At 36.1% G+C, this 288,358-nt stretch overlaps 6 protein-coding genes and 1 long non-coding RNA gene across 21 annotated transcripts in view; 3 read left to right on the plus strand and 4 right to left on the minus strand.

Annotated features, from left to right (window-relative positions):
* Positions 1-618: 618 nt before the first annotated feature.
* ADAD1 (adenosine deaminase domain containing 1) lies at positions 619-16,668 on the minus strand. Its single transcript, XM_026697992.2, has 12 exons — positions 16,457-16,668; positions 16,055-16,272; positions 11,968-12,150; positions 10,464-10,631; positions 8,834-8,920; positions 7,760-7,885; positions 7,547-7,670; positions 7,230-7,400; positions 6,582-6,808; positions 4,353-4,590; positions 4,015-4,147; positions 619-1,984 (listed from the first exon to the last, which is right to left on the minus strand). The coding sequence occupies exons 2-12, from the start codon at positions 16,260-16,262 to the stop codon at positions 1,871-1,873; spliced, it is 1,779 nt and encodes a 592-aa protein (XP_026553777.1). The 5' UTR covers positions 16,263-16,272; positions 16,457-16,668; the 3' UTR covers positions 619-1,870.
* A 2,268-nt stretch (positions 16,669-18,936) lies between these two features.
* On the minus strand, positions 18,937-159,717 carry BLTP1 (bridge-like lipid transfer protein family member 1). Of its 13 annotated transcripts, none has more exons than XM_087936177.1 (88): positions 159,583-159,717; positions 152,532-152,603; positions 146,981-147,107; positions 146,003-146,119; positions 143,036-143,114; positions 141,470-141,534; positions 136,630-136,816; positions 130,862-130,943; positions 130,392-130,585; positions 129,391-129,470; positions 128,375-128,525; positions 122,889-123,045; positions 119,541-119,619; positions 119,319-119,410; positions 118,442-118,559; positions 118,172-118,327; positions 117,420-117,517; positions 116,153-116,331; positions 115,949-116,055; positions 113,938-114,143; positions 113,122-113,349; positions 111,726-111,863; positions 110,988-111,164; positions 108,892-109,020; positions 106,432-106,551; positions 105,514-105,794; positions 103,848-104,098; positions 102,438-102,693; positions 100,941-101,781; positions 98,545-98,615; positions 95,553-95,726; positions 93,483-93,603; positions 92,609-92,752; positions 91,224-91,351; positions 89,894-90,099; positions 86,671-86,868; positions 86,372-86,583; positions 85,949-86,100; positions 84,327-84,477; positions 83,757-83,909; positions 82,608-82,851; positions 79,806-79,945; positions 79,264-79,483; positions 77,654-77,809; positions 76,472-76,647; positions 73,621-73,796; positions 72,677-73,383; positions 70,993-71,238; positions 70,266-70,359; positions 68,395-68,445; positions 66,114-66,320; positions 65,696-65,934; positions 63,878-64,122; positions 62,614-62,719; positions 61,584-61,681; positions 61,182-61,367; positions 60,144-60,312; positions 59,073-59,284; positions 57,417-57,615; positions 56,996-57,055; positions 56,045-56,271; positions 55,159-55,359; positions 54,836-54,966; positions 53,425-53,548; positions 52,774-52,883; positions 52,090-52,174; positions 50,015-50,077; positions 45,253-45,497; positions 43,991-44,206; positions 42,251-42,431; positions 40,798-40,972; positions 38,863-39,024; positions 38,638-38,777; positions 37,169-37,349; positions 35,960-36,151; positions 35,369-35,548; positions 33,558-33,695; positions 32,937-33,197; positions 29,056-29,206; positions 27,905-28,062; positions 27,370-27,562; positions 26,995-27,209; positions 25,486-25,734; positions 24,930-25,133; positions 23,935-24,129; positions 23,117-23,251; positions 21,125-21,290; positions 18,937-19,471 (listed from the first exon to the last, which is right to left on the minus strand). In XM_087936177.1, exons 3-88 carry the CDS (start codon positions 147,075-147,077, stop codon positions 19,255-19,257), a joined length of 15,201 nt encoding a protein of 5,066 aa, XP_087792303.1. In that variant the 5' UTR covers positions 147,078-147,107; positions 152,532-152,603; positions 159,583-159,717; the 3' UTR covers positions 18,937-19,254. The 13 variants fall into 13 exon arrangements, with proteins under 13 accessions (XP_087792303.1, XP_087792308.1, XP_087792305.1 ...); XM_087936182.1 differs by having other exon boundaries at positions 45,253-45,356; positions 100,941-101,784; XM_087936179.1 differs by having other exon boundaries at positions 21,125-21,287; positions 100,941-101,784.
* Positions 159,718-202,863: 43,146 nt separating this feature from the next.
* On the plus strand, positions 202,864-249,977 carry TRPC3 (transient receptor potential cation channel subfamily C member 3). The gene is made up of 12 exons (XM_026697990.2): positions 202,864-203,225; positions 212,295-213,066; positions 223,499-223,684; positions 231,812-231,976; positions 233,472-233,688; positions 234,758-234,991; positions 236,266-236,530; positions 237,858-238,053; positions 239,006-239,215; positions 241,874-241,957; positions 244,946-245,021; positions 248,621-249,977. The coding sequence occupies exons 1-12, from the start codon at positions 202,951-202,953 to the stop codon at positions 248,761-248,763; spliced, it is 2,823 nt and encodes a 940-aa protein (XP_026553775.2). The 5' UTR covers positions 202,864-202,950; the 3' UTR covers positions 248,764-249,977.
* LOC148125443 (uncharacterized) lies at positions 219,595-225,206 on the minus strand. Its single transcript, XR_015744129.1, has 3 exons — positions 225,094-225,206; positions 223,508-223,661; positions 219,595-219,765 (listed from the first exon to the last, which is right to left on the minus strand). It is a non-coding gene; the product is annotated as an uncharacterized LOC148125443 (long non-coding RNA).
* Positions 249,978-253,380: 3,403 nt separating the features above from the next.
* Positions 253,381-275,771, plus strand: BBS7 (Bardet-Biedl syndrome 7). Its single transcript, XM_026697989.2, has 19 exons — positions 253,381-253,546; positions 256,497-256,562; positions 257,369-257,431; positions 257,638-257,813; positions 259,585-259,771; positions 260,857-260,929; positions 261,203-261,319; positions 261,824-261,954; positions 263,375-263,459; positions 264,479-264,578; positions 266,090-266,282; positions 268,713-268,787; positions 269,112-269,177; positions 270,519-270,658; positions 270,987-271,151; positions 271,461-271,570; positions 271,665-271,768; positions 272,969-273,092; positions 275,516-275,771. Exons 1-19 carry the CDS (start codon positions 253,511-253,513, stop codon positions 275,650-275,652), a joined length of 2,148 nt encoding a protein of 715 aa, XP_026553774.1. The 5' UTR covers positions 253,381-253,510; the 3' UTR covers positions 275,653-275,771.
* Positions 275,772-277,831: 2,060 nt separating this feature from the next.
* Positions 277,832-287,364, plus strand: CCNA2 (cyclin A2). Its single transcript, XM_026697998.2, has 8 exons — positions 277,832-278,120; positions 279,590-279,842; positions 281,277-281,383; positions 283,037-283,260; positions 283,683-283,887; positions 284,699-284,812; positions 285,413-285,546; positions 285,681-287,364. The coding sequence occupies exons 1-8, from the start codon at positions 277,974-277,976 to the stop codon at positions 285,730-285,732; spliced, it is 1,236 nt and encodes a 411-aa protein (XP_026553783.1). The 5' UTR covers positions 277,832-277,973; the 3' UTR covers positions 285,733-287,364.
* EXOSC9 (exosome component 9) overlaps positions 287,356-288,358 on the minus strand; it is a 17,781-nt gene continuing 16,778 nt past the window's right edge. For all 3 annotated transcript variants that reach the window (XM_026697997.2, XM_026697996.2, XM_087936189.1), the window contains exon 12: positions 287,356-287,560. In XM_026697997.2, the coding sequence (XP_026553782.1) occupies positions 287,488-287,560 (73 nt within the window). In that variant the 3' untranslated portion in view covers positions 287,356-287,487. The remainder of the gene's footprint in view (positions 287,561-288,358) is intronic.

The raw sequence follows: 288,358 nt of genomic DNA on the forward strand, positions 1-288,358 counted from the left end.
GCTACTCAGGGGTGGGATGCTACCGGTTCTGTCTGGCTCTGTAGAACCGGTAGCTCTGAAGAACAGCAAACATAGAACCTGTTCTGTGTCTGCTGCTGTTCGGCCCACCCGGGCTCTTAGCTGTCCCTTATTTCCTGCTTTTTCAACCTCAGCTGCTTTGCACGGCATAGCTGCAGTTGAAAAAGCAGGAAAAAAGTGCTTTTACAAACGCTGTGCACTTGCGCGCAGTGCTGCTCAGCCAGGTAGCCAGGTCCAGGTAGCTCAGCAGTTTGTTAATTGCATGCGCACACAGTGCACATCAGGCACGCATGCGTGCAAAGCACACATGTGCACGTGACACATAGCCACCAAACCAGTAATTACACCGGTCGGATCCCACCCCTGCTGCTACTTTACAGGTTCATACAAATAAACACTTGTTGTCCACTTAATTTTATTATTGCAAAGAATAATCCCCCCACAGATCTGTTGTAATACTACTAGAAAAAAATTGGTCCAGGGAATAGAAAATGACTCATTTTCTTATAAAAGGAAAATTTAGACAATTCTTGATTTATAGCAGAGACCAGTTTTACTGGAAAATATTAATTTAGCAAAGAAATAAGCACTGAATATTGCTAATTTTATTATATATTTATTATTCCAATACACACAATGAAATAAAATAAAAATGCTTATACACAAATTCTTGTGCTAAATTTAAACATAGGAAATCTAATCACTAAAAAAATGAAAAAAAAAAAAAAGATTGACTTTCAGTGGTTTCGTTGCTTTATAAACAAAAGGAAGTCATTTATGAGGGGTAAGATCTCTACAAGGCGCATGAATACTTTGCATTTATGTACAATTGCATGAACAATCATTTTCAGTAATCATCATGAAGATTCCTTCTTGAACTAAAGACGAATCCATAAAGTTAATTTTCCATTAAAGTGGTTTTAAGACTTACTCCTTCATATAGCTTAACTGTTCTATACAGCCATTGTAAAGCACTTTCACATTGCATGTGAAAGGCTCTCCCACCCTCAAAATAGTTTAACTTCTAAAGAATATTCTCTTTTGTTCGTAGGTTGGAGATTCAAATAAGTGTTTCAGTATATTAATAAACCATACTCTCCAGAATTAGTCAAATCATGCTTATTTTACTAGAAATAAATTATAGTATCACTATACAAAGCAGTATCAACATTCAATTTAAGTCTTAAGAATAACAAAAGAAGTCAAATTGCAAATTAAATATTTTGAGATACCCAATACATTTTCCAAGTTGTTTCCATTAGTGGGCCAAATATTATTTGAAAGTTCTGCAAGTTACAGAATCCCATAATATACAGCAAACAGATCACATACTTTGTTCAAAATGTATTTGTAGGCGTTTACTCTTACAATGCAAGCATAATTTGTGTAGTTTCCTGAAGATAAATTTAAGTTCCACAACTGAAAAGGGATTTAAACCCACAAGGTTTCAAAATGATTAACAAGGTAAACTGTGACTTTTTATGCCAGAATTGCACATAACTCTTCAGAAAGCAAGCCAATGATATATAACTGGTCCTGCTATTATATAACATGGTACAGATCAAAACTATAATCAATCGCACTATATTTTCCCCAAAAGTACTCCTCAAATTCAAGTCCTTGAGATAGCAGTTTGCAGCAAGTACATAGCACAAACTAATTCAATTTTTATTATTTTTATACTGACAAAAGAAAAAAAGACCTGCATGTATTAACTAAAATAGCATATTTATTTTGCTATCAGCTCACATTACTGGTCAGCATTGATCCACAGTCATTAACCAAATAAAAAATTCTTCTCAAAAGCAAAAGCTTATTTCTTTCTTAGGTCATAGAGCTGGTATATTAACCTTTACATGCTGAAATATTCAATGTGTGGGGACTTCACAATCCAAGACCCATAACCATGTTGCTCCAGGTAGGATTTCAGCAAGTATTTTGTCTCTTGGTAAGATTCTGCCATAATCTAAATTAAAAAAAAAATTACTGAGGAATTGATAAGAATTGGTAAGAAATTTTAACAATAACCGGTTTCGGAAATGCACTTTAATTTCTGATTTTTAACCGATGTAATGGATGGCTGAAACTTTTTCCTAGATCTTATACTGTGATTTTTTTGTTTTGACTTTTTTATTGTTACTTTTTTTTTAAGTAAAAGAAGAGCTGTATGTCACTGTCACAGGAATGAACGATCTCAACCAGGAGTCACTTACAGGTACTCCTCAACTTACAACCATTCATTTAGCGACTGAAAATTACAACATTGAAAAAAGTGATTACCAGTTTTCACACTTAGGACTGTTGCAACATCCCTGTGATCAAAATTCTGGCACTGGCTTGTACTGATAACAGTTACACTGTCTTGAGGTCATATGATCACTATTTGTAATCTTCCCAGCCGGCTTCTGACAGGCAAGACAATGGGGAAAGCCAGATTTGCTTAATGACTGCATGATTCACTTAACAATTGCCGCAATTCATTATAACTGTAGCAAAAAAGGTTGCAGAATGAGGCATAGCTCCTTTTAACTGCCTCACTTAGCAATGGAAATTTTGGGCTCAACTGTGGTCGTAAGTTGAAGACTACATGTACATGGAACAGAAACAGTAAGCAGGGTTGAGATTCGTTAAGACAGAGGATATAAAAAAATCCTCGGGTTGGCCCACTGATCCTATAGTTGCTAAGAACGAAGCTGAGCTTGAATGTTCCTTTTTTGCTTTCCACAATCTATTAATGTAGTAGTTTGGGGGAATTGGAAAAAGCCTATGCAGATCGTACAGGCAATACCAATTTTTCTATCATTGCTTGAATAGATGGCCCATATTTTAGTTGTTAAATACAAGTTATCACAAAGTTTGCCTTTAGATGGTAAAAGAGGTATTTTATTTTATTTTATGATAAATCCAATTACAGATGGTATTATAAAACAGCACACTTACACTGTGTGCACAATTATTAGGTAAGTTGTATTTTGGAAGATTAATTTTATTATTGAACAACTACAGTGCTCTTGGTCAATCCAAAATATTAATAAACCACAAACCTGGATATTTAAGAAAGTAAAAGTGAGGCTTTTGCTTTCTTGTCAGTTTTTTGAACTGTTGACAATCAACTTTTTGTGCAGCAGAAACCACAGCCTCCCAAATACTGTTCAGTGAGGTGTACTGTTTTATCGTAAATCTCCTGTTTAAGAAGGGCCCAGAATTCTCAATAGGGTTTAGGTCAGGTGAGGAAGAGGGCCATGTCATTATTCTTTCATCTTTAAGGCCTTTACTGGCTAGCCACAAGAATTCAAGAATGCTGCTGAAAGACTTTTTACAATGTTTGACTTTTTAGAGTCAGTTAAATCTCTTTTTTGGCCCATTGTGCCTGACAAAAAGAAGCTACCTAATAATTATGCACCTTGATATAGGGTGTTGATCTCCTTAGGCCACACCCTCCCATATTATACAAACACACAGCCTCTGATATGCTTATATCCACTGAGCATTCAAGTTTATATAACTTGGAGGTGGAAAAAAAAGCATAAAAATGATATGGTCAAAATACTCACTTGCCTAATAATTGTGCACACAGTGTAGTATGAGATGCTTCTTATACTGTATATCCTAAATTCCTCAAGGCCACTATAAAAGGATACTCAATTTTTCTTATTTTGTTACAAGTGTAAAAAAAGAAACAAGGGATATAAAGATGGGCAGAATTCCAAAAACAGTTAACTTAAATAAATGTGGCTTGTTTTTGATATGATTCCTAGGCAGTATCATGAAGTCATCCTGTGAAATTAAGACAAGAAACATGCAGATCCACTTTCCAAATCACATTCTAAATCAATGCAAACCTATTTCTGCAACAGATCTGAAATAATTACTTGCTAATACTTAAATCACACTATGATTATTACTTAGCTTTGAAGTCAATAGTTCAATAGCTAAAATTCTACATTAGAAATTATGACACTTTTATTAGAGCATATTTATATTAGCTAATGTTACCTTTGCTTCATGGTAAGTTGTTGCTTTAAGTAAATCTTCTCTCTTTGATTCTTTAACCAGTAACTTAAAGCGACTTAACATTGCAGCTTTGCAAAGACGACTTGCCATTGAAATACCGCTTTTGAAGGGTGAACTAATTTTGAAAAAGATAGCAATAATAAGGAGCATATTCCGAGAACAATTACCATTGGTTAAAACTGTAAGCTATCATTACATAATAAAATTGAAAATTGTTTTGAAAGAAACCTATCAAAATTATTTCATAAAATTAAAATTTCTTCAATTTTTCGAAAGAACAAGTTCATATTTTATTTAATGAACTTTATTGGAACACTGACCTTTCAATGATTTTTCCATTTAATCCATCTATCACCTCCAGCGATAAGTCTCCTTGGGACCAATTCACACTAAGAGACCTATGGTCCAGGTCAATTTCCACAGGGTATGCAGCAGTTACCAAATTAATATGAGGTCTATTCACAAGGTAGAACATGGGAAATTTTTTACTAAGTGCATCGTCTATGCGCTGTTTGATGGCTATTTCTAATCCTCTTGTACTACAGCAATTTGCGTCCCCTAAAAAAATTGAGAGGCATATCACAAATATTAAAAAGAGGATCAAGAAATTAACTTGAAAATTAATTCTATTGTCATCGTCACTGTAAATGGCAAGATGAACTTCTATAAAATTACAGTAGACATTTACTTTTATGTAGAACAGTAAAATTTAAAGACACTGAAAACAGATGCTGCTAATAAAATTTGTGTTTACTATTTCAATACTGATTAAAATGCATTTGCAACTACATAGCAGATTCAGTTTAAATACATAGATCTGCTAAATAATTCATTATAAAACAAACATCAGTTAGGTCAAAAACTGCCTATGAATACATACTGAAATTTATATCTTAAGTTCTAAATGAGAATTTCATAGAATTCCAGCACTGCAAGAATTTAGAAAGTCAAAGGTTCATATTTTTAACTGAAAATAAATGTAGCATTTAAATCTATATTTCTTCTCTTCACTCTTATAATATAGTCATGTGAAAAAGGTAAATACAATATCATATTAACAATGCATGACATTACACTGTCATTTTACCAAAAAACAACAACCCCCAAATGGAGAAATCATCTGTAAAAAACTAAGTACACCTTATGATACAATTGCTTGTAGAACCACTTTTAGCAGCAATAACTTGAAACCATTGTTTTCTGTATGACTTTCTCACATAGTTGGGGAGGAATTTTGGCCTACTCTTCTTTGCATTGCTTCAATTCATTGAGGTTTGTGGGCATTTGCTAATACACAAGTCTTTTAAGATCTCACCACAACATCTCAATTGGGTTGAGGACTGGACTTTGCCCGGGCCTTTGGAATACTTTAGTTCTTTTCTTTTTCAGCCATTCTGTTGTAGATTTGCTAGTGCACTTGAAATCATTGTCCTATAACATGACCCAATGCCAGAGAGCTTTAGCTGTCCAACAGATGGCCTCCTGTTTGACTTTAGAATGTTTTATTATATAGAAAAAAGTTCATGGTCAACTCAAAAACTGTAATTTGCCCAGTTCTTGTGGCTATAAAACAAGCCCAAATCATCACCCCCGCTACCAACATGCTTGATGGTTGATATGAGATGTTTGTGCTGATATGCAATGTTTTGTTTCACCAAATATGGCACTGTGCATTATGGTTTCATCTGTCCAAAGGGCAGTGTTTCGTAAGTTTTGTAATTTGTTTAGATGCAACTCTGTAAGCCTAACCATGCAATCATTTTCTTTTTTTTTAGGGAAAAGCAGCTTTCTCCTGGCGATCCTTCCAAGCAAACAATACTTGTTCAGTCTTTTTCTTATTGTACTGTCATGAAGATTAACATTTAACATGCTAACTGAAGGCTGTAGAGTCTTAAGATGTAACTCTTGGGTTTTTCTGCTATTTCTCTGAGCATTCCATGATCTGACTTTGGGGTGAATTTTCTGGGATGATTTGAAATTATCTTGAATGTTTGTCCACTTAGGGGTAATCTTCCTCACTGTAAAATGATGGGCTTTAAATTGTTTGGAAATGGCCTTATAACTCTTTCCAGATTGATGGACAACAACAACTGCTTCTCTAAAATAATTGCTGATGACTTTACTCTTTGGTATTGTATTAACCCACACTTCTATGCTGGAGACCAAATTTCTAAAATCTCAATTTTTAGAGAGGTAGTCACACTTGCTGATGTTCAATTAATCAAGGGCACTTGATTAGCAGCACCTCACTGCTACTTAGCCTCTTCATGCCTATGGAATGAGTAAGAGTGCACCTTGTTTTTCCACATATGTCTTGTCCATTTTGCCTTTCTTTTTCTAAAATAAACGATAACATGGTGTAATATGTCATGTGCTGTAGTTCATCTGAGGTTGTATTTACCTCTTTTTAAGAACTGCTAAGGACCAGATGATTTTTAGTTATGTCCTGATATGCAGAACTATAGACCTCAAAGAGGATGTACTTTCTTTTTCACATGACTGTATAACTTTATAATGCAGCACTACTGAATTAGAAATAATTTACTTACCAAGAACTATTGTGCTAACATAAATTGGCTGAATGAAGTGACTCAGTAGGGCTCCTTGAACACCTAACACTTCCCACCTTGTCAGTTTATCACTGGCAGACATGCTGCTTATTGTGGCAATTTCAGCAGGACAAAAAGCTGTCAGATAAACCTTGCCTTCAACAACCACATGAAGACACAGTTCTTCATCAGCTTCAAATGCAGATACTGAGTTTGGATTGAGGTGCCTACAACAAAGGATATAGATCAGCCCTTATATATCCCAAACATACAGATAAGAGAAATAAAAACAGTATTTTAAGAGGATACCAAATACTGAAATAAAAGCTAGTTTGAAAAGTATTTTATTGTTCTTCAAGAATATTTTATCACAGTATAATAAATTAAGGTGTTGGACAAGGAAAGACACAGATTCTAATCCACTCTCAGCTACTGGAATTCAATGGATAGCTTTTGGACAATCTACCTCATAGAGTAGCTTTGGGAGAGCAAAAAATAGGAAACAACACTATCTTATGCCACTTCGGACTTCTAAACACAATGGAATATATAAATTAAATAAACAAAAAGCCTCACCAATACATAATCAAAAACATGTTTTTGAGGAAAATTATGAATTCGGCTTTATATTTAGAAAACACTACTTACAACTTAGACTTTATCTGAGCAGATCCTTTTGGCAACTGATTCATGTAGAGAAATACTTTTATATTTGGTTTTAATGCAAGCAGGTTAGATGTTGGATCAGTACAAAATATGGATTTGTCCATTATAGCAGGATTTTTACTGTAGTAAATTAAAAGCTGCCTATAAAAATACCTTTAAAGAAATATTAACATGTCAGACATTAGACATCAAGTCTTTAAAAATCCATATTAAATGCAGCTGAAATTCTGTGAACTTCAACATCATAGAAGAATTACATAAATGTAACTGAGTTGGGGGGAACATCATTATATACTTACCTAAGTAGAGAGCGCCTTGCAGTAACAACTGCATGACTATCATGCAACACTCTTCCATCAGGATGACTGCATTGGCTATAATTAAATTCACCTGTTCCAACAGCCACCACTTCATATTGTGTAGCTATGGGGAAAAGAGTAATTTTTTTTTAATGCTCAGGGTAAAAAGACTACCAACACCTAAACATTATTATTTACAGGAAGCATGCCTACCTCTTTCAATTATGAAGGCAGCTACTGAACTGCTACAACTCTGGTACTCTGGATACTTAGCCACCAAATTATCGAATATTTTTCTGACAACTTGAGAAATTTTTCTATGTGTGAGATGCTTCTCCTCTAGTAAAATATTTTTTTTAAAAAGTAAATAAAGTAAGTTTTTTTAAGCTATACTGGTATAATCATTCAAGAAAAGAAAGAACATTAAAGTTTGCATTCTTCAGTGCATAAATTGGGTAACTTCTGAGTGGAAAATCATTTTCTTGAAATCTGTAGGACTCCCAACTATTTAGCTTAGACATTTGAACTACAGGTGGTCCTTGTTTAATGATTCCATATTCAGTGATTGAACGTACAATGATGCTATATAGTGATAATTATGACTGGTCTTTGTACTTCTATCAGTAGCAGCAGCAGCTCCATTGTTGCCCAGTGCCTGGCTCACAATTACAACAGGGCAAGATTTTTCAGTCACATGATCACTATTTTTGACCTTCTTCCATATATTATTGCTCCATCTAGCTCCTAATGCAGACTTTTCTGCCCATAATCACTAGAGCTGTGCGACTCTCAAATCCAGGTCAGGCCAAATCCATTTACCCTTGAATAAGAGGGTTGGAAAGGCCCCTCGAGGTCTAGATCAGGCATGTCCAACCCCTGGCTCAGATGTGTCCCTGGATAGCGCGAAATACTGCCCCAAAATATAAAAAGTAATGGAAGTTTTCAAAAAATACTTTGTCTATAATATATACATTGTTTGTAGCCCAAAACAATTCCTCTTCACTCAATGTGGCCTAAACAAACCAAAAGATTAGACAATCAGGCTCTAGATCAGGGCTGTCAAACCTGATCGCATCACAGGCCGTAACAGTGACGTATTGGGATGTTTTTTGCCTTTGCAGAGCTGGAATGGGTGTGTTTATCTGCAACACAGATAAGCAGGTATTTGACACTGATAATTCAATGCTGTTACAGATACTGCATTAATTCATCAACAAAATGGATAAACTATATGGATTAATTTAGGTGTTTAAAAAGGTGTTTAAGAATAAAACAGCACATTCCTACCATAATGAATCTTTGTCAAATAGGCAGATTCTGTTGTTATTTGAGGTTTGGCTGCATGTATAGTTTCAGCAAAATTTCTGACAGGACCTGCAAACACAGGAGCAGTTATAAAGAGAAAACCCTTCCACACTGAAGTCCCCGAGTCACCCTTAAAAAAACTATGCTGGTGTGAAATTTTATCTCTCATTACTGTTCTGTCCTGACTGCATTGACCCTATTCCCAGTTAATTCAGTCAAATTACTTCCTTCCAAGGTAATGGTTAACATGTGACATAGTGGGACTGTTCTTCAATGGCAGCAGAAATCACCACTTTAACATCATATACTTAAGAGCAATTTAAGATGTGGATGAGAGAATTATATATTGGCAAAAGAAAAAAAATGTTACCAAGGTAGGTTTATAAAATGGCTCCTGTAAATGAATGTAACATTATTTAAGGCAGCAGCTTCTACATAAGATTAAATCTAGGACTCTCTACAATTTGATTTCTACTTCTCTTCATCTAAACTCATATGGCAGGAAAATGGAGTGCTAGCCAGCAGATTGTTTTTAATTATTTTTATTGTATTGATGTTTTTGTTGCTTTCGTGGGGTTTATTTTGCTATATTGTTTTGTGTTTAACTTTGTATGCTACTCAGTCACATACTGTACATGTGTTGTGGTTAGCCGGCAGCAGGTGCAGACGGTAGAAGAGACCGAGGATTCAGAGAAGGGGCTGGGACCATCAGGGAATGGACTGCTGCCTTCAGAGATGGTGGGGGCTGGCAGCAATGACGAGGAAGTTTCAGAAGAACCTGTGTTCAGTGCATGTGATCGCAGGATCCTTCGTAGGAGGGAACAGCTGAAGCTGCATAGACGACTCGGGAGTAAGGAGACAATGTAATGACCCCTCCCTCTAGGGAATATAAGCTTGGTTGCAAACTGCTTTTGCCTTTGCAGAAGGCAAAAAAAGTTCAAAGGAGTTAGTGTGATGATTACAGGCTCTGATTTATTGGACTAATTGGCTGCAAGCCATCTGTTATCTACAAAGAGGGTTATTTGTAGATTAAAGCCGTGAAAGTTTGAGTTTATCCGTGTTTGCTTTCAGAAACTTTGGCTGGGTCAGAACAATATGAGATGGGTAACTACATAAATTTACCAAATAAATAATTGTTCTAAAGAAAATGCTATACTGCAATGTTAAATCTATTAAATCTTCTGATATTCATCTAACAAAATTCTTATTTTACATTTGATAATATGTCCCATTAAGGCAGAACCTACCTACCACCTCAAGGTTAGGAAAAAAATATTCTATCTGCTCTTTTCTCCAGAGTCCTAGTACTAAGTCTTAGATATGAAGAATACCACTAATCCAGGGGTCCCCCAATTCCAGGCGATGGACTGACACCAGAAACCAGGCCGAGCAAACAAGTGAAGCTCCATCTGCACACATGCAACATGCAGGCAGCATGTGAAACCCCCCCCCCACCAGGTTTTTGGAAAAACCTCACTCCATGAAACCAATCGCTGGCGCCCAAAAGGTTCAGGGCTGCTGCACCAAACAGTTGGGGAGATATTCCCTCCATCACTCAAACTCCAATTGAACAGAGAGAATATCCATTTATGTTTCAAGATAAAAGCTTTACCTGGGTTTTCCAAAGCTTTTGGTTCTGCCTCTTCCAACTGCAGAAGTTCATCAAGAGCAAGTTTTGCTGCATTTGATTTTGATTCCTTCTTATTTTGGCCCAACCCAGTCTTATACTGAATGCCATCAACTATGGCACAAAAAGCAAAGTAACTCCCCAAGATATTTCCTTCAAAATGCAAAAAGGAAAGCAAACATTTATTTCTAGTTTCATAAAAATTAACATGTTTTCACCCAGCTTTAACTATGCTTTACTAATATCAAACTCTAGTCTACCTAGATTTAGGAAAAATAAAAAATAAAGGTTATGACTCTCAAACATGTTAGCATCTCTGTAATTTTATGTCCTCGTCTAAAATGCAATCACGTTGCAATGATCTTGTCAATTTAACAGAATAATTGAACTACATGTTTAAACATTTCAAAATAGATTGTTGACAGTTGTTTCATACCACCAAATAAAACCCTCTTCCTGATAAATAGGTGAAATTAGCACCCATTTACCAGTTCCTAGCATCATGTTATATCAGATTTCTACATAAAAGAATTTTAGATTTTAGCTAGATGAAGGCAAGAGACATCTTAACAATCTTATTTAAGTCTGGCATGCAATACTATAGTAAAATATTGGGAACAGCAATTAAGAGATCTGATTTCACAACTAAACCTGTAGAACAATGTGAATACCTGGCAGATGGCATTTAAAATAGCCATTACATATTCCTCAAATATACCATACCAAGACTTCTGAGTTTTTTGATCAGGATCTTTCATTTGCTTTCAGAGTGATTTCCTATAGCTTAATTCAGAAAATACATTAGCTAAGTTCGGTTAATTCAGGAATGCCTCTTTAGTAGTTGGGATCAATTTTTATTTTCTTTTGTTGGAAATTTTAAAAATGCACCAAGTATTTTAAGCCTTCCAGAAGCTTAAGGCACCTCTAATCCTTTTCCTATTTTTCCCCTTTCACCATTTGTTAGGGCACTGGATTAGAAACTAAGTTGTGAGCTGACTGAGTGACTTTGGACCAATCTTTATCAACCCAACCCACCTCATCAGGTTGTTGTTCAGGGGGGAAAACAGAAAGCAGGAACACTATGTACAACACCTTGAATTGTACAACTACAGGCTGGATCTAATAAATATAAATTATATACTCTGGTTTGTCTTTGGATCTTATAGATTTTATGAACTTTTGGAAAAGAACCAATAAGGGCCAAAATTGGAGCCATAATTACATCATCAGTTAACCCCTCCTTAATGCTGGTATAAATGTGCCCCCCCCCCCATCTAAAAAGAATTACCCACCAGTGTGCCAAACAAACTTTAGTTTGCTAGTTTCTTACACCACACTGAGGAAAAACCACAAGGTAACAAACCATAGAGTCCTATATGCAGTTTATTTACAGCAAACCAGTTTCCTAGGCTTTTCTGATGTACACAATACATGCTTCAATATCCAGCTATTAGGACAATGCAGATACCTTATAAGTAAAAAAAAATACCTGTTGCCACGGTCTCCTTTAATTCAAGTTGTACACGTTGCATTTGTGCAAACTGATGTAAAGCTGAGACTGGATTGATCTCCCCTCGCTTGTATTTTGAAATAAATTCCTTTGGAATTTTCTTGGGAGGAAGTGAAGTAATTGAAATTATAGGCACAGTTTTAGCATATTGATAGTCTTGACCTATAAAGCACATTGGTAAAGAGCACAAAAAAACTAATATGAAACACAGTGTTTACTTGATCTGAAACACAGTAACATCTTTCATTGTTATTTATATTTCTTCTCTTCCAAAAATTCCTCTTTAGAGTCAATTTACAAATGAGACTTATTCCATTTTATACTTAATCTGCCCCTTTAAAGATCCTGTACAGGGAAGGATAGAACTTTTAACAGTTATTTTAAAAATTCCAGTGTAAGTTTATCAAGATAAATACTATGGGAGAAAATCAGTAACTATAAGAAAGTTTATATAATTATATCTATAACATAATGAAATGCTTGGGATATTCTGAACTACAAATCCATTAATTTGTATAACTGAAGCAACATCCAAAAAGAACAGTTCAAACAGTTTTGCAAAAGATTTGTCAAGCTGTATCAATAGCTAATATGAGATGGATAATTACATTCAAAGAATTCTGTTAATGAATATTATGTTTGCAATATGATGTAGAAGCAAATGCTATCAAGACTAATTGTCATACTAGCATATATATGTGTGGCCAAATTACTAGCTGTACAGATTGAAAATGTAGGTCTCACAACAGTACAATCTCTTGTAACTGATAACATGAAAGTTGCCTTGAAAATATTAAATATGATTGTATAGTATTGTCTATTTCATATTCTGGTAAGAGACCTAAATGGGAATAGTGTACAATAGTAACAAACTGTAGTTTATTGTGGAACTACTCAATTAATATCTTGCTAATTAAAGTTTGAAGATTCTAGGAAGCGAACCATGGAAAAGTAAATAGGCTTAATGCCAGGAAACTAGCACTACAGCTACCGTTCCTTTTCAGATCTTTTTTTAAATAATAATTAGCACTATACTACAACCAATGATTTTGTATCCCAAATTACACAGCCAAATTCAAAACCAAATTTTAAAGCAATTTTTATTTTATTCAAAACATTAAAATACAAATTTCAAAAAGAGAAATACAAAAACAAAACACTACACTAAAAATTCATAAACAAAACATATACATAAATCCCCCCCCCCTGCTGAATAACTCATATTTCAAAAATAACAACTATTCCCCACTTGGGAAGCAGGCACACAAATTTCTATAATACTGTATACCCAACCCACTTAGCCTGGCACCTATCTAATATATAAAAACATATTTAATAGATAAAACCAACTACTGAATTAAACTTCTAAATCCTTGGTTAACAATCTATTTATTGTATTTCATTCACAGAAAGTCCACAATGGCTTCTAATCTACCATAAATCACAACAATCATTATCTCTTATCCGTCCAAGATCAAATATCCTCAAAGGATTCTTAATAATAAGGCTTTTCATTAAGGTATTAAACAGGATCTTTTCTAACAGTTGGATTTTATTCCACAAAGACATAAGTCTCTGTTGTGTATAATCTCCACAGCATTTGTTGTACAAAAAAGTCTCCTATAAATTGTAAAATATGTCTTAACATTTGTCTTCCTATTGGATATAGTAAATCAATTCCAATCCATTGTAAAGAAACCGACTTCTTTATACTGATGTGTTTTGTATCCAATGACAAGTAACATTCAATCTGTTTATTTATGGAGATTCTCAGTCATCCAGGTCACTGTTGTGCCAAAGGTGCTATATTCTTGTTCAAAATGCAACTGGACTTTTGTAGGGTTTTTTCCTTTTGAAAATTTCCATTTCTCCAAGTAGCTTCTTCAGTTTTCAAAGAAAAAAAAACCTAAGAAAGTTCAGTTGCCTTTTGAAAAAATTAATCTTTGGGACATTGAATTTGTTTCTACCAATTTTAGTGTTCAACAAGAAATGTAGAGATACAGATGTTTATCTCTCAAATGCTCCTGATGTATATAATTTTATGAACACCTGAAATTTTGTCCAAATCACCACTACACAAAACTGAAGGAAAAATAATAAAACAGTCTTTTGAGAGATCCATTTTTTTTCATTCAGTTCATCTGGCAGAACATGTTTTGTATCCTAATCAGAGGATATCATTCATCAGGAGGAAATATCTCCATTCTCAATTAAATTCTGGCCCTATGTCTTGAACAATTGGAAACAACTTTAATGAGACACTGCTGAATAACATGCGAAGAAAAAATTGGGATCAGACTTAAAACTGCCCAGTGGTAGAGAATAAACTGTCTTTCATATGGTTGGAGGCATACTGCAACACCTGAGAGTTGCCATCAGACTCCTAAGCATTCTACCAAGAGTAGCATCTTATGAAGAAAATTTATGGTTTTCAGTCCAATGAAGATTTTTTAAAAAGCTAAAAAAATATCGAACATACGACCAAGTAAAAAAAGGTCTTTCCTCGAGAGAATTGATTTCAAAAAGAACAGTTAGGCCCATGCAATGTGAGAAGTTACTCCTATTTGTGAAATCACCCTTCAGTGAAAGAGTGACTTGGAACAGGTCCTATGGTTGCCTTAGACTCAAATGGACTGTACAGATTTGATCCAAAAGTGAAATTGGAATATTCAAATACTGACTTCAGTAAAAAGAAAACACTGGAGTTTTCCACTACTATACTGTAGTTGTATACTGCAACTATATCTTGCTTTATTCACTATAGCAGCATTTCTCAATTGCTTGAAGGTGTGTGTACTTCAACTCCCAGAATTCTCCAGCCAGTTATTTTTAACATTATTTTCAAATTTTTAGTATTTTGCTCCAAATACTGGTTTTTTTAAAGTTCTGTTCAAAGCTCAAAAATGTCAATTGAAATAATTTTGCTATGGTCATTATTAAATGTTGGAAAGGGAATTCTTTTTGCTAGTTATTACTCTTTGAATCAGATGCTTCTCTAAAACAAGACTGTCCAAATTTGCAAAAACGTTATTAGAGGAACAAAATAATCAAGAAATACTTTAAATTCAAACTGTACTTTGACGCGTGCTGTTTGGTTTGGCTAAAAGAACCTTCAGAATAAGAGGCTACTGGACTTGGAAGATCATGAATTAAGATTTGGATGGCATGGTTACCTAAGGTATGATAAAGTAAATGTTGATTTCAACAAACATTTTGTCAGACTTGCCATTTTGAGAGTTTGGAGTAAATATAAAACAAGGTTTTCCAAGAAGGAAAGTTTCCCCACAGGAAGTTTTTTTTTTTTCTTAGAAAATAAATGGTGACAAAGCTGAACTGGTGAATTTATGGTAAAATAATATCTTTCAACTTGGGTGACCCTACACTCAAATCTAAGGATAATGTCATGTCTGCCATTGTTTTACATATCTACAATTGAAAGATTTAATTAGCCAAAAAGAAATATGGGTTTAACTTTGTCAAAAATGAATTGGAAATCATGTGTGGTAGTGATAAACGTATTATTGCTAGTCTGTAAAGTGTTATTGAATTTAAATCTGGAAAATGAAGGAACTTTGAGTATAATGTAATGCTTAAACAATGGGAGAATATGTGGAATAAAGGTTTAAAATTTACATTAAACTATAACTTAAAAGAAATACTTTAAATTGTAACCAAGTTAATCTACTAAAGCAAAAGCAACCAGGCCTCATTACTCTTATGCACAACCCCCTGTATTACAATATTACCTTTTAAGGATGACTATCTACCATCCAAAGACTGGACCAGCCCCATATCCATAGTTTAATCATAGTCTTATGTAGCTCATATGCATTTACTACATTGTCTATAGCAGGGGTCTCCAACCTTGGCAACTCTAAGACTTGTGGACTTCAACTCCTAGAGTTCCTCAGCCAGAAAAGCTGGCTGAGGAACTCTGGGAGTTGAAGTCCACAAGTCTTAAAGTTGCCAAGGTTGGAGATCCCTGGCCCATGGAATGTTTTAAGCAGTACCAAGCTCCTAATTTCTTAGTGTTGATAGACAACATAATAGGGAAAGCCACCAATACCTGTAATAGGGGTCACTTTAGACGCCAAGTTTGATACACTGGATGTTTCTGGTATTAAATACACCGGTTTAGCATTCTCCGCTTGCCGAAACGAACTACTGTGAGACGAAGGCGGGGCAGGTGGTTGGGGTGGCTGGGCAGGCAAGTTCTTCTTCAACATTTGAGCAAAACTAGGTACCCTAGAAACCTGAGCCCAGTCATTTGCCATCTTTTCTCACCTAAAACCAAGTCGAGACAACAAAGAGCGTTATTTATCAGCAGGGCATTCCGGCGTCCATTAAGGCGGCCCTCCGTGCGCCGGTCAAAACTATTAGGAGAAGAATGGGCGACGGGGGTGCGGGGGGCAGCGGGGAAAACGTGCCGCCCTTAGGAAACGAAGGCAGCCACTAACCCTCAACCCACCCAACGAGCGCCAACGGAAACTCCGCCTTCGAGAGAAACTACACGAAGCTGGGAAGAAAGCGCGGGAGGGAACCTCCGCAGTTCTAGAACCCCACGCGGGAAAACGCCGCCTTCGCCCGCTCTTAAGGCTGCGAATCACGTGATTAACACTTCTCTTCCTCCGCCCGACGCTTTCACGTTCTTGGGCGGCGGCTCGCTGGTTGGGACGCCTCTTAGAAACGCGCGTTCCCGGCTGCTGCAACAGAGCGGAGCGGGTTCGGAGGGAGGGGGGAAGGGCGGTCGGAAGACGCGGCCTCCAGCTGATCGGTTGGAAAGGCAAGGGCGATTTTTATCTCTGGCCGCCTGTATTTAAGAGTAAGGGCTGCCGCCCGCTTTAAAAAGTGGGACGAGTAGGAAGGATTTCGGGGGAGGGGCCTTCTGAAGCGTTTTTATTCCGAAGTGGAATTAGTGGAAAAAGCTACACCTGGCTGGATCTAGCGCGGCTTGGCTCAGCTTGGCCACGTTACCGAGTCTGGCTTGCTGGCCTGAATGTAACTTTACAGTCCCCGCTACACATAATACTCAATATACATATTCATTTTTTTTATAAAGTGACAAAAGTAATGGACCAGGGAAAGTGCTGTGGACGTACTATACTTGGATTTCAGTAAGGCATTCAGCAAAATAGAGCACAGCCTACTTTTGATAAGCTACAAAAATGTGAGATAGGCAGCACTACTAGATGGATTTGTAACTGCTTGAAAAACTGCACTCAACGTGTAAGTCCTTAATGGTAGTATATCTACGTGGAACGAAGTAGGCAGTGGGGTACAAGGTACTCTTAGGCCCAATACTTTTCAATATCTTCATAAACGATTTTGATGAGGGAACTGAAGGGGAATTCAATACATTTTTAGATAAACACTGATCTAGCAATAGTAGCCAACACCCTAGATTATAGGCCCAGGTTCTAAATGCATATCAACAGATGTATGTATATATGTAAATATATATTTGTCAAAATACATTTGGATCCTAAGCCTATAATCTAGGGCAGAGGTCTCCAAACTTTAAGAACTTCAAGACTTGGGGACTTCAACTCCCAGAATTCCTCAGCCAGCTTTTCTGGCTGAGGAATTCTGGGAGTTGAAGTCCCCAAGTCTTAAAGTTGCTAAGGTTGGAGACCCTTGATCTAGGGTAGGGGTAGGGAAACTTATGGACTTCAACTCCCAGAATTCCTGAGTGAACAATAAAAAGTTCCCCATCCCTGGCCTACATGTCCAACATTTGTATATTAAACAGTCCCATTCAAGTCAAAAATTGATTTCCCCAACAACTGAAAAATCAGGCCAGGGTTGGGGAACCTTTTATGGCTCACTCAGGAATTCTGGGAGTTGAAGTCCGTAACTGATTAAAAACCAAGTTCCCCTACCCCTGATCTCGGGTGTTGATTATTCCTGCCATTAATAAATGTTACTAATTTATATGGAATTTAGGAGGATTATTGCAGTTCAGTGTAATCCTTTTCACTGAAATCTTAAAACCCCTGTGGTCAAGATATTCCAAAACATACGAAGGTGTATAGCTTTAGTTCCCACTGCCTTAAGCAAGCTCAAAACATTCTCAAAGATCCATCTCATCCTGGGAACCCTGTAGTGGCAAGAAAATTCCTGTAGATGGCAGTAGTAGCAGCAAACTGCACTACAGTTCCTAAATGGGCCTCTTCCCCTTATCTCACTCTCAGGCTGGTGAATCCCGAACTAATAATTATATAACCTTGTACTTATCAACCAGATGTTACAGAGTGGTCACGAGCAGGCATATGATTCCACCTTCTAAGATCATTAGATTTCTCAAGGATTGGTTAAAAGTTTCACCAATACTGCATCTTTTCTCCAAATGTAACCAATCCAAATGCTGTATCTATGTTGCCTTTGCCTTCTTGTGAAAAACCCTATAAAAGGAATAAATACTATGTAGGTAGTCAGACATCTTGGCACTCTGCACCGTGACTGGTTTTTGATCACCACAGAACCCTTTTTTTGAACTATTACCATCTGGCAGACAGTACAGAATAATAAAAACAAGGATAAATAGGCTGAAAAACAGCTTCTATCCCAGGGCAGTAACTTGAATTCTGCTGTACAGTGCAGTGTTGGTGTAGTGTCAGGGATTTTCAGGTCAATGTGTGAAGGATGTGTGTTTGTGTTTATTTTCATGGTCATGGTCATGATGTGCACTGAAGATGGTGTTTGATTTTGTTGTACGAGGTGCAATGACAATGAAAGTAAACTAAATTAAACTACTTACATTTATATGGATATTACTATTAAGTTAGTATTCTGGTGAGAATAAAGCAATGGGTACATAAAAGTTTTTAAAATCTCATCTAAAAGGAAATAATGTCATTAGTACGGGAGCATTTTATTTGACAGTATCCAGTACTTTCCCCATATATCTATTATTTATATAAGTTCCTTGTAAAAATGATCAACTAGGTAACATTTGATATTAATTTTTTATTTCAAGTATAACAAACTGATACAACTGATGCAGAATATTGCACACAATATAGCTGTAAATATCAAACAGTTATTTCATAGTTTTCTTCACAACATTGGCCATACAGTGATAGACAGAACACAAAATGATATCCTCTTTCAAAATAAGTTATTCACAATATTGATGAAATTTTAAATATAGCAGCAAAAAAAGCTGTTAGGGTTCTTTCAGTGTAAATCGTTTTAAAATTATACAGTGACAATACCATAAAACAAATGATTTTAAAAAGTCTGTTTGCTATCCTAATTCTAGGATTTTTAGTGATCTTCCTTGTCTTTTCCTTTCTTTTCTTTTTCATCCTGTAATGCAGTGCCAAGTTTTTTTATGAGAACTGACAAAACTTTATCCAGGGGATCCATGACTCCACGTTGAAGCCACTTGGGAATAGTGGTTCTTGCATGATGGAAACCAAGCTTCTGAAGAATATAATCCACACCAACAGGATCAATCTTTCTTCCAGTCCAAGAGATTAACCTATAAATTAAAACACTCTATCACTTTCAATAAGCAAGAATAAATTTTCTACAGTTCTACATATGTTAATAGCCATAGGTTCTACAGGATAAGGGTAAGTATATAGGTCTTGCATCTTCCTGAATCTTTCCAGGTCCTGCCTTTTCTTTCCTGTCCTAGGCCATCCCTAATTATGTCCTAGCCCAAGATGCCCCCACCCCACCCCAGGCCTGTTTGTCCCACTAGTCTTCCTGCCACTACCCAATAGTTGGTATTTTTCTCTGCTCTCTCCTCTTCTGTTCCTTCCCCTTTACGCAGAAGTTGGTTTTATACTGTGCACGAAACAAAACATCAAAAACTTGTTTCAGTTCTGGTACAGATCAACCATGGTTGGCAATGGTTGGCAACCCCTAATTTCTAGCTATTTATACAACCTTTTCTGGTTTTTATTTGTATATGTCAAGAAGCACTCTTCCTTGAATTGTTCTTTTTTAACTGTGTAGAGATTGCACCCTTTAATTCCATTTGCCAGTACTGTATCTAAGGACAAAAGTATGAATACAAATGAACTATAGGATTATTTAAAATTTTGCTGATTTGAAAAGTATGGTTGTACCAATTTAATAAATAACACTGCTGCTTTTTTCTTAAATATTGTTCCTTAGCTTGAGTTTTCTAAAGATACCAGCTTGCCTCTTATATAGTTCTAAGACATAAACTTTGTAGTAGTACTGAACTTTATAAAATTGGAAAGGAGGGGAGAGAAACATAAATCAAATGAACGAATAGTGTAAAGGTTTTTCTATTGTAATTCTCTTGTCATTTTAAGGCATAGGTGTCCAATCTTTTGGCTTGCCTGGGCCCGCACTGTGTTAAGATGAATTGTAAAATATAAAATATAATTAATGTATATAGATCATATAATGTTAAAAGTGTATGGTCCTGCAGTGTATGGTCCAGAGCCACATGCGGTCTGTTTTAAGGGGGAGGAGAACATTGATGGTTGCACTTAGCGGCTTTAGGTCTTTGGGTTTGAAAGTTTAAATGCTAGAAGACAAGTCATGTGTCTTACAATGTCACTATACCTTTTTACTTTTTCCATAAAAATGTGATACAGCATAAAAAATTATGATAGGTATAGAAAGGTAATTTTTGCTATTCTGGTTAAGAAAATGCATTTGGTTATTCCCACAGAATTATGGCACTCTAAGCAACCTTGAATCATTTCTCATCCCAATTTGTTTCACATGATAGATATTTGCAAAAATAAAACATTGCCTTTAACCTCTAAAGAGAGAATATAAATATACATTCAAAACTAAATAAACAAAAGTGGCAAAATGCCACCACAGTTAATGTTAATTACTAATATATAAAATATACATTATATAAATAATATTAAATAATAATACTAATAGTTAATGTTCAGTGATATATATTAAAAAATTGTATTAATATAGAAACAAATTTATTATTCATAGTATAAATTTTCTTTTCTATGCATTTTTGTAACTAGTTTCTAGCTGTGTGTAAAACTGTAGCCATTACAGTTGCCTACAGTTAGAATTAGAATTGTCATTTAGAAATTTCTAAATGACAATTCACTGTTTAGTAATAAGTAGTGGAATAATTGTCTGAAAATCAGATTGATTATTGAAAAGAAGTGCTAATTACCTCAATGTGGGCTCCAAATGCCAGGTATTACAGATAAATTCTCTCCAATCCACAGTTGTGTAAGTAACACTTTCTTCCAATTCTTTTTCAGTAGTTGTCTCATCAAGTACACTGATGGGGCTTTTTTGTCCTGGCCGACTAAACAAAGCACGAGGTGGAAAGACTGCTAGAAAAAGAACAGAAATGTTTTGTTTTAGGCTATAATCTTCATTTTGAAGATGAGTATAAAATATGTCAGATTATAACTATTCCAGAAATAAGAATTTAAGATTTGTAGTTTGTTTAATATAATAAAATTATACTGATTGTTCAGAAAAAACTGTTAACTTGCATACTATGATATAACTATTATAATTGTACATACTATTGATACTAAAAGTATGAATGATATGGTGATATTGACAATAACCACGATAAAATATGTGAAGTAAAACAAAGCCAAAAATTATCAGCTAATCAAGCCATTTGGTTTATATTGTCACTTTCTCATAACTTTCATAACTTAAGAAATTCATTGGTGCCATAAATTAATACTTACATACCATGTTAAAATCCAGAGTTATTAATGTAATGTTGTATTTGGAAAGATTTCAAAATAAAAAATGAATTTTCTTCAAGTGAATAGTTCTATTTCAAAAAAATTAATATGTGCATAGTTCTCAAGTTACAACCACTTGTTTAGCGACCATTCAAAGTTACGATGGCATTGAATAAGAGGGACTGATGATTGGTCTCAAAGGTGTAGCTGTTGTAGCATCTCCACAGTTGTGATTGTGAACCAGGTGCTCGGTCTTAGCTCATGATTATGATGCCACCGTGAACCAGTTATGTGATTGTGATTTTCAATGTATCCTCCCAGCTTTCTACAAGCAAAGTCAATGGGGAAGCCAGCAGGAAATTGGAAGCCACTTCTCCTGCTTTTTCAGCCACCTGCATTCTACATTGCCCTCCCATAGTATCTTGCAGCACCTGTCCATACTCCAGAATACCTGTCCGCAGCACCCGCAACCTCCTGGTATGCTTACCTTGGTCTCCCTCCCCCTCTTGCTTAATGACCTGCACAATCCTGGGGTTCTGACAACAACCAGGACTGCAGGATTGCTATCACTAAGAATACAGTCACAACTGGCTTAATGACCAGATAGTTTAGCAAAGAAATTGTGGCCGCAATTACTATTGTAACCTATGATTACCTATATAAAAATTGCATATCAAAAGCTATAAGAAAGTGAACTCTAAAATGCCACTACTAGATCTGTGTGAATAACACAGCTTTAACAATAGTAAAGATGCATTCTGTGAAGCTGTAAACTAACACAAGTACTTAAAGTTCCAGTCAGTTGCTTTAAAGCCCTCCATAAGCCTTCTATGCATGTATGCCCATATGAAGCCAGCTTCATCAGACAGACAGCAAAGCGCTGTACCACACTGAATGATTTCCATATTATTTCTGAAGCATACCTTTATCAGGTATTTGTGACACAATTTTTTTTTCCAGAAAACTTCAATTATTTTTGAACAGATATACTTTATATTGTATACTATATCCATGTAGGTCAAAACAACATGATTTTAGCCCATGATAAAATTCCATACTTGTAAAGGAAAACATTCAATTTTACACTATATAACAAGATAATGTAAAAAGTGCATTTTTAAAACTTAAGAACTGAGTAGCAAAGAGAGTTTGTGGATCTAAAACACAATTAATCCCTGCTACAATTAAATTAACAATACTGCTACAAATTCACAATAGCTTTCAATGGAACATCAATTGGAAGTGTATTTAGTTATAGCACTGATGTTTTGAATCTGACAAAACTTCATTAGTTATAATCCCTTCCAGAAGATTGATATTCAATATGCCAGACCCCCTCCCCAAAAAAAGAAATAAAATCAACTTACTACTAACAAACTTCTGATTAATTACTATACAAGTTGTAAGAGCACATAACATAAACCCACAGGATTAGTGTTAATTCATTTACATACCTTTTTCCTTTTCTTTAAGATAAGCAGAAACTAAGTCATGCAGGAACATTATTAATTCTGCATCCATAGTTACACATATGTGATCTGTGAATTCTGTTACTACACTGCATTCTACCTTTGGCTTGGCACTGGCATCTGTAACGAAATTCCATAAATAATTAAAAGAAACTGGTAATTACACAAATAAATATCCTGAATAAAACATTTTAATGAAAAAGTTTTAAAATGCAAGATAGGGAAAAGTGCTAATTGTATGTATTGTATTGATTTTTTTTCAGCATAAATTTGAAATAAAATTCCTCGGAATACTTTTGTGCTTAAGGCCTTATATTGTCTCTGCTGATGCACAATTCCTTTGTACATGCAACATGCATTCGTTTAAAAGAGTTCTAAAATGAAGCCCTCCTGAAGTGTGCACAATCAATATATTTGTTTTAAAGCACTTGCTATCAAATAATTTCTTCCAGATTTTTTGGGCATATCAACCATAATAAAAACCATTTTATAGTCACAGCTGGAAAATCAGCTATCAACTATGGTATCCATCAATTTGTTCTACTTTGTTTTCATATTTTATATTTAAACTATTACACAATAATGGCCGTGCTACATGCAACTGAATTTAGTGGAACATTCTCTAAAAATTTTACTTGATTCTATTTCAATTCTCATTTAATAGTGATATTAGGTATGGAGTCACAATTGTCATGTTTATCTGTTTTTTTTTTAATTTTTTAAATTATGTATGCTGTAATTCCATTTACACAAAATACAGATAAAAGTTCATCATATTCATTTTTAGAAAAAGAACAGGCTACCATGTATTAAAGGTTCCTGAGGTTGTTGAACATGAATGGATTTGAAATCCAGCTGCATCCTTGGTAATGCAAATATTGTTTCAGTCTCATGATTGTAACTAGAGCCACCTCTGAAACCACTTAGCAAGCTGGAACTTTTCACTGTTGTAGTATGCTCTGGGTTGTTTGCATCAACATTTCTGAGAAGGTTTAACTCTGGAAATAAAATAGCAAACATTTTTTTTTTTGAGATAACACATTTAAAAAATTATGAGGTAATTATTAATAATATTTCTGTATATGGAAATTAGACGTTACCAAAATTTGTATTTCTACACAGAATTAATTTTAAGACATGCAGATGTTGCACATCATTTTAGATATGACAACACTCTTAGATATTTGTGTGAATGGGTGTATTTGTGCATGGGGGGAAATGAATAAAATTTAGGTATGTAAGTCACACTGTGAATCTTTAAGAGAATGGAAACTGACAACCTTTATAATATATGGGGATAAAAAAGTGGGACACCCCCACCACCCCCATTTCATTGTGCTTGCCATTTTTTATATTCAACTTATAAAGATTTTATTGTAATTTCTTTAATTCTTATGAGTGGCACAGAGTCATTGAGAGTCAGGTAGCGTATAAGTTCACTACATTATTACTGTTATTATTATGATTCATTACATAGATAAACTGGATTTGGCATTTTTTGTTCACCCACTGAGTTCTTCCTAAGAATTAGGAAGATGGATAGGCAGATGCTATTTGTTGATGTTAATATTATTTTTATACATATCTTTAAAGTTGAGCGCATCCTATTAATATACAATTGTTTCAAGATTTAAACTAAGAATTAGGAATTTAAGTTAGTTTAAATTAGGATTTAAACTAAGAAAATTATGAATATTTGGGCATCTTTCCATCACATGCCACTCTTTCATACTATTAATTGGAACTGTTGTAAATTTATGCCAGTTTCCCAAATAAAGAGAAATGTATTTGTTCCTACCTTCATTTCGTGTAGCGGTAACATAATTGAACCATTCCTTTACACTTGCAACTCCATGTGGTGGATTTTCATGACGTCTCCTTGTTATTTTAGTAATTGTTGCCATGGGACTTTGTAGGGCACCACATGGTTTTGTTACCATAGTATTGTGACCCAAATGGAAGTCTAGTGTTTGCACAACATATGTAGAATGTTCACTGGATCCTAGGAAAGGTTAAACATAGCAATTTTTTAAAAAAATTATTGAGTATTTTCTGAAGTCATCACTTCAATAGTCTGCCATTGTATGCACAGTCTCCATATAGTGAAATAAATCTAAGACCGAAATGTCCCCTGTGAGAACAGTAGCCTTTACGATCATTTATATGACCTCAGTAAATCTCTTGATACCTTGGCAAACTCTCATTTTAATACCCATAGAGAATTTTATTAAATCTAATATGTAGGTTACAACAAAAATTAAAATGATATTCAGCCAGTGTTTAGTCTTTGTTATTTAAGTATTGGTTACAATATGGGAAAAGATCAAACAAAAGGCATAAGAATGCCTGAATACCTTCTTGCCATATTTTCTGTGCTTCGGTCCAAAATGCAATATTAGGTTCTTCAAGATGAAACAGAGCCCACGATTTTGAACGAAAATTAGGTCCATGGAAACATGCCAATGTCATGTGATTTCCATGCAAACTCATAGAGCCTCCAAACTTTCCATCTTCTGGTAAGGGAAACTGAAATAAGGATATGTGGCACCCTGACATCACTTTTAAAACTCCAGGCCAGTGGCGATGATGTGCTGCATCTAGAACTAGAAAACGGAGCACACAGACATACATAGACGAGGATAGTGACATTATGATTAACTTTAGCGATTCAAAAAAATTCTCCTAAAAATCATGAGTCTTAACTACAAATTTCATTAATAATTTTTCATTAATTTCATGAAATTTTTATTTTTTCTAGACATCAGTGCTTGTGCTTAGCAGAGGGATGAACAAACAATTGTTCTTATTTTCATCTGTATAGTAACCAGGTTTTAAAACTGTTATAGAATCACTGGTAGATCACTGACTTATGACCATTTATTTAACAACCTTTCAAAGTTACAATGGCATTGAAAAAAGTAACTTATAACTGATTCTTGCACTTATGACAGTTGTAGTATCCCCATGGTCACATGATCAAAATCCAACCATTTGGCAACAAGCATGTAATTACAATGATTGCAGTGTCCCAGGGTCACATAATCACCATTTATATGGTGGAGGGGCTTCTGACAAAGTCAATGTTGGAAGCCAGGTTTGCTTAATGTCCCGATTTGCTTATGTCCCCTCTATATCTGCCCAATGACTGGTCGGTACCCTGCCTTGTGGGGGGGCAAGCAGCCCCAGAACTGCACAACTCTGGAGTTACTTGCTGTGCCTAATGAGACTTAGCCATCCCAGCAAGCACCAACAAGCGTTTGTTCACCCCAGCAGCCTTCTCTCCCAGTTTCCTGCATCAACCACTATTTATGTCCAGCCGCTGCAGTTGAAACAGAAGTATCTCGCTGCCTTATTTAGAAGCCTAAGTTCTACGGTGAATGTTTTCTACAGGTGGCTCCCCAGCCTGACTCAGTATCACTAGCAAGCATTCATTCGCCCAGCTGCCTTTTCTCCTCAGTCCCATGTGGGTCTCCAATGCAGCCCAAATTTGAAGACTGAGTTGTCTTTAGAAAGCTTCAACTTTCCAAATACGTTCATATTTTTTTTTGAACACCTCACTCTCTCTGTCTATTCTAAATATAGATTAGATCATATTTTTATTATAGTTCTCCTTTCTAGCCCATGTCTAAACTTATTTAATAGATTCTGGAAAAACACTGCAATGCTGCTAAAGAAGAAGATGCTAAAAATACAATTGATGCATGGAAACTAAGGTCATAATGAAAAAAATGTCGTATTCTCCTGCCATCATAGTATTTATTAGCAGCAGTCAAATGTAGTCTAGGCTCAGAAATTAGGAAGGCCAATATGTAATATTTTTGATAAAAGCTTCATGACATGAAATAAATTGGTTTCATACATACATTGCTGTGAACTTTTTCCTATATTATTGGCAACAGTTTTGGAAGGAAAGTACGGAACAGGTCCCCATGTGGACAGAGCTCGCTTGCTTGTATCAAATTGCTGAGTAAAGAATTCTTGGAGCTTCATTCCTATTTTGATGAGATCTGGTGTAGTTGATCTGGAAATCATGACTTGAAAAATATCCCATTTCAGATCACCATGGACAAATATCTCACTGTAATATAAAATTAATAATGTTTTCCATGAATTTATAATGCTTTATTAAGCTTTGAAGAGAGGATAGCTTATACAAAAACATTTAGTGACAATTTGATTAAAATGGTTTGAGATAATAAAAGTATATTATATACATTAGATCAAGCAAAAATCTTTACCTCTTATCAGTTATGCTGGAATCCAAAGTATTATAGAGATTAACTTTCCACTCATCCTGCAGCTTAAGGTCTGCATTACTGAAAATGCCCATTAGAATACTAGACCCCATGTAATCCACACGAGCTTCAGTAGAGCCCATGGTAATCTGAATTTTGTGACTTGGCTGCTGATTAGGATGTTCTGAAATATGAACTGAAAAACATTTATATTATCAGTTTAGTAGCAAAGGGAAACAACAAGATATTCTACTTTGGCTCTCTAACACTAGCATCCAATTAATATCAAAAGGCCTCCAAACTCTCTTTTTGTATTAGTTCACATAGACACACAAATGTTGAAAATGTTCAGAAAAAGCTTTCAACAATTAGTGGTTACTCAATTTAAACAAGTTTAAGTCTGAACTGGTGTGATGAGAGGTAACGAGTAAATACTAATTTTTCAATTAAAGCAAATAAAAATTAGCTCATGTCTTCATTATATTCACTACATAAAAAGAACTAATCATCAAAAAATATTTGCTAATTTTCAACTTACCCACCATCTCCAAGGCATTAACATCTATGGTACCGCCAACCACTCCACCTCTTGAATCCAAATGTGATCTTCCCAGTCCTACTGACATACTAATTTCGCGATCCCTGTTACTGCCGACAGATAAACGACCCTGGCTTTTCAAACCACTAGTCGTCCACCTAAAACATGCATAAAATATGGAGGAAAACATTGTTTACCGTATTTGTCCATTCACGTGCAAAAATGCAAATTGTGAAATAATAATAAGAAATGTATATGGTGATAAAGACACAATTCTTTCAATCTTATTTAGCAAAACAAGATGGGAACAAATTTTTAATGATAAAAATATTAATAGGCCATCTCTTTATTATCAGTGAATATAGTACCACTCTATAAAGCCTTAGTAAGACCACACCCAGAGTACTGAATCCAGTTTTGTTCACCACATTATAAAAATGATGTTGAGACTCTAGAAAAAGTACAGAGAAGAGCAACCAGGATGATTAGGGAAATGAAGACTAAAACATATGAAGAACGGTTACAGGAACTGGGCTTGGCTAATCTAGTAAAGAGAAGGACCAGGGGAGACATGATAGAGGTCTTCCAATATTTGAAGGGTTGCCACAGGGAGGAAGGGGTCAAGCTATTTTCTAAAGCACCTGTAGGCCAGACAAGGAATAATGGATGGAAACTGAACAAGGAGAGATTTAACCTGGAAATAAGGAGAAACGTTCTGACAGTGAGAACAATCAACCAGTGGAACAGCTTGCCCTAGGAAATTGTGGGAGCGCTATCACTTGAGACTTTCAAGAAGAGAGTGGATTGCCATTTGTCAGATGGTGTAGCGTCTCCCGCTTGGGCGGGGTGGACAAGATGACCTACAAGGTCCCTTCCAACTCTGATTATCTGTTATAGTAAGATAAGAACAAAGATGGAGCATGTAGCTACTTCTGCAGCTAATCAATGTCTTTGACAGCTGATTTTCAAGGAAGTCTCTGTTCAAAGTCCTCCAATTCTACATAACTTAATGTGAAATGAAAGTTGAAGCTTCCTGAATCAAAAGATTCTTCAAATATACCTGCATGTGCATGCACACACTTTTATATGTTTAAAAAAATTGTTTGGAATACACAGAAAAATCAAATGGTTAATTAAAAAGGTTTCCTTACGTGGTGTTTCCCATCACATTGCTCATATTCATTTGTACATTTAATTGTTTCAAGTTCATAGCAAATACAACCAGTGTTTCCCATGGTGTCACTTGCTGACCTCCAGCTTTATTTGATTTATTAAATGGAGTTGATGTTTTTGACAGCAGATCTGGAATTAAACGCAAAGCAAATATTGTAAATGTAATATTGCAAAGTATTACTGAAAAAAAATCAAATATTAATACCACTTTGTGGATTTTTTGGGAAAATACCTCAGAATAACCAAGTCCAAACAAGAACTCACATATTGATTGACTCTTAACTTCACCTCCATCTGTTTGCACACAGTAGTGTTCTACACGGTCAATTTAATCTAAGGAGAAGATTTTTACTTTATGAACTTTTGAGAACTTTTTTTTCCAGTGAATGACAATTTTAACGTGATAGTTGTCACAACTGAATGAGTTTTTAAACATCAGAGATTGCTAAATCGAAATGTTATCTAAATGTTTTCAACAATGATGCTCAGAAAATATTTGGTATACAAATGTGAACTCTGCATATTGCTAAAATTTCTGAAGTTTACCTTGCAACTCTAATAATTAAAAAAGCAAAGTTCTTTTTACAGCTGAATAATTATACTTTTGTTTAGCTGACAGAGAACAGAATAGAAAAACATTTGAGCAATTGAACTGAGACTACTGAAATTTCCTTTTCCAAATCTTCCAAGGTAAGTTTGATAAAATATAGTAAATATTTTTACTATTTTTTTCTTTCCAGAAACTATTGAAATTTTTTTTTAAACAAGTTTTATTGATTTTACAAACAAACAAACAAGACAAAACATCATCAAACATTAAAAACATAAAACCTCTTTCCATTGTAGATCCTTACAAGGCAGGTAACATATTGCTTTATATCACACTTATAATTTATCCCATTTCCATATAAACACGTAAATTCCCTTTACCAAATTCCACATTGTTTCTCTTTAATCATTATTCAATCATATTTCCTTTCTGATTTATCTGCTATCCAGTCATCAACTTTATATTTCCCTCTGGCTTGTTTATAATTATTCTCATCTAGTCTTCTTCCGAGATTTTATTATTTAATTCTTAATTAAACACACACAAATAAAACAGACATAAAAAACATAAAGCTTTCTTCTAGAAAGTAACTTGGCCCCAGATTACCTCTTTTTGTATGGACTCAGTTGTATTCACGCTTTTCTTATATACCATTACCCATCTTATTTACCATTCTATATCTATTATATAACTCCTCTCCACTTTTGCCTCATCTTAATTCTGTTTTATATATTTAATCTTGCTTTTTTTTAAAAAAATATTTTTATATCTTTTGTCCATTTCTCCATTTACATCTGTCTCATTTCCAATTTAAGAAAGAATAGTTTCCCCTGGAATCACTAATCGGAGTATGATGCCTTTCTATCATTCCCCTAAGTTAAAATTTAAAATAACACCTAAATCCCAATCAGATTCTGCTTAGTACATTCTACTATTTCAAAAAACCAATACTACAATAATAAATCCATAACAATCAACACATTAATCCATTAAACTCTATATTCAAACTAATATTTTAAACATTCCCTTTAGTATTTTATTAAAACTTATTATCATTCATTATTAAACCTTTTAAAGTTATACCTTGATATTTAGCCTTTTATTAGATCTTAAAAAGTTCTGGTTATCTACTTATAATACAAATACCACTATTACAATACTCATGTGTACTTTGCAGAATCCCCCCCTTTTTTTAAAAAAAACAACCCATTTATTACCCATTATCCCTGAAAAAAATTTCCTTATCTCCATCTTGTCTTATATCTTTGTAACTTTTTCCCCCCTTTTCCCTTTCCTTCTTAGCCCGTCTAAACTTTTTACCCCCTCCTCTCAAAACCTCTGCCTTCTTAATTTCCCCTTTCTGCATTCCTCTTTCCTTTTGCTTTCTAGCATTCTGTTGTTTTTGCATCTTCTTTTTCTCTTTCATAAATATTTTTTTATTTCTTAAGTCCTTCCTTTTCGCTCCTCTCTTTCTCCTTTCTTTCTTAGTCACACCATTTAGTTCATTAAAAATGGCTTCTTCTTCCTCGGTTTCTTCCAGCTGTTGTTTAATTTGCTGACACATAGCAAGCGCCATATCTAGGAAACAAAGGGCTTCTCCCATAACATCTTTGCCTTCTTTCTTTGTTTTTAAATATTGTTTTTTAGTTCATCAAGAGATAGAGCCATTTTAAAGTTTCTTCTTCTCTTTCTGTATCCTCTTCTTAAACCAATCAGTTATTTCAAGGCTTAAAACAGTTCCCAAAAGTCCCAAAGTCCCACAGTCATCAAACAGTCCAGGCAGAGTAGAAGCTTCTTCTTTTACAGTTTCTCTTCTAGGGGTGAAGTCAAATTAGGGAAAGAAAATTCTCTTTATCTTCAAGGCATCTCCTCCAGCAAAGTCTTAGAGTAAAAATTTGTTTTCCCAAGCCTCTCCTTCCCACTTATAACAAAGGAGTTTAGGTTTTACCTTCTACCAAAAGGCTGGTTTCCCTTGTCCATTTGTTAATTCCATAGGGGAGGGAGAGTAACTTCCCTTTTCATCACTTTTCTTCGCAGCTGAAAACATCAATCGGGAACAATAGCTTCCAAGTCATTACTTTCCCAGGTGTTAAATATATCCTTAAGGTCCCAGTTCGACCAAGAAAAAACTTTCTTTTTAAAAAAAAAAAGAAAACTCCTTCTCCCTCCTGCGCATTCTTTATCCAATTGCCGGCTTCTTTATGGTGGCCATAAAAAGTCCACCGCTGGAACCGTCTTGAGAAAAGGGGGTTATTGCCGGCTGGGGGTTGCGATGCCCCTCATCCCCGTCCGGATCCCCCCTCTCTTCAGCTGCCCCAACAGGGCAGCCTTAGCCTCCAAATCCATCAGGATCGGAGGCACCAAGGCGGCTAGCACAGCAGGAATCGCAGAGAAGGCGAATCCCTGCTGTCAGCAAAGCCGACAACCGGAAGTGTCTGAGAAACTATTGAAATTTTAAGCTCTGTTCTATCCTGTGTTGCCTGATTAAGTTTTCAGTTCTTCAGCAGACTTCCTCTATTTCAATTCTCCATACTATTCCAAGGTGTAGTATTCCTCAATCCTTAGAGATGAAATAAGAATGGGTTCTCCAGGCAGACAAGCACACTTGAATAGAAGCATTTTCACATATTTGCATCTTCCTTGTGTTACGTAAGTGTATGTTTAAAATGCATAAGGTACGTAAACTGAATTGTTGCATCAAATTAGTTCCCTCACTTTGTAAGACAATACAGGACAATGTTCAATCAATCAGAATAGAGGAGGTCTTGCAGGGGACCCTAAACCATTTCAAACAAGTGACTGTCCTGTCTCTTAAAAACCTGGCTCCATTGGTTAAATGTCCTCACTGTTAGGAACCTGCTCCTTAATTCCAGGTTGCTTCTCTCCTTGATTAGTTTCCCTCCATTGTTTCTTGTCCTGCCCTTTGATGCTTTGGAAAATAAACTGACCCCCCTCCTTCGTGGCAGCCTCTCAAATTCTGAAATATTGCTATCATGTCCCCCTACGCCTTCTTTTCTCTGGACTAGCCAAACCCAAATCCTGCAAATGTTGGCATTTAACCATCTTCGTATTTTGAGTAGAGCAATACACCTCTCAGCGCAATACACAAGTTTATGGAAAAGAAATTAGTATTTCTGTTTTGTTTGGAAAAAATATATATATAAAGCAGAGCAATTTGGGGGTACTACTATAAACTGCATCCTTTTAGGTTCAATGTCAGTATTCTAGTTATCATAATAATGTAGAATCAATCGCCTATATTACACAGTGGTGTGTTATTTAAAGTAATGAAATTAAGATTCTTTTCACCTTTCTGAGGGACTGAAGAATCTGATACACTTCTGGATCTTGAAACAGCAGGAGATTTTAGGTTATGAGACGCTGATCCACAGGCCATAGTGCTATTGGTACTGTGCTCATTGAAAACATTTGGTGACTGAGCCATGTGGGAAAATGAAGCAGACTGGCTTGGTTGCTCCCAGGTCCTACAATATGCTTTTCTTGATGATTCAGGCGACATGTGCTGGTTCATCCCTTCAACAGAATCTGGGGTCCCAGGACCTGATGCTACTAGGAACGCATATAACAAAATAAATGATTTGTTTAACTTGTTATTAATTCAACACAAATCTACCAAGATTATTACAATATGCCATTCTCCAATGTCACCTATTTATTTATTTAGAGACTAGGGAATTCTTTGTTTAAAAATAATCTAAAATCAGCTAGTTTAAGAGAACCAAGGTAGAGACATTCAAATAGCTTTTAAGTACGAACGTTTTTTTAATCCATTTGCTACCCAGCTTCTTATTTCATCATAGCATTTTTAACACAATATGGAAAAATAACATGTTTTTAACATCAACCTATCAATCAGTAAGACTGATTATTATGAAAAAAAATGTCTTCCACGTTCTTTTGGCTATTTACCTGGCATGTTTATTGTTTGATCACCTAGAAAGAGGCGTCTTGCAATACTCCTTCTGTACCATGCTCTTGGAAATGCTAGAATCTCGCTCAGTCTCCTCATGTCATATTTAAAAGAAGCAGATCCTATATCACAAACAGCTGTAAAAATATTACAAAAATATGTTTATATTTGACAATTTTTTTATTCATTTTTGTATCATCCATCATTCATAAATCAAAACCAAGTGCTTAACAGATCATAATGAAAATAGTCAAAATTGAGATAATTAATTTAATTTAGATTGTATCCTTTAGTATCCTTTACCATCAATCAAGCTGACTGGGCCTACTATAGTTCAATTCTGCACAACATAGAAAGGGTTTCCCACCCAGAAGCAAAGTTATCAATGTTCATTTATTTATTTGATTTGTAACCTGCTGCAATCAATTTGATACTTGATGGCTATTGTAGATTGCAAGTCTAGAGTATGTTTCATTTTTCTGAAGAAACTTGTCTATATAATTTTTAATCTCTAATCTCTAAATATATTTTTATCTCTTCTTTTTTAGCACTGTAGCACCAAACTCTAGGCTCATTACAGTAATAGTCATCTCAGAAATGTTTGCATTACTCCAATGTATTCAATATTGAAATGCCTTGCTATAAGAAGAGATGTCTTCCTCTTCCTCAGCAATTACTGGCACAATTTTATCATCTCGTTTTTTTAAACAAAAAAGATCAAGAGAAATAGAAATAGATGTTGAAAAATGACAATATATCAAAAGCTTGATTTAGTATTATGGTGTCAATGCTTGAAAGGCTTTATACAAATGTAAGTTCACAGTAGTATTAGTTTTGTTTGCAAGTTAAAAAAGTGATACCTTTCCACATACTTGAGGGAAGGAAGGGCAATATCAATTAAGCAGCTGTGGTATTCATATTTGATCAAATATTTCCTAGACATATCTACCTATTATTTTGGTTATGCAGGTAATCTTCATTTACTGGTGGTATTGTGGCTGGGAACACCATTGCTAAGTGTCATGATCATAAGGCACAATGTGATGTGATCACGCTGACTTACAATAGCAGCTCCAGCAGTCCAATGGTTGTTAGGCAAATCCTGTGCCTGCTGGTTGCCTGCAATTTGGCAGTTTGAATCTCACCAGGCTCAAGATTGAGTCAGCCTTCCATCCTTCCAAGGATGGTAAAATGAGGACCCAGGTTGTTGGGGGAAACAGGATGACTCTGTAAACCGCTTAGAGAGGGCTGTAAAACACTGTGAAGCGGTATATAAATCTAAGTGCTGTTGCTATCCAACAGTCATGTGATCACCATTTGTGACCTCCTGCCAGCTTTCCGGATGACTTTGTTCATTGGAAGCCAGCAGCGAAGTCACAAATGGTGATCATGTGACCAAGGGATGCTTTGATAGCATAATTATGAGCCAGTTGCCAAGCACTGAAATTTTAAACTGCAGGAATTTGTGCTGGTCACAATCGTAAGGACTTGCTGTAAGTCCTCCTCATTCAGCGTTGTTGTACCTTCGATCTATCACTGAATGAGAGGACATTAATCAAGGACTATCTGCATATTAGCTGTAGAGAGCTATGACTAGGTCAAGAAAGATCTTCTGTTTAATGAAACATAGAGGAGAAAATATATCAAGTTTTATGATTAGCTTAAAAATGCAATTATGTAACATCCGTTCAAAAGACCTACAAGTCCTATAGTATCACAGGAGAAAAAAAATGGCAAGTTTGATACTGTTACATGTAATGCAGTACTATTTTCTATGCTGCACTGTTTATTCCATAGGATTGATAAATACCAGATATGTTTATTAATGTGGTCTCCATCTTGTTGGTAGATTTGCTTGCAGAGAGACTCTCAAAAAAGGTAGCACCTCCAGAACGCCTTATTCTTGATAGGCTAACTTTTACAAACTCAAGGTTGATGCTCAATGAATCCTTGCGACCAGTAACTGACGAGGGTTCTTCATCTATAGTCCCTGAAACCATGAAAAACGTTTTTTTTTTACTTAATCTAAATGGATGAAACCTATTCTCACATGTCTGCAGCTGTTGAACTTAACATGTGTAAACTTTTGGCTGGTATAAAATATGGTTAATAAATTATTGCTTGCTATATCATGTAATCATTTTAATACTGTTTCAAAACAAATGAACAAATAAATTGTACTGCATTTACTGTATAAATGCCTTACTACATAGATGTACTCTGCGATATGAATGCAAAACATATTTTTAATATACCTTCATACATATTTACATATTTGCTTTCTGTTAAACCAGAACAATGTCATTTTTAAAGGGATTTTGTATTTCCTTTTTAAACGCTTATCTAAAAAGTAAAAAAAAATCACCAATACCTTTCTATGAACCACAATGTTTTCTGTTACCTGTTCCAGAAGATAAGCCAGTCACGGTGGTTTTTTGCTTTCCTGCTCCATAAGGGTGAAATACATAAAGGGAGAAATCAGACATGCAGGCTGTGAAACTCAAACCTGAAGAACTGCTGCTAGAACCTGTCAAATCTGATTGGCTGCTACTATGCCGTGTTCTGCCAAAAGGGCTACCTAATCCAAGAGAACCTAAAGCAGAAAAAGAAATGTATTCTAGAAAAATCACAAAGATCATCCAAGGTACATTCTTTGGAAAGACAAACATATTTTGATGAGACTCCTACAATCAGGCATTATTGGAGATGACAACTCATAGCAGTATAAGCTTGAAACTTCTGGAAACATTCTTAGAAATTATTTTTGTTTTTATTTATTTTATTTATTCATTTCTATCCCATCTTTATCATTTTACAAATAACTCAAGGCAGTGAACATGTCCAACACATCTTCCTCCTTTGTTTTTTCCCAACAAAACCCTGTGAGGTAGTTTGGGCTGAGAGAGATTGAGTAAGCAGCCCAAAGTGTCCCAGCTGGCTTTCATGCCTAAGGCATGAACTCATGATCCTCCACTTTTGAGATTAGTGTCTTAACCACTAGACCAAACAAGTTTTATTGGACAAGCTTGCAGCATTATTCCATGAATGGCTTCATCAACATATCTGAAGGACTGCTTTCCCCTTATACTGGTCAAATTATAAGATCTGATAAAGAAGTCTCTTTCTACAGCCTTATATAGATAAATGCTAGATTATTTGAAATGTGAAATATTTTTTTCTGTATCAGTTGTCCTGCTAAATTAATCAGTGGGGAGTACAAGGTAGTCTAGTTACTATAATCACTGACCAAAATGTCATACTAGGCTCAAAAGAAGTTTGGTAAGTTGATAACGGAGTTCAGACATCACATCTAGCCATTATTTACAAAACAGCAATTATGTCTGAAAGTTCACAATTTGTATTAATCATTTAAGGAAACAAGTCAATTTCAAACTTTTAATTCTATTTTGATCTTAAATCATATTTAATACTAACCACTGGTTTTGTTAAGGCACAATCATGGTTGTAAGCATACATTTTAATTTATGTCTTTTGAGCGCACTAGAAGATCCACAATTTATTCTTGCAGGATTAAACTCTTATTTTATATTAGACCTGAGTGTATCCTTAAAAAGAACTGAAACCGTTTTTCAATAAAAATGGATTTTACCTGGCGAGATTGTTTTAACTGGCATCTTTGATCCACTTTGTAAAGAATTTTCTGTAGGACAAGTTGAACCTAAAGTTTCTAATTCTCCTCGATTAGAAGAAAATACAAGATCAAGGGAAGGCAGTTTCAACATGCATTCTACCCGTGACACAGGTAAGCAGCTGAACTTGATTTGTGAAGGCTGAAAAAAAGAAAAACAGCATTTATCATACATGGAGAATTGAAATGACAAGAAAAAAAACAAGCAACAGAACAATTTTAAAGATGGAATACTATTAATTTTTTAATGTGAGAGATAAATAATGTGTGACCATCTAAATGTTATTTAATTCAATTCTAAATATCCTTCATTCCTGAGTCTGGGCTGATAAGACTATAAATTGGAATTCAAGAACAGAAGGGCCAGAAAGTATCCTAATTTGTGTTCAGATGATGACCTAGGGTCAGAAATAAGGAAAGTAACATATTGTTACCTCTGCAGAATGTTTAAAACAAGACTTTTGTGTGTTTGGAAGGGGGGATCATAAATATTAAGAAATTTTAAGAAGGAGTATGACACTGAAGAAAATCATATATGAAACACAAGAAGAATATACTGTAGAGAAGAACTATATAATTAAATATATCTAATGGAATTTAGTACATTTTTGCTAATAAAAGCATCAGCCCTAGTTTAACTTTTCATGGCTCTGTGTAGTTTGGGTCAATAAACTGCAATCATCTTAGCAATTTTAATTTGCTCCATCTAATTAAACTGCTGAGTCTGGAATGCCACCTCTGACTGGCCCCGCCCCCATCTATTCTCTGCCTCCAAAGTCCTAGCTGATCAGCTGGGTCTTCTTTTGTTGCCCTGCAAAGGAGAATGGAGCTGGAAAGCAGGTTAGTAGGGGAGGGAGAGAATGGGAATTTTACAGTATCCTTCCCCTGGAATGGGTGGGAATGGAGATTTTACAGTATCCTTCCCCTGCTATGCCCACCAAGCCATGCCTGCCAAGCCAAGCCGTGCCCACCAAGCCACACCCACAGAACTGGTAGTAAAAAATTTTGAATCCCACCACTGTGCCAAACCATAGGCAGACCAATATGTCTCAGCTTAACCCAGTTTCATGAAATTGTGAAACCAAATGTGGCTTTAGATTCCATGGAAAAAGTTAGAATACAATATCTAAATTTATAGCATAGTTTTCATTATCAGACAGTGGAACATTTAAATCAAAGTATGCTCTATTACCAATACAAATAAATAAACAAGCGAACATACACAGCGAGTACTTTTCTTTACAAGGTATCAGTGATATTTCTCATATGAAAATGAAATAGAAACTATACAATAAATGAAGAAAGTCCCAATTTAAAATAGAATTAATGATTTTAGCACTTGAAAAACAAAATATTTCTCTCTGTGCAAATAAGTCCTACCAATTTACAACAGCCTTCAAGGTATTCCTTAAATTGACATCCATCCTCACCTGAACTCTTACATATACCACTACATCAACAGGGAAAGAAGAATATGCTGATGTTGATGAAGATACTAAGGAAGCTGTGGATTCTTCTAAAGGATCTTGCATATCAAATTGCCCAATATCTTCATCTTGTGAACTGATGGCTTCAAAAGAATAAGAAAGTGATTACATATAACTTCTGAAAAATAAAAATTAGGTTAAAAGAATTATGGTAGAAAAGTATGATACCTGTATAATTCCTTTCTATTGGAGTTATAGGTATCGTTTCAAGGGCCTTTTCTAGAAAGTCCAACAGGCAAGGGCTAATCACCATCTCCTCAGGCAAAGACTGAAGTGCAACCCAAGCATACAATTTTGCTGTTTTTATGCCAGCAGTTGCTTTACCTTTGGCTGAAAGGTTTGAAAAATAAAACGAAATACCAGATCACAAACATCAAATAGAACACAAATTAAAAAATAAGAAAAGCTAATGATAGGTCAAAGATGAGGTTACCTTAACCCAATTCCTGAGATATCCTTGCTTAAGTTAGTAATTTATCTCTGGCTAAACCAAGAAGATCCTCAACATTTTTATAGAGAATATGGCTTGAGATTGATTTAAATAACCAAGAATAAATTTAAATTTACAGTTTAATAAAACTTCTAATTTTATAATCAGAATGAGTAAAATAGATCACTTTTAAAATCTTAAAAATGAAATTTCCATTTTTTAATATATGTGTGTGTGTGTGTGTGTGTGTGTGTGTGTGTGTGTGTGTGAGATTGCAGCACCGTATGTACCTATACAGACTGGAATGAACAGGTGCATCCAGACAATATGGCAAACTAGGCTTAAGGAAAGAAGTCTGGAATTATAGCAGTTGCTATTTCTTATATATGGTATCACCCATGAGGAGGCATGTGCATGGAATTATGTCTCAGTTTTTAAGTTGATCTTGTTCGATTATGATCACTATCAGATTCTTTTAGTTAAAACTATAAGATTTCAGATACAAACTAAAACAACACATGGTTCCTTTGGTTGTTCTGGTAAAACCATCATCCCATAAAAAAGTTTGTCTTAAATGACATATCAAATCTGCTGAAAAGAATGCATGGGAGCAGATACAATCCAACATGTTCTTAACTAAAGCACATGCCTGACTTGCCACATTGTCTGAACATGTTCAGCATATGCTAAGTATCCTGTAAATAAGCATGTAACTCAAATGCTTTTCTCATACTAAGCAAAACAAATAACAACGCTTCATGGTCAATACTTTCCCCACCTCATTCTTCATTTAGTTTGAAGGACACAACAATCAATATACAAAGTTGAGCAACCCATGAAAAATGTAGTCTGCTGCAGTACTTGTATCCCAAGACCGTGTTACTAGTATTTGCGGAAATAGCTAATATTTGGCAGTGTGTTTTTGGAACAATTTTTAGGTTAAGAACATAAGAGTGGGAATGGATGTAATTTGTTACCTAAAGATTTCTCATTAATTTTCTCACCATTAAACTGTTTCAAAAGCTGAAAAGCTAGAAATTATTCAGAATTTAATAAATGTTAAGGGAAATGAAATAAATAAATAAAAAATAAAAAAATAAAACTACCAATATTTATCATTTTTCACAGTTTCAAGGGGCATGAATTAAGAGTGGCAATGGAAAAGATTTGCAAAGCACTCCAATTCCCATGTTTTAGCCTTCCAAAATGATTAAAGATGTATGAGTTACAGTAATCTTTGCAAATGTAGTCCATTTTTTAATTTTTTAATCAAAACTATTACCTAAAATAGCTGCTCTATTATCCAAATTTCAGGAAAATTCTACATTTAGGATAACTGATCTCTTGTCTTCCACATAATGGATTTCAAGCATATTTAGGAATTGTGAAAATTGTCCAAATTTTATTTCTAGTTTCCCCAAGCATTGACACTTTAATGCAACAAAAATAGACTAAAGAATATAAGACCCATTTACAATAGTTGATAAAGTAAAATTTAACAAAGAGAAAAACTAACAAGAAAGTACTAAACATAAAAAATATGTCAAAAATGTATCACAATATCAAACAGAATAATTTATTAAGTTACAAATACTGATCTAAGTATTGGCCTCTACACTATGGCAAACCATTACTAAAGTTAAAAAACAAACAGTGAAAAGAGAAATGTTTACCAGATGGAATAGGTGGGGGTTGAGGAGTTAGTAAAGTTTTAGCCTTGATACGGGTAGGAGGAATAACATCTTTCATACCATACAACTTTGATTCTTTGGAAAAGGTTCTTTGAAGAGATGAGCCTCGAGATGTATTTGGCGACTCAGTTTTTAACATCTTAGAATTGTAATGTAGCTGAAACAAGACAAAATAAGATTAAAACCATAGGTTTTAAACTACACCTGGGGGCGGGGCAAGGAGCAGTGTAAAGAATAGAAGAACATAAATTACAAATAACACTTTGACTGAAATGGAAAACACAGGGACTGGCAGAATTTTAATGGGCCAAATTAGATTTAAAAATGTTCTGGGAAAGTTAGGTTGTCTAGACACAGCCTACCAGTATATGATGTATTCCTTGTTATTCCTTGTAACTACAGTATTAAATAAGTTATAAACTGTTTAGAACTATCTGACTGGATTTAATTAATCTATTTTATTTGTAAATGTTGTTAAATGATGCCTGAAATTATTTTTGAAAAGAATCCCTAGTATCGTTGCCATTTTAAAACAATAATACTGCAGCAAAAATGTTTTCAATGTGAAATCTATATTAAGGACAAAGAAAGGAGATCTTGTCAAACAAAATATATTTAGATGCAATAACCCTCTCTGAAAATGAATGTTTATCTTCTCCATCAGCAACTTAATAACATGAATCACTTTTAAAATGTAGATCTTGTTGGCATATGTCACACTTGTCCCACTCCCATTTTTTTATCCTAGCCTTTAATTAATTGCCTTACAGTTTTCTATAACATATACAATGTTTGTCAGCTCTTTTTACTACTGGACCAGATGGCCAATTTTTCTTTCTCTTTCCTTCAAAACTCTGCTGCCACAAAATTCCTGATGCCTCACTATCTGAAATCCAGATAGGATTATGTATGCAAATACATTTGTTTTGGCAGTGTATCTGAAGAGTAAGAGGTAAATCATTGTGCCATACTGATTAGATGTGCCACGCATCCAAAGTGGATGTAGCGCATATGTACAAGAATAATACTATCTCCAATTTAGAGGCATATAAATACAGTAGAAAGAAGGATAAAAATTATCGCTGGCAATATGGTAGCAACTCTTGTGTGACTGACAGTGCCACTGACCTGTTAAATTGGCAATGTGGCACTATTTCCAGGGATAAAGATATTGTAGAATTTGATATTAAAATGCTTCTTTTAAATTATGAAAACAATGAAATTGATATGCTAGCCACATAATGAATCGTACATTCTGCATTGAACAGAGGCACTCTAAATTAGCCTTAATACTTATCCGGAATAACATCTGTATTTCCTAGCATATTAACATGTTTTTAAGCAATAACTACATTACATGACAGGTTTATGAAAGTAATGTGAAACTGCAATTCTATTTTAGCACACTATATGGAGGAAATGTTTATTTTTTTACCTTAACATCTACACCAGGAATGTAAAATACTGTTGTTTCCATATCACTAGACTTTGTTTGAAGAGATGCTGGGACTTTCTTCCCAGCCAATAAGTGGGTAGTTGATGCATAGTTAGTTTGAAATTTCCTTTTTTTAGAGGGAGAGTCTTGATCTAAACTACGGGAACTGCGATCATAGGTCCTAAGAAATATATATAAATACACATGGTCATTATTTACATTATGTTTACATTATGAGCATAAAGGCAATATTAAATCATTTAGAAAGCTCTGAATAGTCATTGTTAATCAAACTCACTTATAACACCTCAGAGAACTGAGAATAGAAAAATTCGGCATGACTTGACTGTGCTCTAGCTTACATTTGGCTTAAGGCTCTCAGGCACACAGCATACTAGGCAATAATCTTTATCAGCATGAAAGAAGGAAGCGTAATAGCTCAGATGGTTAGGACACTGAGGTCACTAGCTAATATTTTCAACCCAGAAGCACCTTAATGGTGCCCTCTGACACAAATGGGGAACTAGGAAGAAGCCACTAAAGCCTTAGATTGTACTCTATCAATAGTTCAATTTTTATGTACACTTTTTTAAAAAAGGCCAACACTTCTTTCTTCCACACGTCTCACCGCTTAATAGACTTTTTACTCTGCAGTTTTGCCTTGAAATTGGTTCAGCTGTTGGCTGTTGATAAAAATGACACCCTTGTCCTGAGAAACTTTTCAACTTTCATAAAAATAATTAAAGTCTGGCTTGTCTATGTGATTCAATGGGTTTAGCTCAGTGGTGGGATTCAGCCAGTTCGCATCACTTTGGGAGAACCGGTTGTTAACTTTCTGAGCAATTTGGTGAACTGGTTGTTGGAAGAAATCATTAGGGCAGAGAACTGGTTGTTAAATTATCTGAATCCTGCCACTGGTTTAGCTGTGTATTTTCTCTAGTTTTGTGCATTAATCAGAGTCTACTGAAGTTGGGCAGCCAGTAAATTAAAAAGATACGATGAGATAAGGGTTTGTTCCAGATTTCCATGAATAAACTTTCAAAACAGCAAAATATTTCTCCTCTTCCTCTACTTCCAAAACAATTATGAGAGGTTATGTGGTGGTGGGAGAAGAGAATTTCTTCCACGATAATAGTCTATTTTTTAACCAAACCTATTTTTAAAATGGAATAAATTCTTCTACTTCTGTAAGTGCATTATTGTACTTGTATATTTGTTATGTGTTTAATTGCATTTAACTATTTCTTCTGGCATCATATTCAGCCTTCCATTTATAACACAACAAAGCCAGAAATGCTGGATGTTTATTGAATTAACAGTAATAATGTATCATGCTGTAAAACTTTAGACAAGTTGCCTAAGTTTGATCTGTTAAATGAGATTTAAGCAGGCCAACATTTCCCAAAATATGTCCCATTGCTCAGTACTGGTTTTGTATATACACACAATCATATACAATGGAAAAGATAGTCATAAACCTTTTTATACCTGATTATGAATATTTTACATGCAATTTAAGTAAGATGGACTGTTTTGATTACACAATTTTATGTTAAAGTTCTTGGCACAAAAAAGAGGACATTATTCAAGTTGTCAAATTGTCTATATGGAATATTGCAACTGAATTGCTGATCAGTATCGTTAGAGATTTCATACAAGTTTCAACATATTAAAATGTTGCTGCTGCTCTAAATATAGTATAACTTGGTGAACCTGCTCAGCTTTTTTGCAGGATTTTACCTCCTTAAGCTTATGTCATCATGTTCTTGCTGGAGTGTTGTTGGATGAAGTACACACTTCCCACAGTCAATTTCAACTCTCACATCAAGTTCAAAGTCAATATTCCTCTCAGTAGTTGTCCCAGTTACACTTCTGTTGGCTGGAGATGTTGGCCAACGTTCAGTAAATAGTTGGTGAACAGCAGCAAACCCTGTAGCTTTCTTACGAGGAGCAGTCCTGCAAAATATTTAAAAATGTAGGATTGACAAACTTACCTTACTGCATGCAATTGTTAAAAATATCAAGGAAAATTTTAACACCGTAGTTGATTTCAATAGTCAAACTATCTGAGATAACTAGTATTTTATTTTCATTGAAAGTGGTATGGAGGTTCTGTGATTGGGCAGGTCCATTACAATGAGGAAAGAGTAGATATCTATCTCATTTTTTCACTAAAATACACTTAGCCTTTGAGAACAAAATCCACAAATATACAATAGCTTCAGTGGGTTTTTTTCTCTTCATAGATCATGAGAGGAAACCAAAACTATTCAAAATAGCTGCTTTAAAAGAATTTAAAAGATATAATTTATTCAGTGTTCTTACACTATTTAGTTTAAACCTACACTAAAAAAAAATGCAGCCAAAAAGCAGCTCTGATTAAATGTTACTACAGCAGCATATAATGTTTTAAGTAATGTTCCAGACGCTCATCCCATTCAAAGCAAATTCCCAACAAATACTCTATTTCTACAGCTAAAAACCAGAAGAGGAAGTGCAAATGAAAATGCTGAGTTCCTAAAATGTTGATGCTATATTGTTGTTCAATGATATATATAGAACAAAATTTTATATGAAATTTATGAATAATTTATTAATTACATTCAAATCAGATCTGTAATGCACTAGCTACCTGACATCATTCTTAAATAGAAAATAAGCTTTCTCAGGTTACTTCAAACTAGTGAGGTTTGAACTTGACATCCTAAACATCCAAAGATATGTCAAATAATGAGTTACAAGATAGTCCTTTCCAAGAGTCATGGTTATTTTCTGCCATAGACACTTGGATTTGGTATTTTTTGTTAGCTCTGCTAGCCAAATTATCATTAAATATCCTGCCATTTTAAAAATTAAATAGCTCATAACATCAACATAACATAAAGAGTTCAAACCAAATATTGTATAGAGAAAGCCAGAGGGTTTTATTTATATTCATCAATATGCACATATTGAGAGTGGTTATACTGAAATGAATATTCTGTTTTTATAAATATGCTTACAGTGCTTTCCGATAAACATATGGTCTCTCTCTGTCATGATCTTCCTCTTTTTCCGAATCTTCGCTTGATGAAGACAAACTGTCATCTCGTCTTCCTTCTTCAGGCTGGAAAGGAATGCTTGGTGAGAAGACAGCTGGAGTTTGGGGTGAATTGAATACTGAGCATGATCCTTCACTAGTGTATGAGTTATGGGATAGACCATCAACAGTTACTGACAAAAGATCCAATTCTGTCTCCTCTGGAAACTGATTACAAAGAGACAAAAAAGATATTTAAGTTATACTACCAACTATCTCAAGGAGCGGGGAGGAAAAATCAGATTCTTAAAGGCAAAGCAGTAAATGTTTCGTTTTGTACAGGCCAAAGAACTGAAGTCAGCTATGAAGTATGTTTTAAAAATAGATGAGTGAGTAGCCTTGAAGAAGTATATCAGAAAAAGGAAGCCAATGCATGTTATTTAGATATACCAGCAGCTTTGATTGCAATATAACCTACTACAATAATTGAAACAAACATTTTAAAGCATAAAAAAGCAAGAACCTTATAGGTCTCCAATTAACAAGAGAAAGTAGCAGAAATTATTAGAAAATGGAAGCTCATGCAAAATGCTGGCGCAGTATGCACCCTATTATCTCATTTTAAAGTAGTAAATATGATCAATTTAAAAAGCTAGATTTTTAAGACAGTAATGTTCTGAGAGGAATTTCTGGAATGTTGTTTTGATTCTAAATAAACTAAGATGTAAATCTTCAGGTTTCAAGTAAATCTAAGATATGAGTAGGTGTAGAAAACCCTTAAGGTTTGCAAAGGCATAACTTTTGAAAACTAGTTTTAGAAAAATAGCCCCAAAGAAGTGGTGGGGTAAAATGCTCCTTAAGTATGGAATGATAAGAAACTATGGGGAAAAAATTAAGGACAGAAAGGGGAATAAATGGAGTTAAATGTACTTGAAAAAAACATGGCTTGGCTTTTCCAATTGGTGCTCATTATTTGCAGCACTGCTGCCCTATGCGCTTCACATAAAACAAACCAATGATGATGAAGCACTAAGTTACTGATTGTACTTGGTTGTTATATTTTATCTGAAGATTTTTGATTTTATGACTCTAATAATCTTTATGCTCTACAGTATACATACTGTATACATTGGCATAACTATGAATATCTGGGAACAGTTATGATTAGCTAAGCACTGACTCATAAATTCAAAGTAAAAATGAAATCTACTATCATAAATGGCAAATTGTTTATTGTAATGAACTGATTAAATTAATGTTGGCCCAACTTTAACTGAAACCAGAAATTTATATCTTTATACTTCTCCAGATAGAAAACTTTGGAAGCTCTGTCACTTATCAGTGAAAGCTTGGGGATAGACAACTTACTTGGTTCTAAGGATCACAAATGATATGGGGTGACTATTCAGGAGCCTCTTATTTGTGTATATATTCATATACATTCATTTGAAAGCAGTACGGTAAGGCTTTCTTGTATTGTAAAGCCCATCTTAAAGCATAATTTATCACATGTTGTAGTCATTCCCAATTTTCAGAAAGCACTGTTTTATCACTGTATGTCTAGGGAAGTCTCTTACTGAATAAACTCAATTATTAGATAACTGTCACAATGAAAAACTTATTTGATCTATACAGAAATAGATCCTTTCAAGAAATCGGTAATGACAGCTTGGGTAATGGAAGAAATTTGCCTCCTCCTCTTGAAGTAAGGCATCAAGACAGGCAGCATATGGGAAAGGAGAAGGATTATGGGAATCAGAGTGGTACAGAGAGCTACTCCAAAGACTGTGTAAGGTTACAGAGTCCAATAGAAAACTACAGTATGCCCACCACTAGATGTCACCCTTTTCTACACAGAAATTGATTCCTAAAGTCCTCTTGTTATATTGAAACTTTATTTGGGAGCCTGCTCTTCATATATAAAATATTATTAATGTTAATATATCTGAGTCATGCTGCTAAAATCTGTCTGCCAAAAAAGTAATTTTTATTTATATTTTGTATGTCTGTGCCATGTGCATTTGTGCATGCACATGTGCATACACAGAGAGACGAAGATTTATGTCCACTGCAGCTGAAATGAATCCTGGAGTACCCCATCCGATAAATGACGTATTTGTCATTTATTAAACGTGTCATATTTGTCTATCTCGCTACACATCCACACACACACATACACACAAATACAGCCTTCTGTTGGCAGTCACAAACGATAATTGGGTGGGGCCAGCACAAAAAAGAAAATTTACTGAAGGTGATGTTTAAAGTGATCTATAATCTAAGGCTGGTAGCAACTATGGTTTCACATATACATTCACTCCTCTATACAGAGAAACATCTTACATACAAAAACATTATCCTATCCTCTTTCCATCAGAAAGAGCAACTATGAAGAAAAAGATGACTACAGGTAGGTTAATGGAAAGAGGTAACCTTGGTAGGAAAGGAAGGTGACAAAAATGAGGAATAATATTGGTTGTTTTTTTAAACTATCTAACTTAATATATATTTAAATAGGTTTCAGGCTAGGTTTTTAATTATTATTATTACTTTAATTATTTCAATTTTTAAATTCTCTGTAGTGTGATTGTGATGTGGTGTTTGGGGTACTGTGCTGGGGAAGCTTTCAAATTTCATTGTATTTTGAATGCAATGACAATAAAAGTATTTTATCTATTCTGTTAATGGTGGGGGAAGCGTTAATTGAATGGTATCCTCAGGAAAATGTTAAATTATTTAGGATTGCAGGCCTCTCCCAAGGATGATTAATTCATTTATATTTGAAAGATAATTGTCATAACTCGCATCATCAATGGTTTGCATTTTCACTCATTCATGCATCTTTCATTACTTCTCTCTAATGCACAGGAAAGTATTTGGGAGAAGACAAACATTCTCTCTCAAGAAATATGGTATTTTTAGATTTTTTATAAAATCCGTGATTCTTTTTCAAGTCATCACATATTCTGATTTCCCCTCTTCCTAGAGGAAGTATCAGCTTTGGAACTTTCAGATTCAGGATTCCCCAGTTGTGCCAGTTACTATCCAAATAAAAAAGAACCTTTGAGAAGATGTCTGTCTCAGAGTTATTGGGTGGAGTGGAGGGTTGCTGGAATGCTGACATGAAGAGTATTTGATAAAAAGAACTGGGGTCGATAGACTAATTTAGATGGACTTTGTTCCAGGTATACTAGGGTAGGAAATATAAGCCATGTGTAACTTAATTAACAGTGCCTTAATGTGGTGTCAGCTCGTTACATCTGGATTCAACCAAATTATTTTAAAATTAATTTCATAATTGGAAGGAATTAATTTCAGTAATATCCTTTTTGCTGTATTTATATTCCTGGACAATTCAATTTGAAAGGATAAAGTGAGTAATACCTATTATTGAACTATCAGTAGTTGTATCAACCAAATTGGCTTGCCAGTAATATATCAATTTTTAAAAAATTATTTTCCAATGTTTCCAATGAGCTTCTATTCTACAAGATATTTGTTTTTGGTGTAAAAATTTTTTCATTTAAACTGTTAAAAAATAATTTTGGGTTGAGAGTATTTATCAAGGTACCAATACTCTCACTTCAAAATAACAAATAATAATTAATTAATAATTAATTAATACTTCCAGTTGTGACCTACTGCAGTGGTCCCCAACCTTTTTTGTACCAGGGACCAGTTTCACTCAGAAACACTTTTTCAAGGACCGGCGGGGGGGAGGGGAGAGACGACACTTTTTCAAGGAGGGGGAGGAATCCGAGTCTGGTGGTTTGCTTGCAGACGCTTCATTACCTGACTAGATAACATCTGATGTTGTTACCTAGTCGGGTAATAAAACGTCTGCCAGCAAACCACCAATTTCAGGGAGGCTCAGGACAAGTCCCTGCAGGATGGCTGAGAAGCCCCGCCTCTCAGCCCTGCCTCCCTCAGCCTCATCCCTCAGGTGTCTCCCTCCCTCCCTCAGCCTTATCCCTCAGGTGTCTGCCTCGTTCCTCTCTCAGTCGCTCTCTCGCTCCTCCACCAGCCCAGGAAGAAACTGCTTCAAAGAAGTGGCAGGCTGGCTTTTCCTGTCGGCGCAGCTCCTCCGAAGCGCCCGTTCACCCCCACCCCGCCGCCAGCAGTTCAATCCAGTGCTCCGTTCTGCCTGCCTGCCTGCCTTCGTTTCTGGTTGTTTCGAGCAGCTTCGGCTGAGTAAAAGAGGCGAATAGTTATTATTCTCAGCCAAAGCTGCTCCGAAACAACCAGAAACGAAGGCAGGCAGGCAGGCAAAACAGAGCACTGGATTGAACCGCAGGCGGCGGGGTGGGGGTGAATGGGCGCTTCGGAGGAGCTGCGCCAACAGGAAAAGCCACCCTGCCGGCTTCTTTGAAGCAGTTTCTTCCTGGGCTGGTGGAGGAGCGAGAGAGCGACTGAGAGAGGAAAGAGGCGGGAGGAAACCGAAGCCGCTGAGCCGGAGAGCAGGACAGGCTTTGGTTGCTTCCTCCCTCCCCTTCTTTCATTTGTGTCCTTGATCCCTGATCCCAGCAGCATTCACCGAAGGCGAAGAAAGCCGCCATTTTTATTTTATTTTTATTTTCTTTGCGGCCCGGTACCAAATGATCCACGGACCGATACCGGTCCGCGGCCCGGTGGTTGGGGATCCCTGACCTACTGTATTATAATGTGCTCTGCTTAGCTGGCAGATATGATCAATGAAGCAGATTTTCCATGCAGTTGATTAATATACTTGTTGATTTTACAAATACCTGAAAATACCCTTCCCCTCGATAGCTGGATTGTTGTGCAATCCCCAAACCTGTTCCATTCGACTTAATTAAAAATGAAAAAGAGAAATTATTAAAACAACACAGTACATAATCCTGGGCTCTGCTGTTTCAATATTTTTATTAAAGACTTAGATTAAGGAACTGCATATTCCTTTCAATATCTTTCCTTTAATCCAGGAATACTAAATTTGCAGCAGCTAACATTTAAAAGGTGAATAGAAAGACACAAGTGCAGGATGGATGAGTCTGACTCAGAAGTGGTAAATGTGATAAGGATCCAAAGATTCTGGCAGATCACACTGACATCTAAAAAGGATTAATGAACTAGAGTGAAATTACAGCAAAGGGTACAACATAGTGAAGGGATGGAAAACCAAGTCCCATGAGGGTATGTTTAGTCTGCTAATCAGAAGGCTAACACAGGACAGGACAGCAGTCTTCATATAGCTAAAGGGTTGTCCTACAGAAGTAGGTTTGCTCTCCATTAACGTGAGGGGATAGACTACAGTTAATGAGCTTAAACTACAGAAAAGGAGATTCAATTAGATATTGAAATGAATTATATGACAGTAAACATGATCATTAGTGGAGTAGGCTGCTCCATTAAGTAATATGTTGACATTCATTATAGATTTTCAAATAAATAAATATATATTTGCCAAAAATGCTTTAACAGATTGTGAATTAAATTTAAGAGTAGTTGACCTAGAGCAAACATGTTATGGGCCCAAATTTGACCCGAGGGGCTGCCCTTGAGATTGCAAGAGACCAGCCTCCTCTACCCCAGCCCACCCAGGCGTCCTTCCTGGTGTGCGCACAGGAGGTTCCGCAGCCCACATAGTGTAGGTGGATCTAAGTGCTGTGACCACCAGGTTGGCCCTCCAACACCAGGCAGAGGCAGAGATCCAGCTTGCCAGACACATAGGGTGGCCGACTACCTGCCCACCTGCTCCGTCTCATCATTTGTGGTTGTGTAAGGCCACCGCAGCTGGGCCAAGCCAAATGGCCACATGGCCACCCTGGCAGGCCAAATTGCATGCCTCACCCTGTTGGTGCTGCCGCCGCCATGAGGCTCAACCCCTGCCATCCAACCTCATCCTCCAGCTCCGCCACACATGTAGGCCAAGCTTCTCGCTCGCCACCCCAACCACAATGGCCCCAGAGAACAGGAAGTGCAGTGAGACCCCATACCCAAAAGGTAACCGGGACTCCATAGCCCATGCAGTGCAGGTAGCTCCAAGGGCCGCAACCGCTAGCCCAGCCCAAGCAGCAGCCAGAGGAAAGCACGGGGGGAAGGCATGCAATCCGGCCTGTTGTATGCACCAACCAGCTGCCTGCTTCATATCAGGGTGGCAGCACCACACAAAGCCACAGTGGGACCGGGGCACTTTGCACTCCCCGAGCACTCGGCCCCTGCTGTCCAATCTCATCCTCCAGTGAGCATGCCGCCCACCTCCAACATCCCCAGCTAATAGGAAGAGCGGGGAGCCCCCATCCCCAAGAGGCAGCCAGGACTCCCCTCCTCACTCCGCCCAAGCTGAGCCCCAAGCTATCCCACATGCCATGCACCCACGCACCTCGAGGCCCCGCAGCCAAACTGCCCCTGAGCCCCCTTCCCAGCCCGGTTAAGGAGATTGAACACAGCAGCAGCAGCCTCAAGGAAGCAAGTGCAGCTGGGCCATGGAGCCAGCAAAGCTCCTTGGTAGATCAGGCCCCCAGCACCTGCCTTGGTCCCACACTTTCTGCCAGAAACAATTGCTCACCCCAGCCTTGCCCAGGCCACCACAGGCACCCCCCAATATGAGCGACATCCAGCTGGCCACACCCATCCAAACATCTGCAACCACCCGAGCCATGCCCTCCTAAGGTAACCACAATCCTGATGTGGACCTCAATGAAATAGAGTTTGACACCAGTAACCAAGGGGCATCTTCCAATTCTGTGTGTGTGTGTGCGTGCAAGTAAATATATGACACTGGCACAAATAAAAAGAAATAACCATAGCATACATGTTTACCCAAAGCATTCAGTGAATTTCTTAGAGATTGCCTTACCATATCTTGTAGATTGAAAATTACTCTGGACCCAGCAGATGGCCCTTCAACACAAATTTCTGGAACTTCTTCACTTTCCCCAAGCCTTGTACAATAAATTACAGTAACAAGAAATTATGATATTTGTAAATACTCATATTTTATTACTATTACTAAAGGAAGAAGGCAAAATATGATTCCCCCCATACTCCCCAAATGCCACATTTCTCCATTATAGCTGTTGTCATACTAATCGGAAAAACTAAATACATGTAAACCTGAACACACTTTAAGGAACTATTCAAATATTAAAAAGAAAGCATTTAGTTTAAAGGCTCTGGCTCTTTTCATATATTAGCATATATTTCAAATCACTGTTATCTCTAGAACAGGTAAAGTGATACTCAAGGAAAGTACTTCTAATGGGCCCTAACAGAAACCTCACTTTTTAACAAATTAAAAATAATATTAAACAGAAATAATTAACATGATGCAAAAACAAGTTTCAACATTATTTCTCAGAAAGCCTTTGGGATCACAAGGGCTCAATGTGATGATATAAAATATCCTGGGCATGTAGCTTACTTTCTCACAGTACATGACTGGCCACAGTTCTTCATAACAACTATTTTATAAGTTTTCTCATTGCATATAATCAAAAATCAAAATATTACTGATCTAAAAAAGATCCCTATCCCATCTTACCTTGTTCTATCCATTCTCTTCAGAGTTGGTCTTCCTGAAGCTGAAATACCTTTAGATCGACTGTAGCTGGGTTTATATCCTAAGCCCCATTTATCTTTCAGAGATGCTGCCTGAGATATACAAAGCATATTATGCTCACATTTTAATCTGACAGTATTCTTGCACAGTTCAGAAATTTGGCAAAAAAAATACTAAGAATCACACAAGACTAAATAGTTACAATCCAGAAACAAGTAGATTTAAATTTCTATAAATCTAACATAAAGCCCTGAGCAATTATGAAAATAATATATACTGTAAACAGGTTTAGAGACTTGGGAGCTGAAAACAAAATACTGTGCAAGCAGACAGCAGTAGATAGAATTAACTTTTTTCTTCTCGCCTTGAAATATTTTGCTATCTTTGAAAAGCTTTTAGAGAATGTTAGGAAAGATTGATGGAGAATTGATGGAGAAGATTACTTCAAGGAAGTGGATTTAAATTTAACCTTGTTTTTTAAAAAAAATCCCAGTACTGAATGACATCCCACCAATATCTAAAAAAAAAGTGTCTATAAATCTTGTTTTTGGCATAGGTCACTATATTCTATCTATTTTTAATAATATGAAGACAGAACTGATTTGACTGAAAAGGAGCTTAAAAATTGCTCACCCTCATACTTGATCTGCGTAGCTTTTTACGGACATCTCGGCGAATGTCATTGACAGCTACTGACTCCAACTGTTGGTATCGTTGAATTTCTTGATTTATTGTTCCTTCACTTGCACCGAGTTTTCTAAAGACAAGATTGATAAATAAAATATTGCAATCAATCATTCAAGGTAGCAATACTATTTGTTAAGAATGATACCTTATTTGCAGAGGTTTTCTGTTCATCTTGAAAGGTAGCCATTAAGAAAAACAATTATGCAAAGCACTTTGGATGTACAGTATATTGGCAAATATCTATTTGCCAAAGTAGATTAAGGGATTTCTAATGACCTGTAATTAGGGGTCCTTGGTGCTCTCTGAACTTGTTTGTTTTTTTGCAGACATTTCATTACCCTAAGTAGGTAACATCATGAATGCTAGTAAGGTGTGTTCACTCCTTACTAGCACTGATGATGTTATCTACTTAAGGTAATGAAGTGTCTGCAAGAAAACAAGCAAGCTCAGAGAGCACCAAGGACCCTTCATTTCAATCCTGAGTTACAAATATTCTTCTTTATTGGTTATCTGTAATTTTTAGTAGAGGGAATACATTGAAAAAGAATTCTGTCAGGCACCACTAATTAAAGCACAGATTCTTAAATTGAGCAACATCACATTCACTGAAAAAAACCAACAATAATATATCTAATGATTTCACTAGAATTGATGTTAGGCAACATCCAAATACATTACTTTCTAAAATACACAGAATCTGTATCTTATTGCCTTAACTTAAACTTATTTTATCAGTGAAACCTAGAAATTGACATCTCTTTCCCCAATCAAAACTTTGCTTTTTGAAAAGATAGAAATATGAAATAATTAACAAAAATGTCATTAATGTACACTACCACAGGTACTCCAATAGCAATTATATTACTATACACCAGATTGACACTCACTAACCACTAGTGGGAAACTCTCATTCAACTGTATGACCCTTGTACATCCCATGGAATTAGCTACTCACAAAAACGTTTGGGGCTTGCACAGGCAAATGTGAAACAAAGATTCTAGCAAATTTTCACAATGTATTCACACTTTTCTAGAGACACTACACTGTGGGATTATGTGGGCAAAGCAGGAGTAGGTTTTGACAGTAGTCCCACATTCACAGGTCAAGTTGGCATATTGTGAAGACTTACCCAGAGTTCATGCAGGCAAAATGGGAGTCCGTTTTCACACCATTCCTACTTTGCCTATTGAACTCAGATTAGCTTCACAAAAAGATTGTAACTCCTCAATTTAAAATTGTTTGCGGGGAGGGGGGTCAAATCATAGATTGAAAGCCTCTTAATTAAATATTTGTAAAATAAAAATAAACAATAATTTATTCTTATTGTAAAAAGTTGTTTGGAAACAAAATACTTACTTTAAGTCATCAATTACTTTAGCCTGTTCATTCAACTCCCTAATATCAACTAAGCGCTTCACATACTTTCTTCCTCTTTGCTCTCCAGGTGGATTATTAGATGATCCCTGCTTCCGATAGTCAGCATTCTCCTGTTTAAAAAAATAAGGAAAGCATTTACTTCATTGGCCACAAGCAGATTTAATGACTAAAATGAAGACAGAAGTTTAGCACCACCAATCAAAACAGCATGCAGAATCAGTTTAAGAAGTCAGGTTATTTTTGATTTGCCAATACCCATATATTCCTCATTTGTTTAAAGAGATACTACACATACTACATACATGTCCCCATGAGCAAGACCTGCCCACTTGTAACTGTGAACAGTTAGAATAAGACGTATAACTTGATGCTGATCCCACCAGATATTCTACAGGAACAGAGTAACGTTGACTTTTGGGGCTCAAACCCAAGAGGTGATTTACAATCCGCTGCCCCAAAGTGAGCTTGCATATGTCTCCACATAAAGAACCACCATCTGATCTCTAGATGATAATAAATAGCAAAATTAATATTTCAGGAAATGAAACTTCCATTTTTCTTATTGTCTTCCCCTTCCCTGCCTGTACTATTCTTTCAAACCTCTTCGTTAGACTTTATTCAATTATTGCTTAAATAAGCTACTATCTATTCCCTAACTACATATTGTCAGCATGACTTGCTTTCCATCTGTTGTGATCATAGCTACTATTTGTCATAATTCCAAATGGTCAATCAATTTGAATTTATACGATCCTGGATAAGCAAACTGAGCTAATTTCAACTAACTTTGAGTTCACAATGTGTATCTTTCAAATAATTACTGCAAAACTGGCTCTGGAAATCCAGGGTACTTCAGATTTGTTTTCCTTAAATATCAGTTCATATTTGGAAGCTAGTAATGATTTCCAAGGTTTGTGAATGTTATATACAAAGTTATTACACAAAAACTTAAAAATTCCATTTTGATAATTTGTTACCAGCAAAAAACCAAGTCCTTTGTTTTTTAGTTAACAAATACACCTTCCGCACTGCTAAATTTAACAAGCATTAACAGTATTCTGTGATAACATTTATATAGAAGAAAAGGGTATGGCAACCTAAAGTTTGCATAATTATGCAACATTGCTGAATTACATAATATTTTTTTATTGTTAATATAATAAATGAATGAAAAATTAGTTCACTGACCATGCTAACAGTGGGAGACATTGTATCAATTTCATCCTCATCAGATAGATCAGCTATGTTAACGGAGTTTAAATCAGCAATGTCATCTAAATCTTCTTCCCCTGTCAAAGTTGTGAGAGTATTTCCTAAAGCATTTAATCTTTTCCCAATGTTAGGATCCATGTGTACATCAATGCCACACATCTTCCACAGTACATTAAGAGTCCATGTTCCAGCACTGTTACTCTCTGTTTCAACAGAAATCGGGGAAATCTATTAGGATTATGCTTTTCAAAAGTTAAAGATTGGAGCATGCAAAACTAAGATACAGTGTTGCATAAATCCTTTTAAGACAATATTTATTTTATGCGCTAGACATGCTAAGGAATATACGAACAATTTTTAAACCAAATCACAGAGAATAGTTTGAAACATATAACTCTTTTCTTGTTGATACTACTTACAATTAAAAATCGAAAAAGAACTGAGACTGATAAAGCAGAAACTGGAGATCCCAGTCTACAGGGAAGCATTATATATTTGTTGTCTACTGGCTACTCAGAGACCAACTGAATATCTGTCAACTTGGAAAGTCATGAGTAAAAATTAAACTTTAAATTCTGGCGTATGGGTGTATATAAAGGCTCTGATTTCTTTGCATCATATTGGGCAAACAAATCATTCAAGCTTTGCTCCTGTCTGCAATAAAGCTTCAGATCTGAGTTTCCTACTGTCAAAATGATTAAATGCCAGGAGAACTAAAATTTACTACCAAACCCTGGTGTGAAATCTGGCAATAGCAATCAGTTTGCTGTTGTTGAACATAACTCTCTTAATTTAAGCAGTGAGATAGGATGATGCTAGGGAAAAAAAAGACTTCTTCGTAGTTATCAAAGTTGATTTGGAAAAGAGTATTAAGGCAAAGTTTGTAAAATTCTGCCAATACAGGAGCCTTTTTAGAGTAAATCATACCTGCAGCTGCTTGCCCAGTTGTCCTTGAACACACTTCATAGGTGCCATCTGGTACTACACCTAATGCATTAAGAGTATAGAATATAACATAATGGACATACCAATTTACCAAAGATTTGTTTTAAATTATATGTGTATAAGTATTTCAACAACATTTGAATTAAATGTACTGTCCTCAAACTTATAAGCCATTGATTTGGACAAATATAATGCTTGGCAAATTCTTACTGAAATTCCAAGTTTTGTAGTTGTTTACAAAGAGCTATTTTTCAACAATATTTGAATTAAATGTACTGTCCTCAAACTTATGATGCAATATACTGAGAAGTTCATGGGGAACTCTATTACTTCTCTAAACTTAATATAGAATAGAATATATTTTTAAGTTCTAAACAGTCAGGTTACTAAGAAAAATGCTTACAAGCATTCATCACGAGATCTCCTCGTATTTCTGGCTTCCAATCATCCCAGCTGGTTTCAAAGCCATCAGCAAAGCGGATACAAAAGTTTTTAAAATGACCTTTGCTGACCAGGGATTCTGAAGAGCAGGCAGTAATCAAAGTGCTTTCAATAGTCAAGACTAATGCAGAGCCAGTGTCCAGGTCAGTTGTGTGGGTTGTCTGTAATAAGATAAGGTAACCATAGCAGTAAAATTTGTTTATTTCAACATCAAAATGTATTTTTTACAGTCAAGAGTTCTCCTCCCAATCCTTATAGTTTCTTTTTTCATTATACATACCATATTCAGAGTTACTCTAAAATAAATGGTTTTCAATTAACAAATCATTTATTTTTGAAATAGTTTATTAAAACTTGCCCCTAGAACAAAAGTACTACTTCTTTATCAGCAAGTCAAAAATAAACATACTCTAAGAAGCATTTTTCAAGAATTGGGATTTAAATAGCTAAACAATAGCAGAAATATATATAATACAGTTTTAATTCTAAAATGAACTCGAAGATGTATGTGAAAATATTTACAGACCCCTCACAACCCAGACATAAATTGTTTCAACTCCTTCCCTCAAAACGATGCTACAGAGCACTGCACACTAGAACTAGACACAAGAACAGTTTTTTCCGGAAAGCCATCACTCTGCTAAACAAATAATTCCGTCTACACTGTTCAACTATTTACAAAGTCTGCACTACTATTACTGTTAATCTTCTCATCACTCCTTATCACCCATCCCCTCCCACTTGTAACTTTGTCGCTTGTATCCTTACGATTTATATTGACTCTTTCCTAGTATAATTTGATTGTTGATTGTACCCTATGACTATCATTAAGTGTTGTATGTTATGATTCTTGATTCTTAATGAATGTACCTTTTCTTTATGTATACTGAGAGTATTTACACCAAGACAAATTCCTTGTGTGTCCAATCACACTTGGCCAATAAAGTATTTTATTTTATTCTATTCTATTCTATTCTATTCTATTCTATTCTATTCTATTCTATTCTATGTAAACATTTCACTATTAAGATTTAGTTACATTATATTAAACAGAAGGAAAAAACTCATGAAACATTTATATCAAACTTGTCATAAGCAGTGCAATTTAAGAAGAAACAAAAAATTGGAAACTGTAACATAAATATACAAAGGAATATTACCTATGTAAAATTAATTTTTCTACACATACATGTGTACGTATGTAATGCATGTCACATAGAAAAGATTCAAGTTATATGCAAAGTTCAAAAGATTAATAAGAATTATTTTCAAAACTGAAGATTTTATTGCAGAATCTAAATATGCTTTTAAAAAACTGTTTAACCTTTAAACTAAGCATTTATTTTAAATAATAGTTCCATTAGCTTTCAAATAACAGTTTCATTATGGTGAGTAGCGAAGAAGTTAAAAAGATCTTTAACAGGACATTGATTTTATAGTACTATTTCAAACTGTTAGATACAAGACAATTTATTTGCTCTTGTTCTTAAAAATCAACAGTATTTCCAAAGTTCTTTGTGGCCGCAACCATAAAATATCAATAATTTTAAGAATTGTTAATCTGAAAAGAAGTAACAACTCAAATAGGTATTCTTATTCTTATTATCTTTAGTATTACCTGTGGTGTGTTTGTAATTGGCAGACAAATTCCTAAGTCATTAACTGTTAGTTGGAGGAAAAGTGTTCCAAAAGCTTGAGCAGATGTCTGCTGTATTCCTGGTAGCATATCGACAATTTCCTTTGTAGCCCTATGAACATCTTTATTCAAGGCCATTCTCTGTTCATTCCAGTTATCATAAGCAGCTTTGTAATTCAGCCAAAAGAGCACAGCTTTATAAAAAAAATAAATATATTTTCAATACTACAGAATATTAATTTTGTGTTTTTATAATTATTCTTTCTTTATAGAAATTTAATTAAAAATTACAATTTATAACAGTAAAAACTAATACAAATCTCAAAAATAAAAGAATAAAAATAATAAAGTTGTAAGAAAAAATAGAAAGAAAAATAGAATAGGAGAATATATATACACACATATACATGTGTGTGTATATGTATGTATGTATGTAGGCCTGAGACTTTTGTGTCTATGGAAATTGAGGAGTTCATTCCTAGAGCCTAGGAAAATGATTAGAAATCACTCAAAATACAATGAACGGGATAATTATATACAGTGAGCAGACTTTTTTTTCTCACAGTCCTTGCAGCAAATAATGAAACAGACCTCAAAGATTTGATTATTTATATTTATCAGAATTTATACAACAGGACTTTAAAAAAGTACTTAACTTTCACATGAAGCCTGTTTATATACTATGTTTTGGTGGCAAAATCTTAATCTTCCAGCGTTTTTTTGATCCAGAGTACTAGAAAGAGTGGGTGAAATCTTGATGATTCCCTGTAAACTGATCAAACTGCAACTACTCATAGTTTTGCTAATCCCCTTATTTCAACCATAAGAGTGCTTATCAGAATTCTGGGAAATGGGGATGGGTAGAGGAGGAACCAGAAGTGTGCTTTTGTTTCTGGCCAAAATAACAGACATGGAATTCATGACAAAATTTGAGAATGTGCAAAGTCATTTACCACAGACAGATTCAAGTCTATATTTATAAATTGGGAATGCCATGGATACCAGCTTTATTTTATCTTTATAAAATAAAAAGAGATTCAGTCCCATTAGTACCTCTGTCAAAGGCCACTGGCTGAGCAAAAACTATTGGCCTGTTCAGAGTAATAAGCACAGCTTCTCGATCTGACGAACCACTGATTTCTTCTCTAAGGGCATTTCTTAATCCAATTCTAGTTTTAAAGTAAGCAACTTGATGGAAGTCAGAGCCAGCTTCTTCATATACCTTTATATATTCAAAATATATGTTAGAATACAACACAGCAAAAATCAAACCTGATATTATTTACATTTATAATTTATAACTGAATGTATAGATCTAAATTAAGAATAATTTAGACTTGTAAGTCACTTTATTTAGACAAGTACAGTTACAAACCATACTATAGGCCCCAAAGAGAAAAATAACATGAAATTGTACAGGAGAGTGATATATCATAGCAAGCCAAACCCAATGGGCATGACACAGGCTATCCCAGAATTTAGGGGAAGAGTTATGCCTTTAAGATCAAATCCAAAATTTTCTAGGATCCAAGTGGCTCAAATCTTTAAAAAAAATATTATTCTAAAGAGCAGGAATGCTTTGACGTACACTTTATGACATACAGTTGAAGGAAACACAAAGTGCTTTAGCTTCATCATATCTTACAGAGAAACATAGAATAGTAAAAAGGAAGAGAGTAGGGCAGACCGTTATACACTTACATGGATTCTGAGTTTCCTCACAAACATAGCACATATATGAGAGAACCTGTATTTCTTTCATTAAAGAATTGGAGACCTGTTTAATATTATGTGGAAATCAGTTTCAAAACTTGAAGAAAAAACAGTCTTGTCTACTTCTCACTGATTATTTGGACTGAGCCTTAAATGCGTGTGTCCAACCTTGGCAAGTTTAAGACTTGTGAACTCTAATTCCCAGAATTCCCCAATCAGCCATGCTGTCTGGAAAATTCTAGGAATTAAAATTCCTAGAGTTGCCAAGGTTGGACACACTCTGCTTTAATATTTTGTTTTTTAATCTTTTGGAGGGGAAAGAGTATATTACAATTGGTTATGGAACTGTAATTACAGAAACTAATAATAAGCACTAACCTGATGCTTAATTATCTGTCCTAAAGCCAAATTTAAATCCACTTGGCATTTACCAAAAAGCTTCAAATAACTGGTGCCACCAGGCATGGCTTTGGCCTGTATTCTATTTGAAAGCTCCAGTTCTATCAGTCCTGTCTCAAAGCGTACAGCCCACATTGATGGTGTTGTAGCTGTTACCTGTATTCCCTAGTAAAGAAAAGGTAAAAGATAAAATGGAATCAGTTACTAAGTTACAAACCTGTTGGAACTACTTGAGATGTTAAAAGGAGTTTATAAAACAACACTCCTACCTGTACACACATATAATTCATTCTATAATTAATATGATTTTTTTTAAAAAAAATTGGACCAGTTGGAATACGCCTAAACAAATCTCCAGATTCAAATAGAATAAAAAAATACCTTAAATTGAAGACTCAAAGAATAAAGGAGAATTTTTGGTTTTTCTCCATCATTTGTTCCATCATGTTCATTCCAAAGAGGAATAGGTTGTTCCCCTCCTATAAATATAATTACACAATTGTACATATAATTTTGTATCTTGTTATTAAAATCAATATTTAAGAGCCAAACTACACATGATTATCTGCAATTATTTTAAAAAAACTGCAATGAATTGCATGGTGGTAGTGGGTGAATATTTATATTATGCCTAATGCATCTTTTATTTCTGATCATTACAGTAAAATTTGACATCCTATTCCAGCCCAGCTATAAACTCTGATTTCTCTTTAAAAATAAAATAAAAGGCCAGGTAAATCTGCTCCTAAAATAAATTGATTTTATGAAATGAAGAAATTCCATAATCTTCAAAACAACATATGGTTATAATGAAAAATCATCCCAAAGGTAATTATCTAGAACCCAAAATAAGGATATCTTATTGAATATTTGAATATTTTTATTTTGATAGTTGAAGATAGTTGACAGTATGCAATGCTAATGTTTGGCTGCTTACCCTAAAATATGCTCTGGTTTCTGAATACTATTTGTTTGACTTATAAAACAAATGTAATGGTTTATTTTATACTGTAGTCTTTGTAGTAATTATTTACAATTGTTAAGTTAGTCCACATAAAGCTTTGTAAAATGACACACATTTTAATAGAAATGAATGGATCTGTTACAGCAGCAATCCTTCATATGTTTATTTAGGAACTAACAACTATTCATTTCTAAGTGGAAAAACAAAAATGCACAGTTCAGCTGCAATATGTTAAACACCTTTCTGAGACTTAAATATTAATAAATCCAAGAAATCATAAATCTTAATTCTGGCCTTTATGGGATACAAAGGGTATACACTCAATACTTTTATCTGTAGAATTTATAAAATACTAAAACAATAGATTACTTGTGCTTAATATAGCCTAAAAAACATTCGTGCTAGCTCATCAAGTGACTTAATAAAAATTTCAAGCCATTAGACTACCTGAGACTTTCTGTATTACTTCATTGACTTCTTTCATAAATACTTTCTGCACAAAAACCAAATGGTTCAAAAGATCCGTTGAAAGGTTATGTTCAAAGGACCCAACCTAGGAGAAAGAAGATAATGTGTTAAATATTAATTCATGATATGTAATTTTGACTTTGTTAAATAATTCAAATTAAGAATTATGTTGGAGATTGAAAAAGGAAAATTTTCTTTGAGGTTGTGTTGACAATGTCTATTTTATTTTATTTGCAGGCATATAGGAGTGATTTGACACTGTCATCTCTCAGAATGTTATTTTTCAATGTCCCTATCTCATTTACGGACATAATATTTCCTCAAAATGTCCCACTAATCAGATTCAATCATATTCATTTTACCAGCTGGTACTATATGGTCAACCAGTTGGTACTATACTGAGACTAAAAAGGACTCAAAGGATATAATTTGGGATATATCAAATATTTGTCTATAACAACTAAGTATTTACAAAATACTAAGAGAGAACTATGAATCAACCATTTTGAGGATACACCATAAAAGACAAATTTTGTCAAATTAAAAATATGCATAAGAAGCCAATTAATTTGTTTTTTAGTTATATAACCACTTTTGGACTTCAAAATGGAAAGTTTTAATGGTTACCTTGACTTAGTTATAGAAACAGTCTGAATTAATTAGAAATGTAAAGCAAAAGGTACTGTACTCTCCTGCACTGAAAAGTTGGACATTACTGCTTTTTATTTTTTTCTTTACTTTAGCACCTTTTTTTCTTTGCCTTTTTCTTGACTTTTGTTTTTATTTGTATTTTATCTTATAATAAACTTAAATTAAAAAATGAGATAGCACAGAGACAGTCCTCGACTTAAAACAGTTTGTTTAGTGATTGTTCAAAGTTACAATAGCACTGAAGTGAGTTACGACTTTTTTTCACATTTACGACCATTGCATCATCCCCTATGGTCATGTGATCAAAATTCAAGCACTCTGCAATAGGTTCATATTTATGTCCCAGAGTTATGTGATCATCTTTTGCAACCTTCGAATGAGCAAAGTTAATGAGAAAGTCAGATTCACTTAATAACCATGTTACTAATTTAAACAGCTGCAATGGTGTGCTTAACAACTGTGGCAAGAAAGGTCATAAAATAAAGCAAAATTCACTTAAGAAATTCTTGCTCAGCAACAGAATGTTGGGTTCAATTGTGGGTATACGTCAATTGTGGGTATACTATCTGTAAAGACAAACTGTAATACAAACCTCAGCCACACAACGCAAATAGTTTCCCTGGAGATAATAGCCCTGTTTAGCTGGCAGTTCATCTATACTCCATATTTGATCTGAGTAAGTATCATGTTCCTCCATAATATATTTGCCTGACATTGTCACAGGGGGGAGGTTGAGACTAGCTGAAGGAGGTATGGTAGACATATCAGTGGCAGATACTTTAGAAGTGAACCGTAACTTGTGATTTGGGAGTTCAAATGTAAATCTTGTTTGTGCACCTGGGAAAGGAAAAATATGTAAGCTCAGTGTGATAATCTCTTATAAGTATAGTGATTATAGAAATAATTTCTCATCTGTTGGTTTACTTTCTAAGTACAATGAACTACTCGGGTGGGATTCTACTGGTTCTATAGAACCAGTTGTTATGATTCTGCGCAGTTTGGAGAACAAGCAAATCGTGCCCCTGGCTGGCCCTGCCCCTGCCCCTCTCTACCCAGTCAGTCCTTATTGCGCAGGTGTGACATCGCGTGCATGCCCAAGATCGCTGACTGCATTCTCCCCCGCCCAGTCACTCCTGAAGGTATTTCTTTTTTTTCCCCTCCCGATGATCAGCTGTTCCGATGATCAGCTATGCCAGGATCCCCTTCTCTTATTGCTTCACCCAAGAGGCTTCCCTGTAGCCCAGGAGGCAAAAAGGGGGATGCGGGTTAGGTAATCAGGAGTGGGGGAGTGCTGTGCTCCTCCCGCATTCCATTTTTTGCTTTCCTGGCCCCAGGTAAGCTTCCTGGGAGCAAAAACACTCCCCAAGGAGGCTTCCTGAGGCCCAGGAGGCAAAAAAACCGGGGGGTTGCTGCAAAAAAAAAAAAAAAAAGCCACACCACCCAGTCACAATGCCACGCCCACCTAGCCATGAAACTACTTCCCACCCCTGAAACTATTTCCTAATCCACATGGATTCATATTTTTATTATTTTTTCCATAAAACCAAGAAACCCCAGATACATTATAAATTAATGCATGAAGACTGTAATCTTTGTACATTCTTGGGTGAGGGGTACCCTAAAATTCAGAAAAGCTATTCTTGTCCAAAATACTGTGAATAACATCTTGTCTAGTGACAGTCATTTCAAATTTTGCAAGTTTCAAACAGACCACTAAGGAAACAAGCAAAGTTGCTTTAAATAAAGCCAATATTGGATTTACGAGCATATTTTTACAGATAACACACTGAAAAATAGATGATATATATTCAGAGTTAAAATATTTTAGTAAGTTTGTGCAACCTTTTAATTCAAATGAAAAAGGTGCAATACAAGACACGGGTATAAACATTATATCTGCCTACAAGCTCTTGCAGCAAACATACCTAGTTACCAAGGGGTAGCCCTTGATCCTGGAAAAACCCAAATACTACTTCAAGGGTGCCTGAAAGATGCTATGTTCTTTCCCCTGAAGCATCTTCTCCATTCAAATTAAAAATGCTGCACAATCCAAATTTGTAATATTTTAATAATATTTTCCATTTCCATTCCAATATCTGCATCTTAAAATTTGTAGTCAATCTAATAAGAGAAACAGGATTCAAAGAACTACCATACCGGACTAGTTTTAAACACATGAATTTGCTTATCAATTATTCTGTATTAGAATTTTGAACTGAGCCTCAGAGAAGTTTACAATCAGACATGAAACAGGGAGACAAAATTCCTTTGTTAAACACACACACACACAAAAATGGAAATGCCCCACTGAAGGAGCTGTACAAATCTCAGTGGCATGTATTAGAATTTTAATTTAATGGAATTATGACTCTTACTTTAACATGCTTCATATAATAATAAAATTCATTACCAGTCATTCCATGACTCCGCATTCGTCCCATTTTGTACTCGGCTTTCAATGAAGGCAAGAGTGCTGCTCCAATAGCAATTCCATCAATCATGGCACTGAATTTAAGAACTATTGGCTTCTTTTCCAAACCTTCTGGCAATTGTGGAAATTCATTTGTTTCCACCGGTGTCTGGTTTACACTTGTAGGTGTTTTTTCTGCAGGTAGTGGGGTTGCAATATCTTCTCTGGGAGGCTGTGAACTATTTATACAAAAGGCACATACAATTATCATATGTTCTAAACAGTGTAATACTGTTTGGACCTTAACTGTTGTTAAAGTTATATAGTGAGTTAGACTTCCACCTGATGATTACCAATTATAATACCTCTAGATGAGGGAATGTAAACTTACTAAACAAATAAACAAACAAATGCTTACACTGAAGATGGTTGTCTGATGAGATCTGATATTTGTTTTGAAAGCTGATGAGAACTGCGAACCATCATGCTGTGAAGAGTAGCTGGATGCTGAGGTATGTTGATGCTGATAGCACCTACTTTGAAGATGGCAGCATTGTTTGTTTTCACTCCTCTTTGGGCACTATAAAGAGCTTGCGATTTGGCAATACTACATTTCACCACAGTTCTAAAAAGAAAACACATGCTTAGCTTCTTCAAAAATATTTAAAATATGTTTAATGGCCTTAGTGGAGTTATTTTGTACTATCAAATAATATTAGCAGTCTATGGCCAATGTTCAGCTGAGCCTAATTAGTACAATTATTCTTAATTGATTTTGGGAAGATGTTTTATTGTGCTGAACACATCAAGCTGTGATCTTACATACAGGTCAGGCAGCTAAGGACTGAACCAGACCTGGGCAGCAGCCCTATTATTTTGGCCCTCCACAACAGTCCCAGGTTTCTATGTGGCCCCTGGGGAAAATTAATTGCCCACCCCTGGTCTGGCAGAATATGATAAAACAGACTGACTCTAGGTTGGCAAAGGAATGAGATAAGGGTGTATAATCGTTCTTTAGTTATTTAATCTATGTGCTGAATATAGACAAGACAATCTGAATTAGAAAATGAATAACCCATGCTATGTTGGTGACTGTTTCTGCAAGGTCTAGTAATAAAAGCCAAGCAATGTGAGAAAAATGGAATTAACAATAAATATAAAGAAGACCAAACTAATTAAAACAAAATATTAAAATTGATAATAAAGTTATCTAGAAGATACCTTCTGCCTTTTAGGATCAACCATCAATACTTAAGAGAACAATAATATGCCATAAATTAGCATTTGGAACAGCGACCATGAAGGCCTTGGAAAAGATATTACAATGTGTCTATATCTACAAATATCAGAATAGTGCAAGCAATAGTATTCCCTGTAATACTCTATGGAAGCAAAAGTTTGAAGAACCAGAAGACAAAGAGTATTCATGTGATCGTCCAAGAAAACAAACAAATGGACCATCAAACAAATCAATCCAGATTTCTCATAAGGCAAAAATAACCAGGCTCAAATTATCATACTTTGGACGCATTGTGTGAAAATTCAGTATTCTAGAAAAGGTCCTCATGCTGGGAACATGGAAGGAAAGAGAAGATAATGCCAGTAGTGATATGGATTAATTTAGTTAAAGTGGTGATGGGTGTACTGCTGGAAGAACTGAAAGACCAAGTTAGGGATACACTATCATGGAGCAAATTAATTTATGTTGTTATGAGTCAATGAGGACTTGATAGCATATAATTAACTAAGCAATTTAATAGTCAAAGCTGCTCAATAACATATGCAACTTATTCAGGTGTGGCAAAAATGTCCTGACCTTGTCACACAATTATTAGTTAGGATTAGACCTCAGTTTCCTCCCATCTCCTTCCAGTAGGAAAGAGATCAGATCATGCATTGATAATCTGCTTAGAACCTGTGCTATCAGAAACACAGCTATGTGCATGAAAATATTTTAAATAAACAGTAAATGCTTTCATTTATACAGAAAATCTCCTTTATATGAGACATTCCATGCACATTTTGGGGATGGGATTTATATCAAAAATTTATGTGATGTGTAATAATTTTTGTTGAAATACCTTAACAGAATTTAATATAACAATACTATAGTTTAACAATAGGAGGGTCTTTGTTAATCAATGCAAGGTCAGAACTATCATCCTTTATTATCCTCACAGAATAAAGTCAATATTCTCAATATTCTCATAATGCCAATGAGTGATTTTAGAAAAGTTACAAATTAAAAAAATTACTTTAAAATATGAACTTTTCTGCAAAGTGACAGTTTGGTGTAGTGATTAAAAGTAACAGGCTAGAAAGCAGGGGAAAACATGAGTTCTAGTCCTGCCTTAAGACAAAGCCAGTTGGGCTAGTCAGTCATTCTCAGTTTTAGGAAATAGGCTACGGCAAGCCAATTCTGAAATCTTGCCAAGAAAACTACAGACTTGGCCAGGCAGTTACCAAGATCAACACTAGCCAGAAGGCACCAAAAGTATCCCCAAGCCCCATTCTGTCAATAAATAAAAAGCATGCGCACATGGTTCAAAACTTATAATATTTGCTGATTCAACTTTCACATTGAATTTGTACTATAATAAAACTAGTTAAGTATATAAAAATGCATCTTAACTATACTACATACATCTTCAACTATACTACATTCTATCTGAAAGTCATTTAAAGACAACGTGACATACAGAAATTCCTGTTTGGCTGTGCTTGTTGGTGATGTAGGAAAATCCTCCAGCCTACATGTGAAGATTGGATGAAAGCAAAAACAAAACAAAGCAAATTAAGGAATAAAAAGTCATGCAGAAGAGTTAGTCAGATATTGTTAATTCAAAATATGTCCAAATACCTAAAAAATTATTATATAAGCAGTGACAACAGTGAATCTCAATACTGAAAATAATAATAAGCAAGCCATTCATTTCAGTATAAACACTATATTGATAATGTTTCTGGCTGCTCCCAAAGTGCATGGATGCAAAATTTCTATCAAATCAATAGCGGAATAAATTTAATCAGATAAGAACCTTTTACCTACTGTATCATACACTGAACTCTCAGGACAGATGAAAATTTATAAAAAGTCTTGTAACTAATTCTTATTCTATTATATCATTCTTATTACTGTAATAAGGCATTTATTAAAACATTAAGACATCTAGCTATCTTTTGAAGTAATATAGAATTGATGTTTTATTTAAGTTTGTTAAATGCAAATTTATTCAGAAAAGGATTTTATAGCATTAATAGACATTCAACATCTTTGACATAAAAATATTTAGCACCTAGGAAAAACTGATCCAAACATTAGTTGTTCCCATATTCTCTTAATCTTAAGTAATATATTTCAGAGACAGGAAAAAAAACCATTATCTACAGCCACGTGGAAAAAAAAGTAGGCCCATTCTCCATTTTGGCTTTCTGGAATATATCATGTGTTGTTGTTCATCTGAGGTTGTATTTACCTACTTTTAATAATTGCTAAGGACCAGATGATTTACTATGTCCTGATTTGTAAAAGCACAGAATTCAAAGAAGATATACTTTCTTTTTTCATATGACTGCAGATAGATTTGATGAAATATATGAAAGTGAACTATCCAACATACTCATAGTGTCCTGACATTGCTATTCTATTTAAAGTGTTTAAGTATAAAATTATAACCATACATTTTCAAGTGTGCAAGAAGCAGAAAATGAAAAAAATGGGGAAAAAATGAAAATATTTAAAGATTGAAATACACAAAAATGGAAACAACTGTTTTAACATCAAATAAATTGCATCAAAGTTAAATGATTAGTTACCAAGCAACACAGTATTTTAAAACTTTCTAAAAATATAACTACTTCAATTAAGAACATTGTGTTTTTTTTTAAAAGTTCTTCTAGGAAATCCTAAACATAATTTCGTGAATTTGTCAAATAATCCAGTTAAAGTATGTTTATTTTAAAAAAATAACTTTTTGCTTTTTAATTATTCTTGCCAAAAATTTCATAACTATAAGTAAATATAGTATTCCATAATGGCAGAATCATCAGGAAAAAATGGCAGCACGATCATCAAAAACAAAAAAATAGGACATAGAAAATAGTAATAGGTTGATTGTAATTGTTTTAATTAGGTTAAATACATCTAATTGCTAGAGACAGAAAAAAGACCAAAAGACAATATACTGGAGATATCAAATTAAAATGTGGCAGGATTAACATAGTTTAATGATTGAATCAAAATCTTGTGATATCAAAATGGTCTCTGAGTCTTTACCTACTTCTTAGTATGTACCATCTGTTCAGGAGTCTAGCCTGGAGTCTAGCTATCATATTAATGACTATTTGACTCATAGTAATGAGTACTATTAACTTCTCTAGTTAACTCTAAAAGTAAAATAAAAGACATTTTGTATCACTTTTGCCATTGCTTGTTTTGCCTACATACAGTAGTCCTTAACAAAATTAAATGCAGTTAAATTACTGGGAACATTGGACCTAATCTTTATATTGGACATAACTTCTGTCTTTATAAATATCAATTCAAACATCACTTTTTATTTGAACTCACTGGATATTTGGTGTGATCCCTTCCAGGAGAACAATATTAACACCACCTATATGAGCAGTAGCACTTGTCTCAGTCATCTTTTGGTGCAGTACATCTTTAATAGGAAAAAAAGGATATTTAAACTAAAGTGAAAAATTATTTATTATTTACATTCATACATAATTCCCATTGGAAATACAACAGGAAAAATATAAGATCCTTATAACAATAAACTTACAAAACATTTCTAATATGTTTGGAGAAAGTAGACTATATGGACATTTTTAATAACAAATTTTGAAGTTAGAACATTTTAATATAATTTGGGCCAGGCAACTAATGCAGTTTTTCAGTTTCTTATGGTTTTGCAAAACACTGTTGGAGTTACACCCTTCATTTTATCCATTTAACTTAAAGTGATCCATAAAATCACCCTCATTTTCTTCCCCAAATAAGTCTATTAGGTAAAGTAGCTAAGAACTGTATTAGTCAAGGTCATCCAGTAAGCTTCATATAGATAAATAAGACTATAAACTCAAATCTCTCCAGTTTTAATCTGAAATTCCAAGCAATATCGTAATTACTTTTACCTTAAAATACACTAAACAGAATTATCTTTTCATTATTTCAGTAAGAGAAACGTTTTTCCAAAAGTAGTCTGGCTCATATTGTTGTTTTATATATTATTTTTGTATCCCTTTTCTCAATTTTATTACTGAAACAAATTTATTCAATTAAAAACTTCTACCTTTCATTTTTTCTTTGAGTGTAAAGCTACCATGGATTCTCTTCAGTTCTGATTCCATTGTTAGCCCACCAATATCTGCTTCAAGATGTGTGCGATTTACCATGCCAATTCCAAAGATTATTAAGGTCACATGCTGAGGTTCAGTTATGACCAAACTACGTTTTCTCTGAGGTCTGCTCAAGCTGCTGCTATCCTGTTCATTTTCAAATGCAACTTTACATGCAGGTTCTGTAGGGCTCCGAATTCCTATAAGACATGGAAATAAAACCTCAGAAATATTTATATAATTTATTCAAAAATAATTATAAAAATATGCCCATCAAGTATGAATTTAACAAGGCAATATTTAGCACTGTTTCCTGCTGAATTCAGTATGTCTTTAACTTTTATATCTGTGCTGTTTCTTATCTTATAGATTTTATTTAGTCCTAAAAAACAGTAAAACATAATGAATATGTTAAACACATTAGATAGTAAGCATCTTCATATTAAGATTTTGGTTTTGTAAACTGATACTTGCTTCAAATAGATAAATGAATTTAATGAAAATTGGAGTCACTTTGTATCTTTCAAAATGTTCAAAATGTCAACATTTCCATTAAAATTTAGAATTACCATTAAGTGGTAATTGCCAATAAGTCCAATTTAACAATGAATGAGAACTGTTTCTGGTTAATCAGAATTAAAATTTAAATAATCTAATAATAGAACAATAAATAATCAGGACAATTAATCAGAAATTGAAATAGTTGTAATGTGGGATCTGTAACTAGCTATGTACAGAGCGAGCTATTTTGATGCAGTAGATACAGGCTACTGTAACTACAGATTAGAAGTTAGGTGATGTGAGTTTTAGTCCTGTTCTAGATACTGAAGCCAATAGGCTGAGCCAATCACTCTATTTAGTCAGAGGAGGAAGGCAATAGAAAGTTACTTCTGAAAATGTTGCCAAGTAAGTTGCATAGACTTGACCATATAATCACCAGGAGTCAAGATTGACTCAAGAGCCAACAAAACAACTGTTTACATATGTACCTCACATTTCTGAACTTGAAATAACACATATAAATAATGGAATTGAAAACTTGCTCATTGTCTTCATTATTTTTATTTGTGTGTAAATATTTTTTTGATCAAGTCAGCTACAAAATTATGGTATTAGTTAGCCAAGGACTAGATTTTGATATGAATATTGTTGTGATGCTTAAAAGCAGACGCTATCAAAAGCTACCATTCTTATACATAGGATTTTGAGCTTAATGATTTTTCTAAGTGATATAAATTCTAACTTTCTAAATATGGAAACAATGCACAATAAATCCAATTTTTAATCCTTGCATGAAATGTATGAAAATCATTAAGCTATTAAATCCAGAGTTTCTTTTATTAAAGGGGTTTTGAACCTGTGTCAAAAAAATATCTTGGTCTCATAGCCCAACTAACCTCAGAAGGTTGCTGTTGTTATTGGATAAATAGGAGAAATAAGGAATATTAGGTAAGTTTGAAACCTTGAGTTACTTTTAAAAATAATAAAGGTGGATATGTATGTATGTATGTGTAATGTATGTATGATGCAAGCTCTATCCTTTGGGACATTGCATGCAGGAACATAATGGGAAGAATTTAATTAATTTGCCCACTGCAAGAGAGGCAAATTATGGTAATTCATCAAAGATTTTCTCACCTGCTGGATAAAATGTTTCAGAAGATTTTTCTAAAATTCCAGTAGGATCTGAGATAAGAGAATAAAAGTTCAACAGTTTATACATATTTTGCCAGCATTCTGCAGAAGGTTCACTCTGTTCCGACACTGTAATTGAATCAGAGTCATCCATATGTATGGTGACATGGTCGACAACATCCCTGGAACCTTTCCTGGATACTTTAGAAGTCCTTCTTTCTGCCCTTCCCAGTGAATTTTTATTCCGAGTTTCTTTTTTATTGTTCTCACTATTTGCTCGTTTATTTTTTGCATTGTTCACTCTGTTGACACCATTAAGACTGCCTCGAGAACTGCGACTGAAATCAGAAGAACGGAAGTCTCTGTGTTTCCGAGTTTTAAAGGTCGGTGTTGGAGAAGCTGAGCCAGCTGTATATCTACTAAGTTTGATGTCTGTTTGTGTAGCTTTAATATCATCTATCATGGTGCTGAACTGGTGAATAAGTCGAACAAGTGCCATATCCACATGCTGGCTTATAGATTGACAAGAGATTGTAAAATTGCAATGAAACGTGCTATAGTGACGTTTGTTAAAGTCATGAAAAGAAAGAGCATTGGTAGAATGTTGAGGTGTATTCACAGATTTCTCCATTATAACAGCACTAATACTAAAAGTTTCCAACATTAATGCTGGTTTGAATTCAAGTGGAGGAAGATTTACTAATCCTTGCCTAGGAAACAAAAATACAAGAATTACTTTTAGATTAAGAACCATAAAAGCAACTGAAATTACATTATTTAGATAACATTTCAGAAAGTGATATCCCAACTCCATGATTATCTAACTTGCTCGCGTATGCCAATTCATAATTTTCTTAAGGACTACATTATTTTTGACTTCACAAAAAGGAAAATAAAATTAAAACATTTTTAATGTGAAATGTATTTTTGGACCTTGAGTGTCATACCTTTGTGCTCTTTTGCTTCTTCTCTCCTTTGCTGTATCTGAATCAACAATGTCTGCCCTAAGGCAATCCAGTGTTCCTGAGAACGAGAGATGTTCACCAAAGTACATCCTGTAGCACAATGGTACTACATCCTGAGGCTGAATTCCTGTGTGGCTCAGAAGAGGTTTGAAAACAACCTATCAAAAATAAAGCCTGGTGTTTTCTTAAATCGTAACTATTGAAATTGTCATTCATTAAATGTTACTACACTTTTGAAAATACTTCCACTGTTTTAAGCTACTGAAAGATTGCAAGTTGACATATTTACCATATTTCTTGGAGTACAAGACACACTCCTCCCCCCCCCCCCAAAGTGTGTGGAAATGTCTGTGCATCTTATACAGTGAATACAGGCCCATTTTTGGCCTCCAAAAGCCTCCACGGCCATTTTTGCCTTCCCCGCTGTCCAGAAACACTATGCAGTGCCATCCCTGGCGTCAGGGAGGCCAAAAATGGGACCCACAGAAGCCTCCGGTGGCAAAAAATGGGACCATTTTTGGACTGCAGAGTACTTCTAGACGGCGGGGAGGGCAAAAATGGGACACACAGAGGCTTTGACAGGCCAAAAACAGGTGAATTTTTGGCCTGCAGAATGCTTCTGATCACTGGGGAGGGCAAAAACGGGACATGCAGAGGCAAAAACTATTTTTTTCTTGTTTTCCTCCTCTAAACCAAGGTGCGGCTTATAGTGAGTGCTTCTTATAGTCTGAAAAATACGGTAATTTAGTGTCTATTTGTATCTTTCAATTTAATGTGCAATTAAACAAACAGAAGGAAAAACAATGCATTTATAATTCTCATAATTGAAGTTGGAGAGATGAAAACCCAGGATTGTGAAAACGATTATGTAGACAGGAAATGCATGTCTCCAATTCTTAAACTGGAAAAGAATTGTGTTGATTTGAAAAGTGGAAAAAGCTTCAAATTTAAACCCTAGGTCTAATACAGGGGTGGGCAATTAATTTCTGTCGGGGGCCACATGGAAAATCAGATCTGCGTTCGAGGGCCGAACCAATTTTACTAAAGGCCATTATAAAGGGCCCATTATAAAATGCAGCAAATTATATATAAGAATATTATTTATATACATATATATATAATATTCTTATATATAATTTGCTGCATTTTATAATGGGCCCTTTATAATATAGATATATATATTATATATATAAAGTATATATATATTATATAAAGAGAAAAAATAACACCGCGGCTGCTCCTGCTACTACTTTCCACGCTTTCCAAACGCGAGTCCCAGGAGACAACAAACAGCAAACCCGCGCTCAGGGGCATCCAAGCCCACCTAAAGCTAGGCCGCTGCTGGTGGAGCCTTGCCCTGCCTTGGTGCCCCGTTTCCCGGCTCGGCGGTCCTGCTCAGGCGGCACTTTAAAAGCCCTCCTCCTCGCGTACGCGCCCGACGAGCCGCTCACGACGGCGGCTCCCAGCACCCGAGCAACTTCCCAGCAACTTGTGGCTTGCTTTTTCCTCTCGGGTGCTCGCACCTAGCCCCGAGCCGCGCAGCAGAGGGGAAGCCTGGAGCGCTGCCGGGTCGCCTCCTCCAAGCAGCCCGCCCGCCCGCTCGCCGGGCTTCCCTTCTGCCGCAAGGCTCGGGGCCAGGCGTGAGTGCTCGCGAGGAAAAAGGAAGCCGCAAGTTGCTGGGAAGTTGCTCGGGGCTTCCAGGCTTAAACTTTGCACAGGCAAAGTTTGCAGGCGGAGCGTCTTCCCGCCGAGGAGCGGGAAGGGTTCTGCCCGGAGTGCGGGCAGGCTGCTTGGAGGAGGCGACGCGGCAGCACTCCAGGCTTCCCCTCCGCCGCACGGCTCGGGGCCAGGTGCGAGCACCTGCAAGTTGAAAGGAAGCCAAAAGTTGCTGGGAAGTTGCTCGGGTTTCCGGGGCTTCCAGGCTTAAACTTTGGACAGGCAAAATTTGCAGGCGGGAGCGTCTTCCCGCCGAGGAGCGGGAAGGGTTCTGCCCGGAGGGTGGGCGGGCTGCTTGGAGGAGGCGACCCGACGGCGCTCTGGATTTCCCCTCCGCTGCGCGGCTCGGGGCCAGGCACGAGCGCCTGCGAGGAAAAAGGACGCTGCAAGTTGCTGGGAGCTGCCGTCGTGGTGAGCAGCTCGTCGGGCACATACGCGAGGAGGAGGGCTTTTAAAGTGCCGCCTGAGCAGGACCGCCGAGCCGGGAAACGGGGCACCAAGGCAGGGCAAGGCTCCACCAGCAGCAGCCTAGCTTTAGGTGGCTCCAAGCAGCCCGCTCCAAGCAGCCCACCCGCCCGCCGGGCCGAACCCTTCCCGCTCCTCGGACGCCTTTGCAAAGTTTAAGCCTGAAAGCCCCGGAAAAAAAGGGGGGATCGGCGGGGACTCACCTTCGGAGGGGTCGCACTCGAAGGTGATTTCGAACTCCCAGCCGAGGCTTTGCAAAGTTCTTCTTTTCTTTCCTACCCCGAGAGCGCTCCGCACTGTTTTGCAGTTTTGGGGGCCATGCAGCGCAGGGTAATACGCCACGCCCACTGATTTTTTTTCAGGGGCGGGCTGGATTGGACAGACCAATGGGCCGGATGCGGCCCGCAGGCCGTAGTTTGCCCACTCCCGGTCTAATATATAAATTTAGAGCTTGAATATTTTATCTTGCAGTAGAAAATCTCCATACATACAACTTTTTTTTCTGCAACAAAACTTCCTAATTAGCTTGGTATAGCCCCAAAGTCATGCCTAAGGCAGGACTACAATTCATAGTCTCCTGATTTCTACTCTCATGCCTTAACCACTATACAAGAAACTGTCTTTTTATCTAATTTTAAAGACAAGCATATACCTGTGCATCAGCAAGTTGAACAGCAGGGAGTCCCTGGTTTGCCTCCTCAATACCAACAATATCATCTTGGCTAGTACTGTGTTGTGAATGTGTTCCATCCAATGTGTTTTGGTCACTAGACATTACTGTATTGAAGTCAGATGCTGATGGTATAGTTGGAAGATTTGGAGCCACACCTATAAAACATTCCCTATATTAATTTTCTAGTAGCAAACTTAGTTCTACTATGTTCAGGATTCATAAAGCTGAAAAATTATTCAGTTAAAAGAAAACTTCAATCCTGAGGAAAATTGGTGCATTAGCGCACCAATCGTGCCTACCATCCCTGTCCTATTGTTTTTTATTTTTCTTGTAAGTATCTATCTCATGTATTCAAAACTATATTTATTCTTATACCTGTATCTTGTAAGCGATTGACAAATCAAATAAATACTAAATACTAAAAATACACTCTGCATGACATCAATTTCAGCTGTAACCATCTGTGTATGTCTGTGTATGTATGTATACACACACAAACACACATCACTATTGACACAGAATATGAAGAACAATCATGAATCCCAGCAGGTGAAAAACAGCCAAAAAGTTTTTACCTCTTCAGAGCCTAAAATGTTTGCACAATTATCTTACATTTTTTTCATTACTTGATAAAGCACATTAAACAAATACTGTATTCACCTCAAATGAATATTTTTTCCCAAGTACAGTCTCAGTTTTATTGAGAACATAGTAATTGTAAAAGAGGAAGTTTCTTCATTCTAAAATTTATTGAGAAGAGATTATTGCCTTGAATTCAGGACCATATCCCTTTGGGATAACTATTAGTAGGCAAACTTTTGACTTTGAGAAAGATCACATATAGACTTTTTCTTTAGGTCAAAAGGCATAATATATAATTATATTCCAAACTGACTTCAATGGGAAGTTACTAAGAAAAATCTTCTTTGATGAATTTTTGAAAATGTTTACATGATGCTAGTAGAAACAAGATAATGGGCAAGTTTATCATGAAAGTTCATTTTACATTACTATTTTAAATACCTTAAGTTCAGTAGTATATTTTTTTAATGTTTTCATTTCAAATAAGCACAGAGTGGATTATTTGCAAAGATAGCTTTTACTTTATTTTACTTAGGCATTCGGTTCTTGTATTAAAGCAAATTCTGAATTTCAAAATACCTGTTGGAAGACTGTTGTGACCAGTTTTGGTGACAGGAGATTCTTGAGCCGTATTTCCTCTATTACCAACTGCATTTGACATCCAGTTATAAAAACTCACAGAAGGTTCTGATAATAATGGATGTTCTGATAGAATTTCAGATTGCATGGTGTTTGCTAGATAGGGATAAAAACGACTATTAATTACTGTAAGTCCTTAAAAACAAATGTTGATAATATATTTTCCAAACTAATTTTAAAGTAATTTTAAGAGATTATGCAAAAAATAATTGTACTTTACATACGTTTCTTTCACTGTTGATGAAGTGTCAATTCCTTGTTAATAAAAAGAAAGCTAGAAGAACTTTCTTTGCCCTATTACAATTAGAGGTCACAATCAGAGGACTGAAATTAGATTCTATGTATCTCTACAGAAAGTAGATCTCTACCGGAATCCAAGGGAGTTGGGACACTAATACATTTTAGTAATAATAATAGAAGAGAAAAAACTGCAGAAGATAACAAAATACAAACGCTGCAAATAGAAATACACAGTGGCAAAAGAGAACAAAGGTAATAGTAATAGGCAACTTTAGTACGATCCCTAAATCATTTGCACACCATTGGCATTGTCAAATTCACCATCAGTCAATTGTAAAAGGCAGCTTTACTTGGAACAGCTTACATCCTGCAATGGTATCTGTAACACCATCAAAAGTCAACATCTGCCTATTCCAGGTCCTTGGGAAGGATTTGATAAGCAGGCAAAAATATCAAATCTAATCTCAACATCTGACTGACTGTGTGACGAACCATAAAAACCCAAAGTAGAAATGATTTTTAAAAATCCAGACAGATTCTAGACAAATACCAGAATGCACAATGAAAAAAATGCCATATGGCCATATTTTTATAAATTACAGAGATAATAGCTCACTAATAAAAGCTCTATAGAACTGAAACCTGTATAATAAATTTTATTGGAATTACATATACACAGAATAGCATACAACGTAATTCTATATTCTACAAAATTGTCTACAAATTATTTTTCTACTTATTTAGTAGGTCAAATCCTTTCTTAAAATTTCCCATCAGTTTAGTGAAATGGAAGCTCAGTTAATTATTCTGACTCAAACACACTTTCTCAGCCTATTTCATAGGACTGTTGCTGTTGTGGGGATAAACTGGGAGAAGGGAAAACTATATACTCTATATACTCTACCTTAAACTCTTGAAAAAGAGGGAGGATATAGCTTAAATAAATAGAGACAGACAGCAAACAAACATCTAAGAAACAGACCAAGAGACATTTTATACTTCATTTTTATGTCCACAGATACTGACATAGGAATAAATTACACTTTATTAAAAAAATATTCCAAAAGTAATATGGATCTCTTTTGGTAACAGTATTTGTTCCAGCTGATTTATTGCCACTTTAATCAAATTTAGTTGTAGAAAAGTGGCTATGCATTTTATATCTGAACCTGTGCCTTGGTGAAAAGAAAATTGCTATAGTATCTTGAGAATTCTAAGGAAGTAATGCTGAAAACAATGAATAGTGTAAAATTAAACCATCATTCATTTCTTTCATCAATAAAATATAATAGCAATGAAATGATTTCTACCTGTTCTTGTTAAAGAGCTACTTTTGGGAGCAATGGTATTTTTTTGAGGAGTCCCCTCCAAAAGATTATGCAGGCTAGGAAAACTTCCAGTCAAATAGCTAAGTAAACTCTCTTTTCTTGGACTTTCTTTAACAAGTTGCCCAGAACGACCAACATGCATTGGTGAGTCTGTAGCTGTATCTCCACTGGTATAGCTCAGAGAATGATATGGATGGATACCCTGAAAAGCAAATACACACAGAATGTTAATAAGATAACAAGAAACCAACTCCAATACTACCATTTCTAATTCCCACTAAATTCAATCTGTTCTCTGCCCAAATTTCTTCACAATATAAGAAATAGCTGGCAGTCACAAAAACTTAATCTGAATGAAACACTAACTGGAAACGAAGTGTTAAATGCATAGTTACTTGTTCATATTTTAATTACAAGGAGTGGTAAGATCTAGATACAAAATTATACACCTAGGTATTTTTTCTTCAATAAAAAAGTTCGTATGATATAAAACTTCATAGTGATGTGGAATAAAACAGATTTACCTTTATTTTAAGGCCAGAATCACTATGAGTATGAGTCTTTGATAATTTCCTCATAATCTCAGCGCCAGTTACAGGCCCAGCAGCAGGTGGGGGGCGTGTACCACTTCCTTCCAGAAGCATCGTATGTTCACTGACAGTAGCTAAAACATTTGACAAATGGAGAAATTATCAAGAGGACAAATCTAGCCAAGACAATTAGTTACTGACATAAGTATTGCTTAGCTGCCAAAAAATTCTTATTAATATTGAGTATCCAAAATTCAAGAACAATACTGAAATTTGAATCAGCTCATTTAGTGTCAATAAATATATTGGACTCTTTTTACAAATACTTCGATTAAACAACTTCCATGCCAATTTACATTAATCCTACAGATAGTCCCCGACTTATGATCACAACAGAGCCCAACATTTCCTTCACTAAGCAAGGCAGCTATTAAGTGAATTTTGTCCCATTTTACAACCTTTTTTGCCACAGTTGTTAAGCAAATCAATGCAGTTTAGTGAATTGTACAGTCATTAAGTGAATCCACCTTCCCCCACTGAAGCTAAACTAATATTTCTAAGTCAAGGATTACCTGTACTGAAAAATTTTAGAAGAGTTTTATTGAAGTGCATACATTTTATTGCACAGGTCCTCAACCCCCAGGCCGCAGCCCACTACCGAGCCTTGATCCATTCGGAACCGGGCCACGGAAGTGGCAAGCGAATGCATGCACATCCTCACTTACGCAAGCAGCAGAGAGAGTAGGTTTGCACCATTTGCATGAGCGGTGTGCGTGTCTGCCGCTTGTACAAATGGAGCTGCTTGTGTGCACTTGCCCACCACACACATAGACCTATCCCTACTCTCCCTCCCTCCACTGGTCCGCAAAGCTGGAAAGGTTGGGGAATTCTGTTAGACTGTATATATATATATATTTTCAAAACTTTGAAGACTTTTTGATATCTGTTTATTAGATATTTTCCAGAATAAATAATCAAAATGTAATTCAACATAATTAAACAGTTACTTAAATGTATTTGTTCCTCTTTTTAATTAAACTGCTTTAATAGTTATGGTGTTATCTCTTTATGGAGAAGCAGCCCAGATCTGGCTGTTCCATAGCTGTAGGCCATGGCTGGTAATCCAGTTGCCCAGCTCCTCCTAATGCACCATCTATGGGCCAACCTGGAGGATGTTGCAATGGTATCTCATAGCCTTGATACCACACATTAAGTTACTAAATCCCACATGGAGAACATGCTTCTGACATGAACTCCTGCGTTGTCCTAACTTAATGTCATCCAAGGAGAAATTAACATCCCCAGGGACAATAAGCTTTGATGGTTTTTTGTACCAGCCTGGCAACAGAATCTGGGAATTGTGGCAGGGATATTGCTACATAACAGGGAGACCAGCATTTGCTAACCACCAAGGTATATATCCTACAGATGATTATATACAGTTATTTATAGTGGAAATTTATACATTTGGTCTGTAAAACAGGCAGAGTAACATATTACCAGGTATAATTATTGCTATTTGTACAAAATAAGCCAGATAAGTATAGATAATCCTTGACTTATGACCAGAATGGGGGAAATTTCTCTCCTAGTCATTGCAATAGTAATTAGTCTCGGACCTAGATTTTACAATAATTTCTACAGTGATCGTTAAACAAATCACTGCAATCATTAAGTGAATCCAGCTTCCCAAAGGGGAATATTTTTTTCTGGAAATCAGCAAAAAAAAATGTAAATCACAAACACATGACCACAGGACATTAAAACTAACTGTAAATGTGAGTTGGTTTTCCAGTGTCTGAATTACGATCACATGACTGTGCAGTTGGTGTGATAGTCATCAGTGCGAATACAGGTCATAGTCGTTCTTTTTGACACCCTTGTCATTTCAATGACTTACGACCATTCCAACAAATGGTCATAAGTCAAGGACTACCTATATGAAGACTTAAACTAACCCTCGTCCACCAGCTTTCTGGGTTATAAAAAGATGAATGAAAATATGGACCTGCAAAATTCTATTCTTAGCTTTTTTTAATAGACTATAATTCTAGGCTTCCTGTAGAATCTGTTTCCTAGCCTAATCTACCTTGAAAGGCAGTCACCAATAGTATCTGAACAAAGTAAAATCCAGTTGTTTTAAACAGAAACACAAAAAGAAAAACAAATTTATAAATGTAAATATTCTTTCCTCACAAGAAAACATAAATGGTTATTGGAGATCTTGGTTTTTGAATATATAAATTACAATTCCTCTTAAAATGCCCACTCAGAACAAATCCTTGCTTAAGTGATAGGTCAGGATTACAACACCATATCTGTTAGCTATGCATTAATTTGAGGAAATGAATTTATCAGCTACCAGCTGCTATGTACAGATAAGAAGGAAAAGAAAGAAACAGCAATATTTAAATAATGTAATTCAATAATTTCAGCAAAACAGTAAGTAGTAAAATTTATAACATTTTTGCAGCCTCCCTCCCACTTTTTAATTATTGTTTATGGTACTATAAGTAGCTATATTTTACCCCCGTGAATTAGCTTAAAATATCACAATATTTTACAAATGCATAATTAAAGAAGCAAGAGCACTTGGAAGAAAAATCTATTTTATGCAGTGACAGGACAAGCTTAAATAATTTTTAAAACATTTCTCTCCAAGTATGTGTTAAAGAGGAAAGAATGCATATGTGGATGGAATACAAAATAAACTGATCTTAAGAATACACAGAGGGACGGAGGGTCAGAGGGAAGTGGGAAAGAGAAAGAGAAAGTATGTGAAAATGAATACAATACCTGCGTCAAACTCAAATTCTGCTCCATCAGCGCTTGTGTCACTTTGAAGTCCTCCCACATTGTCCAAACCTAAGCCATTCTCTTGTTCCTGGTGTACAGTTGTTGACTGGAGTTTTATTGGCTGAGTTGGTCTGTGTAAACTTACCCCTTTGAAGGCTGGGGTCACCACAATGAACTTCATCCACTGCCGTGCTAATGCAATTAGACCTTTTTTTAATGTCACCAGAGCTGGAAGGCCGTCACTCTAGAATACAAACACATACCCAGAACATTCTAAAATCCAGGCTCCAAAAGGGATGCCCTCTTACATATCATCACATGCAAATCTGCTTGCAAATAAATTCTTCAGAGTTTTCTTATTTATTCCTACAATTCAGATTTCAGGTTCAAATAATTTAACAAAGGATAGGACCTTTATCTTTTTTCTTTTTAGTTGTTGTTGCCTATTTTGCTCTATTTTTATTTTATTTCTTTTTTTGTTGTTGTTAACCTGTATAAACAATAAGTATAGCACACTTTTAGCATCAAGTAATCACCGTAAAATAGAAACTTTTATTGTGCAACAAATATTTTTATATACTTTGCAGCTCTTAAATTCTTGGATATAATAGCTAATCTTATGCTTATTAATATCAACATTTTAAATCACAATAAAGTGATAAAACTGAGACCATTAAAAGTAAAAAATAAAACAGAGTGTTTATGTAGCATTGACTATATTAGAATGTACTCAACACTGCATAAATATTGCTATATCAAAATAATAAGTATAACAATAAAACAAATTTAAAAAGTTATGTTGACCAAAAACACAATAAAATATTCATGTTTGCGCTTATAATAATATAATAAAATAAAATATGTTTACATACATAGGGGTTTTCTGAACGTGTTAACAATGCTTCTTTGTTAAGTTTCTATTCTGTTTTTGTTTCTTTGACTTGTTTTTCTCTGGATGCTGCCAGAGTTTCTTATTAGCAATTAGCAGTTATTATTAAATAGCCAGGTATGTCACAAGAGATTTATACACATTTTAATAGAAATTGAAATTAGTAAAGAATATTGTATAAATATAGATCACAGTATGAAAGAACTCTCCTTTTTTAGTATTTTTTTTTTAATCAGACATATTCTTAAGCAGTAACTTACCATGGTTGCTTCCTCAATAATGGAAAAAGTTGCTTGATGAAGATAATGGTGAAGTATATTGCATAGCAGACAGGAAGGATTTTCTTGTAGATAACGAGATAATCTTGTGAGCTTGTTGTACTTGCTTCTCAAAGGAAAGTGTACACTTTTATTCTGAATACGTAAAAGCAATTAGCTATATTAGTTCTATCACTCAATATTTGTTCACAATCCAGTATTGTGGCTAATATTTATACACACATGCTAACAGTCTATTTTTACCAAAAAACTAAGTACAAAATTATTTAGAACTTTATTAGTTTTCATGATCATCCTTTAATAATATTATATTGCTATTGTGTGTGCGTTTCAAAACTAAAGGTTAAGAAATGGGGTTTAAAGGGAACATTCTGTGCCTTATAGAGATAACTGAATGCATTTTACAGAAGTATGATATTCTTTTCCTTGCTAAATCATTTTTTTAATCTGGCTGCTGGTCACCTTCTCTTTACTTTTCCCAGTATCGTACACTTCTCAAGTGTTAAGTCTTTACATTATATATCCAAACTCTTTCTCTTAATAGATACTTACTTCTAAGGCTTCTGTCATTATACATCCCATAACAGCACAAACACGCAAGGTTCCCTCTGTTTCTAATTTGTTTAAAGAAGACTTTACTTGATCAATAGGAACAAGCCAAGCCCCAATGGCTGGAGTTGCAGTACTCAGAAGATTCAGTTGCCTACAACATTAGAAAAAAGATGAATTATAAAACAGTTGGATATGCAAGAGAAATTGAGCATCAGTTACATAATTTTATACATGTTCTTTAATATCCATAATAATCTATATCTATACAAGGAATTAATTTAAGTATCTTGGGGTCCTTCATGCTCTCTGACCTTGGTTGGTTTCTTACATTATAAAACTAGGTGAAATTATCAGTACATAATTTGAGTACTTTTATAGAAATATCAATCACCATAACAATTTCCGATTTTCATTTGTACATACAGGATAACAAATGTTAAGACTAGGTAATTACAGTATGTATAAAAAACAATATTTATATTATGACTATTGCAATCAAAGACAAAACTAATATTAAATGAGTTTAGGTAAAAATATTTAAAACAGTAAAAGAGTAAAAGTATCACAAATTGCATGGTTATACACAAAGTTAATTGCAATTACAGAGACATATTAGTAATGAGATCCTAGTTCAAAATAGCACACTCCACACTTTGGAATAAAAAGTTATCAGTCTGAATCATTCAAGTATTTAAAAGAACTGATACCTGAACTTTACCCTAATCATAACAAACACAAAAAAGATTGAACTATTCAAGTGTATAAAGAATTTTAAAAATTTTAAACTGTATCTATTAACATAAATATTTCAATTTGTAATTTTAGCCTAGTATTAGCTGGATACCCATGCTTCGCTATGAAATTATGTGATCAGGCTTAGCTTTTGGCAAGGGGGACGGAAATCTGCCTACCAGTATCCATCGGTATTCATCTGGCTAGTGTCCTGTCAGTGTGTGAGAGAGTTCAGGGCTGTTTGGAAACTAAAACAGTATTTGCTATGTTAACAAGGAGACAGCAAGGAGCCTGGGCGTGGCTTAGCTCAACTGTTCTATACTAAAGTTGGTTGCTGCTGTGAAATTAAAACTGAAGCTCCTCTCCTCTGCTTGTTTTGCATTTGGAACAGATTTGTTTTCAGGTGGGGAGTGGGACTAGAATTATTTAGCATCAGAGCATGTTAATAATAATATATGAAATACTAATGCTCTGATGGTCATTTTGAAAAATCCTTTCTTAATGAGCACCTAGAAGCCAAGAGGAACATACGTCCAAATTTCAAGTTTGTATGCTTTACAGTTCTGGAGATTTTGTGATGATGTATGAGCGGTATTTCGTATTTATATATAAATATAGATTGTTCTCATTCAGCAACAAAATTATAATTCTAAAAATGTACCTGTCTAGTTACATAAAATATATTTTACGTAGAAATGCCTAGCACACATTCTCAAAAAATGTTGGTATCTACTCTAGATTAAAAATACACAATCAACTCAATAAATTAAATTTATATGAATTTATATGTGAGGTCCATGCAGATTATAGATGCTTTATATATCAGACAATAAAATATACTACAATCCATTGACCAAAGTTCAAATAATGTGAAATGGAATCCAACACACCTTGAAAATATATGGGCAGCTGAACGAACATTTGTTGGAGCTGCAAAACTGAACCAGATTTCTTTGATTGTCAGTTTCATGCTGCAAGAATCAGGTGGGGGTGGCCTTAAAGGATTGTCCTTTTTTAGTTCATCAGATTCAACCCCTTCATCCTAAACAAGAGTAATAAAAATGAAAAAGAGAAAGACTAGTCCATAGTGGATGGTCAAAGGTTTCTTAAATTTCTTTTTAAATTTTTTAAAAAATTTCTTTTTAAAAAAAGGCATGACTTTTTTTTATTAAAACATGAGTGCAAATTACTTATTTTCCCAGAAAAATAAATCAGATTGAAAAACAGTTTAATTTAGCAAATTGGAAAATATTATATTGTCATAATAGTAACAGCTAGCAATGGGTCCAAAGACTATTTTAAAACTGTCTTACATGCTCATCAGAAACTGAATTTGAACGAGTATCAGAACCAGCACTAATGCAATCACAGTGGAGAATTTCTTCAGACACATCAGTATTGTAACCACTGCCAGTTGGAGAATCTGAAGAATTATTGGATGCAAGAAATCCACCTCTGTCAGTAGCTATCGATTTACTTATATTGCCAAATGCATTATACAATACAGCGCCACTTTGCCTACCACCTGTGGATATACAAACATAGAAAATATCAGTTTCTTTATAATGTTTACAGTGTTATCATATATTAAACATGTTGAAAGATTATTTACCTTTTATTGTCAGATTTTCAATTCCACATTCAAACATTATCCAGCCCCATTTTTCTTGGCTAGGCCCAATTCGTGTTACATCTTGAACTACCTGATGATCAGTTTCATCTACAAAAGAAAAATCATCCAACTCTTCCAAAGTGAAAAGAACTTTTGATTTTTCAAATGGAATGGCTGTTATGGCACAGATTCCCATATCTGCAATGTAAAAAAAAATGAGAGAATTTTATTGGAAAGAGTTTTTATTTCAATTAAAAACTACAGTGCACTGGACTTTCTGGAATAGTGGTCGCCAAGTGGTGAGAGACAGCCCACTGGTGGTCCATGAGAAAATTTTGGTGGTCCACAGAGAAATATCCCCCCCAAAGTACCACCCAGAACAATCCAGGCTGTGCAGGAACACAAAGCTGTGCTGTCCACATGGCCCGCCGCTTCAGCCGGCCTGTGCTGCCAGCCCTCTCTTGCTGCAACAGCACCATTACCTCGTCCTGGCTGGCGAAGGCTGCGTTGCTTTTTGCACGTTGCACCACCCGAAAATTTGCACATTATAGGTGCCAGTCCCTATGGCAGAGATTTCCAACCCCACCAAGGGCTTGTCCCATATTCCAGAGCTGCAGTAGTCACAAGACTGGCCCTTTGGTCATCCTGAAGCAGCTCATCCATGGCAGGCCGGTGCACAGTCCTGTGACTACTGCAGTTCTGGAATATGGGACCGACTTTTCCACCAACATCACAAGCCCTCGTCAGTCAAAATTCATACTAGTGGTCCGCGTTTTTGAAATTATGCGTTTGGTGGTCCCTGAGGTCCAAAAGGCGACCTCTGTTCTAGAAGCAATCTTTTTTCTACAGCAGAATACATGATCTGGCATCAGTATTTCTCTGGAGCTAGAGCAGGAAAGATTCTAACATTTCTTCTTATAAGTTGAAATAGTTTCTTTCCAAGTTCTGGAAAGACAAGCCAAAAACATTCTCAAAGAAATAAGACTTGGATTTTTTTCTCTCTTCCTGACGATCAGCTGATTTTGCTGCCAAAAACTGGTTCCCTAGCAGTGTTGCTCACTGGATTTCAATGGGAAACTTAGGAATGATCCAAGATGGCTTTGGATGGTTGTGGACCCACCTGGGCAGGAGTGTCTTGAAGATTCCAGTTTCTCTTGAAGTGGTCGGAAAGTCACCGGTCCATTTTCCTCTCAGCAGTTCATTTTCTTAAGTATGCCTGGGTTTCAACTTTTGAATTTTCTGTTTTACTCTGCTTTTTATCTTTAACATTGACTGGTTGGTTGAATTCTGATTTATTTCAACACCCTGCTGGACTCTAGCTTTTTTTTTCCTATTTCCTTTTGATTTATATTATTTTCATGAATAAGTTTCGCTTTCCCCAAAAGGAAACACAGCATATTCTCGGGAAAATGCTTTCATTTGATTTACATTAATAATGGACTCTCATCACAGTTTTTTTGCATTTTTAATTAGCAAAATATTTTAAGTTCTTTTTGCCATTTCTCTTTTAATCTTGGATCAAATATCCAGAAAATATCTTTGCCTCAGCCTAAGCTTTCTCTTCTTTTTCCTCTCAGCTGATGGAGGATTTTTCCCCCTCCTCTCAGATGATTGTCATCTTTTACTACCGGTTTGGCGAAACCAGTCCAAACTTGTAGCACACCACCACTGCTACAGACTCATTGGAAAGAGATATTAGTTATAGTGTGATGACCTGGGGCGTGGCACAAAGGCAACACAGTTAAATAAGCAAGAAATGACCTTTTAATAACTCCAACTTTGCCCCCAATGTCCAGGTTACCTTCGGCTGGAGAAAAAAACTCACCCAAGAACAGTCCTTAAGTGGAGGAAATTCAGTCCAAAACAAAGTACATATAAACTGGAAATAAAAATCCACACAAACCACGCTGCAGTAATTAACTTGACAGGGCAGGAAAAGGAATTGCAGACTTGAAAGCCCAGCAAAACACACAGTTGGGAAGACATCAGGAACCCAGATAAGCCTCAACGATACCAGATAATTCACAATTTGCTCCCAACAACTTTGCTGTGAGCAGCTTCCTCTTTAAACACTGTTTTCCCCAGCTGCAGCTAATGAAGGGAATCAGGGCCCTTTCCTCCCCCGTAAGCCATGCAACTCATGTTGCTCCTTTCTCCATTCCTCCCTGCATGTCCCAGGATGAAGAGAGGGTGGGCATGGGTCTTCCTCCGAATTCCCTCTCCCTCACCCCTGATCTGCCCAGCCAGCCTTTGCCCTTCCCCAGTTTCTTCCACAGCCAATGGAGCCACACTCCCACTCCCTGTTAGCTGCTTGGCCTCCTCCTCCGAATCAGATTCCAACAAGGGCATGACATATATAGACATAGAACTAACTGAACTGATTGCATACACTACTTTGAAGTTCAGGCCTGAACTCTTACAATAGCAGATACCTGAGTAAATGGAGAAGTGGCAAATTAGTTTTCCCCAGGAGAACTGGAGAAGATTGGCAAATGGATTTATCACAATTAATCGGAAACCACCTTCATCTGAACTTGGTTAGAAAGAAAGACCGATTGTAAAATTTGAATTTATTATATTTAATTAGACAACAATTGTTATTACTTGTTAATATTAACTGTTAATATTGTTAATATTAATTAATTGCTATTAAGAAACAAAATATGGATATTTAATTAAAGATGAATTACTCTTAACTCTTGGGATGAGACTTCTGAGTAACTGGGATTGATAAAATGTCTTGATAAATTTTCTAAAAGTTCAAAAATTGATTAATTTAACAGTTTTGTTATTTGGTTTTGAAACTAATTTTGCCTTCTTTATTATTATTGTTTTTCCTGTTAATTATTTTGTCATTAATATAGTATAAAGATGACATGTCAATAAACTGCAGATAGATTTTGTAGTTTAAAATTGTTGGGGGTCTGTTTCACAAGAAAAACAATATTTTAGTAATTTATTAATCAGCATTAAACTAGGAGGAATAATATATGTATATATGTTGGATTTTTCTTCTTCTTTAATGAACCTTTTTTAAATGTCTTGTTCTGTGTTTTTTTGTTTGTTTTTAATTTTGGAGTTTTGTATTTTAACTTTTTTCAACTAAAATAAAAATAGGGGGGATTCTTACACATATAAGATATATTCTTAATAAGATATATTCTAGTTTTAATAAATTTTTCGTAGTAAAGCACTGCCAAATTAGCATTACAAAAAGGCTTACCTGAAGTATCTAAGCCTCTGAGTTGCCCATGAATACGATGAATATTAAGTTTAGCTGCAATTTCTTTTCCTTTTTCTGCTCCAGCATTTGATCGTAGAGAGCCAGAGGATTGGGGTTGCATTTTATTGGAATGGATATACTTCTCAAAAGTTACAGAACCTCTCCTAGTTTCTGTACTGTTTGTATTATTCTCTTCAACCACACCTCTTTTAATTAAAAAGAAAGAAAAGAAATATTTGAGACATCTCAGAAAATGCAGTTTCTTGTATCAGTAATTTAAATACCTCTTTTGTTTGCTAACAATTTTTTTTTATTAATATAGATAACAGATAATTGGAAGGGACCTTGTACGTTATCTAGTCCAACCCCCACCCAAGCGGGAGACCCTACATCATTTCTGACAAATGACAAAGAGTCCAAAGAGTCCAATCTCTTCTTGAAAGTTTCAAGTGATGATGCTCCCACAGCTTCCGAGTGAAAGCTGTTCCATTGGTTGATTATTCACACTGTCAGAAAGTTTCTCCTTATTTCCAGGTTAAATCTCTCCTCCTTCAGTTTCCATCCATTATTCCTTGTCTGGCCTACAGGCGCTTTAGAAAATAGCTTGACCCCCTCCTCTCTGTGGCAGCCCCTCAAATATTGGAAGACTGCTATCATGTCTCCCCTGGTCCTTCTCTTCACTAGCCTAGCCATGCCCAGTTCCTGTAACCGTTCTTCATATGTTTTAGTCTCCAGTCCCCTAATCATCCTGGTTGCTCTTCTCTATACATTTTCTAGAGTCTGAACATCTTTTTTACAGTGTGGTGACCAAAACTGGATGTAGTATTCTAGGTGAGGTCTTACTAAGGCTTTATAGAGTGGTATTAGTTCCTCACTTGATCTTGATTGTATCCCTGTTAATGCAATTTAGGATTGCATTAGCTTTTTTGGCTGCTGCTACACACTGCTGGCTCATATTTAGCTGGTTGTCCACTAAGACTCCAAGATCCCTCTCAAGGTTACTGCTATTGAACCTGGTTTCACCCAGTCTATATGTGTGCTTTTGGTTTTTCTTGCCTAAGTGTAGGACTTTACTTTTCTCTACATTGAATTTCATTTTGTTAGATGAATACATATGTATAACTGAAGGAATTTGTTACTCATTTACATTATAAATCTGTCCCATATCATTTAACAATTTTTTAAAAAAAACTGTATTATACAGACCAAATCTGAACTATATGGACCCCATAGAGATGAAGAAGAGTCCAGAAGCAATGTTTTTGTCACAATGTTGAATCTACTATTAAAAATGTAACTAAGGTATGACTTATTAAAAATGTTGTCTTACCTGTTCATACGGACTTGTGTGGCAATCCTATCAAAGCACAAAGCCACTAAAGAAACATGAGTTACATTTTTGGCTATGGCTGTTCCTGATGATTCTTCAATTGATGCTTGAAGTAAGCATAAATTTACCTAGAAAAGTTATTCCATAGATTTAAGAAGAAACATACAAATCAGGTGTTTTTTCACTCAACAAATGTTTTTCAAAATTTCATGAAAGCATGAGCACCACTTTATCTAAAGAGATGTTATCAACATTCATGTTGCACATTTTGTCATTGAATTAGGATAAGCACAACTGACATATTTATGGGAGATTGATAAATTATTGAAAGTACAACTAGTATTTGGGAAAAAACATCCACAACATTCTTTGGGTTCAATTATGGTCAGCCATGAAATTCTTTTCTACATTGTTGCATGGAACCAGTATGGACCTATTCTTTACTAGAATACTATTTACTATTCCTTACTAGAAATAAAATGTTCCTGACTCATCCATATTTTCTTTATTTAGTCATAAACATCTTGAATCTTTGTAAGTACTACTTTGGACCAGTAGTACCTTGACGTATTAATCACTTTCCTGGATAAGTACTGACACTCCAGGGAAGAAAGTTACCTGTATTTGCAATTGGCTAAATGTGCCTTAGTTGTTGTTCCAACTAATACATTATGTAGTACAGGTAGTCCTCAAGTTACAACAGTTCATTTAGTGACCGCTGAAAGTTACAATGGCACTAAAAAGTGACTTATGACAGTTTTTCAGTTACAACCATTGCAGCATTCCCATGATCATGTGATCAAAATTCAGATGCTTGGCAACTGGTTCATATTTATGCTATGTCCCAAGGTCATGTGATCACCTTTTGTAACCTTCTGACAAGCAAAGTCATTGGGGAAGCCAGATTCAATTAACAAATGTGTTACTAACGTATCGCTTAACAATTGAGACAAGAAAGGTTGTAAAATGGGGCAAAATTCACTTAACAGATATCTCACTTAACAGATTTTGGAATCAATTGTGCTCATAAGATGAGGACTACCTATATTTCATCTTGAAGTTTTGTAGACAATGAAGGAATCCATACCAAGGTTGATTACCATTTTCCCATTGGCCAATTTTGACATTGACACAGGTAGTACAATTACAATGACCATGATTCATAGCTTCAAATAATTTCATGCCTATACTTCTCTTCAACATATTAGTGTTCTTCTCTTAGGATCCAGATTAGGTAGTTGTCTTTTTTAAATAGAGAAGATGTCAAAAACATGGGTCCTTCACCTAGCCCAAATCTGTACAAAATAATGTCTCCCAACTTTCAAGACAATTCTTGCTAAGGTTTAGTGCATTTTCCAAGACTACTCGGTCAAAATGTTAATTACCTTAGGTACTGTAACATTGGCTTGTAGACCTTTAATAGTCACATTGTCTTGTTTGAGAAAAACATTGGCTTGTGTCTTTACTTGAGTTGTTCCAGTAGCTGGGGTTTCAATTTTTGTTCCTCTTACATCTTGTTTAGAAGATAGCTTTAAAACAGAAGAACAGCAGTACATGTTGCAGTTAAGATTTAAATGAGATATGTTCAACTCTTTTGGATCAAGTGTGATACTTGGCCTAGGACTGACATGTCTGGTTCCAAAAAATAGGCAAGAGAACAATAAAATCTAAAAGGACTTTAATTTAATTTAAAGTTACAGTTTTACTGTTTCAGAATGGTATCATGTCTTTTCTTCTACACATTCATTTGATAGCAATAGAAATAAGCGCTCTATATATGCTCTAAATTCAAGAAGTCCTAATTCTTTTAGACAATAGAATATTTTAAATGTAATTCCATAAATCTTCCATTTTGTTTTATATTCTCTCCTCCACCCATCCTTTTCTCTCTGGAACCCACATACTTTTGCCTCTTTCTCCATTTTGGCAGTTAAGTTTTTCTGTTTTTGCTAATAGGAGAATTATTTTTCTTTACTTGTGTAAAGCAATTTTTCTTTGCTTATGTATTATAGCATATGCTTATTTATAAAAAATAAATGGAGTAAATATAATGTATTCCTCTTCCACCCCATCTCTTGAAACAAAGCTTTTCTTTCTGTCTCATCTTTGAGGACTAAATATACAGTATGATTATTCTGTTGTTGTTTAGTTAGCCAAATAAGAAAAAAAAGCCAAAGCACATTTTGGGAAGGCAAAAGGCTGTATGAAAATAATAAACCTTTGCAATAATAAGAAATTTAATTAGACAATTATACATACATTTTCTGAAAATGATGTTTTTCTATTCTGGACAGCTTCTCTGAGAACCTTACAATGCAAACCATCCACAATGGCTGCTGCATGACGTGTGCTGGCACAGTGCACCATTGCTTCGATATACCTATAGGAAAAATTAGTCCAAAATAAATGTTGAAAGCAGGTTTCAGGTAAGATTTTATCTACTTGTCCCTTTATAAAAGGCTTGAGAAAAATATAGCCAAATTAACATATCTAAAACTTTGAAGTTATTTATAATAAATGCATCCATAAAATTTATTTTTTTACAATGATTACATTTACACATGTATTAAGAGCCATGATGGCGCAGTGCACAGAATGCAGTACTGCAGGCTACTTCTGCTGACTTCCGGCTGCCAGCAGTTCAGCAATTTGATCCTGATCAGTTCAAAGTTGACTCAGCCTTCCGTCATTCCGAGGTCGGTAAAATGAGGACCCAGATTATTGGGGGCAATATGCTGACTCTTTAAACTGCTTAGAGAAGGTTATGAAAACACTATGAAGCGGAATATAAGTGCTATTGCTATTAAGTTTTCCTCCTAAGCAAAAAATGCTGTTTTAAATTTCAATGTCCAATGTTTTAATACTTTTAAACTTCTAATAGTCTATATTGTTATTAATAATCTGTAAGCCATCCAGATTCACTTGATAGCTAGATGGGCAGCAAATAAATTTAATGAATAAATAAGCAGGTAGCAGAAATTTCAGGATTTGTCAATGTAAGGGAAGCCCCAATAGTTTTATTTATTATTAAAGTTGTCCACTACCTAATCTCCCAATGGCTTTGGTAGCTTGCATGAAAAACATTTTAAAAACATTAAAAAGTTAATTTGTGAAAATGAAATTATATCAATCCATGAACTGGTATAACCCAAAATGCCAATTCCTTTGTTTTATCAAATTATACTCTGTATTCTTTTGTTCCTCTTACCTTAACCAACCATAGGAAAATAAAAAAAGATTGTGTGTTAGGGCCACATTAAATCAGTTTGGGATTTATTAGTGTGTACCACATTAATAAGGGAAGGATGCGATGGCTCAGTGGTTAAAAATGCTGAGCTTCTCAACTATAAAGCTGACAGCCTGGGTTTGAGACACAAGTGCCACTTGACAGGATGAGCTCCCATTAACTGCCCTAGCTCCGACGCACATAGCAGTTCAAAAGCATCCAAATTCAAGTACATAAATAGTGGGAAACGTTTCATGCGCCTTGGCTCATAGTCATGCTGCCTACATGACCATGGAAATGTCTTTGGACAATGCTGGCTCTCTTGGCTAAGAAACGGAGATGAGTACCCAATAGAGTCAAAAATGACTAGACAGCAGAAACCTCTTCAACAATTTTGCTACTATACAACTGATGTTTTCTAAACAGAATTGGTTTTTAGATTCTGAATGGCCACCTGGCCAGATAAAAGCTTTCTGTCTGTCTATACTTGATTAAGGAGCTCAAGTATATTTATGCTAGTCGCTTTCTCTTGCCTCAATTTCTCTTACATTGCTGGTGCCTTCCAGGAAGAAAATGATAGGGATTTTGGAGAGAAGAGGCAGGGGAAAAATGGGGAAAATATGAAGAAATGTTTTTCCACATAGTGGCTTGTTTTTTCCCCCTAGTATCTACCTAGAATAAGCTCTTTGCTAAAAGTTCAAGTACAGCCTTAATAATGGTCTTGTTTGGCCTATAAGTAATATTTTTTTAAGACAGGAGATCAAGAAATATCAAATGTTATCACATTTTGTTTTATCCATGTGATGGTGAAGTAGGTTGGGCTAAAAAGGGCTGGGTGACATCAACGTCACCTAGTAAGTTTCCATGGCTTACATGGACCTGTGTCTCTTGACTATCATACTGGCTTATATGGCCACATATATCCGGTAATGCAAGGAGAAGAGAGATAAGAAGACATAACACATGAGGCTGCAGGAAAAAATAATAATGAAAAGACTCTTTATTCACATCTGCTTCAGACAACATATGTTTGTACTTTCCCAGGCCAATAAGAAATATGACAACCATATTATGTGCATATAGCTCTTGAAACTAAGAAATACCTGTCTAAAACTTCTGCTACAAGAGGACTAAGAACTATATCCACAGTTCCTTTTACTTCAACAATAGCCGTTGTTCTGGTTTGACAAACTGGATGATCAAGAGTCCATTCCTCTGTTACAGTTTCATCATCTGTATTATCAAGGATTTTCTTTTCCAAAGGAGTATATGGAGTGCTAAATAAATAAATGGGAAACAAAATATTAAACTTTTTTGCTGATTACTTGCCACAATAGAATTTATTGGAAAAGATTATTTACCTAACCATCTTTTCAGGATACTATGATCTACTTATGATAAGTGCAGTAAATGAACAAAGTATATCCTAATTTGAAAAGTAATAAGCTTTCACACAAAAACAAAGTAATAACACGAATAAGTATCCAGAAGACAATAGAACCAAGCATTGAATCGATGCTTTCTCATGTCACTAGTTTGAACTAATTTTAATTTTTTTTCTATCTGTAGTTTAATTTTTTTTTACACATAAAATGCATCCTACCAGTTCATAGAATCAGAGACATAAATGCATTTCTAATATTATATTTACAAGACATATCCTCCAATAAGCAATTTTGGTATAAGAAGATGGTAGATGTTATATTTCTATAATTATTATGAGAACCAGCTTCAAGTACTAGAATGTCTTAAATGATAAACATTTCTGGCATCAAATTAATGCTACTCTTTTTGAAAATATATGTTGGTTCATCATTGTAAACAAACTGTATATAATGAAGACCTCTTATTCAACTATAAATAAAAATATTTCCAAACGATATATGGATTAAATTTTAAATGATTAAACAGCAATTCATCAGGTTTTTTGCATGCCAAAGACATTTTTAAAGCAAGGAGTTTTTCTTAAGCATAGTACAGAAACTATTTGATAGGCACAAGAAATGTAAGACAATGTTCATAAATACTTTTCATCATGTTTCTGCTATCCTTAGCAAGCTATAGCATACTACACATTTCATCATATCAATTAAGTTCTACATAAGCTTCATAATTTCTTAGACGTTTGATGAATTAATATAACTTTCCATTAAAAACCTCAAAAGCTTACTTTTCAAACTTTCAAAAAAGCTAGTCTAATAAATATTACTGAATCTGAAAAATGTTCAGAATAGTCAGAAAACAAAATCAGCTTATAAGAATCAGCAGCCTAGAAACTATTTCTATAGGGTGAAAACTCAGTGCAAATACAGGTGAAACTCCAAAAATTAGAATATCGTGCAAAAGTTCATTTATTTCAGTAATGCAACTTAAAAGGTGAAACTAATACATGAGATAGACTCATTACATGCAAAGCAAGATAGTTCAAGCCATTATGTGACATAATCAAGATGATTATGGCTTACAGCTCATGAAAACCCTAAATCCAGAAAATCTCAGAAAATTAGAATATTGTGAAAAAGTTCAATATTCTAGGCTCAAAGTGTCCCACACTAATCAGTTAATTAAGCCATAATACCTGCAAAGGGTTCCTGAGTCTTTAAATGGTCTCTCAGTCTGGTTCAGTAGGAATCACAATCATGGGAAAGACTGCTGACCTGATAGTTGTTCAGAAAACCATCACTGACACACTTCATAAGGAGGGAAACCCTCAAAAGGTAATTGCAAAAGAAGTTGGATGTTCCCAAAGTGCTGTATCAAAGCACATTAATAGAAAGTTATGTGGAAGGGAAAAGTGTGGAAGAAAAAGGTGCACAGGCAGCAGAGATGACCGCAGCCTGGAGAGGATTGTCAGAAAAAGGCCATTCAAAAGTCTTGGGGACTTTCACAAGGAGTGGACTGAGGATGGAGTCAGTGCATCAAGAGCCACCACACACAGACGGATCCTGGACATGGGCTTCAAATGCCGTATCCCTCTTGTCAAGCCGCTCCTGAACAACAAATGTCAGAAGCGCCTTACCTGGGCTAAAGAAAAACAGAACTGGTCTGTTCCTCAGTGGTCCAAAGTCCTCTTTTCTGATGAGAGTAACTTTTGCATCTCATTTGGAAACCAAGGACCCAGAGTCTGAAGGAAGAATGGAGAGGCACACACTGCTAGATGCTTGAAGTCCAGTGTGAAGTTTCCACAGTCTGTGTTGATTTGGGGAGCCATGTCATCTGCTGGTGTTGGTCCACTGTGCTTCATTAAGTCCAGGGTCAATCTACCAGGAGATTTTGAAGCATTTCCTGCTTCCTTCCACAGACGAGCTTTATGGGGATGCTGACTTCATTTTCCAGCAGGACTTGGCACCTCCCCACACTGCCAAAAGCACCAAAACCTGGTTCAATGACCGTGGGATTACTGTGCTTGATTGGCCAGCAAACTCACCTGACCTGAGCCCCATAGAGAATCTATGGGGCATTGCCAAGAGAAAGATGAGAGACATGAGACCAAACAATGCAGAAGAGCTGAAGGCCGCTATTGAAGCATCCATAGCACCTCAGCAGTGCCACAGGCCACGCCACATTGAGGCAGTAATTGCTGCAAAAGGGGCCCAAACCAAGTACTGAGTACATATGCGTGCTTATACTTTTCAGAGGTCCGATATTGTTCTATGTACAATCCTTGTTTTATTGATTGCATGTAATATTCTAATTTCTTGAGATTGTGGATTTGGGGTTTTCATGAGCTGTAAGCCATAATCATCACAATTATGACAAATCATGGCTTGAACTATCTTGCTTTGCATGTAATGAGTCTATCTCATATATTAGTTTCACCTTTTAAGTTGCATTACTGAAATAAATGAACTTTTGCACGATATTCTAATTTTTTGAGTTTCACCTGTAAATGAGCAGCATTTCATTATTTTTTAACAGGAACAATTGTATAAGATACAAATATTCAGAAAATATTCCGCACCACTAAAGGGGACTGTTATTTTTATATTCCCAAATTGTGGAACAAAACTTTATCGACACCACCACCTTTGTAATATGTAAAAAGGATAATTTAACTTTCAACATATTACAAATGCATCATAACTTGTTACTCACTTAGAAGTTGATCCTGTAAGCTGCATGCCTCGATCCAGTAGAGCATTAGCTTTAAGACCTTGTTTAACAATCTGAAAAAAAAAATGCTATTACTCTTTGAGAGGTTTCATAAATCTCTTGTCCTGGAATATTTTATATTCCTTTCTATCTTTAAATTTTTATATGATCAAGCATGGCAATTTAAGCATTGATATGTCATTAATATAATTTAAAGTACCAAATGAATGTATATAAACAATTCAGTTGAGTTGCCTGTGGCAAGTTCGAATTTAAAAGATTTCAAAATGAATTCCTAATTCAAACAGATTTTACTATGATAAATTCCAAATGAGTAAGTTCACTCACTTAGAAACAGAAGTTATTTTCTATATTTTTAACATTTCAAAAATTCACCATTAAGGATTCAGTGAAATTATAAATTATTTTGAATGCATTCTTTGCAATTTATTTGTATGGGAAATTCTAGAAGAAACAATTTATCTAGATCCTTTTTAATTCCATTCAGACCTAATTGTGAAATAGAAATGGCACTAATCACTTTGCTTAATAACTTTTCTCAAGATATAAATGGGAAGGAAATGCACTCTTTTGATCCTGTTAGACCTTGTTAGTGCATTGTATCATATTCTTCTCAGGCAGCCAGCAGTCCACAAAAGTAACCTGCAGTACTTCATTCTAACCACTGTGCCAAGGCTCAGTGTGGAAATCTTAGGTTAATCTGGAAACAATATGCATTTATATGGGGTGAAAGAACCTTGAGATTAAATCCTATCAAGAGAGAATTAATACTTATCAATAAATCTTTGAAGAACAGAGAGGCACTGTTCCAAGTACTTACTCTGGACAGGATTATACTCCACACAAGGAGGTGATTTGAGGGTTCCCATGGACTTTTTGTTCCTATTCAGTAAGTAGGCTGGGGAGGGGGGGGGGCTTTTGCCCAGCTCTAGCTGGTATGCCAAATCAACTCTACTTGGATCATTATACTCTGATATGCTTTAATCACTATCCAATTGAACAGCAGTAACATGGAATGCATTTGGAAATCTGATAAGCTGCAACTAATATAAAATTATTAACAGTGGCATAAGAAATAATATCAATGTTAAAGCAACTGTATCAGTTGAGACTAAGCTTCCATGCTCAATTCAAAGTACAGGTCATGATACAGAAGAAAGAAAGATCAGTCCAAGCCTTGCCAGAATTGACTCTATCTATCTATCTATCTGATCTACTCATGTAGAGAAGGCATGTTAAGAATTCCTTTCCCACAAACAGTGCATGTAAAATAGAAACGATGACTACAGAAAAATTGTGAACAATTCACTCCTACTGGTACATGCCAACCTTCCTCATTTATCATCCGGAAGGAAGCCCCCACTGGCACTTGCATAACATCTGCCCAACAATTTTAACATTGATTCCCAATGGAAAGCCACATGGGTCGCTGAACACCCAGACATAAGAAGGTATATAAATGACCGGACAAAAGAGCTACCAAACCAGCAGTGGGCAATCCTGAACCGGATTTGCAGCTCCCATGGCATCTGCCAAGTCTCTGTGTATAAAGTATAAATGGGGCATGGTATCCTCCCTTCAGTGTGACTGTGGGATCCCACATCAAACTGTAGACATCACATCACATGGTTAGATGGCCTAGACATTGGTATTTGAACATAGATCCTCCTAACATTTATATTTTATTGTGTTTTAATAATCTAGATGAAATTTTATATGTATGTATGTATGTATATTTTCTTAAGTTTTCACAGGTACTTACATGTATGGTATTCAGCTGTGACAGATGAACACAATACAGAAGCCTGATGATGGCAGATGAGATTCTGCCGAAACGTTGCTACAACTTTAAAAGCACAACTATAATGACGTGGGAAAATACCCGAACAAAGCTGAATGCCATACATACATACATACATACATACATACATACATACATAATCTTACACGTGTAAAATCTTACACGGGAAAAGACCCAAACATGCCAAGACCTGCATACCTGTACCTGTGAAAATCTACGAAAACATATATGCCATATGATAGACAGACAGACAGACAGGATGACAGGCTTCTGTAGGATAGCCCCTACTGTTTGAAATGCCTCTCCCTAAAAGTATGAAGCATCCACCCTGTTAATGTGGGTGTTAAAGCAGAGCATTGGACTAGAAGACCCCCATGGTCCCTTCCAACTCTACTATTCTATTGTTTCAAAAACAAATAAACATTTGTGTTACTATAGTAAGCTAATGCCACCAGGTAATCTGAATTAGGACAACTACCATAAGTTATTGAAGTTTTTTTTACTATTGATTTTTTTCCATTTTATTTTTCCACATACATGTAGATAGGTAGATCAACAAATACATTGTGGTTTTTACCTTAAAACTTGGAACAGAAAGCTGCTCAAAATATGAGGAACTTTCTTCACTAGTTGGAGTGTCGAGATCTAATGGCCTATGTAAAGATGATTTGGAGGTCCTTTTGTTTGTTGGATGTTTTACTGACCAATTAATCACTTGGTACTGAGTGAGGTAACTTTGGTAGCAGTTCATTAAAGGCTGCTGGGAAGTGATTTGTTCATTTTCAGGAGCCTTCTCAGTTTCTATGATATATATATGTTCAACAAGATCATCCTCTCCTCCCAAAGCAGACACAAATGAAGCTTGCGAGGGATGCATCTTTATTGGTACAGATTTTGTATCTTGAGTAGTTTCTCCATGACAGGTAGTAGTAAGTGGTCCTTCTACACTGTGATACATTGATCCCCTCCCATAATCAATTTGTTTGGCTTGTTTTCTCTTCTTTTTCCTCCCAGGATAGGTTCCTGGGCCTTCATCACTGCTGATGGGTTCAAAGTCCTCAGCAGCCGAGAAGTAGGCTTCACTATCAGCCATTGACATGCTGGAGTCCATAGAACGATACTGATGAAACGAATTTGAGTCTGCAGAAGGTGTATAAGGAAAAGAACCAAAACTTCTTCTTTGCTTTGGAGAATCTAAGACATTTTCATCACTACGGGAAACATCACCGCTGAACTGTACACCGACTGGAACAGGCTGCTTATCACCATAGAAAGCTGTAGTAAGACTTTTGGTGCTTCCAAGTCGACCAGAACATACTGATTCTTGCCGTTTCAAAGGAGATCTAAGAGGAGATTGTCCAACAGGCTTTTCTTGTAGATTAGGAGATACTGGGCTATTTGCTGATCCTTCTGCTATACTACTAGAAAAAAATATATACAGTGATGCAAACTGCACAGAATTCAATATCAATAACATTTATTCGGGGTTGACATAGAAACTGTGATTGTAGATTTCTTTGAAACACAACGAAAGAAAAAGGTTTTCAGAGTTATTTTAGTCCTAACTGTTGGATATTGGATAACAACTGATGTTGTACATTGAGAAACTTGAAAATAAACATGCACGATAGAAATATTAATATATGTGACTTTCCAAATGTTGGCAAAAGCCCACCTTAGCCACCGTGGTCAGTGATTAGAAATTCAGTTAAATTTAACATCTGAAAAATCACTGGCTCCCCATACTTTCTCTAGAACAGGGATCTCCAATCATGGCAATCTTAAGCATAGCGGATTTCAACTCCCAGAATTCCCCAGCCAGCTTTGCTACTGGGGAACTCTGGGAGTTGAAGCCTGTCAGGCTTAAAGTTGCCAAAGTTGGAGACCTCTGCTCTAAAAGGAAGGAAGGAACATGGTCCCCTGCTTTGTTTTTCCAATCCTCCCAAATCCCAAGCAGCATGCTTTAACAATACAGGTTTTACTCAAATAAAGCAAACAACAAATATTTGAAAAAAGCACATAAACGTGACAATTCCATAGTGGAATAAGATGCTATTGAGAAGTAAATGCTCACCTTTCATGGGCATCTTCTTTTTTTGAACTTGTCAAGAGCGCCTTTTGTCCTAAGTGGTCTTCCATGGCAGAAGGACTTTCCCTGTCACCTGCAAGCAAGGGAAGCGCAGCACTGGAACTACTATTCTCCTCTGAAGATGATGAAGAACTATGAGATCGCAGAGGTACTTGTAAATTTAATTGCTGGGATTTTCTTCCAGATTCTGCACCTACAGGTCGGCATTCCCATTCTTTTGCCTTTACACCATTTTCCTTACCTAAAAACAATTATATATTTTGTGCTAAATTTATGAATATTATAGATACCAATATTTTGTTCTTGTTTTTTTTTTTAAATAAATGAATAAATAGCATATTTTTTAAGAAACACTAAAACATGTGCCAGCCATTAGCAAACCAGCCTGGTTTTTAAAGTGGAATATTTTGTATCATAAAACATACAATGAACAGTTGCAGGAACTGGGCTTAGCTAGTCTAGTCTAGACTGGGTGAAACCAGGTTCAATAGCAGTAACCTTGAGAGGGATCTTGGAGTCTTAGTGGACAACCAGCTAAATATGAGCCAGCAGTGTGTAGCAGCAGCCAAAAAAGCTAATGCAATCCTAAATTGCATTAACAGGGATACAATCAAGATCAAGTGAGGAACTAATACCTCTATAAAGCCTTAGTAAGACCTCACCTAGAATACTACATCCAGTTTTGGTCACCACACTGTAAAAAAGATGTTCAGACTCTAGAAAATGTATAGAGAAGAGCAACCAGGATGATTAGGGGACTGGAGACTAAAATATATGAAGAACGGTTACAGGAACTGGGCATGGCTAGTCTAGTGAAGAGAAGGACCAGGGGAGACATGATAACGGTCTTCCAATATCTGAGGGGCTGCCACAGAGAGGAAGGGGTCAAGCTATTTTCTAAAGCTCCTGTAGGCCAGAGAAGGTATAATGGATGGAAACTGAACAAGAAGAGATTTAACCTGGAAATAAGGAGAAACTTTCTGACAGTGAGAACAATCAATCAATGGAACACCTTGCCCTCGGAAGTTGTGGGAGCGCTGTCACTTGAGACTTTCAAGAAGAGATTGGACTGCCATCTGTCAGAAATGGTATAGGGTCTCCCACTTGGGTGGGGGGATGGACTAGATGATCTACAAGGTCCCTTCCAACTCTGATTATCTGTTATCTGTTAATCATGAATTTTCCTATAACTCTAACTGAGCATTAACATGTTTTAAACAGTATGTGTTTGTGTGAGTAAAAGTTTGTATTCAAGATCACTTTTTGTGCAATACTTCTGTTAAATGCATGATTTCTTTTACTTGAATATTTATATTCAAAATAGTTTGATGTTTAATTAACAGTAAACTTTTACATGTTTACAGATAGACAGACAGACAGATGCAAATCTTTTACCATCTGGAATTTTTGGAAGTTCTTTAGTAATAATCCATTCTCCAGGTTGCAGTAAAGATTGCCCATAAAACATATCTGATTCTGCACTTGCATTTGAAAAAGCAGAGCTACTTGACGGTGTCAATTCTTCAAACTTGAAGAAGTCTAATCCTGACCCGGGGCCACCAAAAAAACGACAGCCACCAAGACAACCACACTTGTTCTTGCTTCTTTTATTCTTTATATTATCATCTGGCCATAAAAACCATAACCTGGTAGAAAAAGAAGAAATACATGAAGTGAAAGTACTGCTAAGAGATTTCTAGGGTAACCATTATTAATGACACCGGGGTGTCAAACTTGCGGCCACGGGCCAGGTGCATCACACGCTGGCCATGCCCACCCTTCGTTTTAGCAAAGGGGGGGGAAATCATGTGATGTCACATGATGACGTGACACCGCATGTTTGACACCCCTGGACTACATTATCTATAACATGCATCCACTCAGATTCCTCACCAATACATAAACCTATATGAAGCAGGAGTTGAGTTGATTTAGAAATAAGGTGGTCCTCACTTAACAATCACAATTGGGCCTGGAATTTTAATCCAGTCATTGCAGTTTTAAGCAGGTCACCATTTGACTTGCCTCAATTTTACAACCATTTTTAAAACAGTCTTAATGTGAGTCATTGTGATTAAGTGAATTATGTGGTCACTAATCAATGAGTGTTTTTTGCCATTTCCTGCTGGAAAAATGGCAAAAAATGTGGCAAGTCACAATGACATGACCATGGAATGTTGCGACCAGTTGTAAATGCAAGCTGGTTGCAAAGCACCCGAACTGTGATCATATGACCACACGTGTGTCTGTGGTAGTCCCAGCTTCAAAGTTCTAAGTAATTTTTTGTGTTTTGTAAATTCAAGTGGTCATCAAGCAATTGGTCAGAAAATTCTTTATACCTCATTTTAAAAATTAATTTTTATTACAAATAACTGGATCAAGCTGACAAATCTTTTCTATCCCATTCTGACCATAACTCTGCATCCTTCAGAAAATACATGGAACTTGGCTCAGATACTGAAAAAGAAGTTAGCTATTTCAAAAATCAAACACAGTTCATTGTGGAAGCACCAGATTAGTCATAAGCTTCCACAATTGTGTAGGACGTAGGGAAATTTCCTATTCTCTTTGCTGCACATTTTTTTGCAATGGTGAAACAAAGGCGAGAAGCGTTTATTACAACAGTGATTTCTATTCATTCAACAATAGAAACAACCCAAATTCTTTAAAACAAATTTACTGAGTTCTTGGGAAATAAATGTTGGAGATACAACATTCTAAATAGATTTTATTTCCCAGAAATAGATTTAGAAGATCTGACCCTACTATAAAATAAATATATAAAATTCTGCCACTGTTAAGTTTTCAACGTCAAAAAATGTCAGATCCTTATAATGAAACTATATTAAAACATTTCTAATAACAACTATTTTTAAAAGAAATTCATACACAGATATCTACAGATACACACATGCATAATAACAAAAATTCTGAAATCAACTGTCTGCATCGAACATTTATAAAACTTACATTTTTGAAGAATCTATCATGAATGTTCATGTTTTCCATTTTTTCATTGACAGATCTTTTCACTAAACTATTTTTTACTTGTTTTTCTTACCTCTTTGTTCTGCTATCATGAATTTCCAGAAAATGTCTCTGTGCTTCATGCTTTGAATGGCGATCTGCTGCTAAAGCAACATCGGCAGTGATAAGGCCAAAATTGATTGATCCTGCTTCTAACCAATATGCCCTCCGTAGTATTGCAGGTTGAAGACTAGTTCGGCAATTATTTGCTTGTTCAATATACTGTTGTATTTGAAAGTCTTGAATGGCAGCACTTATACCTTCACCAACTGTCTGGTTGTGGAGATTGCAACTAGCGATGCGCACAGCACCCATCTAAATATCAAATTCAAGTAAAAGATCAGGAGAAATCCTAGAAGAGTACCAAGTCAAATTACTATAGGATATTTACTCCCCAGTAATAAAAACATGATGTTTCTAAATTTCTTATTTACTAGTACAAGTTGTAATAAAATTGTTAATATAAGATAGTAATTCAAACTGTAAATAGGGTTGACACCTATGAAATCACACTAAACTAATAAATCAAATTATATGTGTGTAATCCACAATTTGTTTTCAAATTATACATAAATGTTAATAATTGTTTATTAAAAAACAATTTTATATCCTATGCCAAAGATCTCTAAAATTAGTTCTATAATAATGTCGACACACAAGAATAACATTCAATATAAAGAATAGATATGCTATAGAAATCCCCTTAAAATTATGCTGAAAATAAATTGTTCTGTTTTAAAACACTGACTTTTTAATATATTTTTATATTCAGGCAAAGAATATCGGAAAGTGTGATTGTGTGATTGCAAAGGGCAAAATTACAAGCAAGATCTGACATAAGCACTATTCATTCAGCCCATCGTAACTTTGAATAGTGGCTGAATGAACGAATGTAATCTGAGGATTACCTGTATATAAAAATGAAGGTGTGAAGTAAGACAAGTGCTACTACCTTTATATTTGTAGCACAACCATGCTCAACAACGTGTACATCTGCACCGTCTACTGCCAGGCGGATCATAGCATATTTTAATTCATCAGATGTTAGACAAGGGCCAGAAATGGAACCCATCTAAAGATTTGGGGGGGAAAGATAGTAGTAAATGTTATCTTTGGCGTGTATTCATCTTACTTCAAATAAAGACAAAGTGATATATTAAGGCAATTGAAGCTAAAAGCAGTATTGTTCTTCTAAGCCAAATAATTACACCAGTAGTATATGAGTATTTCGATATTGTTTAAAGTAAAATAAAAACTTTACTGGCCTGATCACATATTAAGCCTATAGAAGGCACCAACTCAAAATGTCCTTTAGCTGCACTGCATGAAGGTTCTGCAAATATGCGCCAGTCTGACAAAAGTATTTTTTTTTAAATCAGGAACATAAAAATACTACTTCTTCTTTAAAACAAATGCTACTAATCAGTATGCTTCCCTTTAAATGTAAGCACTGTATCTCCTTTCCCACCACTGCAGCCATGTAACAAACCCTTAGAAACCATCTTTATATTTAAAAACAGGTCACAATTCTCTGAGCTCCATTTGTTAAGTGATTTTTTTCTTCTATCCTCCAACCTCAGCTAATCTTTCAAAACAATCAACTGTGCAAAGAAGAATTAGGAACACTGGGAAGGACCCAAAAAGATAGATTTGTTACAGAAAAAGGAACTGGAGAACACTTTTAAAAGAGTATAAATCCATAAAGTTTTGATAAAAGATACAACAGAAATCAGACGACAGATAACAGATAACCAGAGTTGGAAGGGACCTTGTAGGCCATCTAGTCCAACCCCCTGCCCAAGCAGAAGACCCAACACCATCTGACAAATTGCAATCCAATCTCTTCTTGAAAGTCTCAAGTGATGATGCTCCCACAGCTTCCGAGGGCAAGCTGTTCCATTGGTTGATTGTTCTCACTGTCAGAAAGTTTTTCCTTATTTCCAGGTTAAATCTCTCCTTCTTCAGTTTCCATCCATTATTCCTTGTCTGGCCTACAGGAGCTTTAGAAAATAGCCTGACCCCTTCCTCCCTGTGGCTCAAAAATTGGAAGACAGCTATCATGTCTCCCCTGGTCCTTCTCTTTACTAGACTAGCCAAGCCCAGTTCTTGCATGTTATAGCCTCCAGTCCCCTAATCATCCTGGTTGCTCTTCTCTGTACTTTTTCTAGAGTCACAAATCTGTTTGCTGACATAGTTTTTTTTTAAAAGAGCAAATTAAAGTAAATGTTTCAATGAAAGAGATATAGGAGCATATTAAATATTTCCTTAAAATGAAAAAGGAGAGATAAAGACAGGAAATACGTTGCTGTTTACTCTCAGCATTTTAAGCTTTAAATTCAATAGTGATAACACTTTTAAAAATATATAATTTTAATTGTACATAATTAATATTTAAAGTGTAATTAAAATTTCAATTATGATATATTATTAAACCAGAAGACAGATAAATAAAATAATAAAATGATAAAGTAAAATAAAATATAAAATAAAATAGGTGGTTCCAGAACAGGTCATTTCTGGTCCCAGAGACCATTTCAGAAGAAAAATTTTCTTCCACAAATCCGGGGGGAGGGTGTGTGCAGATGGTTTCGGATACAACCCAAATCCCAGGTATGTGGAGATGAATTTTGGTTTGCTCACCCATTGCTTGCATGGTCTGGTTCCTAACAGCCCACAAACCAGTTCATGGCCTGCAGGTTTTTAGACCAACATGACAGTTTTTAAATTTAATTGGTATTTGTTTCACTTCAAGAGTTTTTTATCCACATAATTGCAAATATGCCCTATTAAGCACTCACAAACATAGATTTGAGAGACTTAAATTTCATAAAAGATCAGAAAACAAGCCATGATTTTTTGTGCCCAATTTTGGAAGTCCACAGTTTAGTTACATGGATTAGGGGCAAACCCTTAAATAGGGAAAAGAAAATATAAAATGCTAGAAATATTATAGCAAATATAGAAGTTATTGTTTCTGCAATGCTTTTGAAGGATTAATGAAATGACAATTTCATTAATCTTTCAAAAGCATTGCAACAATAAAATTATTTACATATTTATTTATTCAACATATTTTTATGCTGCTACAAGCAAAGTAATTCTCAATGGCTCACATAGTAACAAGATATAAAAATACAAACACAAAAGTACAATGGTACTATAATACAACTATAGTACAATGTTCTAAACTGTCAGATAAAAACTTGTCTACACTAATAACAGAAGTCAAGGTTAAAATATCTGGTCCCTTATCATAAATTTAAATATTATGAATCTTTTATAATTACAGCATATGCTTCTACAACAAATGGAACTGTAAAAGCAGAATGCCTTGCTAATTGTATATTTATAAGGTATATCCTCATTAAACCACTGTTCCGAAAGCCAGATTATATAGTTTGCAAGCTGTTACCTTCGCTTCACAAATACGACGATCAATTCCATGTTGACATATAATGACAGATTTTGGTCTTTCCAGTTGAAACTCACGACATGCCACATGAAACACAAATGTTTGTCCCCATTCAAACAGACATGCAATCTGCAAATAAATAAGGACTATTGACTACACAGAAATCAAATATACTCAGAGGAATATGGATCTTTGAAAAGATCACAGTTCTTGGTTTTTGCAACTAATTCCACTAAACTAAATCCTATATTTTATAACAAGTACAGTGAGCTATATATTTCGACAGCAAAAGGAGTACTTTGGAAATTAGAAACAGAGGAACCTCCATTAAATTGCAAAAATATAAAGGAAACTTGATGATTAAGACATTACATGAAGCTAACATTTCACAAGATGAAAATCTACTTATTGTATGTGCAATCAATACTTTAATTCTATTGTTTTTAGAACTCTGAAAAGAGAGTGGATGCATTTTCAATCTTTACATTACGCAAATGAAAAAGAATAGAAAATATGGATAGTGGAGAATTAATATTTCTAAAGTGGAGAATACATGTTCCTCTTCCCCCTCTCCCTTAGCTTTTAGGAAATGCCTTAAAATTTGTCTCTATCAGTTTGGCATACCCTGAAACTGTTGCCTGGAGGTGTCTAATGGAGTAACAGAGAAGCCAGTACTACCTTTCTGCTCCAAACTAGTATTTTAGTTTGCTTTAATCTTTTGTAATTTTAATATGTTCTATATTTATAATTGTTTTTATATCCATGTGTTTTATTATGTTGTAAGCTGCTCAGTCGCCTCAAACCACAATGAGCAGCATATAAGTTTAATAAATAAGTAATAACAAATGGCAAATAGTGTAAATTTAAAAAAGGAAATGGAAGAAAAATAGGTATGAAATTAAAGAAAAGGAAAAGATGACGGTGATTTGATCCTGTAGAGCTGATGGAAGAGAAACAATTGTGTAATTAAAAATGAAAAAGCTAAAAATGTATGCCGCAAAGTATGAATTAGTATCATCTATACTAGACTGTGGAGGCTCCTTATAAAAGATAACTTCTTAAAAGAATGGATCAAACATGAACATGAGAAAGGATGTGAAATCATTTTGAAACCAAATAAAAAGCATTATATGGAATGCTAATGAGAAATATGAAAAGGTTGCCTCATGGAAGGATGAAGTGAGAGAGACTATGGTTGAGAATAAAAAACACATAGAGGAGAATGAATGCTCCAAAAATGTGGATGGGAAAATGAAATTTTCTTTTTCTTTATACTTTACATACAAAGAAAAACATAGAACATAGTAACAAAAAAGGCATAATTAATTAAAGAAATCAGATAATGCAGGGATTTTGGTAGAAATAAAAATATTATTATGGAAATGAGTTAAAAGGTAAAGCAAGGTAAGTACAGAAAACTAAATGGAATTAAAACTAAAAAGTAGCTGTTTTTATTTCTAAAATTGTAGTTTTCTCCTTTGTTTAGGTTGCTAAAAAGTTCCTCATGTTTTCAGGTGCCACTCTGAGGCATTTTCTTCCTCTGAATGCAAACATTACATGGGCCTTGCAATAATAATTAACTAGAATGTTAGAATTTACCAAATATGTTTTATATCTTTAAATGTATCCAGAATATGCAAATTTCTCCTGGAATAAGAGTTGAAACTGGAGTTAAATAATCAAGGTTAGTAATACTTTAAACATATACTGTATTTTACTAATTAATTCAGATTTAAATAGATTCACTTTCAGAAAAATAGTTGCATCTATTTTCCAATTTAGACCAAACAAGTCCTGTGAAAACCAAGACCCTAACCTTGGTGTTATTTGAACCAGTTAATTCTGAATTCTGAAAATATAGATAAGTATTATGAGATTTTAATAGATATTCACAAAAGCATGGTTCTAACTTCTTTTAATCTAAAAATTCCTAGCTGGATTATTGAACTCCTTCAATTTACACAAATATCTAGCATTTGTAAAGAAAACCCATTTTTTTTATTTTAATTAATTTTTCTCTCTGTGTGCTTTAATACATAAAACATATATGTTAAAATAGCAATGTACACATTTTAATCTGAAACTTAGTTACAAACCTGTGGAATTGTAACCTTGGCTGTCAGGCTCCCAGTCTGAATATCAATTAACCAGGCATATTCCAAAGTGTCACTATCCACAGGCAAACCTTCTGCTGAAAACATAGCATGGGCACGTAGCTGCAGACCTGAAAGGCTTACATGACCCTCTCGAAGTACTTCATCCACAGTAGGTCTCTGTTAAGAAAGAAAGCTGATAGGGATTAGTGCTATACAGCTAGTAAACCCTAACGCTTTTGTCAGCTTTATATTATTGTCATTATGTCATTCAATATGCAAAGCAATATTCAAGCGGTTTATAATTACTGTTTTGTTCATCCATGAATCAAGTTGGCAAATCATAAAGTCCTACAAGTCAAATGAAACTATGGCTATATACATTAAAAAGTAAACTCAGGGAACCACCTTTGAGTGTATATGTATAAGATGAACAATAAATGTAATAACTAAAACAGATAAGTAAATTCAGTTCAATGGTGTCATTCCACAGAAAAATCATATTGCTCATGCTAGCACAACATGCAAACTAATCTGTTCTTGACGGTTGAAAGATTTTCTAGAACAACGATGATTTGACTACAAAGGAACATTGGGAGAAAAATCATGGAAATTGGAATTACTGTAATTGGCTCACAGTCTTAAATGGAGCACTTTTCAAGCATGATAAAAATGGTAATTACTTATGTTCACTTTTCCTGGTTATTTAACTAGCTTGGAAAGTATTTTAAGTAATATTACCTGATAACTATCATTCAAGAATATATTCAGTGGTGATAATACAAGTTGCAACATAGTTTCCTTATATCCCTTTTTCATCTCAAAACATAATCTTTCCAGAAAACCAGTAGGACATTCTGGGCCATCACTGCTGCAATGCTAAATACAGAATATTAACATTAGCAATAACCATTTAATTAAATGTCAATAATTCTTAAATTGTTAAATTATGAAATACAAAATTAAAAAGGCAAAAGTCACACTGGAAGATAACAGTTTTTTTCAAAAAGTAACATCACTTAAAGTGGATAATTCTTATTTTATATTGTACTGCTAAGTTGCTCATGAAAATTTTTCTTGAACTGTTCTTACCTAGGAAAACAACAGTTCTGAGACTGAAGAAGAAGTAAGAAAGCATCCTTCCTATATATTACCTTCAAGAATTAAAGGCCTAGTTAATCCCATTCTAACTAGTATTACCGTGCAACTACTTTTACGCAACTTCAGTTATAATAAGAATAAAACTTCATATCATAAGATCAGAACGCAGCTTTTGCCTGGAATTCATTTTACTTCTGCCTCAAGTATGCATGGAAACCAAGAAATTAGTCTTGTCCTGAACCAGGACAAACACTGATTTCATTTTAATTTAATTTTAAATTAAGTCAAATATCAATGTAAATTAAATTAACCTTAAATTAATCATAATTAGTAATTTACCATTTCATTCCACCACAATAAAAATTATAATGTAACAAAATTATTGGAAAGACTATGTACCCAAGACACTTCTGTATCAGAGGGAGGATATTATTAGAAAGGAACCAACAATGATAAGGAATTGTTTATTTGTACATTTAATAATGACAGATGAGATCCTTGCACAATGTATGTAAGAGGCATTGAAGGAAGCTGCCCAAAGGTACATTATGTAGACAGCAAGAATGACAGCTATATATGACGTTCCATAAATAAATTCTATTTAAAAAGCAACACACACCACACCAAATTGAGAACTTCCTAATTTTTATCGATACACTTTTCATGTTCAAGTTGTTACATTTCAAAGCAAGCTATATCTTCTATACAAGGCACCCTGTGATGGTATGTGAAAGGAGGCTTCCAAACATCCACATTTTGATAATGTGATCATGGGGGCACTATAATGACTGTAACTTTGAGGACCTGGTGCAACTACCAGGTTAAGAAAGGTCATTAAGCGAGGGCTATTTGTAATGATTTTTAAGGACCATCATTCAACCACTGCCTATCCACTGCAGAATGAAAACATATCTACCCTTCCACATGTTTTTAAGGATGAAATCTAGCATGTTCATAGGCCAACCATAGGAAATCTGTATTTCTAGTTATGAACACATTTTTTTAAAATCAGGGATAAGGTACTGATAATACTTACTACTGGCAGGCGCCCATGAACTTTGTACACATTAACAAGCACTGTAATATCCCATGGGCGTAAAGTTAGAGGATTAACTTGTTTTAGTGATGTATCACACTCTTTTTTGCCAGCATCCACTCCAACTGCTGTCCACCCAGAACTTGAAGATGTTGACATAGATAGTACAGGGCTTGAAATGACTTCTTCAAAATCAGTGTACATATCATCTTCACCAAAATAATTTTCCTAGTGGGATGAATTAACAATATTTATTGAAATAATATAATATAAATAGGTTATAAGGAAAAATATAACAATATAAAATATAACAATATAACAATATAAAATATAACTATAATAATATAAAATTAATAGGTGTATTGGATATGTTCACCATCTTGAGTTATTAAAAATAATAAAGATGGGATACAAATAAATGAATAATCCTTTACACCTTAGTACAGCTTTCCTATAGCAAGATTTAGAAATATTAATTTTCATTTCTTAATTATAGCCTGTATGATTACCACAAACACTGATAATGTTTTAGAAATTAAGAAGGTTTCTAAATATTTTAAATATTTGGAAAGCTGGGGGCGATGAGTAGAACAAATCAAATATTTCAGCTGTTGGTAAACTAGGAGCTCTCCTTAAAATTGTCCACCCTATGGACAGCAGCTTTAGAAACATTTGATTCTGTTCTCGTGCTAGTTAGAAATGTACAATTACGATTTAACACATTTGAAGGATACCACAAAATGGAAGGCTGGTTGGAGATTTTTTAATAGGACTACAAGGCCCATGTATATTTTACGATTCAGGGACAGATAATACCTTTATGGACAGGAATGCTCTTAAAAGTGGTCCATATAAAGTTATCTGGGAATCTGGGGAAACTTCTAGTTCTACACGAAGTTTGTCAGGTGGAAGTTCAGAGGGGTCAATAGGAAGACGGGAAGAAGCTGAAGGAGATGTTCCTCTATCTGCCATTTTCTGTGATGGTCGCTGGGCAGATAATATGGTTTCTTCCATTTCTGACACTTTATAAATGAAAAAATAAAACAATTAAATGAATATTGGTAATATTTCACCAGTGTACTAGTGAAAATAAATTCTGTTTTTTTTTTAAAAAACAAACAAACTTAACAAATCTGAAGAAAATAAAAGCTATGTAATTTGTTTTATTGTTGGTGTTTTATATTATTTTAAATTATATTTCTCAACTAACCTTAAGATCTAAATGCAAGATTTTCTTTTAAATAATAAATAATTCAAACTGACATGTCCAATAAAAAAGCATAATAGTATTTAAGGCTCTAGATTCCCTAAAGAGTAATAAATTAAGGAAAACTACGATAAGGGTATGTTTTATATGCTTTTTCTTTTCACAATTTTACGCAGGCACAAAATAACTTTATCATGTGGTATATTTAGAAATGAGAAAGAATGAAAAGTTGATCTTATATGTTTGATATTAAAGTCACAAATGTAATGATTTTGAATTTGCTCCTCATATTTTTTTTTTGGTATGATTATCTGCTTTGTTTGATACAATTCTCCAATACTTCTCATGCAATGGCACATAGATGTACTTTACAATGAAACATATTTAAAACTATTTTTATCATATATTTATATTTCTACTTTGCCAACCTGGGTAGGGTAGATATGTTTGGATTGGAAGGGAAACGGTGGCCTTCCAGACATGCATATTGTAGGGGGGAATATCTGATTCAATATAAGTATTAGAAGGCAGGGGAGGTGATGAAGAACAGGGCTGCAGCCATTGCATGCAGGCCCTGAATGGAGTAACAAGATAGCTTTCATTGTTCTCTCTGCCTGAGAACTTAGTTCTGTTTGGCCATGGAGGAGATTAGACACCTGCTTTGGAAAGATGCCCCTTAGATCCTGCATATTTTCTCCTGACCAGCCCTGATTTTAAAGTATCCCAATGCCCCATATGACATTCCAAGTTACATACGGCTGGAGTCTCCACTTTGGTGCACTTATAAAGAGAAGGCATTGGCAGGCAGGTTGACCTACTAGTTTAAGTCATGCTACCTGGAATCCCAGCCAGCTTTTCCCATTTGGCAGGACAGGAGCTATTAATTTGTCTTGGCTAAAAAATGATGCCTTCATGGTGGCAACTGCAAATAAAACTTTGACTACAAAGAGGAGGCTGTGAAGGGCCACAACTTGGCGAGTGGCTACAGAGCCACCTCTTGTCCCACCTAATGTTGGCAGACTGAAGGAGGTGCTCCACTGAATGGCCATCATTCATTCCCCTAACAGCTCAGATGGGCTTCCCAGGGGGTGGATCCTTGGGTGGAAGGATCTATCTTATTTTTGGAACATCACCCCCTTAGAGATCTCTCCATTCTGTGACATAGGAGGAGGTAGGAAAAAAACCCAAGAAATTTCTATAGGCAAATTGTCCCGTGCCTGGATGGTTTTTTTCCCCCAGGGTACAGATTGGATTTATAACAACTGAAGAACATTGCACACATCCTAAATGTGGGCATTGGTCATAAAGTTATTTTTTCAGCATCCTTGTCATTTGAAACGGTTACCGAATGAGGAAATTGGTAAGCAAGGATTATCTGCATTGATCCATAATGAACTAGGTGGTCTATAGTTTTGAATTTAAGCCATTGACTCTGATTTACCTTTATACCAATGAAGATAGAAAGGACAAGTTTTTGTCATAGAGAAAGCTACACAAACTGAAAAGTGTGGCTCTCAATCCAAGTTTCACTGCGTTTGGATTTATTCTACCTTGGTTATTTTTCTTTCAAAATAGCTTATTCTGCATTTTAAAACATTGAATAAAAAGAAACAAACTTACATGATTGAATCAAATGTTCCTTAACCTTCTGGGGATAAATTGGATGCCATACATAATCAATTGTAAGCATAATACTTGGTACTGTCCAGCATTCAACCCAGCCAGCCCTATTCAAAAAGAATGGTCTATGTAGTAATTATTTTATTAATTTACACATTGATTTCTTGTATATTTTGACATTCTAGTAAGAGAAACCAAACTTACTCTTCTTGAGTCATGTTCCTCCATCTGGACTTGTTTAGTTTCTGACCACTCTGACTATCAGCAGGAGCACAAGACTCAGGATTTAATTTATTAAAATGACAATCTTTCACTAACATAAACATGGAGTATTTACTAGGATGGCAATCAGGAAGAAGTAAGTGAACATCAAGACCATCTCCCTGAAAATACAGTATAATGCATATTATAATCTATTATATTTAAAACATACAGAAGCAGACAAAAGTATTGGTGTATCTTATTTCTTTTGCCCAAGGAATCCCAATCTGTCATGAAATAAATTGAAACTGGCAAAAGTAAATGGCACCCACCATTCTTTATTCCATAGAGCAGACTCTTTCCTTTTAATGTATAACTTCATCTATTCTTGTGAATAATAAAACAAATGGAAGGTAACTAATACCTCTTAGAAGTTAAAAGACATTACTGGATTTTAGTTATCTTTCAAGTAGACAATTTATTTTAATTAATATCATTAATTTCTATAATTTCATAATCAGTCGTGACAAATTTGGCATTTTGTTGACATCTAGGAAAATGACAATACATTATAAATTTATATAAGAAAGATAGTTACTCATAACAAAAGAAAAATATTTTCAATTTTTAAATAGAAGGAAGGAGCCATTACAATGCCTTGGGAAAGAATTATCAAGTATTTTCCACAATTGCATAACATACAATAAAATTAAGTAGCCTATTGAAATAATTGAAGTATTTAAAAAACAAATATTTTTAAAATGAATCTACCTTTTCAAAAAAGGACTATACTAGTACTCTATCTGTATAATACAGAATAAACCTAGGGTTCCAAATGTCAACCTCTTATATTTGATTTGAATTTCAAGATTGCAAATGTTACTGGATCTATATATTTAACGGTAAGATTAATGGCACAAATACTGAATTAATATAAATTTTTTTATCATAGTTTATAAAACCACTTTTAAAGACAATGTAAGATGAATGACTGGTGTCAGTTTTTGATGTGAGCTGCCTTATATATCCAGTAACAAAGAAAAATTGAAAAAAGAGAAAATTGATAGCATGTATTCAAAAGTGGGACATGAGCAATTAAACAATGACATCTGAGCCAGAATTTTCTTTGCTCCTGCTAGACATAATTGTTCATGTTCTTAAGGTCCTGCTTGAATATATACTGTCAAATTTCTTTTTTCCAATTTATTTGTTTTTTGTTTTATTATGGAAACAAATGCAATTTATTTTGAAGATAAAGGTACCCACTTACCCTTAAAGAGAATCTAGTACTGCATGTAACTGGAACAAAGTCAAGAAAAGGCAAAGAGAAAACTATGTTTAATGTTTCTCCGCAGGCAGCCACATAAACTAAAAGAGAACAGGAGAAAAACATCAAGTATAAATTTATCATACAAATATTTATTTTTATCAAAATGACATTATAAAGGCAATTTGCTATTCTATAAGCACCATTAAAAGTGTTTCAGTATGCTTCTTAATACACTTAAGTATATTTAACTAAAGTACTTACTAAAATGAGAGCACTAAAATTTCAAAAAAAATATCATGTGTTAGAATACTCATCTGAAAAATTAAGAAAAAATGCGGAAGTCTTGCTGTATTAGTACTGGAATTGAGAAGCAATGGAATGACAAGTAGCTTGGGAGCTTTAGTTTTAAAAAGGAGATTTTTTTTCTATTATTATTTATTTATTTAGTGTAGGGCATCTACAGAGGTCAGACAATCACATATTTTATTTATTTAGCATACAGTATGGCATACAATGTCCCAAAGGTGTTGGTACCAGAAAGTCCAGTTGCCCTTTGCACCATGGGGAGCGAACTACTTCTAAATCTATTAGCTAGTTCCAGATTTAAATGGACCTGGGATAATCTTCAGGTGGTATTTATTTAAATATAGTTCGATCTTTTGGATAATTATAATAATTTAAGCATGTTAAGCAGCTCAAATACCTTTAAGAAGAAATTTAGTATGCATACTTTACAACATAAGAGTTCTCACCATTTTCCTGTTGCTTTGTAGAACAATCGATCCAATTGTGCTGATTTGCAGACCAAATCATTTCAAACTGATGAAACATTACTTTAAAATTCCATGTATAGGGAACAAATGAGTAGATATCAGGAGAACTGTCACTACACCAATCTTCAATCAAGTCTAAAAGGTAAGAGAATATGTTACTTCAGTGTGTGATAGCATATTAATCTTAATATTCTATCATGCTGACAATGGTATAATTGAAAAGAACAAATTATACATGACCCAGAATACCTGTAAAGAAGTTTTTTTGAGCATATATGAAATGATAAGTAGCTTTATATACTTCAACTTCAGTCTGCCAGAGTTGTGGCATGTTCCATGTGCAGGGATAAAAGGCGTTAATGTGAAACTAAAAAATAAAAATAAAAAATAGATACTGTTAACAATGTATAATTCATAGCCAAAAACTGTAACAGCAAAGATAAAACAGAGACCCATATAACTCCTGTTTATTAACCTACAAATCCTTCTGTTAATTACTCGTATACAAAACCATCTAGCTGAAATTGTCAAATACGTTGATAACAAAGAGATTTCCTTTTGTAAGTAACCCATTGAACAATGATTTTATTTTGTAAGGATTGAAACTATTCTGAAGTGACCACATCAAGCTTTTTACTTCCATCCATGAAAGATATGTGACTATTCAGGAAATATTAAATGACTGTAACAGGCAACATGGCATATTTAGTCTCCAAAGATGTAGCTCAATAAAGGCCCCATTGAAATATTTATATGTGAATACTAAACAAAAATCCACAAGCAGAAGAGCCCTCCTGATAGCATTTCCAGTCTACCCTGATGAGATTGCAGGTAAATCTGCAACAGGCTCCTCCTCAGGTATGAGTTACTGAGAGAGAAAAAAACATTTAATTTAGGAACAGTAATTTATATGAGAGTTCCACGTAATCAAGTAACACTATTTATATGCAAGTGCCAAATTTGTGAAATTTCTAATCTTGACTGTGTTTTTTTCTTGTGAATATTATTCAAGAAAATATATCGTTATATATATTGAGGAGATAGCTAAAATCACTTGGACTGGCTGTTGAAATCATTTGAAAACAAATACAACAGAAATTATTCTGAGAGTATACGTATTACTTACAGCTAACATTTCTGCTTCTAAGAGAGTCCGAAACTGCATACTACTGGTAGCATCTATATGTAAAAGTTGTCCTTTAATAGTGGGAGAGTAACCTAGTAAACAGAACAAATATTTGTTTTGGATTATGTTTCTCTTCAAAATGCTAATCAATATGTAAGGGTCACTAATTCAATATAATTTACCACAAAGAATACAAAAAAAATTTTTTTTGCTTCTACTTACCATTTTCAGTGACAGTCATGGGAATATTAACTTCCAAGTAAGAACCTGCTCCAACATTTACATGCACTGCATTAGTTTCCTGCAAACAAATTTCAGAATTAGTTTAATTACTTTTATTAACATGATGTCTTGTTTCAAGCTACTGTATCACCCTCATATGTAAAGATTAAAGACAGCAAATATAGTACAAATTATTAAAAGTAAAAAAAAAAATTGAAACAGAACGGAGAAATATAGTGTGTCCTTTGAATACATAACACAGCTGAACATATCAAAGCTGTAAAATAGAATGAAGAGACAAAAATCTGGAAAAAAAACAACAGTAAACCATTCCATAGTCTTCCATCAAAACTCTCTGTGTGTGTGTGTGTGTGTGTGTGTGTGTGTGTGTGTGTGTGTGTGTGTGTGTATGGCTGTATATATACTGTATATGTATGTATGTATGTATATATTTATAGGTATGTATATACATATACATGTATATTGTATATATACATGTATAGATATGTCTACCCTATTTCCCTGAAAATAAGATCTGGTCTTATAATTTGGGGGGCTCCAAAATAAGCATTAGGGCTTATTTGGGGGGATACACAATTTCAGGGTGATCAGCTTGGCTGGGCGCCCCACCCCGGCATGCACAAAAAAGGCGAGAACACAGGGGCTGGCATTGTCCGGCAGCAGCTGCAGCCCACCAGCCCCTTAGTTGATGCATTCTGGGGCTGCACAGCTCATGCAGTGCAAGTGAGTTGATTACCTGTCCAAGCAGCAGATGGCGGCAGAGGGTGGGGGAAAGCACGCAATCTGGACACACCGCACAAGCTGCAGACAAGCCATAAGATGGTGGGACAGAGTGGGCAGCTGGCCACGGGAGGCTCATCTTCGTGACTCATGGCTTGCCTGCAGCCTGCATTGAGTGTTGGGATTGTCCGCCTTTTTGGGGGGTAAGGCTTATATTAGGAGTATGCTTTTAAAAAACAGGCTAGGGGTTATTTTCGGGAAAACACGGTGTGGGCGTGGGTGTATGTATGTATGTATGTATGTATGCATGTATATGTATATGTATATATGTATGCATGTATATGTGTGTGTGTGTGTGTGTGTGTGTATGTGTATGTGTGTTTGTGTATGTGTGTGTGTACAGTTGTGCTCATAAGTTTACATACCCAGGCAGAATTTATGATTTCTTGGCCATTTTTCAGAGAATATGAATGATAACACAAAAACTTTTCTTTCACTCATGGTTAGTGTATGGCTGGTGCCATTTATTGTCAATCAAGTGAGTTTACTCTTTTTAAATCATAATGACAATTACCCAAATGACCCTGATCAAAAGTTTACATACCCTGGTGATTTTGGCCTGATAACATGCACACAGGTTGGCACAAAGGGGTTTGAATGGCTATTAAAGGTAACCATCCTCACCTATGATCTGTTTGCTTATAATTAGTGTGTGTGTATAAAAGGTCAATGAGTTCTTGGACTCCTGACAGACCCTTGCATCTTTCATCCAGTGCTGCACTGATGTTTCTGGCTTCTGAGTCATGGGGAAAGCAAAAGAACTGTCAAAGGATTTACGGGAAAAGTTAGTTGAACTGTATAAAACAGGAAAGGGATATAAAAAGATATCCAAGGAATTGAGAATGTCAATCAGCAGTGTTCACACACTAATCAAGAAGTGGAAAATGAGGGGTTCTGTTGAAACCAAATTACAGTCAAGTAGACTAACTAAAATTTCAGCCACAACTGCCAGGAAAATTGTTCTGGATGTAAAGAAAAACCCACAAATAACTTTAAATGAAATAGAGGACTCTCTGAAAATATGTGGTGTGGTTGTTTCAAGATGCACAATAAGGAGGCACTGGAAGGAAGATCGGCTGCATGGTCAAGTCACCAGAAGAAAGCCATTACTACGCAAATACCACAAAGTGTCCCTCTTACAATACGCCAAACAGCACAGAGACAAGCCTCAAACCTTCTGACACAAAGGCATTTGGAGTGATGAGACCAAAATTGAGCTTTTTGGCCACAACCATAAACACTATATTTGGAGAAGAGTCAACAAGGCCTATGAAGAAAAGTACACCATTCCTACTGTCAAACACAGAGATGGATTGCTGATGTTTTGGGGATGTGTGAGCTACAAAGGCACAGGAAATTTGGTCAGAATTTATGGCAAGATGAATGCAGTATGTTATCAAAAGATACTGGAGGAAAATTTGCATTCATCTGCCCGGAAGCTGCACATGGGACATACTTGGACATTCCAACATGACAATGATCCTAAACACAACGCTAAATCGACCCGTCATTGGCTACAGCAGAATAAAGTGACGGTTCTGGAGTGGCTATCTCAGTCTCCTGACCTCAATATCATTGAGCCACTCTGGGGAGATCTCAAACGTGCAGTTCATGCAAGACAGCCCAAGAATTTACAGGAACTGGAGGCTTTTTGCCAGGAAGAATGGGCAGCTTTACCATCCGAGAAGATAAAAAGCCTTATCCACACATACCACAAAAGACTTCCAGCTGTCATTGATGTTAAAGGGGGCAATCCACCATATTAAGAACTGGGGTATGTAAACTTTTGATCAGGGTCATTTGGGTAGTTTCTGTTGTCATTATGATTTAAAAAGAGTAAACACAGTTGATTGATAATAGCTTCAGGCAACCACTAACAATGGATGAAAGAAAAGTTTTTGTGCTATCATTCATATTCTCTGAAAAATGGCCAAGAAATCATAAATTCTGCCAGGGTATCTAAACTTGTGTGTGTGTGTGTGTGTGTGTGTGTGTGTGTGTGTGTGTGTGTGTATAAAATCCCAGTCACTATGATCAAACTCAGCTTGAAGGCTTTACGTTCTCCTTAACAAGAAAATTTTTTAAATGAACTGACTCAAGTGAGTCTTCCTATAGTATGACAGATTTCCTCCATTTCAAGAAAAACATTGTTTTCTTAGAATATGGATTAACATTTTGGGGAAACTAGAAAATAGTCATGTCTCTTTATATTTGTGTGTTGGTATATTTGTTTACTTTGATAAGAAGCATTATCTTGGGTGCAGAAAAAAATATCTTGATCAAGAAAAATATACACACATTTATACCATGTACACAAAATTAAAAATACAGATTTGTTGGAAAAAATTCAAAAAACATAATATTCAAATATGAAGGTATGCTTAACTATACTTTTTCCAATAAGGCTTTCTGTATTGTACTATTTTCAATATTTCCAAAAGTAAATTATAAAAATATTATTTATAAAAAACTTAACAGAAAATAATACATGTGTTGCAACAACTAGGGTTAATTTCCCAAGCTTCTAGCTAAGTTATATTTATTTACCCTATTTTTTGTAAAGAGCAAGTCAATAGTAGCATCTGCAATAATATTCATACGTAGCTCAAAAGCGAGGATCTGTCTTAGCTTCCCAGGAACTGGAAGTTCTGTAACTTTCATTACTTGATAATCGGGTGGGAAAAAAAATTTCCACAAACAATCCCTAAAAGAAAAATCCAAAGAATAACAGATAAACTAAAACAAATGTCAATCATTTATGAATATTTTCTGTAGTAAATTTATACAAGAACAACACTGATGGTTCAGATTCTCTACATGCATATAAATTTACCTCAGGATCAAGCTACATTTAAAAAATTTCCCATGAATGAATGAGCCAGGTTTCATGCATCCTCATCAACCACTTAATCTCTATACACTACTAAATTCCTCTTACCGTGTAATCTTAATTGGATGAAATGGTATATTGTAAGGCAATAGTTTCTGAACAAGGTACTTCAAATGGTGCTAACTACAGAATTTCAAAATTTTTCAAAATCCAGGATCCATGCTCCCATGGAATTAAAATTCAGCAATTTTTATAAAACATTTTATGACATTACAAAATGTCATAAAGCATTTCTTGTTGTCAGCTCCTCATGTATGACTATGCTATAGAGTTCAACATGGACTACTTTCAAGGCAGATACAGCTGTGTGAAAAAGTCCTGCACGCTTTCAGTTTTAAGCTGTATTTACATGTTTAATCAACTTTCATTCATAGAAACCATGCAAAATTAGTACTTTGATGAAAATTTCTGTAGTCGGATTGAGATGCATAATTTTTATTAATATAACCAAAGTCTCTCTAAGTTTTTGAGTGGGTTTATCTGCTAAAACAAACACAACTTGCATTTTTGAGAATGTTATGATCCAAGTAGCCAATCAGCAGCAAGCTTTGGCTGACCAATCAAAATGCACAGAGGCTGTGGGAGGGCGGAGCTGGCGTCATGACGATACGGCATGCGATCTCGGTGGTCTGAGATCGCTGCCGATATCTTTGCTCCTGGACAGTCCAATCGGATCTAAACCGTCCCAAAGAGACGGTGAAAGTGAAGAGCGCATCCTGTCGATCCCAGGGCTACCGCAAAGTCCCTGGTAGATCTAGGAAAAGCTCTTTTTGCCAGCGGCAAAGATACAGCCATTAAAGCTGCTGAAGTTGGGACAGCTCCGAAACGAAAGAGAGAGTGTGCCGGTTTGGTGAGAACTTTTCCTTTATTCTAAGATTTGAAAGGACACCCTAAGGAAAAGAAAGAATCTGTAAAAGTTTTGACAGAAGTGATTAAGCGGCGATTTTAAACAGGAAAGTCAAAGTAATATCTTTATTTTTTTTTTCTCATTGCTGGATTTTCTACACATGATCTTATATTTTGAAACTGAACTGCTTTTTTTCTCTTCTTTCATCCATTCTTTTTCTCCTTTTTGATTTTGTAATATTTTAGGCTAGAGGCTCCCTTTTAGTTATTTTTTTAAATATCTTTTTCTTTTTTAAATTAATTCTTATTATATTTTGCTTGGAAAAGGAGGGGGAAAGTTAAAGCAAACGAAACTTTGTAACACTGCCAACTAGAGGCTTGGAAATATTCTATTTCACTTTTGACCAGACAAAGCTGAGAAAGAACTGAGACTTTTTTTCAGGGACATTGCTATTTGATAAGATAGAAGGAAGAGCATGGGAAAGTATTATTGCAGGTACTCTTCCGGGTTTCTATCAACAGCTGGAATCTGGTATGAAAGCTTATAGGAAAAGAAAAGGTGATAAGTCTCTGGAGAAGAGAGTTATAACAAGAGCCTTGGATAATTAAACAAAGTGCAGTGTGCTTTTTATTTTTTCTAAGCTGTGCTACCCCTCCTCATCAGTTTACTTTTTGTAATAGCTATTTGGATTTTTGGCTCTTTGGAACTTGTCTTTTTTTTTCTTGCCTTTGGAAGTTAAATTTCTACACTTGCTTTTTATTTTAAAGGAAAAGCTTTAGTATTAATGATTCCCTTCCTTTTCTTTTTAAGGGAGTAGCTTTTTCTCTCTCTCCCTTCCTGGTATTTTTGTCTTTCCATCTACCTTCCATATTGGGGTTGTTGTTGTTTTTTTGGTTTATCTTTCTAGCCTTTTTTTTTTCTTATGCATCCTTTTATATTTGAGACCTCTTAACTGGATTAAGGTGTTGAAGAACCTGAAGAATTTTTCCTTTCTCTTTTTAGCTTTTTATTCTTCACTTTTCCCCTTTTTTAGGATTTTACAACTTTTTCTTTTTTGTGTGTGTTTTTGGTCTTTTCCTTCATTTTTAAATTTTTATTGTTATCTAACCAATCGATTGGATTAAGGTATACAAGAACCTGAAGATTTTTTTTCTTTTTTTATTATTATTACTATTTGGCTTCTTTTTTCCTACTATTTTTATTTGGAACTGCAATTGGTTACTTCACAATTGGATTAAGGTCTAGAAGAACCTGAAGATTTTGAATTGCTCGAAATGAGTAGGAAATTAACAGCTCCTGGTTCCTCAACTTCTACTTCTTCCTCTCGACCGTCTGGAGGACAACGTTTAATACAGACAATGTTAAGGCAAGAAAAACAACAAGAAAAAGTGACCCTTCAGATGATTATGCAAAGAATTCAAAATATTCAAACAAGATCAGAGAATACTGAAAAGAGAATAGAGAACATCGAACAAAGAACAGGGAAAACCAATGAAAAAGGGGAGAACATCCAACAAATGATGATGAAGTATGATGAGAGACTCCAAAACACTGAAGAAGATAAACAAAGAGACAAGAAGAATGGAGACATCGATAACAGATTAACTGTGGTTGAACAAGATAAAAGTGGTATGCTGAGATGGGAGATGGACAGATCAGAATTTTATCTTAGATTCCAAAACATAGAGGAAGAAAAAGGACAAAATCTAGCTGAGATAATGATAGAAATATTGGCTGAAGCTTTGGAAATAACTGAAGAGAAGATGATGGCTGGAATAGATGAGGTCTATCGAGTCTTCACAAGATATGCAATGAGAAATAGCTTACCAAGAGAAGTTCACATCAGATTTACAAAGAAAGCCATTAAAACGCAAATAGTGCAAGTGGCAAGAAAGAAAACATTGAAATACAAAGATAAGGAGATTGTGGTCTTGAAACAAGTACCCAGAAGAGTGAGAGAAATGAGAAGAGAATACTGATTCTTGACCAAATTGTTACTTAAAAAAGAGGTGAATTATAGATGGCTGATTTCAGAAGGTTTAATGTTCACATGGCAAGAACAGAGATATAGAATTGACTCAATTAAGAAAGCTGAATTAAAAAATTGTATGGATATTTATTAGAAATTAAACTAGAAGAACAACAAGTTAAAGAAACTATGATTGCTTGGGGGAAGAATTTTGGATATGGGATTGATCTAGAGAAATGGCAAAAATTGTGGTCTCAAAATTATAAAATGACAATGTCAACAGCATATAAAGAAAATTTGTATAAGATGTTTTACAGGTGGCATTTTCCCCCAACAAGAATAGCAAGAATGTTCAAGAATAAATCCGAAAAATGTTGGAAATGTCATCAGACACCTGGCTCATATTACCATATGTGGTGGGCTTGTGCAGATGCTAAAAAATACTGGACTAAAATCTACACGTGTTTGGAAAAAATGACAAAAAAACATATAGATTTGAAACCAGAGATATTTTTATTGGGAATTTTACCTGAAATATATAGTAAAGACTTGAAATACCTGATTGTAAATGTATTAACAGCGGCTTCAGATTGTATTTGCTAAAAACTGGAAAAATGAGAAAACACCATCACAGGAGGAAATCATTAAGAAAATATTGGAATGTACTGAAATGAGTAGATTGACATATGAAATTAGAGAACAAGATGATAAACAATTTTATAAAATTTGGGATCTTTTCTATCAATGGTTAGACAATAAAATATAGTAATGAAATTTGTAGACTTTTAGAAAATAATAAATATATAAAGATGTATTCTTTTCTTATTATATCTACAAAATGATTCTAGGATAGATTTGGGATGATAATATGAACTGTCATAAAACAAATTAAGTAAAATATGATTATTTCATAAAACATGAATGAATAAAAGTATAGTCAAATGATTGGTTAATAATGATATTAATAATAATGAATCTTGACCTATGGGCCAAGATTGGTCATGAAATAAGCAAGAAGCATCTGAAGACCAAGCAGCAGCTGATTGAATCCATTACTGCAGCCTGGCATCATATTGTCACCAAAGATCACGTGCAAAGGCTTATAGAGTCTATGCCGAAGCGATGCCACCTGGTGATAAGCAATAAGGGCTGGCAAATTTCATTTTAGTAACCATGATTGGTTACCTAAACGGTCGTTTCCAGGCCACAAACAATAAAAATGTTAACAAAACACTACCATCGGCCTTAGTAATTGCAACATGTATGCTACTGGGTATGTATCAATTAGTCTGTTTTCATAGTCATTGTAAGCATGCAAGAAAATTCACAATCCCCATCCAAACAGCACCAAATTGCAAAAAGCTTATGCTTTTCACTTAAAAACCACCAGTATTTATTTAAATATAATAATATCTGCATAGCAGTTAGCATAAAATATTATAAAATCAATGGCCTATCCAAAAAATGTCATAAACCGTAAACCGTGCAGGACCTTTTCACACAGCTGCATATCTCTGAGTACCTTCCTGAATTTTAAAGAACTTTTCCAATGCATCAGAAGCTCTGCCATTGTTGAAGGCATTAAGTAAGTAATCCTGTAAGCAAATATCTGTGAAATGAACAGGGAGGGGAGGGGAGAGAGATCATCTAGTCCTTCGTAAAGATCACCTTACGTTGCTAAATGAGATCCTGCAATCAAAATCTTCGAAGAGGCATATTTGCCTATTAAATATATAAGACATGTATTTGCCTTATCTCTGGATTAACATCTATTTTTTCAACAGTTTCCATGGAATCCTGGGTTTCTTCAGGAGATTGTGTTTAAAAAAAAAACATTTTTAACTATGAAATTTATGAACACAAACATAGTAGTGGGAATTTTTATTCATTGCAATTCATCTGTTAGCCTGCTACTTTGCTGTTGTTGTAAACGTAACAAGTGGATCATGTATGTCAGAAGTGAATTGTATTGTGAAGTTTTCCTATTTCTTGTTATTTTTGTAAAGGGGTTGCCTAAAAATTGAACATTATTTCAAGAATTCATCCAAAATAAACAGGTTGAAAAAAGCTAATACAGACCTAATTAATAAATGGATTTCATTTTCAAAATTGTCAGGTGTTCTGTCACTGGAATGGTAAGTTTTAGCTTTAGAAAGCCATTATATGATTTTAGAAGTTTTCTAAGAACATCGGGAACAAATATTTTTTGAAGAAATAATTGTTTTTCTGTTCTACATATACAAGAATGACCAGAACATCTCTACATGAACTTTATTCCACATTCCTCACTTTCTCTAGCATAGTCATTTAAAAAATGATAACAGTACCTTTTCCGGTCAGCCCATGGTCCATAATTAAAGTCTGTTCCTTTGCCACAAACAATATCTAATCCCCAGCATGGTGGTAAGTCTTGCAATTTGCTATCTTCATTACTTGTCTCTCCCTCGTTGCTTTCATCAGTTTCTTCTGGTACAAGACCTATATTTTGGGAAACAGTTCCTTCCATAATATATATTCAAATAACTCATAACTTGAAGGCTTCACTAATGGATCATAGAACCAAGTACATAAAGGATCAACAGATATTTTACAAATCTACTAAAATTAAAAACCAGATATATACAGATACTATCAAAAATTCTAACAAAATGTATTGAAATATTTTGTACTGACCCAGAATTGTAAGAAACTTAAGAATTTCCCAGACATCATGAGAATCAACATTTACCTAAATCCAGTACTTTGCTACATTGGTTAATATTTTCCAATTGTAAAAAAGGAAAAAACACAGAAGAAAAAAACTAGATCTGTTACACCGTCTTGAAATATGGACATGCAATCAAATTTTAGATGTATTTTTGCTACTATTTCTATCAAACAATTCCTGCTGTTTTACATTAGCAAATGCCATACGTAATCTGATAATGGCATAATTATAAAAAATTCCAGAAGGGTTGATTTTGAGGGGGAAAAACAGCTGATAGTTTGGCTGGTGAGCTAATTTACTTAAGATCAGCTAGTAAAGTTTGAAATGTGCAGTTCACTGCACAGTAGCAACTCAAATAATTCAACGATTTAAAATTAATTGTTCAATAATTATAGGCCATTAGTAATAGCCTATAGATATTTAGGATACAGTCAAACTGGGTACCAATCCATGATGAGGAATTAAGCCATTTTTTTAAGTTAAAAAGCAAGACTAAATTGAATCAAAATGGGCAGAAGTACTCTCTGTAAAAGGGAAAGGTTAACTATTCTAGGAATGTTTCCAGTTCAAAACATGGAAAAAACCCTAAGATCTTGAAAATTGTTATTACATTTAAATGAGAAGATTCACACATACCTGGTTCATCCATATAGTAATAGATGTCAACATCATTTGACTGCATCACAACAAAACCTTCTCCCATTAATCTTGGAGGCCTGTTATAAAAAAGAAACAAAAAATGGAAAGGAAAAATGTAAATATTGCACTTATCAGTGGGATTCTAGTCTATGGAAATTTACAATCCATATGTCAGTCTTTAAGAAGACTGCCACAAGACTTATAATGAAAAATTATGACTATTAAAAGTTAAGTTATAGCCTTTGTGTTTCTGGTTAATTTACTTAAGAACTTTTAAAAGGTTTTCAGGCAAGATAAAAAATCTGCATTTTTCTCATGCTCAGACTGATGCAAAATGTTGTTGCCTGATTCATCAATAGTAACATATTGATAAACATATTAACATTTTCTAGTATTAACTAAATTAATGCTGAATTAAAATGTTTATTTTATTTGCTTCAAAGATTTTATTCAAATCATTTGAAAGCATATATTTTTGAACTTTAACATGATAAACTTCCTAAAATTATTGAATTTTGGTAGAGAAAGTTGTTGTAGCCAAACTAAATTTTTAATTGAAAAACTTTCACAGTAGAAATTAAATATATTGGTTTAATTTTTTCTTTCAAAGTTTTATCCTGTCCTATATTTCAGTCATTTATTAATAGTTTCCTGTTAAAATAAAACATAGATGCATTCTGAGAGTATATAGCACTATTCTTTTAAACAATATGCCCTGGCCATGATAATAAATATTTGGTTGTAATTAATATTTATCCTCTGCAAGGGGATAATCAGAAATTAACCATCAAAAAACCAAAATAATGCTAGGAGTTCCAAAAATTATGCCTATTATACAGGCAAGCACTCAATAAGGCAAGTTTCATTTCCCTCCATCATGTTATAGAGACATCCATGACACTTCCTTAGAATTGTAAATTAAGATTCCTTCATTCCCAAATGGTTGGATACCCCACTACTATATTATATGTTCTGTAGTTTTAACTTATAATACATACTCATCATTTTGAAGACCAACATATCTTGGACTTGGAACAAGCATAACTCTCACATTTTCCAGTTTTCCTTTTAGAATGTGCATAAACTGATCCAGATGGCTTGAAGGTGGCTTTGTGGTATAAGTTAAGGAAGCATCATCAAAGTTAATACATATAGTCTGAGGCAGATAATGATTTCCAAAGGCTAAGCGGCCCTAATTTAAAAGAAAGACAACCACATGTTAACTTTTAATTCTTTGTAACAAGACATTCTTTTTAAACAATTTTACTTATCATTTTAAACAAACCATATATATCACCTGTAGAAATATATATGTAATCATTTTCACATGCACGCACTTATTTGAATCATGTCAACTAAATAATGCTTCCAAGACCAAAATGAAATATTATAATGACTATTGAAGAAAGTGATCTTCAAAAACCATCGAAAATCTAAAATGCAGATAACCAGGATCTTTTTTACTTACTGTGCTAACATTGACTTTAATTACGGGAATAAGAGATCTCCATGAAGATGAGGGGTCATAAGAATCACTTTTTGCTTTGACACTGAAGGAAGAAAACAAATTAAGTTTACATACTGAACAATAAAAATTAGAAGCTCCAAAGTAACATGCAAAGCAAATCATATTAAGAAAATGGAAAAGAACTTCATGACCAGAGGACTGCAGAAAAGCACAATACTTGCCACACATATATTTAAAAAGCTAAACGTATATAACACAGTGCTATAATATAATTTATGACAATTACCTTAAAACTTTCCCACCATGCATCCTTGCTTTTCTACCTTATGTTAATAATCACATACGTGTGGGATGGGATGGGATGGGATGGGTTGGGTTGGGATGGGATGGGATAGGATAGGATAGGATGGGACAACTTTATTTGGCCAAATGTGACTAGAGACACAAGGAATTTGTCTATGGTGCAGAAGCTTTCACTGTACATGCAAAGCAACAGAATTATAATACTAATAACACCAATGGATGTAATAAGGAAGATAACCAGAAGGATAATAATATACTACAGCCAGACTACATGGGTACAGATACATAAGACATTATACAGAACTGTGAGAATTAGGTGTTCAGCAGAGGGTGGGTGGTACAAGAGGGAAAAAAAACTGTCCCTGTGTCTAGTTGTATTGGCATGCATCCCAAGGGGAGGAATTGAAACAGTTTATGTCCAGGATGTGAGGGGTCTGTAGATATTTTCACAGTCCTCCTTCTGACCTGCACAATATACAGGTAATCCCCAAGTTACAAGCATTCCCTTAGCGAATGTTTGAAGTTACATGGTAAGTGCCCCCTAGTGTTTACAAACAAGTCCCGAAACTACAAATGTTGTAGCACCATGGCAGTTGTTCACTTATGAACAATTTCAGAGGATCTGCAACATCCGTCCTGCCTATTCTCCTCTGCTCCGCACTTTGCTGGCCAAAATGGAGCTTTGGAGGGGCAGGCCTGCCCCCCTGACGCTCCATTTTAGCCTGTGCAGGCCTACCCAGCACTTTGCCTACCAAAACAGAGGTTCAGAGGGACGGACCCACCCCTCCAATACTCTGTTTTGGCCTGTGCAGGCCTCACCCTGTACTTTGCTAGCCAAAACAGAGGCAAAGGAGGGAAGTCTGCTGTAGCCAATGATGTTCTTCAGGCTTCTCCACACAGTTGCTGGTTCATTAGCTGAGAACTGATTTCTCAGCTTTTCGGAGTAGTTTCTCCTTGGTACCCTGATCTCTCTTGTTAATACATTCCCAGTCTGATTGTACAAAAGCCTATCTCCTTTCCTGTAGGCATCCTCTGAATACAGAGCATGTTAATGAATGAACTGAAAATAACAAATGAATCAAAAATACTAGGTTTATCTTCAGTAAATATTTAAAAAAAATTGTGAAGTCATTATTAGAAAATTTAATACTTCAACCTCAAAAGTGTCATGTGGGAAGAAAACTTGTATTAGCGGCACCTATTATTAGACCAATTGTGTTTTTAAATACCACAATAACTTTTTCCCACAGACTTTCCACTTAAGAAAACAATGATTCTAAAAATAGAGATGTCTTATATAAAGCTGAAAAACTAGATAATTTTCTACGAGAGTTGTAAGGCTAGGGGTGGGGAACTATGGCCCATGCTGAATCAGGAATTCTGGGAGTTGAAGTCCACAAGTCATAAAGGGGACATAATTCCCTACATTTGTCTTAGGCCAGTAATCTCCTGGACATGCTCTCGGCTTCCACTACTGTAATTAGGCTAAAATATGAGGTAAAACAAAACAATTGCAGGCAGTTCCAGTAATCTTTTAAGAATATTTTCAACTGTATTATTGCAAAACCTAATGCCCTATTCTGAAATGCTACATTGCTACAATGTTTAATTAATTTTAGCTTCAATCCAGATAAGTAAGAAGAGAAAGCAGAAAGATTATTTATATTCCTCCTGGGAACATTTTCCAAATAATTTTCCAAGAATCAGATAATTACCCTAAGTAGTTCTACAGTACAGGAGCTGGACAGAAAGGGCATTGGTACTTACCTGACACACCTGTTCTCGAGCTGCGAAGAGCATCCAGTAGTGGAAGGTGCTTCAGTCTCTGCTTATCTTGGCTGGGCTTAATTTGCAGAACGCTCCTCCTCCTCCACGGGACTCCTCCCTAGCGTTCCCCAGTTTTGGCGAAGATGAGAGAAACAAACACCCTCACCCTTAATACTGTAAAAATTCGTTGGCCGAAACAGGATCCCACCAGACGGAAGAGGGTGGGGCTGGATGCTCTTCACAGCTCAAGGAGAACGGACGTGTCAGGTAAGTACCAACGCCCTTTCTCCCACGAGCTGCTCAGAGCATCCAGTAGTGGGACATACCAAAGCTTGGCCTGTCCTATAGGAGGGACTCAATCTGTCTTGGGAACCCCTCCTGGTCCCTGTGGACCCGTTGCAGAACTCTTCTGCCAAAGGAGGCCTCGGCTGATGCAAACACATCTATTTTATAATGCCTAATGAAAGGCGATGGAGAGGCCCAGGTTGCAGCACGACAGTTGTTAGTGATTAGTGCCTGCGTGGCCCATGCTGCCGATGTTGTGGCGCTCCTTGTTCAATGAGCTGTTATGCCCCTGGGCACCTGAAGTGCTTGAGTCTGATATGCTTTCGCTATTGCGGCCCGTAGCCAACAGCCTATTGTAGAGGATGAGACCATGCATCCCTGATTGTTGGGCTGAAAAGACACAAATAAAGCCTCTGTTTTTCTAAAAGAGGCTGTGCAGTGAATATATATTCGTAACGCTCGCCTCACGTCCAGCTGATGCCATTGTTGTTCCAGCACTTGGGATGGCCTGGGACAAAAATTAGCAAGTATCAGTTCTTGTGCCCTGTGAAAGGCTGAATTAACTTTGGGTATGAACATAGGATCGGGACAAAGGACGACCCTGTCGGAATGGAAGACGCAAAGATCTTGTCTGATCGACAAGGCTGCCAGTTCCGAAATACAACGAGGGATCACTACAAGAAAAACTACTTTATATGTCAGAAATTGGAGACTTGATGATTGCAAAGGCTCGAAAGGGCACTTAGTGAGTGCAAGAAGGACCTTGTTAATGTCCCAAGTGGGATAACGGTGAACCGTTGGCAGGCGTAAGTTCGTGGCTCCTCGAAGGAAACATTGTATGCATGGATGATGGGAAAGAAATAGGAGACCTTCATAAGTGACGACTGATGCCAAGGCTGCCACTTGTCTTTTCAACGTATTAGGTGATAATCCCGTCAAGCCCCTCTTGTAAGAACTCTAGGATCTGAGCCACAGATGGAGAAATGGGGTCAATTTGAGACTTGGTACACCATTTGCAGAAACTGGACCACATGGCATTGTAGATGCAAGTTGTTGAGGGGCGTCTGGCAGCTTGGATGGTGGCGATAACTCTGTTGGAAAACTTTTCGCTCTTCAGATGACTCCGCTCAACCTCCAGACGGTCAGGTGCAACCATTGAGGGTCCGGATGTTGAAGGGGTCCTTGGGTTAACAAGGAATCTGGCAGAATTCTCCGTGATGATGATAGACTGCGGAGGTCTGCAAACCACGACCGTCTGGGCCAGTAGGGAGCTACCAGAAGCAGTTCCGCCCTCTCATCGAGCAGCTTCTGGATGACCTTGGGGATCAGTGGAAGTGGCGGGAATGCGTACAGAAGCCCCAGGGGCCAACGGCAACGGAGCACATTGAAATTCTCCGCTCCTTGCGAGGGGTATCTGGAAAGAAATCTCGGGAGCTGAGCGTTGAGGGGGGAAGCGAACAGCGAAAGGGCGTTGGTACTTACCTGACACGCCCGTTCTCCTTGAGCTATGAAGAGCATCCAGCCCCACCCTCTTCCGTCTGGTGGGATCCTGTTTCGGCCAACGAATTTTTACAGTATTAAGGGCGAGAGTGTTTGTTTCTCTCATCTTCGCCAAAACTGGGGAATGCTAGGGAGGAGTCCCGTGGAGGAGGAGGAGCATTCCGCAAATTAAGCCCAGCTTAGATAAGCAGAGACTGAAGCACCTCCCACTACTGGATGTTCCGAGCAACTCGTGGGAGAAACTAGGTATCATCAATCTCAACACATTCAAAAGCTATCTTCAGTCTACAGGAGAGGTTTTTTAACAGCCTTAGCAAGATTGATTCAGTCATCCCCCAGCCCTCATTTCAGCATTTTCTAGATTTTAAGAAGGGAGGAGGTTTTTTTGAAATATATTTACCAATATTAAACTAAGGGAGACAATTTATGAATATGTGTTTTGTTTTTTCTTTTTATGCACTTTTATTTTGGTATAGTCTTGTTTTGCTTTCTTTTGCTTTTGTATATTTTTTTCTTTTTTGGGAGTTTGTATTTTAATGTTTTGAATAAAATAAAAAATTGACTAAAAATAGTTTCCAACAAGCAGGTGGTATTTGATGGAGGGAAGAAACATAACCAGGGCAATCCACCAATCTGTTTTGATGGTCCTATACCTGTGATGGTGAACATATGGCACGCATGTCAGAGGTGGTACTTAGAGCCCTCTCTCTGGGCATGCAAGCCATTGTGCCAGCTCAGCTCTACCACGCAGGTCTCTGCCACGCATGCGCAGGGATACAGGGTCGCACACACATGCGTGGAAAGTGGGGCACTTGTGTGTGGGTCATGCGTGCATGGGGGGGCAGGAGAGTTGCATGTGAGGCGCATGTGCAAGGCATGTGCACATTGCATTTTGGGGATATGCACATGCATGTGTGCTTTGGGCACTTGGTGCCAAAAAGTTTAACCATAACTGTCCTATATGGTATACATTAGGATAGTCTCTTTTGCCAGCTCCATACCTGTGTCAGGATAGGCACTAGTAGTAGGAGCAGCACATTTTATACTGATATAGTTTTTGCCAACGTGGAGACTAATAGATGTACTTTAACTTGGCTAAGTGAAAAAACTGATAAAATAAGTATACTCCCAATCATCATCATCATCCTTGCCACTGCCTATCCACTGCAGGATGAAGGCCTTTTTTGCATGATTCCAACCAATATGGTCTTGAACTTTCCTTTGCCAGTTGGGCCCCAAATACTTGCTGATATCACTCCATCTTGGTTTAGGGCTCTTTTATGGATGTTTTTTATCAAGCAGAATCCATTCTATAATTGCCTTATTCCACCTGCCATCAGTTCTTCTTGCTATGTGACCAGCCCATTTCCATTTCATTACAAATTAAAATGTATTGCTGTGCATAAAGATAAGAATTTCCATTTCCAATTCAATACAAAAGCTACAAATGGAACAAAAATCCATGGAAAGATACATGCTTGGCATCACAAGACAAGATAGAAAGACCTGCACATGGATCAGAGAAGAAACAAAAATATATGATGCCATCAAAAGAGTAAAAGAACTGAAATGGAAATACTCCCAACAACTAGACACGTTTCATTTAAAAGAGTGCATCTATTTACTATTTAGTTGTAGATAATGTATTAATGTATAAATGCCTCAACTGTAAAGCATATTACTGAACAGGCCAATTCTTTCTAAAAACCCGATGCACTAATCAGTAGGTACAAGCTAAATAATTACATGTTTAAACTAAGCATAAACCACTTTCTGTAGAGAAAGTGTTAGAACCAAAGAAATGAATCATTTTTAAAGCTTTGTTGTATTTGTTTTTTAAATAAAATTTAATTGGTAAAGCAGTAAAGTTAGCACCATGTTCAAAGACTTATGTGAATGAACACAATCCTTACCTGTCAAGATTTGTATGTGTTTGCTCTTGCCCATTTTCTCGTGCTTTTTCATCCTTTGTTTTTGGAGGAATTATGGTTGGCTCTAAACCAAATAATTCCTGAAGTTGTGCATAAAGATAAGAGCGGTTGTAGACATGAAATTCAAAATCATTTACCATGATATATAATCTTGTTTCTGCTTTAGGATCTATGAAGTTAAAAAAAGATGTATATTTCATTTAGCAAACTGATTTTAAGACTCAACCTCACAAACAAATGTAGAGACGTATAATTACATGTATATTATACACAAAATCATTAATTACATGCCTCATGCACAAGGATGACCCTCTAAAATAATTAACCAACCAATATGCATAATGTATCTAATTAAGTTTGCAAACAATCACATGCATCATTTGTATTATCAGTCAATATTCAACAAGAAGACTTATAACAATTGTTTCATTAGAATACTGGTTAGTAGCTTCTGTCTAGTGGCCAGCCAGTAAGATGGACATAAAACACTATTAATTAAACACAAAATAGGTTTTAGCTATGGCTTGAATTCTTCTCAGATAGATAAAATGATTGGAAAGAATTACAAACACTCACAGTAGCAAAACAAAAAACGCTCTCTGTTACTGTGAAGTTTAAATGACTTGCTTTGAATATGTTTCCTAAGACCCACTTTGGATTTTTTCTACAGAAAAACAAGATCTCTATGTGCCTTGTTTTTGTGTCTTTTTTATCCATTAACATGCCAACATCCTAAATGGCTAGGAGGGAGGAGAAAAACGATTAGATGATAAAAGAGATACAGGCCAACAAATAAAAGCAAATAAAGGCAGCCAACAGATGTCATTTTCATATATATTTTCACCTACAACCTCTTATTTGCAAAGCTATTACTCTGTCTGGAATGGGGCAATTAACGACAGGCACATGGCTGAGCCCACTTCACTGCGGGCTGGCCACCCAAGGCAGGCAATCAACCTTGGCCCAATTCATAGCATAGGACAAGTCGCTGCGTGTCCCAGCAGACAATCCATGCACCAGACAGACGGTGGGCTCTGTCTTCCCACTGGATGCAGTCCTGCCAGCTCAGCTTCAAAAAGGTAGAGGGGCAAATGTGTTGTTTTTTTCCTGGCAAGAAGCAAAATAATATGACTCGCTGCCGTTTGTGTGCAAGGATCAGATCAGATTTGATTAGGGTAGTGACTGCAATCCCAAAATTATTTGGACTCTGAACATATCATTGCCCTGGAGCACTGCCCTGTGATCACTGGGGGAGAGGGGGGAGAGAAGAGAAGTTGGAAGAGTAGGAGACGCCTGATATTTCCGGTGGATTTCACTATCAGGCATATCCTTTCTCTCCCCCTCCCTCCAGTGATCACATCAGGAAAGTGATGCGTTCAGAGTCCTAATAATTTGGGGGTTGCAATCACTACCCCTAATCAAGTCCAATTCATTAATTCCGACAAGGAGAGAGAGGGAGAATTGAGAATAATTTATTTATGGTCTGGACACCTGAAAAGAAGTAAAGGCAGAAGGCAGAAAAAGAGAAGACGTCTGATATTGAAATACACCAGAAACATTGTCCTAATATGATCAAAGAAAACATATTGACTAGGAGAATAGTTGTATGACGGATCAGGATTACTGGTTTATGCTTCTATTACAAGAAAACATCTTTCTTTTTAAAAGCTAATGAATTCCTGTTTTGGGATTGCAACTTTTGTTGCAAACATCTTTCTGGACATTTTCATATGCATAATGTCATTTCATCTAATTCTACCTGTGTGGGTCGGAGTGAAAGTTGGGATTCCCTCCCACCCTCTCTCCCTCTTTCTTTTCTCTGTCTTTCTCTGAGAGAATCACTTTCTTTAATGTTTTCATTTTATTTTCACTGACTATAAATTATAGAGAATACCCTCAGCTCAGTCAGAGAAGCTTTAAGGGATGGTTGACAGTTCCTTTTCCGAGAGGGTTCCTTCACATTTATCATGCCTCTTCCTTAGGGGCTTTGTTATGCAAATGTGGCTGAAACTGATAATTCCAAAGTACTCCAATTCAGGTTCCTTTTCTTCTTTGTAATCTGCTAGGAAAGTTGTCTTTAATTTCAGCACTACTTATCACTCAGGTATTATGTAAAGTTTTCTGATATATTCTCCAGAATGCAGGAAGCCTCATCCTGAAACTGCAAACAAATTCCTGATTTCTGGATGTGCTTGGAAGGACTCCATTATTAGACAATCTCTCCCTTTCACCATGCGTCTCTGCCTGCCCACCCACTGCCTTGGCACAAATCTGCAGCATTCAGCCAAGGGGCTCCTTGCAAAAGCTTGGAACTTCTGGAAGGCAACAGATTGCAGAGACCCACTGAATTGCTCCTCTGGTTTGCCTTCTCCCATCGCATCCATCACGCTCATCCCAGTCCCTACATGCAAAGTACAGCGGGTCATATTATTCTGTTTCTTGCCAGGGGAAACAACACATTTGCCGCTCCCCCAATCTTTCCAGTTTCCACTTCAGGAAGCTGAGGCAGCAGGATTACGCCCAATGGGAAGGCAGAGGCCCACCCTTATGTATACGATTGGCTTCTGGGACGCACGGCTACTTGTCCTGCACTGTGAATTGTCCAGGGACAAATGTCCCTCAGCAAATCACCTGGAACAAGGGTGTGGGAGAGGAGTGCTGGCAGAGAGCCAGCTGAGGATGAACACCTGTGGTGAGTTGGCCTGCAGCAGGGGAGGGGTGTGTGCAGTGACGTGGGTACAGCCATGTGTGCGTGGCTAATTATTCTAGACTCTACTCTGTCCTCTATACTGTATCCCTATCCATTTTATTGCCATTTTCATGTTTATTCCATGTTTAAATAACATGCAAAGTCATGATTAGAGTTAAAGCATTAAATAAGATTGGAATGGTTCCGCTGTTCCACTTAAGACATTATAGAGTACAGTAGTCCTTGACTTACAGTAGTTCATTTAGTGACCATTCAAAGTTACAACAGCACTGGAAAAAATAACTTATGACAGTTTTTTACACATGACCATTACACCATCCCCATTATGATCGTTGCAGTTTCCGGGAGTCATGAGATCAGCTTTTGCGACCTTCTGGCAAGCAAAGTCAATGGGGAAGTCAAATTCACTTAACAACCTTATTACTAACTTAAGGACTGCAATGATTCGCCTAATAACTATGTAAAATAAAATGGGTTAAAATTAGCTTAACAATTGTTTCATTTGACAAGACAAATTTTGGGCTCAGTTGTGGTTGTAAATCAAGGACCCCTTGTACTACAGGTCTCACTTGTTGTGCTTATTAAAACACCTATGTGATTAACGTGGACACAATCTCATTATATACTCAAATCTTATGAGATTTTGACATCTTATCTTACAAGATTTTTACTATTTATTAAAACCAATCTAATTAATTTTATTTAATGTGAAATCCCACTAATTCATGTTGCTGTAATCCATATTTTATATGTTGTTCTTCAAAAGTTTTCAGGAATATTATCAGTTTAAATGAAAAGGTCAGGAAGCACTGTTACACAGCACAATGTTTAAATGGTAAAAATTAATTGTTATAAACTTAGAAAATTAAAAAAACTGTAAGTGATTATAAATAATAAAGTAGAATATCAGTGATTCACATATTTTTAGCTTCATAGAGTATGACCCAATTAAACATAATTTTGTTATAATTAACTCATTATTTTTCTTTAAAGACAACCTTATTACTTATCTTCTCAAGAGACGTGAACTCCTTTGATATTTCAATAAACTGGGTCTCTTAAACATTATATAACTAGCAGTTTTCTATGTACTCTATAATTATCCAGAAAGTAGTAGAAAATTTACTTTTTCCCTAAAATCACATAAGAGTACTACTGCACACAAATCATTTTGAACACTTTTAATTGGATACTTTTAGAAAACTATTTATTCACTTTCTAACTATACACAATGAAGAATGTAACATTTTCAGAATCTTCAGAATGTAACATTTTAAACTTGAGAGATACAGCAAGATAAATTAATAATTTCACCCTTTCTAAAAAAGCACAGTGAAGCAACTAGCTTTCTAAGGAATTTATAGCTTATAACAAATTAAACCACCCAAATAATTAAGAATTATGACAGTAAAAATTTATCCTTGCTATTGGCCTGATGTCTAATGGACTAAAACATAAGGAATCGAAGTAATCTCATTTTTTTCAAAAAAATCAGTTTGAGAGCAATTAGTTTCTTTCTCGATTATCACCTCTGCAGTTTTTTCCAATCTGATTTCAAATGTTTGGAAATATTAATTTTCCTGATGGAAATTCCAACTATCATAGCTCCATATTTAGGATACTTTAGCTTCAAACATCTAGGGAGTTGATTTTAGCGCAATAATCCGGCATTTCATTGGTAATATAGACCTATACTAACTGAAATTTTGCCCTTATAATAGGCATTTTATTTTTTAATCTCTCCTGCCTATTTAACATCCATGCTGCCCTTTGGAAATCACTGCAAGCTAAGACAATGTAAGTGAACACTGAAAAAGCATAGATTACAAATGATACTTCACTAATTTATCAGCTAATGGGAAATAATGCAACCACAAATTCAGTGAAGCATTAAATGAGAAAATGTCAATCACCTTTCTCAATAGGCTTAAATACCTACACTACGCAGTTTCAAAATATTTGACTTTAAAATATATTTATACAACCTTTTTCCCATTTCATTGCATCCATGACTTCCTTTTGCAACTACAAATAATAATAATAATTTAGCCTGTGGAATCATTTTATTTACTACAATATCTAGCAATATCTCTCTAAATGGCAGAAACTTACCATGTTGCTTCTGCTTTGGATTGTACATCTTCCACCAACGAAATATAATAAATCCATCTTGGATCCTAAAAAGTATTTACACAAATAAAGTATTTAAAACCGCTGTTAAATTGCATACTATTCTACATGCAATTAATAAGAAATTGTTTTAAATAACACAAAGGTGAATATATCATCCTGTTTTCGGAATCTGAAAAGATACCAAAGAGCTGAAATACCAAAACACATGCATTCATAGCTTCTTTGCAATTTGTTCAAGGAACTGAGCTTTTTAACCCAAATCTTTGCCCACAGAAAGATTTATCTTTATAACTTTCACTAAGGTAAGGAAGAAGGGAATTTTCTATGCTGATTCTGCACCTATCATGAATTCCTGGATTTATAGACTACCTATAAATCAGACAATTGAGCCCAACATTTCTGTTGCTAAGCAAAACATTTGTTAAATGAATTTTGCCCCATTTTACAACCTTTCTTGCCCTTTCTGGTTGTTAAGTTAGTATCATGGTTGTTAAGTGAATCTGGCTTCTCCATTGACTTTGTTTATAAGAAGGTTGCAAAAGATGATCACATCAATCTAACAGCCTATCAGATTTTACTTTCATAAAGTAATGTGAAATTACTGTTATTTCAAAGTCTCTTTACCTTTAACAACTCCAAATAGATTCTCTCAACTCTGATAGATCATGGATATACTGGAAGTCTGGCCATTCATGCTTACATTTCTATCACTTTAAAATCAGGATTTTAACTCATTTAGACTATTTTGCGGGCCTCATTTTCTGATCTTTTTAATGTAAAAGCTAAAATATTCTCCTTGTTGTATGCCAGTTGCACCTTCTCCTGGATCAGGAGGAGGCTCACAAGTTACTCGTGTCATAATTACCTTCAGATTGTACTACTATAATGTGCTCTACACATGGTTGCTTTGCTATAATTCCAGACGTTCCTCAAAACCTGACTGTGATGCTAGGCTGGCGGTGGGGTGGTTTCAAGGAAATGGAAATAGTCTTAGATGGCTCCATCCTGGTTAATTTTTAGATTTTTATAGTGTTTTTGTGTGTTTTTAAATAATTATTTATTTTTATAATGTTTGTATGTTATATATTGTTGTTTTATTAACTACTGTATGGAATCACTTTTTGTGAAATGGGTGGCCATATAAATGTCATTAAAAAAATAAATATGATGGAAAATATGGACCAAAAGATATGCATAGGTTAGACATCCCTGCTACAGCTCTTGCACTTCACCGCCATTCATAACTATGTAACAGATCTGCTAGATTATTGTGATCCAACTGTAGTAGAATAATATTTCATTACATAAGGAAAATCTTATTTCCTTGAATTTACAGAGATAGTCCCTTTTAGAAATGTTTGCATAATCACAAAATAAGTACCTAACTTTTTTTTCTTTGAATTATTCTTATATCAGTGATGAAAATGCAAATGAAGATATTATATTCTAAGCAATATTAGGGCTTATCTTTATATGCAATGCTATAATGGAAATAAAACTTTATAAAGCCATGGCTGTGAAATAAACAGTATAAAAGTTAAGTACCTAATGGAGAAATCTTCTGTAATATAATAGATTTCACGAACCATGATTTTTCCAGACAGTACAGAGAATGAGAAGGATCCTGCAATAAAAAGGTTTCTGTTAAATCACAGAATACCAAGGAGTCTTTTAAGTTCTTGAGATAGGTTCCCTACTTTCCAGAATAATCCAATTAAAGCTTCCCAGAAAATGAATATCTAACTTCTGCACAAATGAAAGGGAACCTATCACCGTGATTAAGAGTAAGAGCAGGTCAACAGTTTATAAAGATTTAAAGGATTCCCCTATCCAGTTGGGACAGGCTCAAGCAGGCAGCATACTCATCTTCAATTCTCAGCCAAGCGAGCCTGCATTGTCTAAGAGACTCTTTCATCATCATGTGGCCAGCATGAAAATATGGAAACGTAGTAATCTTCCCACCAAAGTAGTACCTATTTATCTACTCACATTGACATGCTTTTGAATTGCTAGATTGGCAGCAGCTGGGAACTGGAGCTCACCCCGTAATCCAGCAATTCCAATCTTAAACCCAGGCTGTTGGCTTTTCAGCTGACAAGCTGGGTGTCTTAACTTCTGAGCTACCATATTTTTCAGAGTATAAGATACACTTTTTCCACCCTCAAAAGTGGGTGGAAATGTCTGTGCATCGTATACAGCGAATGTTACTGAAGCCCTGTCCACCCACCGATCCCCACCCTTCGCCCTCTGCCTCCTAGCAGTTTGCCTTCTTGCAGCAAGCAACAAACAGCCTGGTCAGCTTCAGCTTTGCGCCCCATTTTCGGCCTCCGCATCCCATTTTTTGCTTCCGCGCACCCTGTTTTTGGCTTCTGCGCACCCCATTTTCTGCCCGTTCTGATCTCCGCTGCCCAGAACAGGCAAAAAATGAGGCATGTAGAGGCTGAAAACGAGGAGTGCGGAGGCTGAAAATGAGATGCAGAAGCCGAAAACGGGGTGTGCAGAGACGGCAAGAGGTGATGGCAATTCCTGCAGCCTGAAACAGCTGATTGCCTGAAGGCCGATCCAACCGACAATCAGCTACTTGTGCTAATCTGGCTGTGCTGAAGCTGACCAGGCTGTTTCCTGTTTGCTGTAAGGAGTCAAATTGCTGGGAGGCAGAGACAGATTTTTTTTCTTGCTTTCCTCCCCAAAGTCTAGGTGTGTCTTATACTTCAGAGCATAGCGTTTTATACTCCAAAAAATACGGTACTCTTACTCTTAATCATATACTACTATCAATCTTAAATAAATATTCGTGCTTTCCTCAGTTCTCTCCACCTTAGTTTTTCTCTTCTTGGATAATTTTGAATCTCTGATATACAAACACTGAACTTACTGCATAAAGAATTATGTGGGTGCTGCTTTCTCTTGTGTCACCCTACTGTTTGTCCTGAGCAATGAAGAATGTTCTTTATTGGAACACTGATACTGAGCAGACTATAGAAGATCTAATAGGAAGGGTGTAATGGAAACATACCATCTCAGGGAACAGAAAACAACAATTAAAAGTACGGATCAATCAGTTCTAATATAGATAATAGGTGGATATTAAAAGCCCAAGAAACTCAAACTCCAAGCTCAAGCATAAACTTTAACCTCTCTTTCAACCACGCTTCTAAAAGGAAAAGGAATGGGGGATTCCATTTTGCATTTGTTCTATTTTCTTTTTTAAGGAAGGAAGAGGCCTCCTTCTCTTCTGGCTCACAGGCAGATAACAGAGCCAAAATTAGAATAACAGATATAGTAGAACTGGCAGAAACTATGTAAGAATTAAAATATCTATTTTGTTTTACAGAAAATGATGTTGTAGTGCTTTTGTATTCCCCTTTTGGTCCTATTTGAGAATAACAACATTTAAAAACCATTCAAACCTTTAAAATAATTATTTGGTAGAAGGAAACTTCTCAAGAAAGGTATTTCCCCCACCCCCCACCCTCATTTGTTCACGGGTTAGTGAACATTTAGTGTTCAAATTACTGATCTCTAGAGCAGTCTACATCTTAAATTTGCATCCTACAACTGCCATGATGTTTTACCATGCATGGACATGCAACTGATTCGGTTGATCCCTCTGATTCCATCAAGCAGAGGCTCCTAAGTTTTTTCCTCCCTACTGTATTATGCAAAACTGGTGAGGTCATGTTCAGTATACTGCAGTCTACTAAAGTAAAGTGTTTTCAGTGTGAGTGGCTAATATAGTTAAGAAATCCAAGTCTTTTGTTATGTATATTAATGTTAAGGAATGGTTAGCAAAGAAAGAAAAAAGTTTGACTTCAGGGGATTTATCAATTTAACCAATAATGCATATACACAGAGACCCAAGACAATAAAATTAAAGAATGGCTAAAAAAATGACAACTTGAATAATTTTTCATAAAACAAAATGTAAATTTCTAATTTGCAATAAGCTTATACTAGTTTTTTGACTGCTCTAAATTTCCTAAATTTCCAGGAATTGAGCCTCATTCACCAGGCTCTGAATCAAACAGGAAAACCCTGCACTGTTCCTCCCATTAAAATACAGATAAAATATAATAAAATCTTACAGGAGAGGAGGGAAAACAACCCAGTACTGGTCAGAACATCAGTGTAAAAAGCCTTGCTAAGAGTCCATGCATGACATGAGTACACCCATAGTCCCTGTTTAGTCAAAAGATGCCTTGGATGAATCTAATATTTTGGTTCATATTTGAATTATATTCCCAAATTGTCAATATATAGCACACAGGAGACATTTCACATGTGCAACAGCAGTCCAGATTTTAACCACACTATTGCAATGTAATCTCAGCACGGGATTAATCTTTTCATCACACTAATGTTAATAAAATAATTGAATATACTTAATTTTTTTTCTTGCTAAAATCAATGGAATATAAAATATGTAACACTTACTATACTTTTTATCAATATAATATTACGAATGTGATTCAGAATATACTGCCATTTCATATTTCAATCAAGATGACTTACCAATATGGATATAGCCATTTTTATGTAATCTGTTAAGGATCAATGTTAAAATAAAACCAATGTTTCGGGAATTGTAATAAGTTAGGTAAATAATCCAGGCACAGGACAAAATTGTAGCTGCAAAACAAATATTCATATATTTAGAGCAATGGAAATTATTTTTTAAAAAACCACAGAAGTGATACATTCATAACACAGAAATTCTTTGGAAGTGAGAGCTATATGGACTGCCATAGACTCAATGGGAAGCAATATTAACAAATTAATAGTAACCAGCCATATGGTAACCAGCCATATGGTAGCCATTTTGCAAAGCTGCTCATGGTCTATTCCTAAAATTCCAAATATGCTCACTGGCACACAGTGGCTATGGAAACACATCATTACCTCCCCTCCTTGCCCCAATCTCATGTGTAAAATAGCTTTATAAAACAGTTTTACATAAAGCTGCATTATATTATTCTGGAAGGGCAATGTCAATTGGTAATTATACTTTTTAAATAGCTTGACTGCCTTAACAGAAGCTTTAATATAGCCAGATTACTGCAGATACTACATTTTAAATTCTGTATTTTTTTGCGTAGGTAATGACCATATATGATCCAATAAATGGCATATTATATTCATATATATAATTATTTAAGCTATTACAAGACAATAAAATGTATATAAAGAGAAAATATGAAGCAAAATGTTTTAATATTTAAATTGCAAGCTGATATAAAAATGAACTTAAATAAACTTAAAGATGGAAAATTAAGAAGCTGCATGAAACTGTATTTAACATTCCACTAACTCCAGTTTTGAGATTAGTAATTAAGTTCTGTTTAAAATCACCCAGGATAAAATCAATGTTTTCTAAAACAAATAAGCAACTTATAGCTGCTGCCAAGCACTTTATGTCAGATGAGATAAGATAGATATGAGATAGAATGTTGGAAAACACAAGAAATATTTAACAAACCAAATATTACATACCAACAAGGAGCCAGACCACATTTGAGTTATGTTCAGTGAGGAAATTTTCCAATTGAGTGATACTGGGAACAATGCTAACATTAGTATTTCTGTCCATTCTTAGAATATTACAGCAGGGTCTAGATGACTGCAAAAAGAAAGAACAAATGGGAATATTGTTTTGAAAAGTGCTGTTGAAGTGATTTGAGATATATGTAAGAGAGATCAACCACTTTGAAATTAATATATCAAAATGAATGTTAGGGTCTTTAAGCAGCATCTATAGGATGGCAGAAATGCAGTTTCATTCAGTAGGATTCATAGGGAGAGCTTTTATGACAGTGTAGTACATACACTACACAGGAGGAAATGGAATGGTAGCTTATTACAGTAAAAGAAAGAGTTAATAACAAGGTATAAGTGATTTCCTTGCTAAACTTAAAATACGTGTTACTTTGATTATGTGATCACCTTTCATATTTAAATATATTTTCATTTTTAAAATAATACTATTAAGAGTCTCTGATCAAGATTGGGGTCAAAACATTTTTGACATACCCAAACAAAAATCACTTCCTAAAACCATCTGTTCTTCAATTAAAAGCTACAATCAAATTTTAAGTATACATTTCTTCAGTCTGCTGCAGCAGACACCAAGAATAGTAAATGAAATATTAATACAATTTTTATGCCACATGCTTTTGGGAACAGGAAACAATACTAATGTTCCAAACAAAGTAAAGTAGGACGGTGAAGTTTCTCCTGCAAAAGAACGCTTTAATATAGGGGTCCCCAACCCGCAGGCCACAGAGCAGTAGGTGGCCTGTTAGGAACTGGGCCACACAGCTGGAGGTAAACAGCAGGCAAACTGAACCATCACCACCCCATTTGTAGAAAAATTGTATTCTATGAAACCAGCCCGATGCCAAAAAGATTAGGGACTGCTGCCCTAATAAGCTAGTGTATTAATCAATGCCACTCTACTGATAATAATTTAGTAGGGCCATCCTATAGTGTAGTGCACAGGAAGAACTATGCAATATGGAAGGGCGGGTGATAATTGCAATGTTTGTAACTGCAGCAAAGATTGAAAATTGCTTCTTTAAATATGTTTTCTTGCATTTTTTATTTTCACTTTTTCCTTTCATGTGTAATCTCTTCCTTTTTCTATTTCTCCTTCTATGATTCTGTAATTTTTTAAATCTTTCTAAAATATTTTAGAAGAATTTAGTAACTTTAAACATTTTCTACAATTTTACATGTTCTAATAAGAAATACTGATATTAGGATGGTGGTAGTGAGTAGACACTAAGAGGAACCTGAATTATTGAATTAATAAATTGAAAAGTAGAGCGAGGTTAAAATGCACCACTACTTTATTCTTCATTGGATAGTGACAATTCCGGATAGATGGAGATCTAACATTCAAAAAGGTGTTGTAGAACAAAGACTGAATGAGACGCAATCTTCCGTCTACTGGGTTTTCCCAAAGCCTTGCTTTCAGAAGTTTGGACAGCAGCAAAAGGGGGACAATTTGATGTTGCAGGATCTGGCTGATGATCTCTGCAAGGCTCTTTCCACGAGCTGGGGACAGGAAAACCTGGCACGACGTGGTATCAATGACTGCTCCCAAGTGTTGCAATTTGGTTGTAGGAGAGAGCTGGCTCTTTTTGGTGTTGATGGAAAATCCGTGGCTCTGGAGACATGACAGGGTAATTTGCAGATCCCGATGGGCCACAAGGATGGAAGAGGAAAGAATCAAAATGTCATCCAAGTAGCAATGGATCCTCACTGGAACAGAACGCAGAGATGCCACCAATGCTGCCAGAACCTTTGTGAAGACCCTTGGAGCCGATGAGAGGCCGAAGGGAAGTGCTCGGTACTAGTAATGGGTATTCTGATAACAGAAATGGAGAAACTGGCGATGATGAGGCCAAATTGAGATGTGGAGGTAAGCCTCAGTGAGATCAATGGAAGAGATGAGGTCGCCCTCCCGAACGCTCTCTAAAATAGAATGCAGAGTCTTCATTTTCAATCACCTGTATTTTACAAATTGGTTGAGAAATTTTAGATCGAGGATGGCTCGCCACCCCCAAGGCTTTGGGAACGATGAAAAGGTGAGAATAAAGCCCATGTCCCCGTTAAGACGGGGGAACAGGTCGAATAGCCCTGATTTCAAGAAGGTGCTGAATAGCCTGATTCATGAGGGCTTGCTTGGAAATGTCCCGAGACACAGGACAGATCAAAAAAATTTGTGGGGGTGGGGTTAGGAAGTCCAACTGTAACCCTGACCTAATAATGCTGAGCACCCAGGCGTCCGTCGTTGACTCCTCCCATTTGGAGGCAAAGAAGGCTAGGCAACCTCCGATGGGTGGGGAGAATGAGGGATTACTTAGATTGAAGGAACGACCCCCTCCCCCTGGAAAGGGCCGTTTACCAGCAGAAGGTTGTTGCCTGCCAGATGTTTCTGCCCAATGGTCTTGGCGTTGTATGGCCTGTGAGAGCGGAGGAAGTGAGATGAGGTCTCCACTTGGAAGGCAGGAGGACTATAAGGAGCAGGGCGATAGTCGGCTTTCTTCCCAGAGAAAGAGAGAATTTTACGTTTATCTCTGGTTTTGATAAGGTTCCAAAGCATCGCCAAAAAGCTTATCGCCTGCAAAAGGAACTGAAGCCACTTCTACTTTCGGCGTGACTCCGCCTGCCAATTTCGGAGCCATAAAAGTCTTCTTGCTGCTGCAGAAGATGCCATGGCCTTGGATGCAAATTTGGCAGAATTGGGAGTGGCATCCGCAGTGAATTCCGCCGCTGCAGTAATCTTATTAAGGTCTTGGTAAGACCAAAGGTCAGAAGCAGGCAATCTATTCTGGAGTTGGTGCAGCCACCGTATGGATGCCCTGGTGAAGAAGGATGCTGCTGTTGAAGCCCGAACAGCCCAAGCAGCAGCCTGGTGATTGCACTTGAGGGTCTGTTCGGAACGTTTATCATCTGGTTTCAGGATAACTACTGGCTCCATGGGAATGCCAGATGAGAACAAGGCCAGAACCAGAATGCCAACAGAAGGCACTGCCCGGGCATTGTCCAGAGCTGCGCTGACGTTGTAGAAACACTTATCTCGAGAAGATGGGCGAGGACCTGCCGAAGGAGAAGCGCACTGTTCCTTGACCATGTCCAGGAACAAAATGGGAGAAGGCAAAACCTCTGCATGCACTACAAACTTGGAGAAGAGCGAATCCCCTTGGCTAGAGGGATTTCCTTGTGGCTCAGGAGCCACTTCCTCTGGCAACAGCTTGGCAGTGACCAGGGCCTTGCTGAGAAATGGCCTGAAGAGAGTAGGTTTGAAGACCAGTGCAGAGGATGTCTGCTCTGGGCAAGAATCCTCTTCCTCTGTAAGATTTTAGTCAAAAATCTCACCCTCTTCACACTCTGAACGAGAGGAGTAACTGTGTTCAGATGGTGAAGCCCTTCCTTCCTCATCAACCTCCTCCCATTCTGGTAGAGAAGAATGGACCCTGAGGTCTTGGGGCCTGTGTAAATGAGAGTGATGAGGCAAGGAACCTATAGATTGAGAAGGGAGAAGGGCTTGATCCCTTTCCAGAGGTCGAAGAATTTGCTTGAAGCCTTCAGCCAATCCCTGTCTAATGGTTGATGAGACTACATCTTGGATATCCCTTGGTCTATGCTCAAAGGTAGAGGCAGAAGGCTGAAGACCCGCTGCTGTGGGAGTGAAGGTGGCTTCAGGCCTAGATTGAGGAGAGGTTCGAGGCCTGGAGGGAGGGGGAGGAGCATAGGGCATAGAAGCCTGTTGGAAATAAGGCCCAGATCTGCTCAAATCCTGAGGATCTGACTGTACAGCAAGAGCCTCAGGAGACCAGGATGGAGGATGGAAAAGCTCATAGGTAACTTCTCCTTCCCTGGGAGGGCTCGGTTGGGGCCCACGAGTATCACCTGAAACATGCGGTAGTTGCACTCCCTTCTGTTGAATAGTTCTGTTGAACTGCCTCCCTAGAGCTTGCATGTCTTCGCTTCTCTGCCTCAATTCAGCCTGATTTGCCTTCTTAGGGGCTAGAGCCTTAGCTTTGATTTTAGCAGCCACATCTCTCTGGACTGATTGGGTGCGTTGCCTACGTCTTTTTCTCCTATTGGGTTTAAGAGACTGTTCCACGGGGGGGGGGTGTAGCTCTGCCAGAGCCTTATCTTGCTCCGTTTGTAAAATAAAGGCTCTTGCGTTGGAAAGAAGCTGTTTAGAAATTTTTCTATTGAGCCCCTTAGGGTATAAATAGCCCTCCGGCTTACAAAATGGCCACTCACCTCGTGGTGGAAGGCTTGAATCCAAGATGGCCGCTGACTACAGGAAAACAGGCTCCAAGATTGAAGAATCGCTCCTTAGGCTATACAGAGCCCCGAGCGAAGTCAGCAAGGGAAAAACACAGCAACCAGCTACACAATCAGCTGGCTTGAGCTCTTATCAGTTTGCTGATCGTGTTTACGATCCCTCCAAACTGTAGGGGTGGGGGAGGTCTGCAGATGCTGCCCAGCTTGCCTGCACAGAGCTCTGTAAAGCTGCCCCCAACTTGCAGGACAGAGAGAGAGAGCCCTGCTCTCTGGAAGAGCAGCTGCCCAGATCCCTGGGAGCTGCTTGAAGAGAGGAAAAAAGTACTGAAGATTGCCGTGATTGCTATCTAACAGAACGCTTTCAGAGACACAGCTACTGACTGAAAGGAGCTGAGTCAAAAGCTGGGGTCTCTCCCGGCGGCTGGCTTTTATATCTTAGTACAGACTCAGCTATGACATCATAGAAAGGAGTCAACCCATCCTGGACTCCCGACGCAGCATGGAGGAGAACGCTACATAGATTCTAATATAATAGTATACTTTTTATGTTCTTAAAAAATCTATTCATTCCCCCCCACCCCCTGGTGCCATCACTATGCTGAATACTTCATTCCCACAGCAGTCTTTTTTCTCATCTTCTCATCTTTCCTACAATCTTCTCCTACTTTTTTATGATTTATCAACTGTTTTTGTAACTTATGATTAATGACTGCAACTATGCTTTTTGATCTATAATTATTTGCTGTATTTATTATACTGTGAGCTTATGCACCAGAAAACAAAGTCCTTGTGTAACACTTGGCCAATAAAGAATTCTGTTCTATTATTCTCTTATCTAAGCATTCTTCCACTATGTCACAGATCAAGGATAAACTTATTTTATTCCATTACAGTCACAATGGAAAGAATTAGATATATGATACAAAGAGAGAATCATAAAATTAAGAATCTGAAACTGCAAAGAATCTGAGTTCTTTCATTAATTGTCCACATTGACAATCACTGGAATGTATAATTCATTTTATAGTTTTACACCTGCTCTAAATTGCTTTATATCTTTACATGATAACAGTATTTTTACAGCAGCCTAATAATATTAAAATGATACTTATAAAGATACTTTCAGCCTTTATATTTATTAAAACTTTGGGTTAATGTTTTTAAAGTCTATATTCATTAATGCTATGTTTTCAAGAGGAAATTATTTTAAAAGTCTTTAGGCTACATGACATTTACATACCTCATTTACTTCCTTTTTCTATCAGGAACATACAGTATCAAGACAGCTCAACAAGGGGAAAAATCTGCTTAACTATGCAAGGGAAAGCAGAGAAAATAAAGTTAGTTATGTTGGAAAAGTTATTACTTTAAAAGCCAATATTTATGACCAAAGGCTCAAATACACCACATTTTAAAACATTATGGAAAATGTATTTTTATTTATTAAATTCTGCCTGACTCCAAAATGACTCTCAACAGCTTACAAATTTTCTGGGGGTTGTGCTCATTATCTTATTCTAAATGTGATTTTTTTAAAAATATAATATTGGTAAAGAATTCCATCTTTTTCCAACAGTGCAAATCAAAATAAAACAATGAATGTCATTTATAAATGTATTTGTATGTAGTTCAAATATTATCTAATGTGGAAATATTCTCTGTGCAGAACTTTATTTACCTGAACTTTCATTATCCAAAGTTATTAAATCAAGACCAAAGCATCAGCTATCTCTCTGCTTGTCTTTGATTCCAGAAAAGTTATGAATATACGATACTTTGAATCTTCAATGAGTTGCACTAAGATTTTTTTAATTGTTAAGATTCTGTAAGCTAACCAAAATTATGATAGATCAGGACAGCATATATGTTTCATAAATCAATAAATAGACGATGCAGCTGAATTAATAGGGAGACTCATTTGTACAAACTTTTATATATTCAGTTTTCTTGCTTTTTTTCAAGTCATTTGCAATGTTGGCTACAATAAGTGCACTATGGCAACCATATTATATTGAAATGTTTCATGCCTGAAGTGGAGACATCAGAGACAGATAAAACACAACTACCAGACAATTGTAGCCCCCACCTCATTGTGGAGGAATAGGAGGTGAGGAGCAGGAGGTGAGGGCTGTGGACCCTAGAAAGGCTGCTGGTCCTGATGGTATCTCTGGCCGAGTGCTTAAAGACTGTGCTGATCAGTTGGCTGGAGTCTTTACCAGGATCTTCAATCGGTCTTTATCCCAGTCCACTATTCCAACTTGTTTGAAGACTTCCACCATTGTTCCGCTGCCAAAGAAGTTCCCTATCAATAACCCCAACGATTACAGACCAGTGGCACTCACTCCTATCATCATGAAGTGCTTTGAGAAATTGGTCTGCCAGAACATCATTTCTGGTCTTCCGCATACGTTTTGATAAACACTAGTTTGCATTCAGAAAAAATAGATCTACAGAGGATGCTATAGCCATCACTCTTCACACTGCTCTGACTCATCTAGAACAGCGGGAAGGCTATGTGAAGATGCTTTTTGTGGATTTTAGTTCTGCATTTAACACAATTCTTCCACATAAGACTAGTGTGATGACCCGTAGCCTCTCAAAATAACCCAAAACATACATTAAAGTCCGGTTATGCCTTCAACTTAACTATTTTATTAGGCACAGTTTAAAGTCACAAAAGTAAATAATGAGACAAAAAGAAAACCAAAACAAACCGCATTGACGAGAATTCCGAAGCAAGCCAAGATAATTAATCATACATTCCAGGAAAATAACCGAGGAGAGTCCAAGGGAAGAACGCCAGCAAAGATAAACCTCTTTCAAAGCAAACACTAAACTTTGACTCCAGCAATTCTGACAATGCAGTTACAAACTTATATATATAGCTCCCAGCTGCAAGCCACAAGGAGGATCATAGTAATCTCCTCCTGAGTAGACCTCGCTTTTCCCTTATCCTCTCCTCCCTGCGTAACCTAGGATGGATATGGGGATGGGCCTGGATCCTCCTCTGATTGCTCAGCCAGCCTCTGCCCTTCCCCAACCTCCTCCACCACCTCTGGAGCCACACTCCCACTCCTTGTGGGCTGTTCCTCCTCTTCCTCAGAGTCAGTCTCCACCAGGGGCATGACAATTAATGTCTAAACTTCTGGACTTTGAGCTTTCTAATTCAATCTGCCTTTGGATTATGGATTTCCTGTCTGGCTGCTCACAGAGTCAGATTAGGTAATCATACCTCTTCAGCCCTTATTCTTAACACTGGTACACCACAGGGTTGTGTGTTGAGTCCCTTACTCTATACTCTTTATGTGCATGACTGCATTCCCACTCACGTTAGTAATACTATTGCTAAATTTGCAGATGATACAAAGGTGCTAGGACTTATTTTTGGGGGGGATGAGTCTGCCTCCTGAGATGAGGTGGACCAGTTGTTTTCGTGGTGTGGAGACAACTTGGTCCTCAACACCAATAAGACCAATGAGCTTATAGTGGATTATAGAAAGAACAGATCTGACATCCAGCCCTTGCTTAACAATGGAGACCGAGTGGAGCAAGTGGCCAGTTTTAAGTTTCTGGGTGTTACCCTAGAAGAGGACCTAACCTGGGGTGCCCACATTGCAGCCCTGGTCAAAAGGGCCCAGCAGAGATTATACTACCTGAGGCTTCTCAGAAAACAACAACTGAATGAGAAACTGCTGGTGACCTTCTACTGCTGCGCCAGAGAGGGCATTTTAACATACTGTACCTCTGTATGGTTTGGCAATTGCACAATGGCTGATAAGAAAGCACTCCAGAGGGTTAATGTCATTGCCCAGATGATCATTGGTTGCCCTCTCCCCTCTTTGGAAGAGCTTTATAGCTCCTGATGCCTTAAGAAAGTTCAAAACATTCTCAAAGATCCATCTCATCCTGGGAACCCTTTTTTTGAACTATTACCATCTGGCAGATGGTACAGAATAATAAAAACAAGGACAAATAGGCTGAAAAACAGCTTTTATCGCAGGACAGTAGCTCTTTTGAATTCTGCTGTATAGTGCAGTGTTGGTGTGGTGTCGGGGGTTTCCGGTTCAATGTGTGAAGGATGTGTGTTTGTGTTTATTTTCATGGTCATGGTCATGATGTGCACTGAAGATGGTGTTTGATTTCGTTATACGAGGTGCAATGACAACAAAGTAAACTAAACTAAACTGATGATCTATCAGATATGTAATGTACATGAGAAGAACTTTGGATCTAACAGTATTGTGAATAGTTCTATCAAGCTCTCAATAGACTGAATGACTCCTGAACTTCACTGAAATTCCATACCTGATCTATTTTTCCTCGGAGGACCGAAAAAAATGGTAGCAACTAGGCAAAAAAAAAAGCTTTAAATCATTTACTTTTTCAACACTGTAAAGAGGGATACATAACTTGATTTTAATGAGCTACAGCATAATTCTTAAAGCACAGTAAACTTAGTATTTAATTTAATCATCGCTCACTCTATCAAAGTGTCCTTGTGAGAGATGCTGAGAATTAAATCAGTAGTAGAATCTGACAGCTGGTTCACAGAATAAGGTGACCAACAGCTGTTTCCAAAGCACTTATATATAAATTTATACGTACATTTCTCTTTGGAATGTCAAAATGAAATAGTTGTGAGGTTAAGGTAACCTTTGCTCAATAACTCTTACTAATCCAAATCTCATTCCTTATTGACCATTAGTTTTCCACAGCTAAACCTCACTACAATATTGTCAGTCTCTTTTTCATAAGTGACATGACAATATTTTTGGAACTGCATGGATTTATTTTCATTCTGTGATATGTAACTCTGTAACTTTGTAATAATATTAATCTTTTCATTACGTCAATATTCAGCTGAAATAATGATGAATAAGACCAATAAATTCATATTTTTATATTTATATGAAATTTTTTTTGGGGGGGACAATTTCACCATAGTCAGGAAATGAGCTCCTATTCCACACAAATCCCCTTTCTTTTGTACAGCAATATTTCAGTCTTTCTTCAGTTGTCATAAATGCTCCCCTCTGCACAGGCTACTATCACAATCTGTGCCAAAACATATACAAGTTGTTATTTATGAAATTATAACTCACTTTCACAAACTTCAGACACCTAATATAGAATAACATCTTTACAATAAATTGAAATCAACAATATTAACTAAAACTGAATTAAAATTTAAATCACAAATCAATCTTAAAAATGAAAATTGGTCCAGCATGTAAAGATATTAAACCTTAAATGCTCTACAGAAAAACCAGATTTCTAACATTTGCTAAAACGTTAAAAATGCAGGATTAATTTAAATGTTCAGAGTTACAAGAATTTTTTATAAATCAGAATTTATAACCATAAATAAAAAAGAAAAGAATTCAAGCCTCATACTTATTTCCTTGGATATTCCACTCTTTCATTAAGCTATACCAGGATTATAAAATACCATTTACCCCAATCTTACTCTGACTCTCAGCAGCAAAGTGGATTAAATTATATCCACAACAACCCATACCAGGTCCTGCTATTTCCAAAACTATAAAATCTAATATTAAACTAGATTGGGAGGACACTGTTTACTTCTAAAATTTACCATGCATAAATTGTATACATACCATGTGATCACCCTTTGCAAACCTTCTGACAAGCAAAGTCAATGAGGAAGCTAGATTCACTTAACAACTGTGTTACTAACTTAACAACTGCACTTAAGAACTGTAGCAAGAAAGGTTGTATAATGGGAAAAACTGTTTTAACAAATATCTCACTTAGCAACAGAAATTTTGGGCTCAATTGTGGTTGTAAGTCGAGGACTACCTGTATTTCACAATAAAATCCTTGAATAATCAAATGTCTTTACTATATTAAAAGAAATCTTAAATCAACATTAAAAATATTGACATAAAATAACCCTTGTTTTTCATCAGCAACTGAAACAACTACTTCAGATTCATGGAAGCCTCATTTTTTCTCAAGTAAAAAAGCCAGTTCTTTTTGAAGTGTTATTATTATAATTATGATTCAATACAACCTTTCTCAAATATGCACTCTATCTCAAAAGAGAAAGAACCAATTCTGTCCAAAACAATCCCACTGAATTAAATAGTATACTCCACCAAATCTGGACAGTAAATCAGCTCTAAAATACACAATCTTAAACACATCTGCCATAAAAAATGTCCAAGAAACACTGTTACAACCATTATATTACACATTTTAGAACACAACACCTAATTACTTCCTGCTAATATATGGGAAGTTACAAGATCACAAATATTATCTGTAGACCATGATATAACTGAAAGACATACATGATCCCAGATATTACTATCCTATGTTCTATTATAGTTCAATATACTTTCATTTTAAACCAGAAAAACCTGTTTTTGTTTTTAACTATTATATGTAGCAAAATCCTCCATTATTTGTCAGAATTCATTTTTTCCACATAGTAGATATTGATTTGCTACAAAATTTTAAAGTATGATACATGACCATAATAAGTTTGGTTTAATCTATGAAGAAAATAAATTAAAATATTACTGTATTCTGTTACTTAAGAACAAAATACCAAGGCTGAAATATATTACCATGTAGTTATGTTTCATTTTAAACATGACATTTGAATCTTTTTTTCTTTATGTCAATTAGGTTTAAAATGATGGTTAAGAATATTATCTTCTGCTTTGATGGTTCTTTTTCTTATGCTCTCAATAGTTGTTTTATCTGATGCTTTGACATTTGTAAAATTTTCCAGTGCAGGCCACCTTAAAAACCTATCTGGACAGAAACATATACACGTGGCAATGTATAAGAAAATATTTTAAAAGACAATTCAATATAATTGTCCAATGAGAAACAGAATTATTACCGGAGTCTGGGAGAAACTTTAATTGGGTGAAATATTAACTTATGTATATAGATATTATTTATATGGGTGCAGTGTTGACTCTGCCTGGCAAGTCTCTGCAGTTTCTTTGGCAAGATTTCAAAAGATTTCATTCCCACCTTTGCAGGACTGCGAGTGTGACTGGCCCAAGATCATTCAATTGGCTTTGTATCTAAGGTGAGATTAGAATTCATGCCCACCATCTAGCCTGACGCCTTAACCAACACAACACCAAGCTGGACCTCTTGCATAGCTATGAGGAATCCAAAAATGCCGAGATGTTGAACTTTCATTTCTTCATTAACTTGTGTTTCACTGAAAGCAAGATATACATCCCATTCCATACACATGGTGTACAGCTAAATTCGCACTTCAGATTATTTTTCTAAAAAAAAAAATCATGTGAAATACTCCACTCCATCAGGTATTTTAACTTGCTGCTTTGACGGTGCTTAGAGAGACCTGAGTATTTATTTATGGGCTCCAATTTCCATCAAAATGGGAAATGTCATCCAAAGCTGGCCAAAGGGCACCGAGTTCAATAACGCTATTTTAAAGCAGGGGTCTCCAACCTCGGCCACTTTAAGCATTTCTGGGAGTTGAAGTCTTCCAGGCTTAAAAGTGGCCAAGGCTGGAGAGGCGTGATTTCAGACTGACGGCTTGGTTGAGAGAAACCACGCGCTGTAAAACCGAACCAGGCAACCGGAACATGCTCAACGGAGCAGAGACCGGCCGCCAATGACTTCGAAATAAGCACATCGCGGAAGGCTTCCCTCCTAGGAAATAAGCCCCATCCGCGCCCTTCCCCCCCCCGCCCGCCCCCACTTGTCGTCTCTCCATCACACCAAGGGTGGCCCCGTCTTCACGCCTTTTCAACGCAGCAGCCTCCCTTCCTTCCAAAGGATCGTCCAGGAGCCCCTTGCACACCGAACTAACAGAGGAGGGGGAGGATTTGAGCTACCCGAGCGATGGGTTCGGCGCAAGGGCGCGCCGTACAAGCAAAGCGCCCTGCCTGACCGCAGGGTGGGAGTGCCCGGCGCTATTCACGATCTCCAAAGGGTTAAAAAGCAACGCGAACCAGCCGCATCGCGCGAGCCCAGGCCACCGTTGGGGGCTCTTCCCTCCTCCCCCCCCCCTCGGCCTTAATGAGGGCTGAGGATGGCGAGAGTCGCGGCCGGACTCCCGGCAGCAACGCCCCCTCCTCCGCTCGGACGGAACGGAGCCCGGGCATCTTCCTCTTCGCTTCCCAGCGGCAGCCTCTCGTCAAGAGAAAGGCCGGGGCCGAAGCCTTCGAAAACCTGGGAGGCGGCTTTGCCGCTCCACCTGCCGCTGCGCACCAAAGGACGGCTCCGGAGCAGCCCACGCAAAACGGCCCAGCGCCAAAACTCGCCCCGCTTACCCCATGGCCTCTACTGTTTACATCCAACCCCTCTGCTGCGGTCCTTTACTACGAATCCGGAACCCGGCGCCTCCTCCCCAACCGACGCGGGCTGCAAGTAACGGCTTAACTCCACCCGAGCCTGCCTCCCAAGTCATCCTGCCAATCCCAGGGACGCTCTCGGGTACACCGAGCAATGGAAACGGTCCACAGTCGGAAGCAGAAGGCGGGCCAAGAAACCGACCTCTCAGCCAATCGCCTCAGATGCGAACCTTGAAGCGACGCCTCCGTGGAAGGTTGATGGGACGAACATAGAAAAATAAGACAGAGTTTCTCAAGGCTCCGAACTTCCGAGTGAAGTCAGACTTCGGAATTGAATTGAATTGAATCGAATCGAATCGAATCGAATCGAATCGAATTGGAAGGGACCTTGGAGGTCTTCTAGTCCAACCCCCTCCTTAGGCAGGAAACCCTACAGACAGGTGGTTATCCAACGTCTCTTTAAAAACTTCCAGTGTTGGAGCATTTACAACTTCTGGAGGCAAGTTGTTCCACTGATCAATTGTTCTATCTGTCAGGAAATTTCTTCTCCTTAGTTCTCGGTTGCTTCTCTCCTTGATTTCCTTCTTTGCCTGGCGAATAAGTTATGGAACACTCAGGGCGTATAGATGAACTTTGGATCTGGGCTGAAAGGAGGCCTAACGAGAGAAATGAAGGAGTCCTGGTTTACTGAAGTGTACGGAGGAGAGGAGACTTGATGGAAATTCAATCCCAGTCCGCAATCAATATATGTCCGCTGTAACAACTCAAGTGTAGATAATGCTCTCTGCAACATTCGGCAATGCAGTCATTAATCTCTCTTTCCCGAACTGAAAAAGTAGAAATGAAAGGAAAGTGGGAGGAAGAGATCAGGTGTTGTATAAAGATGCATTTACAATCGCGTGCTCAAAGGAGATAACTATAACTACTTTGGAAATTTATCATATTCAGTATATGATATTCAATACAACTCTCTCACCTCGCGATTGTATGATATGGTTACTCACCTTCATTCCAATTGATCTTCTAGTTTCACATAGGGCTGCCCATCTGAGCTGCAAAAATTTGGAGGACTGCTAGATGGTCCACAAGAACCTTGCTGCCATCTGTATTTTGCACCCAAACGCTGTTAGCTCTTAAGTTGCTGAGCCATAAATTCCATCTGTGTTCAAACCTGTGCACAAAGAGATGTAAATATAAGTGTGGATAAGCTATCCCACATAGGTATACCTATAAATATTTAATTTTTTTGCTAATATTAAATCAACGAGTCTGTATTGCAGTGATGAATAATGGCCTGCAACTTTGAAATATGCACACAAACATAAATATGAACTACTCCCTTTGACTATTTTAATTCACTTACTTAAATTAAATTGCTATTACAGTCATATATAAACTTGAGTGTGGGGCACAGTGAGTAAAAATATGAAAGGCACATCAGAGTTTTAAAATGAAAAGCTAGAAGATACAAAAGTACATTAACACCATATATATAAATCTAAAGTAATCTAAAGGAAGCGTAGGAGCATTAGGAAGGTGTAAGAGTACAAAGGTTAGTTTGTGGAAAATTACAGTGTACCCTAGAATGGCTAACTAGATGCTAATTAAGTCTAGGTTATAGTACAGGTCATCCAAGGAATTTTAAGAGCTGCTGCCTAGAACAAGGCAACATTATATGTTGTAGCAGGATTGGTATCTGAAAGCAATAGGGAAGTGCTCCCTCATATTTATGCAGTAATGGTAAGATAAAGCTAGTACATCTGTAATAAAGGCACTGGAACAGCATATGCTCTTTGTTTCTGTTTGTACAGAGTCACAAGCTTATTTTCTCTCTGGGTAAGCAATCTTCCTTGTACTAAACTTCAAGGACAGCTGAGGAGAGGGCATAATATGAGATAAAAGGCCCTCCAGTGTTTGGGAACTTGAAGTTTAAGTATGCCATAGGGAAAGCAAAGTATCTGTTGGATTTTCTGGCAATAAGAGATTGGGATCCTGCCTATATCCACTTAGCATTCTGGGTCTGCTTACATAAGAGCTTTGCCCTCACTGTACCCCATGTTGAATAAAAGTCCTGGAGAGAAACCCAAGGATTTTATTTTATTTGCCACTGCCTGTTTTCATATGGGTTGAAACTTATTACTCATAATTAATGGGACAAAGTGAAGCGGGGGAAGCCAAGAGCTGAGATGGTCACCTATACTGTAGCCTTCACATACATTTACTCATCTCATAAACATGTAGACGCACAGGTACACAGAGGGACATGACTCTGATATTTGGTTATCTTAGGGAACAACAGTAAAGATTTAAATATCCCTTCCTTGCACTCTGACATTTGGTAGGAGGAGGAGGTGTGCAATGTATAAAGGATAAATTGTAAATAGGGATGTCTCTCCTGCGGCTTCTCCCCATTTAAAATTCTTCCCAATCAGGTCTTCAAATTGCTCTGTAAGAGACTACTAAGAGTATGCTGGTCTTGTGGAAAATTATGTGCCAATGATTCCCCTTGCTGGGTATCTTCCAGTAGCAACATCTGGGATACAGGGATTTGGCAAAGAGAGTGATGGCAGCACCAGTTGAGACATTGATTTAGAATAGTTCCACCCAGTAGGGATGCATATTGCAATTTAGGTTGGCTCACACCTGGTTAAAATGTGAACTTGAATAAGCCCAATATGATGTGGAGCACATTAAATGGCTGAGCAGGTAGTCTTTGACTTACAACAGTTCATTTAGTGATGATTCGAAGTTACAACTGCACTGAAAAAAGTGACTTAGGATTGTTTTTCACCAAGATCGGGTGATCAAAATTCAGGCACTTGGCAACTGTCTCATATTTATGACAGTTGCAGTGTCTGTGATCCCTTTTTTGCCACTTTCTGATAAGCAAAGTCAATGGGGAAGCCAGATTCACTCAACAACTGTATTACAAACTTTAACAACTACACTGCAATGTTTCACTTAACAACTTTGGCAAAAAAAGGTCATAAAATGGGGCACAACTCATTTAAAATTCAGCAAAAGAAATTTTGGGCTCAATTGTGGTCATAAATCAAGGACTACCTGTACACCTCTTGAACAGCTGTGCTCTCCTGGTGAGTATATTGTGTGCCTTTAATTGTTTAATTGTGTTTAATATTTGTGGTGTTTGTTATGGCAGCTTCATTTTTTTTGGTACTGTTCATGTTTTAATTTTAACCTATGGAAAGTCGCCCCCCAGAAGAATGAAATATTTTGGGAAATATTTAAAAAGGCAGAATATATTTCTCTAAAGGAGAAATGGAGAAACATGTTTTTAGAAGCAAGAAGCAGCCCCCAAGTCTTTCTTAATAGTCCACAGCAGATGCCAGTACTTAAGAAAGAAAGAGCTTATTGAAAGAGGAAGAAAAGTATCTAGATATCTCTATCATAAGCAAAGCAAATATTGCAGGCAGAAATCTATTCAAGAAACTCCCTGCAGCAAAGTCTGAACAAAGGCAGAATGGTAGGATTAGAAGCAGCCCCTAACCCAAGATTCAACACAGGACCATTAGCCACAATAGGAATTCCCCAACCCCTTTCAGAACACAAGCCCCTTCATTGCACCATCTCAGAGCAGTCCAAACTTCAAAGTCACAGAAACCTTGGAACTGATAAACAATAAACCGGAGATTGACCAGACTAGTTCAAACAAGCACCTAGGATTTGCATTTACTCTTTTGCCTATAGAGCCATGTATGACCCCTATATGACCCATAGGAATCTGACAACAGCTAATAGAATACATGTTCTTGCATAGGAACAGGAAGCTGAAATATAAAGCCCAAAGGCGGTATTTAAAAAACCCAATCTCAACTCCATTTTTTCAGCTGCACCAGAATCATAAATGCTGGTGGTTCTGTTCACCATAAAACCATCTTTCCAATCAGCCTCCATGTTTCCAGTGTCTTTTTCCCAGCTTGGAACTGAACCAGATGGATATTTCTTTCAACAAAGCTAACCAGAGTCATGAATGTGAGATGGGCAGCTACCGGTATGTAAGTTGATGAAATAAAATAAACAAGCCCACTTTTGTTCTACTGTTCTGGAACACTATTAGTGCAATGTCTTTATTTTATCCACTGATTTCCTAATACTTTTCAGTGCTTTCCCTAACAGTTCTTCTTGTCTTTTCATAGCAATCTAGGATCATGGATTTCCTCTAAAGTTAGAGAGAGGCCGGCCAAAATACATTTGACAGCCCTGTGTAATGTATTTATAGAAATGATCTTTGGCTTTGGCTAAGTAAACACATCTTCCGGATATAACTCTGTCAGTTTAAAATGGTCATAAGTAGGCAATAGGGAAATTACTAAGAAGCATTGTTCTGGCAGAACTGAATTGAAGGGAAGCACATTATGGCCTCTACCACTGGTCAGAAACAAAGGACCTCTGAAAAATTGCATCTGCAACCTTCCAGGAAAAAATAATGGCAAGGGAAATGGCCCATTCATTACTTTGGGAGGAAGCTGCTGGAATCTTGCTTCTCCCATCATCCTTCTTGAAAGAAAACTTGACAACAACTGCTAATTCTTTTGCGATTACAAAACAATTACCTTACACTAACCATTAGATTAAGGAACCAGTAGATTTAAGAACCATTTGCATACAAATGGAAAAAGTAGCTAGGTTTATGATTAATTGTGCATTGCAATTCATGGCTTATTCAGCTGCCTGTGTTTCTTTTTACTGAAAATTATCAGATAAATCTTTAACATTAATGCATATTCACTCATTGGCATCCATTTGTTAGAAATGTTTATATCGTTTTTTATTATTAACAAAACAATGATATATATGTATTAGAAGTATATACACTGCTCAAAAAAATAAAGGGAACACAAAAATAAGACATCCTAGATCTGAATGAATGAAATATTCTTATTAAATCCTTCGTTCATTACATAGTTGAATGTGCTGACAACAAAATCACACGAAAATTATCAATGGAAATCAAATTTAGCAACCCATGGAGGTCTGGATTTGGAGTTACACTCAAAATTAAAGTGGAAAAAAACACTACAGGCTGATCCAACTTTGATGTAATGTCCTTAAAACAAGTCAAACTGAGGCTCAGTAGTGTGTGTGTGGCCTCCACATGCCTGTATGACCTCCCTACAACGCCTGGGCATGCTCCTGATGAGGTAGCGGATGGTCTCCTGAGGGATCTCCTCCCACACCTGAACTAAAGCATCTCCCAACTCCTGGACAGTCTGTGGTGCAATGTGGCATTGGTGGATGGAGCAAGACATGATGTCCCAGATGTGCTCAATTGGATTCAGGTCTGGAGAATGGGCGGGCTAGTCCATAGCATCAATGTCTTCGTCTTGCAGGAACTGCTGATACACGCCAGCCACATGAGGTCTAGCATTGTCTTGCAATAGGAGGAACCCAGGGCCAACCACATCAGCATATGGTCTCACAAGGGGTCTAAGGATCTCATGGCAGTCAGGCTACCTCCGGCGAGCACATGGAGGGCTGTGCGGACCACTAAAGAAATGTCACCCCACACCATTACTGACCTACTGCCAAACCGGTCATGCAGGATGTTGCAGGCAGCAGAACGTTCTCCCTGGTGTCTCCAGACCCTGTCACATCTGTCACATGTGCTCAGTGTGAATCTGTGAAGAGCACAGGGCGCCAGTGGCGAATTTGCCAATCTTGGTGTTCTCTGGCAAATGCCAAACGTCCTGCACAGTGTTGGCTGTAAGCACAACCCCCACCTGTGGATGTCGGGCCCTCATACCATCCTCATGGAGTCTGTTTCTGACTGTTTGAGCAGCCACATGCACATTTGTGGCCCTCTGGAGGTCATTTTGCAGGGCACTGGCAGTGCTCCTCCTGTCCCTCCTTGCACAAAGGCGGAGGTAGTGGTCCTGATGCTGGGTTGTTACCCTCCTACAGCCTCCTCCACATCTCCTGATGTACTGGCCTGTCTCCTGGTAGCGCCTCCATGCTCTGGACACTACGCTGACAGACACAGCAAACCTTCTTGCCACAGCTCACACTGATGTGCCATCCTGGATGAGCTGCACTACCTGAGCCACTTGTGTGGGTTGTAGACTGTCTCATGCTACCACTCGAGTGAAAGCACCACCAACATTCAAAAGTGACCAAACCATCAGCCAGAAAGCATAGGAACTGAGAAGTGGTCTGTGGTCACCACCTACAGAACCACTCCTTTATTGGGGATGTCTTGCTAACTGCCTATGCTTTCCACCTGTTGTCTATTCCATTTGCACAACAGCATGTGAAATTGATTGTCAATCAGTGTTGCTACCTAAGTAGACAGTTTGATTTCACAGAAGTGTGATTGACTTGGAGTTACATTGTCTTCTTTAAGTGTTCCCTTTATTTTTTTGATCAGTGTGTTTATAATTAATTACATATTTTTTTTTGCATAATATTTGCAACAGCTAAATACATATAGAATTGTAACTTTACTGTTAAAATGATTTATCATACTTTTTTCCCTGTCATATTTCTTTCACTTCTTCCATTTATTATTTTAATGAAATTATTTATCTATATATCCATCCAATTGGGATTCTAATCATTCATATGATTTGATATCAATTTTGCACACATACAAACAGCTGGAGAAATGGCTGATTGGGCTCCCTGATTCTCCCAAAGGTCTCTAGATCCTTCAGTCACACCCTTCCCTGCCTCTCTAAGCTTATTCAACATGTTGCCATCATTCACTTTAGTCAAAACTTCCTGCCTTACCTGCGTGCCTGCTTCTTTCTTTCTTTCCTTCCTTCCTTCCTTCCTTCCTTCCTTCCTTCCTTCCTTCCTTCCTTCTTTCTTTCTTTCTTTCTTTCTTTCTTTCTTTCTTTCTTTCTTTCTTTTCTTCCTTCCTTCTTCCCTCCCTCCCTCTCTCTTTCCTTCTCCCTCCATCCCTTCTTTCCTCCTTTCTTTTTTTGGAGTAAAGGTAATTAGCAAACTCTTCATCAGAGTGAGAGTGCTAATGAAAGTATTTTATAGTATTATGTATGTCTACATTAAGGAACTGCTTCGAGGCTAGAAGACAATAGGAGAAAGAAAAACAAAATGGAGAATAGAAAAATTAATTGAAGATATTTCTCTCAGCCACCTGCTCTCCAATTAGACATGCTCGAACTGAACAAGAGTAGAAGAAAATAAAACTCAGGATAAGAAAGTAAAACAAAGAACATTTCCCCAAATTGCAGATGATCAAAAATCTTAAACAACATGAAGCTGGACTGCTCATTACATTGCTATATAGTTCTAAGATCTCTGCTTTCCAGATCCCTGGGAATTGGTTATGAACCAGTTCGATGGAAGAAAAACAAAGGCAAAATGTAATGTTTATGTCTTCTTATTAAGGTTCACCCGAAAGGGGGAACTTTCCTGCTTCTAATCTTCAAGGCTCTGATAGTCCCATCTATTTTCTATTTTCTGTTTAGATTTGATTGGCGATTCATATTCATATTTTCCTTTACTCTTCCATATCTGAACATTTTGGCATGATTTTTTCACTATCCATTACAGGTTCAAATAAATATATAAAAGAAGGTATGCATGTATTTCAAATGTGATAGTTTCAGTGTGTGTTTTATTATTTCAGTGTCTTCACTAACAGATTTTCTGGATTTGATTGAACTTGACAGTAGGAGATTTAGAAAGTCATCCTTTCAATAGTCAGTCCATAATTGAATCTGCAAATCATAACTTTTTCATGACGAACCAGGTAAGCTTCAAGTATGGAAATACTACAAAAAGTGCTATGTTTTACCATTCTTAATTCAGTTCTGCCATTGCCTGGCAGACAAATAATTATTAATAAATTATTTTGAGCAAAACCAAAGCTAGCCCTGTAATAAACGAAATATCTAAAACGTTGAGTGGGCTTTTGACAACTCCCCCCCCTCCCACCTTCCCATTTTTTCTTTTTGATATCTGTGTATTAATGAAGGAAATGTGATAACTGCTGGTCCAAGGAATCCCAGAATATTTTAACTATCTGCTCTTTCTGCCAAAATAATTGAAGAGAATCCAGAAACTAAAAGCTCGTGGCAATAAAGCCTGGTGTTAAAGTGCATTTTCCCTTTTTTCTATAGTTACAATTCTATTTCATTGGAATGTTCAGATTTGCAAAAAAAAAAAAAAATAGACTGCAAAGAGCAAGGTTTGGTCAATGAAAAATGTGATACATAAAAAGCATAAGCTGAATGATAAACACTTCCATTCACTACAATGTCCATAATGTAGTCCTATCATAGGACATTTTTCCAGGAGTGACTTACAGCATCTTCTAATGTCATTGAATTGTAGATGGTTGGTGTAACAATTATGAGAGCAGGTTTTACATGACCTTAATAGTTGTTGAGCATCACTAGAAATTGCTATAAGTCACCAGTGGGAAAATGGCTATAGTCTAGAAATCCAGTCAATTTCCTGCAAATAATTCTTTGATATATCTTGAGCAGTGTATTTTAAATCATAGGAGGCTAATTAATCATAGATAAAATCTAGAAATTAACTTCCAAGCTTGATATATGTAGTGTAATAAAAGTTCTCTGATAAAATAACTAAAAAAAGGAAATCTATTTCTATATATAACTTTTTACTCTCTTGAGAGGAAGGCTGGAGGGGGAAAGAGATCAATACAAAATAATAGGCTTTGGGATGATGTTCTTCAGTGTACATTGTACCCTAAAGACTCAGTGTGGATATCCAGGGAATTGCCATCACTTGGTCATAACAATATCTTAAATAAGAGCAATGTGTAACTGCAGACAAAACAAAGGCAAGCCCTGCTCCCACTCTAAAGCTAGCAATTCTGGTTTAAAATAACTAATCATAGTAGATATATGCAAAAAGGTACAGTAAACTATCTCCACCTAATGGACATTTTAGTTTTGCAGCACTGATCTAATAGCTGTATTAGCACAAATCTCCAATAGGAAGAATGCTTGTAAAAATGTTTTACAGTTTAAAGTAAGGATCCTTTATGTAATCTATTCCCTCTATAAAACCTATCCAGAACAGACTCTTTTATTTAATAAGCTACTTGTTCAGTGACAGAAACATTTACCTTGGCATTGGAATTTTAATACTGGAACTACAAAAAATTAATAGGGTTCTTTGACATTGTTACCTGAATTTCATTATTGTTTCTGACAGCAGAGTATATTTATATGAAGTTCCATAATATGATTTTTACCATATTATGGCATTTGTTGGTTTTTAAAACACATCCGTTTGTGTTTTAAAAACCATATATAATTATTGTGATTTATTAAGTAAAACAAGTTCTACAATTTATTAAGTTAAACAAACTCTGACAGCACAAAATATTATCAATATCAAAATATCAAAATCAATCTGTCTGTTCTATAGGTAGATGTTCCTCAAAGGAAACATGTGAATACAGTTTGAAGCTGTATATTTATTCAATATTTACAAATACTGTTTTTTATAATCTATATTAGAACTGGCATCTATTATTTGTTATTGCCTGTGTTCATGTACTGTATCACAATAAGTTGGATATGTTTATCTATTGTTTGTTGAATTAGCCATAACTGGCTGGATTCATATGTCAATGCGTAGTATATGACACAAAACTAAAGACAACATAAGTTGCACAAAATGCACAAAATCATCTTAAAATCATTATACTACTGAATGTTATTACTATCAAGTGATATCTTTTTGACTATCCAAAACTAACTATGTCCATTACGCTGGTTTATATTTGTCAGGTATTTTGTGTAAGCACCTTGAAAATCAATTATTCTTCAGCAATAGAAAGTTTCATGACTGTTATTTATTCAGGAGAACCTATGAAAGTTTTGTTTTATCATTTTACACATTTAATTCAGTTCACTTTGTCACTTTCTGACTTAATAAATCATTTACTTTTTACAAATGGAATTTCTAATCAAAGGGCCTACAATTTGTAATAAAGAACTAATAGCTGCTCTGTGAGGCATATATTTTTACCCACTTAACATAGAAAACCATTGAGTTTGCATGAGTACAGAATTTGTTATTTATTAAATTTAAATGTTGCGAAATCCTTCAAGATTCCTGATACCTTACATGACGAAAATGACTTTTCAAACTGAGAAATAGGACGGTACCGATGAAGGAGATATTTGTAGCTCATGTTTGAAATGAGGGATCCTTAGCACTCTCTGAGCTTGCTTGTTTTCTTGCAGACATTTCATTACCCTAACTAGGTAACATCATCAGTGCTAGTAAGGAGTGCTGTTTGCAGTCAGTTTATATTCTGATGTTTTTCCTCTCTGTGTGGGTGTGGGTGGTCTTAGGGATTCTTTGGTTGACTGTATACTAATGGCTCTTTGAAGTTTCTTGATTGGGGTATTGCTCATTTGATTCTGTTGAATTTATGTTTTACTGACAAAGAAATAAAGGGACACTAATATAGATCTATTTCAAGCTATTTAGTTCTCATCAGTTAGCCATACCCTTCTGAGATTGAAACCCAGGGTACTTGTATATAAGGTAGATGTATTAATTCTAAGTCACGGGCTCTCCTCACTTTGTAAGCTATACCAGGGGAAAGATTAAGTGGGTAGTTTTTTTAATTTATCAGGGCAACCTGGTCTACCCAATTATGACCCAATTAGACCAAGTGTCCCTGATAAATCAATAAAATAAATAAATACAACACTTAATCTTTCCCCTGGATTTACTACAAAGTATTTCTAAATTCATAACATTGTACATTCCTCTTTTATTCAGACCCATAGTGGCACAGTGATTAGAATGCAGTAGTGCAGGCTAATTCTGCTGACTGCCGGCTGCCAGCAGTTTGGCAGCTCGATTCCCACTTGCTCAAGTTTAACTCAGCCTTACATCCTTCCTAGGTTGGTAAAATGAGGACCCAGATTGTTGGGGGCAATAAGCTGACTCTGTAAATCATTTAGAGAGGGCTGTAAAGCACTATGAAGCAGTATATGTCTAAGTACTATTGCTATAATACAGTTGACCACCTCCCCACTATATTAGTAGACATTTAGAAAGATCAAGGAATGGAAATGGAATACTAAAACAAGTGCACCTAGTTTGTAAGATTCTGTATCTTAAAGCTCCCTTTCTCTTTCAAAATGTTTATAAGTTCTATGACAGTCTAGCTTTCCTGGTGTAAAATTAAAATCAACATGGTAATGCCAAACAATAACAAAAATATAAAAAACATAATAAACCATAATTGTTAATATACTAACAAATCCTTTCCAAAGGCTTTTTGGAAAATATTACTTTTTACCAGTTTATAAAAGATTATTGCTGGAGGGATAAGTATCACTTCTAGTAAGAGGTTGCATACAGTATTAGTGTTAAGTCAGTTATCCGCAATGTTTTTCTTTCAAGAACCACTCAGGGAGTGTTGTGTGCCACCCTATCAAATCCATGTGATGAATTTAGGCCATCTGAACCAAGTTCTATATTATAATTCATCCACCATAATTTCACCAAGGTGGATCTCAATCTTCACTCAACAAACTAAATCATAAGGATCACAGATGAAAGAACAATATTTTATCAACATCTTTTATGAACTATTAGTATAAGACTTTTATACTTGGGAAAAATAATATGACATTTTTCTTAAGATGTTATATTAAGCTTAGAGTTACAATTGAAAGAATCCCATCGCCAGAGAATCACTCTGTATGACTCAGGGTCAGTTACTTTCTCTCAGCTTAATAAACCTCATAGCACTGTTGCTACAGAGATAATGAAAGGCAATCTGCATATAAACCACAATGATTCCTGGTGAAAAAGCAGGCCCAAAATCTTACCAACTAATACTAATTTTGTTTACTTTAGTTACAATTCAGATTCTAACATGACTCCAAGATAAAATAGGGGAGAAAAAGGATACAGAAAGAAGGCAATGACAAAACATTTCCATATTTTTGCAAAAATAAAAAAGTATGAATATATTGTAAATTATAGTAATTGAGCCCCAAATTAATGAAAACCTTCATTAAATATATATAAATTTTTTAAACCTAACTTTGAATCTATTAAAAAGATTGATAATTCATTTTTAAATAAGTATAAATCCAGATGAACAGTTAAATCAATATGTGGACTAAGGTTGGAATCAGCTAGTCAATGTTCTATTTATAAAATGGAATACAAAATTGTCCCCCAACGGATGCCAGTCAGGAAATACTAATGATGGTAATGTTAATCATCATCATTACTATCATCATCATTATCATTAAAGAAAAAAGCCAGCAAAGGAATTTGGGTGGGAGGTTGCTGCTTATAATCATAATATGCCTGTTTCAAAACTGGGATTATAGATAAAAGTTCATACAGAGATGCAGCACTTTAAGTCAGTATTTTCGTCTGGGTGTATTTCATATTCAGGTGGCATATTTTGATTCATTTGAATATTTTTACATTCTTCTGGAGCTATATTATGTATCTTGTGAAACTTAATATTAGATTCCAGTAATAGATTAGCAGCACCAGAAGAAGAGGAGTCAAAGTTAGGAGTCAAAAACAGGAGTCAAATTTAACATACAATGTAATGTATGTAATGTATTTTCTGCCACTATGTGGGCAGAAAACTAGCAGAATGCAACCATGAACACCAATTAGCACTCAGAAGACATGATGAAAACTCTTTAATTTCACAACAAATGGACAGACTTAACATAGTTTCAATCGGGAAATTGTGAGCATCCTAAACAAAACCCAGTCAAAAAACACTAGAGAGTTCCTGGAAGCCTGTACTCAGATATATCATCAACAAGCACATTTAAATAAACACCATCTATATAGACACCACATAAATATGACTCACAGAACAACTCAAAGCATGTATTTCAGTAGAGAGAAATTCTCTGAAGATGGGCTCCACCATGAGTCCGAAAGCTTGGAAGTGTAAATCTCTGGTCCTGGTGACCGATCCAAATTCAATCTCACATCATTATCCTGGGACACGTATATTTGCCTTCATTCGTAACATCTATATACCATCCAAAAGAGCCATTCAAAAAGCCAAAAAGGAAACAAAATGACCAAAATACTTCCTCACCAGAAATCAATGTATGAGTAGAAAGTAACATTAAGATTAATGATAGACAAACAATTAAGGAACTACCAACTCAGACCAACAAGCTAACAATAAATGACTGCCTAATCAGGAACCACCACAACTGCTCTCCAACACTGAAAAATGAGATCAAATTGCGTTTTCCTCTATTGGTAGTTTGGTAAGGAAATATCTGCAAGAAAACAACCAAGGTCAAAGAGCACCAAGGATGCCACATTTGTTTACTTGCACAGTATAGTAGACCTTGCTATACTAAATCATGGTTTACTGAATTAACTCAACTGGGTTTTCATGAATCATGACCTAATCACTAATCAATATTAACCAAGCATGTTATATGAACCCCAATCTTTTTATTTTTATGCAAAAAAGAAAGTTCTGGTAAATTTTCTTAGAATTCTCTTCCCATTTCCACAATTGGAGCATTGGATAGTAATTCACACTGGTGTCTGTAGTGGGCAGATCAGTAAAAAGCAAAAGTGACTTCATACACATAAAAAGAGACGGGGCTTGGGTAGACACCAGATATATTTCATGTAACAATTTTTTACAATTTGCAGAAGAAGCTGGGTAATATTTAATTAATGTTATGTCCTCGATCTAGAAGTCCTTAAGCAAATCTCAAATATCAAATTTTGTCAAATGTTTTATCCTATCAAACGATTTCCCCTACCTATTATGTTATTCCCTGCTTTGTGATGTATTTTGAATCTCAAGAATAACTTGTAAAACTGAATTCCATAATATGTAAGTACTATGTAGAAGTTCTGACACTGTTTCCTCTAAAAGTGATTTCTGAATTGTACTTTTTAATGTCACAGAAGGGATAAATTATTAAATATTGGAAAAAATAACCATATTAACTGTTAATTTGAATGAAATATACATTACAATTTAATTTTGTCCAAGCTCCACATATTTTTAGTCTGCACCCACAATGGACACATTACTCAGTTGGTAGGTGTGATTATTTATTTATTTTATTTATTGATTTGATTTGTCAATCACTTACAAGATAATAGGTATACATATATACATAGTTATGAATACATGAAATGGATACATATAAGAAAAATAAAAGAAACAATAGGACAGGGACGGTAGGCACATTGGTGCGCTTATGCACACCCACTACAGACCTCTTAGGAAAGAGGTGAAGTCAATAGTAGACAGTCTAAGTTTAAAGTTTTGGGGGTTTGGGGAAGAAACCACAGTCAGATCAAGCTGAAATATCTTTTGTGCTCTAGGCAGGACCATCTTTCAGGAGTCAACCATTTCAAAGTGGCATGTGGAACGTGCTGATTAATGTTCTGCATCTTTTTAATGGACATCGCATGCATCATACCACATAAAAAAGAGGGGATTTGATCATCAGCCATTTTGACACTGCTGAGTTCCACTGAAGATGCCCTGGTCCTAGGCTTCTGGTCATATCTCTGATTCTAGCTACCTAGCTCATACTTGCAAAACTCCTCCTGGTCTTAAAAGATGCTTTTCTTCCAAAATTGGACAGATGCCTCCTGATAATGAATTTATATAAATCTATTGAAATATATATATATATATATATATATATATATATATATATATATATATATATATATATATATTTCAATAGATATATGTTTTCTGAGGTTCTCATGGGTATTTGTATGTGGATCTTTGGTTGTTCGGGTTTTCTCCCGCGTAAGATTCGAAGTATATAGGCACGTAGGATGGGATAAGTTAGAGCAGGATAACAATAAAGAGATGGTTATTGAATCCTACAGAAATCCCATCAAGTATCCCTGTAACTTTAAAAATAAAGTGAAGATAGAAGTACAGGAAGAGATAGTGCCCATAGAAGAAGAAATAGAAGAAATAGCTCAGCAAGATGAGGAAAAGGACCAAGTTGTAACTCAAGAAAGTCCTCATACAAGCCCTGTAATTCCCAGAAGGACTACACGTATTTCTAGACCGCCTGATAGATACCAGACTAATACAGTGTGCCAGGAAAATAGAATCCCAAGTACTGTGGATGAGATTAAAAGATATCCTTCTAAAGAGAAAGAAAATTGGTATGCAGCTATCAATAAAGAATTGAAGTCTCTGAAGGATATGAAGGTGTATGAAAACGTGAGATTACCTAGTAATGAAAAACCCATTGGCTGCAAATGGATTTTTAAGATAAAAACTGACAAGGATGGAAACACAATCCATAAGGCAAGGCTAGTAGCCCAAGGCTTTAGACAAAGTGCAAAAGACTATGATGAAGTATTTGCATCTAGTCTTAAAGCAGCAACTTTAAGGGCAGCCTTAGTGTGGGCAGCAAGCAAGAAGTATATAGTTAACCATTTAGATGTGGAAACTGCTTACTTGCATGCTCCACTAAGACATACTGTGTATATGAAAAAGCCTAGTGGATTGAAAGGTGATAATAATAATGATTGTTGGTTGTTAAAAAAGAGCCTCTATGGTCTTAAACAATCGGGCTATGAATGGAACCAGTATATTGTGAAGGAACTGACCAATATAGGGTTTAAAGCTGGTTTAGCCGACCCATGTCTATTTAAGAGAGAAAAAAAATGGGAAAATATCATTATTATTGTTGTTTACTGATGATATTGCTCTGATGACTAAAACTAATGATGAAGCAAATGAAATAATAACATCATTAGCCAAGAAGATAAAAATCAAGCAATTAGGGGAGATAAAGAGATATCTAGGATTGAATATACTGAGAACACAGAAAGGTTTTAAGATATCTCAGGAAGATAAGATATCTAAATTGCTAATAGATTATAAGATGGAACTTTGTAAGCCTGCAAAGACTCCAATGAGTCAGGATATTTGCAAAATGGATACACAAAGTCCCAAATGTGATAAGGAACTGTATCAATCTTTGATTGGTAGCTTATCATATATTAGTAATTGGTCAAGGCCAGATATTGCTTTTAGTATTAATCAGCTGGCACGACACAATAATGATCCGCTTCAATGTCACTGGATAGCATTGAAAAGAATCCTAAGATATCTTAAAGGAACATTATACCATGCACTGTATTTAGAACCAAAAGGTGATCTCATATTGAGTGCTTATGCAGATGCTAGTTTTGCAGCTGAAAGAGATACTAGAAAGTCGACTTCAGGAACAGCCATAATGCTGGGTAAGACATTAATAGGCTGGAAGTCTATAAGGCAACAGCATATAAGTTTGTCTACTATGGAGGCAGAATTCTCCTGTTTATCACTTTTATGTACTGAGTTGATTATGTATAAACAAATGTTGAAAGATATGGGTATAACTGTAAATTACCCTATAGTTGTACATGAAGATAATCAGGCAGCAATTCAAATGGCCACAAGTATTGCAGTAAAAACTAGGAGCAAACATACAGATTTGAGGTATCTTAATGTAAGACAATCTGTACATAGTAAATTGATACAGCTGGAGTACTGCATGTCGGAGGACAATGTAGCTGATAATTTTACTAAAGCCCAAGGTGTTAATAAGCACCTAGAGAGTTGTGAAAAATATGGGTTCAGATTGTAAAGGCATTATATATTCATATCACCCAAAAGGGGAGTATGTTGGGTATATGAATACACCAACTGGTTTGGGTGAATGAATATATAAAACCTAGTTTTAAGTGTTTGCAACTTTAAGCTCCAAAATGCAATGTCATTGCATAATTATGGGTGCGGTTGCAGGCTGCAATAATAGGCAGTGAGAGAGACGTAACACTTCCTGGTTTCTGATCCTGGTTTCGAGCTCCTGGTCTGGTTCCTGTTCCTGGTTCCTGGTGTTACTGGTCTCTGGTCTGTCTGCCTACTTTTTCCTCCTGTACGAGATGTCTACTGTGCAAGATACTTCTCTCTACTGAACACAAGGACTGTTTGCTTGGTGAGCTGTGTATTCAGCATTGTCTTTGAGAGAAAGGTATCAGAAGAAGATTTACAAGCAGATAAAGACATTGTATTTACTGTTTAAAAGACTAGGTAACTGGATGGATATACTGGATACTGACATATGGACTGAATGACTATTCTTAATGTCTGTGTGAATTAAATACCTATTTAAAAACCACAAACAGTGTTTTTGTCTCAAGTGTGTGTATACTCTTGGGCCCAGCCTCACTCTCATTTGGCTGCCTGGCTTGACTGCTGCTGTGCACTCAGCTCGGGGGTTTATCCCCAAACACTAACAAAGTCCCACCCCCACTGGCAGTTAAAAGGAGGAAGCAGCTGCAATCTCCATTACTCTGAGAAGCACAGAGCCGGAGACAAAAGCCTGAAGATGATGAATGAGACTTCATCGAAACGTTGCCTATATACTTCGAATCTTACGCGGGAGAAAACCCGAACAACCAAAGATCCACATATATATATATATATATATCCATTTCTTTTTGAAGTGCAAAACTTGGCAACCTCTAATGCAATTTCTTGGAATGTAAACAAGATTATAAATAAACATACAACTGGAACAAATTCTATAAAGCTGAATTGTAAGTTGCTTTCTTTATTTGGCAACAACTACTTTTATACAGTTTAGTACAAGTGTATGTGTGATCCTGTTCTGAAGCCAGATGTTTCCCATGAACTTTGTCAAAAACAAGTCTTTTGTATTACCATAAAGCAAAGAGATCATGTAAAAGGCATGGATTCGTCAATCTGGGACAAAAGGAGAAAGCTTGTAATAATAAACTAAGCTCATTTATGAATTATATGGTCATGCCAAAGTCTGAACTGTTAAGTAACTTAACTTCTATATGAAGTACTCCTGGTTAAATCTAGTTGTGCAAAGAAAAAGAAATATTCAAACAGGACAAAAACAATTCAAAACTCCTTTGACAGATTCCTTTTTCAAGAGTTGCCCAATCTATATACTACCAAAACTCTTCTGTCTGCTTGTCTCTTTGTAAACTTTAATTGGGCAAACAGTCCATGATAAGGCAACAGTTTTGAATCCAGGTTCTTCAAGTGAGCTAACTTAAAGAATGCATTAAAAATCCAGGATCCATTAGACTTATTTCAAACCTAGCGAGAGTGAAATTTTCAAAAGATTTTCAGATCAGTTGTACTGACACCACCATGCATTCAAGGTCAGCCATACTCACATGATCATGAATTCCAATACTCCCTGCCACTTCCTTCCACAGCCAATAGGGAGTCAGAGCTTGCTCCCGCTGCTTTGGCCTAATGCCATTCTGTTTTCCCATTTAGGTAAGAAAATATATTTGAAGCAATGGCCCAACAAGACATGGGAAATAGATCTCAAATACTCTGCCCCCATTCAAGATTAATCTCCTGATCATTTATACTGTAGTCCATGAGTGTCAGACTCATGGTGTCATAGTGGTGTCACATAACATAACGGAACTTCTTTCCTATTTGCTAACCAGGCGTAGGCATGGCCAGCATGTGATGCATCTGGCCCATGAGCCAGAAATTAGACAGTTCTGCTGTAGTTGGTCCAGTTGAGAGATTCCTGGTATTTCTACCTAGGATGTCTGTGTTCAACCCAGCTCTAGGAAAACAGGAGGAAATGTGCTTTAGATTTTACTGCCCAAAGCCTACATACTCAGAACTTAAGAGACCCTCAGTCAAGGCCAAACTGCCTCAGTCAGCTTTTTGTGTAAAGTGAGGAGCAGAGAAGCGACCTGAATGTTCTGATGCACTAACAAAGAACATTCTTTGTAGAATCACTATAGTATGACGTTTCCATTAAATCAGTTTTTAATACAACCACCCAGTTGAAATGTTGCACAGCTCTGAAATAGCAAGACCTAAATGGTTCCTGTAATAATTCCAGAGTCCCAATGTACCTTAGATTTTATTATAATGCAGGTATCAGAATCACTGGATAATATTTTTCCAAAATGAACGTTTGTGCTCTACTATCAAACTTCTCTTATAATTTATAAATATTAGAGAACATTATATGATTTTTAAAATAAAACTGCTAAAATGTATTTTCCAATTTCCTGATCATTTCTATTCCCTATGAAAAGATGTTTTAATTCTTCATTCTCAGTTTAATACTTTTCCTTCCTTTCTGTATCATTAAATGTAATTAATTGTTTGGTCATAGGCTATGCTGAAGGTAGATTTTGTTGTTGTTATATGACTCTTCATCTCTTTATACTACTACTGGGAAAGCAAACAACACAATCTGAAAAAGTTAAATGGAGGAAATTCTTAATAATGTTTTCCTTTGGTGCTAAGCTGAAACTTGGTTAATCAGGTAAGTTGCAGACAGATGGAAAAAAGATAATGCTAATTAGTGGTGGGTTTCAATTTTTTTTACTACTGGTTCTGTGGGCGTGGCTTGGTGGGCGTGGCAGGGAAGGATACTGTAAAATCTCCAGTCAGAGGTGGTATTTGCCGGGTCTCTGAACTACTCAAAATTTCTGCTACTGCTTCTCCAGAACTGGTGAGAACCTGCTGAATTCCCCCTCTGTTATGAATCACAACATTGCACAATGTCATAGATGAATGATCCCAAACCTTTCCAGCTCTGTGCACCAGTGGCAGCGGCACCAGGGGGAAGAAGGGATGGTTCCGGACAAACGTCAGGCGAAGATGTGAGTATGTGCCCTAAATTTTCTCTGCTCACCCGCTGCTTACGTGGCCCAGTTCATGATCCATCATAAATCATGCTTTTGATCATCTTACAACTAACAAAAGTACATAACTCCACTCCACCCATATTTTAGATTTTAATCAGAATGTAGTTTCTCTGTCTGTCTCCTTTATTATTTTTATAACTAACTTAAGGTGGCAAGCATACCTAATACTCCTTTCCCCTCCTATTTTTTTCCTTGAATATTCCTTTGGAATATTCTTATTGCCTCTGCTCACTATGTTTATTTCATTTCATTTTTTTTGTTTATTTTTATCCCACCTTTATTATTTTTACAAATAACTCAAGGCCGTGAATATGTCCAACACACTTTCCTCCTTCCTCACAACAACCCTCTAAGGTGGATTGAGCTGCTGGGTTTCATAGCTAAATTGAACTCACAGTTTCCTGTTTTCTAGCCTGGTGCTTTAACCACTAGTCCAAATGGGCTACTAGACCAACTATGGGTACAGACCATTATTAAGGATTCATTAAGCTTTTGGGGGTTCTACAGTTTTGTTCTGCAAAGTTTTGTTCTGCAGTGTATTTATTCAAATGTTCGTATTTCTCCAGTTTGTATTGATATATGCCTCTTTTGCACACACAATGTTCTTTTGGCTACAAATGGATGCTGTGACACGATGGCTGATATGAAAAAGAACAGTGTTCCAAAGTTAGAAAGTTTCCATATGAATGCTTTAAACATTCTCCCCTGAGAGTTTAAAGGATATTATTTAGATGTAATGGATTTGTGGTTGGTTTGCTTTCTTTAAAAAATGCATAACATTTCATTTTATCCTATGGTATCATTTTTTATCCAAAGTTTATCATTTTATATATTAACTCCACTAGTGTCTGCAAAAATATAGAATACTGGCAATTGATATCAATTATTAAACTTTGTTCTAGAGCAATTTCTCATGTCTTTATTTTTTACATTCCTAAATCTCCCAAAATCAACAACATAAACTCATCCCCAGTGTTTATATATAAATTACATTCTTTGATCACTGGACATTCCCATAGAAATTTACTAGGATTTGTAAATAACTCTGGCCTGACCTTATGGGTGTGTGGGTACTGGTGGTGAGAAATTGTTCTTCTGACAGACATTTAATTTGAATAACAGCCAATGGCTTCTGGGATTTCTACAGCAAGTAATAAGCTTGCTCAGCCTAAAAATTTGCTGTGACCATTTATCCTATTTGGTTTAGGAAAAGAAACAGAAATATTTTATTTTTCTGTTCTCTTAAAATACAAGTTCTTTTCTATAATTGCTTCCTCAAGTATAGTTTGCTTGTTTATTTCTGATATTTCTATACTGTTATACTCTAAAAGGCACTGTGCAGCATTCAGCAGAAACAAATATTAAAAATAATAGAAAAAGGAGAAAAATATAAAACACAATAATGTAATCCAACAGAAGCAGACTAAATTTACATCCTTCAAATGCTATCCACTAGAATCAGGGATATATACCTCTTAGAAGAAGCTCATCAGGCACTGGAGATCACGTTTTTCTACAGAGAGGTGCCATCTTTGAGAAACTCCTATTACAAAACTCTTACAGATGGAATACCTCATGGCACGATTCGTAGGATCGTGTATTTCAAGAATGTATTTCAAGTGTACATTCATTTAAATCAGTTGCTGCATTTTGCATTTCCATTTTGCATTTCCAGATTTAAACAGATTCGTTACCTGTGTTACCTACTAGAATCATAGAGCTGGACTTAATCTAACAAATTTATCTACTCTGAGAACCATTCTGTCAAAATACAGATTATCGATCCTGAAAGGTTTATTTTTTGTATAGCTTTGTTCCATTTTACAGACATAAAAAGGTGGTAAAGACTTGATTAAGGCCTACCTTTTATTATAATGAATTTTATTCAGTCTTAATCCATAGCTATAACTTTTAAAGGTTTCAAGCAAAATATTTGCTATTAGGTTCATTTCTTATGCTAATAAGTTTCCATAGCATGCAACCCAAACCTTCACATTGATGGGTTTTTTTTCATTTATTTAAACTGCTATAGGGAATAACATAGTGCTTGTATTAGAAGTTATGATCCCCCAGAATTCACCATTTTATTTTTTGCCCTAATATTTCTTCCAAAGAGGAGGGGGAGAAGAGCGGGAAACAAAGCACAGATAATATCAGTGAGGCTATGGCTAAGTGCTAAATTAACATTATATCCATTTAACCAAATGGATTTCAATGAGTCAATTTATTCTTCAGTCTTCAATGTTTGGCACAATAATCTAGATGTTATTAGAACTGATTTATACTTTGTTCATCACCTCAGAATTTATGAACAAGAAATAATATTGTTGCTTGAGCATTCATGGAATATGTTTGACTCAAGGGAGTCAAAGGATCTAAAAATCACAAAGCAAGTTGTGGTCTTAAATACAAAGAGTGGAAAGATGATCTAGCTCTTTATATGGAACCCCATATAAAGTACAAGCAAGAATTAACTGGACAGTAAGGTATTTACCAGGAAATGCAGACAAAAATCTCTAAACAATTGTATACTATACCTACTGTAAATCAACTACATTAATACTATTTGATGGAGAATGTCAGGTTCAATCTGGACCATTTCCAAGCAAGAAATGCAGCCTAAAGTACTGAAGGACTTTGATCAAGTCTTAACAAAAAAGCCAATGGCCTTGACTCACACATTGCTTTATGTTATTAAACACTGTTAAGCTATATGGAAGCTTTGTTGCCATCTTTGTTGAGCTCTATTTATGGCTTATTCCAAAAGTCCACCTTGAATTACAGTGGGTGAAATCCAGTGCTCTGAGAGCATTAGGTTACAGAAATCTATTGGGTAGCCAGGTGCCCCATGATGCTGAAGTCCTTTTATGTTACTGAATATGTTGTGTGGTGAGACCTGATTCTAAGCAAAGCTTTTAAATGGTGCTTTGTTTTAGGCAACCTTGGCATTTATCTTGTTGTGGTTTCTTGGCACAATTTCATATTAATGACCCTTTTTTTCTTCCAATTATTTAGCAAGAGAATCAGAGCTGCCACATTACAAGCCTCCTTCTAAAATTTCCTCTGGAGTTGCCTCATATAAACTACATCATAATAATTAGCTTTAAAGGTTTTTCAGAAGTGCATGACTAAGAAAACAGTATGCCATTTTACTGCACTTGAATGGACCTTAGCTTTTAGGAACCAGTTTTTACTTCCTCTCCTTTTGTGCATTTAGCAAACCATGTCTACTTAGCAAGCTATTTTCATCAGCCCTTCTTTGTAACAATAATAAAAATGTGCCTGTTTGTGGGTGTCTTTTTCTCCCTGGAAGTGCTGTAATTATATGAGAGCTAGAAAAGAGAACGGGAAACCAAGGTGAGCACTCCCGTCATTAAAAACATGACAGAGATAGCACTCTTATTTGACTAGAGTCCCCTGGAGGCACTGTCATTTGCAATTAATACTTTCAATCTCCATGCACCGGAACCAATGTCACAACACTTTTTCTCTTGCAAAAAGGCTTGATATAAAAGAAATACATTTAGTAGCATGGGAGGCTGAAAATAGATTTGGTAAAAGACTTATGTAGTGGTTTTTGTGAGGCGAAAAAGAAAAGAAAAAGAAATCCCCAGCCTGACTCTATGAAGTTCAGCCTCTCAGAAGAACATTGATAGGACTTCTCTTCCTGAACAATTTTAACTCTTGCACTTTGCTCTGTGAAATCTGATTAGAATTGAGTCATAGGAGATTACTTTTGATATACATTTTCATGTTTCCTTCTATCTTGCAAGACTGCACGTTACTGTTTTACATGCCAAAACACAGCCAGTTCTGTTTGCATGTGTGTTTCATAAAATTAGTTTAGTTTTAGCTTGGCATAATTTCTTCCCAGAAGGATCTCCATTGCAAAAATAATGAAGAAGGGTGAGGCCTAATAGGTCCATTTAACAGAACAAATCATATCTTGTTTACTTTCTTTTTTGAATTGCTTTCTTTTGCTGGATTGCATTTGCATCTGTTTTCCAGACTCAAAATGTTTGCCACAGATGAAGAGTATGTAGTATAGACATCTCAATGTTCTCTCCTTGCATATACTATTCCCTGGCATAAAATCCCATAGAGGATTTTGTTTTAAACTGAGCACATGTTTCTGAGCAGTATATATATCCCTTCTTCCTGTTTTTTCTAACAGTGGCATTGTGAAATATTTGTTGTTCTAATGGATTATGGATTATTTATATGAACTTTCTAGTCTACAACATTGGCTGCACACATTTTATAAACAAAATAATATATATACTACTAAAAAATTCATTGTTATGTTATTGTTATGACTTTAGCTAGATGAAATGGTGTATCAGAGGACAATTTTTGAACTAAGATGCATCAAATGGCAAAATTTATGGAATGTGTCAGAAACCAGAAACCATGACTTCCAAGAAATGAAATTTGTGGAAGTTATGACTGCTTCAGTGCTACTAGTTGCCGCTGCTATGCTGCTGCTACAGTCACATGATAAATTTTCAAGGTTCCATGAGAATTTCCCAGCCAGTCTCACATTCCCTCGCTCCCTTCCCTATCTAGCAACAGTCACTTACCTGCCTACTGAAAGAGGAAAGGGAGGAATGGAGAGAAGAATAGAGATGAATGAACCCCTATGCACCCTTCCCAACCCATGCCACACATCCACATACTTTCCTGATCTGTGCCTTCTCCAACTGGTGCTGCTGCCCCACCTTCCCCAACTGGTGCTGTTTCCCTGGCCCAGATAGCACCCACACATCTAGCACCTGATCTGTGCCACCCCAATGTGCATCTTCAATCTAACCCATGTGATCAACCTGCACACATCCTTTCCATCCTATGTCCCTTCCCCACACTAACCCTGATCTGCACAGAAATCCCATGCACCCTTCCCATCACATCAGAGAACCAGATAGAAAAACATAAGAATCAGTTATTAGTTTAGGCCATAACCTGTGTCCTTACAAAAACATTTCAAGAAATAAATCGTTTAATTTGTGCAAATTGTCTATTGAGTGTGCTGACAGTGATATTTTTTTTGAAAACCTTGGATTAGAGTCAGATGATGTATCCAGCAGTGTTTTTCTATCTCCGGTGCCTTTTGCCAGAGACATTATCTTTAAATTGAAATCATTTTCATGTTGGTTTTGTTTATCTGCTTCTTACAGCTGAAACTCGAAAAATTAGAATATTGTGCAAAAGTTCATTTATTTCAATAATGCAACTTAAAAGGTGATACTGATATATGAGATAGACTCATTACATGCAAAGCAAGATAGTTCAAGCTGTGATTTGTCATAATTGAGATGATTATGGCTTACAGCTCATGAAAACCCCAAATCCACAATCTCAGAAAATTAGAATATTGTGAAAAGGTTCAATATTCTAGGCTCAAAGTATCCCACTCTAATCAGCTAATTAAGCCATAACACCTGTAAAGGGTTCCTGAGCCTTTAAATGGTCTCTCAGTCTGGTTCAGTAGGAATCACAATCATGGGAAAGACTGCTGACCTGACAGTTGTGAAGAAAACCATCATTGACACACTCCATAAGGTGGGAAAGCCTCAAAAGGTAATTGCAAAAGAAGTTGGATGTTCGCAAAGTGCTGTATCAAAGCACATTAATAGAAAGTTATGTGGAAGGGAAAAGTGTGGAAGAAAAAGGTGCACAAGCAGCAGGGATGACCACAGCCTGGAAAGGATTGTCAGAAAAGGCCATTCAAAAGTGTTGGGGACTTTCACAAGGAGTGGACTGAGGCTGGAATCAGTGCATCAAGAGCCACCACACACAGACAGATCCTGGACATGGACTTCAAATGTCTTATTCCTCTTGTCAAGCCTCTCCTGAACAACAAACGTCAGAAGCCTGTTACCTGGGCTAAAGAAAAACAGAACTAGTCTGTTGCTCAGTGGTCCAAAGTCCTCTTTTCTGATGAGAGCAACTTCTGCATCTCATTTGGAAACCAAGGACCCAGAGTCTGGAGGAAAAATGGAGAGGCACACACTGCAAGATACTTGAAGTCCAGTGTGAAGTTTCCACAGTCTCTGTTGATTTGGGGAGCTATGTCATCTGCTGTGCTTCATTAAATCCAGGGTCAACCCAGCCGTCTACCAGGAGATTTTGGAGCATTTCATGCTTCCTTCCACAGATGAGCTTTATGGGGATGCTGACTTCATTTTCCAGCAGGACTTGGCACCTCCCATACTGCCAAAAGCACCAAAACCTGGTTCAATGACCATGGGATTACTGTGCTTGATTGGCCTGCAAACTCTCCTGACCTGAATCCCATAGAGAATCTATGGGGCATTGCCAAGAGAAAGATGAGAGACATGAGACTGAATACAGTGCAGAAGAGCTGAAGGCTGCTATCCTGGTCTTCCATAACACCTCAGCAGTGCCACAGGCTGATAGCTTCCATGCCACACCTCATTGAGGCAGTAATTGCTGCAAAAGGGGCCCGAACCAAGTACTGAGTAAATATGCATGCTTCTACTTTTCAGAGGTCCGATATTGTTCTATGTACAATCCTTGTTTTATTGATTGCATGTAATATTCTAATTTTCTGAGATTGTGGATTTGGGGTTTTCATGAGCTATAAGCCATCATCATCACAATTATGACAAATCACGGCTTGAACTATCTTGCTTTGCATGTAATGAGTCTATCTCATATATTAGTTTCACTTTTTAAGTTGCATTACCGAAATAAATGAACTTTTGCATGATGTTCTAATTTTTCGAGTCTCACCAGTATGTATGGCCAAATTGCAGAAGGGCCTTGTCTAATGAAAAAACATGCAGCATTAATAGCTATCTTTTGCCTTCTTTGAGTACTTTTTATTTGTTTGCTTATATTTCAGTTCACTTGATTTATATTTATATATTCTCTCTTGCTCAGACATTATGAGCAAGAAAGAAAAATGCTACAGTTCTTCAACTGTTCCTGAAGTTAGTGCCCATCATACTATGTTTCCTGTTTCTCTCCGATCACCATATGTACAAGAAGAAACCATGGCATTTAGCTCATGAGAGAACATGTCACACTGGAAAGCCTAAATCTATAACAAGTCTCTCAAACTACAATTAACTGAAGATGCATATTCTCGAAGCTGGCCTAGTCATTGCAACAAATCCCATTTTCTCACATGGATGACTCTGGTTCAGAATCATGCTGCCAAATTCTCTTTATCAGAATTTTACTCCTGCCCTGCTTAAGATTTACCATTAAGGGACACTGCTGTTTCCCTTAATGCTGTGGTATCTTTACTTGACTATTGTGGTATCTTTACTTGACTATTCCCTAGGCAGTATCTCTTTGCCTGTCTCCCAAGGTCTTCCCCACATATCATTACAATACCATAGTCATTTATATGTACCTGCTATCTTTATGTATTTATATCCAATAATTGTATGATAGGAAACATTTAAAATGTAAGATTTCACTTTTGAAATGAAGCCTATCTTTGTATTCAATGCTTGATTTGTAGCTGCCTGTGTTTCACTCAATATACCTGAACAAGTGATATACAATGCATTATTTATCTTAATTATGGCCAGCTCTTGCTTGATTTATTAATTTGCTTTATGGCAGCCAGCATTCTGCTAACAGACTATAGATAGAAATATATATTATTCACCCTAAACCTTGTGCATTAAAATCAACTGCATAATAATATTCATTTGTAATTACCTTTGTTAATTTATCATCGGCGTTGTAGCTCTGCTATTCTGAATCTCTCATTAATTCAATGTCTGACTTTCCAATTATGCTGTGATTAAGTTTTCTGTAAGTTTATTTGGGCTTAGCTGTTTGCAGTGAGGAAAATCATTACTAATTATGTATTGTGCTCGTTCCACATTTGCCCATCATGACTTTGAATTACATTTGTCACTTTAAACCTGGTGTTTAGAAGGATTTATATCATAAGTAAAATTAATATTCCAGATGGAAGGTTGTGTAGTTATTTCAGTTAATGAATTTCAAATTGACATTAAAAGGTAGGAAGCTGCATACATGTTTTACCAGGGATTTTTGCGGGGAGGGGGGAGCAGAAATGCTACTGTTCCTTCCTATACTCATTTGGGCTGCCTGAGATCTATCATTTGCCTGGTAAATTATTTCAGCAGAAAATACTGGCAATGAATAGGAGTGCAACTGTCTTAATTTAGAAGGGGAGAAGAGACTTCATGAAAAACAGTTTGTTTTCTATAGAATCTCATTTTTTGATCCAGTTTCATCCAGCTATCACGTGTCTTGATTCAGAGAATAGATTCCGACAGAGATATAAATCTCAGCAGAAAGTATATAGATGCATGTGAAAAATTGCTGCATAGCAATTGAGCAATTGAATCTTCTAGGCTCCATTATTTACTCCAACTTCAATTTGTCCTATTCAGGAAATTCTTTGTAGCAGTCTCTCTGAACAATAAACAAATCAATTCATGTGAAAACATACCAACTGATATTTTCTAAATTTTCTTTGTGTATAATATTTATCAGTTCAGTAACACAGAATGGGCTGGTAACACAGCCTGGTCATTTGCAATTTTGTTTCATGGCATGGAATGTTTAGTCAAATATGAGAAAGTTTATGGCAGGCCCTTACTTTGATAAAAAGGACACTTTCAAAATCCAGATAACCACTATGTAAATTAACTTCACAGAAATCTGTGCAAAGTCTAACTGCAATGTTGGGAAAGAGATGAAGGCGATGCTGTTTCATTGTTTACTGAACATGCTGATTTTTCAAATTGCCCATTCCTCTAAATGATTGCAGTAATAATAATAATAATGATTATGTTCTGTCAAATTAGTATTGACTTATAATTTTTCTCCAGGACAGTCTGACCCAACATGATCCTTCATATCTTCCTGTGATACACTCATTGCCGCTATAACTGAGTCCATCCAGGTTGTTGCTAGTTGTCTCTTTTCATTTTTATTCCACTTTTGCCAAATATAGTTTTCTCCAGAAAGTTAAGTATGTGCTTCATGTATCCAAATTATGTTAATAATGGTGTCTCAAATAAGAACCCTGTTAATTTGGTCTAAGTTCCATTTGCTTGATTTATTGGCTACCGAGATATTCTTAGGAGTCTTCTTCAACACCATAGTTCGTACGCGTTAATATTTTTTCTATTCCACTTCTTCAGAGTTCAACTTTACCTCTTAGAACATCCATTGCCTACACAATTCTAATCTTTGTAACTATACACACATAACATGATCTTTTCCAAAGCATTCTACCAAGTGCTTATCTGTGGCATGTTTCTGGACTGATGGTTTTGTTACCATTGATAGTAAAAGGTAGAAACTTCATTGTCAATTAGGCTGGTTACTATTTTTGCTACCATCAGATTGTTTTTTTTATATTTAATCTTAGTGTCATTTTTCTATGAGCTCATCAATTGTTATTACTAGAGTTTCCAGGTCATTTGCATTTTCAGCTATTAGAGTATGTAATCAGTATAGCCCAAATTATTAATATTTCTTCAAATTTCAAAGTCCCATTTTTACATTCTCTTTCTTCCACCCCGGTCCCTTGATCCTGACCCTCTCACCCTCCTCTTCAGCCTGCTCCTCACTCTCTCATCATCACCCCCACCCTAAATCTAACCCAAACTCTCATCACTCATCCCTCTGAAAGGGATTTACAAAAGGAGGGAAACTTCCCAAGAGTCCAGGAGCTCCACTGAAGGGCAGCTTATCTCTAGGAAGGCATCTTCCCTCTGATAACTGACCTAACCAACCCTCTAGCCTGTGACGATAAAGGCCTCCCTTCTCCTCCTATCAGAGGGCACCTGCTCCCCACCTTTGTGATCTACACCTGTGCCACTCAAAGGTCTCTAGGAAACTATCAAACTGATCACTAAAGCTAAAAAAATTGCCATTTTTTTGCAAGGAAGCCATAGCACTTTGGATATGGATCATCTCTTGCTTTAGATCAAGGATGTCAAACTCAAGGCCCCATGGGTCACACCCACTCGGCTGTGACCACCCTGGCCATGCCCCTCCCTCTTTCTGGCCCCCAGAGGACAACCACAATGCTGATCCAGCCCTCAATGAAATTGAGTTTAACAGCCCTGATCTATAATGTCTCTTGTTTCTTGACCTTTTCTAAAATCAGTTTGAATTTTTTAAAGATTTCCCTATCCATGTAAGGCTCAACTTTGGATGATTGGAGTTGGATGATTGGATGATTGTTGGATGATTCTAAGCATGATTTTGTTAGCATAGAAATTAAATGTTAAGTGTTCTTTCTTTGGTATGGTCCACAGGTGTGTACACTGACTCTTCCAATCCGTTTGTCACTATATTGTTCTCCACATTGCTGGCATAGTTTGGTTACAACCTTTAGAAATTATTCTATTACCTACCATATTTCTGCAGGTATTCTATCAATTATTGTACCCTTTCAACTTTTTCACATTCATCTTTAACAACTTATTTAATTACATTCCACAGTTCTTCTGGCTCCTTATCAATAAAGTTCAGGACCTTAAAATGATGTTTAAGGTCAATGTTCTGCTTGAGGCTACATGCTCAATAACATACTATGGGAACAAGATAATATTATGGAAACTAGTTGGTTTTCTTCTTTCATTTTAACTTGATCTGGAATTTGTTCAGGAGCAGTTCATGATCCGATCCACAATGAATTTTCTACTGTTATATCTATACCTTTTCATCTTCTGGTTTTGATGTAATCAGTTTGATTTCTGGGAAGTATTAGAATCTAAACTTGGATAATATTCATATTAAAAGTCATAATTCAATCTAACTGACATTATTTGATCACTGACTACTTTGAACTTTTTCAGGTTCAGGCTTATATAACAATTTCATGCTATTACTTTGTCTTTGGGGTTTCGAATTTTCTTTTTCTTTATATCTCAAAGATGCTTTTTCAAAAGATAACTGGACTGTTTTTTCCTTGAGGAAGAAGAACAAAATATTTTGTTTCTTATCCAAGAAACTTCATCGGTTGTGATGGTGGGGGGAGAGTGGAATGGAAAGATAGATACTGACAGTTTAGACTGTCTCAACTGTCATTACCTATCATTCCATCCTCCCAGCCAGGGATGGATTTCAAAAATTTTAGCAACTCTGCCTGGTTGCTGAGTGGGCGTGGCCATGGTGGGCATGGCCTATTCAGGCTCCTGCACCACGGCCAGGAGGGGGAGAATTTTTGCCTGCCCTGGGCTCTGGAGGCTTTGCTTGAACTTCAGGAGGGCAAAAGTGTCCTCCCCAAGCTCCGGGGGCCTTCTGGAAGCCAGAAACAGGCCCATTTCTGGCCTTCCTAAACTTCCAGGAGGCCTGTTTTTCACTCTCCCCGAGTCTCTGCACGCGCCCTGCATTTACCTACATCCAAAACAGGCCATGTAGGGACTCCTGCGAGGGGACGGGTGGGATGGGTGGGGCCAGCTAGGAGTGGGATTTGGGGGTTTTCCGAACTGCACAGAACCTTAGCTAGGGGCTCTCCTGAACCCTTGCAAACTCCCAGCAGACCAACTCTGCTCCCAGCCATCACAACCGATGAAGTTCTTGGATGAGAAACAAAACATTTTGTTCTTCGTCCTCAAAGAAATAACAGTCCTGTTCCCTTTTAAAAAGCACCATTGAGACAACTATGATCTAGATGTCTGAGAATCTCTGACTTTTTCTTCATAGCAACATCAGCAACTACAGATTCCTTTAATTTAATTAACATTATTAATACAGTGAAAGATTCTCAGCAGCATGTTGACTTTTCATAATCCTGCACTATATAGTCAATTATTTTACCATGTTGTTATCATGATAAAACACAGGAGTAGTTAAACATTGCCTTCTCCATGCAGCATAAACAATTTCCTGTTATCGCTAAAGTGCCCATCTGCTTCTAGCATCTTCTTATTTTGTTGCTACCCAATATAGGTGTCTACTTGCTTTAACTGGGATGACATTTCCTTCTTGGCGATTATATATAGTGTAGATATTTGTTTGTGTACCGGTTGTGACTTTTCCTGGATCATGATTCCCTGCACTCTGTTACTCAAGCCCTGGTCATCTCTCATCTGGACTACTGCCATGTGCAGGACTGGGACTGCAACAGGACTACTTTTGAAATCCATTTGAAAGCTTCAACTAGTGCAAAGTGCAGCTCTTTTACTATCCAGAGTAGTCTTTGGGGTTCCTAGGATGACCCATATTACATTTCTGCTCTGCAAACTTCACTGGCTATTGGTCTGTTCCCAAGTGCAATGTGTTGATTATGACCTTTAAAGCCCTTAATTGTATAGGTCCAGGCTACCTGATGAACTGGCTTGATCTGTTAGAACAAGCCCATCCGATTTGTGCTAGCATAGAAGTCCTACTTCAGATCCTGTTAGTCAAAGAACTCAACTATTGACATCCAGAAGAGCCTGCAGCTCCCACCCTTTGGAACACCTTACCCTCTAAGGTAAGACATGCCCCTACCTGCCTATTGCTACACAAGAACCTAAAACCCTGACTTGGTTGGCCTTGGGACCAAATGGGGGAGTTTCATGCTAGAGGTGGTTGCTGGATTGATGGCAGATCCCATCTCCTCCAATTTGTGCTCTGCTCTTCACCTGTCCATCTTTTTTGTTACCAAATTGATGTATCCTAAATTTGCTCTTTTGCATTGTTTATTTGATTGTTCTATTGTTTTACTTCTGTTCTGTTTATATTCTCCTTTCATTTTCTTCCTTGTTTATTATTGTAAGCTGCCTAGGGTAGCCCCATGGCAAGATAGGTGGCAAATAAATTTAACAAATAAATAAACAAACATCATTGCCTTATATATTTATTTGTTTGTTTGTTTATCCCATCTTTATTATTTTTTGAAAATAGTTCAAGGTGGCAAACATATTTAATACACTTTCCTCCCCCTATTTTCCCCATAACAAATGTGAAAGATGGGTTGGGCTGCGAGAAGGTGACTGGCTCAAAGTTGCCTAGCCATCTTTCATGGGAACTCAGTTTCCTGGTTTGTAGCCAGATGCTTTCACCACTAGACCATTTTGCTCATTCCTCCTACCCCAATGAGGTCGCACTGAGAACCTGGGAGAAATAAGAGTAATATCATCAGTAATAAAATCAGGATTACAGGTAGTCCTCAACTTACAATATTTCATTTAGTGACTGTTCAAAGTTACAATGGCACTGAAAAATGTGATTTAATTACCATTTTTCACAGTTTTGATCTTTGCAGCATCCCCATGGTCGTGTGATCAAAATTCAGATACTTGGCAATTGGTTCATATTTATGATTGTTGTTCTCTCCCAAGATCATATGATCACCTTTTGTGACTTTCTGAAAAGCAAAGTCAATGGAAAAGCCAGATTCATTTAGCAGCTAGATTACTATCTTACCAACTGCAATGATTCACTTAATAATTGTGGCAAGAAAGGTTGTAAAAATGTAAAAGGTGGTTAAAAAAAACCATTCACTTAACAAATGTCTCATTTAACAACAGATATTTTAGGCTCAACTGTGGATAAGTCAAAGACTTTTCCAGATTATTAAGTATGAAACTGGAAGTTAAAGTTCATATCCAGCAGATATACTGGATGATGCTCTATAATTAATTTGGGTAATGTCACAAATTGTGCATACTGAAGGTTTTATTCTCTGTGCATCCAGGCTTTACCTTGGCCTTTTAGAAGTAAATCCATAGAAATACTAAAATGCCTGGAACTAACAAAATATTCCATTCATTATCTTGGTCTTGTATTACCTTATGAATATTGCACCTTGTTATCCACTGTATTGAAGAAGCCCTTGGCCATCTTTTACATCAGAAGTTTCTCAGAGTGGATTTATAAATCGCAATCATTTCATACCAGATTTATGGAATATTCTTGAGGGGTTCAAATTACTTTCATCAGTCAGAAGAGGTGTTTTTTAAGAAGCTGCATTAGAAGATTATAAATGGTCAATACAGGAGGGAGGCATACTTGTTAGCTAACCATGAATCTCTCTAGTTAGTACTTGAGTCAAACATAAGGTAGTGGTTGGGTGTTTACCTATTCAATCTATGGCTTTGTTTCCTTTTCCACCCATATAATTGTTATGCCACCCGACTCTCCGTGGAAGGACCTCTGCATAGATTCTTTTTTCATCAAATTGCATTCTGTGTGCAGAGACTAAAATAATGTTGTTTGGCCAGAATTGTGTCCATTGGTGTAATACCTTGTGAAAGAGACAGAAGATATTAGATAGGTAATAAATAGCTGTGTGTATTCCTAACACCCAAGGAGAAATCAGTCTTATACTTATTTTCAAAAATTCACATTGTATTGTTTATTAATATATTATCTATACATGTAATCATGTACATATGTACTCAGATTTGAGACCCACTGAATTATTATTTATTTGGACTTATATTTTTCCATATAAGAATGCAGAAATGAAGGTATTTCTATCCATATTATGCATTTCAATTAATATGAAATTAGCTATTCTGCATAAAGATAAAGCTACCGTTGCTAATGCAATAAGAAAGAGAACAAAAAGATTTTAAATCTAATTTAATAACTTGGTCTGTTAATAACTGATGGATTGAATAAACAATCTGAATCCATTGTTGGTTCAGATTATTGAACTGTTATTTCCCCTCTCCTAATTGAATTTATTTATTTAAAACATTAAAATATTGCTGCATGAGTGATAGCAAACAGAAATAAAAATATAATTATAATCAGGAACAACAATATTCAGCAAATATAAAATCAGTAAAACTCCTTCCCTACCTTTAAAGTTTTCTGTTAAATTTTTGTTTATAGACTGCAATTCTTTGCATTGTACTTTGGTTGAAAAATGAGAAAATATTTACTTAATATAACGTAACTACTCATGGCTAAAAATTGGCAAATGTGTAATAATTATTAATAGTATTTAAAATGTTTCCATTTCCCTTGGGTTTCAATAAACTGAAAAGAAGAAACACCAGCACCAATGAGTACATAACCTGCAGGCGTCAAAGATTTTAGTCCTGTACTTCTATTTACATGGACACGAAATGCCACTTTTCACTAAAAGCTCAGATGATTTCTCTGGCTATCACTTCTCCTACTCAGAGATTCAAAACACCTTCCAGGAGCTCTAAAATTGAGGTCAAGGCACTGACATAACTCTTTTATAAAGCAAAGCTAAGCCCATGATTCAGTTTTTCTAAATGTAAAATAGTTCAATCCAAATTGTAAGGGCACCATTTCAGTTGTGTAGGAGAATCCTCTTTCACAAATTTCTCCAAGGAGTTTCTTTAGTTGAGAGCACACAATTCCAGTAAAGCATAAATTGTTCATTACAATTACTGGAGACAGCAAAAGCAAATGTAAAAGTGGGTAGGAGTGTAATCCCTCTCCTTTTTTTAAGTGTATGGCATACATAGCCTGGGTGCACCGTGGATAGCGTGCATGTGTGAACAAATGAACTAATCCTCGATCTCATCTTCTGCAATAGTTTGAATTCAATTTACAGAATACAAATTAAAGAACCCTTTTCCAACAGTGACCACAACATGATTGACTTTTGTCTCAACATACATCCACATAAAAATCATCACAATGACGGAATCCCCAATTATAACTTCAAAAAAGGCAACTATGATCTTATAAACAACAATCTCTCATCCCTTGATTGGCAATTTCTATTCTTTGGATGCAATACTGTAGAAGACTATTACAACATATTCTTACTAGAAATCAAAAGAGTCATCAAACTATATGTACCAATAACAACTCCCCAAACCAGGAAAAACAGATTACCCATAACAATAAGGAAGCTTCAATCCAAAAAGAAATCACTTTGGTGAAAAAACAAATCTGGTCACATTGCCAACTTCAAAAGCCAATACAAAAATTTATGCCACCAGATAAAAACTGAATGCACCAATTATCACATTAAACAAGAAGAAAACCTTCTACACACCAATTCCATCCATGCTTTCTACAATTTTGTAAACAACAAACTAAAAGATTCAAGATCCATCCCACCCCTGAAAGGACCTAATGGTAAAGACTGCAACAACGACACTATTAAAGCCAACCTCTTTAGCGCATTCTTTGCCTTAGTATTTGTAAATAGCAATGGATCATGCCCAGTATTTCCTAGTCGAACCACAGACAACTACAATGATCTAATACATATCGATTTTACAGAAGACAATGTTGAAAAAGCACTACCCAATCTAAAACCATCTCTATTGGACCAGACGGAATATGTGCCTACTTCTTAAAAAAGCTACCCACTGCCATAGCTGAACCTCTAAGCATAATCTTTGAAAAATCTTTCAGGACCAGCTCCTTGCCAAAACTATGGTCACAAGCCACGGTCACCCCATCTTCAAAAAGAGAGACCCCAACCTAGTTGAAAATTACAGACCAATCTCTTTATGCTGTGTCACCTGTAAAGTCATGGGATCAATTATTAACCAATCCATCATCCTCCACTTAAAAAACAAACAACCTACTCTCTAATAAACAATTTGGTTTTAGGAAAAAACTATCATGTAATCTGCAACTCTTACACTGCAAAAACATATGGACTATACAACTCGATCAGGGCAAAGCAATAGATGCAATCTACATAGACTTCTGTAAAGCTTTTGACTCAGTGGTACACGACAAACTACTCCTATAACTAAAATCTTACGGTATCTGTGGACACCTGCATAACTGGACAGAAGTATTCCTGTCAAACAGACAACAAATGGTCAAAATTGGGAGCGTCCTATCAAATTCTGTACCTGTCAATAGTGATGTCCCCCAAGGCAGTGTTCTAGGACCAACTCTTTTCATACTCTACAAAAATGACCTCTGTGATCATATCAAAAGCAACTGCATTCTTTTCACTGATGATGTAAAGCTATTCAACACCACAGATAATACTGCTACCCTTCAAAAAGACCTTGACTATGTATCAGAATGGTCAAACAAATGGCAACTTCAAATCTCAACAAATAAATGCTCTGTCCTACATATTGGCAAAAAAAAACCAGAAAATAAAATACAAGCTGAATAGCCAAGACTTTGTTGATGATCCAAACTCTGTCAAGGATCTTGGAGTACTCATCTCAAATGACCTAAGTACTAGAGCCCACTACATAGCCAAAAAGGCATTAAGAGTTGTTAACCTAATCTTACGTAGCTTTTTCTCTGGTAATATTACACTAATAACTGGACCATACAAAACATTTGCTAGACCAATACTCGAATATAGCTCATCAGTCTGGAACCTACATTATGTATCTGATATTAACACAGTTGAGAAAGTCCAGAAATATTTCACAAGAAGAGTTCTCCACTCCTCTACTCGTTGTAGAACACCTTATGCCACCAGACTCTAGACCTAGAAAACCTAGAACTACACTGCCTTCTGTCCGATCTAAGTATAGTATATAAAATCATACATTGCAATGACTTACCTGTCAATGAATACTTCAGCTTCAACCATAACAACACAAGAGCAAACAATAGATACAAATTCAAGGTTAATCGCACCAAACTTGATTACAGGAAATACGACTTCAGCAACTGAGTGGTCAATGTCTGGAATACTTTACCTGACTCTGTGGTTTCTTCCCCAAACCCCAAAAACTTTAACCTTAGACTGTCTACTATTGACCTCACCCCTTTCCTAAGAGGTCTGTAGGGGGCGTGCATAAACGCACCAACGTGCCTACCATCCCTGTCCTATTGTTTCTTTTATATATATTTTTTATTTTTCTTAGATGTATCTATGTATTCATAACTATGTTTTTACTTATACCTATTATCTTGTAAGCAATTGACAAATAAATAAAATAAATAAAATAAATAAATAACAATCTTAGGCTTCCAGAACTACTCTGTGTTTAAAAAAAAAGCATTGTAGACCCCTCTATTTAAAATTATGCAAATGAGAATGATTGGATATAGCAGCAATTATTTGATGGAGTATTGCAGCAGAGTATGCTTTAGTGAGGTAATGATAGTGAAGTAGTGAGGGACAAACTACAATTACAATAAATACAGGCTGAGTTGTTTGAATTGATAATTTTGTAAATGTGTTATTTAAATGTTATCTCCTAGCAAGGGTGCTAGGTAAACAAAAAAAAGAGCTTTCAAAAGCTATTTTCATTCCCTAGTATCTTTTTATAGTTTTGCCAGTTTTGTGTGTCATATTTTATGGCTAACTATTTTATTTTCTATGGGTATTTTCTATAATTAAAGGAGGGGATATTTGCTTTTGCTAACCATCACCATTGGTGCTGAATTAACTACAGATCAGAAGCACTTTGGGCAAGCACTTTTCATTCATTGACGTAAAATAAATTTTGTACCATGAGATCCAAATTGAAACTCTAGCCACCAGGCATTGACCTTCCTGGGAATAAGGCAACATTCTGGACATTCTTTTCAAAAATTAGTCTTCAAGTATTAAGATAAGGCCTTCATGGCAATTCTTAAGCATCGGATTCTTGAAAGCATCAAGCTGGACTTAAAGAATTTCTGTAAGGGTTGAACTGATAAAGCTGTGAACTATTTAAACCAGCAAGGTACCTTTAGCAATTTAAGCATTCACAAATATTGGACTTTCTAACATAATTTTACATCTCATAATCTTTTTTAAAATATCATTTTACTGGAAGTTTTAAAAATGAGTAAAAAAATAATGCAATTAAATTGAATAAAAAGGAAAAAGGAGGAAAGACTAAAGAAAAGGCTGAAATGCAAAAAGAATAAAAGGAAAGAAAAATACAAGAATATAGAATTTTTTTTTTAAAGAAGTGGATTCTGATGTTCTTTACAGCAGTTATAAATACTGTTGTAGATTTACTTCCTTCTCTAAAATTATACTGTGAATCTCTTCTTTGTATAATACCTATCTATTCAAAACAATCCTTTGAATCAATGCATCCATTTGTAGCCAAAATCTTCTAGTTTTTTTGCACATGCACCAAGCATTTTGCCACTGTTTCTTTTCTATAAAATGTTTCTTCTGTTGAAATCAATGTATTTCCAGGGCCAGGCACAACAGCCTGAGTTTATACTGCTTCCATATTCTTAATATGGCACCTGTAACATAAAGGTTTTTAAAACCCACGTTAACTTTAACTCCCTTTTTATGCACTTGTAATTCCTTTAACTTTATCATGGTAGAAAAAACCATGTTAGTCAAACCTCAGACTATGCTCCTCTAATTCTAGTGGACAATTAAAAGTCATATACCACAACCAACAGGAAAATTCAGTCCTTCCAGACGCCATAAATTTCAGCCTGATCTCAAGGAAAATGACGTTCCACAGGGCAAGTGCAGCAAACAAAAAGAGTGCTCCTCCTGGCCCCCACCAGAGGATACTACATAGTGGACAGACTTCCCAAGAAGCCTTCTTCTGATGGACTTAATGAGATGAGTAGATGTCACTAAGGAGAGACGGTCCTCAAATAAGCTATCCGCATTCCATGCAGGGCTTCATAGATTATCACCAATGTCTTGAATTGGACCTGTAACCAATGCAGCTCACAGAGCAGAGGTGTAGTATGCACCAGTTTAAGCATGAGCATAACTGTCTGCACTGCTGCATTTGCACCAACTGAAGCTTCTGAATACAATTCAAAAGCAGCCACATCTAACGCACATTGCAGTGATCTATACAGGAAGTATAGATTACATCAGCAATGAGTCAATGTAGAGTTCCCTGATCCACAATTCCTGGTACACAACTCAAAGCTGTACAAAAGCCCTTCTAGGCACTAATGTCACCTTCTCTTTGAGCAGGGGTCATAAATCCAGAAGGACCCCCAGAATGTGCACTAAGTGTAACCAAACGAAGTAAATTCCTAGAACCAGGTGGCCCTCAAACTGAAAGCCACTTAGTTTTACCAGGGTTGAGTCAAAACCTGCTGTTTCCCACCCAGACCTCTAGGAAGACACTTGTCTGAGACCTTTACATGTTACATTTCTGCCCCATACTCAAGTTTCTATTATCTATTCCAATGGCAGCAGCTCTTCCTCCTGTACCTGAAGGCCCTTTCCTCTGACTTCTATCCCTCCCAGTGTGGATGTTGTTGAGTCATTGAGTAACATACTTCTCTTTTTTAACTTTTACAAAGATTTGCATAATACTTTTCTAAATTTATTCTTAGGACATTTACTGGGTGGCTGAATAAGACCAATGAATATAACATGCTGCCAGAGTTTAAAATAACTAAGCACCAAGTTCTAATTTTAAGATCTACTAACTACTATAAAACTATTTTCTCAGTGAAATGATGATTCTATGATAGAAAGAGTAACCCAAGTTTCTAGTAGCTGTAAGATTCTATAGTCAAGGATATGTCATAGAATAGTTGAAAGTAGGTCAAATCATTGTTATATTTAACATTTGATTATACCAATAATTATACTATTTATGAACATACTATATGACTCACTTTCAGTTGGATATTCTGAATTTTGAAATTCTGGACAGTTGTAAAAAATTATTCCTAAACTATTCCATGCAGGGTTTCAAGGAAAAAAATTTGACATTATTTTTGAAGCTGGTCATCAGATGTCAACAAATACATTTGCCTTAATTCACCTTCATATTACAAATACTATTACACATTATTTTTTCCCCTTAGAAAACATGCAACTCCATTTCAGGAAGTGGATCCTTGGCTTTTCAAAGTACAAACAAAAAGTCTCTTCTGGGACTTGTTTGAGAAAAGAAAAAAAGAATTGCTGTATCCTGGAAATAAGTATAATACTCTGAACTCAGTGCAAGAAGGAAATTAAATCTTGATGCCCAAAGATTTCTTATGTAATTACTTACTAAAAATAACTGTTGTCAATGAGAAAAAATTGCCTATGGGAAAATGATTTCCAGAGGGACTGCCACGTTAGCCTGTTGCAGCAAAAACAGGTTCTTAGGGCATAATGTTTTATGACAAACAAATGTCTCCTTCAGATGAATGTGACCCTTACTTCAGGGGTTTTAATAAACCTGAGTTTAAATGGGAGGGCACTTTAGGACTGGAGACCAAAGGAATACAGCCTATGACAATTCAGTCTGACCATTGTGTTGCATGTTGCAAAAAGTTCTGCAATCCAAGCGAAGCTAAAATGTAGTCGCAGCAGTGAAATCCACTGTTTTCTTGGAGTGCTGTTGTTAGTAGTGCTCCCTGCAATGAAACTAGTTAATTTAAGACTCTGTATTTTCTAGTCTTAGGAGTGTCCTCTTTAAAGTACTTCACTCATTAAAAATTATATAAGGTAGCCCTTTTCATTTTGCTCAAAGAGAATTGGATTTCTGCCTCAAAGTCCCCTCTTGATCACATCATATGATACCTGCTGTAGATGGCAATCTGGTAAAGATCTAATCTGTTGCAAGGAAAGAAGGAATAGATTTCATGTATATTAACTAGAGGTCCTGTGTTCATTCGCTTACACACATACACTCACCAATCGACAGAGATTTCAACAAGCCCATAATTCACGTTTAATTAAAAATCAAAATTAATAAAAATCAAACATATTTGAATCATGCAGTAAAGGATATAAGGCATAATAGCATTATGCTAATTTCACATTTATAAAGATTTTTATTCACAAGTTTGTGATACAGCATAATATTTTCAAATAAAAATTATCAATATTATAGCAATGTTTTCCCACTAAGTATTAATTACAATGTAATTAAACTTGTAATTTAATTAAGATCAGGAAATAAGCTTATAGGAAAAACAAATTTATACATTATGTTAGGAAAAAAAATATATCGAAAAATATAAAATTGATTAAATAAAATATTTGTATGATAATTTATTTTGATTGTATATATGTAAATTATATGAATACGTAAATATTTTCAAATTACTGTAAATAAAACTGAAAACTATTCATCTTTGATTTGCAATTTTCAGTTTAAAATGTACTTTTTATCTCACGTTGCCTGCATTTAAGAGCTATAAGAAGATTTTAAGTCCCTAGATTTGAGAATGAGCAACTGAACCATGTTTAAATTGATCCTTGAAACTTTATAATAATTATTTATTACTATATTTATTGTACTTGATATAAGACTAATGGCCCATTAAAGGCTAACACACCATTACAGTACAGACTTAATGGGCCTTCGAAGACTTCATCAAATGCATGGATTGGAAGCTTTCACTTGATAGGTTTTTAAATAAACACTTGGGAAATAAGAGTAACATCATAGAACAATAAAATGTAGTGGTATGGTAAAGCTTAATATGCATAATTGTAGAGACCATTCATTAAGGTAACAACAACTGGAAGGTGATTTAATATATATAAACTGTATTCATACGATATGGTTATCCTCCGTTAACTGAATGATGGTTGATTCAATAAACCCAAATCTCTGGGTTCTTACACTGCATTGAACCATCAAAAACACATGAACCGAAGTCTGCTAGACTAAAGGCTGGTTAGACAGTTTAAGGTTCAGCATGGTATATGGAGTTCATTAGAGGGTTTATTTTTAATTATCATTTCTTTAATTCATGGCACGGAAGTCTGGTCCAGGGCATTAGGCAGCTCATAGTGAAGGATACAATTGTGCTTTCCCCATTGCATACCCAGAATATGATGGGCGAGATAAAGGAGTCCCACTGAAGGTGACCTGGTGCTCCTCAACCGCGGGAGGACAGCAAGGTAGCGGAACCCAAGGACAAAATGCAAAGCAGGGCTCGTTTTGTGCTCCAGCATCTTACAACGGCTTCCTGCACCGCCTACAGTGAGAATAAAGGAGACAGAACTGAAATTCTCGGTGGGTTGTTACACGCATAAAGTTCCTCCTTCATTCAAGGACGGTTACCCCCAAAACGGCCGCGGAGGTGGGAAGAGGAGGCCGAATGGGCTCTTTCTCGTGATGGATCGAAGCTGCATTTGTTGATTAGCACAGGGACCGGGTGCCTTGTTTGCCTGAGGGAAAAGGCGGAAGGGCACCGCTGACAGGCAGGTGATAACACGTCTCACATTGGAAGGGATGCTCGCCTCTTTAAAAGTAGTACACGTGGGTGAGCCGATTCCATTAGCAAATGCGCGCCTTGAAGGCTAAAGCGCTGGGAACGGGCTGCTCGGAGAGCTTTTGCAAGCAGCAGCAGCAGCAGCAGCAGCCGCCGCCAAGTTGCACCGCGGCCGGAATTTCTTTTTCTTGCAGTGCCTGCCGCCGGTTCTCTAATTGCCCGGCGTCTCCCTTCCTCGGTGCGGATGTGTTGATCGGGAGGGACGAAGAAGTCCTGCTTCTTCGCCTTCTGATCGCCGACCGACCGTTATCTTCAGATGGCGGACGCCCTCCTGCGTCTTCCGTGCCTCAGCTCAGCCCCGGCTCGAGGCGGTGAAAAGGCGCGGCGGTAACAGCGGAGCCTCGTTGCTGCCTTTCGAGTTGCTTGGCTTTCTCGGTCCCTGGTCTGACTCTTGTTCGGTTTCCCTCGCGGATTCGCTGCGCTACTGGGGTCGAAAGCGGCCGGGAGGAAACCTTTGTAGCTTCTCCAGCGGCTGGCTGGCTGGCTGGCTGGCTGCTGCTGCTCGGTCGCCGGCAGCGTCTTGGGCTTCTCTTTTGCCCCTCAGCGGCTACCAGCAACTGAGCGGAGGGACGGCCGGTTCCTACCGAGCGGAAGCCAAAGCGCCGCCGCGGCATGTCAGGCACGAGCAAAAGAATTAGGGAGCGGGGAAGCGTGACCTTCACCCAGCAGCAGCAGCAGGACGAGGAGGAGGAGGAAGAGGAGGAAGAGGAGGAAGAAGAAGGCACCTCAGAAGAAGAGACCCCGTTGCCGCCGCCCTCACAGCAACCCCGAGCACGTCGAGGGTGGAGGGGGATCAATGGCGGGCTGGAGCCTCCCCAGCACCAGGCGGTGAAAACCCAGCGAGAAACCTACGGCTGCCACCCGCCCTTGCCAGTGGTGGGCAATGTGTAAGCTCTTAAAGCCGGCCTGGGCTGAGGGGTGGGAGAGCGCCCCTTCTCGGAGAGAGGGAGATTCCCTTAGCGGTCTGTGGGTCCCCCTTTGTCGCATCGGACAGCAGCGGTCGCCCTCAGTGGCAGCTCCCGGGAGTTGGGGGCAGCTGTGGGACGAGTTTCGCTGAAGAAGGGTGCAGTTGTTAGTCGGTGGAGAGCAGGTTTTAAAGTCGGGGGAAGAATAAATATTCGCCATTTCAGGGGCTCCTGGTGCGGTTGACGGGAGAAGACATTTTTAGGAGTTCTGTGTGTGGAGAATTGGGGGTGGGGGTATTATGGCGAGCGGGAATTCCTAAATCGCGATTTGTTGGTCTTGAGGTTATTCAGTAATTGGGAATTGATAACGCCTTTTATTGTGGGATTGTCTGTCCCTTTTTCCAGGCTCCTGCAAAATTTAATTTTGTCGCCCCGAAGTTTGACTCTTTACTGCACAGTCGGACTAGACTTGCCTATTTTAACAATGTTCAAGTTGCCCCTTTAGACTAAAGATCCTTGCATAATATTTTACACTTGTAGGATTTTTTTCTGTCGTGGAATGGCTGTTTTTTTTTGTTAAACATGCGGTCCTAACAAACAAAAGCTATGCACAATATAATTTATTCCCTCTCCCTCAACTATGTATGGCTGAGAAACTTTGAGAGAAGTTTCAAAGTTTAGGTTCTAACAATCTCAATGTCTTGATGCTGCTGTCCCATATCTTGAAAGGAAGCAGGGTGGGAGTCAGTAACAATGGAAATAACAGGTAGGTCTACCAACAAATCTCAATATTTTTGATTGCCCCTGTTTCAGTCATGTGGTGACTGACAAAGTAGCCAACAAGAAATGGTGAAATATAAGTTTTGAAAATATAAACTGTTGAATATAGATGTTTAAAATTAAAAGAGGTGTGGGTTATTGGCTAAGGAGTTGTAATTTAGCACACACACTCACACATTCCAGTCTCCTGATTTTGAATGTCAGGCTGGACTAAGCAGATATCTATACAAGGGTCAGTATTGTCCCTTTACAGTTTCTGGGTAAAAGGTAGTATAATTCAGTAGTGAGATCACTGAAACACATCTTTTCACATGTCATACATAGCCATATTTTTTAAAAAAAATCATAGATCAAAATTGGGCGGTATCAAATTAAGCTATGAAACTACCATAATGGGCTTTACATAAGCTGCTAAACCCAAACCAACCCATCATTGTATCAGGATATATCCAAATATACATCTTTACGAAAACAATAGAAAAGGCAGCTGAGAAATCAAGCATCTCAGAATAGAATCATGAAGTTGGATGGGGCCATTTGGCTATGATCTTCTTTTGCAATTTTTTATAAGAGACAATGTTTTTGGCTTAGATATACCCAGTCAGAGTATTTCCTAGATATGCGAGTCAAATGACACCGTGAAATTTAACATAGTCAATTATCTGGGTTTAGGGCCAAAAGAAGTTGGAGGACCACAGGAAACTTAATGGAACACAGTTTTACTTGGGTTCATTCTAAAAATCTACAAATAAGAGCACATTAACAATGTAGCAATAGCAATAAGATTTCAAGGATAGAACAGTGAAGAATGATAACCTAAAGAACTGTATGAGTGAAATGATACCTAAACGGATGAGCTCTTTTCTGAAAATTCTTCAGAGTTTGAAATGGAAGATGAGCAATAAGACTTATAATGAAATAGAAAATGTTTTTCTATTCTAACAAAACTTAAAGGGAAGCTAACATACATACATACATACATACATACATACATATATATTGTGTGTGTGTGTGTGTGTGTGTGTGTGTGTGTGCGTGTGAATAATTGAGAAGGGACAATTTTCCTGGAACTGAGTAATCACAGATAGTTCCCAAATATCTCAGAATACATTTGTGTTTTCTACTTTCTCTGTTCAGTCAGTCTCTATACTGCGAACAGAAAACACAAGACCTAATTCAAGTAACATTGGGAAGTAGTTTTGCAAGCTTGTTGCAGTGGAACATACATGATTCTGTAGCATTTTGATCAGGAGTTTGCAAAACCACTTTTCTCCAGTGTAGGAACTTCCACATTGTAGCTTCCAAATTTTAAGTTTCCCAAATTCTCAGCTAAAAATCCCAACAATTGCAATCAGTTCCATCCAAGGGTACAAAGTTGGCAAAAGATGCCCAAGGCAACCCAATACTCCTTCCAATCCATTTTTATAAAAGCAGCTCATTCTTGAGAACATTTCAGGCAGTTTCTATAAGATATCAGAATTTGGTAGCTTGACCTGTTTACAGATGTTTTTTAAACCTTTTATTTGCTAAAAATAATTTATATTCATAACCACTTTAAATTGATTATTTATTTTTATTCTATATTTATTTACAAGTAACTCAAGGTGGCGAACATTCCTAATACTCCTCTCTCCTATTTTCTCCACAACAACCACCCTGTGAGGTGAGTTGGGCTGAGAGAGGATGACTAGTATGAAGTTATCCAGCAAGTTTTCATGCTTAAGGTAGGACTAGAACTCAGACTCCTGGCTTCTAAGCCAGCACCTTAACCATTATACCACACTGGCTCTCCATATAAAATAATTGTAAAAAATATATATGAAGTGTCCAAATGAGAAGGATTTGTAAAACTTTTCTCCAAATTTACTGTAATTTATGGAATTGTGAGATTCATTCAGTTCTAATATTCTAATGAATACATTTAATTGACAATGAGAACATTTATTTAATAGGAACAGATGAATCAGGAGTGTTTTTCTCAAGCCACTAGAATAGCTGCCAAGAAAAAAGCTCCAGTTACTGTGTCAGTTCAGGCTTTTGAATTGATGTAATCATTTTGCTATGCTTCTACTTACAAAATAAATTACCTTTCCTTCAACTTGCTTTGTATTTCTAAATGGCAAGAAAAATTAATCGGCAGTGATGAAATGAATTACAGTAAGATTCTGTACCCATGATTGTAACCTTTAATTAGACAGATTTTAACAACTGTGCGGGTATATATGTGTTTCCTCAATTTACAACAGTTCATTCAGTGACCATTCAAGTTATAATTACACTTTAAAAATTGCCCGATGACCATTTTTCACACTTATGACTGTTGCAACATCCCCATGGTCATGTGATGAAAATTCAGATACTCAGCAACTGGTTCATATTTATGATGGTTTCAGGGTCCCGGAATCATGCAATCATCTTTTTAACAACCCTGCTACTGACTTAACAATTGCAGAGATTCAGTTAATAACTGTGGTCAATAAATGGAACAAAACTCACTTAAGAAATGTATTACTTAACAAAAGAAATTTTGGACTCAATGGTTCTGACCCAGCTTTCACAAATAATAATAAGCCACTTACTTGCAAGTAAAACAAACTCCTTTTCAAAATAGGGCAGGAACAGTTTTTTATTCACACGGATAAACAAAAACCCAACAAGTAATTAGTCCCAACAAATCTGAATTGCTTGCTATATACTAGAAAATGAATGGTTGTCTGTGACAACTGGTCACTCCCAAACACCTATTATTTATTTCCCAGCCAGGGAAGAGCTGGCTAACGTCTACTCTGCTTTCCCCTGAGAGCTGGCTTATTGCTTTCCCTTGCTCTTCTCTCCTTTCCCCTCTATACATATGCACATCTGGGATGGGCCCATCTATTCCTTCCTCTCACTCAGCTCAGGCCCCGAAGACAGCTGCCTCACCACCTGGGGGAGGACGGAAGGTGCTGGACCTGCCTCTGATGCTCTTTCCTTATCAAAGCCTTCCAAAGCTCCCAAACTGGCCAGGCGCTCCCTCAACCTCCTCTTCATCTGACTCTGCTGCTAGTTCTGATGGCAGCCAAACAGCAACAACATCAATTGTGGTCATAAATTGAGGATTACATATATATTTTCATGTATGTATATATGTGATGAATATGTGTACATGTACAGTACCTTTATATGCAATTTATCTATCTATCTACCTACCTAACGGTATCTATCTATCTATCTATCTATCTATCTATCATCTATCTAATCTTTGAATTGACATTGTCAAATTAAGGAGTAGTAAAGAATCTTGCCACTACTTCAGTCTTATTGTTGTATATCAAGGACACTAATTTCCCTTTGGGACATACAGTATTCATCTCAGCCACATCCTATGAGTGGAACATTCTTAGGTTGTCATAGTGTACCATTTTGGAAGTATTACCTTTTCTGTGAAGCTAACACAATCCCACTAAAGGTGCAAGATTTGGAAAATATGTAATGCATTATGAAGAGAAGGCATATTGAAGGTGAGATTGGAGGCCTATTTTGAGAATGCTTGAAAGTGAGGGCATTGCCGGCCCCCATCACAATTATTTCTGTCTCACAGCATTTGTCCTATTTATTAGCATGTCATTTTTTTGTCTTCCTTTCATTTTCACCTTGCCACTTTTGATACCAACTCTTATTAAGGTTCCAGAAAGTTTTGCTATTTCTGTTTGGAAAAGATTAAGGAGTGAATGTGTGTGTGTGTGTGTGTGCATTCTTCCATTTAACGTTGCTCTGAAATGTAAGTTTTAACATCACCACCTTTCTCAAGCTTTTGTAGCTTATTTGCCTTTCCCTGTGTTTGTTGTTTCAGTTACCTCCTTTCCCTGAAGCAGGAGATTGACTGCCCAGGAGTTAGTCATTTTTGGCTAATTTTACTGACCCCAATCTAATTATGCCAATCCCGGCAGTGTGTATCTGGGGCTGCTTCTCTTAAATTGCCTTTCTATATCTTTGTTTCATTGACATTATTTTAAACTGGGAGCTGCCCAAATATGGGAGGAGATGAAAATAAAACAGCCTTGAGAATTCCAGTGATGTCCTGAAATCAGATCCATCCCACTTCTTCTTCACTGACTTCATTAGTAGGCGCTTTTCTTGTTGGCTAAAAGAGAACAGCAGCAAAGCTACATGAGAAAAAACAGTGACTTTGCCTAAAAAGCCGCCATGCAGGATGATACCAAGGAACAGGGGCTATGGACAACTGCAACCAAAGCACCAGCTTTCATTTTCAAAATGAAATTGATTTTTTTAAAAATGAATGTGTAGAAAGACAGAATAGAGAAAATCTTGTATGAGATTCTGGCATTTGTACGTGAAAATTTGTAATGTTTAAAGATGATACTTGGATGGGAAGGAGATAGTTGGATGGGAAGGAGATATTGTTTCACAGGTGTGTCTTAGATTTTAAAAAGTTGGTTTCTGTCCTAATCTTTTCTATATCGTCATTTTAAAGAGCATTTAAGGAGTCATTTTTCCAGAAAAATGATAGCAACTCAAATAGAAATAATGTACTTTTGACAAATGACAAAAGCTACAGTTCCTAGCCAGCATAACTAATGATTAGCTGTGTTTCTGAAGCTCCATTCTCATATGGGGAGGTTTTTTTATATGTATGAGGTATAGTGTTTTAGTTTAAAAGAGTCTTGTGTGGCAAGACAGTCAGACTTCTGTTGCTATTCATATTTGCAACACTTATGTCTAGAGATAATAGTTTACTTTAGTGTAAAGTAGGCATATACAGGGAGTCCTTGACTTACAATCACAAATGAGCCCAAAATTTCTGTTGCTAAGTGAGACATTTGTTAAATGACTTTTGTCCCATGTTACGATCTTGCTACAGTTGTTAAGTGAATCATTGCAGTGGTTAAGTTAGTAATACGGTTGTTAAGTTAATTTGGCTTCCCCATTGACGTTCTTTGTCAGAAGGTCACAAAAGGGATCGTGTGACCCAAGGCACTGCAGCCATCATAAAGATGACCCAGCCAGTGGAGGGATTCAAATTTTTTTTACTACCAGTTCTCTGGGCGTGGCTTGGTGTGCGTGGCAGGGGAAGGATACTATAAAACCTTCAGTCAGAGGTGGGATTTGCCGGTTCTCCGAACTACTCAAAATTTCTGCTACCGGTTCTCCAGAACTAGAGATATTTCCTAGTTCAGTACCCACAAAAAATGTGGGATTTCAATATGCTGTCAGTAGAATCAATAATTCCGCATGGTATCCAACATATCTGGAGGACGTCAAGTTGCATCAACCTGCTTAAATGTTTTAATTACAACAATTGAGAGCAATTTAATTAATGTAGCATTATTGTTATTGTTATTGCTATTAAATATGTTTGGCAGGTATTTTATAAGTAAGAAATGGTTTCAGAATTGCAGTCATGGTAGAGTAATAAATTTGTATTGGTTAACCTTTAAAACAGAACAGAGTTTATATATTTATCATTCCAAATACTAATGTATTTTTTTTTTAAAGTCCATATATGTAAATATTAGCAAGTACAATACTTTTATGCTATGTAATTTTGCAAGTTAAGTTAGATTTGTGTGTGTGGTTCCTTTATCAAAAGTAAAATATTACAATCATATTACTTAATTTTTAAAAAGTACATTTCTTTAGACAGCCAACATAGTTAGAATGAAGGAAGCAGTGAAATAAACTTGAGGGCATATAAAAAAACATGCATCTGGAATAAACAGCCCAGAGTCTGTACATAGCTGCTGTAGGTCTTTCTTTGATTTTTTTGGCCCCAGATTACTTGGATATTATGTTGCCAAAACGTAGTGGCAAATTGCCAAATTAGAATTTTTTTGTCAGTTTTCAAGAAAGTAAATGTGGGTGAATACACCACAATGTGTCAGAATAGATGAAAAATCAAGCAGAATCATTACCTCAGAGGGGACTAAAATTCCAGCCCTTTCTAATCTTTGCCATAGACTGTTTGTATTTTCGTGGTTTCCCAAGGCGGAAGATGTTTTCCACCTTTGATGTGCAATAATGCTTAGTTAAGGAGCCATGCAGAAAGATACATGACTACAAAGTGGAAGTGCTCCTGGCTTGATACATAAAATTTCATACCATCATAAAAAAGTAATGATGCTGGATAATTTCCGTTTATTTCCAACAAAGTTACAGTTCCTGTTTCCATAAGTTAATTTTATTAAACTTTCAGTAAAGGTTATACATATGTAATTTAAATGTGAGTCTATTTCTACTGGAAGTCATTAAAAGGAAGGCTTTGGTCAGTTTAGAATTGAGTCTGAATAATAATAATAATAATAGAAATAATAATAAAATAATCCAAGAGAACAGAAGGAATACCTAACAGATTTACTACTCAGGCAGCAAGCATCATACAGTATTATCTGTCAGAGAGCAAATTAAATATTTTCCTCTGATGAAAAGCTTTTTCATACTTGAAGCAGCTTGAGTGCTATTACATATTTTTATGCCCTTTGTGGTGATTTTAAACTGGGGTAAATGAAAATACTTTTACTGTAAAACATTCTGTCCATCGCAAAATATTTTAAGTTTTTATGTATGTAAGAAAAAATGCTGGTGGGCTATCACTTCTGTGATGTGACAAGGGCTAAGGCTAGGCAGTCGTCCTCTGCTGTGTATCATCTTACTTCATGAGGTGGAACTTTCCTGACCTTCTGGAAGAGAGAGAAGCTGGATTTCCTCCACTGAATTAAGAGGAAGCCATTTTATGACTGATTGGAATTTAATGTGTAAATATGTTCTTTATTCTTATTATTTATTTTAACCTAGACAATTTAAATGTTATTTGCTATGGGTCCTCTAAGTATCTTATATACTGTAAAATCCAATCTGAGTCACCAGGATCAGAGATTTGTAATTCCAAGCTTTTGGACTCATCCTGGAGTCCATCCTCAGGGAAATTCTCAATCTCCAGGATGTCATGTCTTATATACTGCTAAGAATCTTTTGATTGTAGCAGAATGAAAATTGGATGTCCTGTTTTGTAATCTGTTAGTTTTGTTCGATGATGTATGACAGTTTGAGAATTGTATTTTCATGTTTTCATTTCAAAAGGAGAGAAATGCTATAAATACCGTAGATGCAACTTTTTAGTCTCTTTAAAAATATTCAGTTAGAAAGTTACCCTGTCTGGTTGCTGAAAAATAAAATTTAAAAATCTAATGTGTTTTTCTCCCCTTATGTAACTACAAATAGTTACAAACTTTCCCATCTATATTTAGCAAAATTCTATATTAAATATACAAATATCCCAGATGTGGAAATCTGCCTAATAATCAACTTGACACAACATCTAATCACAATATATATGTAAAAGAAAAAAACAACAGTCAATAAGTTATCCCAAATATTACACTAATCTTCTATTCCTCTCTTCACCATCTGACATTGTATTTAGCATGTAGCAAATCCACAAACGGCTTCCAGTCTGTTATAAAGCTGCCTAATCTGTTGTCTCTAATCAAAGCAGTTAGTTTTGCCATCTCTGCTAATTTAGACAATTTTAAAATCCACTCTTCAACAGTCAATATCTCTCCCGCCCCCAATGTTTAGCATATACAATCCTTGCAGCAGTCATCAATAGTGTCCCAAACTGTTTTTTGATTGGTTTGTCCATAATACCTAAAAGAAAAGCTTCAGATTTCATTAATATTTGTGTCTTAAATATTTTGTATTTGGAGTCAAGTAACAATGATACATCATTTGGTAAAAAATAAATTCAAACTGTAATTCTGTCACTAACCAACATTTTATGCAACTAATATACAGTAGTATGTTACAAAGCACAAATATAAACACAGATAAAAATACTACAGAATAGAAATGTTAAAACTAATTGACAGAATTATGAAACTGTGTTGTTTCTGACAAATAAACTAATTATGACCACCATAGTGGATATAATACCACCGATTTCCTAAAATATCTAATTTAATCTTGTTTGAGAAAATATAATGTTCTAATGGGAGAGAGCGATATGTATAATTACATTTAAGAACATCCTACTTGTGAATATTTTTGTCTATCTGAATAGATCTTTTGGACAATTATTTCTGGTAGATTTTTTATTTATGCAGGATCTTAAAGTAATTACCACTGCAATGAAATATTATTTAGAGGTGACCAACTGTCAAAATAAAGTGTGAACAGTAGATAATTGGGTAAAGGAGCTGATTTTGGGAAGCTGGTTTAGATTCTGTAGAGATGCTGCCATGAAAAATTTCCATAATGACTGTTTTTGGTCAGTAGGTTCATTGATGGAAGCCCTTCTTTGAGACAAATGACTATGATGAGAGAAAAGGGAAGACGGCAAGCCATTAGAGGTCCAGCTTTTATGTTTAATGACAGGGGCACAAGCCTCACAGCTGAAGAAGAACGTTTTCTGGATGCTGCAGAATATGGGAACATTCCTGTGGTGCGCAAAATGTTGGAAGAGTCAAAAACATTAAATGTGAATTGCGTTGACTATATGGGCCAAAATGCCTTGCAGCTTGCTGTAGGAAATGAACATCTTGAAGTGACAGAACTTTTGTTAAAGAAGGAGAATCTGGCACGAATTGGAGATGCTTTGTTACTTGCAATCAGCAAAGGATATATCCGGATTGTGGAAGCCATCTTGAATCATCCTGGGTTTGCAGCTAGTAAGCGGCTGACTCTGAGCCCCTGTGAGCAGGAACTCCAAGATGATGACTTTTATTCCTATGATGAAGATGGCACCCGCTTCTCCCCAGACATCACACCCATCATTTTAGCTGCTCATTGTCAGAAGTATGAGGTGGTACACATGCTGCTAATGAAAGGGGCAAGGATAGAGAGGCCCCATGATTATTTCTGTAAGTGCAATGATTGCACTGAGAAACAGAAGATAGATTCTTTTAGTCATTCTAGATCGAGAATAAATGCATACAAAGGATTGGCCAGTCCAGCTTATCTGTCCTTGTCTAGTGAAGATCCAGTCCTCACTGCTCTAGAACTTAGCAATGAGCTTGCCAAACTGGCTAATATTGAAAAAGAATTCAAGGTAAGTCTCTTTTTATCCTTTCTCTTTTTTTGGATTTACACTATTCTGACTTTACATTATTTTTCTGTACTTTATCTGAAGGCCCTTGCTCTCTTATGGGCCAATGAATTTTGAGAACCTTGTATAAAATGAGAGCTATGCTGGGCTTTCTGAATCAAACAGCCCCCAATTTACCAAATTTTAAGCTGGTATGGCTGCTTCCTACTGATTATTAAATTCTACTCTAGGGTGCTTGCAACAGACTTCGTTTTTCTCATGGCAAGTGGTGAGGTTTCTAAATCAAACAATGGACTGAAGCCCCCAAACATTCTAATGTTATTAGAATGCCCTTGATGTATGTACAGGAGAAGAAGCATTATTTTTAACCTGGATAGATGAGTTTGGTGTTTTGCTTTTTAGCATGCTAGTTGCAGGGTTTTTTTTAAGTAAAGTGAAGAAGAGTACAGATACTGGAAGTTGCCAAACACCCAAGACTCAAGTCTTATCTAACCCTACTTGTGTTGCTATTATGATGTAAGGTTCCTTTGAAAAATAGCTTTTCTTGAAATGAAAACATGGTGCTTAGCTTGGTTGGCACAAAATAAAATAATGATAAATGAGCTCTCTGAAAATCAAAATTAAAATTTTAGGTCCTAAATCACTTTAGGTCCTAAAGTGAAGTGTTGGACTTGGGTACCTAAGAGTCCCAGGTTCAAATCCACCCATAAACATAAAAGCCCCTGGGTGACTTTAGTGCAGCCCAATCTACGAGGGCTATCCACAAAATAGATTACGTTTTTGTCTGTAGCAAGAAGGGGCGGAGCTAGCGTGGCCATCTTTGGTCTGTGCGTCTGCCGCTCAGTCTGCATCTAGTCGTGCTAGTGGGAGGTTCGTATTGTTGCCGGTTATTTCACAGCAAACGTTTGAAATGTGTGCTGCAATTGAAAATCCCTCGAGTTGTGAGGTGCGATCAGTGATAAGGTTTTTGTTGGCAAAAAACCATAAACCGATTGAAATTTTTTGGCAACACAGCACTTTGACGACGATGCGGAACTGCAGGCGTGCGTGACTGACTGGCTCAAATCTCAGGCGTCAAAGCGCTGTGTTCCAAGCCAGGTCTTCGTCCTCAGAAACAAGTGGTAGTCGCTTGGTGCAAGATCGGGGCTGTAGGGCAGATGAGGAAAAATCTCCTACTTGAAAGCATTCAGGACTTCTCGAGTGCCGTAGTTCGGCCATTTTTAAACTTAATGCACCATTGGCGCACTCCACCTTCAGCGATGATGTTGTCCCCATACTCTTCACACAGTTGCCAAAAAATTTCAATCGATTTATGGATTTTTGCCAACAAAAACCTTATCACTGATCGCACCTCACAACTCGAGGGATTTTCAATTGCAGCACACATTTCAAACATTTGCTGTGAAATAACAGGCAATGATACGAACCTCCCACTAGCACAACTAGATGCAGACTGAGCGGCGGACGCACAGACCAAACATGGCCACGCTAGCTCTGCCCCTCCTTGCTACAGACGGAAACGTAATCTATTTTGTGGATAGCCCTCGTACATTGCAAAGTGGTTGTTGTAAGGCAGAGGTGTCAAACTCATGGCCTGCAGGCTGATGCATCAAGCGCTGGCCATGCCCACTCCAGGTTTAGCCGAGGGGGAAAAAGCCATGATACGTCATGTGGCAATGTCATGACGACTCGAGTTTGGCATTCCTGTTGTAAGGGAAATAAGAGGAAATGCTTTGTCAATTGTGTTGAGCTCTAGTATGCAAACAAATGAGTTTTCTTATGCCCATTCAAACCTTAATGTTTTGAACATTATAGTTTATATTATAAGAATTCTGAATGCCTTTATCATTTTCCCATCTAAATAATATTATGGTCGCTGGGATAATAGAAATATATTACAGTTTCATGATTCTATTAAATTTTGTATAATTGTTCTACTTTTCATTCCCACCCCACCCCCGTGTTTATATATTTTAATATCACAAAATGCTGGTTATACTATTTTTCTGAATTTGTTTTCCTTCATTATTTATTTGGCTCCTTTTTTGTAAGGATTTGTTCAGATTCCATATCTACTAATATATAAAATAAGAATTCTACCCCCTGAAAATCTTCATTTACTGAAAAACAAAAAAATGGGTCAGGAAAGACAGATTGTGAACAAAATTAGTTATACAAATGACGCATCTTTCCAACTGTAACAAACATTTCATTAGGGCTTTTCAGGGTCACTGTTAGATTACACTTTTTAAATTAACGTTCCCTTAAATTATTATGAGAAGGCAGAAGACTCATTAATGTGTGAAACTGTTCCAAGCCTAGAGAGCTGTGAAGAAAATACACGTTGATTTGTGTGTGAGTCTGTATTTGTGGGATGATGCAGGAGCAAAAATTGGTGGTCATTGCATATGTTTATTGGACTGCCTTAAAACACAGAAATGAATAAATCAGAGTCCAACCATATTATGCAGTTCAGTTTAGTTTCAAAGATATTTATTATGTGGAGCAACTGCTGTGAAATTAAAACTTGACCGATTTGCAAATTTGATGTTTTGTATAACTGCTGTTATATTCAGATTAAATAGTTTGATGTTTAATCATTTCATTTTAAAATTTTGTATATGATTTAATTGTAACCACATAGAACAATCGGCATATATAGATGACCTTTCTACTTTGCAGGGTTTTTTTTATTGTGCTAAGGTGATCCATTATTGTATGTGATTTGGAACTGCCTTTTCTGTTAGATAATTTATGTGTCTAGATACTGTTGGCAGCCCCTAACTATCTGACAATAGTTAGAATGACAAAACTAGTTTTGGAAGGAAGTGCTAAAAACCTGAAAACCTCAATCCTGGTGAGAAAGGGAGTCAAAGACTCAAAGACAGAGGCCTTGCTCGTTTGAATGTTCATTGTGCTGCATGTGAAAAAGAGACATAGCTATGATTGAATGAACCATGAACCATGTTGACTTTTTTTGACACCCCTGCAGATATTTCTCCTGGCAGTGATTGTCTCAGTGACAGTGACATTTAAAACAAAGTTTTCTGAGATTAAGTTCTTCACAGAATCACAGAGTTGGAAGGGAACTTGGAGGTTTTCTAGTCCAACCCCCTCTTCAAGCAGGAGACCCTATACCATTTCAGACAAATTACTATCCAATCTCTCCTTAAAAACCTCTAGTGATGGAACAGCCACAATTTCTGGAGGCAAACCATTCCACTAGTTAATTATTCTCACTGTCAGGAAATTTCTTACTTCTAGGTTGGAAAAATATGTTGACCCCCTCTTCTTTATGGCATCCCTCAAATATTGGAACACTGCTATCATGTCACCTCTAGACCTTCTTTTCATTAGACTACACATACCTAATTCCTGCAACCATTCTTCATATGTTTCAGCTTCCAGTCCCCTAATACCTTTAGTGTTCTTCTCTGCACTCTTTCTAGAGTCTCAACATCTTTTTTTATATTTTGGCGACCATAACTGGATGTAGTATTCCAAGTGTGGTCTTGCCAAGGCATTATGAAGTGGTACTAACACTTTGTGTGATCTTGATTATATCCCTGGATTAATTGGGTTGTTTTGGCGGGTGTAGCACACTGCTGGCTTATATTTAAGTGGTTGTCCAGTAGTACTCCTAGATCCCTCTCGCAGTTACTGCTACTGAGTCAGCAGTGTGCTGCAGCCACCAAAAAAGCCACCTATTCTATAGTTGTGCATTTGGTTTTTCTTGCCTCAGTATAATATCTTATTTTTCTCAGCATTGCATTTCATTTTGTTTGGCCCAATGTTCAACTCTGTTGAGATCCTTCTGGATCTTGAGCCTATCTTCTGAGCAGTAGTGGGATTCAAAGTTTTTTTACTGCCAGTTCTGTGGATGTGGCTTGGTAGGTGTGGCAGGAGAAGGACACTGTAAAATCTCTAGTCATTGAGGTATTTGCCAATTCTCCAAACTACTCAAAATTTCTGCTACCGGTTCTCCAGAACTGGTCAGAGCCTGCTGAATACCACTTCTGCCTCTGAGGTGTTGACTATTCCTGCCAGCTTGGTGTTGTTTGCAAATTTGGTGAGTTTCCCTCTCTTCCCTCTTCTAATTCATTTATGAAGATGTTGAAGAGTACTGGTCCTAAGACAGAATCTTGAGGTAACCCATTGCACACTTCCCTCCATGTAGATGTAGCTCCATTAGGGGTTACATGTTGAATGTGATTTATCAGCCAGTTACAAATCCAGCTGGTGGTGATGTGGCATATCCCACATTTTTCTAACTTATCTAGAAATAGGTAGTGGTTTACTTTGTCAAATGCCTTATTGAAATGCAAGTATATTACAAGATTTATTTGGCATGATCTGTTTTTGACAAACCCATGTTCTGTTACTGCGATTCAAATAAAGCAGGTTTTCTTCTTTTCTTTATTTCTTCAGTTGAAGAAATAAAAATGGATAATTTATGAAATGAAATTGAACAAAACAATTTTTTAGAAGAAATATGTTATTTGTCATCTCATATGGAAAGAAAATTTTAAAAAATGGGTTCAAACAAGGTTTGTTTGTAATATGTGAACCTGGCCATTCTGGTTTGACATGAATGGATAGTGATTCCAATTATTTTAGCTGAATGAACAATCCATAGTTTAAAGGAATGCTTAGACTGATATATGAATGCAGTAATTATTTGCCCACTGACTGTGACATAGAAATGTCATATTTTGAATCCAGTTCAGTCGAGTGCAAGCTAATTATATTTACAAAGCCTTCATAAGTTTTGATCTTTTGTTGATGTAGTAACCTGCAAGTTGTTCCTACTGCACAAAAATCAAGCATAGCAGTAACTATCCATTAGGGTATTTCTTGTGATTATTAGATCTTAAATTTACGAGAGCTATGGAAAAGAGCAATTACTGAGAGAGCTCTAATCAAAAAGCAGAATCAATTAGGGATAGGGAGAATTTAATTTGCTTCAGACTCTTGTACTAATTAATTGTACATTTTAATTGGCTTTTATCATTCCTTTCTCACCCTATATTGTGCTTAGCAAGGCTAATTTTTAAAACTATAATGACTCTAAAGCAACAGCAGTTTCATATACTGCAGATGCTAACTGACATAGAAAGTTTGTTTTCAATCTTGTAAGCTGCCCAGAGCCCAAGTAAGCTGTGGGAGATGGCTGTATAAATCAGTGGTCCCCAACCTTTTTTGTACCAGGGACCAGTTTCACGATTATTCATTCTTTGCGGCCTGGTACAAAATGATCCACGGACTGGTACCAGCATCAGCACGCACAACCAAGGCAAGGAGAGCTGAGCGACCGGCCAGCCAGCTGTCCCCCGCTTCTCCCCACCACCTTCAACTCCTCCTTTGTACCTTCTCATGGTCGATGGGCTTTTCGGTCTCTTTCTTAATCTTCTCCTGAGTAATGCGAGACTCCACCGCCATTGGGACGGCTCTTCATTCGAAGCCGCCCCCCCCTTCGAAGAAACTAAGGTGCGAGGATTCCTTCAGCACCCAAACGCCGCTTTCCAACTGACGACTGACAAGCTCACCCGGAAGTACTTTCTCAAGCGCCGTCTAAACAAGATGGTGGCACCCAAGCAAAGTAGGCCCTACTTTCATTCTTTGTGGCCCGGTACAAAATGATCCACGGACCGGTACTGGTCCAGGGCCCAGTGGTTGGGGACCCCTGGTATAAATGATACAAACTAAATAAATAAAATAAGGCTCTTGGCTGAGTTGAAGTCTTTTGCTGGAAAAAATAAAAAACAAGCATGTCAGTGGTAGAGCATTACATTTTCTTCCTGTGTTCTCTTTCTCTTGCTAGGCTGAATACAGGTTTCCTGTGTGCTATGAAATGCCTAAATCTAATGCAATGGCTTTTTGTTGACCTGTTATATATTTTAGTTAAAACAGATCCAACTCAGTGGCAGGCCCTTTGAAGCAGCTTTCAAACCATTTTCTAAGTGAAGGAGAAGTGGTTGGTCTCAGTTTCTAGATCCATTGCTATAGGAACATGATAACAACGTAATAGTTAGAAATAAATTGTCACTGTTGATAGCAATTTAACCAATCGACTCTAAATTTCTATAGACCTTGTAGGTGAGCCTTCCTGGTATATTATTTGCAAAGTAATTTTAAAATGTATTAGCCATTTTACAAAGATCCTTGCTTTATGTAATTGCTCAATTGAGAGTTGATACTAGGCTCCTATTGTGGAACTTAGCAAGGTATGTATAGAATCTATGGTAACACATGTTATATATTCTGGCATCTTTATTGTGGCGTAGTAATTTCTGGGCAGTTTAAATCATATGGCTTTGATTTAGCAGCTATGGTGCAAAGAAACCTTTGTACTACTTTAGATATAATGACATATATGTAAGTAGGCGGAACTGTAAGATCATACTTAATTGTCATTTCAACGGCCTCAGATCTCCTACGTTCTTGTTTACTGCTGTGGTTATTATTAGAACTTTCTCATATATATTGGAGAGCCAGGTTCAGCTCAGCTTTTCAGTATGTACAAGAACACCATTCCTTTTCCATGTCTTTTTATTATCTCAGTCTGTTTGGCATTCATTTGTGGGCTGCACTGAAAGATACATCCTCATAGTGGTGGAATACATCCGCTATGGTGGAAACTCCTTTTTGTTTCAACACTGTGAAAATGTTTTCTTCGTTCAGTGGGTAGGCTTAGACATCATCCTATATGAAAAGAAAGCAATTACATTTATTGTATGTCTCAATGCAATATATAAACCCAACCACAGTGTCTTATATACCTCTAACTAAGTTATAGCTTGCAAGTGTCCATTGCAATGTACAGATAAATCACAATTAAGACATGAATGGCAATATAGCATTACAATTCTAAGATTAGTTGAAATTTCAATAAAAAGCATCATGAAACATTAAGTACAAAGGTGACTGCTGTATTGTTCGGTTTCTCTCTCCCCATCAATCACAGTAATATGTAGGGGGATTACTGTCCAGGTAGCAACTATAATGAGATTCACTCCTGATTTCAATGGGATCTGGCTTTTTCATATATATTTAAACATAATTTAAACAGTGTTTAGGGCATGTTCAGAATGAAATGCTGCAGGATTCAGAGATGTCAAAGAGATTCTGGATGTGATTGTAATAAAATGAATGAGCTGATATTTGCAACTTGGTTTCATTTTATATTTTCAAATTCTACTTTCTTGGAAATAAGTCCAAATTATTTTGGTGCTATTAATTCTTTAGAAGCAATGCATGTATTTTTCTGCCATTTAAAAGCTTAGATTCAGAGCAAGAAGTGAAAAATATTAAGAAATGCAAGATTTAATACAGCACCTTAAGTTACTAAGATTAAAATATTTTTAAAAGATTAAAACTCATTTGAAAACAGATCTAAAATAAAAAATTTTAATCTAAAAAAGCTACAGGTAATTTCATGATTATACATTAAAAGGAAAGCTGCAGGCTATACTCAGTTAAATAATATAAGAACAGAGAACAGGCCTTTGTTCTTTAAATACTTTTAAAGAATTAAGGAATATTAAGGAGCAATGTTAAGAAAATCATTTGTTTTGTTTGAAATAAAATATGCTGATGTTGCTAAGCCTAGCACATAATCGTTCATTATTTTTCCATTTTATTAGTCTGCCTGATAGCTAGTAATTCAAGGAGACCCTAAGCATACAATCATAATCATATCAGACACATTTTTAAAAAATTAAAATTTATAATTGCCCTGAGCTAGACCTGCTAGAAAAGCCAGGTTTTTAAAGCTATCATAAAGAACATGGCTGGAATTATAGGGATTTCCAAGAATGCTATCCAGAGTGCAGGAATGACAACAGAGAAGACATGCCTTTGGGGCCCCATAAGATTTTTATTGATGGGACTGAGTCATGTCAACCTATCTTACAGAAAGGGAAGAAACGATTGGAGAAAAATGCTCCTATGAATATCTATTGTTGTAATCAATGAAAGGCTTTATTACTGAGAATCAGCACCTTGAATCACACCTGGTAGACAACTGGTAACCAGTGCAACTAGCAAAGTAAAAGTGTCACACTGGCATACTGAGACATGCCTGCAAGTACTTGCCTTACTGCATTCTGAATCAGCTGTGTTTTCCAAGTCGCTATCAAGTGGATGTTCTCTCTATCCAACACTGCTTTTGGGGGGGGGGGCTTTCTTTCCCTCATTTATAGAATGAAAACCCGTGGTGGCGCAGTGGTTAAAATGCAGTGTTGCTGGCTAACTTTGCTCACATTGCCAGGAGTTTATTTCCTTTGATCCTGACCAGCTCAAGGTTGACTCAGTTTTCCATCCTTCCAAACTCGGTAAAATGAGGACCCAGATTGTTGCCTGAGTCAGGCAATATGCTTAAAGAGGGTTGTAAATCACTGTGAAGCAGTATATAATTCTAAGTGCTATTGCTATTTATCCATTTTATTTCTGTAACTTCATGCAACACTTGTGAAAATGGTTTCTCCTCTAGCCTTAACTTCTCATAATAAGCCAGAGTGACTGTAAATTATACAAACATCTAAAATTTACAGTTGGGCAATATATTTAACATCATCCAAAATGAAACAGAAGTGTAAATGGTTGAGTTTTATCAAACCCTTTATCTAGTAAGATATTATAGAATGCTGCAAATACGGAACAAATGGGGGGGGGGGGATCCAAAAATTAAACCAGACCTGACAGCCATGAGTTTTCCTTAAAGACTCAGTTCCTGCAATCGATCACTTAGAGCTTTATAACTTATGACAAATAAGGCTAATGTATTGCTGACCACAGCACTTTAGTCTGAGATGAGTTTGCAAGCTGATTCATTGCCAGGTTTCTCCTCTTGCCAAGTGTATGAGCTAATATTGGGGAATATAACTAAAGCAGTTAAGAGTGCATAAAGTGAAACAATTGTTGAACACAAGTTGTACTGGACATTTTGAACTGATCTGGTTATTTTAATCCTTTTGGAGGAGGGGGTGGTATTAATGTCTTAATTTAATCTTCAACCTTCTGTAGAGAGAATACTTGGTCTTCTGTAACCAAACTTACAGTGGTGCGATGCCTCAGCAGCTAAACACACCGAGCTTGTCAGCTGGAAAGCTAACAGCCTGGGTTCCAGACCTGAGTGCTGCCTGATGGGATGAGCTCCTGTTACTTGCCCCCAGCTCCTGCCCACCTAGCAGTTTGAAAGCATGCAAATATCAGTAAATAAATAGATACCACTTTGGTGGGAAGGTAACAGCATTTCATGTTCCTTAGCTTATAGTCATGCTGGCCACATTGCCACGGAAATGTCTTTCCATGATACTGGCTCTCTCTGTTAAGGAATGGAGATGAGCACTATTTCCTAGAGTCGGGCATGACTGGAAAGGGAAACATTTACCTTTACTTTTAACCATCTTAAAGTTTTAAAGTGAAGAAACACTACACGAAGATATACAGTACATTGTCAAAGTCATGGTTTCCCCATTTAACAGAATAACACAGTTGGAAGAGACCTTGGAGGTCTTCTAGTCCAATTCCCTGCTCAAACAGGAGGCCCTGTGCCATTTCAGACAAATGGTTGTCCAATTTCTTCTTAAAAACCTCCATTATTGGAACAGTCAGAACTTCTGGCGACAAACTGTGCCACTGATTGTTTTAACTGTGAGGACATTTTTCCCTTAGTTCTAGGTTGGTTCTCTCCTTGATAGTCTCCATTCATTGCTTCTTGTCCTGCCATCTGGGCCTTTGGGGAACAGGTTGATCCCCTCTTTTTTGTGGCAGTCTCTTAGGTATTGGAACACTGCTACCATATAGCCCTAATTCTTCTTTTCATTAAACGGGGCATACCCAATTCCTGTGACTGTTCTTCATATGTTTTATTCTCCAGTCCCCTAATCATCTTTAACACATCTGTTAATACATGATTGTGTTATAGTTGGATTTATTAAAGTGTATTTCTGCAGTATGCAGTATGCTGAAAGAATCTTCACCTGGTTATAGTGATTCATCATTGAATGTAAAGGCTTTACAATGGACCTTTTGAACCTGTCATGCCTGTCTTGCTTTCCTTAATATTTGATTTACAATATAAACTTTTAAGCTAAAAATCCTTACAGGGCTGAAGCCATGTTTATTTTTCCAAAAAAACCTTCCATCACTGTATGTGCCATAATCTCTCACATCTACCGAAATATCATTCTTTTGCAATTATTGAAGTTTTTCCACTAACAAATAATTTATTTTACACGTAGATGTCTTTCGTACTTATCTCTCATATGTGTATGCATTTCTGTGCACTGTAAAATATCATTTAAATAACATGAAAAAGGCAACCCTTATGAAAATATGTCCAAGTTAGGAAGATAGATAACCATTAAATGATTTAGGGCAATGCCTGTATGTGACTTAAAGGCTCAGAAGCTGTTTTATTTCTTTCTTCTAGAATGATTACCGTAAGTTGTCTATGCAATGCAAGGACTTTGTTGTTGGTGTCCTTGATCTCTGTCGGGATTCTGAAGAGGTGGAAGCCATTCTAAATGGAGATTTGGAAGCAGAGCCAGTTGAAGTTCAGAGGCACAGGGCTTCACTGAGTCGTGTAAAGCTGGCTATTAAATATGAAGTCAAAAAGGTAAAGAATTATCTTTCAAACAATGTATCTAGTGGACTCTGTCATAAACCTGCATGCATTAATAATCTTAAACGTTTTAGTGTCAATTTTATCTTTGTCCTCTGTTGGAAAAATATGCTGCTAAACTGATGTCAAAGATAGGAATGAAATTGGCCTTTTAAAAGATGATAGCACTGTCATATACAATCCAATTAATACTGCTCTATGTATGTTTGTTTTTGGCTATTAAAACCTTTAAAGATAAGAAACAACCATGTTGTGCTTCTATTTTCAGCATCAGTAACAGAATTTGTATTTTTTTTTAATAAATAAGAGGATGTTGTATTCTTATTTTGATTTTAATTCCATTGCCATTTTACTCAGATGTAAATATTTGGATGTGATACAGGGAATGATTTTTACAATGATTTCTATGTACTGTGTATTTCAACTCTATTTAAATGCACAAGGCTTAGATGTCAGAGTAATACAAATGCCAAATGCAACAGATAAGACAGGTAAATGGCTGTTCACCCTCAATTTTTCCCTATGTACCTCCATATTTTTCCAGGTTTGGTTTTAGACTTCACTTTGCATAATATGTCTTTGGGTTCTCTACTTTATTCTTTGCTTTCCAAATGTTTTTCTGGGATTTCCAGATTAGAATATTCTTGCTGCCTTAAACTGAAAGTGGAGAAGACTAACTTGCAACTTTTTATCCTCACCACCCTTCTTTTTTTTTCTCCTCCTGCTTCCTTTTCCAGATTATTAATTGTGGCATTAATAGAAGTTCAATTCCATTTAAATGCACAAGGTTTAGATGTCAGAGTAATACAAATGCCAAATGCAACAGAGAAACTTCTTTAAAAACCCTTTCACTGATAAAACTACAAGAATCTTACATCATCATTTATTTATTTTTCATTTCTGTATCTCCACTTTATTCATCACACAGAGGCAAATGATCAGGGCAGCATTCATCACCAATACTCAGTCAATAAAAACACATAATAAAATATAGATAAAAATATAATCCCAAGTAATAATAAGTGGTACTCAGCAGGTTCTGACCAGTTCTGGAGAACTGGTAGCAGAAATTTTGAGTAGTTTGGTGAACCAGCAAATGCTACCTCTGACTGGAGATTTACAGTATCCTTCCCCTGCCACGCCCAACAAGCCACGCCCACAGAACCAGTAGTAAAAAAAATTGAATCCCATCACTGCACCCATACATATATGCACATACATGCATTTGCTTATATTGAGCTGACATTTTGTCTGTGTAAACTATGCTTAGATTTAACTATATATCATATAATAATGACACTGTTGTTATATCCAAAATGGTACTTGTCTTGAAAAATGCCCAATACTGTTATAGCAAGTATTGTGCCACTTTTTCAGAATGGAATGCTGAATCATGCCCATACCAAAATGCAGCTTTATTCTTTCCAGTTTGCTTCCAGAAAAAAAATCAGGATTGAAACGATGTTGTTGATCATCTTGTATTTGTATCTATTATGATGAGATGTATGGAATATTTCTAGACAAAAATTGAAAAACAAATCCTTGCTAAGAATAGGTTTCTATTTTTTAAAAAAGAACAAGTATAAAAAAAATTAAATGCCAATGCTTTCTGGATCACATTATTGATTACCTTGGGTCATTACTCCTGATACTCTACCGGCAGATGATTACAGGATGGAACTACAATGACACCTAGATTTATTTTTAACTGAATGGGTCTGCATTCACCGTTATAGTATATTCTCAGAGACTGCATGCTTTTTCATGGCTTCTGATATAAATCTTAATGTGTTTAAGCCAGTCACTTGCTAAAGAGAGCTTTCTAAGATGCCCAACTCTGATTAAATGTGGATAAAGTCCTTAGAACCAACCATTGTTAAAACATTTGATGCATTTTAAAATTCTTGATAATATATGTGATGTTCAAGGACTTTCTATTTTGAGAGGAAGCGTGCTAATGGAATACCTCTGATTCTTTGACTAAGCATTTTTTTTTTACCTCATCCTATACTGTTTTCTTTCCTGCTCGTATGTTTAGTGGAGTACAAATGATCTATAGGAAGCCAAGTTCAATGGTATACTTAATGACTTTCTCTTGCTGGCATGGAATTCTCCAGAGAAATGCTGATCATTTCTTACTAATTTGCATTCAGCAAAATAGGGTAAAATTAAGAGTTTAGGCAGCAAGCAGTAAGATAGTATGACATGGTCCATAACATACTCATTCCTGGATGAGTTTGAAAAGTACAGCATAAATGTGCATGGTCTTCCCATAAAAAAAATGAATATATGTTCTTCAGGCACAGATTAGCAGAAGGCCTTTTTTGGTCCTCATATTTTACTACTAAAAGTCCTGTTTTGTAATACTTGAGAATCTTTTAAACTGCATTATGTGCATGTTCATAACCCAGTGAAGTGAACCCCAGTGAACCCATATAGAAAGTATGCTGTTAAATGTGATGTTTTAATATCACCCTTAAACAAACAAATGCCCCCAGAGCAGTTAATGCTATGAGCTGGTGAGTCTCTCAAGTTTGAATAGTACTGTTTCTCAGTAGAAAAAAAGAGCTTTCCTTCCAGTAATGATATCTGAATTGGTGAGAATGGATGAGTCAATTTTCTGAAATTTACTGAAAACCTTTGTGGTTCAGTTACTTCCTGTCAGTGTCTGCAGGATCTCATTGGTGGAGGTGCCAATGGCTGTAGATAGCACTATAAGGATGGATGAATGAGCTAGGCTCAGCCCTGCTGCTGTGAATCTTAGCTGTTTTTGTAATACAGGTAGTCCTCAACTTACAGCCATTCATTTTAGTGACTGTTCAAAGTTACAATAGGACTGGAAAAAGTGACTTACGAATGTTTTTCACAGTTACAACCATTGTGGTGCCCCTATGGTCACGTAATCAAAATTCGGGCACTTGGCAACTGGCATGTATTTATGACAGTTGCACTGACTGGGGTAATGCGATCACCATTTGTAACCTTCTCTGCTGGCTTCCAACAAACAAAGTCAGTGAGGGGAACCAGATCACTTAACAACCTCATGATTCTGCAGTGATTTGCTTAACAATCATGGCAAAAAGTATTGTAAAATGGGGTAAAGCTCGCTTAAAAATTTCTGTGCTTAGCAATGGAAATTTTGGGCTTAATTGTGGTTTCAAGTTAAAGACTATCTGTAGCTGAACCAGGTTTCACTGTTTTCCTTCCTTTCCTGTCTAGTTACCCTCTCTCTTTCCCTTGCTTCATAGCCATCCAACTCCCATCCTTTTCTTTTCTACCCTGGGTTTTTGGAAGGAAATACAAGTGTGTACTTGTAACTTTCTGTGTGTGACAGTAGTTTTCAATTATAGTAGCTAAAGGCATATTTGTGAAAAGATCCACAGCAGAAACCCTAATGATGACCCTAAAATAGGTGGTAGAGGGTAAAAAAAAAAACAATAATAATTGCGGCTTGAAAATACTAAGGTATTCAGGAGGAAGGAAGGAAGTTCCACTGTCAGAAATGAGAACGTGTTCTGATTTATTTTGGATTCAGTTTGAATTGCTTTGAGAAGACAGTTTGATTCCATTAATGATTCTTCCTTCTGTCTTTTCTGCTAATATCCTTTACTGAAGCCTCTAGTACATGGCATGTTAATGGAGAGGGAGAAGGTTTTTTTCTTTTGTTTATGCTAGTTTAAACCTAATTATTGGGATTGGGACAAGTGAGTGGAACTCTAAAACCTATTTATGCCACCTGCTCAGAAAAGTTGACTCCCTGATGTACGAGAGATTAAAAAGAAGAAAAAAAAATCAATTGGTGCCAAAGGAATTTTATCTTTATTTTAAAACTGCTATATAAGTGAAATGGAATTGATTTTGCCATAGAAAGAGAGTGGAAGATTAATAGATTCAATTTTCTTCTTTTAGTGTGTGCTGTTCTTGACAAGGGTAGCCCTCCCCAAAGAGTTTTACTGCTTACTTGAACATTTAAAAAAAGGTAGATGTAGAGTAAATTGGGTGTGGAGATCAGGGATTGTAATCTGGAACAACTGAAAGACACCAGGCTGAGAAAAGGAATGATATGATCTCTGACTTCATTATAAAATCATGTCTTGAATTATAATTATTATGTTGCTGTAAGTCAAAGTTATTGTAATAATTAAATTGAACTCTTTAGTTAGCTAAATTAAATGGAAAGCTGATTTTGTAATTTGGACTGTCTATCTGTCTGTCTATATCTATCTACCTATGGCATTCAGCTTTGTTCGGGTATTTTCCCACGTCATAGTAGTTGTGCTTTTAAAGTTGTAGCGACGTTTCGGCAGAATCTCATCTGCCATCATTAGGCTTCTGTATAGTGTTCATCTGTGAGTCAGGCTTTTATAGTGGTTTCAGATTTAAATTTGGGGCAGCCTACTGCTGTGCCAGAATGGTTTTTTCTTCACCCTGATTGGTTAGGAGTCTTGGTCTGTGTTTATTGGTCTTGGAGTTTGCTGTGTTTTTTGGCTCTTTTTGTCTCTTGATTGGCTGGCAACATTGTGTTACTTTATTGGAGGCCTTTAGTGCACCTTGGCTCCGGGTAAATGGACGGCTATCATTAGTTAGGAAGCTAGGTTTCTTCTGGGTGCCTGGTTGGGGTGTGTTTGAGCTGGAGGTATCAGGGGGGAATCTGTCTGTGCCCAGGTGTTTGCCTGGCTTGTGGTGTGGAGATTTTTTTGTTTGTGAGTGCAGGCTTCCAAATGATTGACAGTCTGGTGGAATCATCTCTTCTATTCATGCTTTCTGGTCTTTTTTCAATCTCTATGGCTTCTCTGATGATTCTGTGGCTGGGGTTTTCTATAGTGGCTAGGGTTTTGGTGCCATTGAAGTTGATGCTATGACCTGTGGCTTCCATGTGTTGGACTAGTGAGGAAGTGTGTTCCAGCTTTTTGACTGCATTTTTGTGTTCATCCAGGCGGGTACTTATTCTTCTGTTGGTCTGTCCAATGTATGTGGCCGGGCATGATGCACAGGGGACTTCGTATATGCCTTGGTTTTCCAGGTCAATTTTATCTTTGGGGTTTCTAAGGATGGCTGCTATTTTTCTGTCTGTTTTGAAGGCAGTCTTGATGTGATGTCTGTGTAGTATCTTACTGATTTTGTCTGCAGTACCTCTTATGTAGGGCAGGACAGCTGTTCCATAGGTCTGTTCATCTTCTGGGTCTCTATTATGTCTCAGTGTGTTTTTGTGGATCAAGCCGGTGATTTTGCTTTTGTGGAAGCCGTTGGCTGTCAGTACCTCAGTCAGGGTGCATAGTTCAGTCTTAATGTGTGTCTTGTCTGCCAGGCGTTTGGTTCTAGTAATTAGTGTTTTAGCCACGGAGTTTATCTGTGCTGGGTGGTGGTGGGATTGGGCATTGAGGTAGCAGTTGGTGTGTGTTTTCTTCTGGTATACGTTGTGTCCTAGTGTGCCATCTGTTTTTTTGTAGATTAGTACATCTAGGAATAGTAGTTGTTTGTTTCTGTTTCCATGGTGAACTTGATTTTGGGGTGTGTGCTGTTTAGGTGTGTTAGGAAATTGTTTAGGTTTTCTTTTCCATGGGGCCAAATCACAAATGTGTCATCGATGTATCTTAACCATAGTTTGGGTTTGTGGATGGCATTGGCCAGGGCTCTGGATTCGAATTCTTCCATGAACAGGTTTGCAATGACGGGTGACAGTGGTGATCCCATAGGGGCTCCTTCAATTTGTTTGTATCTTTGTCCTTAGTATATGAAATATGTATTGGTTAAGCAGTGTTCTGTTAGTTCTATCTATCTATCTATCTATCTATCTATCTATCTATCTATCTATCTATCTATCATGTCCATTTACATAAACACACACATCTGTCTGTGGAGTCCTTGGTTCTCTCTAAGCTTGGTTGCTTGCTTGCAGATGTTTCATTACCAGACAATATCTCTAAGCAAAGTTTCTTCTGACTTTGGGGAAACTCATCTACTGAACATTTGCAAAAAGAATCTCTCTCTCTCACACACACACATACATACTTACCTGTCTGTAAGAAGATTCCTTACAGAATAGCCATAAAATGACATATGGATAGGAGATGAAGCCAGGAATAGAGCACAGCTGTCTAGAATGTTGAATAGATGCACTCTGTATTGCAACATTCTGTTTGTGCTCTCCCTCCCTCCCTCCCTCCCTCTCCCTAATTGCACATGAACCAATTTTATTAATATATTTATAGGCAATTACTTCCCCTTATATGAGAAAAAAAAATCACATAGTGACTGATGACCAAAATAACAAATCCATTTGCACCTAAAGAAAGAACAACTGTTTTTATTTTAGTGCTTTATCTCCAATCTCATTTGAGCTTTTTGAAGTGTTACTGTGATGTTGGCAACTTTGAAACATGCTAAATAAACATATCTAATAATAGGATGGAATTGTACAACAATAAGAATTAATACAGTAGGAAGTCTTTAATAGCTTCAAATATCCCATTTGGAGAGCCTTATAATTTAATGCATTTTCCTTAAAAAAAACAGTATTAGATTTAAGTGGCAACATGCAGATTTATTAATATATAGTTTTAGATGCTGATAATCTTATAAAACTACCAACTTGTACTGGCAACATAATCAAAAGACACAATTTTTCCCAGTAACAATGCCAACATTACTTAATATGCAGAGCATAAGGCTTGAAACCTTTATAATTTTTATAGAGTTATAAGTGTAATTTATGATGGAATTTAAAAATAATACCTGAACCTTGTTAGCCATTTCATTATTGGTTTGATGGAATGTATTGTATTTACTGGACTTGGTTTTAATAATCAATCTATAATCAAACTTGGATTATGATTATGTAATAGACAATGGGTTTCTCATTAGGATGCTCCTGTTCTTTCTGGCTGTTTTTGATAAAAACAGACTCATTTAGCTTGTATAGTATTCTGAAAGCAAGAACAAGGAATCTTTTAGACCCGGGGTCTCCAACCTTGGCAACTTTAAGATTTGTGAACTTCAACTCCCAGAATTGAAGTTGAAGTCCACAAGTCTTAAAGTTGCCCAGGTTGGAGACCCCTGGTTTAGACTGTTAATTTAAATGGACCAGATAGTTTCTGTGCTACACTGTAAGCGCTATCTTTGCTGAACTGAGACTGTATGCTTCAGCCAGCACAGAAATCTGCCTAGATAACCATGGGCACTGTGCTAGGATTTTCTACATTCAAAATATGTATTCTCTCACCCAGCTACAGAATTTGAAACAAACTTTTTCATTGGTACAACAAACAGTTTTTACCTTGCAGTAGACTAGAGCTTTGATTTATAAAAATAGAACTTAAAAATACTTTTACTTGTTTAGCAACAATGTGCTCCTTTGTTTTTGTGTTAATCAAGTGTCTAGGCCACCCTACATCTTCCCCTGTTCCATCCAGCTGTTACATTAGAGATTTAATGTATGTCTAAGCCAAAAAGACATTTAATGCTGGCAGTACAAAAGCAATAAAATCCCCACAAGAATAATAATATATGACTGCTACTGGATCCAAAATAATTATTTTTAACTGTGAGCCACCCAGAGTCATTGACTGAGATGGGCAGCTTTAAAAAGTGAATAAATAAAATTTATTCTGGTTTCTTTTCCAAAGTGAATTAACTCTTATAGACATTATATACTTCTGTTGCATCAAACTAAGTTTGAAAACTCAGTTCTTGGAAATAGGCTTTAAAATTTATCTCCCAGTGACAGTATCCACAAGAGGAGAAATAACCTCTACTCAGCTTTATATTTTGTTTCTCATAAATCAAAACATATTTTAGCATCATTAAACATGGTACCCCAGATGTAGCTAGCATTCAGCAGAGACATAAATTAGATGTAAGTTGCTTCTGATTTAAATGAGATATGAAAGTTTAAAAATCTGCTTCCATTGATTTGATGTGTCCTGGGGTCATGTGATCACCTTTTGTGACCTTCTGATAAGGCAATGGGCAAAATTCACAACTGTCTTGCTTAGTAACAGAAATTTTGGGCTCAATTGTGATCACAAGTCAAGAACTACTTGTATTTTAAAGAAATTTGCAATGATGCAAAAAACTAATTAGAGTTCTGTGTAACTTGATTTTTCTTCTGTTTTCCCATAGTTTGTAGCCCATCCTAACTGTCAGCAACAGCTGTTGACCATCTGGTATGAAAACCTTTCAGGATTAAGGGAACAGACCATAGCTATCAAGTGTCTAGTTGTGCTGGTTGTTGCACTGGGCCTTCCATTTCTTGCCACAGGATACTGGATTGCACCATGTAGCAGGGTACAGAGTTTTTTTTTCTCTTATATTTTTTTCTTACATTTAAATTAATTAACTCCAGGGAAAATGCCTTTGTATGAAAGCTTATCTTTAAAAATAATGTAACTATTTTGATTACCAAATTTTGTTTTGTACAGTAGAAACCATCATGAGATTTATTATTGATTTCTTTCACTTAGTATAGTAAACAGAATAAGTTACTTTCCTTACCTTATCATTATTCTGTGCACAGATGATTCTGGAATATATATAGGCTTATTTATATCTATGCTTCTGCATATGGGTAGAAATCTCTTCCACCTTCCAGAGGGCTAAAGGCAATGAGTCACACTCTATTTACCTTAGCAGCACATTTGTTCATAAAGAATCAAAGCAACCTTGAATTATTTTTAGTAATAATAAAAAGGTAGCACACCACATACACACAAAAACTTGTTCTGTGAATTTAGACTTATTAATAGAGTTTTACTTCTGAGCAAACTTGAGTTGAAATTTGGCTGGTTGTAAGATATTCTGGGACTCTGTCCATACATGTTAGCCAGACAAATAACTAAATGCCCATATTTTTTTCAATGGACTAGAAAAGACAGAAAAAAAGCTCCGTTAATAATTGGATAGGAGGAAAGAGCCATTGGAACTCTCTTGTTGGTACAATCTGGAGATGCTACCGTATCTTTGAATTTGGAAAAAAGGACTGATCATAGATATATCAAAGCCCTATAGATGATCCTTGCTAATGGTTTTTTTATCCAGTAGGATATATTAATTTCCTTAATTCTTACAATATGAATGGGTTGCTGGTTTACCTGGGAATGCCTTCATCTCAAGTTCTCGGGCAGTGCTTGCAAAATCCCACCAGCTCCAACCAGACCAACAGTATGTTTAAAGAAAGCTAAGCAGCTATAGTATAATAAGATGGAAAAACTGGGTCTGCTTTGTTTGCAAAATTTATGAAATGTTTCTTCAAATTATGCTATGTGTACTTTTTGTTGGAAGTAATAATGAAAATAAAGTGGCTTTCACTAATACAAACATCCCATTGTTTTCAATATATTTTTTGAAAAAGCTCTCATCTAGTTCCAACTTAATAAGTGAGTTCATACGTTAGGCAAAAAAAAACATGGTTTAATAATATGTTATGAACAAAATGAAAAAGCTGGGAAATCCCAATGTATCTTATACCTTTAGACAAAAAGAGCCGTGATGGCACAGTGGTTAGAATGGAGTATTGCAGACTAATTCTGCTGACTGCCAGAAATTTGATTCCCATCAGCTAAAGGTTTATTTAGCCTTTCATCTTTCCGAGGTTGGTAAAATTAGGACCCAGATTGTTGGGAGTGATATGCTGACTCTGTACTGTAAACTGCTTAAAGACAGCTGTAAAGCACTGTGAAGTGGTATATAAGTCTAAGTGCTATTGCTATTTATTGAAAATGAAAGCATATATAGATGAAGAAACAATCAAAGCAAAATCCATACTTTTACTTTGTTTTCTTAGCTTGGGAAAATTCTTCGGAGTCCATTTATGAAATTTGTGGCACATGCGGCCTCCTTCATTATTTTCTTGGGACTACTAGTATTTAATGCTTCAGATAGATTTGAAGGCATCTCAGTATTACCAAATGAAACAGTTATTGATTACCCAAAACAGATTTTTCGAGTTAAGACAACTCAGTTCACTTGGACAGAGATGCTGATCATGATATGGGTGCTTGGTATGTATATATTTTATTACGTCCTTATTGCAGTGTGTATATTTTTAGATATCTCTGTGTGGTGCTATAATGATAAATACATTTCAGCAGATTTTTAGAATAGGGGTTCCCAACTCCTCCTGGCTGGGGCCCACTACCAGGCCACGGCTTTTTCTCAACAAGGCCATAGGCTAGCACACATGTGTATATACACAGTTTGACTTGCATGAATGGTAGGCTGGCATATACGTGAATGCAGCTTGATTCATGTAAGCAGTAGACTGCTGTCCATGTGAGTGCTGGCTTACCACCTGTGTGAGTCAGGTTGCACGCACATACATGCATGCACACTGGCTCACTGCTCATGTGGACCTGTTCTCCCCCCCCCTACCCAGCTAGGGCACCAAGCAGCAAAGGATGGGGACCACTGCTCTAGACCATATGGAATTGTTAATATAGATAGCATACAACAAAAGAAATCATGATTCCTATTACATATGTTCAAACCCAAGAACTTCTCAATCTTGATTCTGGTTGTATTGACAGTTTTAGAAGTTGTTTGACTTTACCTTTTTGAGGGTTCAGTCATGCAGAATGATCTATAAATAGCTTGTAATACTCAATGCAAGATAGAAACTCTAAACTCAAGACTATGTTGGAAACCATGACAGCAATAGTATGTTGAGAAACACTGCTGTACAGTACAGTGGCCTCCACATATCAATCATTAGGATTTTAGGTAACTGATATTACAGTGGATTTAGCCTAATATTTAAGGACCTTTTACTATATTTCTTTAATAGTGTGGATGCTGCTACTATATAATCTAATTCCACCTTTTTATTATGTAAGAAACTGTATGGGTACAATTTGTAATAGCATGCACTGGCATGTTATACAATGTGAGTAGGCCTGAAAACCTCTGCATCATTCTGATTTATATTTGCCTTTCGTTTCTGATCTGAAAGTATAGTCATATGAGGTGTATTAAAAAAACCTCAGATTAGGTATGTGACTTAATCTCAGATTGGTATATTTGGGTTGCATCCTTAATTACATTTAGCTGGATTTCATTGCATTTCTTTTTCAGGAATGATGTGGTCTGAGTGTAAAGAGCTCTGGCTAGAAGGACCCCGTGAATATATTCTGCAGCTTTGGAATGTTCTTGATTTTGGAATGTTATCTATTTTTATTGCTGCTTTCACAGCTAGATTGTTGGCCTTTTTACAAGCTACAAAAGCACAGAACTATGTGGACAAATATATCCAGGAGACAGATCTCTCTGTGGTGACACTTCCACCAAATATAGAGTATTTTACTTATGGTAAGTTCAAAAATTTTGCCATGCCTCTGGCATATTAAAATGGCTAATATTCTTTCAACCATGGATAGCTAACTCTCAATTGGCCAGGGACTGAACACTTTTTATGTTTATCACACATGGCAGGTTTAGCAACACTTTATGGAAGGCTTTCTGCGGCTGAATATTAGCCGTAGACTGTACACTATTAGAAAATGTATCTCTCTATATATTTTGTTCTGTTAGGATGTTGTTAATTAGTTTTTCTGACGAGTAACACTAAAACACTAAAGAGTGTTACCTATGCACAAAGCAGAATCTTCCTTGCAAGGTCTTTTATTTAACAGAATAATAGAGTAACAGAGTTGGAAGAGATTTTGGAGGTCTTTTAGTCCAAACTCCTGCTCAGGCAGGAAACCCAATACAATTCCAGACAAAGGGTTGTCCAATCTCTTCTTAAGAACTTCCAGTGTTGGAGCATCCACAACTTCTGGAGGCAAGTTTGCTCCACTGATTAATTGTTCTAACTGTCAGGAAATTTCTCCTTAGTTGCTTCTCTCCTTGATTAGTTTCCATCCATTGCTTCTTGTCCTGCCTTCAGGTGCTTTGGAGAATAGCCTGACTCCCTCATCTTTGTGGCAACCCCTGAGATATTGGAACACTGCTATCATGTCACACCTAGTCCTTCTTTTCATTAATCTAGACGTACCTAATTCCAGCAACTTTTCTTTATATGTTTTAGAATCCAATTCCCTAACCATCTTTGTTGGTCTTCTCTGTACTATTTCTAGAGTTTCAACATCTTTTTTACATTGTGGAGACCAAAGCTGGATGCAATATTCCAAGTGTGGTCTTACCAAGGCATTATAAAGTGGTCTTAACACTTCATATGAACTTGATTCTATCCCTCTAGGTTCTAGTCATTCTTTTTATTTATTTTAATTTATAAAAATTTTATTTTTATTTTTATTTAAAAATCAAAAGGAAAATGTTATATAGTTTGAACTTCTAAAGAGAATAATTGTTGTTTGATTGGTCCAGAGAAATACTGCTCAGAATGTTTATTGACCACAAATCATTTGAAAATATTTACATAGATCTTTAAAATACACACACACACACACACACACACACACACACACACACGGTCACAGACAGCATAGAGAAAAAAATAGATTCATAAAATACATCATACAGAAAGTAATACTCTTAAAACTGCTAATTGTGTTGTTTTGACAACACAATGAACAAATAGATAAAACTAACAAGCTTCTTGTTTATGTCATTTTTTTTTCTAGCTAGAGATAAATGGCTTCCATCTGATCCACAAATCATATCGGAAGGTCTTTATGCAATTGCTGTTGTGCTTAGTTTCTCTCGGATTGCTTATATTTTACCTGCAAATGAGAGTTTTGGACCACTGCAGATTTCACTTGGAAGAACTGTTAAAGACATTTTCAAGTTTATGGTTCTTTTTATTATGGTATTTCTTGCCTTTATGATTGGGATGTTCATACTGTATTCTTACTATCTTGGAGCCAAAGTAAATGCAGCATTTACTACGTAAGTAACAACTGCAGAAACAATTATTACTGTATTGTTTCTCATCAAATTTGCTGAAAGGTTTGATGACTACAGACATACATAGGAAGGTACATTTATGGAATTTTCTTGACAATTATACTGAAACAGTTTGCAGGGAGATTTTTTTTACGAAGATGTTTAAGAAAAAGAAAGGAAGGAAAATTAAAAGTATACTTGACAATGATAAAATTAAGGAGGAAGGGAAAGAAATTCAAGGTTAAAGGAGCTGGTTATTTAAAAACAGACATGAGTAAAAAGCTTTAAAACACCTGAGAAAGAGGGTGAAGAGACTGACTGGGATCCACATAATGGTTGTTTCAAAGACACAATATAATATCTGTAGCTGCATAAAAAGGTTGTCTATACAACTGTAGTCAAGAAAACAACTAATATTTGTGACTTTCAGCAATTGAATCAGTCATTGCAAGACTATTAACCTGTTCTTGAGATGTTTTGGATCAATTAAATACAGCTAGAATAGTTAATAATAAGGAATTGTACAAGTTGTCAAAATATCAAAAGGGCACCAGTTTCTTCACCTTGAACTATAAAGTAACAGAATGGATGACAGAAAAACTGAGACCACTTCTAAATGTATGTTTACTTTGCATTTAGCTAATATTTTCTGTTATCTTTATCTGCTGCAATTGTTTCTGAATTTCAGCATATAGTCTGGTATAGTACTATTAGAGTTTGTTGGATTCATGGGCTGACATTAATGTTGTGTTTAGATGGAAGTATTCTATTGGCATATATCACTATTATAAAATGACAGTACTTCTATAGCGGCATGTCAGTTAAGAACCTCTTTTTAGTTTCCAAACCATTTGGGAGAAGTCTACCTTTGTATTATAGTTCTTGCATTGTGTCTATATATTCTCATATGTAAACCCAGCTGTTGTGGCTTGAAATTTGTGCTTTATGACTATATATATTGCAAAAATCCAACTAGATATTTATTAAAGCATCATTCAATTCTGATTTTGTAATGTCAAGCCAGATTGCTGTCTCCATTCATTCTTATGGTTGGTAATTCTTTAGAATTTGGAATTATTTTTTGTTTGACAATGAATCAATATAAATTGTAAGGCTGTAATCTAGTATTTAAGGATATCAGACATAGTGACTTTCTATGTTAAACAACCCACAAAATCAATTGGCCATATACAATAGGGCATAGCATACCTAGTTTCTCAGTGAAAATATTTTATGTTGTGTGCATTAAGCCCTCTATCACTTTGTTTATTAAGCTAATTAAACTATAAAAATTATAATAATCTGTTAATGCTTTTTTCTTTTCATGCAGTGTTGAAGAAAGCTTTAAGACTTTATTTTGGTCAATATTTGGCTTATCAGAAGTTACATCCGTTGTCCTCAAATATGATCATAAGTTCATTGAAAATATTGGTTATGTCTTGTATGGAATATATAATGTAACAATGGTTGTGGTTTTACTCAACATGCTGATTGCAATGATTAACAGTTCATATCAAGAAATAGAGGTATGTTTCAATAGTGTTCATATACTATATTTAGAGCTAAGAAATCATTTTGATTCTGATAATTTCCTCTGCTTAGTTGTGAAAATGGATATAGCCCAATGGTTCTCAACCTGTGGTCTGCGGATCTCTGAGGAGAGGGCACGATGTTGTCACAGGGTTTCCATGAAGGCTTGAAGAAATGTTATGATTTAAATCTTGGTAGTCTTTGGCCATGGTCCAGGGTTACAAAAAGTATTTAAAGGGGGTCCATTGTGAAGAAAAGGTTAAGAACCACTCAGAGGTGGTATTCAGCAGGTTCTGATCAGTTCTGGAGAACCGGTAGCAGAAATTTTAAGTAGTTCAGAGAACCAGCAAATACCACCTCTGACTCGCCCCTCCCCCATTTATTCTCTGCCTCTCGAGACCCAGCCGATTGGCTGAGTCTTCTTTTGTTGCCCTGAACAGGAGAACAAAGCAGGTTAGCAGGGTGGGGAGGGAATGGGATTTTGCAGTAACCTTCCCCTGCCACGCCCACCAAGCCACGCCACACCCACCAAGTCACGCCCTCAGAACCAGTAATAAAAAGTTTTGAATCCCACCACTGGAACCACTGATGTAGCCAATTGATTTCCCTATATCTAATTTTTCTTCTTTTTTGTTTAGATATATAATCTTTAATATGTACTATCTAGCAATCAAATTAAGGTGTGAATTAATATTAGTAAAATTCTATTTCTATTGTTTTATCAAAAGGAGTTGTTTAATGGAAGATAATAAAAAACTAACTTGTTTTACCTAAGCTTTTAGAAGCGCTTAGAATATATTTTCCTATAAGTAGAGATTTTTCAGGTAAAACAGTAGATCTAGATATTTACACTGACAAAATGCTGAAAAGATGAGAAAGTAGCATTTACTTCATAATACAACGAAGGAAATTATTTGTGAGTGGAACATTTTTTTGTTTCTGATATAGGATGACAGTGATGTGGAGTGGAAATTTGCTCGTTCTAAACTCTGGTTATCCTACTTTGATGATGGAAAAACCCTACCACCCCCATTCAGTCTTGTACCAAGTCCCAAATCGTTCTTTTATTTCTTCATGAAGATCATTAAATTACTGAGGTGCAGAAGGAAAAGATTACAGAAAGACATGGAAATGGGAATAGGTAATTCAAAATCCAGGGTAGGCTCACTGCTTTTTATACATAGATATATATAAGTATTTTTTATTTTTGTCTAATTTGTTGAATCCTAAATTGTGGTTTTCACATAGAAGACATGCTTTTCTGGTTTAAATTCTACATATTTGCAATGTCAGTATCTGAAGTGATATCCATTTACCCTCGTAAATGAGTGCAAAAGGTGACTACAGGTAGTTCTCACCTAATGACATCCTCTAATGTCATTGGTGCCTGGAATTTTGGTAATAAGTCATTAGGGTCATTAAATGTGTCACTGCATAACCTGACTTGATTTTATGATTGTTTGTACAATGGTAGAAAAGCAAATCACCATGATCATTAAGTGAACCACATGTTTGTTAAGTATGTTTGTTAACCATGGTTACATGGTTGTTAAGCAAATCTATTATCTTGAAAGAGCATTTTCTGCTGGAAAACTAGCAAAAATGTTGTAAATCATGGTCATGAGGCTATGGAACGCTGCATCTAGTTGTAAATGCCAACTAGATGTCAAGTGCCTGAAATGCTATTTTGTGACCGTGAGGGTGTACGTGCGGCAATTGTAACTTCAGGGGTGGGGTAGGGGAGTTCCTGTTGTAACTTTATATATACTGTGATTTCAGTGGCTATGACTCTTTATCACCTCACAGTGTAGTGACACAAGAGGCAGTGAAGTATAGAGAGTTAAGCTTTACAGTGTCTATCACTGTCCTACTCTTTATCTAATCTCAGTGTTATGATACAGTAGTCCTCAACTTATGACCATAATAGAACCCAAAATTCCTGTTAACTGAGATACTTAAAAAGCAAGTTTTGCTCCATTTTACCACCTTTCTTGCCTCAGTTGTTAAGTGAATCACTGCAGCTGATAAGTTAATAACCCAGTTGGTAATGAATCTGCTTTCCCTATTGTCTTTGCTTGTCAAAAGGTCGTAAAAGGTGATCGTATGATCTTGGGACACAGCAATGGTCATAAATATAAATCAGTTGTCAAGCATCTGAATTTTGATACAAGATAATGGGGATGCTACAAAGATCATAACTATGGAAAAACAGTCATGTCACTTTTTCAGTGCTGTTGTAACTTTGAATGTTCACTAAATGAACTTTTACTTTCAGTAAAAAGCACTTATTCTCTAATTCTCTTTCTTGTAATTAGGTAGATGCTAAATTTTATATACCCCTATCATGTATTTGCTTAAATGCATTTATTATTTATATTATAGTTATAAAATCTGATTCACTAATTAAGTGCTTAGATTCCTGCTCTTGGGAACACTCCAGGGAAAGAAGTGTCTTTGTTATAACATAATGAGATAGATTTCATACCCTGCCTCCATATCTCTTCCAGAGATGAAGCTTTATTGCGTTAGGAAATATGGATAGGACTTTATGCTAATTTATTGCAGTGTAAATGATACAATACATATATGGAATAGTATTTCTTCAGTGGAATATTTTTAGGCAGATGACAAATGATACTTGATGACAACAATGATCTCTACTATTCCTTTCTTTTCAAAGTAGATTTCTAGAATAATTGTGACTTTTAAATAATTTTTAAATAACTAGCTAAAATAATATGAAATTATGATTAATGCATGCCGCACTATCAAAAGTGTTTACCTGAAATGTGGCTGAATTAGAAAATGAATGAACATTTCATTGACAGACATGTCTGGAATTTTCTATGTACCAGCAAGGGAGTGAAACCCATGGACCTCTGTGTTTAGTCCAGAGTGCGCAAGAGTCTTTTCAATTCAGCTAAATAAAAGTGCTGACATTAGGACATTAGGAGTGCTACCTTTTCCCATTATCTCAGGCCCCTTTTTAGCATAGAAATGCTTATAAGTGTGCAAGCCTTATGTTACTTACTAGCAAAAAATTGTGCTTGTATGAAGAATGTAATAAGGCATAACCAGTATCAAGGAAAAAAACTACATACATTGTTCCTTATTTCATAAATATTTTGCTATCTAATATATTTTTTCAAGGAAAAGGGGTTTTATTTTAGTTTTTTTATGCAACACCTTGGTTTACTGGATGTCTGGAGAATGGGTCATCAATCAATTTGAATTATCCCGGCCTTCATTCTTTATGCTGCCTCTTCTTTGTCTTGAGTCAATGGCTCCTATCCCAGCAGGCTCTTGCTATGCTGCAGTAGCTGAACCACACTATTAATAATGAGAAGGGGTTGTTTTTTTATGCTATGAGTTGCATAAAAAATAGCAGAAAGTAATAAGCTCTACTTCTGACAATCTAATCACATTTTTTTTATCAGATTCATTGCATTACTATTTATTTTACTATTATAAATATTGTTCAGTTCTAATATCCTGTTCAGCACAAGCACAATCTATACATGTGGGAGTTGTTAGGCAGTGTAAGATGTGTACAGTAATGATTGTTTTTCAGGAATATGCATTATTTTTTATGTGCTTGGTTTAGGAAATGGTTAAAATAATATATTTCTATTTAAGTGCATTGTTCAATGAGGAATAGATACATATTTTAGTAATATGACAAATTGAAACTTGTTTCTTTCAGAATTTTATACTGAATGGTACTAATTTGTGTAATCAGTCATTAAATATTAGCATCTTATATAGGAGCTGCAAATATTATGGAATATATTTTAATTCAGTTATATTGTTTTCTAGCTAAATCTCTTTTCTCAGTCCAACTCAAGAGTTTTTGAATCACACAGTTTTAACAGCATTCTCAATCAACCTTCACGCTATCAGGTAAGCAGTTACTTGGATAATGTGCATTCATTATAAACATATAAAATGCATTAAGATTGTTTCCATTTATGGTAGAAATAAGACATATTGCACACCTAGAGCTCTATGTGTTTAACTGTAAGAGGTTTTCTTACATCCTCTTAGGAGATAAAATTCCAGTTGTCCATTATATTGCTGCTTGTTTAAAAACTGGTACTTGTTTCTCTCACTATATAATTACTAAAGCACAGCACAACTTGGAAACATTGCAGACAATACCACTTCCTTGTTGGCATCACTTAAATCAGTGGTGGCTAACCTTTTGGGGCTCCTGTGCCAAAAATTGTGCGCGTGCTTGCACGCGCGTGCCAGCACCTAGAAGGCAATGCGCATGCCCCCACGCCCCCTATGCATGCGTGCGCAATCCAGTACCAATAATACCAATTCAAGATCGTTGACTTGTGAATAAGATAAATATAATATTGTAGGAGCACTTGGAAAATTAGTGGTGTTAGGGCATATGCATGTGTGCAAATGTGGACAAACCCACACCTCCTTTTGAATGAAATTTGGAGGAGAGTTGGGGCATTCATCCATCCATGGAGTCCTGTTCACAAGAATTGCTTAGGTAAGTGTTAAAGAATAAGAATAATAGATACACAAATTACATCAGGGCAGGTAGTTCATTCAAATGAAGCTGTTTTTTCTTGTTTTGCTTTTTCCCCAGCATGTTGTTCTAATTTGTTTCATAAAATACCATTAATTAATTAATTAATTAATTAAACAAGAGGAAAACCTTCTACGCACCAATTTCACCTGCGCTTTTTACAATTTTGTAAACAACAAACTAAAAGACTCTATGTCCATCCCAACCCTGATAGGACCTAATTGTAAAGACTGCAACGACGACACCATTAAAGCCAACATTTTTAACATTCTTTGGCTTAGTATTTGTAAACAGCAATGGATCATGCCCGTATTTCCTAGCCAAACCACAGAAAACTACAATGATCTAATACATATAGATATTACAGAAGACAATGTTGAAAAAGCACTACGCAATCTAAAACCATCTCTATCTATTGGACCGGATGGAATATGTGCCTACTTCTTCAAAAAGCTATCCATTGCCATAGCAGAACCTCTAACCATAATCTTTGAAAAATCTTTCAGGACCAGCTCCTTGCCTAACCTGTGGTCACAAGCCACGGTCATCCCCATCTTCAAAAGGGAGACCTCAGCCTAGACCAATCTCCTTATGCTGCGTCACCTCTAAAGTCATGGAATCAATTATTAACCAATCCATTATCCTCCACAGACAAACAACCTACTCTCTAATAAACAATTTGGTTTCAGAAAAAAACTATAATCTGCAACTCTTACACTGCAAAATATAAGGACTACACAACTCGATCAGGGCAAACAATAGACACAATTTACATAGACTTCTGTAAAGCCTTTGATTCAGTGGTACGTGACAAACTACTCCTAAAACTAAAATCTTATGGTATCTCTGGACAACTGCATAACTGGATAGAAGTATTCCTGTCAAACAGACAACTAATGGTCAAAATTGGGAGTGTCCTATCAAATTCTGTACCTGTCAATAGTGGTGTCCCCCAAGGCAGTGTTCTAGGACCAACTCTCTTCATACTCTACATAAATGACCTCTGTGTTCACATTAAGAGCAACTGCGTTCTCTTCGCTGATGATGTAAAGCTGTTCAATACCACAGACAATACTGCTACCATTCAAAAAGATCTTGACTATGTATCAGAATGGTCAAATAGCAACTTAAAATCTCAACAAATAAATGTTCTGCCTTACATATTGACAGAAAAATAAAAAAATAAAATAAAATACAAGCTGAATAGTCAAGGCCTTGTTGATGATCCAAGGACCTTGGAATACTCATCTTTAATGATCTAAGTGCTAGAGGCCACTGTAACAACATAGCCAAAAAGGCATTAAGAGTTGTTAACCTAATTGTACGTAGCTTTTCTCTGGTAGTAGCACACTACTAAGTGGAGCATACAAAACATTTGCTCGACCAATACTCAAATACAGCTCATCAGTCTGGAACCCACATTATGTATCTGATATTAACACAGTTGAGAAAGTACAGAAATATTTCACAAGAAGAGTTCTCTACTCCTCTCTCTACTCATTGTAGAATACCTTATGACACCAGACTTGAAATTCTAGACCTAGAAAACCTTGAATTATGCCGTCTTCAGTCTGATCTAAGTATGGTATATAAAATCATACATTGCAATGACTTACCTGTCAAAGAATATGTCAGCTTCAACCATAACAACACAAGAGCACACAATAGATACAAACTTGATTGCAAGAAATACGACTTCAGCAACAGAGTGGACGATGTCTGGAATACTCTACTTGACTCTGTGGTTTCTTCCCTAAACCCCAAAAACTTTAACCTTCGACTGTCTACTATTGACCTCACCCCTTTCCCAAGAGGTCTGTAGGGGACGTGCATAAACGCACCAACGTGCCTATCGTCCCTGTCCTATTGTTTCTTTTATTTTTCTTATATATATCCATTTCATGTATTCATAACTATGTATATACTTATACCTATTATCTTGTAAGCGATTGACAAATCAAAATAAATAAATAAATAATAAATAAATAAAAATTTAAAACGAGTATACAAAAGTGCCCATGGTTTCTATTCTATATTGTGCTAATTGATTTTTATACAAAAACAATGCCATAAAAATAATAATTTAAAAATGAATTAAAGATCATACAGTTGCATGTCTAGTTCTTCTTATGGTGTAAAAACCTGAAAATGAATGTTTGATTATACTAAAATGGAATTTACTTCAGAGGAACTAAATCTTGTAACTTGTATCCTATAGCCTGACCTTATTACAGATGAAGATTCAGATTTTTTTTTCCAGGACTTTAAGGAGCATGCATTTAAAATTAGAATGGCAAATAAATAAATAAATAAAAAATTAATTAAATTTTTCCCTCCAATAGCAAATCATGAAGAGACTTATAAAACGATACGTTTTGAAAGCCCAGGTAGACAAGGAAAATGATGAAGTCAATGAAGGTAAGAGCCTATAGAGTTTTTATACAGTATTATAAATTCAAAAGAAAAGAAAGAAAAATGTTGGTGCCTGAGAAACCAGAGGTTTCAATTATGGGAGGAAATGATTCTTTCTGCTTTGGGCTTCAAATCAGATATTTAACACTGTAAATATGGGTAAAAATTACAAAATGGGGAAGATAGTGCATATAATATTAGATGTAGTGTTTTTCTTAGTAAAGTAAAGTAAACTAATTAAATTAATAAATGATTTGCATTTGGATAAATTACTTTTATAAAAATAAACTTTCAACTACTGTATGGGCCAAATTATAAAAATACCTGAAAATGACTAAAAATATTAAATCTTCAAAATACAGTTGTCTTAACCTTTAGAAATATCCACGAGTTGGATTCACTTCTAAAATTAGTTGATAAAAAAAGAAAATACACATGACCTAAATCTCTCTATGGTACTGACATGTTTTAAAGTATGAGAAGTTTGTACAGTAGAAAATAATAAAAAGAACAGATACTTGATATTTTGATGAATACATAAACATACACACAATATACATTTTATATTTGGAGGTTGGTGGGTTCTTTTTAGATTTTTATTATTCTTCCTATGAAAACCTGAATCATTCCCCATTAAAAACAAGATCCCAGGATTTCTTTAAATTCAAATAATGTATTTTGTATTCAGAATAGATTAGAAAAAACTCAAATTTTGAAACTAATTCTTCTGCGCAGTTTTAAGATTACTGATCTTTTATTCAAATTGCATGCTCTTGAAATGAATGTCAGAATTTTAGTATAGTTTTATACTGCATAATGAGTACACATTACACTGAAAGTTAAAATCAAGCTAAGTTCCCTCTTGTTTACTTTTTAAGTAAATAATATTATGAATTCTTACTTGGTAAATGTTCTTTGAGCTTGAATTTTTGTCAAATAATTCATAAGACTGGGCAACATACTGAATTAACTTTTAGTTCATGTGAATTCCAAATCTGAAAAATTTTATTAGAGAGATTGGATGTTGCTGATTTGACTGGCTTGAATAAATCATATTCCAATAAACATTATATCAAGAATATCTTCAAAACATGTAGAGTTCAAATAACTATACAGCTAATTTATATAGGTTCATTTAGATGCCCATATGAAAAGACAAATCAGTACATTTGATTAGTTTCTACAACAGTTATCACATTGTGAAATGTACTGGTTTTTGATTAATATCACCCAGCCTCCCCCAGCTGGAAGTTTGTGATGGGTCAAAACTCCCAGAAAATCAAAGAAGGGTAATTTTAATATGATTAAACACAATGCAGACTTACAGATTTCAAAGTCAATAGACTGTATGCTGTACTTTTGAAGTTAATGGGTTTTTAAACATACTTAAAATTGGCTGGATTGTGCCTTTTCTTTGTAACTGGTTTATATGTTTTTTTAAGATAATGAACTGGTGAGGAAGTTATATTTGTTTGCCTACTTGTTTGAGGAATTTTACCCCTGGAAGAGACATTATATAACTTCCATGTCTGCAGGCCGTTAAAGATTCTGGAAAGCCAACTTGCCATGGTCAACTCTCCATGGCCAATTGCCCAAGTCGCTGCAGACAACTCACAACAGTACTAGGGTTACACTAATATCAAAGAAATAGTCCAATAGAATCATTAAAGAAGGGACAAAATTAAATGTGAATGACAAAAATTAAAATATTTTTAAATTACTTGAAATAATTTAATTGAATTGCTGAATTATCCTGCAGCAAATTGGTCATGGTGAGTTGTCCCACGGCTAGTTGGCCGCCACAAATTGGCTGTGGCAAGTAGACTATGGCGAGTTGGCTGCGGAGAGTTGTCCCACTGCTTGACTGTGAAACTTTTTGTTTGGAAGACAAATTGGAAAAAGTGAAGGTTACAGTCAGTGGTGGGATTCAGCCAGTTCCGATCGGTTCCCACGAACTGGTAGTTACGATTTTGTGCAGTTCACAGAACTGGCAAATTCCACCGTTGGCTGGCCCCACCCAGTTATTCCTCATCTCGTCTGCTCCCCAGCATAGCTGCTGCTGCTCTGTCTGGCTTCCTCACTTGCCTCAACCACACGGTCTCTGAGGACCAGCCAGCTTGCCTGCCACCAGCTGCATCCCACGCAGTGCTCTCCGTGTGGCCCAGCTGACCTGCCCTGATCTGCCTGGCAGCCTGGGTGAGCCTGCAAGCATCAAGGCCCGAATCCAGCCCTAGCTGCCTCCAACATGGCCCAGCCAGCTTTCCTGCCTTCCATGTGGCCGAATCCCATGCAGAGCTCTCCATGCAACTCAGCTGAGCTGCCCTGAGCTGCCTGGGTGAATTACTGCAAGCAGCAAGGCCCGAATCTTGGCTTATCTGCCTCCCACGTGGCCAAGTGAGCTTGCCTGCCTTCCGTGCTCACGCAGCACTCTCCATGTGGCTCAGCTGAGCTCCTCTGATCTGCCTGGGTGAGTGACTGCAAGCAGCAAGGCCTGAATCCCAGCCTAGCTGCCTCCCACATCACCCAGCCAACTTGCCTACCTTCCCTGCTGCCTTTCCCGTGGTCCCCGAGGCCCAGCCTGTTTGTCTGCCTCCCCTTCCTCATGGCCTGCGTGCTGGCAAGGATTGGATACTGCAGAGAAAGATTTCATACATACCATTCCAAGCCCCTTCCCCCCGCCCTGCCCTTAGGCTGACAAAATAAAAGCCTATTTAAAGATCGTGACTGTCTGCCGAGCCTGCCTGGTGCATGCTGGCAATAGGCGGCTAGGGGGAAAAAGAGAAGGGCCAATGGAATGCCCTTTTTTCCGCCTCCATTAGGCTGTCTGCACAGCGCTGGATCGGGATGGGGAGGGAGGGAAAAAGCAAAAAGCCTACTCGGTTCGTACATACTAGCACAATGGAGAACCTCTCTTCCAGCTCGCTGGTTCGAACATTAGGCACTACTCCTCAAGTTCCCAATGCCCAAACCAGCGAGCTGGAAGAGAGATTCTCAGTTGTGCTGGTAAGTACATACGGGCCAGATAGACTTTTTGCTTTTTCCCTCCCTCCTCAGTGCAGTACAGACAGCCCAATGGAGGCGGAAAATGGGGCATTTCATTGGCCCTTCTCTTTTTTCCCCTCTAGCCTCCTTTTGCCAGCATGTGCCAGGCAGCCTCGGCAGACAGTCGTGAACTTTAGATGGGCTTTTATTTTGTCAGCCCAAAGGGCGGGGACGGGGGGGAAAGGTACGTAGGAAATCACTTTGTCTCTGCAGCATCGGCCATGTGATTGAGTGGGCGTGGCCAACTCAATGTCACAGCAAAGTGCCGCCCCACTTTGTTGTGACGTCGAGTTGGCCATGCTCACTCAGTCACATGACCCGCCCAAACCACGACCATCCTACCAGTTAATAGAACCGGTTGTTAAATTACTTGAATCCCACCACTGGTTACAGTACATCTTTCAGTGATTTCACATTTTTTCAAAGCTTTCAGTTGTAATGATTTTGAATATCGTTTATGTGATGAATTGAACTTCAACTGCTTGGTCTTATGAACTACTATAAACAATGTAGCAGATGATACTTTATCAAGTTATGTTAAAAGTCTTTTTGTTTTTTCACAGGTGAATTAAAGGAAATTAAACAAGATATTTCTAGTCTTCGCTATGAACTGTTGGAAGACAAATCTCAAGCAACAGAGGAATTGGCAATTCTTATACATAAATTAAGTGAAAAACTCAACCCAAATATATCAAGATGTGAATGATCCCAAATGACATTTTCAAGATTACCTGGATTTTGACTATAGCACAAGCATTGGCAATAATATTTCTGAGTGATTCATACTTGAAAAATATGTAGATTTTTTAGTACTAAATGACTTTATGTACAGCTTCATTTGAAATACAGTCTTAGAAAATTTTATAAATTTACACACAAACAATTTAAGTTTATTTAAGGTATAAAACATATTTGGCATTTATTTAATACTGTACAATTGTACCTAAATAATTTTTCATTGCTAGTAGTTCTATTAGTAAAATGAATATTTGTAGCAAATGAAAATTAATACTGTAGATTAAAATTTTAGGATTGTACTGCATGTCTGTTCTTATCTTATTGCTGTGAACAATTTTTATGATACAATACCAAAAGTTCAGCCAGCTCAGGAGGGATTACTTGAAATGAATTATCAAGAGTTAAGCATGATCATTTTAAAGATATAATCTTTCTAAAATTAATGGATTGTTTCAGAAACTAGTTGTGCCTAGTATAGATCCACTCAAATTAGCTAGAACTGCTTTGAGTTTCACTGATTTCAGTGAGTCCATTGTAATGTCTGATCTTATGCATGCTTACTTAGAAGTAGGCCATTAAGTTTAATAGTTTGTACTACTATGTACAGAACTGAAAATGCTTTAACTAGTTATCCAGGGCTACTATAAAAGCTAGTTTGGTGTGGTGGTTAAGATACCAGGCTAGAAACTGGGAGACTGTAAGTTTAGTCCCATTTTAGGCACATAGGCTTGTGAGAGATCTTTGGCCTATCACTTTTTCTGAGACTTAGGAAGGAGGTAATGCAGGGGTGGGATTCAACCGGTGTTACTACCGGTTCAGTCAGAGTGCGTTTTGCATGCACTTGCTTTGCGTGTGTGTAAAACAATTGCAAAAAACATCAGCTATGCCGCCTGGACAGCTGACAAGCACTGTGCATGGGTGCGCAGCGTTTGAAAATCCTCTTCTTTCCTGCTTTTTCAACTTCAGCTGTGCCGCGCAAAGCAGCTGAGGTTGAAAAAGCAGGAAGTAAAGGACAGTCAACAGCCCGGGCGGGCAGGTGGGACAAACAGACGATCAAAAGGTTGTCGCACTGAACTGATTTGGTATCTGCTGCTCTTCAGAGCTACCAGTTCTGTAGAACCGGGCCGAACCAGTAGCATCCCACCCGAGGTAATGGCAAAAAACTTCTGAAAAAAAAAAACATGCCAAGAAAACTGCAGGGACTTGTGCAGGCCTTTTCTCTGTGAATCAAACACACTCCAAGGAAGGGAAAAAAATCTGAGTTGCAAAAATCTAAATGATTACAAGATGGCAAGAAAAAGTTACTGGAAATCTTAAGTGCTTACAGCCCAGATCTGGTACCTCTAGCTTAAATTTCACTGAATCACGTCCACTTATTTATTTTCCTTTTTTGAGAAAGCTCAAAGCTATGCCATGGGAACTGAATGTCTGACAGTGAAGGTAAAAATGTAATTATAATATTAATAACGCTTTTACATTTATCTCATATATTTTGTATCATATTTGCTTTCAGAATAAGAAATAAGGTTGCTGTTGTTTTTTTACTTCTAGTTAATGTAAACTGTCAAAACATACATTTTCATGTAACTTTTTTTAAAATCCCAGATCCTATGCAGGGCTGAAGTTTTGTTACACTCTAAATAATGCCTCTGATGCTTACTTATTAAATAAAATATTCATACTTTATGGCCTTATATTGTTCTTGTACTTTTATCTGTGGGTTTGGGGTAGGTGATAGGTCCTGTTCATTCAAATAAGCAACAGGCTACAGTTCCATATGCTAAAACTGTTACACAAATTTGATATGCAGGATTTTAGTTTATATACCATTATATTTATCCTCTGCAGAGCTAAGCAATATTTAATCTTCACTAAGCAGGCAAGCATATGTATTAATAAATCACCATTAAACTGTAAATAACTTTAAAGAAATTTTAAGAAATCGTTTTGGAGATTTTTCCTGAATACTGTTAAGAGGACATTATCTAGATTTTGATAAATGTCTTTGTAGAGATAGTCTTCGAATTACAAGCAAAACTGAGCACAAAATTGATGTGGCCAAGTGACACATTTGTTAACTGAATTTTGTCCCATTTTATGACCTTTCTTGCCACAGTCATTAAGTGAATCACTAAAATTAAATTAGTAGCAGGGTTGCTAAGTGAATCTGACTTTCCCACTGACTGTAAGAAGATGCAAAAAGTGATCACATGACCCTGGGACACCGCAACCATCGTAAATATGAATTAAGTTGCCAAATATCCAAATTTTGATCACACGACTATGGGGATGCTTCATTGGTCATAAGTGTGAAAAATGGCAGTAAGTCACTTTTTCAGTGCCTTTGTAACTTTGAATGGTCACTAAATGAACTGTTGTAAGTCAAGGACTACCTGTATTTGTCTAGCTATTCTGTAATTCCTCAGAAGGGCTCATTGTTCATGAATAATAGATGTTTTCTTTTAATCTGTTATTAAAAACTGGGAAGATTATAGGAAGAAGGGTAAGCCAAAATTAAATAGTTAAGCCAATGGCAAGTTATACAGTGACTTACGGTACAATTTTATAATGGGAATGATTTACTTTAAAGCTAGAAATGGAATGCAATTGTACAACGTCAACCTTAGGCTACATTGACTCTCTCTGAAAGAGATTATAAAAGGTATTTAAGGTTAAAACAGGCAAAAGATCTGGAGAAGTATGCATTTTAAAAAGGAGGAGGAAGCAAAGTGCTATGAAGACAACAGGCTAAAAGTTTATGAGTGAGTTTGAACTAATGAGATAGGAAGGCTGCTGCACCGTTATCTGAAAAAAAAATCCTAAAAATATATGGAATGCAGACAAGTGCTTTTGAGTTTATTTTATTTACATCCAAACTTCCATGTATCTATGGCATTTGCACCAATTCCTATTTCAACTTTCATTTCTACAATACTTTTTCAGTACTATGTAAGATTCAAATGAAGAGTATAAAATAGCTTGATCTGAACTTATTATTATTTAAAAGGAAGTGGTTCTATATTTCAGTTTATCTGTCCTAATTTATTTTTGTTCTGAATTTAACTGAAAAAGTTTAGTGGCTAATATAAAATAAATAATATTCAAATCATCTCTATGCAAAAGGCTTACTGTATGAAGATGAATGTGCCACGGTGGCGCAGTGGTTAGAGTGCAGTACTACAGGCTATTTCTGCTGACTGCCAGCTCCCTTCAATTTGGCAGTTCAAATCTCACCAGGCTCAAGGTTGACTCAGCCTTCCATTCTTTCGAGGTGGGTAAAATGAGGACCCAGACTGTTGGGGGCAATATGCTGACTCTGTAAACTGCTTAGAGAGGGCTATGTGTGAAGCAGTATATAAGTCTAAATGTCATTGCTATGAATGTACATCACTCAATGAAAAAAGGATTAGAAAATAAGAAAGCAATGACCTTAAAACATTGAATGTTCAATTAGCTGTGTGTGAAATGATCCAGTGGTCAGTTTCCAATGGTTTATTCAATGCAGTTGTTTGGGTGCAGGTCACACAAGCTAATTATGTGAGATCTTTGGCAGCAAAATATCTTAAATATACTTGCTGCTGAGGAATAGCTGAGAAGGAAGAGCTAAATGGTTTCCCATCTGTCTCTATTGCAACCTGGTTAGAGGTGATTACAATATTCTAATTTATATAGTCCAGAACAGGTAATACTTATCACCACAAATTGAGTCCATAATTACAATCCTTAAGTTATTGTCCTTAACCAAGGCAGCCATGCAATCCAGGATCCCCCCCCATGCAATGTTAGGCAGAACGTGGGTTGCTTCTGAGGGTGGGGGTGATCCTGGGCTACTGAATGATCATAAGCTGAGGACTACCTGTCTACCACTGATCTAAGGATAAGCCAAGTGGAACCACAAGAATCTTAACTTTAACAGATACAAATTGCACTATAAGCATTCATACCATTTATGGTCACTCTGCTCAAAATTCAACTTAATTGTCATGATTACTATTTAAAATGTGTTCATTTTTCTCTATGTACCTTCAACTGAAATATAACGCTGCATACACCGATTATTTTGCCCAGCACAACGAACCACAAACTATACGACCATTAATAGACATATTATACCAACTTGTTAGTTGAATTCTAGTCACTTGTGCAAGCCTGTAAATTAACTGAGTAAACCACGGTTCTCGGCTAACCACATACAACAGTTAACAGTTAACAATTACACAATCTGTTAACTATGGGTAGCGCCAGCCTGAACGCACGCTTCGAAGGGAAAGCGTATGCGATAATAAAATGCCTTCATCTAACCCGTGTTTCTCAAACTTGACAAGTCTGAAATGTGTGGATTTCAGCCCCAAGAATCCCCCAACCAGCCTTGTTCTTCTGTTAAATCTACTTGGATTTCACCTCCTCCTTGGGATCTCTTCCAGATTCAGACGCACTTGAGTTTTCAATCCCGAGCTGGGGATTTATTTTGCTTGAATGACAGCTCCTTCTTCAATCAGGAGGCGCGTTTAAAGCGAAGCGCACCGCCCAAGAGCGCACCGCCTCCAATAAAAAAACTAGGGCATTGTCGGATTTACGCAAACCTGCTTCGTCACCATAGTAACGAGAGGACCGGAGAATAGTTTTAGGCCCTAAACGTTTGCGATACTGATGCCTGCGGAAAGAGGAAGCCGAAGCCGAAGCCAGCCTTGGTAACTTGCCCATTGCCCATTGCGATGGAACTGAGTCTGAACCGGATAGATTACCTGCAGGTACAGCGGGCGGTCGCGATGCCTGTGACGGCGGATGTCGGTTGCTTTGCGCCCCCTCCCCCGGAAGCATCTTTTTTTTAGTCTTCCTTCTCTATGCAGTTGTTACTGCAGACCACCCGTATTCGTACCTCTATGGCAGCCTTCCCGCAAAAAGCCCCGCAAAAGGATTGACCTATTGACAATATTGGCCGGGAGATGGAGTTGTAGTGCAACCCATCCTGCTTGGGAATTGTCAAAATGATTTGCAGGAAGAGAAGTCTGAATTCTTTTTTTGAATAGTTTAATAAAATAAATCCAGTGGGTGGGGGGAAGAATGAGATGTGAATATGGCTCTTCAATCTTTAATAAAATTAACTTATAACCTGCAGAGTTACCTTTTATCTTTTTTTGTTAGTTAAACTTCCATCATGGAGTTTTTTATTAGTAAGAAAGCTTTGAGGAAAATTTCCAAAAGTGCTAATTTGAGAAATATGATTATCTAATTTTAATTGTTTCTAACTTCTAATTAAAACAAAGGGAAACTAATATATTGCAAAGCAAAGAAGGCATAGTTTAACATCCAAGAATGCATCTAATCCAGTATAGGCCCTACCAGAGGCTTTATTATAAAATGAAATAATGTGCAGTAGCAGTCGTAGGTCAACAAATCAAGTTAGTGGCTTGTAATCAAAGCCCTGCTCCTTCTATCATGTATCAGTTGTGCATGCGTGTGCACACACACACACAAAGGTTGAAACCTGTATTGCACAGCTGTGCCCATCCTCCCGCCTGCCAGGGATACCCTGGCTTCAGTTTGGAATATTTTCAACTTGGAATATTGATGGCTTGACATAAACCCCATTACTAAACAAGTACATTTAATTTCTTATTTTCAGAATCTGGGTCCAAAGAGGAATACCAAAAATACAGAAAGATATGAGGTTTTGTATCCTGTTTATCACTGGGGCTAAAAAATCTGGGCGGCAGAAGCCTAGATAACTACTAATAACAAGATACAGAACTCTTTCTTGCCATCTCCTAGGTGTTCATATTTCTGCAGTTCAGATCTGGTAACTCTAGTATCATCATAAAACTATTAACATACTTATTAAAATTGACTTTCTTTCAATACTATTACATATTTCAATATTTCTATATTTTATTCTTAGGTTTTTGGCCTGTTTCCTGTTCCTTGAGTAGCATTCCGTAACTTAAACCCAGTTCACAATTGAGGGTAGGGTCCTTTTGGGCCTGCAACTCCTGCTAAAGGAACAAGTGATAGTTGTGGCTAACTCTAGTGTGCTAATGGTGATCACTGCTAAAATAGGAGGCTCTGCTCATGCTTTAGTCACCCCATAGTTGGACTACTGTAAATGTATATATTACATGGGTTGCCTTTGAAGACCATCTAGAGCAGGGTGTCAAACTCGTGGGGTCATGTTCCTATGACATGGCATTTTGCAACCCAATTCTCAGAATTGGGATGGGCGTGGCCTGCATGTGACACATCTGGCTTGCAGGCTGCCGGTTTGATACCCCTGACCTAGAGGCTGCAATTGGTGCAAATGTAACAGAATGAGTAGTTTTAAGGGAATCTCAGTATGTTCATTTAATACTCCTATATGAGTGTACATGCTTACAGTGGGATTCCATTCAAGGTGTTTTTAAAGCTCTTTAGCACATAGAACTGGTTTATTTATTGTATTCCACGTGTTCCATTAGAAAAGACACTCTTCAGTTCTATTCCTTGAAACAATGTCATTTGTCAAGACTTAGAAAGCATATTTTTTTCAGATGTGGTACCTGACTTGTGGCATGATCTCCCTCAAAATTCTGTGTTCTTGTTACTTTGCAATTTGCTTGTATGGTTGTACAGTATACCACCTGGAGTTTGTGCACTAAAGAAAGCTAGCCATGGTTGCTACTTGCTCTTTGAGCAAGTGTATCCAAAGATTTGTGCCTAATTGCCATGAAGTTCCATTGTTTTCAGGGAGGCTTACCCTTAATGAGTATATTCAAATCATTTTGAACTGACTGCTTTAAAGATTTAGAAGAGTTTTGAGTTTGCAATATTTCCAAGGTAAAATATTTTGAGGCTGGGATATTTTGAAATTAAAACAGGTGAAGAGAAGGACCCAGTTTGGTGTAGTGGTTATGGCATCAAGCTAAAAACTGGGATATTTTGAGTTCTAATCCTACCTTAGGCCCAAAGTCTGTTAAGTGACTTTGGGCCAATTACTTTCTAAGGAGATAATGGCAAGCCATTTTTGAAAAATCTTGCAGAGAAAACTGCAGGGACAGACACAACTGAGTGGAAGAAAAATACTTAGTATGCTTATAATTGAATCATAATCTCTTACTCTTCCATTTAGTATCATAAACAGGTAGCCCTCAACTTACGACCCCAATTGGAAGTAGAATTTCTGTTGTTAAATAAGGCAATTGTTAAGTGAGTTTTTCCCATTTTATGACTTTTCTTGCCTTAATTGTTATTTATATCACTGCAGTTGTTAAATTAGTAACACAGTTGCTAAGTGAATCTGGCTTTCCCATTGCCTTTGCTTGTCAGAAGATTGAGAAAGGTGATCACATGACCTTGAGACCCTGCAACTGCCATAAATATATGCCAATTGTCAAGCGTCCACATATTGATCCTGTGACCACATGGATTGTGCAAAGTTGTAAGTATGAAAGATGGCCATAAGCCACTTTTTTTCAGTGCCATTGTAACCCAGACTCTCACCAAATGAATGGTTTTAAGTTGAGGACTGCCTGTATACATATAAAAAGAAAGCATATGCATGCATGCCCAAGGATACTTTGGAAAGCCAGTATCATGTTGAAAAACATGCATTTTAATAATTAAATATTTGTTTTTCTCTATATAGTGTACTCACATTTTGATAAATGAAAATTGGTTTTAAAAAGGATGCATCAAATATAAATCCTAACATTTTTTATTTGCAACTAGGTGGGCGTGACATCTCAAAAAACCATGAAGTTGCTCCCTGCATCAGGACGCAAAGCTACACAAAAGGTATTTATTTATTTGATTCATATTCTATACTTTGTTCAGGTGCTCAAGACTATATAGAAATGTATTTATTAAAATAATTGTATGTCATAAAGATCAGACTTAAAAATTGTGCCTTTTTCTAAAAAAGAAAAATAGTATAGAAAAAATATTTCTATCTACTTTATGTATGAAGTATCCTAAAATACAAATAATGATCTTGTGATTTAATCTCATGTTGCTTATGTTTAAAACTCTTAAGTTTTCCTCTTAATTTTCCTATATTTTTACATATAATTTGGCAAGAAGTCATGTAACATAATATTTATTTTTTTCTCATATATCCTTTGACAACAGTCTAGGGGTACATGCACAATTTGAATCAATTTAATTTCATTCCGTTATTTTCCTGATGATTTTTCTACAATATCCATCATTATACACTATTCCTCTAGTTTCTAGATAAACTACTTGTCCTTTTTCCCCAGTCTCGAGAGCTATAATATCTTTTCTTTTTTATCCTTTAAGTACAAATATATCATTTCTGCCCATTATTTTAATTCTTCCAGGTTTACTATATTTAATTGGCTATTTACTCTCCTTGAATATTTGCCTGTGATATTTTATATTTGCACCCATTTTATTCAAATGGTTTCACAAAAGAGAATTATTTTGAAGTATCACACAGCATTTTAAGAGGAAGAATCAAATAGAAAAGAGAAAAAAAATCTAGATCCGAATGTATAAATTATACATCTAACAAAAAGTTTGGTTTTCCTTTATGCTCTTAAAACAATAGTATATCCATATCCTCTTATTTTACTTTAAAGGTTGTTACTGGAGATCATGATGGTGTTATTACCTGCTTTGGAATAAAAAAAGGAGAAGCTATCGTAAGTTTATTAATTTATATAAATAAACAAATTAACAAAATAAAGTAACTATTATAAAATGTCAAGTAAATATAAAGTCAACCAATTTGAAGGATCATTTTCAAATGCACTACGACAGTAAAAAGAAATACCTACATCTGTGAATCAAATACTATTAACTTTTATTTTGTAATGATACAGAATATACTTTATTTTTTGTATTTTAGCCAGTATTCAAGACTTTGCCAGGAGAAAAGATTGCAAGACTAGAACTGGGAGGTGCCCTTAATACTCTTCAAGAGAAAATTTTCGTGGCTGCTGGTTCTGAGGTTCGAGGTTTCACAAAAAAAGGGAAACAGTTTCTTTCGTTTAACACCAACCTCACTGAAAACATCAAAGCTATGTGTGTATATAAAACATTGACTTAATGGTGCTTAGTTACTTACTATATTTAATTTAAAAATGACTGAGACTCACATATAGACAAAAAGAAAATCCATATAATTAAACCATCATGCTGCAAACTTCACTTGTGTATTATAAAGAACGTTCTTTGTCACCCATAAGAGGAACATTTTAAAAAGGTTCCTAAACTTGCAAAAGTACTTGCACCATATTTAGTAATATTCAGAGAATTGTTACAAAAATATAAAAACAAAATTTTCAGAGGAAAAAAATAAATGGATTTCTTACTGGATTGTTATTGGGTGGGATTCTGCCGGTTCTCACCTATTTGCTAGAATCTATTGTTAACTTTCTAAGCAGTTGGAGAAACAGTTGTTGGAAGAAATTTCCTTTTGTTTTTTTTCCCACCATTACATTCTTGGCAGTATGTCTAGACTTATTGTCTCCTAAGGAGTTTTTTTTTCCTTTGTTGGTACTTTCTTAAAGGGGAAGTGTTGTTTTAAGCTTTTTACACTGCTGTTGGGAGGAAATATTCCCCTGTTCGACTTCTTCCAGCCAGGATCAGCACTTTGAAGAAATAATTGAATAATGAAGCAGAGCTGCCTGAAAGAAGCTTTTAATGACAAGGAACCAAGATGAGTGACATTCAGCAAGGCTTCTTGGCTAGCTAGAAAGATTGATATTCAAACATAAGTTTACATACCCTTTCTGAGTTTTGGTCTAAAAGTTTAATTCTCTGCTTGGTTATGTTTATTCCTGTGTTTATTGAGGGGATAATTTTCCCTATTCAGCTTCGTTTGGAAGGAAAAAGGTTAATTTCTGTTTCTGAAAAGAAACTGGGTTGAGAAATCTGGCTAGTCCCTTTTCTATTTGTTCTGGTAATTGGTTTAACAAGCAACAGCTACCTTTGATTTAATTATTTGTATTGTGTTTGAATTTTTTCCTGCCACGGTTTCCTTTTTTTATCTGGGGAAGGGTCTTCTTGCACTGCTTTAGTGGTATCTGGCACTGTCCTTTTGGGGTGTACTTCCAGGAGGCAGGATGCAAGCTTGGCACTGGTTTTTTTACTGTCTTTCTGGGCGGCATCTGACCTTTCTTTAAATCTGGATGATTTCCTTAGGATATCTTGTGAGGTGAGTAAGACCAGCTGGTATGTTTAAGTGGTGCAAATGGATCTAAGGATTGGTTCTCCTGTATGTGCTCTTTCTGGAGAGCTTAAATGACCTCTCTGCTAAAGGGTTTCACTTTATGAGCAAGCGTTGGCTGGTAATAGTTATCATTGCATTTTAACTATTTTAATTCCTCAAGGTACTCTGGCACTGATTTGTAACTCCAGCTTGCAGGTATTTTTAATCTAATGATTGGTATTTAGGGCAGCTGTTTATAAGCAAAGAAGCTTTTTGTACTTTTGTACAGGTAATCTTTGACTTACAACAGTTCATTTAGTGACCATTCAAAGTTATAATGGCACTGAAAAAAATGACTTATGACCATCTTTCACACAGCCGTTGCAGCACTGTCATGAAAGGCCGGGTAAGGAGAAGTACCCCTTGACATATGTGACATTGAGTTGGCCACACCCACCCAGTCACGTGACCACCAAGCCACATCCATCAACTAAGCCATGCCCTGGTTGTTAAAAAATTTGAATCCCACCCCTGATTGTTATGTTGATTCCAAGTGTATGAATATTTAACAAATTATAATGTTCCCAAATTAGTGCTTTACCTTTTTTGAAAGTTTTAATTACAATGTTATTATAATTTTAGGTATATATCTGGATCAGATCTCTTTCTTGGTGCAAGCTACATTTATAACCATTACTGTGACTGTAAGGATCAGCACTATTATCTATCAGGGGATAAAATCAACGATGTTCTCTGTCTTCCACCAGATAAACTGTCTTGCATTATACCGGTATTAGCATGTCAAGATAGAGTTCTTAGAGTTTTGCAGGTAAACCTTCTTTGTTTGTTGCCATTATTAAAACCTGATTTATTAGTAGCAACCATTATTTATTACAGTTAAAAGGTTAGTTAGTACAATGAAACAGAAGATTGTTCATCTGTTCATTCATACCAATAATTGTATACAATCATTTGCAAGGAAATTTTATCTGCTTGAAGTGATTCTGGTAAGTTTTTTTATGAAAGATTACTATTATTTATTTGGGGGTAATTGTACAGCTCTCTGTAACTTGGAAGGATAGGGATGAATGTTAGGAGCAGCAAGTTTAATGCTACTGTAGTTCTTTGTCAGCAGGGATTGGTAGAAAATATTAAATTAGTTTTGAGAAGAAGAATTTGAAAGATTTCCTGATTCTGGAAATTCTGTTTTAGGCAGTGATTTAAGGAGTGAAATTACAAAAAAGCTTAACTGAACTGCAGGTACTTAATTTTATATTTTGGAGCAGCTCAGAAATCATTTGTTCTTTGATTGGGTCTGCAGTCTAGTTTGTAGTAAATGTATGTGTTGGGATGAAATTAGGCTCCAGTTTTTGATAATTTGGTAGTTTAGATAGTTATTGATTGATTAGTCTTACAATCATATTTAAAAAATAAAGGTACTATACAAAGTCTATTTCCAGAAAGTTAGGGTTAGGGTTAGGGTTAATAGGCAAAAGAAAGAAAGTTAATAGGCAAAAATACAGTAGTAAAATACATATCTGCTAAATACAAAGAACCAACATTCAGATAAATGTATTGGTTTTCCACAATATTCTGATTTGTTCGGAATAATGTATTCTTAGATGAACTGTCTTGTCTATCAGTTTAGCAGTTCTACTAGTAATGTATATATCAGAGCTCAGGAGGAAATAGGACAGCCTGTAATTCAGGTCCTAGTGGACTGTTCTTTAAAGTAGGGATTTTAAATATCTTAAGTTTAAAAGGGGAATGCAGTTGACAATCAGAACTCCAGTTTTCATTCCATTCAAAAAATGCAGTTTTGAAATTAAAAAAAATCCTTTGTATGTCTTCTAAATTAAAATTAAATGTTATGGATTATAAGTAACATTATCTCCATTTCATTTTTTTTTTGAGGGTTCAGATTTACTATATGAAATGGAAGTTCCAGGTCCACCTGCTGTTCTGGCCTTGAACAATGGAAATGGTGGTAAGTAGAATGTTTAAAAGTCTTTTAAATGTTATTAAAATGATTAATCTGATTTTCATAAATTGTTTTAATAACTCCACATACTATCATATGTATTTTCTATAATATAGAATTATTCTGATCCATTTTATATAAAAGTGATGGAAATGAAGCAAAGTGGGTTTTTTTTAAATTTTGTAAAACTTAAATAAAACAAATTAAAATTTTTGGAATCCACTGAATGGAACTCTACTCAATGATTATTCTAATAATAGTTTTAATTTATATTTCTAGGTGACTCTGGTGAAGAAGTTTTGTTTGGGACATCTGATGGCAAAATTGGCTTGGTACAGATTACTGGTGTTTCTCCAATAGAAAAGTGGAAAATTGGAAATGAGAAAAAAAGAGGTGGTAAGTGTTATTTGTTGTTTTCCTAAGTGTCCTATAACAGTTTTTAGTATAATTTGATAAAAAATATATTATTTAAAAATAGAAATAAAAACAGAAAATACTGTACATAAGATTCTATCATTTTTCATTGCTATTTTTGTAGAATTTTCAATCAAATTGGTTTTAAATTTAGCAAAATTGTAGGCCTTATCTAGTACCTAATATAATATAACTTATTATGACAAATATAAATAACTATTTTCTATGAAGTTGATATTTAAAGGTTATATAATGGTGGCACTTATTTATAACTTGATTAAAATATAACTCCTGTGAGAAATTTATTTCATTCCAGAGCCATGCAGACAGTTATTTTTATCTGTCTATCTGTCTTCTATCTATCTATCTATCTATCTATCTATCTATCTATCTATCTATCTATCTATCTATCTATCTATCTAAATGCTAGTTAAGTATAACAGATTAAATTATAAGACATAGATAACATGTTTATTTTTTTGTCAGGCATCTTATGTATGGATAGTTTTGACATTTTGGGAGATGGGGTTAAAGAATTGCTCATTGGTAGAGATGATGGAATATTAGAGATCTATAAATTTGAAACTGAAAAGAACCCTGTTTTCAAATATGAATATGTAAGTATATTGTATAAATCTATTATTTCAATTCAAGTAAGGCAATTTATATACTATTTTCCTAAATAATTCAATTGCCTTGTTTTAAGTATTTGTAAAATGACTGTCAAATTGTTAGGAAATCCTTTCTCTCTCTCTCCCTTCCTCTCTCTTCCCTCACCTCCCCATTCCCAATTCTGACTTTTCATTCCAAACAGTGAGAAGTGTTTTAAAAGTCATTTGGAGGAGACTTTAATCTTAAGAATGAGTTAAAACCTGATTAAATAAATAAGAAAAAATAAGTGGTAATGTGTCATGCTTTCTGGAAATAATTGGAGGTAGGGTATTTTCTTATATTTATATTCAAGCATAGAATTCAAGCTAATATATTCTCAATCAAAGCACTCAACTGACCTATTTAGTTTTAGCAAGGATCCTGGTTTATGTGAATTTTAGAAGAATATAAATATACCTCTGTTGGATCAAGGCAAAGCCCATCTCTGTCGTGCATTTTGTTTCCCGTAATAGTCAACTAGCACCCTTTCAAGTCTGTTTACAAATTGTGTTAGTCATGTTTTCTTTCAACTGCCTTTTTTTTCTTTTCTCAAAAATCCTAGATGTTTAAAAACCCCAGTCCCTTTGATTGCCTATTTCTGCACCTTTTTAGACTCCGTTACAGGTTGTCCTTTACTTACAACAGTCCATTAGTGACCATGCAAAAATACAACAGCACTGGAAACAAAGTGACTTATGGCCATTTTTCACACTTAACAACCATTGCAGCATCTATAGTCATATGATCAAAATTCAGACACTTATCAACCGGTTCATACTTAAAATGGTCGCAGTGTCCTGGGGTTGTGTGATCACCTTTTCTGATCTTCTGATAAGCAAATTCAATGGGGAAGCCGGATTCACTTTAAAACTGTGTTACTGACTTAACACCTGCACTGATTCACATAACGACAGTGGCAAGCAAGGTTGAAAAATGGGGCACAACTCACTTAACAAAAACTTAGCAACCAAAATTTTGAGCTCAGTTGTGGTCATAAGTTGATGACTACCTGTATATTCTTTTTTAAAAGTGGCAACTAAAATTGTAAATCTAGATGCAGAAGTGCCATAGATTTATATGAGAGAAGTGTAGAGAAAGAATACACAATAAAGACAATATAACAAAAAGCAGATTATGCCTATTTTATGCAATCCTTTTCAAATATAAGAGGGATTAAAATCATGTTTTCAATTTTATTCAATTATCTTCCCTTCATTTTTGTAAGTATTTTATAAGTAATTACAAGTGTTTTGTGTTAGGTAGACTTTCTTGCTATCTGCTTTTTCAACTTTTTTGAAATCTGAGAGTTTTTCAGAATTATTTTGTAAGATTTTAAACAGCATGGAAAAGTAAATATATGTTAAAAGTTCTTGTTTGTTGTTTTAGGCTTTGTCGGAGAGTGTCACATCCATCCAAGGTGGCTGTGTTGGAAAAGAGGGCTATGATGAGATTGTAACGTCAACATTTTCAGGTTAATTTTACTTTTACTTCTAGAATTTTTCAGTTTAATTTCAATTTAAGAAGAATAAAATAATATTACAAAAATAACATATATTTCATAGATTACATATATACCATAAATTATATATTATATAACATAAATTACATATATTACCTAACTCTTTTTTGGACACCTATTCAGTCAGTTCATTGTAAATTCATTTTGGCTGTGTTTAAACTAGATTCTTTCTTTGGAAATTTTTCTTTCAGTCTATAACTCCTATAGTTGAGAAATATTTTTAGGTCTCCCTGCATTTACTATAGATGTGAGATATCCCCAGGTCCTTAAAAATAATTCAGGCTGACTACTGTGAAGGCCATTTCAAAATCTTGTTTTTCTTTTCTCCATTGTTTTGCCAGTATGCTAGGTCGCTATTTTGTTTATATGTCTAATCACTTTTCAGCTTTAATTTCTTCAGTGATTTGGAACATTAACTTTTAGGACATGTTGACTTTCCAAAATATGTTTGCCATCTTCAAATGTGTTATGTAGTTTGTTACTAGAAAGTTCAATTTTTACATATTTCATCAGTCCAGAGTGCTTTGTTCCCATAGCTTCAGGCTTACAAAGGTTTTCTTTTGCCTACTTTAGATATGATTTTCATAGAAATCATAGAAGGTTTATTCTGGAAACTTTGCTATGCAAATCATTGTTAGTCTGTATAAGAAGTATTATATGAGATGGACCTTTTCTGAAGGCCGTTTTCAATAATGTGAGAGTTCTCTTTGTAGAGCGTTTCAGTTCTAGCAGATGTTTTCTTCATCTTCCAGTCTTGAATTTCTACAATGCTTAACAATGCTTCTTATCCGGCATATGACTTATGGCGATGCGGGCAGCATCATATTAATAAATAAATAAAATAAAACATTGTTAGCTGGAAAAATATAGACAGTTTTTTAAACTTATGGATTCATAGAGTTTGAGTAGAAATGCCTAAAATTTTGCATAGCAATAGGAATCTGAAATCTAAAAATATATTCATCTTTTAGGATGGGTGTCTGGATTAACTACAGAACCTATTCACGGAGAATGTGGATTAGATGAATTAAAGATGAATCATGAAGTGCAGAATAAAGTTTTGTCCTTAAGGTAATGTAACAATTTTGTGAAACTGCAAAAATGATCCCGAGGTAATAATTTTGCCTTAATGTGGCACACATTTTGAGTTGTTGCCTTGTAAATGGCCAGCCAAATGTTTGTGATAATTTGTTATTAAACTTTCAATAATTGTTTTGCATCACTTTATTTTTTTGGTAGAAAAAATGCAGGAGACCTGTTTTTTGAGAATAAAATAGATTTTATAACACACTTTATCTATCTGGTAATATTTAATGGCCTGCACAATCAATACAAGTTAAATTAACATAGTTATGAAGTTATTATGCACGTTATAGCCAGATTTGCTTCCTGTCATATAGCTGGCTTAATTTCCTAGAATAACATTAGGTCAGAATTCCACAGTTTAAATATAGTGCAAACACAGCCTAGTGTATCCTTGTGCATCCTAGCAAAATTTCAACTTCCTGTCAGCTTTCTCTCTGACTTGTTTGTTGGAACCATGGGATTTGGCAACTGGTACTGCAGGGGTTGCCATTGCTAAGTGATATAATTGTGCTTTATAGCTGCATTGTTTGCCAATGGTAATTCAGATCCCAATGTCATTGAAAGTTAAAGACTAAATAAATGGTGACTTTGATGTACTATTTTTTACCTCCAATTTCAATTACAGTATTGTTTTTAATGCATTTTAATATTCATTTTACCCCTCTTTTCTGTGTGGGGTACAATGAAGTCTAAAACAATGAATTAAAAATAAGAATTGAAATAAATAATTAGAAAACAGAACATCAAAGTCACCATTTATTTAGAATCAACACGAAATAATAGTGTTCTGGACAATTTTTAAAGACTTTTAGAGTAAGCACAGGCAGAGAATATTCCATAAAATAGGGACAACCAAGAAAAGTTCTCTCTCTGGCTCACACCTCATAAATGGGTCTCATAAAGGAATAAAGGAGAAACTGCAGTAGATTGTCCCTAAATTACTTGACCAGCCAAGCAGATTCAATGTTATAGTTGGAATTGCTGAAATTACCATAGGACCAGATTGTGGTTTAAAATAAAGCTGCTATAAGAAGTTATGAGAGGCTTTCAGTAGGCTACTGAATTAAACAGATGGTTTTTAATAGCACTTTTATTTGTGCAATATTAGGAAAATATAATTCCAGCATTTAAAATCTATTATATATTTCCAGGACAGAATTCTGCTGTTTATAATTTTAATATTAATGGATTTATTTCCATTATTATGGTCCATCGCACAGCCAGATGTTCAGACTGGATTTGGCATTTTTGCCTACTTATTGTGTCCTTTCCAAGGCCTGAGAAAGGCAAATGTGGATGTTTGATGATGTTATTATTTGTTAAATTTATTTGTTGTTATCTCTTCATGGAGCTATTCTAGGCAGCTTTATTCTAAGTGGCACCATTTTGCCTTGTTTCTCTCTTCTCTTTCTTTCTCCCTTTCTCATGCACATAAACATGCACACATATACAAATATATAGTAATTTTATGTTTGCTAATTATTGTGTTGTCATAGGAATGAATTGGAACAGTTACAGATGAAAGTACTTCAAGAACGTGAAAAATACCAGCAGTCTTCTCAGTCTAGCACTGCTGTTTCAGCAGTCCCAACATTCAGTATAAATGATAAATTTGCATTAAACAAAGATGATGCCAGCTACAGTCTTGTTTTAGAAGTCCAGGCAGCAATTGATATTGTCTTGTTACAGGTAAGATTCTGTTTATAGAAACTTAATATATCCTTGCCACTGGATACTTATTTATATTTAAAGCAGATGAATTCCTAATATTATCCAGTTTTTCTCTGAGGGTTATACTTGGATGGAATTAGGACAGATATGTATTCTGACAAAAACTGAAATATAGAAAATCAGATTGAAATGGATAGTTTTTTTCAAGTTCAAAAATTTTATTAGCTTATCAGAGTATGAAATACAAAATAAAAAAAAATAAGGGGAACTAGGGAATGGGAAAAAGGGAAAGTGTGAGGTAGATGGGGGGGAAAGTGTTGATTTCTGACATTTACAACCTCAACTTTTACTTTGATACAATAATATATATTCTAGCCATTATCTCATCAGCAAAAGCAAAGTCAGTTTCATTTTTTTCATCACAAGCACAAAATCCAGATGCAGTTTTCTAATCCAAATATAGATATGTTGTTTTCTTTGAATAAAGGAATTAATTTAAGCATCCTGTTTTTCTTTACTGTGAAAAATATATATTTCTATTTGCACTTATTAATCTTTATAGATTATTATAATTTATATTAGCAAAATTTACTGTACTTTTTCAGATTCTCTAACCTTAAAGAAAAAATACTTTTTACATCCATTTTAAAACTAAACGTTTCTTTAAAAGTATTTGTAAAATGAATTAATTCTAATACATCTTTTTTTAACATCCTCTTAGCATAGATACTTTCAAATGCATTTGCAATATTTTACAAACTTTAGAAATTACTTGAGCATTATAAATTTCTTTCTATTACATATATCAGATTGGTAAAAATCCATCCTAACTCCAATTAAATTTAATATTAAATTTAAGTCACTCCTTCCATCTTATCTTCATAAAATAAAATCTTTTTTTCTTCTCTGGAATGTCTATCAAGTAATTATAATTTTTTTCTCAATTGTGCTGGGACACTTAAAATCATCATCATAATAAAGCTTGGTGTCAGATTTGTATTTCACAGTTGTAATTGAGTCTTTTACATTATTAACTACTTATGAAATTACCTCAGTGGTTTGATAACTTTCTACACATAATTGCATCTTGAAAGTAGTTTGAGTAGTTTTTATAATATCCTTATAATATAATTGAATAATGTGAAGAGTTTTATTTAATAATTTTTCAAGCACATCTCTAATAATTTGCTCAAATCCCTGCTCCATCTTCTTAATGTCCTCTTGTGATCAAAGAGTAGTTTTTTAAATAAGTCATTTAAGAATTGCTGGCCAGAGTTCATAAAAATTAGAAAGTTTTTAACTACCCACAATAAGGCAAATCCAAGCTACAAATTACTTAAAAATAGTAAAATAAAACCACAACTTTCTACCCTTATGTTACTCCATAAAAGTTAAAAAAGATACTCCATGCTTCCTTATTAGCTTGCTTTCAGCAACTCTTTTTCTCGCTTAACAATAAAAAGTTCTGAAAATGGCTGAAATATTCCGAAAAGAGTAACAGGCTATGGCTGAAGAGAGCCTCTTTTAATTTAATAAAGATAATAATCCCTATAAGTGATTAAGAAATTAAAGGCACAACTTATTGTCCATTTGAAAAATAAATTTCAAAATGGCTTTTTCAACAATAAAGTGATTGCAGCTGTGCCTGCCAGCTGAACAACTCACCAGCTCACTCTGAAGCACAACTCCTGAAGCTACTTGCAGACCGTTGCTGTATAGAGAATCTTGTGGAGTGATTCTAGGACTCCCCCTACCTAAATTAAAAGAATGCCGGTATTTCTTTTATTAGTAAGTTGAAAAAGCGACCATCTAGAAAAAAAACCTTCCAGGGACTTTCCCTGGATATATTGTCAGTTGGCCATCTTCACCGGACGTCCTAAAATGGATAGATTTAAACTAAATTACTGTGTTATTAAATGCTATCTCACTTAACTGATACACTTAACTTTGAATTTTTCCTTTCAGTTTCAACCCTGCTTAACTAACATATTCTCATGAATCCATACTTTATTTTAAGACACCGAAAAAACATACATTATTTTAAGAGAATAATGAAGTGAGTGCCAGATTTTAAATAATACTTGCAGGAGTAAGGATTAGTCAATCACATGTGACATGAGCTTCTTCTTTTGTTTTCTTTCATTTCTGACAGTTTGTCATGCTCTTGTAGTAAAAAAATGTACACATTGTAATGTACATAACTGTTGAGTCACATCATATACTAATTACTTCATGGAATCAATATCTATTAATGATTAATGTTTTGAAATATTTGACATAATTAAAAAGATAGCAAAGTGTGAAACAAGCTTAAGAGCAGCTCCTTTTTTAGACAATGACTTCTTTTTACTGTAAGGTTTTACAAGAATCTTAATTGTTATATAAAAAGACAATTGAGCTACCTATATATACAACTGTCCTTCAATTTGGTACTATTTGTCACTATAGTGTGATGTTCCTATAGACCTAAAGGATGTGGATAAAAATTCAGCTGTGGTCAGTTTTACTGACTGTGAATCTGAGGTACGTGCAGTTTAATTCAATGAAGTTAACCAGATTTTGGCTTTCAAATCTACTTGAAAGTAAACTTGTTAATCAGTTTGAATAATTTTTGTTTTTAATAAGAATGCTTTTAAGGCACATAACAGTTGAGTTATTATTGACTTATTAAATTGCTTCTTTTAAAAAGAAAATTGATGTTACTAAATGTTCTCAAGTTGTTTGATAGTTAACACAATTTAAATTGACTTTTTAATGCTTGTACTAAATGTTTATCTTCATAGCAGAACAATTTTGAGTCTCTATTCTAGTTTCTAAATTACCTGTCCAACTATAAATTTTTCACAGCCAAATGGTAACTTCCTCCTTGCTACTTATCGGTGTCAAGTACATACCACCCGAATAGAACTTAAGGTAATGATTTAAACAAGATAACTGACTCTATTACAAAACTGCAAATTTCAAAGCATATTCAGAACAGAGCAGCAGTAATCCTGAAAAATACAGATGAGAAGTTATATTTTTATTTTAGTATTTATGTAATAATTCCTCAACTTATGTACTAATTTTTAAATATTCAATATTAATGTGACATAAGTAGATGCCATGCATAAAAATGATCTATAAGTTGACCTTTGAAAGTTAATTAACCCTATTTCATTCAGATGGAATTAATTGTTATCTTCCTATTTTCAAATGACTAGTTCTTTTGTAGAGGCTTATTGGCTTAATACAGGCTGCTTGAATTCAGTAGTTCTTAGATCTCTTTTTCGTACGTCTAAATGAAATATTTTTCAAGAAGGCAGTTGTGTTGATATCAGTTTCAATATATAGTAAGTAACGAATTAGATGAAAACTAGTTAAAGTAGAATGACATAATTATTTCATTTAAAGATGAAATGTTTTAAATAATAGGCAAAGTTTAAAACTATTGGAATAGAACTCCAAAATTTTATAAATTCATGAAATAGTATATTTTCTTTGTCAGCAATAGACTAGAATATAATAATAAAAAATTAATGTGCATTATAATTGTATCTAAAGATCATATAATTTTTTTCACTTTTAAGTAGAAATATAAATTCTAAAAATCTTTTTTAAAATAGTGTAACATGATGTGCATGCACTTTGTCAATCTAATACTGTAGTGTGATCATAGTATGTCTATGTATCAGTATAGTTTCAGACATTTTTATCAAATAGGCACAATATAGCACTATATAAGGAAAAATGAATTTTTCACATATTAATTTAATATTATCAATTGAAACGCACTCTAAATATGACACGGTAGTCTTTAAGCACTGTTTCGTTAAATCTTAAATTAGGATTAATGTAATTTCCAGTGAGTTCATTGAGACTTCTAATTTCTAAATAGACAGAATAGCATTGTAGGTGGTGAATTGCTATCCTTAGTTACAAGTTTTAAAATATAATGAATAACACCAAATAACAGGACATTATATTAATATTCTAAACTATTTTTAGATTGATTTTTTATATACAGCTACAAGTTTTGGATGTTAAGCTAAATTCAGATGAATGAATGAATTTTTTATTGGCTAAGTGTGATTAGGCATACAAAGAATTTGTCTTGGTGCATGTGCTCTCAGAAATGATACATTCGTCAAGAATCATAAGGTACGACACTTAATGATAGTCATAGGGTACAAGTAAGCAATCAAATCATACTAGGAAACAGTCAATATAAATCATAAGGATATAATACATTTATACTCTATGTTTCTTGAACAGATTCTATCAATTGAAGGTCGCTATGGAACTCTGCAAGCATATGTCATTCCAAGAGTTCAACCCAAAACTTGTCAAGTTCGGCAGTATCAGATTAAGCCTCTGTCACTTCATCAGAGGACACATTGCCTTGATCATGATAGGTATTGTTTTAGAGTTGTTGCACATTGAATCTAAACTGCAAGTTAGTTTGAATAAGGGTATTGAAGTGAAGACTTTTGAAAGATATTATAATTTAAAATCTTTAAAATCTAAAAAAAACTTACTGATTTTAATTTAAGTTTTTCTGCATAAATGTGCTTAGCGTCCAAATGTAAAAATTACAGGCATGATTCTGATCTCATTCTGGCACTGAAAGCAATTTTCTGAGCCAATGACTTGAATTACATCTGTCCTTGTTAATGAAGCAGACCTTCTTTTAATGATTTTAAAGATCTTACTCTGTGTTTATTTTATTTTCTTGTTATCCAGACCCATGAATACATTGACTCTCAAAGGACAGTTCAGTTTTGCTGAAGTTCATTCCTGGATTGTATTTTGTTTGCCTGAAGTTCCTGAAAAGACACCAGTGGGAGAGAGTGTCAGCTTCTACTTTCAGAACACTTTTTTGGATACTCAGCTTGAATGTACTTACAGGTAAAATGAAACAACTATTGAAACACACTATCTTTTTAAAAGGAAGTATGCTTCAATCCTAAACAGATGAATTAAAAATTGATGTTTAATCAAACTTGTTTGAAGAGTTATAACATTTTGAAATTTATCTAAAATTTCTCAATTGGGAAATATTTAAATTAGGGACCAAACTATTTAATTAATGTTAGCCAACTCATAAAAATATTTTAAAGTATTAGTTTAGAAATATTTTAAAGTATTAGTTTAGAATTAGGTACAATAATTCTGCAAGAATCTTTATTTTAAATGGGTGTTATATTGTTCACTTAGGAAAGGTGAGGGTTATTTCAAATCTGACAATATATCCACAATATCCATTCTCAAGGATGTACTCTCTAAAGAAGCCACTAAAAGGAAAATTAATCTCAATATATCATGTGGTAAGAATTATTTTTTTACATTTTATGATTTCATTCTGTACATAAAATATATACTAGTAGCTATTGAGTTTTTTTCTTGTTGGTCTTCTTTTAGATATGGATGAAGCATCTGTGAATCATACATTAAACCTTATCCATCCAAAATTAGAGTACCAGTTGATGTTGGCTAAAAAAGTTGAATTAATAGATGCTTTAAAAGTAAGTCTTTAATAGATTAGTTGATAGTTTTGCTTTGTTGTGTAATCTTTTCCATTGTGTTACATGTTCATTAATTGTTTTCAAAACTATAGGAATTATCTATTCCATAGATTTATATGCCATCCGATAGCTTTGGACAATTTAGAAAAATTATAATCAGATACTATATTAAACACTATTGTTGATAAGGTATAGTTTGATCATTCCTTAAACTGGAATATCAAATAGATCTGTTCAGTTCCAGCATCAGTTTGTTTTAGGATAGGTGTTCTCCTGGGGAATAACCATTAATATGCAACTAGTCATGATATCTGAACAAATTAGAATTCAATAATGCAGTAACAATAAATAATAGAATATGTGCTTTTATATACAGAAAATTCCAAGTTGTCCTTGCGATTAAAATTATCCCTATAGAAGGGCTATTTTTACCTGGAGAACTGGTTCAAATCAGAACAGACAATATTGTGATCAGTGAGCAAACAGTCAGAATTAATACCGTATATTCCAGTTTCAAATATTACTACCATAATTGTGTTCTGACAAGTAACTAGTGAAAGATAATTATTAGCAAAGAATGATATTGAATTACAAGTAAAAAGCAATTGAAAAAACCTGCAGCACCCCTCCACCAGTAATCAGCACTCAGATCAGCATAGATTAACTCCAAGGTTAACTTAAGACCATCAGTCAATTAAGCAATACCTCAATCAAGAAACTGCCAAAGAGCCATCAGTAAACAACCCAACCAAAGAATCTCTAAGATCACCCCCACTCACACAGACACAAGAATATAAACTAACAGCAAACAGCACTTCTTACTAGCAATGATGTTACCCAGCGAGGATAATGAAATGTCTGCAAGAAAACAAGGAAGCTCAGCATCAAGGACCCCCTCCCCCCATATTTGCAATTGTTTGATTATAAATACATTGTAATGTTTTAATCCATTCATCTTATTCTTGCCCATAACAATCTGGGTTCTCATTTTACCAACCTTGGAAGGCTGAGTCAGTCTTGAGCCAGTGAGACTCGAAATGCTGAACTGTTGGCAGTTCTCTATAATCTATATATTATATATTATCTATAATGCATAACCTGGATTCTTAATTGCATCCATATGTGTATAACCTTCCAACTATTGCATATTTTAGTTGAACTTCTTTAACTGTCTTAACATTTTATTATTATCTGATTAAGGAATTGCAGGCTCATGAAGGTAATATGGATTTCCTGATTCCAGAATACCGCAATATTTTGGAAGAGTCAGATCAGCTGCTCATAGAACACAAGAAACAGCCAACATCTCTTGAAAGACTTTATGGTTGGTTCATTAACTTTTTTCTACTATTACTTCTTGTTTTAGCAAGTGCTGGCTTCTGGGAAAACAAATGTGTCATTCTTGTTGAATATTTGTTTCCCTTTGATGAAAGACGTTTTAGAGCCTTTAACATTAAAAAACATTAAAAACACACAATGCAAATGTTTTATGTTAAAGGCAAGGCTGGAAATAGTGAAGTGGTGGATATTATACACTGCTCAAAAAAATAAAGGGAACACAGAAATATGATATCCTAGATCTGAATGAATGAAATATTCTAATTAAATACTTTGTTCATTACATGAACAAACATTAAAAACACACAATGCAAATGTTTTATGTTAAAGGCAAGGCTGGAAATAGTTAAGTGGTGGATATTATACACTGCTCAAAAAAATAAAGGGAACACGAAAATACGATATCCTAGATCTGATTGAATGAAATATTCTTATTAAATACTTTGTTCATTACATAGTCGAATATGCTGACAACAAAATCACACAAAAATTATCAATGGAAACCAAATTTAGCAACCCATGGAGGTCTGGATTTGGAGTTACATTTAAAATTGAAGTGGAAAAAAACACTACAGGCTGATCCAATTTTGATGTCCTTAAAACAAGTCAAAATGAGGCTCAGTACTGTGTGGCCTCGACGTGCCTGTATGACCTCCCTACAACGCCTGGGCATGCTCCTGATGAGATGCTGGATGGTCTCCTGAGGGATCTCTTCCCACACCTGGACTAAGCATCCCCCAACTCCTGGACAGTCTGTGGTGCAATGTGGCGTTGGTGGATGGAGCAAGACATGTCCCAGATGTGCTCAATTGGATTTAGGTCTGGAGAATGGGCGGGCCAGTCCATAGCATCAATGTCTTCGTCTTGCAGGAACTGCTGACACACACCAGCCACATGAGGTCTAGCATTGTCTTGCGATAGGAGAAACCCAGGGCCAACCACACCAGCATATGGTCTCACAAGGGATCTGAGCATCTCATCTTGGTACCTAATGGCAGTCAGGCTACCTCTGGTGAGCACATGGAGGGCTGTGCGGCCCCTTAAAGTAATGCCACCCCACACCATTACTGACCCACTGCCAAACCGGTCATGTTGGAGGATGTTGCAGGCAGAACGTTCTCCATGGCTTCTCCAGAACCTGTCATGTCTGTCACATGTGCTCAGTGTGAACCTGCTTTCATCTGTGAAGAGCACAAGACGCCAGTGGCAAATTTGCCAATCTTGGTGTTCTCTGGCAAATGCCAAACGTCCTGCATGGTGTTAGGCTGTAAACACAACCCCCACCTGTGGACGTCGGGCACTCATGGAGTCTGTTTCTGACCGTTTGAGCAGCCACATGCACATTTGTGGCCTGCTAGAGGTCATTTTGCAGGGCTCCTCCTGTCCCTCCTTGCACAAAGGCGGAGGTAGCGGTCCTGATACTGGGTTGTTACCCTCCTACGGCCTCCTCTACGTCTCCTGATGTACTGGCCTGTCTCCTGGTAGCGCCTCCATGCTCTGGACACTACGCTGACAGACACAGCAAACCTTGCCACAGCTTGCATTGATGTGCCATCCTGGATGAGCTGCACTACCTGAGCCACTTGTGTGGGTTGTAGACTCCGTCTCATGCTACCATTAGAGTAAAAGCACCGTCAGCATTCAAAAGCGACCAAACCATCAGCCAGAAAGCATAGGAACTGAGAAGTGGTCTGTGGTCACCACCTGCAGAACCACTCCTTTATTGGGGATGTCTTGCTAACTGCCTATGCTTTCCACCTGTTCTCTGTTCCATTTGCACAACAGCGTGTGAAATTGATTGTCAGTGTTGCTACCTAAGTGGACAGTTTGATTTCACAGAAGTGTGATTGACTTGAAGTTACATTGTGTTGTTTAAGTGTTCCCTTTATTTTTTGAGCAGCATATATAGAAGCGCTTTATATTTAATAGAAAAATTATATATAATTATAATTTAATGCATTAAAATTAATATAAATACTTGTTTGAAATATTCCAGACCTAGGGATCACTGTTTATTTCTATGCTTGGAACAGGTCTTTCAAGTGTCTTTGGACATATTGAATACTGAAATAGAAGATACATATATAATGAGCTAGTTATATATTTCATATAAATATACATGAAAACTTGACTACACAGTAAAACACAGAAATGTGAAAATATTGGGTAGAATGCACAATATGTTGAAGAAAATGAAAAACTTACCAGATTTCTTTCTATATTCTGTTTAAGATTTCTGATCTACAACCATATTTCATTCAGAATATTCCACATGACCAATATTTTATAGATCATTCATAAAATTAGTACCTCCCATGGTTTCTGTTCTTTATTAAACATTTGCAGTAGTATATGAAATTGTTGTTTTCTAATTTTGATCAATTAATGTTTTTATATTTTATTTTTCAGGTATGATTACTGATTTGTTCATAGACAAATTTAAGTTCAAAGGTACAAATGTGAAAACCAAAGTTCCTTTGCTCCTGGAAATTTTAGGAAGCTATGATCAAAATACATTACTTGCATTTTTTGATAGTGCTACCTGAACTACAAGAACTGAAAAAGCAACGAAATTTCTTTGAGAAGATATCAAGATGCAAATGAAGAAAACTGGTGTTTCATTTATATAGTTTATATATATTACAGTGCTTTTATTTCTACTGAATTATTGTGTTGTGTTTTGTGATACCATGTGGGGGGGGGGAGGGAGAGATAATTCTAAACTGTCAGTTGCCATGAAGCTTGAGGAGATAATGGCATATTTATTAATATCAAGATTCTTTACTTTTAGTACATAAAGTAACACATAAAATGGTTGTTCTGCTCCCATGCCTTATATAAATGAATTATCTGTCAGCATTCCAGAAAAACAAACTCCAACACCAAAACTCCAAGACAGGCATTTTCTCAAAGTTCCATTTTACTAGAGTTGTATTACTGGCACATCTGTGAAAATCTGAATCTGAGAGTTCTGGGTTTTACCACAGTAAATTCAAAATCACAAATCCATCCCCTGTACCCATCAGTCCATCACATGGTCCAATCACCATCTGTCCCAACTTGAGACATCCCCTAACCCCTTTTCATCCAGGTGCAGGAAACACATGACCTTGACTTCAAGGAAGCATGCTATTTATATACACACTACAACCACCAACCCCTCCCAATTTCCCAGGCACAGGAATGTGGCAGCATGGAACCTTCTAGTGCTAAATGGCTTCCAAAGCTGACATTACCTCTGAATTATTTCCCATGGTTGCAATTTACTGTTAAATACAAACTTCTGGGAAGGGATTTTGGTGAGATTTTATAAAAGCTGGCATGTGTGATCACTACCTTAGAGAGGTAGAGCCAGGCAGACTGTACCTTAGCCATTGGGAAAAAACTCTTTTATACTGTTAGAAGAAACATCCATCTGGTTCAGTTCCAAGTGGGAAGAAAGACACTGGAAAGATGGAGACTGGTTGGAAAGATGGTTTATTGATGAATAGGACCACATGGGCTTGAGGTCCTGGGTAGCTGAACAGGTGGAATGGAGAGTGAGTTATTCATACCCTCTCTGGGCTTTGAATTTGAGCTTCCTGTTCCTGTTCCTGTGGCAAGAACATGTATTCTATTGGTAGCTGCCAGGGCATAGCTAATTTTGTAGGTTATGAGTCAAACTTGATTGAAGCTTCCTGATGCTATGAAGGGGCTTGTTTGCAATTCTTATTGTGGCAGAATGGCTTTGCCTGAAGGATAATCTCATCATCCTGGAGCAGAAGGACTTTTGTAGATAGGCTGGCCCAGTCTTTCTTAATGGGCACCAAATATCTGCTGGGGGTAGGGAACTGTTTTTTCTATGCCATACTATGTGATAAAAAATTAAATCTTTTTCCAATGATGGCTGAGTCATATCACCAGGTAATAATTCTTTTGTCCACGACAGGCATTTTCTGTTAACCATTTTCCCATGGTTAAAAAAAAATTGCAAGTTTTTCATGGATGGAGAAGGAATACATTGCTGAGCTTGTTAAATATCTGGTTTTCAATATTTATGTAGAAAATCAGAGTAATATGGTGATTCTGACTGTACCAGCTGCTTTTCAATTTAACAATACTGGACAAAGAAATTAACATTGTTATAGTTGACATATAACATTGTTAACATTTATAGTCTTCTTATGCAACACAAATAATCTCCCAGTAGCCCAAGGAACTCCTCAAAAATATAACACATTCAATATAAAGATCACAGCGAGCCGTAAGTCAACAGCATAAAGTAAAACGGATTTTGACTGATTTATCTCTCGGTTGTGCCAATCCAACAGGGTTGAATAAACCACGCTTTGCCGACACGTGGTTGATCCAGCAAAGTTAAACGACGTCAGGATGGCCACAGACTAGACTCGAAAGTTGAACAAGCCACTTACATATCGTTACCGCAAAACGTGTCTATCGTGGCAAAAGTCGTCGAGTCCTATACTGAACAGACAAAGCAGTACATGACACCCCCTAGTTCCGTTTGATCTAGTCCAGCCGCGTCGAATAGGAACAGGGATGTTTGAACTCTCGCGCCTAATTTATCCGTCTTGCAAATCGCGATTTCATGAAACGGGGCATTTTTTTTTTGCCCAAGAATAACAGGGACAGAGCGCCGCGTGACCTCTTCCGCCCCTCCTCTTTCTTTTTTCTTTTTCTTTTTTCTCGCGATCAACAGTGACGTTGCAGTGACGTACGAGAATCGCCTTCCCATTGGTGGATTCAATAGTCGCGGGCTACTTGAACGGCGACAGCGGAGCGGGCCGCAGCGCCAGCGAGCGGGTGTTTTTTCCATCCCGCTTCCCTCCAAGCTCAGTTTGTGGGTCCCACTGTCAGCACGGCCACCATGCTGACGGACAACTCAGTGGACCTGGAGAACCAGGAAAATGTGCCTCCGGGGGCGAAGGAGGCCCCCAAGGTGGCGGGGGCTGCTGGACACCGGCTGGCTCTGGGGCTTCTGCAAGCTAATCAACGCCGCTCCCTCCAGCCACAGGTAAGGCGCTTTGCCCTTCTCGCCTGGCCTGGATGGGATGCCCGTCTCCCTGGCCGAAGTCGAGACACCCTTCTCTCTCCTCCTCCCCCCTCCCTCCCCACCGGTAACCCGCCATTTTGGAGCTCTCTTACCCTCCTCTTGCTGAGCTGCTGTTGCTTTCTTGCACTCGGCGAAGGCAAAGGGCGTGAGCAGCCAGCGTGGTCCTCTTGGGCTTCGAGGCCTTTTCGAAAGCGGAGGAAAGGAGCTTTCTGCGTGTTGGCTTGGCTACCGAGTCGCCTCCCGCAGGCAGGGTAGAGACCGAGTTAGGCTGCTCGCTGCGCCGCAGAAAGCCTTCCCGTTTAGGTTCGACCCAGGTGGACAAACGCTTGGGCCGCTGCTTGCTGCTGGACAAAGCGCTTTTCCCCTTAGCAAATAAAGGGCTCCGGCATGCGGATAGCCGCGGCTGAAAGGCCGTAGAGAAAGAAGCCCTTCTTCGGATTGAGATTGGATGAGAATAGCTTGGTCGAAAGTCTAGGATTGTAACGATGGATGTTCTCATCCTTGTCCCTCACAAAAATTCTCAATACTCAGGCCATAGGCTAGGCCTCAGCCGAACAAGCCATTATCATAAATGTCTATCCAGTCATCCTGGATCAGGGCTCTCCAACCATGGCAACTTTAAGACTTGTGGACTTCAGCTCCCAGAATTCCTCAGCCAGCCAAGCTGGGCTGAGGAATTCTGGGAGCTGAAGTCCACAAGTCTTAAAGTTGCCAAGGTTGGAGAGCCCTGATCCAGGTCATGGTTGTGCCAGAGGTGGTTTTTCAAGAGACAACTGGACTTCCTTGTATTTCTTTTGAAGACGTTTTGCTTCTCATCCAAGAAGCTGCTGCTTGGATGAGAAGCAAAATGTCTTCAAAAGAAAAAGGAAATCCACTTGTCTCTTGAAAAACCACCTCTGGGACAAGCCATATCGTACATTATTTCTCCTTAAGCTTGAGAGAGCTTTGATGCCATCCATTTTTATGAATTCCACAGCTGAAGGTAGATTATGGATTTTTCAGCACAGGGAATGTTGAGCAATGTGTTAATAGTAATAATCAGAATGCTGAGGGGCCTTCCAAAGCTGCAAACAAATTTGATCCATTTCAGGCAACATGCCAAGCCACAGTTTGGTTTTGGCTCAGTGTTCTTTGCTCACCCAGCCACTGTGGCATGCAAAGCAAGATTTGTATGTGAACCCAGTATGCTGTGGTATGTGATTCCAACTATTAATTCTTATAACATCTTTTGCTCACCTGATGTTGCCTAGTCCCATTATGTTCACTTAGAACAGGTGATTTCAATTATATTTTTTTTAATGTGGATCACGTTCTATTGGAATGCTCTAACTTTGCTTAGAAAGATTACCTCCCAATATATGGGCGAAAACATCATTTGGGAGAGCTAAGTACTAGGTGACTGACTGCTGTGTTTTTTTTTCTTCTGACAGGCCCCACATAGTCAAATACCTTGGAGTACAAATGATGAGAATTATATTGGTGTCCCCAATGGTAAAATGGGAAACAAACAGCCAGCTTTTACTATCCACTTGGATGAGCCTGATAACAGGAGACAAAAGAAACATACATCCAGCAAAAAGATTTCACCCAGCGAAGATGCTATCGGCTTGAAGGCAGTTGTTGCTTCAATGGGAACCAGAAAACCTCTTACTCCTATAGATAATCCAATGGATCTTAGTTCTGGTGAGGGTAACATCCTATCTTTAAAAATAGATGTATATTATAGTGATTGATTCTGATTACACTTAAAGTCTCTGCTAAATATATTGTTTTTTGGCAGGGTTCTTTTTGTCTATGATATAAAAGCTTATTCAGATTTAATCAACTTCAATTATGGCAATTGTACATATTCCTTTCAGTGAAGATCTATTTTTTACAAGATCATCTCACTGAAAAATCAAGAACTTTCTGGCTTCTATTACTTGTATGATATAATAATTGTATATTGTACATATAGGACAACTTCAAAATAAAATATATTTTGATTTCAAGTTTTGCTTTGAACCTGCATGGTTTTTTTGTTGATTAAGATTGAATGTGTCAGTTGCATTCTACTGCAATGTAAACCTTAAAGTAATTTGTATTCTGTTGATATTAGAGACTTTATTAATGTTTCTTAGAGTGGTAGAAAAGTGTTTCAAAAATACTTTTAATATGGTTGTACCATTTTTGTCAGTGAATGTATGTGAGGAGGGTTCCTTCTATAGAGTCTATTACTAAATGGACATGAAGTAAAATAAGTGCTTTCTGTACTTTGCTGGTGTAATACCATCTGTTCCTTCATGAGCCTAATCTTTATTTTCATAAAGCTAATTTTTTTATTACTGAGGGCCATTTTAAATTTCAACCAACTTCCTGTGATATTGTTGTCCAAAAGGTCAGGAAGCGTAATTGAAGCTCATGACCCTTCAAGTAGCATTCATCCCACTCTCCTGCTATGACCTGAATTCAAAGCAAGAAGGTGAATACAGGATCATTGAAGTTTACATCAAGATTGGTGGGGAATACTCATCCTATTTTACAATGAAGAAAATGACCAGTGTTGATGTCATGGTCGAAACTCCCATTAACTAGATTAGAATGTCTGGTGGATGGGATCAGGCTCTGTAGCTTGGACTTTGAAAAGTTTGATAGACAGATAAAAGCTAGGTTGGCATGTAATGCAATGCTTAGCTGTAATGTAAGTAGCTTGACTGGCTATAGATGTTGCATGAACAAAACCTTGAGATTAGGAGATAATTCTGGATTATAGCGCAAATCCCAGTTATAGTAATCTTAAAAACCATAAAACAGATCAAGATTTGAGTATGTATGAAACCAGGTAAAGTTTTAAGCACTTATTCAAAAAAGTAATATTTAACCAGCTTCTCTAGCTGTTTATATGGATGTCATTCATGGCTTTTGACCACTGAAAGTCTTAAGACTAGTTACAATGGGAAATGCTTCCCAGACAGTAGTCTATTGTGGATTTATATTGCTGTTTAAAATACTAAGATCATGGCATACACTGCGATCAAGACCAATTTTTTTATTTGAAAGAACTTACGTTTTTGGTAGTATTCATTGCTTGCCTTATATTCATAACTTTAAACATTTTACCTGTGGCTTTCATTTTAGGGTCACTGAGTATTATGGATATGTCAATAGAAGCAGAACAGAAAATTAACGTTAACCATGTCCCAGACTATATTGAGGATATCTATAAGTATCTTAGAGAAATGGAGGTAAGAACTGATCATGCTTACATAATGGGGGAGGAAAATAATCTTGTTGAACTTTAAATATGTGATTATATCTAGTCTATTCCAAATTTGAAAAATGCTGGGCAAGGATATCTGAGGTTTTTGCCCTTTTGCTTGGTAAGTAGAAATTATATTATAATGTAACTATTTCTAATTCTTACCTGGAGCTTATTGGGACCTTGCAGGGCTATTTGCACGCAACAAGTAAAGTCTTTATCTTCCAGAAAAGATGTTCAGTCAGCCTTGTAGGACTAATAAGAGTAATATATTCAGTACAATATATTAAAAAAGTCCACAGAAACTGATGAACATGATTTTTTAGATGATTACTTGCTTTGTATATGTGATGGGCTCCCTTGTAGAATGTGCATTAAAGAATTATACCAGGCTAAATCAATGTCAACTGGAAAGCTTGCCTATGCAGTTCAATTCTGTACAGGTTCACATCAATTCTTATTCCTTTTATTTATTTTAAATTGCCTTGTATCTTTTGTCTGGCTTGAGCAACTGTATACCGAGTTTGAAAGCACTCACTAGTGCCCTTTATACAATGAAGTGGGGCAAACTAAATGGCTACCATTAAATAAGGACTCAGTTCTCTTGCTAGCTTTATCCCAAGAATGGCTAGGTTGAGGTTGTGTACCTGGTTGATTTAGATTGGACAAAATTGTAGTCTAATGAACAGTTTCCGTATATTGCTGTATTCCAGTATGACTTTTGGTTGTTGTACAATGAAACAAAACATTCCCTAGCATCCATTTTAAAATTTGGTGGTAATTTAATAAATATAAATAAATGTCAGTTCAATACAATTTCCAAGACCTTTCTGAAGGCCATCAGGGTATCTGCAATGTACTGGAGAGAGGCTATTCCAAAGAAAGAAGCAGTAACAGGCACTCTCTGGGTTTCATTTTGGTAACATCTGAATATCCAGGGTGGATTTAAGTTTCCCTCCTGAGAAGGATATGCAAGGAGATAATCCTGGAGATAGTTGGAAATCAATCCATCTGGAGTTTTGTAAGCATTGGAATTGTACCTGGGAAACCCATCAGAAGTCGATATAGAGCCCCCAAAACTGGTTGTGTATGACTACAATAGACCTCAGTTGGGCTGCTGTATATATTGCACCAGTTGAATTTGTCAGGAGGCCTCAAAGGCAGCCATTTATAAATCACATGGCCATAGTCTAGCTTCACTGTGATAATGACCATCTCCCATGGCCTCCTGCTCTAAGTAATGGCAGTGGAGAGAGTTGGAGCCTATTACTTTCAGTTGATGAAAAAAGAAGCTTGTTTTGATTTTGTTGTCTATAAAATGTGGTTCTTATATGGCTAGTGGATAATCCAATATTTTTCTTCCTATATCAACAAGCTATTCTGATCATGAATATTTTAAACATGTTAATGTCTTTTTCAGCTTTAAGTGTGTTTACATAGCTGCCTGCCACTAACACGAGCAAGTGGACTGAATTTCATTTTTAAAAGTTTAAAATGCTAATAGAGTAAAAGTACCAATTAGGATAAAACTTTAAAAGCTTGATAGCACTTTTGCAATTGGATAGTAAGTTAATTGTAAATCAATTTTATTACATATAAGTCTTCAGAAGTAATGAGGTAATTGCTAATCTTTTTACAGGTGAAATGCAAACCCAAAGTAGGCTATATGAAGAAACAGCCTGATATTACAAATAATATGCGGGCTATTCTGGTGGATTGGCTAGTGGAAGTTGGTGAAGAATACAAACTACAAAATGAAACCTTGCATTTGGCTGTAAATTACATTGATAGGTTTCTCTCTTCAATGTCAGTGCTACGAGGAAAACTTCAGCTTGTAGGAACTGCGGCTATGCTGCTTGCATCGTAAGTAGATGAGAAGTTTGGAGTATTACATTTACCATCATGTCTTTAATGTGATGTTTACATTAAATATATGTGCAAATTCTGTTTTGACAGTACTTTCTGAGACAGAATTATAGAGATGCTTAATACAAATCCAGAATATATCTTGGAGAATGTATGAACTATAGATATTTAAAAATCTTATGGTTAATAGTTAAATAAACTTAAATATACACTACAGACTGATGATTTTTACTTCTAATATTTTTCCCAGCTAAAATGTGCCCATAAGCATTTAGCAGTAAGAACCTACAGTGTAGGATAAAGGTTAATACTAGCTACTATGACCAAATAATATCTGTATGAACCTATATAGTTGTGGAATAAGAAACACTTGGTGACAATTAGGTGATTATATAACAGTGCTTTTCATCCTACTTTAGAAAGTTTGAAGAAATCTACCCTCCAGAAGTAGCAGAATTTGTCTATATCACAGATGACACTTACACAAAGAAACAAGTTCTCAGAATGGAGCACTTAGTTCTGAAAGTTTTGTCATTTGATCTGGCAGCTCCTACAATAAATCAATTCCTTTCTCAATACTTCTTAAAACAGCCAGCCTGCTCCCTAGTGGAAAACTTGGCAATGGTAAGTGTTAGGATTTTTTTAAAAAACAAAAGCAAAATCTGAATATATCAGAAGCAGTTTTTAAAACTTTGTTCATCTATTGCAATTAGTGTCCGCTGAGAACATGCTGCTTTTAAAAATGAAAGGAAGAAAGAAAAGGCCTTCATTTTAGATTGTGCTCTGGTTGTTTGGCTAAAAAAGGTAATCCCAGAGAAATGAAGGCTAAGTATGTTATCAAATTCTTCATGTTCCTATATGCATATATGAACATAAGTCGAAGACTTCCATATAGGTCTTTGACTTAGGATCACAGTTGGGACTGGGATTGACATTGTAAGTCAGTGCAGCCATAAAATAAGACATCGTGTGACCAAATTGACTTATGATAGTAGGCCTGGCACTCCCAACATAGTTCTGGGATTGCATGCTGCCTGCAAAGCAGAATGGAAGATGGCCAAAAGGGGATACTTGGGAGATAGGTGGATGGGAGAAGTTGAAACGCCCATTATAGTAAATATGGGTGGGCACCTGAATTTTGATCATGTGGCTGTGGCAGCCATAAGTTCGGGCACTGATCATAAGTGCATTTTTTCAGCACTGCTGTAACTTTGAATGGTTGTTGAATGAATAGTTGCAAGTCAAGGACTGGATATTTTCCTACCTTTACACTGTAGCTTTCATCAATAACAAAACTGGGGCAGGCATTTAACTAGTATCTTGATATAAAATTTCATAATGAGCTCTTTTACTTAAAAATAGCTTTGTTACATTTTGACCTAGAAAATTTACACAAATATTAGAAATGAAGATTATGCTTTTTGTTTTTCTACAGTACTTGGGTGAACTAAGTTTAATTGATGCAGACACGTATCTGAAATACTTGCCATCAGTAATAGCTGCAGCAGCATTTCAAATAGCAAACTATGCAATTTCTGGAAAAACTTGGGTACGTATAAAAGCAAATTCTCCCCTTCCAACTTGTCTGTCAGAAATTTGCATTAACACAGCACTGTACTCCTACATCAATCTGCCTATAGTGTAGATAGCAATAGCACTTAAACTTATATACTGCTCCACAGTGCTTTATAGCACTCTCTGAGAGGTTTACAAATGCCAGAATATTGCCCCCAACAATCTGGACCCTCATTTTATCAATCTCAGAAGGATGGAAAGCTTGAGCCGGTTGTGATCGAACTTGCTGTGGGCAGAGTTAGCCTAAAGTCATACATTCTAAGCACTACACCTCTAGGTATCATTTCAGAGCTATTGATTAGAAACAAGGGATAGCTGGAGACAGTCATAAGGAATTTTTTAAAAGCTTCAGATTCAATTCCAAAACCGCACTTTGAAGCAGAAATGTAGTATCACTTGTCAACTTAGTTAACTTAGCTACACCTGTTTCTGGGAGCTTATAAGCTACACTTCTACAAGTGCCACAGACTTTATTTTCATTAGATCCAAACTCTTCTATCTGGGCAATTAAAATAACAATTGAACATCAAGAACAGAATTACTTAGGTTTTAAGTATTTGACTTTCCTTTACAGACAGATTCTCTTGCTGCAATAACAGGATATACACTTGAAAGTATTAAGCCTTGTCTCCTAGACCTCCACAAAACCTACTGCAGAGCAGCACAGCATACACAACAGTCTATCAGAGAGAAATACAAGACTGTAAAGTAAGTCTCACCCTTGAATGCTGTAACTGAAACAACTACAAGGCTATGTTAGACTAATTTGTATAGAGAAAGAGCCAAACAAATATTTTGTCAGATAGCAAAAATAATATTCATGTCACTTTTATCTTTTTCAGATACCATGCAGTGTCGCTCATTGACCCACCAGAGACATTAGATTTATTATAATAATATAAGCGAAATTTCAAATCTATATATAGTCCATTGTAAATGTACAGTTTTAAATGTGTATTTAGATTTCAATCAATCTGGTATATTACCATAGCTAATTATGAGGTTTTATACTTTTATAACGTTTTAATGTAAACTTTTGTACATGCAATCTTGTTCTATGTGCTTAGATGGCGCCCCTTTAAAACTGCAGAAAAAGACTTAAAACCATGCAGGTATAAATGCTGAGTGACACTGTTCGACCTTTTTAAAACAGTATGACCAGTGTGAGGATTTTCACTCTAAAATTGCAAATCAAGATACTTCAATGGAATATCTGCATATAATAAAGTTACAACGGTGTACTTTAAATAGTCAAGTGCTCAGTAGCTGAACTTGAGAAAACTGCTGTGATGCTTTTTGCTAACAAGACCCCTACTCTACTTGAAGGCTGTATCAGCTATTAAGGATAGTGATTTTTCTTTTTTTTAAATATGCCACTTAAGTAGCTTTGTAAACACTGCATTAATAGCTTTTATTCAAACCAGTGAGTCTGGAACGTAAAGGAAGAGCCTCCAATAATAAGAATAAAAGTGGTTTCTTACCATTAAAAAAAAATCCGATTAAATTAAAAACCTGCCTTCTGCTAACCTAGTTCATGAATCAGACTAAATGTGTTTGCAACTGAGCAAGCTGACCTGCAAAGGAAACAGCCATGCAAATCAGTGGGTTAGTTCAGAGTTCCTACTGCTACATGGCAATTTCAGCTAGGTTGCTGGAGGGGCACATTGCTCTGTATTCTGGCTTCAGGTGGTTAGGATCCTTAGGTTGTGTACCTTTTCTATTCTTGGTATAATCTTGATGTTCTAATACAGGATTAAAACAGTGTGTGTGCTGGACAAATACCAGGTTTTCTATGTTGCAAGGGTTAAATTTTATCGATGGAAGAGACTTTTATACTCAAATTTTAGAAAAATTAAATTCCTATAAGCAACCAATGCTTGAGATGCGCGCCCAGTAAATAAATGCATGGAAAGACCTAAATGTAACCATCTAGAAGCTGGCAAATAAAATCCCCTAAAAGAATCTCAGCAGTAACTTGATTTATAAAATATATTTTGCATATTGAAAAGTTTTGGTTTTAGTCTGCTACCTTTGTACTGTGAAATCTCTCCTCATACATGATCAGATAAAACAGCAGCAAAAGGAAGGGGTCAAATACAACAAGCAAAACTCTTAGCTTTAAGGGAGGGAAAAACTGATGGTCAGACAACCAAAAGGGCATATTTTATTGAGAAATGGAATAAGAAAATGTTAATGTCAAAGAACTGACTTAAAGAAGTCAGTTCAGCTTATTATTGTAGAAAGAATGGCCAATCAGCAAAGGCTTGTTTTCTCATATTCTGAAAAATGAATGACATGTCTTTTCCTCTTGGTGTTTCATTAACCATCAGTATTAATTAATCTTCTCCAAATTATGTTTTCACCAATGATAATCAAAAGCCATAGATGTTATCTGTTTGAGAGACTGGAGAGGAGAGGAAGATAAAATATTCCACCTCTTGCAGCAAAACGTTTTGAATAATCCAAACTTAAGATTTTGTTTATAGAGCAGTAATCACGAAGACCATTTGCAAAATCTTTATTAGCATTATAAAGTTTATTAGAAAATATATACAAAGACACATACAGTATTCCTATGAATTACATAATACAAATGTTTCTTTTAAGCATGAAAAGTTTAACAGAATACACAAATAAGATTCATTACTTTTAACAAACTCTTCTTTTTTTCTTATTTTTGCCAGCTGGTTTTTTCTTTGTGTTTTCTGATTTTTGGTTTGTTCTGTGGAAATGTAAAACAATTATTTCAACTAGTGCACTGGAACTCAAAAATAGTGTCATGCAAGATTGCAATTGTGTGTGTGTGTGTGTGCACTGGGCACACTTAGCTGTACAATGGGTTCCAATAATGTGGACAATGAACAATGCTATGTACACTGCTCAAAAAAATAAAGGGAAAACTTAAACAACACAATGTAACTTCAAGTCAATCACACTTCTGTGAAATCAAACTGTCCACTTAGGTAGCAACACTGACAATCAATTTCACACGCTGTTGTGCAAATGGAATAGACAACAGGTGGAAAGCATAGGCAGTTAGCAAGACATCCCCAATAAAGGAGTGGTTCTGCAGGTGGTGACCACAGACCACTTTTCAGTTCCTATGCTTTCTGGCTGATGGTTTGGTCGCTTTTGAATGCTGGCGGTGCTTTCACTCTAGTGGTAGCATGAGATGGAGTCTACAACCCACACAAGTGGCTCAGGTAGTGCAGCTCATCCAGGATGGCACATCAATGCAAGCTGTGGCAAGAAGGTTTGCTGTGTCTCTGTCAGCGTAGTGTCCAGAGCATGGAGGCGCTACCAGGAGACAGGCCAGTACATCAGGAGATGTGGAGGAGGCTGTAGGAGGGCAACAACCCAGCATCAGGACCGCTATCTCCACCTTTGTGCAAGGAGGGACAGGAGGAGCCCTGCAAAATGACCTCTAGTGGGCCACGAATGTGCATGTAGCTGCTCAAACAGTCAGAAACAGATTCCATGAGAGCCCGGCGTCCACAGGTGGGGGTTGTGCTTACAGCCC

This window comes from Pseudonaja textilis, chromosome 6, assembly GCF_049901715.1.
Source record: "Pseudonaja textilis isolate UNSWEBS1 chromosome 6, rPseTex1.2, whole genome shotgun sequence".
Taxonomy (NCBI): domain Eukaryota; kingdom Metazoa; phylum Chordata; class Lepidosauria; order Squamata; family Elapidae; genus Pseudonaja; species Pseudonaja textilis.

Bases quoted from the DNA above. Each gene is read 5' to 3' on its own strand.
- ADAD1 (XM_026697992.2), bottom strand. From the start codon at position 16,262: ATGGCAAATGACTGGGCTCAGGTTTCTAGGGTACCTAGTTTTGCTCAA. The intron at 7,671-7,759 runs GTAGGCATGCTT...TTTTCCCCATAG, and splicing joins TGCCTTCATAATTGAAAGAG to CTACACAATATGAAGTGGTG. The intron at 6,809-7,229 runs GTAAGTAGTGTT...CCTTTGTTGTAG, and splicing joins GCTCAGATAAAGTCTAAGTT to GCACCTCAATCCAAACTCAG.
- BLTP1 (XM_026697979.2), bottom strand. From the start codon at position 147,077: ATGGACAGAAATACTAATGTTAGCATTGTTCCCAGTATCACTCAATTG. The intron at 111,165-111,725 runs GTAATATTACTT...CTTTCTTAACAG, and splicing joins TCTTGAATGATAGTTATCAG to AGACCTACTGTGGATGAAGT. The intron at 27,563-27,904 runs GTAAGTTGAAAA...AATGTTTTTCAG, and splicing joins TAATGCCTTGGAGATGGTGG to TTCATATTTCAGAACATCCT.
- TRPC3 (XM_026697990.2), top strand. From the start codon at position 202,951: ATGTCAGGCACGAGCAAAAGAATTAGGGAGCGGGGAAGCGTGACCTTC. The intron at 231,977-233,471 runs GTACAGAGTTTT...TTGTTTTCTTAG, and splicing joins GGATTGCACCATGTAGCAGG to CTTGGGAAAATTCTTCGGAG. The intron at 233,689-234,757 runs GTATGTATATAT...TTTCTTTTTCAG, and splicing joins GATCATGATATGGGTGCTTG to GAATGATGTGGTCTGAGTGT.
- BBS7 (XM_026697989.2), top strand. From the start codon at position 253,511: ATGGAACTGAGTCTGAACCGGATAGATTACCTGCAG. The intron at 263,460-264,478 runs GTTAATTTTACT...TTCATCTTTTAG, and splicing joins TGTAACGTCAACATTTTCAG to GATGGGTGTCTGGATTAACT. The intron at 271,769-272,968 runs GTAAGTCTTTAA...TATCTGATTAAG, and splicing joins AATTAATAGATGCTTTAAAA to GAATTGCAGGCTCATGAAGG.
- CCNA2 (XM_026697998.2), top strand. From the start codon at position 277,974: ATGCTGACGGACAACTCAGTGGACCTGGAGAACCAGGAAAATGTGCCT. The intron at 283,261-283,682 runs GTAAGTAGATGA...ATCCTACTTTAG, and splicing joins GCGGCTATGCTGCTTGCATC to AAAGTTTGAAGAAATCTACC. The intron at 285,547-285,680 runs GTAAGTCTCACC...TATCTTTTTCAG, and splicing joins GAGAAATACAAGACTGTAAA to ATACCATGCAGTGTCGCTCA.